The following is a 207500-nucleotide window of genomic DNA, read 5'->3' as shown; positions in this document are numbered from 1 at the left end:
ATTTATCGATACTTTGTAGAAATTTGGCCAAAATTGATTAGGATTACTGGTTGTTCTCCATTCTCGGCATAAAAGATTCAATGTTTTTTCTTCTTATAGATGAGAATTCCCACTTTTTTTAGAGAAAGATGCTCGGATTTCTACATTAGCTTTATTTTTTTATTTTTATTTTTTCGATATTGATTCTTGAGTGATTTTGTATTTTATACGAAGTATTGGAAAGTAGGAGGTATACAAAGACATTGTAACACAGTTGTGACGAATAAAATATTGGCGTTCTTTATTTTAATTTTTTTCAGAAAAAATTTTTGTATATGATCAACAGACATATTTTTATTCATAAATAATCAAAGGAATGCAACATATGAGTTTACAAGGAGAGCTTTTACTTAGTTACGAAGATTAATATTGCTTAGTTTATGAAAATGAAAATATTTTTTCAAGAAATGGCTGACTGTAGTAGTTCAATATGTAGGATATAATAGTTAGGAAAAAACTTTACTGGGAGAACTATAGATCTTGGTTATATAAGCCTAAATTATGAAACATTTCTATTACTACAATGTATCAGAAATGAAATCTTTTAAAGATATGTTTTATTTATGTTTTTGCATTTCGGACTTTCAAGCGATATTTGCTATTGGTTTTGGCTATTTGCAAGATACAACGCAAACTTTCTTGTTAATTTAGTAATGTAGTCTTTCTGACATAGCTGTACTGATTGCTAAGAAATTCACAATCTCGCGAAAAAACAGTTTGTGTAATAAAAATCCACAATTATTTAGTAAACTATATTACTAAGTAAAATTCAGAAGCCAAGACTTTCGAACGCCTGAACGGTTTCAGTGAAAACACTCATAAGAAAAACCGTTCTGGTGTCCGAAAGTCTTTGCCTTTGTATTTTGCTTAGAAATATAGTTTACTATATAATTGTGGATTTTCATTTCCTGTGGCACCCACGGGGATTCATAGGACCTCCGTGAACTCACGCCACCACATTCTGTCCTGGGCTAACTCCTCAAGATCCCCCCAACGCTCGTCTCCTGCTTCCCGCCTCATTGTCCTCGGCCACGTCTCCTTTGATATATATGAAGAAGAAGATATCGCAACAAGTGAGGGCTGGGTTCAAGAATATTCTTCGTCAGTGTGTAATAGGTTCTGAACGAGTGGTCTCTTGTCATAATATCATTCCAACGGCATTCTTGTGCATGATTTCCGTAAAGGTGGCTTTCTTTTCTGTACGTGGCTATCTCAGTCTTCTTGCTATTTTGTTTCTCGCGGGGAGCCAGCGTCGTCGAGGGCTCGCGGGATAAACGTATCCTTAGATCTGCAATAAGTGGGGTAGTTAGTATTCCTATTCAGACAGATATAAGGAGGGATGGATGTTTGGTATTTAGACCAAAACCCAGGCTTTTAGGTTACAAACGCCGGGATTTATGGCTTCCGTAATGGCTCTCTCTCTCTCTCTCTCTCTCTCTCTCTCTCTCTCTCTCTCTCTCTCTCTCTCTCTCAGTGAGAACATCCAAAAGTGGAATATCGTCGTCATTGCTTCTCTTCACCATGATCTTAGTTAAGAGACCAGGAATTGTGACTGATCTGAGAAATTGTGATGAAGGTTTATACAAGATGAATTTAAAGAAAATGATAATGCCTTTGTCGAAAGTACTTAGAAAGAGATAAAAATTAATAATTATGGTCAAGACTTAGCCGGTGCTGCTTTGAGAGTCTTGTTCCTTGTCCCCGTTTTGTTTCTAAGGTACCGAGGTATTTAACTAGTTTTGTGCCCTTTCCTCCAGTTCCGGCATAATTTTGCTATTGCACTTTTGTAAAGGTTTCAGTTAGTAAATCCAGTTTCGAATCAGTGGATGGCAATTATTTTTCCTTTTAATTGAAAATGCCTTGAAGTATTTTCAAGCTAATTGAATTGATTTTAATTGAATATAGAATTTAGGCCAAAGGCCAAGCACTGGGACCAATGAGGTCATTCAGCGCTGAAACGGCAGCTGAAGTATATCTTAGTTTAACCAGACCACTGAGCTGGTTAACAGCTCTCCTAGGGCTGGCCCGAAGGATTAGACTTATTTTTACGTCCAAATGGTTACAGCAACGGGACCTACAGCTTATTGTGGAATCCGAAACGACGAGAAATTAATTTCTACCAGAAATAAATTACCTAATAATCTAGGCGGCTAAAGAGTCGAACGCTGGGCCAACAGCGTGCCAGTCGAAAGCCAACAACTGACAGTAAAAGTTTGACAGGTGTAACAGGAGGAAAACCTCGCCGTTGCACTATGAATCAATTGTTAGGAGTGGATGGAAAGTAGTTGGAAGAAAGAGAATATGAAAGGAGGTACAGTGAAAGGAACGATAGCTGTTACAGCTAGGGCCCGAATGCACGCTGCAGAGAACCTTAAGTAATACTTACAGTGCACCGCATGAAATGCACTGTCGGCACTACTTCCCCAAGGGGTATTTTCAAGCTAAGCTCTCTTTAATTTTTTTAATATTACAATTTCTCCGGTAAATTCTGGACTAGGCCTATTTTGAGATCCGTAAGTCACAGCCTACCCGTTCATCTAAACCATCGCCTATTGAAAGTTTAATACCGGATCATGGTAAATGAACCAAAAGTACTCTATTTCTTTGTAACAAACATCCTCTGAAACCTAAAACAAACGTTTGTGAAACCATCGGGAAAACCAACATAACAGCTGTAGCTTCCCTTTCATAGATATTTAAATCGAACTTTTATCCCAGATGTCAAGATTACTTTAGAAAATTCGTCGTTACTTTGATAAGCAATTTATTCTTCATTATCTTGGCACAACTCGCGTCTTTTTGTTTTCGTCCATTCTATTATCAGACTTGTACTATCTAGCATTCCTCATTTCCTGTCTGCCTGCTTGTGTGTGTAGCCGGATTCCACTTTTCTCTGACAAGAAGAGCAAGAGATTTCCATTTTTGGTATAAAGTGGGCGATGTCAACCCCTTTTTCCTCTTAAATTTCATTTGCGCAGGAAAATGGCGTGGGTTTAAGCATGGCCATCAGCATAATTACCTTACCTTGCCTTATTTACCACTCATTGTTTATATGCTTCCGGGATTATTTCCTTGAAAGCCTTTTTCTTTTTAAGTTGAAATTTGTAAGGGGATTATTTTCTTCAGAAACGGGTGCGTAAACTGCATTTTGTTGTAATGGGAAAGAAACGTGATTCCACATACTGCCTGTTAATTCCTTGACATTTTTTTGTTTAAAACTTTACATTCCAACTCATACTTTACCATAATGTGAAGCAAATGGCTAATATTAGGCCAGAAGCATTCATAAAAATAGATATATTTGAAGATGATTTATAAAAATTGTGATGAAACTAAGCTTCACTGATGAGTGCAAATTGGCCTATCTCGAAAATGAAAGTTAAGCTTCTCATGGAAGAAATGCAGATACATGAGTAGGTTAAAAAAAAAAAAAGATAGTGTAGAATTAAATGGACTATAGAGTTTAGACCAAAGACCAAGAACTGGGACCCATAAGGTCATTCAGCGCTGGAAACGAAAATGAGGGTACAGTAGGTAGGTCTGAAAGGTGTAACAGGAGGAAAACCTCACAGTTGCACTATGAAATAGTTGTTGGGAGAGGGTGGATAGCAAGATGGAAGAAAAGATTATATAAATGGACGTGCAGTAAAATGAATGAAAAGGGTTGCAGCTAGGGGTCGAAGGGAAGCTGCAAAGAACCTTTAGTAATGCCTGCAGTGCACCCCGTGAGTTGCACTAACGACACTAAACCGCCCCCTACATGACAGTGTAGAGATAACAGATAAAACAGCCTCTCCCACTTGGGCAGTGTAAAGGAACGCAATGATGTTACGCGTCGATCAAACAGTTTGTAAGTGGCAACTGCTGAGAACTTGGTCGTTTTTTAGGTTCTACGCGTGATTGTGCTAGGTAAGGTTCAGTGAGGATACGATGAAAGCCTGCGAATGCAAATGATTACTTAGTTTCGTGGAGCCGATTACTTAGTTTCGTGGAGCCCCATGTTCCTAGTGAGTTGAAAAATCTAGTCTCTTAAGATGGCACAACGCTGAATGTATCTCCTCTAGCATCAGAATTAGAAGAAAATATAAAAGTAGAGGCTTCACGTTTGTTAAACTGCATGGCACACGTTCCGCAAAGGTGAGAGAGAGAGAGAGATGCTTATCAGTCTATGGATATTGCATCTTGCCTCCCCCACAGAGGAAGTGAATAATTCACTGTTCATGTTCTAGGCTGTGTCTTTTGCCTGCTAGTTTCCAGGCTCATGATGAGCATTATATTCAAAAGGGCATTGCTAAATATCATTAGGAATGAAATATGTGCAGTCACTCCAGATCATGAGCATTAGTGTTCATAAAAGAACAGGAAACTGTGAAATATGTCGTTGTCTTGTTGGAATGCTTTCTAATACATCCCACAGCAAAGGCCAGCAGAGTATGGTTGTTAGTGATGCTGGAAATAAAAGATTTGCCATGCCAGTAACACCGAATTGGTCAAGACCATATTTTTCTCTTCATAAGAAAGTATCACAAAAAGAATACAATAAGTGTGCATTCCGTAACGTGATTTATAAGATGTTACACTGTGAATAAAAAAACAGCATCGGTGAGGGCGTTCTTGCTATATTTTAAGATGAAATGTTTCAAAAGTATGGCTATGCTGAGTGGTATTTTCTTGTTAGAACAGAATCATCAACTTTAGGTTGTAGCCAGGCACATAAAAGTAAAATTTAATCACGGTGATGATCTGTGGAGAATCAGTCACTTTTTTTTTTTTTGTCTTTTCCCCAAAAACTTTCGCATCTGCAATTCAATTTTTCACTTTCTCCATTCTCCTATTTACAAATTTCCAATTAACCAGAATTTTGACGAACACTTCTTAACTGAGTATTGATATACTTTATTTCTCTTTTTCTGTATCACTTCTGCCTTTGATATACTCTATTCTGCAGAAACAGCAACCTTCCTCAGCAGTACACCGCACATAGTTATTTCAATCAACACACAAAGAAGAATGAGGTAGTCGGGCGGGCCGAGTCGCACCGTCAAGCCGAGTTGCTAGAAATCGCCACATTTCTTACCATTCATTTTCGTTTTAGTTTGATTACGCACACTCCGCCGTGATCAGTAAATGTTGGTTAGTGTGAATTAGTTTTTTTTTTTTAATATACAGGAATGCCATTCGATTTTCTATTTAACGCACAAGTAATCAAACAAACTTATCACGCTGCGGTTGACAAAAAGCACCGGAATCATGGCCTCCCCCTTTGCTGAAACGCATACTGTGTCTCCCCGTCCGTGACTTCTGCTACTAATTATGTTATCTCATTCATAACCCCTTTATTTGCGTTTATACTGAATTCATGGCTATATGATAAATTCTTACTCCATGGATATTAAAGACGTGTTGTTATTTAATCTTGGAGCTATTCGTTAGTTTTACGTCTCATTTTCCTTAATTATATCGCAGTTATGAGCTTGACTGCGTGGTATCAGATCCATATCATCCAGATAACAGATATATATATATATATATATATATATATATATATATATATATATATATATATATATATATATAATATATATATATATATATATATATATATATATATATATATATACTCTCTAAATACTTTCGCCAGTCTCTCGTTAGCTCTTGATTTAGAAATACTCATTTACGACTACGTCATTGTTCACGAACTTTCTTTCAGATTCTTGCAGAGTACGATCTTTTTTCTTCCTTACTCTTTGGCGACATCGCGGAATGACCTTTACGTTCTCGTGCGAGATTATGCAGGCGGATAAATCATTATACAATTAATTATTCTTTCTTTGTTTGTATATATATACATACATATATTGTATATATAATGTTTGTATTATGTACGTTTGTATGTATGTATTTATAGGCTATATGTGCTTCATTGCTGAAGGTATTATAGATATGAGGCTATCAGTCGAGAAACATGCCAAGCGCCATCCTGAGTCAAAGTATTTTTTAATTTAATTTATTATATTTAAAAAAAAAGGCGCTTGGCATGTTTCTCGACTGAAAAGCTCATATATATAAATATATGTGTGTGTGTGTGTGTATAAAGCAGCTCATATTGTGGAAGGCTTTTGCACACGGGTATCATCCTTAATTCGGCAGCTTAAAGCTGAACACGGCAGTGAAAGTTATTTTGGTTCACTCAGGAGCCACCCTCTTTCGGACGATCAGTTAAAAAAATTTGAATATTCGTAACTGAATTTTCATGTGGGCATTATCAATATAAAGAGTATCGTTTACAGTAGTTTTCTATTTGTAAAATCCAGTGCAGTGAACAAAAGTTCCTCATTTATGATGAACATCGCCGTAAAAATAAATTCTCGGGTGAAGAACAATCAGTTCAACGGGGACGAACTCTGTGTATTGCTAATTTGCTAGGTTGCCAGTGGAAGATAAATCTCGTCACATCGCAACAGTCAACATAGTTTATTTACGGATTTGGTTGTCAGCCAGACAGATGTAGTCCTACAGAAATGCAAAGGAATTAACAGACTCGAATGTTATTGCACCAACAGGGACAAGTTCAAACCAGTGGTCGCAGTTGCAAGCTCAGCCGCGGCGTACTCGCAATATAAGGTAATTTCATATTTCGCATAATGTGCTTGAAATTGTACTTCCAGCAAATAAGCAAATAGAAAATTATTGTATCAATTTGATCATCGACAATTGCAATTAAAATCAAAGAAATCCTGCGTTGAAAATGTTGACTTTGTGACTTTGTTTTGGCGGGGAAAAAGAAAAAAGCAAAGTGCGAGCCAGCTGCTCCTCTTCCGATTACATAACACAGCAGATCGACCAATGTAGGGATCGCTCCCAGCCCACTTGCAGACAAGGTGTGACAAACTAGGCGGTATTAGAGGCCTTTCGTTTTTCCGTCACATAAACTAGGTCATGAGACAGACTGCTTCTATTCGTAAATCATCCTTGCAAATTCTGCGAAACCAACATCCAATCTACTAAAAAGCAGGTTTGTTTACACCAGTCAACAGCTTAGGATCTCGGCGTTCGTCCGATACTGCTTCAAAATATCGGTGCCGGTCTTTCCGCACAAATCGTACATACAAAAAGTTGGATTCTAAAGTCAGGAAGGTTAGCTTACTTAAATCTATTAGATATCAAATAGATATCCTAGCCTCAAATTCAGATAAACTATGCGAATAAAGAATTATGGCAAGTTTTTTTCCTTTGCCGTGAAGATACTTTATTCGATACTCAAAGGAAAGAACGGGGCCGTCCTTTCGTGATTGTCAATTTAGATATTTTTGCTTCTCAGAAAGTATAATAAACCAGTTTTAATGGCAGCAGTAACGTCGAAAACATTTTGCTGCTGATATATTTTAGATATTTATCCACGATTTAGTAGCGCATTTCGCAAACGAACAAGGAAATGAAAATAAGAATCCATCACGCAGTTGCCACAACGCCTTTCATAATATACCCGCCAGTCAAACTAACCTATAAGTATCCAGGGTTAAATAATACCGGGTAAAGGACTGTGTGAGGCAATATTATAAGAGTCCTTTGTGATCACCATAAATCATAATTATAATTTGAAGATGAGCATATCAAATTACATTAATAGTCAAGAATAATAATCAGTCGGGCTTGTGAATACCATGAACACTTCTTGCCTTGGTCATTTAAATAATATACACACGCATATATATATATATATATATATATATATATATATATATATATATATATATATATTATATATATATATATGTGTGTGTGTGTGTGTGTGTGTGTTCTATTATAGATAGAATGTTATGATAATTTGATCAATTAAAAATTGTGATGACATAATTATGTGCATCAACTTTTTGACGATTACTGAAACTTTTTACAGACCGTAGGAGCTCAGTGAAAGGGTCAAAGTGAAGCCCCAAAATTCAAAGCGAAATCTAAGACCTTTAGGAACAAGCCATAATCACAACAAAGTGGTGGAAGGATATGAATTATGTATTTCAGGTGCTAAAAGGTAACATTTCACTTTAGACAAGACAGAACACGTGTATATATATATATATATATATATATATATATATATATATATATATATATATATAATATATATACAATGTATGTGTGTAGTAAGAGTTTTCATGAATGCAATTCTTGATGTATTGCATGATACAATGTAAATAAAACAAAATTCCTACAGGGGCCGAATATTTAGTGCATCAAGAACTGCGCTCATGAAAAGAACCACACACATGTATATATGTGTGTATAATATATATATATATATATATAATTATTTATTTATTTATCTGCATATATATTGGTCATGAATCTGCAAGAAGCTGGCAACTCATAAGTTTGGTGAGTTTTGTCCTCTTGGTATTACGTCACAGGGGTCTTACCATACAGGCTTGTTATTAGATTAAGCTTGCCTTGTGCCAGGACAGGCCCTCGCTCCATGAGCAATTAGATTGTGAAGGGATCTCGGTGGCTACTGTCCTACGTACTTTTAATCTCCACATTCCAAGCAGCAACACAATACGACGGATCCTTGTGGTTTGTTTGTCAGCATTAAGCCCTCACTAGGGAGAGAGAGAGTGTGTGTGTGTGTGTGTGTGTGTGTGTGCGCGCGCGCGCTCAGGAACCTATCTGCTTTGGGGGTAATATGACACTAGGAGTGATATAGGCTTATCGCGACTAAGGACTCTGTGACGGTCATTGAAAATAAATAAATAAGGGCTGAGTTTTGGCCTTAACCAGATGCGAGCACGAGCTTATGAAAGTTGAAGGTTATGCCTTCTGTTTGGTGACAGCCATAATATGGTGAACCCGATAAAACGCCAAAAAAGAGAGAGAGAGAGAGATTTGCAGGTGTTTGTGAAAAGCGCGGGGTCACATGTGATTACAAAATACAAGAGGGGATGCAGCCACAGTGAGTTAAAATGATCATTCTAACATTAAATCGAACTGTACAGTTTTTCAGTGTTCAGCTAATAAATACAAACCAAATTTGTCTGCTAAACCACACACACATATGTGTGTGCTCATTATTATAGTCACAAATCAGATGTATGAAAAACTTTTTCTACTTTTTTTTTTTGTATATTACCTGTATCCAATTTTAAATAGATGATACATGTTTTAAATTCCTCGATTTAATTCTCAAGCAAGACATTGGTATTCCAGTGGGCACTGACCCTGACCCAGACTTTGCCGGCCTATTTTTGCAGGAGTATGAATTCAATTTTATGTAGATCAACACTAACAAAATATGGTGTGTGCAAAAACATTAGGTAGTTTCAGATACAATGCGATAATAAAAAAAAGTAATATATGTAACCAAAAGTTTGTAATCAGTAGAGTAGATAATGAGATTTTAAGTAACAGATAGCAAGTTTTTCCTTCATTATACGATAAAATGTAATGTGTTAAATTTCTAGGTGCTGACTACCCATTTTTGTGGGCAGTGTCCCCAGGAAACAAAACCGTAGCGTTTCTATTTCACTGATTGTCCGAGTTTGTCACATTACCCCAATAAACAATCCGAGATTTATCAGAGAGTGGACAATAAAGACATCATTGCAGCCAAGGCAGATGTAGTTAATAATGAAGTCCGTCTTGGTACTATGCGTATTTGTCACAGTTGCAACAAATACTAATTGGCGACAAGCGTGATGTGCTTCTAAAGATGTTTTGACGCTTCATTGCAATCGTGCATTTACCCTATATTTCAGTATTGTTTCATCTCCCCCCAAGGAGCAACCCTAGACTTTCTGTCTTTACGCGTGTGTGCGCGCTTTTATGCCATCAAGAATACCCAATGGTCAAGGAGAAACATGAGACGGAAGCAAAATTCTCAGGATATGAAAAGTATTGTCCGTGCGAGTTAAACTCAGGACGCGTTCCTCCAATAGCATCATCTTTTATTCTAGGAGTCTTTAGTTCATTAATCTTTCAGTCCATTTACTTTCCCTCTACCTAACATCATCTTACCTTAAAACTGTTGGTCAAAATATCCTTCTTTATCACATATCTCCATCATCAAGTTATTGTCTCATTTCTCCGTCATTATTCTCAAAAACTCTCGTGTGAACTTCTCTGTTGTGCTTTACATGAGTCTGCTCCGTATCCTGGAACGTATTTTTTCACCCTTCTTTGTTTTCCTCTTCTAAACCTTCTACTATATCTACTTCATTTACCTTACTATGCCACCACAAACTTCCAGACTCCCCCCCCCCAACACCTTACTCCTGAGTCATTTGAATTTGTTTTGTAACGTTAGAATGTTAAGACCAGATTTGCCTGACCTCTTTGACGATTATCTGCTGCATTTCCTATGCACATTCTGAATGGCATTTGGGTTTTGTGGTGTTGGTAGACCCAGATACATTTTTGGATTTTGATTGTCTTGCGAATATGGTGTGCATTTGTTTGAACATCAGTATTTGTGCATTTATATATGCCTGCACACATTGTCACACACACATTGCATTAATTTTCGTGATAGTTGAAGTATAAACGTCATACGTCCAGAATAATGACTACCTTCGAAATCACTGGGTATTCAAAAAGATGTCATTATTATCTTTTTTTATTACAATTAATATTTATTTTTTAATTCATTGAACTTCTCTTGCCTTCCTTTTTACCAAGTAGGACCTTCTTTGTCACCGTACCAAAAAAGGTCACCAACTGAAAAAAACCTATGGGGCCAAGACCTAATCATCTAAGAGTACAAAATGCAGTTGATGACATATACCACTCTACACAGCTGAGAGTGATGTGCTGGGGGCCCGTTGTCGTGGGAGGAGGGTGTAATGGTTGGTGCAGTAGTGAGATGGATGGATCGAGTCAAGACCACTGAAAGCCCGTAAAATGAGAGAGGGGATAGGGTGAGGGTGATAGTAACCATCGTATGAATTAAAATAGCAAATAATTCAGTAATACTGTGCACGAGTTCGTAGATTACAGGTTATAAGGTCCAGTCAGTAAAAATGAACTACGGAAATAGAATATACCTTTGCCTTACAGATAGAACCCCAATTCGAATAACAGGTAATGATTATCCTGATCAGTTTTCAACGAATGCATGAAAATCGATGATTTACAAATAAAGGGAAAAAAGTGGCAAATTGGCGAGATGAACCAGCCCATACATTAAAGGGAAAATGTAGATAGAAGAGAAGGTCACAGCTTTCCAGATTCTGGCATACAAAAGGTTACCTTAATTAAAATATTTTATTGTGAATTAAGTCAATACATTCCACGCACCAAAACACCACGACACGATTACCACTCACATCGTGCAGCATAAATATAAAGAAACGTGCATAAAGTGTACGGGTCAAAATCAAATCCACACTTATTTTGTAAAGGTCGCAAAACTATATATGAAACGAGCGTCGCAGTATGAGGGGGTTCTTTCAGGGAACCTTTCAGAGGAATGCACCCAGCTTATTTTGATGTCCGAATCCACACGTGGTGTACAATCAGTTATTAATACTGGCAAATTTAATATAGATCATCCTTTTTGTTTACACTGTAAACATATAAAACGTATTTTATGCTGTGTAAATTTATGAATTAAATAAGCGAGATGGTCCCAATTAAATATGCATAAAATATGGATACGAAGCGTAGGCCGAAAACACGTGACTAGGGGAGAATCGGCGCGGCAGAGTATAGCTCTGTGTAGCAAAGGAGCGGCCCGGCCCAGCACTGACACAAGTCCCCTGATCTCTTATACCGCCCTGCCACCAATGAGGTATCCATGACGGTCTTGTTACGTCACATTTTTCAAGCCAATGGGGAAGCGCAGGCTTGCAAGTAACGATGACATCACGGTGCTCGTGCGAGCTCGGCGACTCCCCGGCTTGCTCAGTTACCCACAATCCCCCGTCCCGCCAGTCCATGTCGCCGCCCCAACCAGTCACTACCGCTGCGCCGACGTGACCACACGCGCGGCCCCATGCAGCGCCCCATAGAAGAGATAAAAAGAAGATTGTTGGCGTGCATAGACTCAGAATATAATGTAAGCATCTATGAAGATGTATTGAATCACTAGAACGGTTCTAACTTGTATACTTTGAGCACAACACGGTAGATAAAGATACTAGATACTGTCCGCCATGGCTGACAAGGGCCGTCAGGTGGGCCATAATATAACGGTTTATATTTTCCAAAATAAATCACAGTACGCTTCTTAAATTCACTAATCAGTGTTTCTAGCACGGAGAGCGACGTAGTGTGGTATTTCGAGCGGCGTAGTGAGTGGTGATGTGGCGTGGTGTATGGTAGCGCTAAACATTTTCACAGCTCCGGTGTGGCGGCTGCTCTACAACAACTCTCCTTCTAGTGGTTGAGCACGCATGCGCTCTGCGTCGCCTCCACCGTCCCCGCAACACACCTACACTTTTCTGGCCGCAATTTTGTTTTGGTGAATCACGATTCCTTGGCCAAGTACACTGTTTCTTGGTTGTCGTGGCTACGGGTGTTGAAACTCAAGACGGATATGTATGCACAAATGAGAGGAATGTGGCGTCTTTGAGGGCGAATAAAGGCAATCGGAAGGTTGTGTTGTGTTGCAAGAACTGCCCGAGGTGGTGGGTGGCAGTGTGGTGGTGGCGGGACTTGTTCCCCCGTTACCCGTCATGGCGATGTGTGTTGCTGCGCCACTCCATAGAATGCTTATATGAAATGCCTCTCACTTGCTCCGTTGCCCTAACATTCACTGCCCTTGTTTGTAGCTCATTTTTCATGTCTCCTCTCGGCAAATGTTTTGATTCTAGTTGCATGACTGCTTGGGTTGGGCCATGGGAAGAAATGTTACGCAATTTTTAATTGCGGTCACTTTATCGTTTCATTTAATAAAATTCAGTGGTTAGTTTTGCCGTACACGCTCGAGTTTTGGTTTTTTGAAAGGCGTATTGGAAATCCTGGCGTAGGTGAATGTTGCAAGAAGTAGTGGCCCATATCACCTGGGTAGGAATACTTTCGGCCCCCAAACCAAACCCCCAGAGTAAACCTGTGGAATTTATCTTACGCGTTATGTTCTATTCCTTGTCGAATAATCACCAGTGGTCATTGGTGACTGGATCAGAGAAAGGAATGAAGCAACGGCCAATCGGTATTGACTAATGTAGCGAGGGGGGGAAAAGTGTGCAATGTCGAACTATTTCTGCAATGGACTGCTTTTGGAGAAAACTTCCTCCTGTAAACAACAACGGAAGCAAAACATTCATCCATGGCGTAGTGTTTCGCTATGCCGTGGTGTTATCGGACGTGGCTGACCTAAATCCTGAATAAGTCCTTTTCATTATTCAAGGTTGATGCCCCTGTGATGTTCCATAGCTTGTTCAGAAGAGGTCCGGGATGTGTTGTGCTTCGTGTGTTTGTTTGTACGTTGCTTTGTATTGTCTGGCGGCGATGAGGTGTTACTTTGACGAGTCTGTTCTTTTATTTTTGTAAGTAGAGCCGTGGCTTAATATAAGGAAGTCATTCGTTTTGGTGACCCCGTAGTGTGGTGATAACTTTTGACAGAATGCGAGGTTATGGAAAGCTGATTGACCTTGGAAACTCAGGGCCTTAGAGTACTAGCCAGTTTCTCGCTTTTCTTTATGATGTTTTTTGGGGGAGGGGGTGGGAGTTAAGTTGGGAGATAGTATAGTAACTGTGTTTATGGGTGTTCGATTTTGAGTAAGATGGTAGGATGTAACATGATTTGTAATCAGAGAACTGGCCTAGTTCAAGTTGATTACTTATGTAAAGTTAGGCCTAGTAGTCCATTGTCTTTGAAAGTCATTCTCTAGGCCTATTTGAGTGGTTGTGTAGCTTGGAACTTGTACCATTTAACAAGTTTTTATGTTACTGTGCTCTACCCTGGCCAGTTTTGTTGTGTCGAAGAGTTTAGCACCAGAGAGGATTTATCTTGATGAAGTTTTGGGAAGAAGTAAAAGCTTGGAGCCAAGGTCATTGTGCTAATTTTAACATGAAGTTGGCACAGTTTATTTTTAAATCTTAGAAAATTAAGTGACATTTTGGTAGAATAATAAGTTGGTGAACATGACTGATGGATCGCAAAATGCTGAGTACTTGTGCCCATTTTTTGACATTCTGCATAATTATAGAAGGCAATTCCAGACAAATTATTTCATACCAGGCATAGCATTAGTATTTTTGGTTAGCTTCTAGGTCAGACTTTTATTAGAATTATATTTTTTTATTGGATTAAATAATTAGGCATGTGTGTCCTCTTACTAAATACACTTTAAAATGGCTTCATATCATGCATACAGCCTTTTATTTGAATGATTTGTATAAAGAAGCATCGAATTAGCAACCAGTATCCACTTACTAAATACACTTAAGAAGTAGTCTGCCAAGTACTTTATGATAAATATTTTCCTAAAATGAAGTTATTATGATTATGGATATTGCTGTTATAACCACTTGATGATGACAACTATCGCAACCTTTCAGTACTGATTTAAAATGGAAAAAATTGTAGTAAACTCATAACTTTGGAGAACTGATCAGTAAGCCAAATGATATTTTAAAAGGGTTTTGTTGACAAAATATTTTGCCTCTCAGAATCTCATTTCACGTCACTTATCCTGTGGATCCCCATTACCTGTACTGCACACACAAACTGACTTGACTGCAGTGTTAGTTTTCTTAATCGGCCCAGAATGAGGCCTAAGCTGCTGACACTTTCACGTTATAAATAACGCATATCCTGATGCAAAATACTTGATAAATATAATAATTGTCCTTCGTTTCAGACAGGTTAGCATGGTCAGGTGCCCATTATGAACCTGTTTGAAAAATTCAACATACACAAGAATGATAAGATAAAAATTAACAGGGCAAGTCATCCCATCAAAAAAAGGATAAACTGGAAATACAGTATAACATGGCAAGATTGACTGTTAATGTAATTCTCTGTTGTAGTGTAGTGGTAGTTTCAGGGGTAAAGTTTGTCAAGAAATTAATTTACAGTACTCTATATTTGTGCCAGGGTACGGTTAAGAGGGATGAAATGGGCTTCAATAATTTATAACATTGAAATCATATTCAAATACTGTACATAATTACCTCTAGCTTGTTAGATTGTTTTTGAGGTGTACATTTCCAATAACCTAATCATGTTCTGGGCACAAAATGTTTCTTGATACCTTTGATACTGTGATAGGATTTTAAATGTAACTCAAAAAAATGTGGCTGAAGTATTGCTGGAACCCGTCGTGGTAGGTAACATTATTGTTTATTGTCTGGTGCTGCTGATGCTTCACTTTTAGAAAGTTTTAATTTTAGTTGGCAGCAATGAAAGTGGGTCAAAGTGTAGTTTGTGATTCTTTTGTATATCAGGGTATGATAAAGTTACAGTTTGTTATTGCAAAGATGTTACTCTCATTTTGATATTTGCAGTAGGCTACTATTGCCATAAAATCTTGTCCCATCTGATTCCATTTTACCACACATTTTATGACAACATATCAGATGCCTTTTAGGTACATTTATATAGGTCTTTCGTAATTTTCATCATTTTCCTTGTTAGTAATGGTGTACAGTATTGTCATTTTTTAAACCAATTTTTTTCTCAGAGCATGGATTGACCATGGATTCAGTACAAGTAGTCCTCTAGTTGCGATGGGGATACATTACAATGACCCCATTGTTACTTAAAAATATCGTAACTCAGGACAGCCTAGCCTTTATTGTATAATCTATACATACAGTGTACTGTATACTATACTGTACTGTTAATTCTTTTTTACTTTCTTCTGTAAAGTGATGGAATGCATCTTCATCACACCACCAGCAGGAGACTCACTTGGGCGTTTGGAAGACATGCTGATCGTACACAAATTTGCATTTTAAACAGTTTAAACGGGACAAAAATCACACTATTGGTATCGCCATTGTAACTTCGAAATACTGTAACTGTTATCGCCGTTGTAACTTCAGAATATCGCAACTCGAAACATCATAACTCAAGGACTACCTGTATAGTTTCCCAATGAATCTTACGTGAGCTATCATAGCTTTTGGTGTAAATGCCACTGACGTCTTTCTTCCCGATGCTTCATCCACATATTTGCAGCACATGGAGAGGCTGCAGCTGCTGTATTGTTAGGTATAGTTTTGCTATATACATGTATATTTACTCCTGTGAATTAATAAATTTCCATTAAACTTGTCAACAGATCAAGAAAGGTTAAAACTAACATAAGCGTTGTCAGAATTTTCCACCAGCTTATCAGCGTACAGTACATCCAAATCTGATCTTTATTGCACATTGAAATTATTGTTTGTTCATGAAACTTACCTGTCAGATATATATATAGCTGTATTCTCTGTTAGTCCGACAAATTTCAAAACTTACGACACGCGGTGGGAGATCAGGTGGTTAGTACCCATTCCGCCCGCTGGGAGCGGGTATCAAAACCATTCCCATTTTCTATTCAGATTTTTCTCTGTCGCGGTACTGTCAACACTTGTTTTCAGTACCTCCGTCTTGAATTCGGATAAACTTGATTGTCACTTGAGTATTGGTTTGATTTTTGGTTTTTGACTTGGACTTGTGGCTAGGCATACGCTATTGTGGATTGTTTTGGATTTGGCTTTGTTTTTCCTGGGAGTAAGATGTCTGAATCTAGTTCTTCTAGTTATCGAGTTTGCCGTGTGTGCAAGACTGTAAGTGAGGCTACCGAAAATTTCGGTAGATCCTCACACTGTATGCTCGGGTTGTAGAGGACATGTTTGTTTGTTGAATGACCGATGCAAGGAGTGTGAATCTTTGTCTGATGCTAGTTGGAGGACTTATGATTCTTATGTGAGAAAGCTAGAGCGAGATAGGCTCAGGAGGTCTTCCTCCAGAAGTGGTAGAGTCAGGGTAGTGTGCTTTCACCTGTTAACCCCTCTGTAGATTAGCTCTTCCCTAACCCTGTGGTGTTGCCCCTAACCCTGGGGTTGTGTCTGCGGATGGTGATGCCTGGCCATTATTATGTCTTCCATTCGTGCCTTGAAGCTAATATGCTCAGCTCTTCAAAGTGCTGTGAAGTGCAGTGATAGTGTCCGTCCCCTAGTGTTGTGGAGGGGGCGTCAGATCGGGCCGATATAACGCCTCTAGGTCTGACCTCTGTCGGACTCCCAGGACTCAGGGAGTGGGCAAGTCGAAAAGCGCAAGAGGGTTCGCGGACCCCACCGATCTGGCGTCCTTCGGCATGTCTGATGACGCTTCCCAGGCTGCAAGGATGGTCTGCACGGGCACGATCCTTAGTTGCTTCTCTTCCCCGATTCCTCCTCCCGTGGGAATGGAAATCTCGGGATTCTCGCCCTTTGAAGAGAAGTTCAAAAGAAGGGGACGCTTCACGCCCTTTTCTGCGTGGCGCTTCACGTCCCTTTTCTCGTGGCGCCGCTCTTCTCCGGAGGATTTTGGCGCCATCCCACATGAAGAGGACCAGGACGTCATCGGACGATGGCGCTTTTGAGCTCCGCTCGCTCCAGAAAGAAGGCTGTTGCTTCCTGTGAGAAGCAAGCAGAGGCGTCCCCCTCGCCTCTTCTTCTCATAGGATCAGTCCTTCTCCTGAAGTAGAATCTTCTCCTACTCGTAGCTGCTCCTTGGCATGCAGGAGCAATTGGCTTTAATGGCCCAGAAGGAGACGGATGCGTGTGTCGTCGTGAAAGGATTCGCTGCCGATCAAGAGGTCTAAACCTTCCCTTCTCCTTCTCCTCGTTAAATCGTCGTCTCATGCCGCGCCCGCTAGAAGTCCTGTTGCTCAGCGTTTTACTGGTCTTGGCAGGGATCGCCAATTTCCGCTTTCTGATACGCTTCCACGCTGCCAGGCTTGGCGCCGCTCTGACGACCCTCTTGTTTCGTCATGACGCTTCTCACGCTGCCAAGCGTGGCGCTTCTCATGCTGCTAAGCGTGGCGCTTCTCATGCTGCTAAGCGTGGCGCTTCTCATGCTGCTCGGCAGGGCGCTCCTTGCTGCTCGACATGACGCCTCCTTGCTGCTCGCCATGGCGCCTCCCTGGCTGCTCGTCAGGGCGCCTCCTTGCAGTTCGTCAAGACGCCTCCCTTGCTGCGGCACGACGCTTTCTTGCTGCGAGGCATGACGCCTCCCTCGCTGCTCGCACTCACCAGGACTCGTCGGATCGATCGTCAAGAAGCTCGCCGGGATTCACGTCAGGAAAGGAGAACTCCACGCTGGTCGTGACTCTCATTTTGATTCTTCTGCTCGTGACTTTCGTGACTCCTCTCGGACTTCTTCCAGGCAGAAGTCTCTTTTTGCATGTTGGTCTGCAAGGACTTCGCCCTTCGGTTCTTCTCCTGCCCCTTCCGTTGCTCCTGTGGAAGAAGGAGAGCTTTTCTTGCGCTTGGCGGATCCTGCAGTTGAGGATCAGACATCTTCTTCTTCAGCTTCTGCAGACTACCAAGTCTTAACTAGGCTGCTGAAAGACTTGTTTGGGGACAAGTTTCAACCCCTCTGCTCCTCGCCTCCCCTGCGCAGCTTACCTCGTCTAAGTCACAAAAGCTTCTGGTTTTGTGAAGATGGCTCGTCTCTCTCGAAGAGGGCCTTTAGCAAGGTTCAAGAGTGGATGGACTCAGGAAGTCTCAGTGCAAGACTTCTTTAAGCCCTACCTCCATCAAGATTGAGTGGAAAAGCAGGAATTTGGTACAGAGACAGGAGAGGAGGTTGGTTGGAGAGTTCCTTCCTCTTCCCAAGGGGGATTTTGCCAGCCTTGTGGACGCTCCCAGAAGGTCTCTCCTTTCTTCAGCTATGTGTCCTGGTCTTTATCTGAGATTGATCACCATCTGAAAGGCCTTTTCAGGTCCTTAGAAGCTTTAACTTTTGGACTGGTGCCTGGGAGTCTTGGATTTGCAGGCTCGTAGCCCTGACTCCATTAGCCTGGGAGACTTGTTTAGTGTCCTATCCTGTATGGACAAGGCGGTTAGGGATGGCTCCGAAGAACTGGCGGCCCATTTCTGTCGGGCCTTTTAAAGAAGAGAGCCATTTACTGCAACTTCACGGGCGAAGTCGGTCTCTCCTACTCAGAAGGCAGAATTGTTGTTCGCTCCGCTTTCTAGCCATCTTTTCCCCAACCCTTAGTCAAGGATATGGCCTCCACATTGCAAGAAGGCTACTCAGGACCTCCTGGCCCAGTCTTCTAGGCGTCCTGCAGCCCCTTCGACTTCTTCCCTTGGACAGACTTCCAAGATTCAGAAGCCCTTTCGTGGAAGATCTTCCTCTAGATCGTCCTTTGAGGCAGAGGTCCCTCAAGAGGTAGAGCCCTTCTAAGACCAGGGGGCAAGAAATGACTCCTTAAACCTTCAGACACCGGTAGGAGCCAGGCTCCTTTCTTTTGCAAAAGCCTGGAGAGAGAGAGGGACGGACAGCTGGTCCCTCAAGTCATCGAAAAGGGATACAAGATCCCATTCCTCGTATTGCCTCCATTGACTACGATTCCCATAGATCTGTCGCCATCCTATCATCAGGAGAAACAGCCAAATTCTCTTCAACCTGCTCGATCAAATGCTCGAAAGAGAGCTGTGGAGCAAGTCTCGGATTTTTACAATCCCGGGCTTTTACAACAGGCTGTTTCTAGTTCCGAAGCAGTCAGGGGTTGGAGACCAGTTCTGGACGTCAGCAAGTTGAACCATTTCGTTCTGAAGGAAAAGTTCGTAATGGAGCGTCCCAGTCGGTCATGGGAGCCCTAAGACCAGGCGACTGGATGGTTTCTCTCGATCTCCAGGGCGCCTATTTTCACGTTCTATACATCCTCTATCGAGAAATACCTGAGATTTGTCCTGCGGGGACAGGTATTCCAGTTCAGGGCCCTTTTGCTTGGGCTCAGCACAGCTCCTATGGTTTCACGATCTTGATGAGGGAATGTTGCAAGATAAGCCATTGGAGGAATAAGAATCTCCCTTTATTTGGACGGTTGGCTCATTCGAGGCCTCGTCAATGACAAGGTGTCTGGAGGATCTTCACACGACTTTGACCTTGGCCAAGTCCTGGGACTTCTGGTGAATTTGAAAAGTCCCATCTGACCCGACTCAGTCCATCGTTTATCTGGGGATTCAGATGGATTCAGTGGCTTTTCGACATTTCCGTCTCAAGAAAAGACAACTTCAGTGTTTAGAAAAATTTTCAGCCTTCCTGAGAAAGAAACATGCTCAGTGAGGAATGGATGAGTCTGCTGAGGACCATTTCATCACTGGAGAAGTTTGTTTCCCTGGGGAGACTGCACCTCAGACCGCTTCAATTCTTCCTTGCAGAGAACTGGCACGACAAGGAGAATCTGGAAGCTTCTCTGAGTATCTCGCCAAGGTAAAGAATCACCTTCGGTGGTGGCTCGATCCTTCGAAGTTGGCAGAAGGCCTTTCTCTTCAACTTCAGAACCCCCGACCTGGTGTTGTTTTCGGCCAGCGTCCTTTTTGGGGTGGGAGCAACACTGGGGAGGAAGAAGTGTCGGGCACCTGGAGAGGGAACAGGTGTCCTGGCACATAAACCTCAAAAGAATTGGGGCGATTCAGTTGGCCCTTCTTTTCTTCGGGAGCGAAGTCTCGAACTGAGTTGTCCAGATCAACTCGGACAACACCACGGCCCTTTCATACCTCAAGAAACAGGGGAACTCACTCTCGGTCCCTGTTAGCCTTAGCAAAGGACATTCTTCTGTGGGCACAGGCCCGACAGATTCACGATCCTCACGAGGTTTGTTGCAGGCGTGAGAACGTCCGTGCGGATCTTCTAAATCGGCAGCGACAACTGCTCCCGACCGAATGGATCCTACACCAAGAGGTGTGTCAAGGACTGTGGAAGCTTTGGGACGTCCTTGGTAGATCTCTTCGCAACCTCAAGACAGAAGAGACTTCCTCTTTACTGCTCCCCTGTTCTCGACCCAGGAGCTCTCTCAGTGGACGCTCTTCTTTGGGATTGGTCGGGATGGGCGTGTATGCCTTTCCTCCGTACAAAATCATCGGAGAAGTCATCAGAAAGTTTGCGTCGTCGGAAGGGACGAGGATGGCGTTGATCGCCCCATTTTGGCCTTGAGGAATGGTTCACAGAGGTCATGTCCTTCCTAGTAGACTTTCCGAGATCTCTGCCCATGAGAGTCGATCTACTCAGACAACCCCACTTCAGAGTGTACCACAAAACCTCCCGCTCTGTGTCTGACTGCATTCAGACTATCGAGAAGCTGGCCAGAGCGAGAGGTTTTTCTAGACCAGTGGCGAAAGCTATTGCCAGGGCGAGAAGAATCTCTTCCAGCAATTTGTACCAATCGAAGTGGACCGTATTTAGAGATGGTGTAGAAAGAAGGGCATTTCCTCCACCACGACCTCTGTGAGCCCAGATAGCAGACTTCCTCTTATTTCTGAGGAGTGATGTGAAACTTGCAGTCTCGACTATAAAGGGGTATGAAGCATGCTTTCATCTGTTTTTAGGCATAGAGACTTGGATCTGTCTAACAACAGACCTTCCACGATCTCTTCAGATCCTTTGAAACCTCAAGGTGCCTCGGCTAAGGACTCCTTCTTGGAATTTGGATGTTGTGCTTGGTTCCTCATGTCCAGCTCGTTTGAGCCTCTTCGTTCTCGTCATTGAGGAACATTACTAGGAAGACTATTTTCTAACCGCTCTAGCAACGGCAAAGAGGGTTAGTGAACTGCAAGCCTTTTAGTAGGCATATAGGCTTTAAAGGGCATAATTGGTTTGTTCCTTAAGCCCTTCCTTTTAGCGAAAAATGAGCCCGTCTAACCCTTGGCCCAAGAGTTTGAAATCAAGGGTATGGCTGAAATCCTTATTCAAGAGCCAGAGAGTCCTTTGCCCTGTTAGGGCTCTCAAAGTCTACTTAGACAAGACGAAAGGAAAGTCGAGGTCCCTCAGATAGTTTATGGTGTTCCAGTAAAGAGGCCGGACTTACCTATGTCAAAGAATGCTCTGGCTTTCTTTCTGAGAGATACTGATTAAAGAAGCCCATTCATCCTGTCAAGACTCTGATTTGAAACTTCTGAAAGTCAATGCTCACGAGGTGAGGCGGTTGCGACTTCAGTGGCTTTTCAGAAAAATATGTCACTCAGCAACATTCTGGGTGCCACATTTTGGCGGACAACTCTGTGTTAAACTTCACACTACCTGAGAGAGATGTGAAGACGACATATGAGAACTGCTTCTCGCTAGGACCATACGTTTCCATGAGATACTTTCCTGGGGGCAGGGGATGACACTCATCCTATCCTATAGAAAATGGTTGGATAGTGTTTTTATGGTTGTTGGGTTAGACTGCCTGTGGCGGACTTCCCAATCGTTAGCTTTAGTTGCGTTATCCTAACTTAGTTAGGCTTGGTCAGGTGGTTGGTTTTGCTTCGTTTGCCCTCATTGTATGGTCAATATGGTCTTGTCACACTGTGGTCACGTCCCGTTGACAGATCATCTAGAACTCACCAGCTATACAGGTCACACCCTTGCTGGAGACTCTAGTTAAGCAGAAGCGGACTTGGGTGACAGTAATCACTAAGTCAGCTATGCTAACAGGTAAGGAACAAAATATCTTTCACCTACTTGTAGTGTGTTTTTCCAAATCCTATTCTGTCTGTACCCACCTCCAATGGTGGTATTCAGCTATATATATATCTGACAGGTAAGTTTCATGAACAAAATGATATTTTAATGATAAAATAAAGTTTTGTTCATACTTACCTGGCAGATATATATATTCATAGTGCCCGCCCCACCTCCCCTCAGGAGACAGTGGCACTAGAAAATCTGAATGAAAATGGGAATGGTTCCTGATACCCGCCTCCCAGCGGCGGGAATGGGTACTAACCACCTGATCTCCCACTGCGTGTCGTAAGTTTTGAAATTCTGTCGGACTAACAGAGAATACAGCTATATATATATCTGCCAGGTAAGTATGAACAAACTTTATTTTATCATTAAAATATCATTTTGGATTATGTGCACCCTTTCATAGGCTGCATATGTAGGTTTCATAAGGCTCTGTATGTAGGAACTGACAACCTATGGAGAAAAATTACTCTCGTGTTTGGATTCACGGCATTTTGTTTTGTAGGATACCTAAAGTTTGTTGATGCAAATCAGATTTAAAGACCTTTTAGACTTTTATGCCTTTGTTTTTATAAAAGAAATGGCATTAAAATTATTGTTACCTTGCATCTGTTTATTGATAATGGTACCTAACAACAAGGAATTGATTAATAGTGATCTTGCTCTATCTGGAAGGGGATGTATGTCTTGAATGTTGTTAGAATCTCATTCCTGCATCATCATTCAGTGCAAGTCTCTAGTTGACATAACCAGTTATGAAGTGCTGTTCTAGCAATTTTGTTTTACATGTATTTGCCTCTTAAGTTTACATGACATGGGCAGTCATGTTTTCCCTTCATGTCTGGTCATCATTAAATTTGTTTTTAGTGGATAATTAGATTTTGTTTTTGAGAATGTACATATGTACCGGTACTTTGAGTAGATCTTGGCCCATAATTTTCTCATCATTGTGAAGGAAGACTTTGAATTACATATAGTCTCTCAGAAGCCATTTTTGTTCTGCCCAGCTTAAGATGAGGTTTGAGGTTTTCAGAGCCATGGCCTCTCATACCTCTCCATCTCTGCACAGCGTCCTGTTACTTGAAATTTCTCCACTCTTGATTCTCATTATGCACCTGCCCATCAAGCTTCTGTTGTTTCCTTTCCTCCCACTTGCTTGCATTAGGGCATTTGGCTTTGGCATTTTTCATCTTTGACTCCTTTGTCAAGGAGTCTAATCTCTTGTCAAGACAGATAAATCCTTGTGCACTAGAAGACTAGATCCCCTTGCACAATTTATGGTGCTATTTTCCAGTCCTTGATAAAATGTTTCCTCTCCCCTTTGATGAATTGAATATTGTATGCAGATAGGTTTGACTCTCTTCGTGACTGAAATGCACTACTGTACTGCATTTCTGCCAGAGAGGAAAGTTTAGATTATCATGACAAGTATGTTTCCTTCATGAAGTCACAAGCCTTTACATGTCAGACACCTTGTTAACCCTGGGCAGTACACTACAAAGGGATAAATTTTTGAAGAACAGGACTATGTTGGTGTATTAAGTTTCTCTTCTCCCTCTGACAAGATTTTTTCTTTAATGATATGGTTTCAAAAGCAAAGTTTATGTTTCTGTGTACAAACTCTAAATAACAGTTCATCAAGGAGAGATGTTCCACTGGTTTTCTCAAGTTTTGTTAAGGATCAGGGAACTTTTTTCTTCCTTGCCTTTCTAGTATTGGTATTTTAGTCTCTTCAACTTGCCATGACTCATACAAGTTATTTTGGTCTAAAGCTGCTAAGGTGATTGCTTGGACATCGGCTCCTAGATGGGTCCATCTAATGAAGACAGTTATCAGTTCCACACTAGTTTTGTTGCAAACTTCAGTATATTTTTGGAGTTAAGTGATATTTATATTTAAATTTTTCTAAATGAGTAAAGGATGGGAATCCACCTGCAGTACTTCACAGCTGTGCAGTTATTTACCCAAGGATGGCATGAATTTTTACTTTCATAATACCATCTAGTAGAAATTAATTTTGTGAATTACAATACTTGATCCTTGTCCTAGTTTGCTCAGTGGCTATAAAAAAGTTAAGTATATCTTAGTTTAACCAGACCACTGAGCTTATTAACAGCTCTCCCAGGGCTGGCCTGAAGGATTAGGTTTATTTTATGTGACTAAGAACCAACTGGTTACCTAGCAACAGGACCTACAGCTTATTGTGGAATCTGAACCGCATTATGACAAGAATTGAATTTCAATCATCAGAAATAAATTCCTCTAATTCTTCATTGGCTGGTCGGAGAGTCGGACGCTGGGCCAACAGCGTGCTGGCTGAGAGTTCTACCCACCCTTCCAAACCTTTGTGAAATTTTGACCAAAATTTTCTGGTGGTTATTTTGGGGGTTTACAGCTACCAAGAAGTAGATACGTATTTTAGAAGTGGTTTTGACATGGCATAGAGGAAAGTTTAGGCTGTGTTAGTAGCTTGCTGCCTCTTCTAAGTAGCAATCAAACACTTATGTCGTATTTTTGTGCATAAGTTTTGTTTGTCTGCCTTCTGTGTGTCTCACTAGAGATACAATTGAGTATGGTTCTGTTGCATCTTTTTCTCTTTTCATTTGCCCCTCCAGCACAAGATTGTCCTCCTCCACATCATGGCTGGTAACTCGTAAATTAAATACTCTGGGAATTGAAAATCCATTACTTATTTTACATTTTGCAATCTTGAGCATCTCCTGTGACACTGTCTGCTACATTCACAGGATTAAATTTATCCCTTTCTGGTTACCTTAACTTTTTTGTCATGTGTTCTACCCTGTTCCACTCATCCATCTTTCAAACACTTCTTTAACCTCTTCATCCATTTGCTGTGGTAACATCAAGTTGTCCACTTCAGGTAGCTCCCAGGAACCTTGCTTCTATTCTCTTTGGTAGCTTCTTCCCTTACTATTATAACCAATGAAGTGCACTGCTGCTCTTTGGTGCACATCAGTATTTATCCCAAACTAATCGTCTGTCTCGGTTGTTCTGAATCTAGACCCTGTCATGCTATAGTACCATCATTTGATCAATGAATCCCATGAGGTATCATTGTTTTCATAATGTCCAATTACTGTATGTGATAGAACCTAAATCTTGTTTGCACAGTACTTCTTCAGTTTCCCTATTACAGTAATAATAAACAAACATATTACTGTGTACTGTAAAGTTAAGGCAGTAGCTTGTATTGTATATCAAAAGAATCTTGGTGAATAGTGAGGATCAGTAGCCAGTTTTTAGTTTTCTGTAAAAGAAAACTAGTGTGTTGGCTGTGCCTGTCCGTCTGCACTTTTTCTGTCTGCCCCCAGATCTTAAAAACTACTGAGGCTAGAGGGCTGCAAATTGCAATGTTGTTGATCATCCACCCTCCAATCTTCAAGCATACCAAATTGCAGCCCTCTAGCCTCAGTAGTTTTTATTTTATTTAAAGTTAAAGTTTGCCATAATTGTGCATCTGGCAACAATATAGGACAGTCTACCGGCGGGCCGTGGTTAAAGTTTCATGGGCCACGGCTCATACAGCATTATACCAAGACCACCGAAAGATAGATCTATTTTTGGTGGCTTTGATTATACACTGTACAGAAAACTTGATTTCACCGAAGAAACTCTGCTGAATTTTTTACTTATATTGTTTATCACTGTATTGGAAGATGTACCCAAGTTCAGTAAATGAGGCCCATAGTAGCTGCAATATGCAAATGACTTGTTTTTGACACAAGAGCAAGATGTTGCATAGAGAATAGAGGAATGAAGTCAAAAAGAAGCAAAGATAGAAGTACAGTCTGGGAAGGGGCCATATTTTATTACACTAGCTCCTCAAATTACCAGATTTAGTCAGTTGCATTGTCAGTTTTTTTTTCGCAAGCCTACCATTCCAGAAATATATTTGGGTGATAAATCTCTTAAGTGGATGATGAATCTTGAAGAATTTATTGTTGGCTGTGGAATATCTTGAATGTTGGATTGTTGCTTGTGCTATAGGGCATCTGTTACTTACCTGAAGACTTAAACCCCTAAGTATCGGATAAGTTGAGGGGCTACTCTTGTTATAAAGTAGCTTAGCAAGATCACCAAGTCATGTTTCAGAATTCATATGGGGGCTCTTAGGAAGGAAAAGTTGTAGCCATGTATGAGATGTAGCTTATATCACCAGAGGTGCTTAGGATTGCAAATGTTCTGTACACTAATGGATTTTCAGTGTCTTGCATGTGTAAGCAGCAAAATGGGGTTAAGAGGGAGAAGCAGCACAATGTGGTGGAAACACAAGCCTTTTTTAATACTGATACAGTGAGAAAAGGAGTAACAAAAGTGTGGATGAAAGGAAAATAGATTGTTAGTCTGGTGGTGTGTATGAGTATTAGTAAAGAGCAGAAATTGTGAAATATTGCTGGGGGTATGCTCAGAAGATTGGGATGGATATGGAAATGGGTGAGGAGTATTAGTCACAAAAGTAAATATGGAAGTGGAAAGACAGAGACTCAGAGGAAATCTTGGAAGATCTTGGAGAAAGGTCATAGATAAGAACTTGAAACTGCACAGACATTTATACAGTAGTGCCCAATCTATGAAACGATTGAGAGAACTTGTCTTATCGGCTCCGTAAAAGGAAAATCTGATGTAAAGTATATGCATGTGATATAGTGGACCCCTGCCTGTGTGCAGTTCCAGATTCACGGCTGCATCTATTCACGGATTTTGTGGAACGTATATGCGCAATATTCATGGAAAATTCGCCTACAGTAAACCCCCCCATATTCGCGGGGTGCGGTACAGCTAAAATCCACGAATACTTAAAACTCCTCAAAAAACACTTAGAACTGCCTATTTTGATAGTTTCAACACAAGAAAAACCCTCTAAAATTGCTTATACCTGAGTATTTTAAAAGTAACTTACCAAGTAATTACTTAGCTAACGATTTTGCTCGCACGGCATCCTAAATTCAAAATTTATTGGAGCGCGTTGGTTGCAAAGCGGGGGTGACAGCCCCCACCCGCTGCAATGGGAGTGAGGGAGCAACAGAAGCCAGCGGCAGCATTCTGATTTATGCTGCGCTCTTGACAACACATTGTTCTCTGCGCTCCTGCTTTTGTGATTCACTGGTTGTTCTTTGCTTGCTAGAAGTCGGTGAAGTATTCACTTTAGTTTGTTAAGCTGTGGCTTTTGTTGGTTCGTGCTATGCAATTAGCTCACTTTCCTGTGAGTTTAACTATGTTGGATTCTAGCTCTTCCGGTTGTCGTTTCTGTAGCGAGGGCTGTAAGTCTATACTTAAGATTTGTTACAATGCACGTACCTTTTGCACTAAGTACTGTTTTTCATATTTTTGTGACTAAAACTATTAAAATGCTCAGATATAAGCATTTTTAGAGGTTTTTTGCTGTTTGAACTATCAAAATAGGCAGTTATAAGCGTTTTTAGAGGGGTGTCAAGTATTCGTGGATTTTAGCTATTGGCTGGGGTTGTGGTACACATCCCACATGAATACCAGGGTCGACCGTAATAATTTTTTTTATTTTTAATGCAACACTGCAAATAGTTTGACCAGACTACTCTCATGATGACCTAGGTTTACTGCTAAGTATGGAATTTTGAAATGATAACAAGAGTGCACTTCTTTAGCTACTTTATGTAAGTGTTTGAACATGTGGAATTATTGGTTTTGAAAATTCATTGAAAAAATTGGGTTGCTCCTTTCATGTTATCATAAGTGTCATTAGTTGACCAGTGTGTAAGAATCATTAATGAAACTAGACTTTTCTGAGTGCAATGAAGTCCATGCATAATGGCCCTCACAATATCTTTATACTTCCAAATCTTTGAGGCCATTAACATGCACATCACATCAGATGGCTACTCTGAACCAGTTATAGACATGTTGAGGTTCACACACAGTTCTTAAATCATCCTCTTATGGTGCAATGATAAATTCCAGGATGGTCATGAAATGATGCAGCTGTTATCCTGATGCAGGATCTTACGAGCTATATTAAAAGTTTCATTTGGATAGTCTTCGTGAAACTAGTTTAACATTAGGACAGCAAGAACCAATCAGAACTATCCTCCATAGTGTCTCCACCTGGAAGTGTAAAGGGAGTATTCCTAGTAGCCTGTATGCCACTGCCAGAAATTGCAGTAGGAGTTGAGTCATGTGCTATACAGCAAATTTTATTTTTACTCAAGTTTTGTATAGCGCCCTAAGCATCAAGTTCTATTATAGTTTCCTACCATAAGTGCACAGTTACATAATATGAATAATGGTCTTACTCCCTGTTATTGGGGATTTTTAGTAGACCTTATCAACATGATTATTGCATCTCCTCTCTTCAGTACCCTGTGCACCTGCCTGATACCACATCAGGTATAGGTCTTCTTTTGTGCTCTTTTTGCCATGATTTCCTTGGCCTGCAGGTCAACCTGCTACTTGCATATCTTCCGCATTTTCATCGTCCTTGCAGCAGCGTATTCTATACTGACATATGCATATTTCAGAATAGTAAGTGGCCATACTGTCTGGTTGCTGATGTTAATAAAATGGAGAAATTGTCTCTTATCTGTCAACTTGACAAGGGAAAAATATGGTGTCTAGGTTTGTGAATCTATTTGTGATGTCAAAGCAGGATGTTATATTAAGCTAACTTTTCATCCCCCACTCCTCTTTTCCAGTGGGAAACTAAACATCAGCTTGCCATTTGATTTGTCTTGATCAGAGTTTTGCAATAGGTAAGTCTTGTTGTTTGAGGATTGCAAAACAGCCAGACTATTGCTAAAAGTAGTCTTAGTCATGACTGTAGATTAAGGTCAGAATAAAATACCAGTTTCATGATGGTCTGAGGGCATCATTGGTCTAATAATCTAATCTACAGCAGCTTTGCTCACTTTTCATACTTGTAAGAAAATGGTGTTGAGTGAACCTGTGCACCAAAATGCCTGCCAACAATTTAGGAAGCCGAGATTAGGGACACAGACCAACCACATTAAAAAAAAGTAAAACTTTGATTGTAATCTTCATATATGATTTAGTTTCTTTCTATGCACTTGTTTATATGTATCAGTGTTTTTGAGTTTTTGACATTGCTTTTGACAAATGGTATTGGTATGCTTATTTTAGATGCAATACAAAATGCAAAGAAAAGGACACTTATAAAATGGGTTTAGACAGTGGGTATATGTATTTCTGGATCGGGGTCCCGTGTCACCCGGTGAAATAGTCCATTCAGCACTTATTTCTAGGTAATTCCGTTGCTAGATACCAGAGAAAGCTAAATGAAATGCTGGAGTTACTAACTGTCATTGGGTCTGCTATTAGGCAGGAAGTATTTTCTTAATACAAGCCTATTCAGGTGCTATTCTAAGCTCATGATCTTAGACGGTGACCACTTACATTATTTTCATTACATGAACTTAGAGGACCTTACTTATGTTCAGGGTAGAATTCTCCTAGTTTTCAACGTTTCTGTTTAAGTCTTTAATAGCATAAGAATGATGTTTATTTCTCTGTTACTATTTCACCGGTGACACGGGACTCATCCAGAAAAGGATTTTGACAAAGGAAAAATCTATTTCTGGAGAGAGGGCCCGTGTCATCATTCTCTCCTCCCTTGATAAACTTCATTCTAGTGAGGTGGGTGCTAACATGGAATGCGGCTAGTGTTGCCTTGTATACAGTCCATTAGTGCATGGGCTTGTATCGGCACCTCTCTCGTTGGGACTTTTGACATTGGGAATCTCTATAGGATAAGGTTCCGTGTTTTTGTAGTTCACCCTTTTCCATACACGACTCCATCTAGTGGAGCTCGCTCTGGGGGTAGTAACTCCAGCATTTCATTTAGCTTTCTCTGGTATCTAGCAACGGAATTACCTAGAAATAAGTGCTGAATGGACTATTTCACCCGTGACACGGGCCCCTCTCCAGAAATAGATTTTCCTTTGTCAAAATCCTTTTCTTTCCCAAAAGTATGACTCATTTAGTTGCTTGAGAGGGATCTTTGGGACACAGTGGTATCCCAGTAACAGGTCCTGATAAGGATACATTTTGACTCCATGTATACCTATGTAAGAAATGCCAAGCCATCTGAAAGAATTAATTGGAAATGAAATACATATAATGTGCTGTATAGATAAACAGCGTGAAGGAAGAGGACTATTGGGAGACGTTTTTGTGGTTTTCTGCTACAAGTTGTGCCATTTATAAATGTGAAAAAAAAATAAAGTCCCTAGAACTGAAGTTTGGTGACATACTTTGAGTATTAATGCTCAGTAAACCCATTCAGACACATTAGGTGATGTTCAGTAGATGGCTGTTTCTTTGGGAGACCTTATAAATCAGGTGTTTCACTCGTAAATTTCTTTTTGGTATCATCAAAGAACAATGAAGTCCTTCACTATGTATAGTGGACTGGTATCCTGTTGTCAAGCAGCAACTATTGTGCATATGCATTCACTGCCAGCTGTCTTATTAAAGTGGAATTTAAAGTGTGTCATACCAAACCACAGTTTACTTGATATTGGATATTCCATTGTCTAGGAAGATTCTTCTGTGACAGTGTATTCTTGGTATCTCCTACTCTGGAGATTGATTGCCTTGCATAACTACTGTATTTGGTTTCAGTGGATTCCAAAATTACTTGTGTAAGTTGTATGGATGTGGTAGACTAACCTGTCAAGTGTATTCTTTAGAAATTCTAGTTTCAGTTCTTTTTGTACGTTTCACACCCACCTGGTATCGTATTGTTATTGTTGTGTCTTGTATTTTTTTTTTTTTTAAGATTCTTGCTGTTTCTGTAGGAGTCTGTCGTGTCACTGAATGGAGTGTCCGTTTTTTGTCGGTGCGGAATCTTTCATGTTTTAGATTATCATGTTCTTCATGCAGTTCTAGAAGTAGTTAAAACTATTAAAATTCTACTAAGTGATTTCGAACTTGTACTCAAGGAGTTTATTTTTTTGTAGGTCACAGATATGGCAGCCTGCTTGGATCTTATCAGTAAGTTGGAGAAGATACCAATCACAAGGGAGGTGTTGGAGGTAAGAGAATTCTAAATGTTCTTAGTGATGATAATACTGTAAGACATGCTTAATAAGTATTCTATAGCCTAAAAGATTTAAGTCGTGAAATAAGGGGTTTGGCTGTTAGATTAGCTTATCCCCATGCAAAAAGAGTGTTTTAAGAAAAGGTTTTAAAGACTGAACTTTGTTAAACTGCTATAAGCTTTATTTGTGTAGTTTTATGACCAGAATTATTTTTACTTTATTTAAAATAGAGCAACTCTTAAGAATATTATGGGGTGTGTGAGAAAATCATACAGAATTTATCCATAGTAGTTTTAAACACAATAGAGCAACTCTTAAGAATATTGTGGTGTGTGTGAGAAAATTATCCAGAATATATTCGTAGTAGTTTTAAGTACTATAATTTCCAAATCTTATTTACCTCTTGTTTGCTGTTAAGTTTTCGGTGATCTACTTTGCTGTTACAAAATTATTTCTACTATCACAAGTCAGGCTGCAGTTCAGTTAGAAAAGCAGAATGCTAAAATCCCACAGATCGCAGTAGCAAAAGCAGCCCTGTACAGAAATAAAACTTTATGAAAATGAATTATGAAAGCGACATAAGTTGAATAACACAGTACTGTCAGTGAGATAGATAATAAAGTATGAAGTGAAACTCAACCAGCCTGTTTGAATAAATATGCAGTATATGCCTCAAACTTGAACTCCTGAACATTCCAGAACAAGTGATTCAGTCACTTCACAAAAACTACAAGTTATTGAACCTAACAAAAGAAGCTGTGAAACTGTCAGAACTAAATGCATATTTAGTGCTACTTGGAAGATCTTAATGCAGAGGATGATCAGAATTATAAAACTAATATAGCATGGACTTGAGTTTAAAGCGAATATAGCATGGACTTGAGTTAGTTGAATTACAGTTGAAAATTTTTATTCAGTATTCACTTTGAGGTAATTGAATAAGTGTTGAGATTAATACATAAATTGGGATAAGGTATTTTAAAGACCTCAAGTGCATGTCCAACAATTTTAGACTCACATCAGCTGCTGAAAACCTAATGGAAATACTATGCTAAAAACACAAGAACCTGTGCTGAATGACCTCATAGGTCCCGGTGCTTGGCCTTTGTCATAAACTCTATATTCCATTCCATTCCTAAACACAGAAGAAGGAAAGAATAAAAATATTATATTGGGATAATAAAAATATTATATCGGGATGGGCAGGTCTCTGAAAATCTTAAGAATAGGTAGACTGGGTATGTTTCTCTGAAGTGAATTTATAATTGAGAACATTGTCCTAGACTTACTAATAACCACACTTGGTTTTTTGTGGCATAACTTCTTCCCTCAAAATTTTACCACAAGTTTTTTGTGGCATAACTTCTTCCCTCAAAATTTTACCATATGTACTAATTTCAGCTAAGTATCTTAAATATTCAGCAAAAAAAGTTCTATACTCAGGAGATGGGAGTGATGCAGAGATTATGGGAGTGCAGAGATTAGCCTTAGCTGCAGAAGCAACACTTTTGTTTACAAGAACAAAGCATATAGGCTATGCTCATAGTAATAGGTCAAGAATACTACCCTTAGGACACAAGATGTTTATATTCTTCTAGCTACTATGGTGGCCTTCAACAATGTAACGATAATAAAGGCAATGTCTGCTTAGGATAATATCAGTCATAATAATGTATTTCAACATTTTATTTCTTGAGTAAAAAAATAAAATATTTTAAGAAAATAGAATGTTTTAGTGTTTGTGTTTTTCCTTAGTTTCCTTGCATATTTCAGTTAGCGAGTACATTAATGCTGTAGTACCTCAAGAGTTTAATTGCACTCATGTATGTACCACAAGGTAACTGATAAGTACATGTCATATTTATAAAATCAGTAATTGCTGAAGTATCATTATATTTTGGATGTTAATTCATCATGCCTTCGTCTTGTGAGCAGAATTGTGGAGGATTTGCGATTAATGCGAGTATAATTGAACTTGACATGTTTTACAGAAATGGTTAATATGTTAATACTTTCCGAGCAATAATGATGGTAATAATAGTAAGTTAGTTTCATTAAGATTATTTTTCAGGTGTTAGCCATGCTTTGTTCATCTTGAATGCACAATCTCTGGAAGTCTAAGATAAGCTATGTTTCTACTTTAGAATAGGTTATAGATGTTAATTATACTAGAACACTGTAATTTTGACTTAGACTAAAATGTCCTGAGTCACACAACTGGGCCCTCTTATGCACTACATTATCTGCAAGGGAAGATATTACAAAATTACTATACACTATTTAATACAGTACTGTATATTATTTTTATTGATTGATGTATTGAATGCAGTGTTACCATGTACATTTTTAGTCTGTGTATGAGTATATAAATATACATTAATTTTGGAAAAATTCTCTCTCTCTCTCTCTCTCTCTCTCTCTCTCTCTCTCTCTCTCTCTCTCTCTCTCTCTCTCTCTCTCTCTCTCTCTCTCTCTCTCTCTCTCTCTCTCTCAAAAATGGATGGGAAGTTGGGTACTGATAAGCTATATATCTTGTGTAATTATACTTTACATGCATTATAAAGCTTAAGTAGGTAGGACTCCTGCGTTATACTTTGAAGATTTTTTCTTCAGGCTACCTTTTTAGAAGCAGTTCACTTTGCAGGTAAATCTCAGCAATCAAATGATAAATATAAACTGCAGTTTAGAATAGGCTACTAATTATGTGGATTTACTGCATACTAATCTGTGTGGTGGTTGTGGGGTATTAAGTAGGATGAACTGTCAGGTCTTCATTACTTTATGGAAAAAAGAGACTAGGATGTTACTACTGTATAATATTTTCTCAGGCAATTATAACGGACATGCAAGAGTGATAGTAGGACAATTTTGTGGTACACGTTTATTCTTACACTTTACTGTTAGATGTTGGGGAATTTTTTGGGTTCTTTCGGTGGAAAATAATATTAATACTAATATAAAAATGAGTATCCAAAGAGAGAATTATGACATTCTTTAGCTGTTATTATTTTTCTATTTATAATATTATAGTCTTACTTAATGTATTTATTCCTTCGTCTTTAATGTGGATTACCTTATGTGAAAGCCACAGCTGAAGGATGGGGGAACCCTTCATTTGCTCAACTAAGAGCAACAGTTATTCTTCAACTGCATTTATTCATGTTGCAAACAGAAAAAGTGACATTGTTGGTGAGCTGAGGGATTTGCCTACTGCTAGTTACTACCTACCTTGTTACCAAGCTTCATAGCTGGACCAGGTTTGCCAAAGAAAATCTTTCAAGTTTGTGTATCTAGAAAGAATGCAGATTACAGTATCTTGATTGTATGATTTTCAGATAAGAAAAACATGGGAAAAGTGGCTAATGTACATAGAGTAAATTGAGAAATGAATTCATTAAAATAATGAAAATACAGGGAGAGTGAACGCTTACCAGCAGTGGGAAAAAGTGACACCGTAACTTGTACACTATTACATAAAACATAAATAGTGCGGTTGATTCAGTGATAATTGGTCTTTTGTGCTCAAAACAATTTCAAATTGTGTAATTACTGGTGTTTTAGGTTTTTTCTTTTCAGATCGCAAATGCTATGATGCTACACCATTGTTCAGTTAACCCTCTCTGTTAGTAGGCCTTTGCAATTCCTGTCAGTCTCAGAGCTGTGATAAGTTATATTTTGTACATTGTGAATTTACTATTCATTCTATGGTACTCATTCTGATGTCATTAAAACTAAAATACACTTCATTGTGGTATGTACATGAAAAGCAAAACAATCAAACAGGTAAAATTTGGGATATGAAAGCCATGGGTAATAACATTTTGGTACATAATAACTGAATAAAAAGCTAAAAATTTTGCATCACAATGCTAAATCATCATCATAAAAGTTTTTTATGTCTAGAGTCAGGTGGGAAGTGAATTTTCTCTTCTGTTGTGAACTGTGTCTGCCATAACTCATTATTAGGTGTAGGTCTTTATCAAAGTCCTTCTACAGGTCTTAATTGTGCCACTTCCATAGCTACCACTTTCTGACAAATTGTTCCTCATCTCTTCTCATCACTGAGATCCAGTCCTTTTTCCAGCCTCTGGATACCTCATCTCTTTTAATTCCTCATTCATTTTTCCACTGCTCCAGTAATGAAACAAACATTCCATGGCCATACCCTTACAGAACTCCATTTTGAGTTATAGAATTCACCCCCATACTTTTATCACAATTAATACATGGCCACTTTCAATTTTTACTTTTTCCTTTGCTTCCTTTTCGTCACTTTAATCTTTGGTTTCTTTGTTTTTCGTTCCTCTTCACCCCACTCTTCCACCCTGTAAGCATTTAATTTAATCAGAATCTGTTGTTACCAGTAGGTCACCTGCATAAAGGAAATTCTTTGGGTCCTCGTAGTTTCTCCACTATAAAGAGGTCTTTCATTGTTGACCTCTGCATGAAGCCAAACTGACTAATTGTTAATTACGAGCTTGGCGCACGCTTCACATGCTGGAATGCCGCTGCTATCTCCTTTACCCTCTCAATCCCCTAGCGGGGTCCTCCAGCATCTTTACTAATATTTTCATAGCGTGCTAAAGAAGTCTTATTCCTTTAATTTCCATGTTGCAGTGCATCCCTTTACTTTGTACACTAGTGCTGGAAGACTCTTTCCCCTGTCCTTTGGTTCCATGTAACTCTTGAACAGGTATTCATTTTTTTTTAATGAGCTCAAGGATGATATGCTCTCCAGCTGCTTCCATTTATTAAGTTACTTCTTGTTCTAGATGACCCTGGAGCTTTTCCGTTATGCACCATCTTGAGGGCCATCTTAACCTCCCCAGCTGCTGATCTCTATTATTTCCTCTATCATGCTAACATCCTCCAATTCATGTTCATTTTCTTCGTTCATAAGATTTTTAAAATATGCCTCATTGACCTAGTATCTATTTTATATTTTTAATTTTTCAATTTCCAGCTTTTTTTTGTACATATCTTTACAGCTTTTTTTATCTTTCCTCAGTCACTTTGCTGCTTGGAATATTTTCTCTTTACCCATAGGACAGTCCAGAATTATATCCCATTCCTCTCAGCTCTGTTGGTTTTTGCCTTTGCCACCAGCTTGTTGATCTCCCTCCCGCTTTTCCATGCACGTATACATATCCTTTTAACCTTTCCTGCTTGCCTCTGCCAGAACTTGAAGATCTTCCTTCATGATTCCAGTGTCATGTTTCTTTCTCTCTAACCCTCCCCTGATGTCACATCATGCATCATTGTCTTTCCTAAGATCATCTTAATAATCATGCATTTATCACAATTTCAGCCATTTCATGCTCTACCAGTCTGCCTATTCCATTCTTTCTTGTCTTACCTCCATTATACCAAAATTTGTTTCTCTGTCACTGCCAGTAGGTTTTGGTAGCTCCTTTACACCTAACCTGAATGCAATAAGTGTCCATGTTTGTTTTTGTCAGCATTTCCACCACTTCCTTATTGTATCCCACCACTGTTCCAACAACATTTGTGTTCAATTTAAGTGAGTTTGCCATATTTTTATATTCTTGGAGATTCTATGCACTCCTTGCCTACATCTAGAATTCTGTTCTTGGTGACAGTTGGTTTTGATTTTTTAGAATCAAATTTACACGCTGTTATCGTTTTACAAGTTCTATTGCACTTTGACAAGCTCAGACCACCCAATGTCCACTAGACTTGGGACTGGCAGGCTGGAAATTTAGATGGGGATTGGAGGTCGGGTTGAATTTTTAGTATATTCAGTGTTATTTGAAGTGTATAGAGTGCATGCCAAACTGCTTGGTGTATTTTTGGCCCTAGGGAGAACTGAGAACGTAGGGTAAGGGGCCATACATTGTACTGTCTGGTCAGACTTACAATGGCCCAATTTTTTCAAATGGTAGTATTCAAATGGATGGTTGGTACTTTGACCATCCTATTACCATACTGTATTGAATAAAGTTCTGTAAATTTATGAAATCTTACCTTGCAAATGATGATTTACTGCATGGTAGGGTTCCCTGCCATTTTTGGTGACTGACTTGTTTCAGTTTAATTATTGTTTTTACAGTATGCAATTAATGCCTATTACCTATTTTGTGGTACACATATGAGTCCAGGCATGCTTCTTTTGACCAAAAATCTTAGAATTTCAGAATGTGCTTGTGAGTTGAACAAAGAGAGAAAAAAATTTAAAAAACACTGTGTGTGCTGTATTAGATTTTGCAACTGTAATGTGTTTTAAAACATGTGACACAAAAAAATCACCACTGCATGGAAAGGCAGACTCAGAAACTGTTATGACTAAGTTGGAGTAAGTTCAGTGCTGGGAGTGTGGGGTCACTTTCAATTACCTTAGGAGCAAAGAATCCATGTTTACTGGTTTATATAGGTAGGTATTTTTCACATTAGTTTCAGCATCTACCATGCCCTGCATTACCACTGGATTTTTATTTTCCAGTACTGCTGAGATCATTAGACATATTCAGTAAGAAAGTCAGGTAGATGGAGGATTTTGCTGTGCATTGAGGCCCAGAGCTGACCATACTATATGAAAATTTAGTAAAAGAAGGGAAAAGAGCAGAAGAATGAAAAATGGTATGGCAGTAGAAGTAAAGTATATAATGGAAAAAGGGGTGCACTAAAATGTGGAAATTGTATAGGAATGTTTGACTATTTGGAAATATTGGAAAATTTACAGTAGTTTTTGTGAGGAGGCATCATCATACCTTTACTGTTGTTTGATGCCAAAGGCAACAACAAGAAAAGTATGGTGTAAAGAGGAAGACATTATCCCCAGTTGTAGATCTTGAGAAGGTACTTGAGAAACACCAGAATGGCTCATTGAGGTAGTGATATTACAGTACCATAACACATCATCTAGAGTGAAGGCAATGGCTGGTGTGTGTTCCTCAAGGATCAGCCCTGTGGACTCATGTAGAAAGCTACCAAGAACTGCAGAATTGGAGAAGTTGATGAAAATTTTTAAAAGGTGAGGAGTGAAATGTACAGCAAAAGACTGAAGATTAATGTAAGCAAGGCAAAGCTCTTGGGTACTGAAAAAAAAAACAAGAACAAAACACAGTATGGATAAACTCATTACTACTATGTATCAAATGTAACTTCAAGTGTTACGAGATATGTTCTGGGTAGCAGGGTAGAGTAAGTGCTGAATTTTGTAAGGAGAGCAAGTGGGAAAGAGGGAGACAATAAAATGTGGTGGAAGGCCAGGTCATAAGAGGTGGAACATTGATATAGTGAGGCAGGGCTGTGAAGCAGATAAATCGACTAGCAGCCACAACCTGTATGAAATATAGAGATTGCTGGACTGCCAGTAAATAGAAGCATCCCAGTACTGTACTGTAGTAAATTATTATTGTATGGTTTTATAGAGATAGGTAGTGACAAAGAAAATTATTTTAAAAAGATGTGACTATAGAACGCCAAGATTCATGCCATTATGCCTAGGGAAGTTAATTATAAAAATGAAATTGTAGAGAGATGTGGTGTCCATTGATGTGAAAATGGCAGTTCTCAAGAGTTTTAAAAAGTTGCCATGGACATGCATAAGAAAGGATCAGGAACATTTGGGCGTGAAAGTACTGTAGTAGGACAGAGACAGTATGGTAGCCCTGGTTATTCATGGATATACCTAAACCTGATAGAAATTCAGGCTGAAAGAATTTAAGACTGAAGAGATTGGATAAAACACCTTTTACTAACAATCCACAAATAGGAAACCTGATGTAATGATGAACTACAGTGTTGAGGTGGTTATAGCCTAGGCTATGATCATTTTATATTACATGATTGTATTTCTAGTCAGTATGTTGGGAGAATTTTAAATAAATGTCAGTGTCCTTATAGGATTACCATTGACTTGTTTGTTATTTATCTTAATATAGAGGATGCTACAAAGATTATTGAAGGGAGGATGCTAATATCTCAAGTTAAATGATCTAGTGGTAACAGCAGAATCCAAGAAAGCTTATAGAAATGTTTTAAAGATAGAAGAATGAAATAGGGAGGAAAAGCTGCGACTGAGCACTCTTCTTCAAACCCATTAATCACAAATTAGCCATATTCCATGCAAGCAGATCCCAAACTACAAAAGATTTTGCAAGGAGAAAAGTCCTGTTGTACTGTCTCACCACCCATTTCGAAAAGTGTGGAGAATGGAGGTGGAAAATATACATAAAAAAAAGTGTTGCTGTAAAACCGTACTATTATAGCCTGAATTGCAGTTTAGGAGAGAGTATGATGCAGAAGAGCCATGGAAGGGGAGAATAGACAGAAGTGCAAGAAATTTTGATCTCTTACAGTAACAGGAAGTGGAGCATTAATGGCCAAACATTAATTATGGAGTTTCACTAAGTCATGGATTTGCAGTGGAAGCCATCATCTTAAAGCAGTACACTTGCCAATCATATGAGGTGTACTCCAGGATAACATTTGTGTCATAATAATGAGGATGAGTTTTTTTAAGATTAGTGACCTGGTTTCCTCCCAAACATTAAGATGCAACCTGCTGCAAAAATCAGTTCCCGTGCATAAACACCAAGATTTGTAACATCACTTACGTAGAAAGATGATAGGGGTCCTGTCCCCTCAACCACTACCTCTTCTCCAGAGACCTTCTTTATGCTATGAATAGTTTGACACACACTGCTTGTCTTCAGTCACTTTTTAAACTAAAGGTTTGACTTTGGTTCGGTGCCACCCCATCAGTTAACCTTACAAGTCATTTTGACGTTTCATTGTTCTTGGATCATTTAGGCCATGTTTTAGATCACCACAGGCTGCTCTGAACAAGTCAGTGGCTTCTGTGCCTTTTATGAGATTTTCACTCCAGTCGTCCTTGGTTGGCCTTTGTTGCTTCTGGGTTGATGGTCTGACTGAAATTTAGGACGGTTACCCATTTCGCTCTTTGTGCACTGCGGTCCACGGGTCAGGAGATGCATCCTTTGCAGTGAAAGAATTTTCAAAGCCTTTCTTTAGTGGATGGTTCCTCACGTGGTGTATCTAGGCATTACCGAAGGTTCTTTGCAGCATTCCCTCAGCCCCTAGCTGCAACTTCTTTCATTCCTCCTACAGTATTTCTGTTCACATTTTCTTTCTTTCGTATGACTTCCCACCCTCTCTAAGACTTGTTTCATAATGCAACTGCAAGGTTTTCCTCCTGTTACACCTTTCAAACCGTCTTACATTCAATTTCCCTTTCAGCGCTAAGTGACCTCATAGGTCCCAGCGCTTGGCCTCTGGCCTAAATTCTATATTCCTATTCCTATTCAGTGAATGGTGTCCTTTTGTCCTACCCCTTGATTGTTCCAGCATACAAGTCGTCGGGATCTGCCCTGGGGTTCAGTGGTTATATCTCAGACTTTTGTTACGTGAATCTAGAAATATGGTTATGTTCTTGGTATAATCATTCATTTTACCACAAACCCACTACTTATACAGAGGCTGTTCGTATATCCGTGCAGGTAGCCTTATATACTGGGGTTGTATTGAAAAAATAAGTACAGGTATTTGTTTTTAAAAATTTTCACAATCCAGTGGTCAACAACCTGCTGCATCCACGTATACAGCATACCTGTTTTCTATTAGATTGCCATTTTCCCTCTCTTATGGTGCACCTATACCATCTCATTCTGAATATCCAATTTAGGTTCTTAGTACCACATCCCTGGGCTACTTTCTCATTTGGAATAGTCTTACCAGTGTACTGCTGCCTTGAAACTTTTCATTGTTTAATTTTGCCATTTCAAAGTCATGTCTATTTTGATTACAAGCAGGAAGTTGTTTCCTCTGATATTTGGTCTGTTACATGAGAAACCTTGCTTACCAGTAGCCCAAAGCTATTAGTTTTCACTGGAAAATTTTAATACCATTAAGGATTTTGTCCAAAAGTTAAGAAAGCCCAATTTTAGGTCTTTTCTTGGAAAACATCCACATTGTTCTAGGTATCCATTCCATTTTATCTGCAGTGATGCGGAAATAGGCAGTCCTACCAAATGGATTATTAGTTATCTGCTGTTGTACGGCAGCAGGTAACCATGAAAAGTATTTTTATTGTTTATCTGTTTAGTATTAAAATTACATTGAAAGATTCAGGCTTTTAAACGTGCTTTCATCAGTCATGCACAGACACACCACTTTTTCATGTACTTGACTATATTTTAATATTTTTGTTAAAAAATTTTTGCTCCTGTATTTTGTTATCTCTTTACTATATTTTTACATTTTTTGTTTAAAATTTTTGCTTCTGTATTTTGTTATCTGGGAACATTAAGTTTTAATGTTTGGTGAGATTTTATTTATTTTTTGTCTCTTTCCAGTCCACCCGATTAGGGAAATACATCAACGACATCAGGCGCAAAACTAGCCATCAGGAACTTTATCGAAGAGCAAAGGATCTTGTTCGGAAGTGGAGAAAAGATGTGCTGGCAGATGGTGTTAATGGGGCAGCTGGGTCAGGACCTGGACCGGGTGGGACAGGTGGACGGGGGGCTGGCAATGGACATCCCCCAACTTCGCCATCATCCCTACCGTCCAGTGGCAACACTAGTCCAGGAATGTCTGCCCCTACCACTCCCTCCACCCTGGCGCAACGTACTCGCACTGCCTCACCTACCCTGACCACCGCCCACCCGTCCCGCCCGCTTAAGCCTGTCTCTCCTGCCTTAAGGGGTCGTGTTCTTAGTCCTGGTCTATCTCCTGCTGCATCATCAGGTACTACTCCTCCTATATCAACTCCTACACGTTCGCGGTCCCAACCACGCTCTCCAGCTATTAATCCCAGTGCAAGGCAAGCATCCCGAGCTGATGCTTCATCTTATGCTCCAAGCATTGAAAATGTATCCAAAAATAATGCTGCCAATAAGAGGCTGAGAAAAGATGAAGATGAAACTAGTAGTGATATTCCACATTCAAAGCGGCCTAAAAACAATGTAACTAATGGTTTTGATGACGATAGTAGAGACAGTTTTTCCAGTGTTTTAAGTAATGACTGTGCTTCTAAAGTAACTAGTGGGGGCAGTGAAGGTAATAGAAATAGAAGAATAACTAATGCACATAGTGTTTCAAAGAAAAAAGCTGCTGATTCACCCGTTACAAACACATCAGATCCACTCAGACAGAAAATGGCTGCGTTGCATGCTGTACCTTCTAAGGCCTCAAAAGTAAAGACTACTTCACAAATTGTTGCTGAACTAGCTGTGAGAAAAGGTGATAGTAAGTTAGCAGAAAGAGCCTCGAAGTTAGGAGAGCAACAGATAAGAGAAATCCCTAGTCCAGGAACAACTTTAGGTAGAACATCTGACCATGCTGTTGTCACAAGGAATAAGATGGATCACATGCAGCGTTTTCTTAGTTCACAACCAGACCCAAATATCGATCCTTCAGATGAATTCCCTGCATCAGAAGAGGATGGAAGCTCAATCTCTACTGAAACTGAAGGTCAAGACACAGCCAGTAGGCCAATAACTCCAGCACAAGGTTCTGGCAACCTCCCTCCACCAGTAGTCACATTATCTAGTAACCTGGATCTCCTCGGCATCACGGAGGATGAAAGTGCCGAGGAGATTCTTGCTCGCCTTCCTCCACTTGACATTAACAGTATTGTATGGGATGACTCTGATGAGCAAGAGGATCAGGAGGGAGAAGTGCAGGCTTATGTGCCGGAGGAAACAACCTTTGAAGAGGAAGTAGAAAAATTAGTGAGACAATCGAAAAAAGTGCCAGAAGAGGAAATTAAAACCTTACACTCAACGAATTTGGAATGTCAAAATGGTAACTTTGACATGGATGGTAAATTCCGAGAGTGGCATGAAGTAATTAACAAAAAAGGCTACCAAGATGACCCTTTAATAGTGCTGCCTTATGTGATAACGGATTTTTGAAACACACAATACAGTGAAATATGGTGGTCTAAAGTGTTACAAAGAGGCCATCTGTTTAAAAACTTGGTTGTCGCACTTAAAGTTTATCTTACTACAGTCACCTTAAAGTCCAATGTTGGTCTGGTAATTTATGCGTGCTCTATCCTTTTGTTATAATTGGATGATGTACCACAGACAAGTTGTGTACCATTCTGCATTACTGTCAGGATTTATAGTTGTTGACACTGATAACCTTTGCTTCTGTTGCTTATGTTAGCTATTTTGTTTTTGGAGACAACCTCAAAAATATACAAGACTTAGATTTAAGTATATACAGTGCCTAAAACTATTTGGCTAAGTTTTTAGCTGCAGCAGAAGTGTAATTCGAATAACGCAACAAATCAGTACACATAACAAAAAGAAATATAGGGAAGAAGAATGTACATATAAATGCGCTCTTGTAACTAAAAGCTTAGTCCAATGAAACTATCAATATATTATGAAGTCATTGTGGTTGCCTTGAGTAACGTTTCCATATCCTAACTGAGAATAGTATACATAAAAACATTTTATGACAGTGAAGTTTAATAGCCGGGATGTATGAACCTGAATAAGACATTGGGCAGAATGGCCAAATTTGGTATGATATTATCCAAGATAGACAAGTGCGGGGAAGGATCAAGTCATGTGAATCCTCATGTGAGCTTTGACATGGGAGGTTGGAATACAAAAGCAATGGCAGTTGGACATACGAGTGATTTTAGTTGCCTTAGAGGCTTACAACAACTGGGAGGATGAAGGATGTCAGGCCCTGCTTCCAAGTACCCATTGCTAATTAGCTAAGTGATGTGTTGCAAGAGATCTCTCCTCCATTTGTATTGTCCCCATTTTATACACTGTGATATATCCTACATTAATTTTATGTTAATTTTAAGTCTTTGTATAGCAAACTGGTCATTTATATGGACTTAAATGTATACAGAAGGTTAATTCAGTTTTCCTATTAACCAAATTTTTTTGAGGAATGGGGCTAATGGATTCTGGTCAGATATTTTTCATGTCTCTTGCTCTCTCATTTAGCTAATTACTTAAGCTGGAATTGAGGTTTCACACCCGCCCCACAATTGAGCATTATGATTATATGCTTTAATTCTTTTGACAACTGGGCCAGCCTTTTGCCCCCTTTATTTGCTTGTATCGTCAAGTAAGGGTTTGATTTATAATTATGCAGATTCAATCTCTTTTGCAAAATGATTCTACATGAAATGCTTGTTGTTGGTCAGAAAAAAATTTAATATGCAAGCACTGTAGACTTTTTGATACTTGTGTGAATGATTGTCTAGAAAGGCCTAACACTGTAATAGTTTCACATCATCTGGCTGGTTGTCGTTTGTCTGTGATGGAAGTACTTGTCTTAAATGGAGAGTTTGTTATACAGGAGTCAAGAGGTCAATGATGCTCACATATATCTTCACATGCCAAAGATTCAATTTACATGATCTGTACATGAACCTTTGTTTACAAGGATCTTCCCGTGACTCAGAAAGTTGCATTCCTCTACTGTGAAGTAAGAGAGCATTTCTTTGTTTGAATGATATTTTTTTTTTTATTGTTTGCTGGATAAACTGCTGCCTTAGCACATTTTTTTTAAAGATAATTAAATGACCACAGGGATGCTACCAAGAAGATTGAGATTCAAAAGTATAAATTTATCTTATGTCTTGGCAAATTTGCACTAGACCAGATATTGATGTAATCCAGCTTTTATCTAATAGATAAATTATGCAAAAAGTCTTATGAAATTTTTACAGGGTCAGTTATGTGTTCTTTGTTACATTAAGAAGGTGGAGTCAAGTCAGAGATTTTGTTAGTGAGTCTCTCATGCTGTGCTGCTGAGTATTAGCAATGTTGACATTCTTTAGAAAGCGCCTTCCCTTTGCAGCTTCCGGGAGTCGTTCAGCCATTAATGAAGAAGTGAGGAGATTCGCAATCCTGTATGTGGCATATTCAGAGTATTCCTAGTTTTCTGCTGTGTGATCTGACACATTAACTTTGTAGGTAGTAATGTGTGTATATATTTATATATACTGTATATTGTATATATATATATCTGGCAACCATTTCACTAGATACAAAATATGGCCTGGACTATGCAACTTCATAATGTAAATCTGACCTCCCTTTCTCCCATCTCTAATAGGAGGAGTTGTGCTTTTCATATCTTGTGTTCAGTTTGAGCAAGGAACAGTTGAAAATTATTTGAAAGTGCTGTATTAGTAGCGCTAAGCATAAATGCTTTGGAATTAAATATTTTGTGAAGAAACTGTTTCAACAATTTAAAGTTTATACATATATCTTTGGTCATTTGTGATACAGTTAAACTTAGGCATGTTATGGCATTCAAGATGAAATTTTCCTTGCATAGCTACAGCTTTATTTTACAAGTTTTCTCCTTTGATCGAGGAATGTGTTGAAAGTGCCAACAGTTTAGCTGTGCTAAATGGAAGAGTGTATTTTATCAAAAAAAAAAAGAATGAGGAAGTCATTTTCTTGTTTATTCTGGAAATGCTGTGTTTTGAATAATGAATCTTGGTTAATTTAAATGGGAGTGATTTATGAAGTGCCATTTTTTAGTGGAAAACTGCAAAATCCAGCTGTGGTTGGAGATTGATCAGTTTGTATGATAGGAAACTAATGATAAGCAAATCTCTCCATCTACAATATTCCCTGTGGAAACTACACAGTTTTCTTTGGTTCATTCACAGTAGTAAAATCTTGAGGGAAATGTAAAAGAAAAATCAGACTTTGTCGTCATGGGTATTAGCTTTTGTATTTAAGAATAAGTGAAAGTTAAGACAGGGAATTAGGTGTCTTTCCCCATTTGTTGAATTTAGTATTTATTGACAAAAAAGTTCATCATCTTGGCTGAAATATATTTACATTTCAGCCATTTGACCAGTCTTCGTTTCAGAAACATCATCCCTTGCGTTATATTTTGTGATTTTTTATGAATATTCTTTATAAAGAAATAGAATAAGCATTTAAAAAGCTTTCCTGAATATTAGTTTATTGTTGCATAGAATTGCCTATTTTGTTTTGGGTATCCACTGGCATGCCAGTGAAGTGAATAGAAAAATGCAATTGTCCATTGCCTCACAGTTGAAATACTAAGATGTTATCAATGTTTTGTAATTTATAGTTTTGTTGAAAGGATAATATGGATTCATTCCTATAAGAATAAAAAAAGAAGTCCAATAAATTGATAACAAATTCCTTGTTTTATTTGACGGCATTAAATTATATTTTCATTTTATTGAACAATTGTACTGGATTTGAAAAGTGTTGTGTAATATTTTTTAATCTTGAACTTCAATCTTTAAGAAAAAAATTTTTTGTCAAAAAAAATCATTTATTAAAGTTTGTTGCAAGAAAATCTTTTGTTATACTTGAAGGATTTTTTAGTGTAAAAGTGTTTTCTAATAATTTTGACAATTCTTTACCAGAGGAGCAGATATTGCTGTGCATGCTGCAGAAGGTTGTAGGACTAACATTTTTTCAGTGCTTTTCAAGGTTACTGAAAAGTTGATGTGCAATTTTGTAATATATGCTATGCACAGAAGTTTACTTTTTTGATGCTTTTTTAAATTTGTATGTGACAGTTTTAGAAATGGATTCAAATGTAAATGTATTTGGGAGAAATTAATTTGTCTGTACTCTTGTCCATTAGACAAGGAGGCTGACCTCCCTTGCATTAAAAATTTTCTCTGGCAAAACTAATGTTTCATTGATGGTATGGACTTTGTAGCATTTTTTAAAGCTAACAAATGGCTATTGCTTACAGGAAAATGACTAGGCTAACCTTTCTTGCTCCATTTTATTTTTCAGATTGACCCATGGTAGACATATATGCCACATAACACAGTAACAGTGCGGGAAATGCAGTTCAGTAATACATGTTGGGCATATTTTTTGTGACACCTTATCTCAACTTTTGTCTTTTGATTGATTGTCATTGATAAGTCTCATAACAAAAAACTTGGGAGTTTGTAAGATTTAACCAACATTTTACGTGCTAAATTTTTAGTACAGCATTGTATTTCTTATTGAGAATTATTTAATTGCATGACTGAAGAGTTCAAGATAGTGTAACTATTAGATTGTTCACCTAGTCATACTTGGTACATTGGGAATTAAACATACAAATTTTGTTTGTGGTGGTTTTGCCATTAAAAAAGAGAAAGACCCTCAGCTTTTCATGACTTTGTGTGAGTCTTGGATTGATTAAGAATCAGGAAATTGCATTGTCTTTGTATGACCTTAGCTCGTCTTCCTATGGGCTTGGAGAGTTTTCCTTCTCAACAGAATTCTATCTTTGGCATTTGCTTGTTCTACAACCAGGGATTTCACATTTCTTTGTACAACATTGCCTAATTCCCTGTCTATATGTGCTTGTACCATCCACAGTCATGTGAGCTTTTTTTTTTTTTTTTTTAATCAGAACATCCTCATCCAAGCAAACTACATGTCTATACCACTTGCCCAAGCTTTATCTGTTATTGTGCAAATGCCCACTCTTTTTCTTATTGGTTCACTTTCAATTCTTTCCATCAGTGACACTCCAAGGATCCATTTCAACATTCTCATCTCTGTCCTTTCCAGGGCTTCCTCATCATTTATGCATATTGGCCATGTTTTGTCACCATACAGCAGCACTGGTGTAGTAACTATTTTGTAGACTTTAATCTTAAGTCTCAAAGGAATAATTTTGTCAAGGTTACCCCTAAAACCTGGCTCCATTTAGCCCAAACTGCTTTATTTCTCTGCTGCACCACTATCTTACATCCACCTTCTTCACTTATGACAGAACCCAGATACTTTAAACAACTTGTTTGCTTTAATTCCTCGCCAGCTCTTGGCCTTACATGTAGTTCTTGTCTTCCCTTTCTACTGCTTAGCATTACATGTTTTGGGAGCCCTGACTATAGTCTTCCTCTTTACAGACAGTCCCACCAAGTCCTGTACCTCTTGCAATTCTCTTGTTTCTTGCAATTCTCTTGTTTCTGCTGTTAAAACCAGATCGTCTGTAAACAGCAGATCCCATAGCAAATATCCTCCCACATGCTGACTCAGCACATCAATTACAACTACAAAGAGGAATGGGCTTAAAGCTGATCCTTATAATCCAACTTTAACTTCAAAAGCAACTGTCTCCCGATATTTTAGCCCCTACTCTTCTTGCTCCCGTATATGTTACTTTTATCATACTTATAAGCCTCTTAGGAACTTCTTTCTCAAACTAATAAACCCCTCTCTGGGTACTCGGTCAAAAGCCTTTACTAGGTCTACAAAACATCAGTACAACCTCTTGTTACCCTCCAAAAACTTTTCCTGCAACTGTCATGCAATAAAAAGGCATTACATAATGTGCTTTTCCTAGGCATATGTCCAAACTGCATTTCGTGCATGTCAGCAATTTAACCCTCTATAATTTCTGTGTTAAATAACATCACCTTTTGTTTATAGATGTACATCGTTTCACTCTCCTCCGACTCCAAAGGCATTCCTTCCTCCCAGCACATTAACAGTTCCCATAACCATTCTGTACCTTGCTCATCTAAAGCACTTACCATTTCTATAACTACCACTACTGGTCCACCTGCTTTGTTGTTCTTCATATTCTGGATTACACCTTTCACTTTTTTTCTGCCATGTTCCTCTAATGCCCCTAAGATGGGAGAGCTTCCTCCAACACTCCCTGTTCATTCTGTACGTTCAGAAGTTCTTCAAAGTACAGTATTCTTGCCATCTTTTCATTAAATTTTCATTCTCTGTCAGTTTGCCATTTTTGTCCTTTATATAACTGCATCCCTCCATACCTCCTTTTTTTCCCTTTCAATGGCCATGGATATTCTATAAATCATTTTTTTATCCTTCAGGGGTCACTAGTTTCTGAGAGAGTTTGCTAGTTTCATTGCTTGACTGTGTCACAAACTTCTTTACCTTTTTATTAGCATTTCTAAACCTTGCGCTTGCATCATCCGGATTTTCTTTCGCCTGCTTTACATACTATATTTTATCACTTCTTGTACCTCAGTTCCACCAACATGTTTCTCTAAGGGTACCACCTCCACCTGTCATCCCACAAATTTCAACTGCTACAGCAATAGTTTTAATCTCATTCCATTTCCTCTAGTTCCTCTAAATGATATTCTTGGATCTGGTGCTTAGACTTAGGTCCAAAAAATAATTTTTAGAAGGAGTTTTTCTATGGCGGCTGGGCTCAGTAATTGTTCATTAACCCTTTAAGACATTAATAGTAACAAATATTTTGAGTTACATTCAAAAGGAATATTCCTTCCTAAGAGAACTGATAACCTCTGACTCGGTAGTATTTTATAAAAATGCTGTAATCAAAAGGTGCTACAGCCAATAATGTTGATACAGTGCTTTCCCTCCTTTATGGCAACAAGAGAAAGTTATCAGAGCTGCTCAACTCTTCTGATCAGCCCAACCCTACTTGCTCCTTTTTCAGTCAAAGGTTCTGTCGTAGGTAGGCATGCTGAGTATGACTGATTCCGTTAAAATAATTTACTGTATAATCTACTGTTGTGGGTACTGTCATGCTTAAGAAAGACAATTGCCACCTAAACACATTGAACAATACGTAATCTTTTTCTAGACTGTTTACGGCACTTTTTCACTGTCTGCCTCTCTTCCTTGTATAAATCTTCATTTTTCTTATTGAAACATACAGCATAAAAGCTGTCTGTCTTGTTCGGCACTTTTTCACTGTCTGCCTCTCTTCCTTGTATAAATCTTCATTTTTCTTATTGAAACACAGCATAAAAGCTGTCTGTCTTGTTCATAAAGGTTGTAACATTTATCTCATAAATGCTTTTAATGTTGATGAAGTAAATGTAACATAATTTGAACTTTGTTCCCTTAGCAGTGAATGCTTTTTTTTTTTTTTTTTTTTAGCTTACAGTAAGAGCCTATGAACCACTCATCTCCCCTACACCAGACTATTTGTACAATTCCACGTACAGTACATAGAGCTGAGCTAAGGACTTTGAAGACCACTCTGCCCAGGTGTTGTTCCAGGTAATTTTTGTGCTCTGATCCATAAGCAGTCTGGACCCACTTGACATTTTGTTATTTAATCTCACTGAAGGAAATAGTGTGAGGGCCTTGAAGGAAAACGATCTTCCCCTTGTTCAATAGATCTAGTTATTGCTTAGTTTCATATGCTTGAGGATTACATCTTAAAAATATTGTATTGTCATGTTGGGTGGCTTTTATGAATATAACCAAACCTCGTAGTAGCAAATGCCTAGGCATGTGAAATGAAAGCCCTGTCATTTCGAATTTGGTAGTTCTTATTCTTACACGGTTCGGTAATCATATCTTTTCCTCTATTGATTTAGAGTTCTGCTTTCATTTTCCCTCTCTCACAACCTTACATCCTAAAATAAATTTTCCTATTTTCTTCCATTCATTTATTAAATTTTTGTTCAACTCTATCCTCTTCCCCCATTCTCTTTCTTGTTTCGATCAGGTCTAGGCTAGACAAGAATTGGAGGTTGCTGTATCAGATTCTGCTTTTTAAAAAGTAACAGTTCACCCAATAGTAGGCCTCGGTTTTTCCCTAAGTAGCCTACTACCAAATAAACCATGACTTTTGTGAACTGCACAGTAACGAGATGTGTCTCATCAATCTTTCTTAGAAAACCAAGAATTTAACTTTTTTTTTTTTTTTTTTTTTTTTTTTTTAAGAATTGTGGTTGTTTCAAGTCTGATTTCCTATTCATGACATGCTTCATTGTCTTTATTAGTATATAATTTCAAACAAGAAAACCGACCACCTATTATAAAAAACATTAGAACGTCAAATAGCCTTGTAAACAAATCTTGAGATGAACTAGACTTAAATGATGCTTGCAGAAATTTGGCGGATCAGTTGCACCAATATCACATCTAAATTATACCAAAGCGATCATTCCCCTTGGGGAATCTCATGCGGTACACTGTAGGCATTACTTAAGGTTCTTTGCAGCTCGCCTTCGGCCCGTAGCTGCAACCCCTTTCGTTCCTTTTACTGTACCTCCTCTCATATTCTCTTTCTTCCATCTTACTTTCCATCCCCTCCTACGAACTGAATCATGTGCAACTGCGAGGTTTTTCTCCTGTTACACCTCCCAAACTTTTTACTGTCAAATTTCCATTTCAGCGCTGAATGACTTCATCGGTCCCAGTGCTTGGCCTTTGGCCTAAATTCTATATTCAGTCAATCAAAGCGATCAATGCCGGTTTTTTTCCCATTAGATTAGGCTTGCAATAGGGTATCTTACTATGGTAATCTTTTGACAGATAAGTGCCCGTGTATACCATGCATTACGCATAGCCATGTTTTCTTTTTGTTTGTTAGCTAGCCTTTTGCTCCTCGAGCAACCCGTCACCACAGATTGGAAAAACCAGTGATTTTCAGAATTGGCTGTCGTTCCCGTGTTATTCTATAGAGCTAATCATTTTGTTAACTTCTAGCCATTTTTCTTTAAATATAACGATAGCACCATCATAACTATATGTATTTTTCTGAATCTTGTTCATCAATACATTGGATACCGACGAGTCCTCAATCCAAGTTAGAATTTGGATCGCTTCAATGTGAAAATTTATCTTTTAGGATTTTATAGAAAACCAAGTTGAAATTTTGAAGGATGTCCGAAACAAAGTGCATTTTTATTAGTTTTGAATATTTCAGTGTTATACAAACAATATAAATTATTCAAATTTAGTTTGAGCTAACCTCTCGGCTAGTATTTTTTTCAATTAGGTGTGTGCTTTCAATTGTTTACGCTGCACATATTTAGAGGTGCAGTTGACAAACATTTTTCCACAACAGTATCGCGAGAATGAAGAAGAAAGCCAGCTGTCTGGCTCATCTCAGTTTCTTTGCCAAAATGTTTAGATCAGGACATTTTACTGCACAATCATTTTGCAATTCTGGAGTAGGCCTACCTAGTATGTTCCCTTACTGACTGATGAAGGTAAGGGGCCTTGGAGCTAAAAGAGCATTATTCATTTACGAATTCATAGGCCATAACTCCAACAACAAAGTCATTTACAATTTAAGTAATTTCACTATGCACAAGAACAATATAATTTTTCTTCGAAAATTACAATAGCATACAAAGAATTTTAACACAAGTTTCTCGACTTCTGCAACATGAAAGAAATGACAACAAAAATTATTTCTTTGATGAACCCCATTGTCGTAAATCAATTTCCCATTTCTTTGCAACACAAACTTGCTGTGACAGAAAAACAACTTCAAATTACAAACTCGCCAGAAGACCACAGGGGTTTACTTGGCAAATATAAGCTTATATTTTACTTGTAGACTTAGAAATGTAGGGCTTTTTTGTATTTTGATTGCTTGGACATTAAAGTACCCAATGATACGCTGCATCGTTTTCAAATCCGTAGCATCTGAGAATTTTAAAGCTATTCATCCGCCCGATCTATTTTCTATTGGTTACCTACGTAACCACAAAAAAGATGTCGCTATTCTCTCGTATTTGCGACGAGTACGAGAAGTTGCTTTGCTTTCTCGAAGATCCGTTGTTTGGCTCTAAACCAATCAGGAGCTGTTTGCTCAGGAAAACTGACATGGACGCTTGTGATTGGAAGAGCTCTGCCGAAGACGTGAGAAACTCAAGTACCAAGGAACTAATTTCCTTGTTTGACATGTTTACGTCATCAGTTGCGTTCTTGGTGTGTGTTTGCAGTTGGCTAAGGCTTTAGGTGATGGTCCGAAGGTAGGTTCATGTAAGGTTAGCAGAGACTTAAAAATTTCGTTAGTATTACAAGAGTAAAAACGATGATATGAGTAGCATGTGCTGATGGGTGCCGGTCAATAGGCTTTCTGTTATAATAGATTCATATAGAAAATGGCTGATCTGATTTCTTAGATAACGAGGAGTACTTTTGCTTGGTGAACGTAACTCCTCTGTGAAGGAATTCAGGCGTGTGTTCGGGACTTTTTCTTTGACAAATTTGTAACTGGGGTTTGTGGGAAATTATGTGCATGATTATTTTAGTTGAAGGGCTTGTGGGGGGGATTCTTTTGCTTATGCTTACTAATACCTCTTAATTAATAAAATCATGGTACCTTGTCGTGCAGGTGCTAATAGTAGGCATTGGGGCTGAGCCCAGTCGACCAGTTATGTAGACGTTAGGATGGATAGTTTGATCAAACAAAATATTTTATCCAACAGCTATGAGTAGATATAAATATTGGTTTGGTGTTACTGGTTATTTCATGGGAAGCATGAGGGCTTTTATAGGTGAAATAAAAGTGGAGGGGTCAGTCGTAATAAAAAGCATTATCTGGGGCTTGCAAGTTAGATAATTTGGATCTTTAATAGATAGTGATCCCTAGCAAAGTTCGTGGGGTCGTTATCTAGAACTAATATTTCTTTGGGGTCATTATCTTCATGATATTTATAGTCTTTTGTGTATATTTTTAGGGTCATCCCCAACGGCCTACATGCCGTAAAGGTGGCGGTCACTATGTAGGAAGGATAATACACTTTGTCTTAAATTGGAAACTTTAATTTTAAAAGCAGTACTGTGAAATAATTTCGAAACTTTAAACGCTTGCGTGATCATGTCAGTATGTTGACAGGCCCGTACCCAGAGTTTTGTATGGAGGGGGTCGTTTTAGTAATTCTAAGCCGGCTGTCCACGGTGAACTAGCCTATGGCAGTTAACGTTTTCCTATATTATTTTACCTGCTGAACAAGAATTTAAAATAATATTTTGGCAACGGTCGGTTGCAACTAAAATGTAATTGGCCTTTGAAGGCTACACAACGGTACCACCAACGGGTTCCCTGCACCGATCTATACAGTTCAAAGGTAAATTACAGTTTAGCTACAGCCGGCTGGCAAAATATTACCTTAAACTCTTGTAAAACAAGTAAAATAACACAGCTTTTGGTCGGGGCGAAGAAACATCAGCAGCAAAATATTACCATTTCTGCTTTCAGTTTTAGCGTAGCGGAACGGCGATACGCACCTTATCTGCATTTTGAATGATTCTTGGCAAGCTCGTATGTTCTGGAAAGCAGTAATGTACTTTAAATTCTTGTAAATCAAGTAAAATGACACAGGAAAATGTCAATTGCCACAGATTAGCTCACTGCGGAACACCGGCTTAGAATTCTACTCTCTCAGTTGGACTGTTGGAGGCATCTGGTGATTGGCTCGCCTCTAAGATCGCGCATGAATGCTAGGGCCTGGAATCAGCAGTACTAGTAATGCATAAAAAGTGCCTTGAAAGGGCTCCCACTATCCATTTATTCGCCCTTGTTTATAAGCTTGTTTTTTGTGTTCCAGATGACATATGTAACAGGAAACACAACAATAAGGTACCCAAACCTTTTCCCAAGTTATTTACCCCACCAAAAACCCTGAATCCCCAACGAGTCCCCCTTACTGTCAACTGTTCTCGAAAGTGTCTTCTCCCAGATTCCCAACGGGTCCCCCTTACCATCGGCTACATTTCTAAGGTGAATTAGAGCTCAATTACAATTGGCCACCAAAATATAACCTTGAATTCTTGTTCAGTAGATAAAGTTCTACAGAAAAACGTCAACTGCCATAGCCTAGCTCACCATGGACAGCCGGCTTAGGTTTACCGTGGTTTTTCCCAAAACTGGACCTTTTCTTCTATATAATATATGTCATTGCATATATACAAGATGAAATACTTGAAAATGCTATTTTAGTTTTAATAAAACTCATACAAATTATTTATTACTTTTTTTATATTTTAATCAACATACAACATCTCTTTACAAAGTGTGGAATTTATTAACACTCGGATTCCACATTCCACACTGATCAAGATGTGGAGCAGATTAGCCGTCTCGATGACGTAAATTCCCGGCAACCTGCTGCAGTGTCGTCAACTTTCTCTGACCAGATTATCGTACCACAGCTTTAGAATTATCGTTTCTCTTCGAAAATCTAGAAATATTTCCTACTATTAAAGAATGATGTTAATGTTTAATAACAAAATTTATAAAAGAAGACTTGACAAAAAAAAGATTGTTAATCTTATTACTTTATAAGTACAGTTCAATGAAAAGGATAGTGACAGAAAATATGGACTTCCAGAAATTTTGGGGTGGTAGTTCGACGCCCAGACTCGTCACCCCCCCCCCCCTTCGGTACAGGCCTGGTTGAGCTACGTTAATGCTGTCAGTTACCGCAAATAATCTAGTAGGATTTTAAATTTCTTGACGATATGTAGAGAACGACACTTATTCACTTTGTTTAGTTTGTTTGGTTTTATGGACAGGCCCCCACGGGGATAATTCCCCCTCTGGAGGGCCCTTGTACGTTTTCAAAATAAGGTGCTTCTTATATTTTATAATTGTCTTTGGGTGTTTTCTCTTCAGTATCGTAGCTCCTGGAGAATAGGAGAGTCCTTAGTTCCGTGCATAATCTTTGGTAGTAAATTATAATAAGTAGAAAGGAATAAGTTTACCTAACAAATACTTGTTGTTTGGGAAGGTTTTGGAACGTGGAAACTTGAGTTTTTGTTGTGTTTCGGTTGCTTCTGTAGGATCACTTTTCTCATTATACAGGTTCACCCACGAAGGTTCTACTATTGACTTTAATATTTGTGTTGCATCAAACAAGCCCCTTTGTTTCTGGGAAGTGTCTTTTTAATATATTTTAAGTGTTTGAATATTTTTACTTCTTGGGTTAACTTCTTAAATAGTTAACCTGTCTTGTACTCTAGAAAGGTGTACTTTTAATATCTTGCCCTTGTTACTGTTAATTAGTAATTCAAGACGCATTATGCATTCTGCTACACATTACTAAGTAGGGTCTGTTTCTGTTTCATATTCGTCCTTCCAATGTCTTAAAAAAAACTTTCGAAAGTCATGATGTGATAAGTAACCAATGAAGCTCGGTTAGAGTAAGTGTCATCCAATCTGGCAGAGTTTTTTTTTATTCATTTTTGGGGTACTTTGTAAATATAGCCTCATAAGTAAATTAAATAACTGGGTAGACCAACAATGGGGCAATTGCTTTATAACATTGTTGTAATTACGTGCTGTGTGAAAGCATAGTTAGATCCATATTCGAATATTTCTGTCCAAAATCTGCAATTCCTGGGTAGTAATGCCCTTATTTTCAGTAATTTTGTATTTGATATGTGCTGTTTAGGTGTTCACCAATTAGTATTCCGAGGTCTAAAAGTACCTGACATCCGTTCATATAGTTAAGACAGAAACAAATAAACTTTATTCTCAATTATGGAAGTGTTCTATTTGCATTTTTCTTTGGGCAGGCGGGTGGGCGATGCCAATGACAAAACAAAATTTATATAAAAAAAAGATATAGGAACAAGTACCAATGTAGCCCAAAACACAGTTATACGTAACGACAATGCAACTTTAGATTGAAAGATTGAAATTTGTCGACAGTCTTAGGTAGAAAAGTAGGATGTCTAGACCACTCTTAGATCATTTCTAGATCAGTTCAAGCAGTTTTGATTAATTTGGTCTTATTGGTTATTCAAGTTCCTTAACGTGATGGTAAAATTGTTAAGAAATAAACTCCACAGGTCATGGTTTCGGAGTAAGTATACATTTGCAGTTTGCCCTCCAACGATTGAGTTTAGTAAATCCTGCAAACGCAGACGAGAGAGGTTTTTGTTTTCGTAATTTCCAGTGAACAGAAATCAAGGCAACCTGTATTTTTTATAAATTCAAAACTGAAAATAAAGCGTAGTTGTGCAGATGGGTGTAGGTTTCAGTGACCCACAAGTTACATAGTGTCGTTTAATGATCGGGCACTTCTCACAAGACTAAACGACTTCGTAACTTCTGCAGTCACCATCTATGTGCATTTCCCATGTAAGTGGCAACAGCCTCATATAATACGGAAAAAGAAAAAAATCTGCATTACTTTAACAGTATTATTCTTGTGCTGTGGACTGATAAGTATCTTTGTTTTAGCAATGATTTGTGTCTGCATTTCACTTTGATCGAGGCTAATTCAACCTTTAAGAATTTTAAGGGATTTCCAATTTTATTTCAACAGATATTTTAAATTGATGGAACGAACAATTGTTCCCAGTGCTAACATAAACGATCAGTTTTACTGTCGTAAATATAGTAGCGATTTTCTTAAACAGCATGAAATTGCAAGCGTCCAAAAGCCTTGGAATTATGGGTATCACTAAAGTCGAGCATTTTGTTCAGCGGTACAGTACTGTTTTAATTATAAATAATTAATTTGCTCTGATTTCTTTCATAACATTGCATTTCTTGGACTTGGCTAGCCTACTGGTGGTTATGGTATAATTTAACGTAGAAGAGACGCTATGTGCGAAGAGGATAATATAATATTTAAATTGAGCAACCAAATTTAAAATAGTGCGGGCCCCACAAGACTTAACTTTAGAGTAGGGGGGAGTTTGGTTTGAAGGACAAATTCTAATCGCTGCTCTGCTGGTCTCAAGGTTGTTGACAGTCAGTATGCTTGAACTGCAATGCCCTTTGTGAATTAAATTGCTTGTTGAATACCACAGCCGTAAGGAGGCTTTATAACTTGGATGACCCGTGCCTGGAGGAATTTGAAACCAGCCTTATCCTCAGACCTAAAATTCAGTTATTACCAATGTGATGTGAATCGGTGACAATGAATAAAGTAAACTTCATCAGAAAATGTGTTTATTTGAAACAAAGTAACTGCCATCATTGAGGGTGATTATGAAAGTTTTTATGAATATTCATGCATTTCACAGGAGAAAAAACATGGATCATTTCGTTTACGTACAGTTAGTGAGAATTTTGAAAAATACAGGACATATAAAATAATTCCGTTTTTGTTTTGTAATCATTACATAATACCCTAAGGTATGTAAAGCAAATTATAATTTTTGATTTGGTTGAATAATACAAAATACTCAAAATGCGCGCGCACATTTAAAAATGCAATATGAACCAAAAGAGAAGGAACCTCACAATAATAAGTAAACCAATCTTGTTTAAAAATGAGGTTGACATTAGCGTTTTTGTACGACATAAAACCACCGAAAGGTAGGCTGTGGTATTCGTATTTTTTTCAGAGTTGTCTCATGAACTCCTTAAGCCGCTGTTATATTTAACAACTTGTTAATTATTATATTTGAAACTCGTGAATAAGTTACAAGTTTTGCTTTAGGTATTTAAGAGTTGCGGAACTTGCGGGTCGTAGTAACAAACTGTTCTCCCCGTTGCCTGGGTGTTCAAAGAACGGTGTTTATTTTTCCAAGGCTGTGTTTGATGTCTTCATGGTTTGTTACTGACCCTACTCAAGTATAAAGTGACCAGAGAGATGGTCGTACATACTTGCAAGGGAAGAAATTATAAAACTACCATATTAACAGACATAGCACTTAATTGATAAAAAAATTTAAATTACATTGTCTTGATGCATGAAAAAATAATAAAATAATTTTGTGTTTTCTGTATATCTTAACAAGACTAAGTCCTTCTTGAGAAGTGGTTCAAGTGGAAAGTTCGTGTTCGTTAGTGAGGGTCTCGGATTTGCAATAAATAGCCAGCCGCCACTTCAGCTGCCGGTAAAAGATTAAGGAAGTGCGGTATACAGACAAGGTCGTCTCGCATCGCATTCGGGTCGTTTCGGCCGTAAGTCGTTTAGGCCGTAAGCACGTTTACGTGCAAAATGGGCGCCGTGTTTAGTACCAGCCCCTTGGGGATGTACGTAAAACATGAAATAATAATGGTAAATACCATAAACATAACATCTTACATTGTTTTGGATGTTACCTAGCCTAAGTGACTTACGACCGAAACGACCAGGACCGCTCGCATCTACCATATCGGATTTGGCGACCATGTCTGACATACTGTCATATACGGCAAAGTACCGAAAAAAAACTAACCCAATCTATTCAACGCCCAGTAATCAAACTAGTTATCCAGTCGACAAAGACATGCCTAAGACTACTGTATTACGAATGAGAAATGCCCAGTATCAAGTAAAATTTTACTTAAAGGGAATTAGGTTTTCATTTCCCATACCGGAAACTTAACTTTTAGGTTGACTGACTTATGTTAATTGACGCCACGAACCTTCGGACGATTGATTGTACACTTCTTTCTTTCTACCTTGACAGGAATTTAAACCCAAAATCCCTTAAAACGGAATACCTGTTAAATATGGGTAACTTTTCTATCATTTTTTTCTTAGGCATACGTAATTTTCAGAATTATTAGTCTGGAACTTCGAGTAAACTGATTAGAATGTGGCAGGATCGTATCTAATAACAGCATAACCTCTTTGTCATTAACCTTCTCAACGAACACTTTGATAGTCCCCCTTAAAATGAATGATATGATGATCAGACACAACCAAGCCTTTAGCAAAGTTTCTGTACCCTGATTCTATAAATGAGTGCCTGCCTTGCAAACCGACTTTACCGTAACCCCCCTCCCCACCCCTCTCTCTCTCTCTCTCTCTCTCTCTCTCTCTCTCTCTCTCTCTCTCTCTCTCTCTCTCACGAAATAATTCGACTGAAGGTTGGTTTTCATTTAATTTTATTTGAGTATTTGCCCACAAGTTGTAGTTACAGTTCACTAACCTTTGGCATCTTATCTTACTTATATCGTTAATATATAATCTTGCGGTAAGGAAGAAAACATTGGCAGCTTTTCCTGTAAAGGCACTGAAAACTTGTAAACTGGATTTCAGATTAATAAATTCCCTGCAGCTCTTTTAGTTAAATCACAGATCAACCTAATATTTTCAGAGAGTAAGTCAGACCCTGCTCTCAAATGATCTTCTAAATTCTGAAACTCGATTAGTTTTTATGAATTTCATCTAATTGTTTCCCGTTTTGAGCCATGAATTTCGAGCCTTAAACCGATTTTCACTCGACCAAATCCTTTGCGATATATCGGTATGCGTGGTGATATTTGTGGACAAAGGCGGTTTAACTTAATGGTTTGAAGGTTGTGGCTTTGTAGACAAGATTTTCATACTATTACATACTGAGGTGTTGCTGCACGATAATACCGATGGTCTCCAAGGATATGTTACGTAGTGAGTAATTTGTCGACAGGGTTTTTAATTAGGAAAACATCAGGGGACAAAGGATTTATTTTATTAAGTTTCAACATTACGATATGATGAATGTAACAACTGCCTCCTTCGTCAGTGTTAATATATAGTGTGCTTATAGTTAAAGGGGCTGAGACAAGTCCTAAAGAATAATTTTGGGTTTATAGGAAGGCATGATAGACAACTTTTTCTTATTTGCAGTCGAGTCTTTAAGCAGGTGTTATTTCTTCATGTTTGAACACCTGTATCACCATCCCATTGTACATTAAATTGCTTCATTTATTATTCGATAAGGTCAATACATCGACGACACAGCGTAGAATTACTGTATTCAGAACCATTCAGACTTACAAAATTAAAAAGGGACTTTCTGTAGCTCGAAAATAGAAAATGTCTAACACATTAGGACCGGATATAATAAGCTCGTTACATAAACCCAGGCTTGAGTGTTTCGACTTTGGTCCAGTATTATGAAGTATGCAAATGCGAATTTTAACGAAAAGCAAAGAAATGTTTGTAGGTGGTACTATTATTTACTTTCTTCGTCCTACAATAGCTTTAAAATGTTTGTTCAGACAGAAAGTGTGCATTCCTGTGTAGGCCAACGCTTAATTTCCTGGTTATTCCTGTTTAGTGAAGCTCTGCTTATAATGGTGCTAATGTTCTCTTGATTGGTGTATTTTTCTATTACCTGCAATAGTTCCTTAACGACAACTGTTCCATTCAAGAAAAAAAATACTTGGCAGTATTAGTAAGATGACTACGAAAGGTACATGGTCAAGATTTGTAAAGTAATAATGGAATTGCTGATATGATTGCTGCTGTTGTTTTTCATGCGTCTGCAAATGTCTTAATTAGGAAACGCAGAGCTGTACATGAAAAAGTTTTGGGTGTCAGTTGGCAATTAAATGTTGCTATTAATCTAACCAATAGGATTTTCCCTGGATTGTTTTAGATATATGGTAAGCAATTTAGATTAATTTAAGAAATTTGAAATAAGGCCGGCCATAATCTAAGAAAATTAGGACCTATCTAGTAGCGCATGGAATGCTTCTTTAACCTTCATGTTTGTGATGCATTAATGTGTCAATATCAATATTTTAGTTTGCCAGTATCAGTACTGACAAACTAAAATACTGATATTGACACATTCATGCATCACAAACATCAAGGTTAATGAAGCATTCCTATGCACTACTAGGTAGGTCCTAATTTTCCTAGATTAATTTAGGAAATTTGAAATAGACTTCGGACTTAATCTAAATTGTTTACCTTATATCTAAAACCAGTTCAGGAAAAATCTTATTGTTTAGATTAATAGTAACACGTAATTAACAACTGACACCCCCAACTTTTTTTCATGTACATCTCAAACGTTTGAGTTTTCAATCTTTTAACTAAAGTTCATAGGAAGTAGGCCTAGCATTTTACTACCCGAGAAGGAATGCTGCAGTTATGTGAAACATCAGGCACAAATTTTATAAAATGGGTAGGTCGTTGCTTCACTCCCCAACTCTAATTGCATGGAACTTGGTCATAAATAAGGAATTCATACAGTATATGTTAAGACAACTGTTGCGCGTACGATATTTGTTAGGACGACGGCCTACACTGTAGTGGACAAATGCCATCAATGTTCTAGAAAGGAAAACAAATATATACTATAATAAGTACCCGTAACTTTCTTCATTTATCATTAATAAGAAAAGTGAGACACTCAACAGATTTGTTTTCATTATCAGAAATATCCGGTAGGAAAATTATCAAGATCCAGAAGTAATCATTTGCGTACAGGGAAGTGCGTTGAATTTTATCTACGAAAGATTGTTCCAACTTTATTTGGAGATTTATAAAGGGGTTAAAGGGGTTAAAAAGGGGGTTATCTATCTGGTATGACACAGTAGTTTGTCGAATGAAAAAGCACGAAATTGTTTGTGAAAATATTTAAGACTGTTTCCTTTTTCAGAACTGGAAGTTGCCACAAGAATTTCTATTCAGCAGTGAATCCGAGTATCTGCACTGCAATTAGTAATGACTGCAAGCCATTTAACTAGGTTAAGTATGATACGATAACTTGTATTGTATAATGTTCTCTACTTATCATTTACTAAAAGTGTTTCATGTGGTACAGTGATAGGTTAAGTTTTTAACGAGGCCATTAATGAAACCTAGTAAGTTTTGATGAATATTGATTTAAATTTTAATTTTCAGTTACTGGGCAGTCGAAGGTTGAGCTTTTGCGTATTGCTAACAGCGCAAGTTGCTTCAAAAAGAGAAAACAACCTTTTTGAAACAAGAAATCTGGAAGTGGGAAACTAAAAGTGTTATCCTGCAAGCTACAAAGGATTTGACTATTGCATAAGTAAGTGGGGCAGCTTGTTTTTATAGTCGTAGAAAATTCACATGTTGGCAGGTGCACCCCCGCCCGCCAGCCCCTCCGGCCGAGATATTTTATTTGCTTACTTGGTTGGTTTGGCTCTTTCATATGTCAGTCGAGACATAATTATTCTTGGAAGATTGACAATTCCTCCGGTTGAATATTCCGCTATCCAGTATCCTGAGACTCTTTGTCTATATAAGCATAGGTTGGGTGGTGTATACCACTTGTGTTGTATACGTGGAGGGCACAACTAGCTAATTGAGAATTTGTATCTACGAAACATTACATATTTGAATTTAATGTTCATTATGAAAACAAACTAATTTTAGTGGCTATTAGAGAGGGAAGGCTCTTACAATGGCTTTTCTGATTCCACTGTTAAATTGTAGAGTGACGACTTGAATTCTTTTGGGCTGCAAAAATGAAGCTATTGAATCAATGATTCCTTGCACACCTGGCGATATGGCTTTACTTGAAGGTTCTAATTGCACAGACTTCATAGTTGTTTCAAGGATTTATTTGCTCAGTTTCCCAGTCAGTTCTCTCCGGCTTGGTTGGAAAATGGTTGTGTGCCATTCTCATTTTCCTGCGGACCGATTCATTTAGGAAGTATTCTTGAAGACTTCCTTGAAAAGCTAGAGCAACTTTAGAATAAGGTCGTTGTTACAAATGAAGTCCAAGGGTCTTAGCAAGGTCCAGTGTGTTTATGTAAAATATTGTTCATATATTAGCCTCATTCAGGAGTTTTAACTGCTAGTGTACTAATCAGATCGGTACATCCTGTAGTTGTTCGAACTCTGAAAGGACTGGTCTATTTTGCTAACCAGGAAAAATAATTGTCAATTTCAGGAAAACTACATAAATTAATGGAAGGCAAGGAATGGATGAATTTTGAAACTAAAACCTCTGTATTATTAAAGTTCATTTGGTGGTAGTGTTGTGGCATACAGCATTGGAATGCTATGCTCAAGACTTGTTAGTCAGCATTTATGACTATAGAAACTTAGGAAATTCAGCAGTCCAAGAAAGTGTTATTTGGTCGTGTTTCCATTAAACCCAAGGTAGATATGCAATAAAGAGGATTGTGGCTAAGGTGAAATTTATTGTGGATTTTTAACAGTATTTTTCTGCTTGAGCTGATTACCTTTTTTTTTTTATTTTTGTTAGGGTGGTGAAGGTCTCAAGCTTTTTAATGTTATTTGTGATTGGCATATTGATGTGCACAAAGTACTTAACGTCACATACTTTCGAAAAACGATTAACGTCACATACTTTCGAAAAACGATTATGTATAGTGTTTTGCACTCGATACTTTTAACAATTAGCGTTTTAAAAGTCAACTGATAATTTTACCCATTTTAGAAAAATATATCCTTGTTCTCTATGTACTGTAGTTTCTATAATAAACTTCCAGTAAAATTTGGTCTCAGGGATAGAGATATATCTACTTTACCATGTAGTATTTTTGAGATGTTACTTTTTAATGTAGTATTTTTGAGATGTTACTTTTTAATAAATGTTTTTAAGATGTTACTTTTTAATAAATGTTTTTAAGATGTTACTTTTTAATAAATGTTTTTAATTTTTTTTTTCTTTTTCAGGTGATGCGATTTAAGATTTTTGTGACATGTTAACGATGAGCTGTAGTTGCCCAAAGATATATCCCTTGGCATCTTGGTTAAGTTGAAAGTGTTTTTAATTTGTTTGAATATTTAAAGTACTCAGTACAAGAATTTTCAGTAAGCTTTAGCACTCCCTTATAAAGTAAATACATGCAATTTCATTTTAATGTTCAGCTATCAGAACTCTACCATAAAGGACTAGAAAGTTCTAAACACAAACACTTTTTGAACAGAATTGTCTTTGTCACAATTTCTGATTGTCACAATTTCTGAAAGTATGGCAGTCCAACTTTTTCTTTTACTTTGTGTAGTCACGTGTGCTAGTTAAACAATCTGTTGCTATTTAATGTTATACAGTACATCCCATATGTCAAATATGAATTTGTTCATGTCAAAACTAATTTTGACAAAAGTCTGCTGTAGTGTGTATTTGAACAAAATTGCATTTCATATCAAAACTACACGAGACTTGTCACATTTAATATACTTTATTTGAACAATAAAAATGCATTTTTTCTTACACAAGACATTGAAGGCACTTTGTACTTTTCACATTTTTTCCATCTTCCACAGGAAGTGTTGCAGTTGCAGATGAGAACATGTGGGTCCTCAGTAGATAAAGTTTAGACTGATTTGCATTTACATGGGATGTTGGGACTGCTCTTCTGAAATAATTGTACCCTTATTGAGAGACTACATCACCCTTTGTACAACTGTTTTATATTGTAATTAGATAATCTAATAAAATGACTACTGATTAGGCCATGAAGTCTAACTTTTCACTCAAATTATGGAACTAAAAGCACCTTACATTATATTTTTTTTACTGAATTTTGGAGGTCAACTAATAGCAGTTGCCTTAAACACAAATTTATTCTCAATTACTTTTCAGAACCAATAAGAATATATATATCTCCATCTCCTAGATCATACATTTCACCATTAGGTAACATCATCAGCAGTTTTCCTTGTAATAACTTTTCCTCTACTGCATTCTACGTCTGGCAATACTTTTCCTCGTTGACTGCTTTCTTCAAAATCCTGCATACACCGTCTAGTACTACTTGTCCTTGGAGTGCTTTCTTCTGTTCATTAATGTGGAAATTGTTCTTAAGGCTCTTCTTCAGTGGACTAAGGAACAATCAGTTGCAACTGTCCTCACTATTAAAACATAAAACACCATCCAGCAGGAATTGCACTTGTCAACTACTATAGTAATACCTCCCTTATCTTTCAATTTGTGGAGGCCAACTAGCATTTGGCACAGGATAATTTGGTTCAGCAAGACACTACGCCTTCCACACCATCTGCAGAGAAAAAGGGGCAAATAAGATGCACTGAAATACACCCAATTCTTGATAGGAGTTTATTAATACTGTTTTCCAGCATAACGTATCAAGTGGATCAGGTATCTTCCTTTTTGTAAATCTGATCACTTTACTATATAATTAGGGTTGATTTAAAATTTTGGCATGTTCAACACACAAGATTACCCTTACTGAAAGTAGCTGTAATACTATACAATCCACAGCACAACTAGGGCACAAACTAACTAATCCACAACTTCTAACCCCAACTGCAAGTCAGCATTGTTTTAGAAAAATTGGCATTTTACAAAAACTGCACATCAGTAATCTTGGAAAAAACAATATTTTAAACTTAAGTATTTCCACAACAAACTTAGTCCTGCTTGCAAAATAAGTATTTCCACAACAAACTTAGTCCTGCTTGCTAAATAATGTAGTTAACCATGAATTGAAGTACTGTTTCCTCAAATATGCATTAATGAAAATTAAAATTTGAGAGAAATAAAATTTTATCACCAAACAATTCCTTCTTTCCTCTTCAATTGAATTTTGATATTTTCAATGCTTATAACATTTATGGAGAAAAAAAAAATTAAGTAATGCAAAACTAACAATCTTCCTGAATAAACATTTTAGTGACTATCCACAGGTAAAAATTATAAAACCCACATAACATGTTTTTAAACATGTTAACTTTGATACGCTGTAGTTTTATACATCCTTCCAGAATTGAGCTTTTTAACATTTACATCCCTTATAGAAATTAAGAGAAAAACTTTGAACTCCTGAACAGTTCAAACAAACCTTCCAACCCTTTTGCACCCATTAAATACAGATCTCCCGAACCCAACTATATTCCATTTTCATCAGTTTACAAAAACTATCAAATGAACAACAATGAATCTGCTAGAAAACCAAATTATCTGTTGAAAATTTTAAGTTCTAAACATTGATTCGACAATTATGAGAACTAAGCCATATTTAAAAGAAATTCACCTTCAAAGTAAAATTCCTCCAAACTAGCAGCACAGAGGTATTGAAAATAACCTAATTTTCTGTTTATCACCACCAAACTCAAACCAAAGCTATGCGAAATGCTTTACTTTGGAGAAAAATTTACCCTAAACATGCACATATTGCCGATTTGAAGTAGTTTAATTTCACATCCAAAGTAAACAATTAATATCAACTACTGACTATAACCCGTGTTATGTACAGCATACAAATAAATAATTACCTTCAATGAAATAAAATGCTGCCAACCTGTCCTGGGGTAGTCTCTTAGGCCCCGTCCACATGGTCGAGCTTTGCTCTGAACTTGGCTCGGTGTGACGTCAGAAACAGAGAAACGGCGAGCAAAGCTTCGTATAGGGCTTTCCTAATGTTTATCGAAGTATCGAGGCTTTGCCTGCAGCAGCAGGGCTGTTCACCGAAGGAAATATTTCTGGTAAATGGATAAAGACGTCAATTACTGAAAAGTTTCCGTAAAGCGCAATTTCATGTCAAACCTTCACAAATAAATAAATAAACATAAACAAGAGTTTCCCGTTATTTTACCCTTCATAATGAATACGTCAGGTAAGTATGACTTATGGGAACTTCGAAAAACAAATATATGAACACCCTTTATTGCAATGCTACGGAAATCTGTCAGTCTAGTCCATTATGCTTGGAAATCCTAGTGCTGTACTGTAGTGGTCGGTAGCTGCATCCTGTTGACAGAAATAGTAATGCTGCATGTACAGTAGTCGAGCTTCAGCTGAAATACTCTGCCTCATGGTAGTATCTTGTTTCCTTATATATGGCTCCATTTTAGATAAGAGTTTATAAAAGTTGTTAGGGTCCATTCTCATATAGTTGATGAAATCTGATTCATAGCCATGCATGTCTCAGTTCCCGCAATATCATCAAATGGCTTACTATGTCTGCTCTTCTTTGTAGGCACTCTACACCACGTCCTTTTCTACCTTGTCGCTTTTATCTTTGCACACATTGCTACAATACACAGCGCGATTTTCTTCTTGGGTGTTTTACAATCCATATTGTAGTACATATTCGGTCCTGTGTCAGTCACTGCCAGCAGGCCCTCACTAACCAACAGCGTCGTTCGGACAGCAGCATAAATGCGTATGACAGGCTTAGCCTGCAAAGCGGCAAAGTTTACCGAGCAGAGCTCGACCGTGTGGACGGGGCCTTAAATAAGATGCCCTGAACTACATTTGTACTACATGAAGTTCCAAAAGACACACCTGAAAGAACATTCCAGTGAAAGAAACCATTCATGACACTGCACTCAATATGTTAACAGGGGATTAATGGAACATTTACATTTTCTGTAACCATCATTAATGGTTATTAGCAGTACTTGGCTGGCCGTGGCCAAGGCAAACTGTATATGTCAAACAATGTGAAGAACACTAGTCCTGCTATTATCAATTACCAACAATTTCTTCTGCTATTATCAATTACCAACAATTTCTTCTGCTATTATCAATTACCAACAATTTCTTCTGCTATTATCAATTACCAACAATTTCATTCAAATCAACAGTTGAAGATTGGGAGACTGAATAACTGATGCTAAGTTTTCATGACAAAACAAAGGAAAATTTATTTTAACTAATTCTGGTTCATATTCTTCCAATCATTTCATCTGAAACTGAACATATGAAACAATCAACCTATTCCATTTCATCTTGAATTTGAAATGTTAAAAAATAGTTTGAAATGTTTTCTCACTCGGCCTACATCAATGGTCTTTGAATACCCCCCCCCAACACTCCAAATTTTCATTAAATACAGACAAATACAGTAACAATCTACCATGTGTCTATTCCAAACATCTCCAGCAGCCAATGTCTTCACCGTGAAGTCTGGACTGTTTGGTGCAAAATATACCAGGGTACAATAAAAACTTCACCTATCTGTATGAATGAAGGGTTTGTAGGAAATATATTCTGTAAACACTTCAGCAGAACCTCAAAATTTAGGTGGGAAGGTTAGAGCTCAAAACCAAAAATAGTTAAATCTGTCTTTGTGATCAAAAGGGCACTCCTGGAGGTGGGGATTAGCTAGGAACCCAAGGCTCAGACAAAATGGAGTCTTATGCTAAAGAAATAAAACATGAAATGTCCCTAATACCTTTATGATCCAGGAGGTATAAAACAATGTAAATATGAGAGCAAAAAATCTCAAGATCTTTCAACTCATATGGATAAAAAAAAATTGGCCACCTACATAACCCATCAGGGCATCAACTTATGCATGAACTACCATTCCCACTGCTACTACTGGTCCTAACAAAAGGATTGCATACCTAACGCAGGCCGTCAACCAATGCATGTACTACCAGTCCCACTGGTACTACTGGTCCTAACACAGGATTGCATACCTAAAGCAGAAAGTAACAGGTTGTATGGAAACTCTTACTGTTAACCATTGAAACAAAGCCACACTGACATTTACTTTTCAAAATTGAATACTGCATGGAAAGAACTCCTGATTTTGTGGGCACCCATAATCACAATACTCACCACCTGTTAAAATGCTATGAACTCTAGGATAACCTGTCTGAGCCAATAAGGTATATTTCTCAATGCTGATACTTTCCCTGGAGTTGCTAAATCTTTAGGGATAATGACAGGCTGCTCTAACTTGACCAACTAGAAAATCCTCTTCGTCTTCAGCACAAGTAGACTGTTACCTTTATTTTCAGTGTTAAAAGAAAATTGCTGACTGCAATGGACCCATCCTGGCAACTGAAAATGTATCTTTGCAACAGTCAGTTGCAAAACAGAAGCCTATTAGTTCCAGACTTTAGTATGAGTGACCTTACTGGACAGCATAAGAAGCTCACTGACCTCTCATGAAAGATGCTGTAAAACAGTACTCAGTAAGTGATCTATCAGAAATGCAACGTCAAAATTTCATGAGGATGCTTAGCAAGACAGTATCAGCAAAAAGTTAAGTTCCATTGACGACCTCATGTCTAAGTAAAAAGTTGAAAGACTTGAGGAAGAACTTACCTGTATCTCCCTAATTGCCAAGAATATTTTCTGAAGCCTCTAGAATAGGAAGAAACTGGCCAAAGAGAAATATTGTAGAGAGATTAACAGGATCAACATCCCTTTCACAACACCCACATGACCGGTTTCCCTTTGTTTGGTATAGGTCGAGTGTTGAAACTCAAATGAGACATCCTCAGCTTTATATCCTTGCACAGTATACACCTATATGATGAAAAACAACATGTGCTATATGAAATGAAGTCATTTTGCTTGTTACTGAGTAGTGATAATCTCAAAAAGGGCTTCAGCTTCTTGAAATTAGTGTTTACACTAATAAACATACAGTACAACATTCTATCCTACTTGATGACTACACCGATAAACTTTCTAAATTCACCAGCAATTTTCTGACATTCATGGGATGAACTTCTTAAAACCTGACAAAAAAAACATACTTGGCAGATCACTGTGCACTACTTCTGTGAATGATGTTATGGCGAAAAAAAAGTGTTAAAATGAATGAAAAAAATATAACCTTACCTCAAAATTCACATAAATGCTTGAAAAAAACTAATTTTATATTTTACAATAGGCTGTATCCATGACATCAGTACACTGGAATCCTATGTATTGGTTTCATCCTTGAGTTACATCTATTAGGCAACCTGAATTCACAGATGCTACCTGTTTCTGCAAACCTGAAATACAAAGATTCAATTTACTATAAATCTTGTGCATTTGAAATCATTTATATTCTCAGTTATAATGAAATCATTTATATTCTCAGTTATAATGAAATCATTTATATTCTCAGTTATAATGAAATCATTTATATTCTCAGTTATAATGAAATAAGTGTAAATTAATTTTATTCGACACTGAAGTATCGAGTTTCACTTATTAACAAAGGTATTTTCTCTACTGGATTGTACAATTCATTTACAGTTTCCAAAACAAATTACATTTTCAAGACTAACGTTCAGACTTCCAATTTCTATTTAAGATTTTACTAATAAATCACTATAACGTCACTAAATCGGTTATTCTTGACAGATTGTAAACATTTACAAATAAAATTTCCTTTTAATGATTTCCATGAAATAAACTCTCCATCATATAGTGCAAATCCCAGTCCAAAAATGCAAAACGCTTATTATTAAAACATTATATATGTGACTGTTCACTTTGCAACCAACAATGAATACTGAAACTATCAGAAACTCCTCCTCAAAAGATACTGTCTGAACTTTCAACATGTTATCAAGTTAAAATGTAAGTTCTACACAAGACCTAATTCTGTATTGTAATATGACTAAACCCTTTGGGCTAGCATAAAGTTAATTTTATATCACTGATCTCGAACTAGTTACAGTATTTATACCTGTAATACTGTCTGCCAGAATTTGTATCTAGCTCTAGATATTCTCTTATGCCCTTTTTCCACGGTTTTAGATACTGTACATGCAACTTTATGCTGTACATTTATTTAGCTGCTCTACAGAAAAAGCAACTCGCACACAACACCAATAACCTTGTACAATGTCTAGGTAAATTTGCATATTAGTCGTACACTTATACTTCAGCCGATTTAAAATTGGGATTGGAATATAAAATTTAAGAGGGGCCAAGCACTGGAACCTAAACGGTCAATCAGTGCTAGAAGGAAGACTGAGTAAAGGAGATTTTACAAGTGTAACAGGAAGAAAACCTTGCAGAGGCACTATGAAACTTATTAGGAGAAGATGAAAAGTAAGATGGAGGAAGGATAACATGAACAGAAGTACAGTAAAAGGAGTGAAAGGGGTTGCAGCTAGGGGCCAAGGTGCACTGATGGCACTAGACCCCTCTGGGGGATTACAATCTATAAACCTTGAATTTCCAGTCTTGGGTTTGTGTACCCTTGCTTGCCAGTACTATTCTTTTCTTACAGGCTGCCCAAGAGCAAGAGCCTTTGCTGGCAGAGAGCCAACTTTAAACTAAATGAATTTTTTGTTACTGACCAGACATTCTGTTTTAAGGTTATTCAGACTGAGTACAGTATTCTAATATTTTTGTATATTTAAATTTCCCTTTCTTTTTTGCCCATGGATGTTCTATTCTGTGGAAGCCTGTCATATGAACTAATGGCTTTGAGTTTGTTTTATAAAAATTTAAGCTCAAAATAAAAATTATTTGCATATTATTCAATGTTGTGTTTAAAACTGAAAACTTCGGCATCATTCTGATTCTCAGTACATTCAAAGGAACTTTTTCTTACACCACAGTAAAAAAAAAAAAAAAAACTAACTTTCCCAGAGGATTTATCCAGAATTTTATGATAAAAGTGGAGACACCTTTCAATAAAGCTAATAAGACCTCTAGGAATAGTTAGGCTCCAATTACCAGGCTTCTAATTTCTCTAAATCCATAGCCTCACTGTTTTGCTTGGATCTTTTGACATAGGACAGGCTTCAGAAGGCTTTTTATCTTTTTTTTTTTTTTTTTTTTTGCAATGGGTCCACATAATCTTCCTCCAACCCCTTAAAACGAAGGGAAAAATCAGAACCTTTTCTTACCTAGCATTTGTCTATTTAAAATTAATTCACTTATATAGCTAATGAATGCTAAAATAACCAGTAAAGACTTAAGAATTAGATGCCAACTAATTTCACTGCCTTTCACAAGTATACAATTTAAAAACCCCTTCATAACTATGCAACTTAAAAATCCCAAACTTCTACAGCTTCTCTAACCTACTATGGGTGTTTCCTAAAAAATCATAAAAAAAAAAAAAACAGTGCTGATGAAGTACCCACAAGAAATTTGTTCAGGAATGTTAAAATGTTATTTTTGGATGAGGTAATACTAAAACAGATTTTTGGCTATAATGTTGAAAATCACAATGCATACAATAGATGCACTACTTTTATATTTCATGCTAATAAGCAAATACTGTATCTTATGGTTTGTGTTGAGGAATCTGTTTTATGGTTTTCCCTATCCAGTACATTTAAAAAATATGAATCATGAAAAATTTTAAAAAATATGAATCATGAAATTTATGATATAAAGCAAAGCACTGGAGCACTTTGTCATTCAGCTCTTAAGACTGTAAAATGAGATGAAGTTGGATAACAAATAAAGGAATCTAGACAAGGAGATGAAGTACAAAGATATTAAGGTGAAACCAAAGTAAACCCTTAATTACTCTGAGAAAGCCCCACAATTACATCTAATCTAAAATACCAGCTAAGAGATTTAACAGAAAGAGGGAAGAAAGCACATGGGAATGGATGTAAAGTAAAAGGCCAAAAACAAAGTGCAGCCTTGGGCTAAAGTGATGATGCACACACCCTTTACAAATGCCTATGGTGGTCACCGAAAACTTGAATAATGAGTGTTAGGATGGGGAAACAAAATTAATTAGTGCATCAACATCTTGGGCAGCATATGCAGCACGTTCGGAACACGAGAAGCTTTGTGGGGGAAAACATGAGTAATATCCATAAGAGTACAGTCAAGGTAATTCTACAGAAGAGCTCCATACGGAGTTATCTTTTGTATGAAATTTATAGACTAAACAACATGGAAAAGGGTGAATATAATGCATATAAGCAAGATAATTTGACAAGTTTACTGATATAATGAGAAATTTACCATATTTTATTGGTTTTTGTGTTACTGAAAGCTTCGCTAGGTGCCATGTTTAGTACCAACCCCTCAAAGATGCATACAAAAGTCAGTAAATTTCCCATATCTCTGTATATTTCTCACCTGTTCTGCATTATATAAACCCTTTTCTATATTGTTCTGACACAATTTTGTCAAACTATATCTCCATCCCTATAATTTAGGGAAGAATTATGCTTGGCACATTGAAAAGAATTAGGTTATACACCCAAAATCATCCAGGAGCAAGGACACGGCTAAACCTGTGTTGCCAAGACTGCACAGTGGATTTTTCAAGGTATGCTTAATTTCCAAAATCCTACAAAATTTCTGAAACTTTACAACAAAACAGTAGGCAATTTGTAAGCATTTTATCACAGACCCACAATCCCAAGAGTAGACATTCTTGATATGTAATCCATCATTACCTAAATTCAGCCAGCCTTGTACTGGCATGGGCTCTTGCTCTTCAGCAGCCCCTAAACGTAATCCATGCTCATCCACAACAGACTCTCTTCAACACAATCCAATTAGAAGCTCCAATTCTGAGACTTAGTATAAAAAAGAACTTAAATTTCAAAGGCATCCATTAGAGATGCCAACTTTTTAAGTCAATTTGGTAATTCTATATATTAGCTCTGCCTGTTTTTACCTTTTCAACTGGTTTTTTCTACACTTTTAGGGGTTCTGATACTGGCAGTGCATCTGTTTGCTGTCGGCCAAATGGAATGTCCCTTCGCCGTGTTTAGTACTGGCCCGGGGGGGGGTTGGGTATCCATATGTTAACACGTTATTGCATTTGCCAGACGGGATATGAACCGTTCGAAACAGACGTGCCATGCTCTGTCTTGTGAAGATTGCGTATGGAAGCCCGTTGTTGGATGGACTTCAGGGGTTACCGTAATTACACTCCATTGCCAAAAATTAAAGGTAAATTCATAATTAGCAACCAAAAAACTGTAGAAAAAGTTAAGTTACAAGGCAGTCACCGCCGCTACATATAGTTATACCATCAATTTTCTTGTTAATTAAAATTTCTCAAATTACCTCACTTGTACTGAAATTTATATACCAGCAGTCCCAAAGGTTATGGCAGGGGTTCTGTCCCCGGCGGTGCGCTGTAAGTCGAAAATCGCCGTCACCCGAAGGATCATGATGGGAATAGCACTTACAGTGCTGTTAATGGAGCTGTAAGCACCGCACCCTAAGTCTGGGCAACAGCGTCATAAAGCAGGTATCGGTGCTGTGAATCCACTTATGGCACCGAAAAATCCGGGTTAGCAGCGCCGTAACTCAGGAACGACGTAACCCAAGCCTGACATAACCCGGGGACTGCCTGTACACCCATTTGTATATTTTTCATTAAAAAAATTTTATTAGCCTAATAAACATTTAGTGCAGAGCTATTCTGCAAAATTAGCTGAATAAAAATGAGAAAATTATATGGTTTTTTTAACAATAACCTATGCAGAATTAAGATAAAGCAAACCTACCATAAGGCAATCTAACTTTGGATGCACTACCCTTCCTGGCCAAGGGAAATAAAGCACCCAAGGCCTCCACAGCCTTGAAGTATGCCATATTACCCAATTATCTACACCATGGGCCAAACTAAACTCAAGGCACCTTTCACATAGAATCTAACTAAGACTAGGCTACTAATTATTTCCCAAAATAAGCCTTTTAACCATTCTTTAGAACTGACCAGAAGGAGTAAGCTCAGTGTATAACTTTACTTTTTCTACAGTTTTTGGTTGCTAATTATGAATTTGCAATATTTGGCACTTGTAATTAACCCAGGACAACAAACAGATAAAAAAAAAATCAGTTGAAAAGGTAAAAACAAGCACAGAGCTAATATATAGAACTGCCAGAGTAAGGCATGTGTCTTTCAAAATTCCAGGATAAAAAAAAAAAAATACAAAATACAGAAATTCCACACATCAATCACTCAACTCTTTCTAGCCTTAATTACATTTTGGTGAGATTATATCATTCATCAACCAATATCTGGATATGGTATTCTTGGGCAAACCCATCTTAGGGGGAGAGGATTATGGTGTGAGTAGGCCTAGCAACTAAGGTATTATTGCAGTAAGAGGCAACATGCCATAATGACAAAGAAATATGTTTTTCTGACTGATTTTGATGTGTTTTGTACAAATTTCACCTTCAATTTTGTCGGAAATTAACGGTTCTGTAGCAAACTCCATGTACATAAGTGGACCAAAAACCATCAATTTCTGACGAAATTCAAGGTGAAATTCGTGCTTAATACATCAAAAATCAATCAGAATAACATATTTCCTTATCAGTGAAACCCACACAACCTAACAACCTCTCACAGAAGTACCCAGGTCACAGCCCCTGACCCTAACTTGTCACTCGACTACCCAGGTCACAGCCCCTAACTTATGCATGACCAGAGGACAAAAAAATAAGGTTCATATCCTGTCCGGCAAGTGCAATAACTTGTTAATGTATGGGTACCCAACCGCCCCCACCCAAGCCAGTACTAAACACAGCAAAGGGACATTCCATTTGGCCGACAACAAACATGCACCGCCTGTATCAGCACCCCTAAAAGTGTTAAATGGGAGAAAATAATCCAGGTATTTTTAAGAAACTATCAATTTCCGACGAATTTTAATGTGAAATTTGTGCAAAACACATCAAAATGACCTAGAAAAATGTATTTCCTTGCCATTTGGCCGTGTTGCCTTTTACTGCAATTTTACCGCAACTTCATTCCACCCTGACAATGTTGGGCTTTCAATGTTGTAAATTTTGCCATCCTTTTTACTGCAACCCTAAGCTCGGCAAGAGGCCTGTTCGGGTATTTCTAAGTATTAGCTCTGCGTCTTAGTTCTACCCTAGTTCAAATTAGGCCTGTTCCAAGTAGTCTACGAAAATTCAAACAAATTAACCTAGCTGCCAAATGAAATCCAAATCTCGTGAACTGGATAGACATCAACGAACCACATATGGTAGCTAAACACTACCCGAGGGGATAGGGGTTGCAGTTCCGCCATTAAAGCCCAATTATACCATCTGTAAAACCCTTCCATTTCACAGGAAAGGATATCACCCAGTACGTTAACCTATAGCACCATCAGGCTCGGCTCGGTGCTCTGCAATGCTAGAAATCTTAATGGAAAGATCCTCTATACACTAGTGAACACAACATTTAATCAGTTTCCCAAATAGCAAACAAATCGCTTACCAAACATGACATCAGCATATCCAACTAACGTTCTAGACAAACGAAGAGCAAAATGGGTAAATACTTCGTTGCTCATTATCCTCGCTTCACTCCCGAGCCAAAATGTGTCGCGTTGTCAACTTGGCAGACGGTGGAAGAAAACCATGGACCTTAAACTGCACCTACGTCGGAAGTTACGTGGCGTTGCCGCTAGAGCTGAGACTCTAGAATCCTGTGTTTAAATACTCTTGATTTCATGTAAAGTCTGCTCACCAAGGGTAAATTTAATGAATGATTACTAAATCATAAATAAAAAGGCAAAAGACCGATGACAGCGGGGAGGAAGGAAGACGATAAGAGTGAATATTATTACACAGATTATAGGCTAATTATTTAACGTAACAGTTTCCTAGAGAAGTAGAGTTTTCAGAAGGTGGACCTAATTATTTAGGCTACAATATAAATTGTTAATAAATTGAAAATATTACATTTTTTATTTACAAACAACTGATATTCAATCGTACGTAACATTATGCGGACTTATAACGTTAACGAAATTTAAGGGGAGATAAACAATACGTTTTCTTCGTATTTTAGGTTATTCCAAAGAAAATGGTCAAATCGAAAAATAAGCTAAACTGATTTTTTTTGTTATCTTTTGGCTTTAAACAGTTAAAACTTTACGTACTTATAATACACAGCTAATACAGATAGATTCATTTTTAAAATGCTTATATTGAATAAATAAAACTCATTAAACACTTCTGCATTGTTCTACTGAGGCAAAATTTTCTTCTGTTTTTTCACCAAATTGCCTGACGTAACGAAAACGCAATAAATATTACGAATATTAGCTCATATGTCAATAAATCTGTCAGTAACGGTAGCAAAAAAGTTACTTTACCTTCAAATATGCATAAAAATAAAGTGCATGCATTGCCTGAGTTTTTTAACCATTGTCCTAAACTTCCATATTCAGCGTGTTTCATGTTATATTACCAAACTTGTTCTGCCCATCATATTCAGGCTATACTCCACATAAAATTGTACAAAATGCTGAATTAAAATGCAGAGAATAACAACGCGTCATTGTAATTAGTTTGTAATGTTAATACATATTCTTTTCATTTACTTTGTTCTGAAAATTTGTTCATATGTGCAACATGGAGCTAAAGTCATGACAAATCTTTCAAAATTGCTTTATATGAGGAATGAAACGATAAATAAAATAATAAATTCTCTGGAGTGTATAAAACAATGGTTAATAATTAAAAACTATAAGTTATAGTCTGTGTATGAACACTTTCAGACTCTGATTCCAATAGGGCAGCAAAAATTTTTTAAGTGTTGAATTGAACTTGAGATTAGCCATTATAAAACGCACACCAATTTAACAGGCACCAGACATACTTAATTTAGCCTATAAAAAAACAAATTTATTTCTGACTACTTCCGAAAGAAAATAGCGAATTTGTCCAATAAATACCATACTTCAGGTAATAATATGCCAAAATAGCTGTAATTTGCAACACTGCATATGGTCGGTTAGGTAACAAAAATAAACCCTGTAATGGAAGTGTAAAATAGGAAATTTCAGTACATCTCAACCTCCATTTTCCCCTTCAGGATAAAATTCTAATCCATGTTCACAGTGACTATTTTCATCTTGGTAGTTATGATAAGTTGAGGCAATAATAGTCATTGTATTGTATGTTACATATCGAGTTTTTTTTTATAGAGCAAAGGATTGAAAAACCAGCATATCGGCGTCCTTATCAGTATTATTTTTTATAAATCCCTCTTGAAAAAATTAAATAGTTCGATTAGCCAAAATTAAAAAAGTAAAAACAAACAATAAACCCCATTCGAAAATAAAAGACCTTCCTTGACTAAAGGTATAAACTACTGTATATGGAGTCTAATTTAAGAACCAACAATTACAATATGTGCGCGTGTGTGTGCGTAAGAGAGAGAGAGAGAGAGAGAGAGAGAGAGAGAGAGAGAGAGAGAGAGAGAGAGAGAGAGAGAGAGAGAGAGAGAGAGAGAGAGTTTTCCCTTGAAAATACTTTTACAAACTTTTCATTTTACACCTTAGTAATTCGGTATTATTACAATTACCATAATTTCCGAGTATTCTTGCTGACATTGTTTTTTTTTTTTTTTTTTTTTGCTGTCCTCTGCATTTTATTGTGGAATAACTTTTTATTAATTGAGTTTTTTTTCCTCACAAGCTACTGATTTCTGATTTCGAAAGCTAGAAAAATCACGTAAGGAGAAAATTTTGGATCTTGGCAGAATTAAAAGAATATACAAAATAATAGATACGATGATTACTGATCAATAAAGAGTCAACCTGGATAATGTTCACCTGGTCGGTATTATATGCCGGGATGAGAGAGATAAAATCTGTGTCCAATTCACTGGTATAGCAGTTAAAAAAGTACCCATGAAATCGGAAAGAAAGATGCCACTTTCTTTCATAGAGAAAAAGGCTGGTAAACGGGATAAGGAAAAGCTTCCTTCATTATATAAATGTATTAGATTCAGTCCTGTTCAGAAGGGGAACAAATGAAAAACTTATTCAAATATGGAAACAGTATTTTAAACAAGAATAAATGAAATTCATCCTATGAAAAAGTCCGTTTTCAAATATATTTGTTAGATCTTAGCTCGATTAATCTGTATTAACTTATACTACTACTACACTTAGTTGCTTTCTGTGGTATATTGCTTTTTAGTTATTTTGGCTTCCTGCTCCTTCTTACGATGTACATTAAAATATGTATTCAATACCAATTCTTGACTTCAATGGTAATCAATGATGCTCAGTTACGATGGATGTAGCTATCACTTGGAGACATTATCATTAGTTTGGCTGCCATATTGTTAAAAAAATCTGTAATTTCTTCAGTGTCTTGTTAAGTAAACCATCATCCATAAAGACCTATTTTCGCTATGTTTGGTACTTGGCATTTAACTTTTTCATATTAAAATGTTTACCAATTAGTACAAACAGGTTACCCATTGATTTAGCAATCTTTACCTCTGTATCATTCATAGTTACTTCTGTGTCGATTTTAAGTTTTATTTTTTAACTATTAATACGCTTGTCATTCTATCCTCATCCAACCGGACTCTTTCCATCCTTCACCATATTCTTCCTTTTGGACACAACATCTGCAGTGTTGTTTATAACCAGGTACAACTGTATTTTCTAAAAAAAAAAAAAAAAATAATGTTTTCATTTCATAATCTAAAATACTTTGATGTCATTACTATATAATGTAGGTAATTGAAGGCAAATACAGCACTCTCAATGCAGATTTACAAATGTCGATTTACTTTTCAACGTTTCTAATAGTCAGTCAACTTTTAAACTATTCCAGCCCATATTCTTTAAAAGCATTTCCATATTATGTTTAGCACCATAGCTTATGTACTTTTGTACCAAATCCCACACTATGGTTCGTAGTATTAATAGCTGTTTATTTCAAAGCATTGATCACTGAACACATTGCTGTTTCCTTGGAGCAATTTTAAAAGGCTCTCTGATTTTCTAGTAAGATATTTCTTCATTCCATGATTTAAGATAAGATAACTTTGATTTTACAGTAAAAGTCTGCCCGGTCCTAAAAACTAATTATTTTCTATATTCTTGAAAACTGGATTTACGTACTCTGCTTTTAATCACGCCATCAGATACAAAGCAATCGGAAAAATAAATGAAATTAAAAACTAAATAATTTGACAAAGAGAATTATACGAGTAAAGACATATGAATGAAATTTGGCAAACTGTATCAGTTTCACTAGGTTCCAACAAATGTCTCAGGGGTATCAAGAACGTTGACACATCATTTTCCAAGACCTCATAGAAGGGGAGATCTTAGTATAACTACAGTGAACACCAGTACACTGTCTTCAGGATTGTCCTGACATAATCAATAATGTGCAGCCTATATCAGGCCGTGTTATTTTGCTCTACTAGTTGTCATTTGTTATTAAACTGACAAAAAACCGACAAATTTTTTTTCCCAGAATTGGGACCACTATTTTCTTAAATAAAATATAATATAAGCATTTTTGTAGTCAGAATTTGGTCAAGGTATTAATTTAAGTAATCTAGACTCATTCCACTCGGTAATAATAATAATAATAATAATAATAATAATAATAATAATAATAATAATAATAATAATAATAATAATAATAATTTTTGTAGGTGCCAGGTCATTGTTAAGATAATCATCAAAACTCAGGTGTAACTTACTAATGGAATCACACCCATTCAGAATAAATTTAGTGGAATTTACCTAATGTATTTTTCTCAGATAGCGTAGTTAGGTACTGAACACAAACACAATAAACGAGGACAAGCGCTCAAAGGAATCTAAGTTAAATTTCATATAAATACATTATGGCATCAAGACTAAAATTGACAAAATGAATTCTCATATAGGTTGCCTTCGTACAACAGCATTTCTGGGGTAAAATGGAAGTTATTTGAAATCACAAAACTTCGAAAAATAGGGGACTGTATTTAAGGTCTCTGGATGACAGAAAGGCCACAGCAGTTCAAAAAACAAGCTTTTCTGTCCAGGTAATTTAGCTTCAGCCATTATAATGGTTAAGTGGGTGCTTAAAACTATACACAATGCATAAAAACATTAGTCTCGTCTATTTTAAAAAGAATTCCCACTTGAGTAATGGTAAATAATGCAGTGTCGTACTTGAAACAGTCTTAAAATTACTGCTTACCTTTTATTTACGTGTGGCGTTCATTTTCAGCATTAGCAAATACTTTACCAATAAGTCGCTGAATGCTACTGTTTAAGCTAGTCACGAGATATCTTTTCTAATCACATAAATCGATTCGACTCATGCTGAGAACAAATCACTGGAAATAGCGCGTGCAGCATTTGTTAAGTCGGGCCTTATCTGTTGTGTTTACAATTCAGAGCCAACTTTCTTCACTGGAAACTCTAGCAACACTGATTCTAAACTTGGCTGCACCCCCAAACTCAGAATCACCAAAACATCAAATACCTTAACAAATATTGTTCTTGGCATCACTTAGGAGAAACGTAAACAAACGTTTATCTCAATAGTAACTTGACCTGAAAGCATAATTTATGTAAACATACCCACTGGCAAGACCTGAGAAGGTAAATTATCATTGTGCCTTTAACTTCTGTGACATATTTTGATCGACTTCCACACGGCAGGACTATGCAGGTAAAGAGATATTTTATAATTTTTTTTTTTCCAGATTTTCATGTGACAATTGTGGCATTCAGTTAGGGGAGACATTTGCACTTGGTTAGGTTGGACATCCACTGTTGCCTGTGTGTAGTCCCTGGACTGATTCCAAGAGAGAAATTGGGCGTGTATGTATTGCAGTAGGGCGAAGGAAAGCAAGGAACTCCCTTTGCTGAAGCATACCGTGTAAGCACCTGTCAAGATAACAAAACTTCCAAAGTTAGTTAGTCTTATCTAAACCTAACCTTTAAGCTTAGTCAGGGACTTAGCCCCTGACCCTTTTGCTCACAGTGATTACCCAAGCATTGCTTTGTATTCAGACCCTTCAGCAAATTATGTTATCCCAGGAGTTGTATTCTACCTGTGCTTATAAGACCTTGCATTTTGTATTGTTTTCTGCTCATAAAGCTTATGTACAGGAGAAAGTCTCCTACATAAAAGGTGATGGCTTTCATTCAAGTACAGTAGGAGCAAAAAACAAATTTTTAGTAATTTTTTATTTCCTTAGATATGCAAACCAGATCTTTTTATTGTAATCCCTCAACCACCCCATGCAATCCGTGGTGCAGAAGGAAAAGCACTTGATAACTGCTGGTGAGTTGGGGCTTCACCCACTAGTTAACTGCCTTCTTACCAAGTTTCAGTGATAAATTCCAGCTTACGGTGAGGAATAATCCTACATGAAAGGCTCTGGTTTGCATGCGTAGGACAAATACAAATTGCGGTAAAGTTTGTGATATTTTCATGCATGATTTGCTGCCTTCTCGAACAGGTCAGGAGGCTTTACTACCCAACCAGGTTAGAATTTTATCCTCACATAGGTTTGGCTAGTATGTATTCCTGTTGAAATGTCAGTTTTGTTTGTATTGTCATGTGTTTTAAACAAATTTTATATTGACTTTCATATGGAAAGCAATATCAAATGTGTTCACAGCACATGAAAATACACTTGAGAAAGCATATACTGTATTAATATTTTTGTTTTGAAACAACAGCTGGAAATTTTTGACAGCATTATAAAAAGGGCCTAAAACCCAGGTATTCTCCAAAGGAGTAAAAAGCAAGCAAACAGAGAACCCTGAGCCATGTAAATGAATAATGAAGTTTATCAGTTTCCAGTTGATTCATTATCTTGTATATTTTCTGTTGATTAAATTTGCCAACTTCCTTGGTCAATTTCTTGCTGTATATAATTTTTTGGTTTCACATTGCCTTTGTTAGCAATGATTACACTTCATTTTTACCAAGCCCAAGTAATAGGGAGGGTTAGAGGGTTTGTCAAAACCAATTATGAAATGACCCATTCAAATGAAGGTAGAACGCAAGATAGAATTGGAGGAAGCTTATTAAAAAACAATTAACCCAAAATGGGCTTAAGATGAGAAGAATTTAGGATGGTTTTATTTTGTGCAGTATATTTGATTTTCTTTATGCATTCCAATATATAATTTAATGGTTAACAATGATGCCCCAAATTTTGGGATACATTGTTTGTCTACATATTCTTAGAGTGCTAGAAATAGTTATTTAGGATGGTTTTCTGATTTCTCAAGTTTTTTCATTCTAAAAAGCATGCACAAAATATACACTGTATCCTAATAGTTGATAAGTTACATGACTTGTATATTGTATGAAATTCAATGTGGTTTCTGTTTTGGCCGTCACTGTCCAGATGACAGGTAGGCTTACCATTGTTTTCAAGTAACCATTGTTCCTATAGTTGCCGACAGACTTCATTGTTCATTTACATGGTCAGGGTTCCCTGTTGGCTTGTCCTTTATTCTTATAGACTTTATACATGGGACACACAACATTATTATTATTACAATAATTGTTGATAAATTTGTGTATTCGCTGTTAGATGCCTGCAGTTGCCCGTAACTAGTATTGTCTTATACAGTATGTGATAGTGAGCACCTAACTTAACATCCATCTTGTAAATGATAGACCTTGGATCATATTTTTGAAGAGAGAGAGAGAGAGAGAGAGAGAGAGAGAGAGAGAGAGAGAGAGAGAGAGAGAGAGAGTTAAATTTTTGGTTCACTTTAAAATTCCATACAGTAACTTCTCTGCTATCTTTACACCCACTGTTACATCTACTGTATAACACTATTGATACTGTTTCAAGTTGGGAAGGTTTAGGATTACCAATAAATAGGTCTGTCATTCTCAAACACTTTAACTTGAACTGGTAGTGAGTGAAGACTGAAAGTATGGCAGGGTAAGCTTGCATGTTGCATGGTCTAATTCATATAGTATGAGAGAAGGTGAATGCTGTGTACTGATTGATTGAGAGATTTCCTTGGGCAGTGGAGTGAAGCATGGATACAATGAATTGACATCAAGTCTCTCCATAACTGTTGTAGCATCAGTCTCTCCCTGTCAGTTACCATACCTACTGTACTTATGACCTTGGTTTCTCTCTCTGACAACATACTTAAGAGTCTTGCTGTGTTGGAAGCACTAGCTTTTGTGTCCATGCCCTATGGTTTATTTGGTCTATGAGGTTAGAGAAGGTTCTGTTTCCTTAGAATTCACTGGGGTCACTCCTTACCCGTGACATTGTGACACCTGGTCCATGTGTCAGTGTTGATGAGGTGCTTCCTGGCCAAGAGGAAGTGTAGAATTTTATAACCATTTGGCCACATAGAGAATCAGATGTTAAAATTATTTCATAGTATACTATCCTAGACTAAAGATGTATGAAGTTGAGAGCTAGGGGGGAGAGAAATATACTGAATATTTATCCATAGTTTAATGTACCTCCATAGTTTAATGTACCATGTATTACTGTTAGTTTACTGAAATTGTCTTTTTTTATATTTGCCATGGTTAGGCTCCCAGACTCCTCGCAATAGCTGTTTTTCATGAATGCAGGCTATAGTTAGTTCACCACAGTAGGTACTACAAACTTGTTATAAGTCCTGTGTTTACCCCTGTGGAGACTAACAGTGTTTAAGAACAGCAGAACATCATACAGTTGTGGAAATAACTTATAAAAAAAACTCCAAAGTACAATAATTTTTTCAGAGTAACCCTTCAAGACCAAAGGCAATGGCCACAGCTAACCTTATCTGCCTTAATGCACTACAGTATGGTAAAATCTACCAGAGGTTACATTGAGTACATTCTATACCTTTACAAATAAAACCAGGAAACACAATCTTTTAGCATGAAACTAATGCCCAAAACACTAAAATTACCTTATGTAAAATGTGATGCAGTTGCCAAGTACTGTAGTTAAACTTTTTTTTATTCCAATGACACACATGTCAGTAAATTTGTAAACTCACAGCTAACATTATTTTCCCTATGAATATACAGATATGATCCTTTTTTAAGCATCGGTATCAATCATAATTTATGTGAAATGCATGAAATATACATTTAATTTTGCAATGCTGAGCTCAAAGCACGATGTGACAAGGTTCACAGTGCTATCAGTGACAGTGCAGACAACTTGCCACTCGAAGGGGTCATCATAACTACCTGTACAGCATACATAGTAGTTCTAATAGGCTCAGCAGTTATAAAAAAATTTTCAAATTAGAAATATAAGTTACAGTACAAAGAGTTTCCTTGGAATTTTGAAGTTTTATGCTGTTCAAACTGTCTGTATGCTGTGGTAATGATCCATAGGTCTAACATAAAAATCTAAGGATCCTGAAATATAGTCTAGTTTACTAAAGGATTTATTTTTAGAGATTACCGGGTCTTTGAAGAATAAGATATGATCATTCTTTAGATGTATCAAAAAATTATTAATTTGAATAATTATTAGTATAAATGTCAGGGCCTGTGCAACAAAGAATGTTAATAAAAGTCCTTCTGCATGATTTTCTGTATAATTGATAAGGTAATCTGAAGTGTGAGAATGTGTAGATGACTTCATATGCTTTCCTGCCACAATTTATTAGTATAGAATTGTGAATGTTAAGGGTAATGTTTTTTCAGTAAGTAGAGAAAACTAACACAATTAGGCTAAGGAACAAAACCTTGGGTGCATCACACCCAAGCCATGCCCACCCATTGACAATGGTGGATGCGTTTTAGTTACAGTATAATACTTTTTGTATTTACGTTTTTTTTTTCAGTGCTGAAGCGTCAAAGTAGTCAAATAGGACTTTTTAAAATTTTATGGTTGCAATTATAGCAATAACTTAATGTTATGAAAACTATTTTTTATTTTCTCTTATCATTTTAATATTTGAACCTAGGCTTTATAAAGACTCTTTTTATCAGATGCTTCAGTGCTGCATGAACAAAAGTTTTGAAAATTTTTCATAAATGGTTTTCTAAATATGGCTACACTTAATATTTTATTACAATTTTGATATATGTGATGGATTTTATTCTTGTGAAACATACTTTAGTCCTATTTTGTAAGCTAAATGTGTTTTTGCATTGAAATAAGAGATAGATATGTTGTGTGTTAGTTGCCAGCTAGTGAATTTTGAACAAACTCCTATGCAGTCATGTAGCATTACTTTTGAGTATAGTGTACAATGCAGGCAGTTTTTAAATTCCAGTGTTTATTATAGGTATTATACTGAATTTTGAATTATATATACAGTATGTTTATACATAATGCTCTACTGTATTGTGTACATTTGCTGGTATGTTTTCAGTGTGTTTTTTTTTTGTCATTTTCACTTGTGTAATTGTAAAGTACTTACCCTTGGAAATTCATAAAAAGAAAAAGGTATACTGTACTTATAACATCTATACACTTGTACAACCCAGTAGTGTGTGAATACCAGAGAGAGAAAGAAAATGTAGAAGCCATACTGTGCAATAACAATCATTAGTACTTGCTGCAGAGTACTGTAAATTATTCATTTTTTTTTACAGTGAATGCACAAAGTGGTTGACTGTATAGTATAGTGTACAGAAAATTAGTTGTGCATTATTCTGTGTCCACTGTAGAGGTACTGTACAGGGAGTTCCACATGATTCTAACTAATATTAATTTTTATTGTTATTTTTGACTGGTAGCATAATAATGAGCATTTGCAAAATATACTGTGCAAACTAGTCTTGGGTTTGAGCGTACAGTATGTTAGCCTTTTAGTTTACCTTTTAGATTTTTCTCATAATATTTACAGTACTGTGTATGTTTAATAAACATGACCCTAGTGACTATCTTTGCATCATAATGAAGAGTTATGCACTTTTCAGGGGCCTTGAATTTAGTGGATCCCTTATCATGGATTTTGCCAATAAGTGGACAACAAGCAAAACAAGGTAACTTTAAAAATATGCAGTACACTGTATCTGCTTTGGTGATTAACATACAAGTCTGACGAATTGTTGGTGTATGTTGACACACACTGTTCTTCAACCCAGGATAGTTGCACTGTACAATTACAGCAGCCTCATTCTTTTTTTTGTGACTAAAATTGTCAAAAGAATTAGCTGTGTTCTCAGTTCTCTGACTGATCCTTTATATTGTGAATGCATGTTTGTGTTCATTTCACTGTATTGCAGCCACATTGTGTGCTCGTAGCAGGTAACTGGAGATTAAACTGATTATTTGCGCTGTTATCATTGCTGTATTTACAAAAAATATGCCTTTGTGAGCACTGAACCAAACATAAGTTTCTGACAGTTGCGCACAACTTAGATCTTCTCAACAAGATAGATATAATGTAGATTGTGATCAAGCTTTGTGATTCTTTGGGGTAAGAGACAGACAATGATAATGCAAAACAAGGTAAAGAAAAATTCCATGAATCTGCTAAAAAAAAAATAGTTGACATGCTCCCAAGGAAGGTATGGTCATTGGAAAGCCAATGCTTTGTATCATAGTAAGCATTAGATGGATGATGATGCTGTGTATTGATGGTTTGTGCAACGATATGACTTAAGGATATTAGTGAGGAGCTAGAATTGGACATGGTGGCTGTAAATTTTGCCAAGGTAATAAAATTACTGTACGTTTTAAAAATTTAAAATTTTAATTTTCAGATGGGTGGTTCTGGAGATTTAGTAAAAGTATCGTAAACAAGAAGGTACTAGTGAAGCAGTGAGTGCTCTGACCATGGAGATTGTGCCATCCTGCAAAAAACCTGGGATGTCATACAAAACAACCACCGGGGTTTAAGGCAAGTGTATAATTTTTATGATACTGGCCTTTTTTTTGGAAGTCTGTCCTCCAAAATATGTAAGTGTTGCAAAGGACATATGATGTTTGTGGAATGGCACAACATAAACAGTTCAACTCTGTGCTATGCTCTGCCATATAGATGTCTCCCATTGTCAGAAAACATATATTGTTGGCTGATCTAGTTACCCAAGGGCTATAAGACATTGTGCTCATGCCAGTGCATTGATACTTGTCACATAGGCAAGGTTCATGATGTTTAAATATTTTTATCAAAATCTTAGTTGTACGTTTTCGACCATGACTTCCAGGAGATATGCCACCAAGAGGAGGTGATGAATAAATTTTCATGATTGAGTCAGGATACCAAATGGGAGAGAATGGTTGAGAGTCTGAACCATTACAACATCCAGTCAGCTTTGTCAAGCTCGCATGGTGTTTGGAACTTACTCAAGGAGCAAACATTGGCCAATGCCTAGATAGATGAACTACTACATGACATGGCATTTTGTTGCCCAACCCCTCTCTCATTAAGGTAAGAGTCAACTGAATTTTTATCATGAAGTTCATTATGTAAATATGAATGATATACTTCAGGGCTAGGATTCTCTCTATGCTGAGGTAAAAAAAGATTCTTAAATTGTATTGTTAATGAGGGATAGTAGCATGATTTAGTCTCCGAAAGGGTTAAAATCCATTGGTTTGAAGTGTTAACAGATACTCATTGCCTTATTTTTAGTCACAAAATGTAATTACAGTACTACTTTACTGTGCCATACAGTATGTATTGATTGGTTGTATATGGTAATGGTGACTGCAATCAGCTAATAATGAGACTCTTTGTTGGATGAGTCGGTAGAGCTGCAGACTGTCACTTGATGGGCTGGAGTTCAATTCCCCGGCCAGCTGATGAAGAGTTAGAGGAATTTATTTCTGGTGATAGAAATTCATTTCTTGCTATAATGTCGTTCGGATTCCACAATAAGCTGTAGGTCCCATTGCTAAGTAACCAACTGGTTCTTAGCCACGTAAAATAAGTCTAATCCTTCGGGCCAGCCCTAGGAGAGCTGTTAATCAGCTCAGTGGTCTGGTAAAACTAAAGTATACTTTTTTTTTCAGCCAATAATGATGTAATTATGATGACTGTCCTAACAAATAGTTGCTCTCTAAAGTACTTAATGGGTGTAGTTGAAGGAGCAAATATTTGTAGTTGACAGTACTGTATTGTTTTTTAATTTTGTGTTGTGTAAACTATATGCTGTACTTGTGAGGGCAGGCCAGTGTTTGAAGTAGACTAATATGGACAAGGGTATGATGGTCAGGTACAGTGTTTGACTTTTTAGAGTACTGTATACTGTATTCATCACTCCATAGTTGAATCAGGTAAATGAGGTGTTACTATCATCGTGTCACAACTGAAAGTGGGGCCTTGGTAAGATTATCTCCACCCAGACAAAGTGAAATCATTCATTGGAAACCAGAATGAAATGCAATACTGTACTACCTGTTCAACTTTATTGTAATGTATACACACAGATATATATATATATATATATATATATATATATATATATATATATATATATATATATATATATATATATATATGTACATAATACACCAATAAATTACAGTTGTATGAGGTTCACTGGGCTGATGATGAACCATCTGTGTAGGTTTAAGAAGTAGCTAATGTTGTGGAAGTTATCTGCTAATGTGTTTCATCCACTATTCATCTATGAAAGTGAATGTGGCTTTGACCGATGTATTAACTTTTCTTGGGAACCACTCCCTGGTAGGGGAAAAGGCTTAAATGTTGAGAAACTGTTTGCATAGACGTTTGATTTTGTTTAACTATAAAAACCAGCAGCATTCTGCGTGGAAGGCCAGAGTCCATATAATTAATGGGCTTATGAATTAATTACCTTATTAAAATCTGTATCGTTAAAGCTGTCAAAGAACTCTGCAGCAAATGGTAACGATGTTAAATGGAAGGAAAATCAAAACATTACATTGGAAAGAAAGTGCTTTCTTGATAAACCCTCAGATTAAATTGTTTTGTCGTAAAACATGTTTTTGTCATGTATTAACGTTTAAGAAATGATGTAAGTATTGATGCGAGACGGAATTTAATCGTTTATGGCGACAGCTCATCATATTTCGTTTCATCTTTTAGCATATATCTGAAATTAGGCTATGTACAGAAACTGTAAACTCTGTATTTGCAAAGAAACTCATATAACAAATTATACTCTCCTCCAACAAGTACGAAAATGTAAACAAAGTAACTCATAGCCACATGCAAAGTTGAATCTGGTGGGAAGTTCAATTTACGCGCCTTACGGAAGTATGTTTTCTCTGACGAAGATCTCTCTCGTTTTCTATAGTCAAGGTTCATGGAGGTCGATGACCGTCTCTGTCCCGCTAGACGATGCCAGAGTTCCGGAGATTTACCCTAATTCTTTGACCCAGTTGTCAGATTCAGTGGGGCAACAATCCCAAGTATATAGAGGGGTATTAGAATGTAAATTATATAACGATTCTTTTACACAGATAGAGCGCGAGATTTTGTTGCCGTCTTTGTTTACGTAATCAAATATTTCACTCAAGCTAGACACTTCCATAGATTTTAGATGAGTATCTTTAAAGAAGATGGTCCATTTCCGACTTACGGGACTGGGTAGGTAGAGCCTAGAGAGAGAGAGAGAGAGAGAGAGAGAGAGAGAGAGAGAGAGAGAGAGGTGATATAATTTTTTTTTTTTTTTTCGATAGTTCCGTACATCGCTCTTAGCCTGATGGAGGAACAGTCGTTCAGCAGCGCTATAAAATCATAAACAATTTCTAAATTATAGCAAAAATTAGTTTTGAGATTGTCAAGCTATCGTTATTCACGATTCTTCGCCAAAGGCATTTGTAAATATGCGGGTGCGCATGCGCGCGCGCATATGGGTATGATGCTTTGCTCCACCACGGATATCCATATCGTTTCTGTCAATGGAAGTCGGTGATTTTTGTAGATATATGGCCAATAGCTTTTCCGTAATTTTTGTCTTGTTATTACGAGTAATAATAATGACCGATACTTATGAATTTCTTGGTGAGTTACGTTAGTTTTCAAGTATTATAACAAGACCACAGTCAGTGCTTTTGTTGTTCCTTCTGAGTGCAAGTTCAGTGCACGATGAATGTCATGTAAGTCTGTACGCTTAAGACCTACTTTGTTATGCGGGCGTCACACACACACAACACACGCTTATACATATACATACAACATACATACATATATACAGTATATATATATATATATATCTACTGTATATTATATATATATATATATATATATATATATATATATATATATATATATATATATACATATATATATATACATATATATATATATATATATATATATATATACACATACATACACATATATATATATATATATATATATATATATATATATATCAGGCAAATAAAGGAGTCGATGGCGTCCCTAAATTTTGTTGATAATTTGATATGCGACAAGTTACCTATCAGTAAAACCTTGTAGGGTACAGTGTACTGTTATTTGTGTGTTATTTCCGTTCAGAACACCCTGATTAAAATAAAAATCATCTTAAGAATTATTTCATATTAAAGTAATGGCGGGTATGTTTCTGCTTCGTCTCTTATAAAGTAATTTTGTAGCAATGTAGGCTGGGGGAATACCGTTCATAATGATAACGGTCATTATTATTATTATTATTATTATTATTATTATTATTATTATTATTATTATTATTGTTGTTGTTGTTGTTGTCAGGAGTTTTTGCAGTAGCAATTGTGTGCTTATAATATTTGTGCGAATCGTGACAGCGCATTAATTAATTGTTCTTTTAAAATCATTCCCTTGTAAAAGAAAATTATTTTACCGACTTAATAACACAAGAATGAGGTAACCTCTCTTCTCTTATTGTCTGCTGTTTTGCAAGAGATCTCAATGCGACTCAGCAACTTAGGCGTGTGTCTAACAGGTTTTGCAATAAAAAATTAGTACATTTTGTATAATGCATTACTTAAACAATAAACAGGAGAATATATTTCAACTAAATTGTGACGATGTTGTCACTGGGATTAAAAACGTTTTGATACTAAGTGGAATGAATTCCACCACGTGTACCTACGGGGACAGAATAGAAGAGTAAAATTCGGCAGATGGCATCGTCGCTGGAGGAAACGAAAGACCAGTACCTTCAGTTCCGAGTTGAAGACTTCAGTTGCATATGAGCATTGTTCCAGTGTTGAGCCTTCCCGCGTCGACGAAACGGACCATTTGCCATGCGACTCTTGGAAAATGCAGTTTATATAATTTATATTATGAGGATGACATATAAGGTAGGTTTTAGTGTACGGAAACTTCTCAAAAATTTCCTCTATTAGAAACAGTTATCTTTGGTGAGGTCAAGGCATTTTGACCTCTTCGTCGCTACTTTAGGCATCAGTGCTTGATCACATTTATATAGTTACCTGCTGGATACTTGTCATTCGTTTTTAATATCTATTTATATAGTAGGGTATAACAGAGAAGGAACAGTTATATAGATGCTGAATAGTCGTACTATATTTACTGCCTTATTTTCTTTTGTTGGGCTGTAACCTGCAACGAAGTGTGCGAACTTTTTATATCCTTTTGTTAGCTTATCTTATCATTTGATTTGAGATATCGCTTCAGCTGAACAAAAGTGAAATGAAATAAAAAAAGATAAATCTACATAAAGATACTGAACGTCAGCAGAAAAAATAAAATTGAAAAAATGCAATGAAAAATAGTCGGTCATTAGTGGGCAACACGTATGTGAGCACAAGACTAGACCAATGTGGGAGAGAGTCCCAAGTCCCGTTATCCGTAAACCGGGACGGGGTTGTTCCAAGGAAGGTGTTAGTCAATATTTTGCCAATTCACGCCACGTTCGATTTTAATCCTATTTGTCTCATTCGTTAACATGATCATATGTTTGTGATGAGCTTTAAGTGCTACACGCAGTCACGCACACAGAGATTTGTGGTTAGTACTGGAGCAGTGTAAGATAGCTTTCTAATATGCACTCAGTTTATAAAGTATGAAATGTTCTAAACTGAAAATAGTTGTTTAAATAGTGTTAGTAACAGTATTTGGTTAATTCTGCGTGAACTTACTTCGCACAAAAGAAATCCAGTCCATCTTAGTCGTAAATTAGAGATTAGGTTAATTAATATACTGTGCATTAAGGTAGATAAGTAAGGGAATCCAGGTAGGTACCTAAGTCCTTTGATCAATGTGCTGCCTTCAGATAAGCTTATGCAGTTTTGTCTGTATTAGTCAAAGGAAGCGAATACTTGACCCCGACCTCCCCAGTTTCACCTTTTGTAATTTTGTTTTCTATAGTGTGAATATTTTAAGTATGTAATCGTTTTGATGTTAATATTTTTTCATATTTAACAGTTCTTAAGATGCCGAGTTAATTTAAGTTACATGTGTCATCAAAGATCGTGCCGATGATTAGCTTCCTTCCTATTTATGTCGTTATTTGTACTGATGTCAACTTTATTTCAATAAAAAGCACGTTGCCGGTTAGTATATTTTCCATATATTTTCCCCTAAAACTAAAAAATCGCCGCACAGTCAGCACTTGGGTAATATAGTTAATGTTATTTATACTTCGCATATTGTTATTGAGATTACACTACAATAATTTTGTTATATTTATCGTTATTTAATGCTTTTAGTTTTTGCTCCACGGGCCCCATTTCGACCCACTGCCCTGAAAGCAGACCCTTGATGGCTGCTGCAGGTTTCTGAGCATTGGTTAATAGGATGAGGCTGCTAGCCCATCCTCATACAGCGTTTTATCACATAATTAAAATCTTTTATATTTCCAGGTGAAGGATGTATGTGAGCGAGAGCAGCCGTTCACTCCACACGACTGAACTGACTGATGTTCCAGATCTTACCGAATTAGGGTGGAAGACGACTTCCTGGAAAGTAAAGACTATATGATGATGAAATGAACAACCACGATAACTGTAGAGGGAGACATTTAATCCCATGTCGCAAGGTCAAGATGGAATAGCACTCGTGTTCTGATGCTCAACTGTTGCTTGATGTGTTCGGGAAAATAAGTGTTTGGTGTTATGTTATCTTTTAAATATTCTATTCTATCCTGAGTGCCTAATTGTAGCTCTTGCGCTTTTAGCCTGATATGAATTGCAACTCGGTACATAAAAATTGACACGTAATGAAACCAGATCAGGACGAATGCAGCAAATATCCGTCCATAAAATAAAGCAAAATGTTTTCCATGAGACGAAATTTCAGAAAACCCATTGGACTGGCTTTCCTTTTCGTGTTTTTTTGGACCTTTGTTGTTCATGACGATGAATATCACGAAGAGGATGGCGAAAACCAAGAGATTCTCCAAAGAAGTGTCCAGAAGATTAATACCTCTCCTCGGGACATTCAGAGGCGCAGAAATGTGGAAGACGTCATATTTGCTCAGGGTATCCTGATAGCGCGTTCGATTAGCACAGTGCCGCAGGGTCATAGTGAATTAGTTCCACGGTCTGAAAGTGACGTAAGCGGAAGTACGAAAACAATTGATGCTAGTTTACTCAAGAATGGTTACAGTGCTAAAGATGACGCTGAGTTTCGTGGAAAAGGGCTGAAGGGAACAGCAAGCAGGATAGAAGTCGACGAAAACAGTGATCAAGATATGTTGGAAGCTGAAAACTATCCTGTCAGATATAAAAACTCGATAGATGAGCCGCAAAGACTGGAACGTGGTAACCCACCTGCCATGAAAGATGTCAGTTCTTCCAAAGGCTCATTCAAGGAAGGTCATGGTCGTAGATTTCCTCCGGCATGGATGCGTATCACAGATGATATCTACACCTACAGTGCCTTCTGGGATGACCGGGAACAGTTGGATGAAGGTCCCGTGGCTCGCATCTTGGGCATCCTGAGACTGAAGAACGAAATCATGCACGAAGAGAACAAGTTCTTGTGGAAAGGAACTGTCAAAGAGGAACTTCTGAACTGCACGTGCTTATTATGGTACAGGGGTGAAAGGGAGGCCCATGTGGGAGTTCTGAAAGCTCATGTTTTCGATGAAGGACGAAAGGTATTTGGTGGTACGTTCTTCTTCTGTTATCCTCAAGGAACCAACAATACGGAGAAACGTCAAGTAGAATCGAGGGGGACAAATGTCAAAGAGATAGAATCAAGACCGTATGCTGTTTCACTACATCCTCACAGTACAGTTGATGCCCCCCATAAGCTCATTTATTTGAATCACAATCCGGTGAGGAATGCCCATCATCCTGTGAAAGATAACAGCTCAGCTGTGTGTGTCCGAGCGTTATTTGGACCTTATGATGATGTTAGTGGAATTGCGCAGTTTGTGTCCTATTACAATTCTGTCTTGAACGTGTCTCATTTTTACTTTTACGATTTGGCTATTGCCCCTCAAGTACATGAGCTCATAGAATCGTATAGAGATTTGGGTCTTGCATTCGAGGTCTTTCCGTGGAACCTGCCCACAAGTGAATGGGAAGAGTTGTGGGACATGGGATCTCTCATATCCCTGAACGACTGCGTGTACAGAAGCTCTGGTAAACATTCTTTCGTTGCAGTTGTGGACCTCGATGAGTTCATTGTACCAAAGAAGACCTTCCGTAGTCTAGAGGAGCTCTACAGAAATGTCCTGAATTTCAGAAAGGGTAACCATGGTGATGCCGTTTTGTTTTCAAATGTATTCTTCTGTTTAGACTTTAAGGAACCCAGTTCGCCCACTAACAAAAACGAAAGCTTTCCCATTTTCAAATACACGAGAAGAGAATCTCGACTGTGGCCTCCGAAAACCCGCTCGAAAATGCTTGTCGTCCCAGAGGCTGTAGTGACTGTTGGACATCACATGGTGCACGGTTTCGTGTCGAAGACCCTCACGAACAGGAGCTCATCAAAGCTCTTTGCCGTACTGCATCACTACAGGGTGTGTGAAGATATCCACCTGGGGATGTTTGGTACCGGCAAGGAGGTACTCGGTGAATCCACTGTGAGGGACCTTTCAATGCTGCAGTACAAAAAGGTGACAATGAACTCAAAAACTATGAAATTGTTCAAAAAAAAAAATTTATTTAACGACTCGTAAAAGGTAATTCCTAGTCACAATTAGTCAGTATTCCTGATTATTGCAACGCAAGTGTGTACTGATTTCTGTGCAATTTGCAAATTCTGGACGACCTGTTATTACAGGGAATCGAGAGAGAATTTTGTAACGACTTCACAGAAAGACCAGTTTTGTTAAAATGTCCAAAATAATCAGTGTTATTAATGAATTACCAGTGTATACTTTTTCGTGACCCAAAATAAAACTCAACAAAGAAAATGTTTGTATAAAGGGAATCTGTTCGTGAATATCGTAACTCCATCCCATATTAACCAGTTCATCTTTTGTCACACTGAGTCATAGTTTTTCCAGATCTCAGCGGGATGTAGGGGTATAGTGGGTAGTGTCGTGGCATGCCACTCAGATATCGCAGGTTCGCGTCTCCCCCAGAGCGATGAAAAATCACTGGCTCTGTATCATGATCAGTTGCAGCTGTAGTGCGTGGTCTGCAGTGGGAGGTCGAAACCAACATTCTTTAGAAGCTTGAATTTCAAGTCAATGACCCCTGTGTGCTTGTCCCATGTGAATAGTTTTTATTTACTGAACCAGTAATTTGCATTGGAATTTCTTCCACTGAAGCAGATGTGTTTTCCTACACGCCGAAAGTTTTTTTTTAAAGTCTCGGCTTATATTTGCTCAACGACGTGAGTGAATTTCTTGAAAAGGTTGACAAATTATAGCTGTGAGTCATGAAGTTTTTGGGAAGCAAATGTCTAATAATCAACTTAATACTCGTATATATTTTCCTCTCTCTCTCTCTCTCTCTCTCTCCCCACAATTTTCACTAAACCTTGGAGTCATTTCTCTCTCTCTCTCTCTCTGCCACAATTTCCACTAAACCTTGGAGTCATTTCTCTCTCTCTCTCTCTCTCTCTCTGCCACAATTTTCACTAAACCTTGGAGTCATTTTCTCTCTCTCTCTCTCTCTCTCTCTCTCTCCTCACAATTTTCACCAATCCTTGAAATAACTCGACTAGAGTTTTTTTTTTTATTACAGAAAACGAGATTTACCAGTTGAAGAGGATTATTTATGCTTTTCATGTCCGAGGGCCAATCTCGTTGACTGGGTTGACCTAGATAGACCCTAGATTCCTACGCATTCATTATCATTTGAACTTGGATATAACGTTTAGTAGAAAATTATCGAGATTTCAGGTCTGAAAAGATAAATTTCAAAACAAGACAGTACAAGTCCCCCACTTGCCTTTTCTTCTTTTAACTTTTCGCTTTATCATTTTTTGGAAGCTTGAATTTCAAGTTAATGGCCCTGAGGGCTTGTTCCATACGAATAGGTACATCTGAATAATAATAATAATAATAATAATAATAATAATAATAATAATAATAATAATAATAATAATAATAATAATAATTTTGAGCAATTCTGTATAGTTTCAAGATGCCACTGAATGCGTAGTTCTTGGACACCCTTCATCTCCCTCCTTGCATGGGGAACTGATCGACTGACTGATCTTTCTGTAAATATCAGCGTTTTAACCATAATGTTGTTTCAGTCAGTCATCAGACTAGGATTTTTACTTTGACTTTTATTTTGACCTGTTGACTGTGATAAAATGCGATCTATTTTGTATTTTTTATTTAATCATACTGGTGCCAATTACTTGTAATGAATTTAGGACGCTCAAGCTTTCTGTATTTATGACATTTGCGACTGATATTCTCACCAGAAAATACACCACGTTAACTAAATGTAAACCTTCAGGTCTGTTTTCGCAGGAGAGAGATCCAAAAGAGAATTTCTTTTTCCTCTCGTCTATGTACAAAGAAAATTAAGGCAAAGATTATATTTTTCATTGAAATAAAAGAAAATTCTAACACTCTCGGGTTTTATTTATTCTCATCATCATCATCGTTTATGCTTACTTTAGGAGGTAATGTATTATGAAAGCAACTTATTGAGTTAACACAATAAATGACGTAAGACATGTCATTCGCTTCAGTGGAGAGGAAAACAGGGTGGCAATGCATGTCAGCGTTGCCACTTACACTGGTGTTTGTATGTATAATATACATATATATGATATACTGTATATATGATGAATGAATTTTATCACATCACCGTGATTCAGGCCTTGTGGTTTAAGGTGTCACTGCAGTCCTGTGTTCTTGTTCTTCCGTGGTTCGAGCCCACGAGACGACGAACTGATTATCAACTAAAAAAATTCCCCTTCGGGTAACATATATGAAAATATATTATTTCCGAAGTAGAGAGAATTGGATATTGAAGGACATTTGTATTTTTTTTCTCTACGTTCTTAGGCTTCTGTGTAACTTTTAATGTGATCTTAATTATCCAAAAACTGTCATTGGTTTTAATTATTGTGATTTATAGAATATTTATTTAACTTCTTGTCAAGTTTAAAAAGTTGATTAAAGAATTTTCAGAGCACTTGGACGTTCTGTAGCATCCAAGGTTATTGCATAAACTGCGGTTTTTGGTTAACCATAAGTTATTTGTAGCATGCAAGCTCCGGTTTATAGCAACTACAGTAATACCAATTCAGAGAGGTCAGTCATTAATGATTAACCTCTACGGTGCAGTTTATCCAAGCGGGCTCCAGTGACAGCCTTTCAGCGCGGGCTCTTGCTCCCGGAGCAGCCCTAAGTTCACTATCTTCTTACATCTTGCCCTTAACTATACGAAACGAACTTGGAACTGGAACACGAGTGCAATCCTTGATGTTATCTATAAAGTGAAGATGGCAAAGCTTGTAAGGGACCGCTTGGTGGTCTTACGGGCACACGTGTGTGTGAATCATCCGTCGGACAAAACAAGACGACAAAGCAGGCCGCTCTCTCTCTCTCCCTCCCGTGCGTCAGCTGCCATCGCTCCAAGGAAGGTAACTTCTACCATACAATATTCCCGTCTATCTCTCTCTAACCATTGTTGTCTCGATTCGTGTACAATCACCACTACTTGCATTGCCATGCAAGCACTCCGATCATGTTCCACGGAATCTTCTGTGTCAAACTGTGTATGCTTCTGTTTGTGAAGACGCCAAACGTCTCGCCATTTCACATATATTATGCTACTGCATTGTATCCATTAATCTGTCTCGAATCTCATGCAAATGTCCATATGTGGAATTTCCTGGCCTTTCCATTGATATGTGTTTTATCATTGTACGTTTATTATGTCTCTCACAATCGCCATCTGTGTGTCTGTCGACAAGCACAGATGTCCGAAACATAATCTCTGTTTTGCCTTGTGTGTGTGTGGAAACTACTTTGCGGCTCGCACCAGCCAATAACAACTTCGAAGATTCTGTACTTTCATTCAGTAAGGAACCACCAATAAACGTAGCAACACCCAGCCAGTATGTCACTCAAATACCTTCCTTACAAGCTTTTGTTTCAACTGCTTGGTACGTGTTGTAAACCTGTTGAATTTTAAGAAGGGTTTTGATACCAGCAACGCGCTGGAATGATCCATTCAGAATCTAAAGAATGGTTGACTTTTGAAAATGCATGCAATTTGCCACTATACCTGATAAACACGGTCGTAATTTTGAAATGTTTCTATTTGCAAGTAAAATGTTTCTAATGTCTCAAAATGAGACCTTGGTAATTACAAGCTGAAAAAATAAATCAATCAGGAAAGCAGTTTAATGCTATTTTTGTTTTAGTGGGATTTGACTGCTGATATTTGTGGCGTGACGTATAAAAATGACACTTATTTGTTTTTAGTTTTCGTACACTGAGAATGCATCAGTTTGTTCGGCATTTTAAGGCCAACTTCCTTTAGCGTTTCATTAAAGTTTTTATTTACCGTAAAAGTATTGGCTGTCAGTATTCAGCTTTTCTTTGATTTTACGTTAATATTTGTTTACTTCAATTTAAACCCGTAGGTTCAGAAGCACCCATGAACTTCGACAACTTTATCACTACGTAAACGAGATTAACCAGTAAATAAACAGCAAGGACAGTGTCCGATTATCGATCTTTAATCAAACGAAAACTGTTCATGCATGTTTATTTTTTCCAGTAGTGATAAAGTGTCGTGCCATCATTGTTAACTTCGGTAGCTAGATATTACAGCCTTAAAACAAACATTCCCTGTACTTGTCCACGTGAGCATCCGTCTTATTAGGAATCCCTGGCATACTGACATTTCCGTTACCGCATCTAACATAACTGTTGGATGAGTCTCTGGTAAGCACCAGATATGTATGTGTATATATAAACTTAGAAATCACAAAAGTGAACACGTGATTTTGTTTATTAGCTGAAGCCAAAGATGTGTTAAAAATACACGAAAGTACTTGGCACTGTCGTTTCACTTTGAACTCTCCCAGTGGTTTCAGCTAATAATTATATATTATATATATATATATATATATATATATATATATATATATATATATATATATATATATATATATATATGTGTGTGTGTGTGTGTGTGTGGAGAGAGAGAGAGAGAGCAAAAATGGTCCCTGTTTCGTCAGACTTTTTTGGCTACGTTTAGTCCGAAAAATGCAAGCTCAAAATGCTATGCTACACTGGTGAGGATGGTTGTATTCTAAGCCTAGCGAAATGTATCGAATTCGACAGGTGTATGTATGCGCAGGAGGGAATGGACTTAGACTCTTTATCGTGACCATGTAGTTTAGTTTAAACTCACGGTCTAGAGTCCAGTGGTTCCCAACCTTTTTCCTGTCATTTCCCCCTGCACCCAGTGCAGCCCTCCAGATTTCCCCCTTCATGTGTATGAGGGAAAGAGTAGTTAAAACACACTGTGACGACTTACTAATTTATTTTTCCATTATAGACAAATATACTGATAAACAAATAGTTAGACAGAGAGCGGTTAGTTACCCGCCCATCTGCAACAGACATTCTCTCTCTCTCTCTCTCTCTCTCTCTCATGATAAAATACATCTGATATTTTTTTTAGTTAGTAGGTAGTGTAATTATTTCCCCCCTGGTAGCTTCAAATTTCCCCCCAGGGGGAAATTTCCCCCAGGTTGGGAACCACCTTGTCCTAGACCGAGACTTGACTTCACCCCAACCCAGTGTGAGAGTTCGATTCTCCTCACTGTGAGTTGGAGTGTCTTTTGGGATGCAAGGCTTTGTAGTGACGAGCGTATCGGTGAGAAGAAATCAAGTAGTTACCATCATGGTCTAAATATACTTCAACCATAGTTATCATAACCCACCGGCAAGTTCAACTATCACTCGAGAGGCATTTTGCATTCTGTCCTACATTAGTTAACCATGAAGTGATTCATCTTACCATTTTATCTGAATGATTTTCCCATTGCTTGTTCATTTCTCTGTTTTACAGGTATTAATACTATACTTGGTACACGTGAGAGAGAGAGAGAGAGAGAGAGAGAGAGAGAGAGAGAGAGAGAGAGAGAGAGAGAGAGAGAGAGAGAGAGAAAGGGGGCATGGTTGGGGGGGGGGGGCTGTGAATGAAAAGTGCGATAAAGACGTGGAAAACAAAGAACCATTGAATTGGGGTGTGGCTGATGAAGGTCACACAAACACACACACACACACACACACACAGCATTGAAATAAGTGCTACTCATGTTATGAAAGTGAAGACTATGGATGCCGAAAAACTTCACGAGGTAATGCATGTGTGTACAGTATATGTGATGTGATAACGATGCATGTGTCTGGTTTAGCGTGATTCGACCTTAGAGTGCATGGCTCAGTGGAAATCACGATATGAAGATTTGCTAAAAATGACTCATTCGCCCGCCTTAGAACTGAAATGGACTTGCCAAGGGTATGGAGAATTCGGTACAGTAAAATTACAATCGGCCATAAAAGAAATCCAGACTAGTCAGTCAACTCACTGATACTGAAACATTGGTTTCCCGGTCTCCATGGTGTGTCTAATTTTGTGCAAGAACCCTTAAACCAAGGTAGGAACCACTTACTCCACTGTACATATAATTAATTCATTGTGACACCTCTCATTGCAATATTTCCCAGTCCATTCCTTTTATTCTGGTTTTCTGTACACACACTTAGGCTATAGTTTATATTTGTACGAAACGCAGCAATATTGCTACGCATCCCATTCAGCACCTCCACCTTTCAGTTTTCTGTAAAAGAAAACTATTGTGCTGGCTTTGTCTTTATGTCCGCACTTTTTCTGTCCGCCCTCAGATCTTAAAAACTACTGAGGCTAGAGGGCTGCAAATTGGAATTTTGATCACCCACCCTCCAATCATCAAACATACCAAATTGCAGCCCTCTAGCCTTAGTAGATTTATTTTGTTTAAGGTTAAAGTTAGCCATAATCGTGCGCTGCTCATACAGCATTATACTGAGACCACCGAAAGATAGATCTATTTTCGGTGGCCTTGATTATAAGCTGTACAGAAAACTCGACTGCACCGAAGAAACCGCGGCGCACTTTTTACTTTTTTTTTTTTTTGTAAAGACCTAAGTAGAAGAAATGGAGACACAATAAAGGATGGGTCTCAGTCCAGCAGTACATGATACACCCGCCTCTTGAAGGAGAGAATCTTATAAGATTCGAGGTATATACAGCCAAGAGAAAATTTTAGGGAATAACCACTCATGAACACTAGTTTTCTGCTATTCTCTGATTCTACACAAAAAATTCCAGAGCTAACAGACTCGAACACTATCCCATGTCTCCCGTGTCTCTCAAATATCTATCTGAAGCCTTCCTCCACTTCTTTCCTCCGTCCACCTACCCCCGTTCCCATTTAGCGGACTTTAGTACGAAAACATTTCATTAATTTGTGTTCTCATCCATATCAAACTTCACACCTTAACATTGTATGCAAGTTTATGTGTACATTAACATACGTCTTCGAAGCAGAAAACAGTGGGATTCATTAGGTAGTTGCAAGATTTATACTTTGCTGAAACAAAGCATTTTAGATTAAGCTGGCCTTATGCCTACACGGGATTTTGTCCAAAGGCAGGCCGGCAAGTGAGAATAGGCGTTAATGGGAAAGAGAACCTTGGGGGATCGGCCCTACCAACCGAGGCCCGAAGCAAAGTCAGTACAATAACAATTTTAGCAAAGATTTTCACAGTTAGAATTTTTCTAGAATGATCGGAGCTGATACGTAAACAAGTTTATGTTCTGCCAGTGCGTTCTTGCCTAAGGTAATATTGGTAGTTGGTCGGGGGAGGGTGTGACGCCGACAGGCCTATTATTTCGGGGGAGTGGGGTGACTGATGGGAGGGCTGGGGTGCAGGGAGACAGAAATTAATTAATATTAGTTACCGTATATGGCAGTGGGATATATTCATGTTAAAAATAGACATGCTGGGAAACCCGCGTTTGAGAAATAGGCATTACAAACTACCCTTCGACGATAATAAAATTCAAACGTTATGCCGATTTTTATTGAATAAGTATTTTTCAGTGCATATTTATTGAAAATTTTTTAGTCGTGGTATTTGTATCCGGCTGGTAAACTTTATGAACAAACACTAAAAGCATTGATATATATATATATATATATATATATATATATATATATATATATATATATATATATATATATATATATATATATATATATATATATATATATATACATATGTGCATATACGTATTTGCATTCGTAGTATATTGGCATTGTATGCTAGATTTATCCAAGGTCATTTTATTCATTTAGAAAAATTTGAACAAAAACCCTCTTGGAAGACAAGCTTTTAGCCCCAAAAAATCGCACACTTTCATGTTCACGTACCCATTACCCTGAAGGTGTTTATGATCCAACTCTTGAACCCGGTGTCCCAAGCACGTAAATATTGTAATTTCGTCGGATGGCACATGTACTCAATGGCGCTAGTGTATGTTTTTATGGCGGGATTTTAAAGGCCCCGGAAGATTCCCTCCACCGAATAATAGTTTCATGGGATAATACAAGCTAGATATCGAAGTTCAAAATATCAAATAATATTATATGTAAAAGCTTTTAGAATATAATAAAAACTAAAAACCACGTACGCCATTCAAAATAAGATATTAATGCGGGGTTAAGTGACCTCTACCGGTGGTATTAGGGAACTAGTCTCTCTCCCTCGGTAATCGTAAGTTTTCTGCTGAATTTTGTACCCTCGTTATTTCTGCCGATAATTTGTTGAGAAAATTGTCACGGTTTCTAAGGAAACATTTTCTACACACTTGTTCATAAGAAAAAACATGTCTGTAATTTTAACAGTGCCCTAATAGACTGGAATCACCTTTAAAAAAATATTGGAAGAACTGTTGAAGCTTTTCTCAAGAGTTAGTTTGTCCCAGTCATTGATAGAGGCAAGCGCCGTTGTCCATGATGGCAGCAGCTGCAGGACCTGATAGTACCAATTTTGCTCAAAGTTCTGCTTTTGCCGACGCTGTTCAACGCGCCAGACAGGTGAGTAATATGTCTGTAGCTTTATTGGCTTTAGAGGAATGCTATTTAAAAATATTTTCAAGGCTAACACGTGGTTGAAAGTGAGGAGGATGCGAATCCCATCCTCGGCACTTCGAGAAATTCCCGTAGTTGTACTAAAGGGACCTTCATCGATTTTTCGAAGGAATTATTATTTTGAGCGTCTTTCGGCTCGGGATGACGCAAGTGTGGCCGTAGATGACGTCCGTAAGTGTCTGCTTGTGGGTTGAAGTCTCTAAGTGTCGTGGAATGACTTTGGTTTTGAAGATTGGTTAAACCTGACGTCACCAGCGGGTCGACGAGTTTAATGGCGACGCCGCATGGTGTATTTCACTTACACGGTTGTAAATACGTGTTCCTCGATTCGTTGCTGTATTGCAGCCCTTCCGCCGCATTTGGAGTGTTGCGATGTTGGCGTTAGTTGGGTGAGATTTAAGCCTAACAGCTTCCCTTAGTGCATCCTGGCCGAGATCTGAACCGCTAAGCTGCCGAGTCGGAGCACGGGAGCGAGGGTAGGCTTACCGGGGACCGAACAATCCTAAGTTCGTGGCCACGCCACGATTGTGCATGGAGGATTCTGACGAGGGAAGCTTTGGTAGCCCCCAGTCCAATTTCTGCCACGTGAGTAGCCTAGTGTTGGCCGTTTTATGCACTGGTTTAGGCTAAAGCTTAAACTAGTACCGGCAAGCTACCCTTGATCTACTGGTAAGGTGTAGCTTGGGTAGGTAGGCTATTTTTTTTTTTTTAGTTCGGACCTGGAAATACTAGCCTAACGCTTCCATTCAGTCTAAGTGATGACATAGTCTACCCTCCAGTGTTCTGATAGCCTTAATAGGAGGCAAACGATGCCTTTGTTTGCCTGTTTTCTTCTGAAGCTCTTGATTATGGCATAACTGAATATTACTGCTGTGGTTCTCTGGTTCAGTAATTAGGTATCAATTTACGTGCAGAAAGGGACGCCATATATAGTACCGGCCCCTGGCGATGAACATTGAGATATAAGAAGAGAATGTAAATATGAACCCATCCCAAAGGAGTAGCCTAAACATGAGTAAAAGGTGGAAAATATTATGGCATCTGACTGCCAGCAACCAGGTTGTGTTATTAGTCTTCAGTTTTACCTTGGTTAGAAAGGAAAGATTGAAAATTAGTAAAAATCCAGGATATAGGCTAGGCCTACAGTAGGCCAACCTTCCTAACCAACCTTACCTTACCTTATCCTGACAATAAAGGTTTGATGGGGAAAAGTCCAGAAGTTGCGCATGACATTCCTTTAGATTAAAAGGCAAATTGGACACACAAAACAGGGATCCTAACCTACCCTGTTCTGGGGTGACCTGGCCTGCCTGTGGCATCTCCCCTGAATCCCCAAATGTGAGACCATGTAAAACTTTTGCACAGCTATTTTGCAGTAGCCTGTTGGTAGTAATGGTTTACCTGTTCCTCTTTAAACATTCAGACATGGTGGGTTGGAATGTGTTAACCAAGTCTGTGTTTTTGTAATCACGGAAGTATTTGCTTAATCAGCATTAGGACCAAGAAATAGTAACTATCATGACCTTGACTAAAGGTTATTGGAATAAATTGAAGAGTCATGGTACCACTAACTTATACTCAACAATGGGCCACGATGTAGTGAGATCCTGAGGTGTAGCAAATAGGATAATCAATTGGTATGGACAAAGAGTGCAGCAGTCTCAGAAAATGGCTTTTCCCCTGATATGAAATCATGTATCACAGTGACATAATTACAATAGCTAATCAGTATTTCCAGAATTTAAAAAATGGAAAAAGGACAAGCCAAGAAAGAAAATTAACAGGTACCATTGCATAGTCTATACCTCCACCCTCAATTTGACTGAGTTTTAATTGAGTTTTTTTTATCAAAAGCGTCAGTTTTTGACAGGCACAGGGATGTTTACTTGAAGCTTTTTGTGTGTTATAGAATGTATTGCTAACTGACCAGACATCCCTTCAAAGTTCTAGAGGGGTTTTAAATTATTTTCATGGGTATGGTATAGAAGAAAATACCAAGAATGCATGCCATTCTTTATTTGGGCCATTACAGTTCAAAAATATTTTGGTTATTTTATAAAATGTAAGCTGTATATTAGATTTTCATAAAATAGGGGGAATTATATATACAAAACAAAGTAAGTCCTTTATACTTTAAAGATGCTCAAATCCAATTTTTGGATCTGAAAACTAAAATGTCAGAAATTGCATTTTACTGTTATGTAATTTATCGTATAGCTAAAATGGTTTTTTGTTTTATATAAACCTTTGGAATTTGAATGGCAGAGACAAGACCAGAGTTGTGGCTAAATTGTCCAATTCAGCTTCTTGGGCTCAAATACTTCTAACTACAGTAGTATTCACTGCAGATAGGTTAAGGTAATAACTGTAATACTTATTAGGCTACACATAATGTGAGTTAAGTATAAGCATACTATCAAAGGTGGCAGATGTGGACTGCCTGTCAAAAACTAAACCAACTTGTTGAAAACCTACAAATTTTTTCAAAAACTATAGCAGAAAAGTTCGTTTAGCAGAATCCAATACTGTATGCCATTTGTGTGATGAATTGCACTTAGACTTTTAATTATGAATGGTTTTGCTCAAAGTATATTCATATGTACTCTTGGTTATTTTACAAATTCAAAAACTTCTAACTCCATTCAATTCAAAAGGAATCCTGAAGTTAATTGATTTATTTTAATTTTAAGTTGTACACTGCTTAGCCATTTGATGAAATTAAGTGAAGAATTAAATTTAATGAAGCTAGATTAATTCTGTGGCTATTAGTTTGATTTAATTAAAATAATTAAATGAAGGATGAAATGAATAAAGTTTGGTAATTTTGTGGCTACTAGTTTGCTATGATTGCAAGCATTCCTAGATATGCAGTGTAAGGATTTATTGCTGTGTATTTTGAAACTTGTAAATGGTGTCAAGTGTTTTTCATCATACAATGACATCACAAATTTTATGAAAAAGCTGTGTGCAGGCATCAGTAGAAAAGTTTTATTGTGCTTATTCCCTAACCATTTGTAAATTTAGGGATGTTTGCATTAAGGTCCTGATGTCCAAGCATATCCGTTTAGAAAAGCCCTTGCAAAGCCAACGCATTAGTTTGCTGCAGCTGAACTGACATACCAAACAGTGGACATGGATGTCTGGGTCCACGAGCTGCTGTATAATAATAGCTAAGGCAACTCATATGTTGGTTATGGATTGGCAAATATGTAATATATACATTACATTGGCCAAACTCTGCAGCTAGAATAAAAGTTTTTAAACTTTTAATAATTCCTGTTTGAATGCAAACCAGAGCTGTTTGTGTAGGGGTATTCTTCATTGCAAGCTGGAATTGGTACTTTACTGTGGTAAGTATGTTAATTTTGGGGGGGAACCTCCCACCAGGAGCACTTTTTCTGAAGCTACTGTCAAGCAAGGACAGCTTGCTGTGCTCTTGCTGCCTGCCAAGTTGGAACTTAACTTTCTATATGCATGGTGTTTTCTTGTGAATTATGGATGTCCTTAGAAGAAAGAACAACAAAGGTATGATGGATGTGATAGTGTGTGGTCTATAGATGCCTACCAGTATTGTTCTTTCTGTTGGGTTGTGACAAGTGCTCTCATGTTCCCAGTGAGGAATACTCGAGTTGACCTGTATCTTAGTGGAAATGGTTAGGGAACGAAGAGGAAGGATAAAAAGCATTAATTAGTGTCATTGAGAGGAAATACTTCCCCTTTGACACCACTGAATCTTCATGGTTCTTTTACTCCTCTTCTAACCACAACCTTCTCTCAAATACTGCTTTCTTGGGACCTCTGTTGGCTGCTCACCGTTATGTAGGATAGAAGGGCATCTTGCTTAAGATGTTGGAAGGCATAAGTCTAGGGCTGAATGGGATGAGTGACAGCCCCTCTCTTTTTCCCTTCATTTTCTCCCTCTGCAAGGCAACAGCTTGGACCAAGTGTGCGCTGGAATTTGTGTAGATGCACAATCGAGCATCCAGTCTCACAACTCGGGCTTGAAAGATATTACTCTCTTTGCTCTCCTATTTAATGGGGCAAGATGGCTGTTGGTTATGATACGACTTAAAAATGAACCTATCAGATGTTATTGACCTGCTTTTAGCAGCACTCCAACTTTCCATCCCTTGAAGGGGTTACAGTTGGTTCTCCAAGATTTTCTTGGCAAGCAAGAATTTAGACACTTCTTACTTAGAGTTAGCCCTGTTTTTACCAGGTTTTAACAATTGATTCCAGCCCACACCGAGGAATACTCTTTCATATAAGGCTCTGGTTTGTATACTGAGAAAAAACCACATTACTTTATATATAATTATATATACATATATATATAATTTATTGATGTCAAAGTTTCAAGAACCAAAGTAGCCACACACAAATATCATCACTGGTTGTAGCTAATACTGTATCAGTCTTTCAAGTAACGGGCCTGGTTTGCTCATACAAGTTGATTACACCTGTCTATAACTCAAAATTTTTATGCAAACTACTATTTGGTGACAGTTGACAAATGGCATATGAATGTAAACTGCTAATACTTGTAAAACTACTAGCTCTGCTAGTCATTGAAATCTTGTATATTCCTTAAAATGCTGCATGTAGTAATGTAATTAAAAAAAGGTTTAAAAAGATGTTTTATTTACATAGAAAATGCCTTTACAGGTTGATGATAGACAGAATGAAGATATGAAGAGACCAGAGGTAAACCATAGAATAATTATTGTTACAAAAGAGACAAAAGCCATTACATCAGAAGTAACAAGTTAGTTATGCTTTAATAACAATTAGTTCATCACACGTCATCCAGCGTAGCTACCAAGAATTATAGATGTGAAATATTCTGCTATTCTTATTACTAAACAGTGATGAAAAAAAAGTAAAGTTGTGAAGGTTGTAAGGTTTTCAGTTATGATGTGATTGTTGAGTTAAATTCAGGATTTCATACTGTATAAAGTGGCTGACACCACTCAAGTGTTCCTCAATGTGGAGGGCTATGTTATTGTAATAGCAAAGCTCAAGTTTTTATTTTCATAGTGCAGTAATTTTTTGAGAACCAACTAGAGAAGAAGGCTACAAAACAGTTTTGTGTACAAGGTTTCCATTTTTATCCTTGTGGAAATATAATAATTGTCTTTTAAATAGGTCACTTTGGCGCGGACTGGTCCTGTCATTGAAGCTTGGTAATAAATTTATAAACTAAGTGTTAAGGAAGCGGAAGGGGGAAACACAGTAACTTGGTGGACTAACAGGGTCACTTTTTCTTTGGCTACTTTGCTGAACAGGGTCTAGTAATTCTCTTAACCTTTGTTATTGAAATTTAGGTCAAGTATTACTCTTGTTGAATGGTCGTTGACTTTGACATGTTTGTCTTTTTAATGCAAATTTCACTTGTAAGAATGCCTGATGATTCTTGTTCGTGAAAAAATGATCAGTGTAGATGTCCAAGTTGTGATTGAGCATGGGCGGGTTTCATGCGTGCTTGTGACGTTGATCCTCATTCTTACTGGTCTTTAAGTTGAAGTCAGGAGTTTGCACACACTAGGAACAGATTTGGTTATCACCTGGGGTTGCTGACACAGTTGAAGTTGAAGGTGCTGTTGATGTCCTTTTAGGGGGTTACACTACTCTTCTCCCCTGCTATTTGATCTTCCCTTCCTTTGATCCTTGCTTCCATTGTTGCAGTGTCTACCCTTGCTCCCCTTGGCAGTTCTGACAAGGGTATGTGCAGACCAGGTGGTGATTAGCATCGACTTAATGGTCCACAAGTCCTTGGATACTTTGTTCTCTCTTTAGGACCTATGGAGATAGGTCAGCATGTAGTTGCCAGAGTCCCTCTAGGATAGCAGTATCTTACGTAAGCTCTACTGTGGTGAAAGATGATTGATACTCTTCTCCTTTTTCTATCCTTCTTCCAGCAGCCAATGACTATGTATGTGCCGGAAGTCTTGGCACAGGTGAGTGTCACAACATAACGTCCTCTGACTTGTAGTCTGTAGATGTGACTCCCATTCTCCCTTATAAGTTGGAGTAGGGTGGGGTGGTAGAGCATTGTCTGGGAGCTGCAGTATGCTATGGGAAACTGTAGTTGTTCCAGATTTTCTTAGGAAGTTACAAGCAAGCCAAAATCTGGATTAGAGCCTTATTTATATATCTAGGAAAAGTGCTAATTACCTTTGATTTGCAGTTTCCTCTAAGAATATAGCCCTGTTGTAAATGGAGAATATATATGATTTCTAAAGTTGGAGGTCCTATAAGAATATAGCCCTGTTGTAAATGGAGAATGTATATAATTTCAAAAGTTGGAGGCTTTGTCCAAAGAACATGACTTTTTGTTCTTAATTAGGTGGGGGAACAAAAAGAACACCACTGGTCATGGATATTCTTAGTACAGTACTTCACCTGAGGAGGTGTTCTCCATGAAAAAGATGAAAGTTTCTACTCATTGCAACAAATTGCAAATTAGAGATAATTTGAATTTTTTCAAAATATACAAAATGAAGTGTTTCGTAGTAATCCTTTGCATTTTTCTTTGTTGCCGAAGAAAAGTGACCCACTGGGTGGGTGCCTTACCCCCACATTAGCATGATAACTATTTACTTAGTACAAAGCTTGAACAACAGGGTCAGCTTTCGCCAAAGGTAAACCATCTCTAAATACAGTACTTGATGTATGTATAATGAGGGTAATGCAGATTTTGTTGATAATAATTTTTGTTCATGTTTTGCATATTGGTTTTGAAGTCTAGTTAGAAATTGTTCATAATCACTGTACTTATACAGTTTTCCTTTGTTTCAGATTGCTGCGAAGATCCAGCCATCTGGTCAGAAGCGTCCATTGGAAGAAGCAGAAGGTGGCATGGATCGCCCGCAAGGTAAGTTTTGTGTGAGAATATAATAAAAATCTGGGAAGAATGGGACCCCATGGTTTAAGATGATATAGGCATTTTCATACCAACTCTGTTGCTACAAGTTTGTGTCTAGGGAAAAAATAGGCTTTAGGTACTCACTGTGTAAGGGTGGGTTAATTAGCATCCCATTATGATGGTAGGTGAGAAAAAGGCTTTTAATTGAAATACATTCGTTTGAATATTGGATAATATTCAACAGTGCAATGAAGGAAAGGCAGTCCTGTAACTTCAGTAATAAAACTATTTTAAAATAGTCCTTGAACATCCTGAAACTGAGTTGGTAGATATTGTTTCATCTCAATACAATTACAGTAATTATATACATCAGTACAGGAAATTCCAGTTATATGGTCTTACAAATTTTTAAGATCGAGATGCTTGGACTGAATTAAGCATACCTACTTCAGTATATGACACCCGCTTCTCTCTCCCTTGCAGTATGCCTGATATATAATCAACTTTTTTTCCTTCTTAAGAATGCTTTGTTCAGTATTTTGAACATTGCCTTCATAGTTTCATATATTGTTTTAATTTTTTTTCAATTAGTATAACTATTATTGTGTGTGTTTTGCTTCAGTGTAAGGTTGTTTTGTAAGTGTGCTATTGGGAGTAGGTTTGTGCAGTATCTGGGTTTTTGTGTGTGTGTGTGTGTGGGGTGGGGGGAACCATATTTCTGATTCCTTGTTGCATATTTCATTTTGCCAAGTGTGCAAAATCAGTCTCAGTTTATTCAGTTTTCATTTTCCCTACCAGGCTAAGTGTCTTTTAGAGATTGTTGTATTGTCTTTTGTACGGATTTAAAATTTTGAGATTTAATTTTTTACTTTTTTTCACAGTTTTTCAATTTGGATATTCAGTTTTGCACTTTTCCACATTGGAACCTTGCAGAGATTGTGTTGGAATGTATCTTTTATAGGTTTTCATTTTGGATATTCAGTGTGTAATGACCTTGCTACTTCGAGACCAGCAGGTTCGAGACAAAAACAAGCAATTGGGCTGAAATGACTGACGAGAGGCGACAAACAAAGTAGGAAGGAGCAGAACAAAACCAAAAAGTGAACTTAGTATTAGTTTATTATTTACAAAATACAAAATTTACAAGTGAGGCAGGTCCAGGAGAGAAAAAAACTCAAAATGACCAAAAATAAACATAGCATTAACAGGCAGTAACATATAGAACTCATATAATTAAATCATCAATAATAAATTAATAAACAAAATGCCAACAGCAACATCCAAAAAACAAACAGGCAGCATAAAAAATAAAACAGAGCAGTAAAACAAACACTGCAGGACAACAAAGACGAAGCTGACACAGCAAATGTCTAGCCCTCAGGAACAGTCCTTCAACTCTGGGAGCCCATGACAGAGTCGAGACAACAACCGTCATGGCAAAAAAATGCCCTCTGCTGCTCTGGTACCGAGACTTGCTGCTGCCCTGGACCTGACTGATGAAGCCGAACACCTCATGACAGACGTCAATTCGCCAAACAAAGAAAAAAAACAGAGGAGGCAACAAGGGAACAATCGGCCAACGATTTTTCTCACTGTTATACTTTTTTTTTTTAACAGGAACATACTTTTTTTTTTAACAGGAACGTGCTGTTATATTTACATTCACGTAGGAATCTGTTCCTTCTAGCACTCTGTAACCAACCAAGTTCTTATGAAATTTGCATTATTATTTAATTTAATTTATACAGAAAAGATGTACCTGTGGAGTTGAGAGCCATTGAATGTTTTAGTGTTTTTAAGAGTTGTCTGATTACTTCGATTTATTTTGATCTCATGTTGGTTGCCTTTACTTATATGAGAGACCTTCATTTACTGTTTGAGGAATCTGAGCCTGCTTCCTGCAAAGGAAACCCTGTAAATATTTGTTGAATTATTTTGTGTATGATTCTTTTCAACTCGCCTCTTTGGATATGGATCTGTCTCCCTTTCCAGTTCCTTCTTACAATATCAGGAGAGTGTGTATATGAGCATATTAATCATTTATACAGTAATTTTTTTTTTAATATTGCTAAGCAAGAAGCTTCAAAACTACCAGTAGTAGGGAGGCAATGAAAATTATGGGAAAGGAAGGTTTTTTATTCCTCAAAATAACTATCCTTATCCCCACAAAAGTTTTGGTTATAGTTTTATGTTGTCTTTAATGCACTTAAATTTCACATTAAGCCTTTACAATTTCTTTTGTACCAAACTATTAGAATACTTAGTAGGCCTAGGGTAGCTTAACCTATGGTTTAGACTTCTTTTCACACAGTAAATTTAGTTAAACATGTTCTACTTCAGTTTCACTTTGATGGTTTATATTTTTTTATGGAATTGCCTTGTACATATCTTTGCAATTAATTGCCCACTTGCAGCAGACAAAATGCTATATAGAGGATTCCATTTTGTTTGGTTTCAGAACTAATTGTGGTATTTACTTTGCTTAGAGTATCTCCAAATTCTGAAAAGTGATAGTTTTTTGAATCTGCAAACTATCCTTTTTGAAATATTAGTGGCACAAGTTGGTGGATTTAATTGTTTAATAACAAAAAGTAACATTTTGAGGAACAAGGGTTCTTACACAGAGAGAGCCATGGCAAATGACACTTGATATAAAGATTACCTCCCTCATATCTTCATGTAGGTTCCACCCACTCCTAGCATTTGTGTTTTGACCCCCAGTATCAAAGCTGTTGACCTTATGTATTCTTAGTGTTTCATTACTTTTTCTGCTGTTGGTAATAGAATAATGATCTTGGTGAAATAGCCACTAGATAGCATTCACAAAGCCAAATAAGTAAAAAATGAGAAAATAGTCATAATCTGCTGTGATTGCAAATCATTCACAGCTGGTTGTGCCATCCCATGAGAACAAATGTAATTTGTGCTTTTTGTACTCCACTCCAGTGGAAGAGCAAAAAGCAGATGTGGTTTACCGTGCTAATCAGGCAGAATTGCAAAAATGATTGTTCGATCACCATGCCTTCTGCATCCAGCCATTACAGACATACACATATATATTCACACACACCTAGCTCTTTTTAAAGCCATTGCTTTTTGTAAAGCTTATCTAAAAAATTTCTTTTTGCTATGTGACTGACCTTTGTATGTTTTCACTTTTAAGGTTATAATTTTCTAGTTTCATGCTATACACTAGCTGACAAGAATTCCACTTTACAAGGCACGAATGAAGATAAGTAGTTGTGTTTTTTTTAGTTGAGAAATATTCCATCTTACTTTGGTAGAATTCCACCATACTAAGATAAACAGGCATCCATGGATCAATAGGTTTTGCATCCTTGTAAGATAAAGCAAGCTCAGTTTCAATGTATGGTTCAGAGACAGGGGACTTAGAGTAATGCATTCTTGAAGAGCAGTGCATTGGCTCCATAAAATTAAAGTTTGACCCAAAGAGTGCAGTTGCAGTTTTCATTCATGAAAATTTTGTAGTTCTAGAAAAAGGGAAATTTTAGCTAAGATCAGTCATGCAGGTTCATAAAAAAGAATCAGGCATCATATAAATGCCATTTTAGGTTGAGTGAGTCATGAACCAGTAAAAAACTTTTGCCAAATAAGCATGAAGTTCTTTATTGAATACAATAGTAATTATTTTATCTTGACCTCACTATCATGCCCCCAAAATCCCTGGCTCATCAGACCAGTGTAGTTCGCTGCTCCCATGATTATTTTCCTCAGTAATTTTAATCCTCATACTTTTCATTAATTCTAAATTATGTCCCTTACATAGTGTTGTAAGTTGAAATACATAGTTTTGAGTTCAACAAAGGTTTTCGTTATTTTTATGGCTTGGTTCAATGGCATTGCCTTACAGTTACAGTATAGGTCAATTAAGTAAGAAAAAAAAATTAAATTTTCCCCTACCTTCCACAGGAAGTTGAAAGTGACTACTTACAACCCTCTGTTGGGCCTCTTTTACAAGACACTTGTAAAAATATGCTGATTTTACCAAGTTACGTAGTTTGTTGTAATTATTTTATTTTGTTTTGTAAAATTATAATGAAAGCTTACACGATATCATAAAAGACAAGAACTAAAATCAGTAACATTCTGAGTATATTTGAGCAAATAAATAAAAAGACATCCTGGAGTTGTAGAGAGGCATTACACTCCCCTCTGAAATCTCAAGGCATACTGATCAGTGTCTGTTCTGTGCTTGGCTATTATAATTGCCGTAAGTTGTTTATAGACCATTGAAATGTTGTGAGCATCTTTCCTGCCAAATTCATCCAAACCAAATGGTGCATAATATTAATATTTAAATGAGTCATCCTGTCCAGCACCCAAAACCTGTTATAGATAATCATATGAGGATTCCCTTCCATTAAGGGTGAAATCATAATTTTTGCTTTTGATGTACACCTCACACTGATTTCAACTGTTTTTGTTAGCTGGCTAGTTCTTGCTCACAAGAGTTACCATGAGAATTTTATCTCAGTGTTTCGTAGTCATTTTAGGTTTGGTTAACTTATTTGCATTTTACCAGTTTCAGTAATTTAGACTTCTGTTATGTATAGGAATTGTGGCCGCTTAATGTTTATCGGTGCTAGTTACCATGTATATAATGGTTTTGGAGAATTTTCTGTATTTGCTGTTTGTCGCAGTGCCCCAGTGAACTTGCTAGGGCCTTCTAGGATGAATATTGTCATGAGACAGCATGGTTGCACAACCATTGGTACCCTTTTCTCTCGGAAGGTACCTACAATTATATTGTCTTGAAGATATCTGTTTGTGTGCATACTGCATCTTCAGGATTCTCTCATGACCAGGTCTGCTTCAGTAATGCTTTCCTTAGGTGACTGGTCTTCCTGCGTGGTGCTCCCCTTTCCTAAGAAACGGAATTGTCAGACTGCGCAGTCAAGGACGATTGCCATATTTATGCCTTGCAACATGCCCACTCTACTTCAAGGGTAGGCCTGGTCTCATCCTGGTTCCAAGTTCTGAATAATGACGTGATGAAGAATCTGAAGAAAGGGTGAAGGTGCAAGACACTTTTTAAATTTTTTGCAGTTGTCTCTTTTTGATATCTAAGGTCTTGACTGGTTGGAGGTCAATTTCCAAGCATCCATGAACCTCCTGGGTGCCTACTTTTACTTGAAATATCTCCTGTTTTTATCTTAAATATCTGCCGTTTTTATCTTACGGGGATGATTCTTCCAATTTCAGTGTCTTGGGTATGGTGTGGCCACTGCTTAGATTTGTTTCAAACATTTATGGAAAACAAACTGCCTGGTTATTTCTTGCCCCAGTTGAATCTGGAGGTCTGGATCATTTAATCATGGAACAGTCTGCAGTGTGTCATTACCCCTTTGGTCTGATGAGGTAGGTCTTAGTGGATTAAAGAACATTGATGAGCACCAGGACGACCTGGATTTGGTCATATGTAAGCCTTGGGTTTCCGCTAGATGCAGAATCTGAAGGAGTCCCCAGTTTTATAAGTTTCATGATTGGCCAGCATCCTCCATCTTTGCACTTTAAGGTGATCCACAAAATCTCAAGTGCGCAAACACAGAGCGCATTTCAGACAGCTAGCAAATGCAATCACTATGCTTGAAGGACCTCTGTGAGAAACTTGAGTCACAGGAGTTGGTTCTGCAGGCTCCCACAATTGCAAACTTAAGACAATGTCAAATCTAAGAACTATGACATATCTTGGCAATAATCAGGTACTAGTTTTGAAGAGTCTGGTAGTTTCCCTCAACTTGTATCTCTTCTGCTTGGTGTGACTCAACAGTTTTCATGTAAACTTAAGTCTTTGAAGAAGTCTGTTACATCCTAGGACTGTTACCCACTTGAATAGGTCATCCCTTGTGTTTCCTTCATAGTGAATTATAATTCTGAAACAACGAACTTATAGTGGACTGGACATTCCTCCTATTGCTATTGCCTAGTGTTTGACATCATAGGAGTGATGACCTCTTTTGGTCTGTCAGGGTGGTTGGGCTTTTATTTGCAGTGTACTCGGGGAATTTGATCTCTGTTCAAGTTAAGTATACCTTAGTTTAACCAGACCACTGAGCTGATTAACAGCTCTCCTAGGGCTGGCCCGAAGGATTAGACTTATTTTACGCGGCTAAGAACCAATTGGTTACCTAGCAACGGGACCTACAGCTTATTGTGGAATCCGAACCACATATATACCGAGAAATGAATTTCTATTGTCTGAAATAAATTCCTCTAATTCTTCATTGGCTGGCTGGAGAATCGAATGTGGGCCCAGCAGAGTGCTAGGTGAGGACAATATCGACCTGTCCAATGAGGAACTGACTTCTATTCATGGTCCCCGTGGGGGGGGGGGGCGCGTGTGGTTAGTGCCATTAGTGCACCTCGAGCTGTGCTGTAGGCATGATCAGATGGTGCTTAAAGCATTCCTTTGGCGTGCAGCTGCACCCAAGTCTTAGCCTTTTATTTTAATGTCATTTCTGCTTCCTTTTTATTTCACTCTTGCTGTCTAACCTGTAACTAATACTTCTTAGCGCAACTGCAGGGTTTTCTCCCAGTTCCATGTTTAGATCCATGTACTTTGTTGCCTTTATTTCTGATCTCATTTTCTTGCTGTTCAACCACTCCAACCATGTTGTTATAGTCTGAAGCACTGAATGGCCAAAAGCGCCCCATTGCTTGTCTTGCCAGCTTAAATTCCATCAATCAGATCTAACACAACATAGGTCACTGGAAGAAATATCTCATAGGATTGACTTTAGTTCAATTTTCTTTTTCAGTTCTAAAATAATCCTGTGGTTGCAGGGGCTGATTCTTGAAGATTATAGCTTAGTCTTCTTCCCAAATAGCTATTCAGTCAATTTATTAATTGGGTTTAGATGAGATAGGTCTCATTAAGCCAAACAGTGTTTTCAATTCCAATATGTTTATCATAGGAAATTATTCCTTCTCTTCATTCATGGCATGATTTTTTTTATGCTAAGCAAAGTAAAGGGCTCTCAAATGCATATGATGCAAGTTGTTGTGATAGAGATTTCTTTGTCTTAGAAATATAAGGCCATGTATGATCAGTTGGATGGTGTAAGGCCATGTATGATCAGTTCGATGGTGTAATAAACATATCATTCATGAACAGTTGGGAGTATTTCCCCTCCTACCCTTAGACCCTTAGAATCATTCTTTAGCTTTATGAAGGAGTGAGCTGAGCACGTTTACATATAGGTAGGGGTGGTGCATGTGCAGTGGAGGGTTCTTTCTCTGTGGGTTCAAGTCTGGTGTGTCTGGGGTTTTTGGGGGTATGAAACTACGACTTTATATAATTAATGGGTTTGTACAAGTGAAATCTTTAAACGTAAGTGGTTAATTCTGGGGTTGGGGGTTGGGGGGACCGCTAGTGCTGTCAATGCACCTCAAATGGTGCACTCTAGGTATTACTAAAGGTTCATTGCTGTATCCCTTCAGCCCCTAGTTGCAACCCCTTTTATTCCTTTAACTGTAGGTCCGTTCTTATTCTTTTTCTTCCATCTTATTTTCCACCCTCTCTTAATTGATTCATAGTGCAACTGCAAGGTTTTCCCTCTAGTTACACCTTTTTACTGTCAATATTCATTTCAGTGCTTAATGACATAAGTTCCAGTGCTCAGTCTTTGGCCTAAATTCTATATTCAGTTCTATTCTAAGTGATTAATTTATAGTTATTTATTTATAAAAAAAGCATGAAGAATGTGTACAGAGCTCAGGTACTGTAGTGGAAAGATACCTATCTTGACATATTCAAGATTCTCTTGGTTGTATGATGGAAAATATATTTTTTGGGTTGCACTTGCATATAGTGGTTTTTTTTGTGATTTGTGTATAAAAGACTTGGTGGACAGGAGTAAAATCAAGAATTTATAGGTCCCAATAATTGCTGTTAATTTTAAGTTCCCAGCTTTTATTCTCTTTTTGAATGGTCACTAGTAAGAGTGATATAATAATCACCAATAAAGCTAGTCAGTCAGTGGGTATGCTTAAAAGTGGTAATTTTTATTCTCTCGCCATACCAAAAAGTTATGTAATTGTAGGGTAATTACTGTATGATTCTATTGTTATGAAGCCAACCATAGTGTTGTGCGTTACAAACAAATCTACAAATTCAGGTACAGTGGATGCAAATGAATGTTTTTCCTTCATGAGGCTGGAAATGCAAAGCTGTTTGAGGATTTTGTAAGAGCAAAACGTAAATTGATGGTAGTAAAATTTGAACTAGGATTTTTCAGTGGGGTTTCTTCTTTTGTTGAAGAAGTACTGTAGTGGAATACACACGCTTATCTAAATTTGGAAGGTCGTGGTTCTTTGTTCTGGGGAATGTGGATAATTGATGGGAAATTAAGGTTTACTAGGGGTAAAGTTTCACAAGTGAATGTACTTCACATTAACTTTTGTCATAGTTAGATAGCAACAGAGACAGAAGATATTAAGAGATCAGATATGATGGTGATAGGAACCCTGGAACGATCGTGTTCACTCATTTATTTTGCCTGTAGGTCCTGATGCCAAGCGACCCCCAGGTGGCGGTGATGGTGGTGGAGGCGGCGGAGGAGGTGGTGGAGGTGTCTTCATGAGCGGTCCATTAATGGGTGGTCCAGGCAGTGCTCCCGGTGGCGGTGCTCCAGGCGGTGGTCCTCCTCATCGTGGTTTGGGGTCGGTCGAATCTGACGAGATCCAGGTCCCGGACAAGATGGTCGGCTTGAGTGAGTATTTGTTGTGATTTGGTTTTGTGGGAATTTGTTATTGCTATTATATTGTTAGTATGATGTGGTCTATGCCCAAGGGTAAGAGGACTTATAGTCAGAGTCACTTCGGATTAAAGTGCTCGTCCATGCCAGCAAGTGGTAAGGTAAAGTATGAATACTGGTTTTTTATTTTTGTTTGTAACCAAAAGAATTTGTAGGATGACAATATTAGTGAAAATATGCCTATGTTTAACAAGTGAAATTGACCTCCCATCTTGCATGACTGAGTAAAATTTCCGGAGTGACTCCGACTTCAAGGCTGGTATTGGTCATTTTGGGAGGCTCTCAGGGGTAATTGTAAAGGTAGATTTTCAGTGCTCATGTTTCACAGCTATGTTGCTGCCCTGTGCTAGTGAGGTAGTTCTTTTCCTATTACAAAGAGGAATTAAAGTGTTGGGCATGTTTATAATGTCTCTGGAAAAAATGGATAGGTTAGATCAAGACCTTTAATCACGTGGAGGGCTTTATAGATAAAATAATTTTATTTTTATCTGGAAGAGGAGGAGATACTCGAGGAATTAATGTTTGTGAAATTGATAAATCAGTGTTTAATAAGGCTTCGTTGTTTATGGTACAATGGTCTAAATTAATAGCAGCATTTTGAGGGATCATTGGCCTTGGTAAGGGGAGATTGGCTTGGTTCGTGAATGTGCATATAATGGTTGATAAATTTATTTCATGCATGAATCAAAATTTTGAGCTCTTGAAAATTAGATATTTTCATATAGCTTTGTAATGTTAGGGTTAAAGTTAATTTACTGATTTTAATGTCCACGTGATGCAATTTTCTCTTTTAAGATATTTTTATCGGATATTTAAGATTTTTTTTTATCGGATATTAGTATTTTTAAATTGGAATGTGCAAGCCCAGCTAATGAGGGTATATTATGAGAATGCTGTGAATTTCTATGTTAAGTCATGCTATGAATGTTGAGAATCATTTTAATTAGGAGGAATAAGGGGCGTACTCTAAGAAATGCTGTCGTGTTCGATGAAGTTTTGGCATAAAGGCATCTGGTGATAAAGCAGGCTGTTTTATTGTCAGATGGTATCCAAATGCTGTACTAATTCAAACTGGACAGTTTTTTTTTATTGTATGTTTCTTATTTCTATCATGGAAACTTTACCTCTGGGGGCCCCCAGGAGGACCAGGTGGTGGCGGTGCGATGGAATCTGAAGATATCAAGGTGCCAGACAAGCTGGTCGGCGTCAGTGAGTACCCACCCTTTTGGTTTTTATCAGCGTCATCCTGTTTTGGCATTTATGACCCTCATTTCAAAGCAGGATGGGTCAAAAATGTTTGAGGGATACAGTAGAATCAGTAGGAATTTGTTTTGAAGTTTACTTCATTGTTCTTTTAATTGTTAAAATTCTTTTCCAAAATGTATAAGCAGGTTCCTCATTTAGTATTTTTGTATTTATGGTGTTTTATGTATACTGTATATTTATAGCATATTTGTGCATGGGCACTATATATTTATATGCAGTAATGGCATTTGTATACAGTATACCCTTATTTATAATATATTGATACAGGGTTAGTGATATACATGTTTGTTTTTGTGCATCATGTATAGTGCGTGTGCGTGTGCTAAATAAACCAAGGCTTAAGTTTGTTGTGAATGCTATTTGGTAAGTGTTATGTTTCAAAAGATTTATAAAAGAAAGAATGACAAGAAACCTCACTTTTGAGTTTGATGAAACCAGTGTCTTTTTTTTTTTTTTTTTCTTCTTTTTTTAAGGGCGATGCCTGAAGCATTCCTGTGTGTGTGTGTGTGTGTGTTTGTGTTTGTGAGAGTATGCGTGCGTGTGGGAGACTGTACTTATATAGCTGTGGTTAGTTTCTTTTTTCCATTTGCATTAGGGAAAAGTGACAGATGTTAAACAGTCACAAAAGTGACAGATGTTAAACAGTCAACTGATAGGTATTTTGATCATCACTTTTAAATGTTTCATGAACTTTACATGGATGTTTACCTAAATGGTCCGATTTCGGAATGCAATGTAGTATGAAAGTATTGAAGGTCTTGCTTGTAGAAAGGGTGTATTTGCAGGTGTGTTTATGTAGGGTTGTCTGGTATTGTGAGTTGAAACTGGTTTTCATTGGAAATTTATAGTTTGCTTTTTGGTTTTAACCTTCATGCAATGCTTTTAGGATTTAATCATCATGCAAGGTTCAGTTTTTGTATTTGGATAAAACCTTTAAAATGCATGGAAGACTTGGCTATTTTATCTCGGACTTTCTAATAGTTTTTCAGCATTCTTGTAAAACAATACATGTGATTTAATTTTCTCTGATATTGGTCAAAGTTATTTATTCAAGAATGCATTAGGAGTGAACCTTGAATGTTGAAACCAAAATGTCAAGAATGCATTAGGAGTGAACCTTGAATGTTGAAAGCAAAATGTCAGAACTTGAAATTTTCATATACTTGACTATTTCTACTGTTTTATGGTGAATTTGCAGTGCAGTAAGTTTTGAGGTGTGACTGTGAAGTAGATTCCATGGATCAGCTTGTATTGAGGAGTTTGCTGGTCTAACAGATTGTGACAGTGTGTGAGCTGTTAGGATTAAAAAGGTATTGGGAAACCAAAGTGATGTACTTTGTCGCATAATGTTTCGTGAACCTTGTACAAATGTTTTAATGGTGGGTTCATAAGGTCTTTGAATCTTCCTCATGAGTGATGATAATATACTGTACTGTATATTTAGATGTGAAATCTGTGTTGTAGTCTAGTGAGACATGAAATTGAAGTCATACATTTTAAATTGTTTAAAAAGCATAGCCTTGATCATTGTATGTTGACTATAGTAATGACAATTTTTGTTTCAATAGTTTTGGGGAAAGGTGGTGATTTACAGCCTTATCGGAAATCTCTATCATTTTTCTTTAAGGTTGTTCAGCCTTGAGGGTGTAGCAGATTTTTGCAGTCGTGGGAGTAGGATAATAATAGTCTGATGAATTAGGGATCAAATTGAAGCTGAGCATTTTTGTATGCATGGATTGTTTATAGAACCAGTATTTTTGTTTTAAATAAGTTATGATAACTTCAAAGTTCAGCGTAATGTGGAGTCAGTTTCCAGCACACACAGGCAGGTCATTCCACTGAACAGTCCAACAAAATCTAAAATAGTTCATGAGCTAGGTTATCATCTCATGTGTTATTTTCATGATCAGAGCTTTCTTATAAAGATACTTCAAGAATCCATAAAATCTGTACAGTACGTATCACGGCTATATTCGTCTCTCATGACTATGCCAGATAGTCGAAAATATATTGTAGGAATCCATTTATTAGATAATTTAAAATACATAATACACAGTGATAGTATTGCTATATGGCATGAGAAGTTGAGGGCAAACTTTCTTGAAAAGATTGCGTATGGACAGTTTAAGTACCCCATAATCTTTATTCTTCCTGTTAGAGGGCCTCCAAATTAGAAAGCATTATAAAATTGACATCATAGAAAGTTTCATTCACTGAATGAGATTTTGAGGTAGTTAAGTGTTTTGTTAGTTTTGATGATTTGTAGCTATAGGATGTACTGTAGAGAGAGGATTTGGTTTATGGTGTTAATGTATACAGAGCGAGAAAAACTTGAAAATTTGGTCTTTTTCTATAAAGTCCCAGCCATCTGGAACTCTAAAGCAGTGGGAATGATTATGAATAAGAATTAAATAGTCTGTGATTTTGCTTCTTAACAGCTAATTTAAGTGTTTAGCCTATATGTTTCAGTTTTTGGCACAGTACCACTTGTTTACCAGTAGTGTTAAGTCTTTTTCCCTATTTGAGAAAAGCTGGTGAATTTGTCTCTACTCCTAAATTTTCAAATTGGCTGAATGTGTTGAAAAACAAATAGACAAGGAATAGGTTTCTGGATATGATAAAGAAATGTTTGCTTTATTTTTGTAAGACAATTGTATTTTACACCTGTAATTCCAGATGTAAATTTTATACAGTACACACACACACAGGATGAAAAAAATTAAGCAGTTGCTAATAACAGTGTTATGTACAATTAAAGGAACCTCAAAACAAATTTTTTTTTTTTTTACAGTAAAAAAAAAGTTTGCTAATTATAAATTGGTTACAGTAGATATGTAGCTAAGGGATGCTGAGTAAGTTTAAAATGAATGTTTGAATATATTACTGTATATGTTAGGAAAGAAAGGTTAAAAAGTATTGTTTATAGTAGGCTAGGGAAATTTTCAATGATTGTGTAGAAATGGCTTCATGATGCCATTGTAAATTAGTTTAAAATTACTTCTTAACTTGCCATATGTTGTTGAGGCGTGTATTTTTTCCCGTCAGTGAGTCTGGAGAAAACCAAATTTTATTCAATACACAGTGGAATTATAATCATTATATCATATATTTCCACGTACAAGGTGACCTTTAAATCATAAATTCCATGCCTAAAACAGGGGGGGCCAACTTATACTAATATTCTAAAAGTCAAACCTTGAAATCTAAGTGATGTTTTTTATCAGTAGGCTAGCCTTTCCCTTGGTGCGACAACTACTGACATGCATGAAAAGTTACACATTATGAAATAGTGATAATAAAGGCAATAAAACCATTTTTACCTTATATATTATTGACATATCTTAGTAATAAATAGCCTATTCAAGGAATAATTCCAAATCAGTGAAATCAACTTTTATCTATGGGAGGCCAGCCAGCTGACAAAATGTAAATATCAAGTTATGGTTGCTCTCATAGCAACCTTTATCCTTTGGTAATGTAGTGTAAATATGGTAGTAATAACAATTAGGATAACAATATTCAATTTTCATTAAAAATTCGGGCTGTAAATATGGTAGTAATAACGTTTAGGATAACAATATTCAATTTTCATTAAAAATTTGGGCTGTTTGTAACTGTTTAGAACAATTCAGTCGTATGAACGGTAATTATATATTATCATATTTTATCGTATTGTTGTTAGGGGTTGCTTATGATTGGCAAGGAAATGTAAACAAAACAATTGTTTCCCATTTAGGCGAGGTGTGTGGGAAAAACATGATACAGTATAGAATCGATTTTGTCGTTTCATTTACCGTACATACTCCAACGCTGATTTTGTGCATTGTGCGACCCCCAAAGTTTCACCCATAAAAAATGATTTTATGTATCTTGTATCATGTGAGTTTCTTTTTTGAGAGACCAGTTAATAAGTTAAAAAAGTTTCTTTTTTGAGAGACCAGTTAATAAGTTAAAAAAATTTCTTTTTTGAGAGACCAGTTAATAAGTTAAAAAAGTTTCTTTTTTGAGAGACCAGTTAATAAGTTAAAAAAGTAAAAAGAATGATAAAAGTATCAATAATTGTTATACTCATTGAGTAAACGAGTACAGCCATAAACAATTGAATGATAGACAACTGTTTTGCTATGAACACGGTCTAGGCTGTGGCTATGAACAACTGAATCTGATAGCAGCTGTTTTTCTTGCATTTCAGCTATTGTATGATAGTAAACAATTATAGTTATGTCACAAATGACGTTAAATAAATAGGACTGATGTTTATTTTACATTATACCCTTATTCACTATGGAGAAAAGATTGCAAGGAAATATACTGCTAAATTTAAGCTTCAAGTTGCAGCTGAAGCTGAGAAAACAAACAATGTTCAAGCGCTAATGACTATAAATTATCGTGCATTGGCAACATGGTTGAAACTCCTAAACTTAGATATGCCATCAAACTCGACCGTAAATAATATTGGAGAGAAAAGTACTTTATTCAAAACTACTGTGCAAGAAAGAACACATTTTACTGTTGGTGTAATGTGGATGGCAAATGGGATGAAACCTTCACCCGTGGTTATCTTTAAATGGAAATTGAATTGATGCCAAAACAAAATTTCCTGGAAGGTATCATTGGCCACGTTCACAAAAACCTAAACAATGCAGATGGCGCATGATCACTAAATTTGTACAAGCAAAGCATAACTTGTTAAAAGATCCATGGAAAAGATGTATATTCGCTATGATTATATTCTATAATACTATACTAATATCTATGATGCGACCCCCTTAAAATTAGCTTCAAAATTATGTCTTCAAAAGTCGCATGATACGTGAATATATATGGTATTTTGAATTTCTAAGATACAGTAAGTAAAGCAGCATTGGTAATAACATCAAACCAATATTTCATTAGATACGTTGTTGTTGCAAGTGCTAGCCTATACACAGATGGTTTTGTAATTTAGCAGTCGTCTTATACTACAGATATGAGATAATTCATGAAAATTTGTCATAATTTTTTACCTCTTCTTATCTAAAGGTCTTGTACACGAAAATATACAGTAATGATAATCATTAAGCAATGCAGGGTATTATGATATCCTCCTCTGTGTATGAACAGTCGACAACATTTGTTCTTGTGGGATAAAAATATTAGACATGCACTAAAGATTGAAACACTCTCACATAATGATTGTCAATCATCACTAACTAGTGCATGCTTATCAGTGAGTTGGTATTTAATTTTCCTTCTTGGATGACTCCTAGATTAGCCTACCTTGGTAAGCGAAGGAACTCCAATTTGATATCCCTAATTAGTACAAGTGCTGAATGGCTGAAAGTGCCCAGTGCTTGGTTTTATAGCCTTAATTTCATGATGCCTTCATTCATAATTTGTACAATACATATTTGTTGTAAGCTATATTTTCAAAATGTGTATATAATAGCCATGCTACGAAGGTCATTAGCTGTTGAATTGTAAACAGTGGGACTATGTCTAGGATATGTCTGAGGATATCCTAAGATATTTCAAAATATTCTTTACGTGTACAGTACTCAGTTTTTTCGTTTGTATCTTATTTTCCATCCTAAAGAATATCAAAGGTCAGCTTAGCCTACCAAAATGCAAACTAGGCTGGAATAGAAAAACTCATGTTATTCACGTTACATATTCCAATTCCTGTTTGTTATAAAGTTTGAAACTTGTGTGGCATGCAGTGAGGCTTAATTGGGTAACTTCAGTTATTAGAAATTTCCAGTTATCCAAATTCCTCATGTAACAAAGCTTGTTCCAGATAGCAGGAACTTTACAGTAATGTTACTTCCTGAAACTCTAAAGGCAGATGGCATTTTTAGTGGTGCAATGAATGGTTTTTGGATCTTGCCAAGTATGTTTTTGGGTTATTGTATTAATGGTTATTCCTTTTTGTGGATATGTAAAAAAAGGGGGCTTAAGAAGTTATTCCTTTGTGAGGATAGGATTTGAAGGTTCACGTAGGGAATCGTATAAGAAAGTTTTTTTGAGGGTTGGGTTTAGATGCAATTTCTTTCATTCCACAGTAGTTGATAGTAGCTATAAGGGTACAAATTTTTACCTTTGCTTTTGCCAGCTTTTGGTTGATAATATTGGATTTCATATTTTTAAGATACAGTCTGCTCTGATTTTTATTTGCTACCTTACATTTTTCCTTGAAACCAAATGTTTTAATGATGGATCAAGTGTATGAGCGAGCATTTCGTCCTTCAATTCTGTTATAAAGACTACCTAATTTTATGTGCCCCGCAAACTTCTTATCATGCTGATTTGCAATGAAGTACTGGCTCTCTCTCTCTCTCTCTCTCTCTCTCTCTCTCTCTCTCTCTCTCTCTCTCTCTCTCTCTCTCTCTCTCTCTCTGGTGCTGTTTTTGTGAAACTCTCTCTCTCTCTCTCTCTCTCTGGTGCTGTTTTTGTGAAAAACTCTCTCTCTCTCTCTACTGGTGCTGTTTTTGTGAAACTCTCTCTCTCTCTCTCTCTGTACTGGTGCTGTTTTTGTGAAACTCTCTCTCTCTCTCTCTCTCTCTCTCTCTCTCTCTCTCTCTCTCTCTCTCTCTACTTGCTGATGAAGAGTTAGAGGAATTTATTTCTGGTGATAGAAATTCATTTCTCGCTATAATGTGGTTCGGATTCCACAATAAGCTGTAGGTCCCGTTGCTGTAACCAATTGGTTCTTAGCCACGTAAAAATAAGTCTAATCCTGCCCTAGAGAGCTGTTAATCAGCTCAGTGGTCTGCAAAACTAAGCTATACTTACTTTTCTCTCTCTCTCTCTCTCTCTCTCTCTCTCTCTCTCTCTCTCTCTCTCTCTCTCTCTCTCTCTCTCTCTCTCTCTCTCTCTCTCTTACTTGAGCTTAGAATTGTTAACTTGCTTTTCAATAACTATATTGTATAAAAAAAAAATGGTAGGGCCTCAGCAATGCATTTTTACACATTCACTTGGGTGGAATAGCTTGATTGCAGTGTTTCAGTAGGAATAATTTTCTTGGTAAATGTAGGGATTGCAGATTATAATGAATGAACTAAAAATTTTACCATCCTTTTTGGGGTTTTGACTAAAATATTTGTAGAGTGATGGTTAAGAATTTGTTATAGTAGTAGAAGGCAGAATCATAGTTAAGGAAATTGGACTGGAAGTAAAAATTACTGTACTACCTCTCGTGTATGGCAGTAAAGGGGGAGATACTGTATTGTAAATAGTTGAACTTATAAACATCTGAAAGGTGTGTAATGTGCGCCATTTGAGAGTTAAAAATTTAGAACCTTAAAACAACTTGATTGGTGTCAAGTTCTACATATAATAAGTGTTATTGGCAGCAATTTAGTATGGTTGCTGTAGCATCACAAAATCTGTTGAAACTTGGATGTGCTCTGAAGGGAATTCTTGATTATTTTGATTTTCCCTGTTGGTTTTAGAGTTTCCATTTTTAACCCTGTGTTTCTGGACGATTTATTTTTATATATATATATATATATATATATATATATATATATATATATATATATATATATATATATATATATATATATATATATATATATATATATATATATATATATATATATATATATATATATATATATATATATATATATATATATATATATATATATATATATATATATATATATATATAATATATATATTTATATTTATATTAGTATTTTTTTCTTTTTTGTCCATTGCTTCATGCTTCAGTCAGAATGCTACATGAAGTATCTAGTTATATTACCTGTGCATTACTGTCTAGTTAGCATAAGTGAAATGTCAGGTTTGTAGTTATGGAACAAAACTTTAGATGCACTATTTATGGTATCTCAAATTTCTATTTCAACATTACTTGCTGGATGATGATGTGAAAATGGGGAGGTTTCTGTTTTTTTATATTTAAAGTATGAACTGCTGTTGTGTGAAATTAGTGAGTACATAAAGCCAACGGATTGATGATTTTTTGTTATAGAAAAATGAGCGAGGTTCTAGCCATGAAGTGCTCTCTCCTTTTATCAGGTTGCCATTTTTTAGTAGTGTTTGCCAATTTTTGACCAACTGAAAGGAGCAGATGAGAAAGCCGCAGTGGTGGCTTATTTCTTTTACTGTGATTGGTCTATTGGAAATACTTTTTGGCAGATATTGCATGTTGACAAGACTTGTTTAAACCTGAGATATCTAATCTTTAAAAGTTTTCTGACTCATAGGTGTGATGAAAAATGGGTATCTGTTATATGGATGTTCCATGCTCATTGCTTTAGTAGCGTGCTTCTGAACTAATGCAGATTCCTAATTATATCAAATAAAGGTTATTTCTTTTTGTGGGGTGAGGCTGGTATTTTGTTTAATTCCTTGTATAGCTGGTATTTTGTTTAATTCCTTGTATACCACAGTTACTCAAGAGATACATGTTTTTTTATTTTTATTCAAAATTGGTAAAGGTTTTTTCCACATGAAAATCTTTTCTTTACTGTATTACTCAAATTGTTGATGATTTCGACAACTTTCCTTTAAAGTTTTCTACTGGCGGTCACAGGTGTTGCTGTGTTGTGTAGGATATTTTTGTGTTCAATACATATTTGATCCTCTTCTCGTATGATATGTTAAATAGTTATTGATGCCAGCTTTTGTAGGTTTTTGATTGGATTTATTTTGAACAATTTTTTGGTGCGAAAATGTGTGAATTTCTTTTGGGGGAGCTGTAATCAGATGCTTGCGATTACTGATGGCAAAGCCAAGGCAAATTGCATTTCAGTATATGTAAATATTCATGATCTGCCAGTAGGTCATCTGTGGTAGTAACATTCCTCACTGTATTTTTCATTGTATGTAAACTTGACACTAGTAGTGACGTGCGAAGTAACTTTAGTACAGTAGTGAAATTGAAATTGTTTGGTGTTTTTAGACAGAACATGATTAAAGCATGATCATTTTCAAGCTTGTGTTATAATAATGTCTCAGATTTATTAAGTTATTACTGTACAAGTAAAAATAGTTTAATGAAATTGAAGTATTTGTAATATACTCCTTTAGGATTTAAAGGTACTCTTATTTATGATGTTTCAAGTATTTGTTATTACCTGTTGTTTACTTGTACCATTAAATGTCTCTTGAATGAAGGTGATCATTTAAGACCTTTTGGTCTTGTCTGGTCATATAGTTTTCTTGTTAGTTTCCATGTTTTCTTCTGATTTTCAAAAATAATATTGTAGTCTTTTGAGTTACTAGTTAAATTTTTTCTTTAAAAAATTTTTTTTTTTTTAATACCTCTAATTTGTGTAGTCATTGAAATAGGGGTCATTATAATTACAGAACATATGATTAGTAAAGATGCAAGCAACTAACCTACTAGAAAGAAAAATAATGGATCCAAAAGGGTGTATCTGCAATCACCAGTTTTCTATTTGTTATTCAACATATTGAAGTTACATTTTTAAATGTAATCATCAAAGTTTCACTTTTCCCTTCATAGAGCTTGACATTTAGTCTGAACATTAATGATGGGTAGGTAGGGCAGGATGTATTGATGGTTCTAAACTTATGGTAGGGAATCTGTTGTCTCATCAGATATGGCAGAACCTTTGGTATAATGTAATTTTACATGTTTCCATAGTAGATATTTGTGACTAGTGAAACCAGAATTGCTTCAGAAGCAGCTGAAGAGTTAGTTGTAAAAAAAGTCTTCATGCAGGAGATCAAGTACTGTACTCGTTCTGTTTTCTATACTCTCCCTCCCCCCCCTGTTTTCCATACTCTCCCTCCCCCCCAGATGGGGTTAATGCCATCAGTGCATCTCGCGCAGTGCATGGTAGGCTTTACTTAGGTTACTTGCAGCTTCCCTTCATTCCCTAGCTGCAACCCCTTTTATGTCTTTTACTGTACCTTCATTCATATCTTTCTTCCATCCTACTTTCCACTGCCCTAACAATAATATTGTTTCATTGTGCAACTGTAAGGCTTTTCTCCTGTTAAACCTTTAAAGCCTTTTCTCAGTTGCCCTTTATCCTTTAGCCTAAACTTCATATTTCAGTTCCTGTATCCCTACACATACACTGAAGTCTGTACAGTATGTTAAACATATAAACATGCAGGTAGAAAGGCCAAGTAGCAGCAATTTCCCATGTTGACAATGTGGCATTTCTATAGTTGTCATATGATTAAAGGGAAAACCTTGATGAAATGTATCTAATAGGACAGCCTTAGTACCTTAGTAATAATATAACTTATGAAAAATGTATATACAACATTGTCAGACTATGTAAATCCTCTGTCCCAGAGTTTGGGTCATAAGCAATATTTTACACTGTTACCATTCATACTAGGACACATAATCTGTTGACATTTGAAAGCACATTGCTTGTATTTTATTGTGTCATGTTAAACAGAAAAAAAAATCAGAAAGGTCAAGATCTTGACTTGAAAATGACCAAAAATGACTTGTAACCAGGCTGTTGGGTTAATTTTTATTACATACCAGCCACCCTTGGTGATTCAATTCCTTTATGTAGACAAGGCAGTAAAATATTGTATTTTTCTTTTCATTCTAAACATCACATGACAAATTTTGTCCATCTTCAACCTTTCAATATATCTAAATACAGTATTATGATATGCATTGTACCCTGTGAACAAAGCCTTGATGTTAGCTTATTTTCGTTACCCACCCAAAGGTTTTAACAGTTGTGTTATTCACATTATAACAAAGAGCTCAGATTGAAGTTGCTCTGGAGCTTACGGTCTTATTAATTTTAGTGAATTCTATGTTGATTTCTGGATATATATGTGTGTATCATATCTTTCTGGTTTATATTTTCATTAATTAGTAAAAAGCAACAACGAAAATATTGCCAAGCTACTTTCCATACAATCTTATATAGTTTAGTACAATTTTGATAAGTTAGTCACCACACTGGATATGTATTTATCTGTACAAGACTATAAAATTAAAGAGCATACTTATCCGTACTGAGCTCATATTATGGCCGTGTCCTTTTGGCCTCAAGAAGCTGCATTCCCCATATTCATTTACTTTTCATCCCATTCCTTGTTCCAGTTCTCACTTCATTAAAGTGGATTAGATAATAAGAAATATTGTTGGGTAGCCAAATCACATCACTTACATTAAATTGTGATTATTCTGATTTTAAGTTATAGTCCCTTTTAGTTTTTGAATACCCTGGCTCTTGCAATATTCATGCGTGCTAGTTTGCAATTTGGGGTTACTATGAGGATTATATTAGCTTACCTTTTTCCCTTTGGTTTGGCTGTTGACTGGAGATCATTTAGTTGCATAGTGAAGGAAAACTTAGAGCCTGGTGCTTAGGAGTTGCTTTTTCAGCACTGGAGGAATGATTGTTACAGGCACTGTTTGGGTGTGAATAGGTAATGAGAAGGAAAGCTCAGTTATGTCATAGGATAGAGCAAAAGCAGTGTTATTTTTTGATGGCTTTCAATATTTAATGTAAACGTTTTCTGATTGTCATCGAGATTGATTTTGTAGACAACCAGTGCTTAAGGTGGTTAATTTTAGTAATATTTTTACCCTATTTTTACTTGGCTTTGGATATGGTACCATAGAATCTCTTCTTCTCTGCTTCTTTTCCCACCTCTGTGGGGTCGATGGGTATCATAGAATCAATCATTGCAATATTTATTTTACATGGTACATGCGTTACTGTAGATTATTAGGTATTGTGTGAAATTAATTGAACAATGGAACTAACTATACATGCTAATGTATTGTTTTTTTTTTGTGCTACTTCAATTATATGGTCATTGTCATTGAGAATTCTTTGATCCACATCTCAGTACTGACTATATTGCTTGTGTGTGTGTGTGTGCGTGCGTGTGTGTGCATAGAAGTTGAGCTTATGATTTATTTTCTGACTGCTGTACCAGTTATGTTATCTGTATTTTTTTATTTGGAATAGTGATGATATCTTTTTATGGGAAATTATTGCTGTCCTTTTAGAAATTTGTATGTGTTACGTATGATACTGAATTTAGTAAGACAGTTCTGAAAGATAGCAAGTATTATGGTAGGTTATTTTAATTAGTAAATACCTAATTTATTATTTGCATGTTAATTGTGTATGTTTAATTGTACTTGGGTTGACTACCCTGTGACATACATACGTAAGATTTCAGACAGACTTGTAAATTGAATTTTTTTATGTCTATTAACCTTAGGTTTATTTTTAAACGTTGTCAGAGGAAAAAATTACATTTATAAGTGGTCATTAACAAAATCCCAAGTGGTGGTTGACTGAGTAACTTTTATAGCTTAGATGTATTTGTTGGGCATTCTACCTAGACTTTAAATGACAGCTTTGTGCAATACTTAATACCATAGTGGAGAGGACTATGTAAGATTTTGATCCTTTGATAGTCTTTAATTTCTCCAGCTTGCTGTTTATTACATTTGGTGGTTTTGTTTGGTAGCTAACATACATTGTCTGTGAAATATTTAGTATCTGCATGGCATTTTATCCCTTAAGACTAATTAGGAAATGATGAATTCTACTAATTAAGAATTGATGAATTTCTAGAATTGCAAGTTTGAAAATTTATTATTTTGAAGTTGAAGTCCTTATTGAAAAAAAGTCATGTGACCCCCATGAGGATCTCTGTTCAAAAGATAAGGTTTTGTTACACTTATGTGTTGGATGTCATTCACTGATACCAAGGTTCTCTTTACTCAGTTTTGTTTTTTCAGATTTTGTACTACATTTTTATTATTAGAATCCATTTGAATATTTTTATTTTTACCTTTTTTTTTCCAAGCTTAGTTGCTCTGTGAAATGAAACTTTTTGCCAGCATATTTGGTGGTGGTGGTGATTGTGTTGTGCGAGAACACTCGGTTATTTATGTATGACTGTAGGAATTGTGTGAATTTAAAATCTTGATTTGGTAAAAGAAAATATGCCATTTTGCACTTTCATTAACTTACTGGAGTTTAGGGCGGCAATTTAGTGAAATATTTTTAACTAGATTTGAATGTCATTTCTGATGAACGAGGTAAATTGTTTTACATTAATCATTTACATTTTTGCAATTAGGTTGTTTGTAATAAAATATTTTAGGTGTTGGAAGTAGTGCTACTTATGCAATTAGATATGTGTTTTTAGTAATGGTGGTTGCTAGACCTTTCTTTTAAACTGTACACACATTTTGATACATATCTTGCTGAATACACCCACTTCAAATTTCCTAAAACTATCATGAAAGCATATTTATAAATTGTCTTGGGAATACCTCAGGAACATAAACGTAGCAGTAATCTAAACTTATTGTCTGGAGTTATTTTAATATTACCCATCATGTAGGTTTCCTATTAAAACATGTGGAGTTACTAATGCCATGTTTTGTTTTTGCATATTTTCAGCTCAAAGAAATATTTTGTAGATTCACTGCTCTAGTGCATATGGTGCATGGTTAGGCTGTTGGTGCTTTTTAAAATCTAAATTTATATTATAGATGACAATTTAATATTCTTGAAGTAATCATTGCAGTATATGATATTGCAAGCTGCTTAAGTTGATAAACTGAATTTTGATCTTACTTTTTATTATCAGTATGTTGATAAGTCATATTATGGTGATTATCCTTTAAACAGACCTTATATATTGATATTTGATTTTCCCAATGATTATACAGTTTCTTATATACTGACTGTGTTGTGCTTTGCTGATTTACAGTGTTTCATATTTTCATGTATTGTGATACAAACTATTCTGTTTAGCTCCTTGCTACCTTAATCTACACTATTTCCTTTGAACAGTGTATTGCTGACCATCACATTTACTATTGTCTGTTTATATACTCTTGATTTTCCCCCAAAGCACTAAGCATTATTCATGTTCCTTTTGTATATATAAGGAAACATAAGTTGTATTCATTGGTACCTCTTCCTGTAGTTGAATTGATGAACTAGTTTAGTGGTTTAGAAATTGTGTTGATTTGTGACATAACAAGATGGATGCATAAAGCTTTTATTTCTATTTTATTCTCTTCCATTTCTTGTTATATTTGCACAATTTGGTGATGACTTTTCCTTTTATTTATTTATTTATTTTTTTTTTTACTTTGCTTTGCCATCAATTTTGGTGATATCTTTGGTGGTGAAGTTTCCATTTTGAGACTGGTATTGTCTATGCAACCATTATTTAGGTGCTTGTAGTATTAGTCAAGTTATGGTATTGATGGTTATATTGTCAAAAATTAACAAAATTAGGTGTATTAGTTAATGAAAATGTTACTACTCCAAGTAGTAGCTAAGTTTGAGATGTCTTGTTTATTGTGGATATTGATGTGTATAGGCTAGGAACGGTCTAAAGATTCACAGTTTAGGAATAACTTACCATAGAAATTGAAAGCATTTCATTTAGTCTAGTATTTGAGCATATTCATTTTGGGTGTTGAACCAGTAGAGGTGCTTTTTGGGATGGAATTTTTTTTTTTTTTTTTTTATCATATACCAAATTTGGATGGTCTTGACTTGCTTAATAGTGACCAAGAGAATAGATGAACATTTGCTACATAGTTACAGGGGTAACGTCCATTAATAAAAAAAAAAAGGCTAAATTCCTTGTTTTAAGGTAATTTATTATGTTGGCATGAATAGCAGTAAAATTCCTACAGTATTGCCTCCAGGAAAATTATTTTTCCCTGATAATTTAATCTTCAAAGATCATGACACTGTTTGATCTGAGCAGTGATATTGTACCATACCGGAAAGATAATTCGGTAAATGGAAGGAGATAAAGTTCACCAAGTATACTGTACAATACTGAATGTGCGCATGCTAACTCTTAGGATAACAATGTTCTCAAAATGGAAACTTACACACACTGTGTGATTGCAACGTTATATTGCTGCTCTATTTTGCACTGTTATCTTGGGTTTCAGGGCTAAGAGGGTCTATAGGGGTCATCCCACAGGTATAGTGCTATGCACCTACAGCTTAGTATGACAGAGGGCCGCTGCCTGCAATGGAACAACGTGTGAGAGCGGCTATGAAGTCGAAACTTAATACCTCTTTGATTATGAGGTGGGTGTACTGTTCTAGCGAATCCACAAGAAATGATATCTATTAGAGGAGTTTTTAGGTTTTGCAACGATTGAAGAATACATTTTTAATGAGATACGTGGTGGACTTTAGTGTTAGTGTTGCGTTATATGGTATCTAGCAATGAATTAGAATGTTCTAGTCAAGGTGAAAGTTAGGTTTTATTGGGCGGCCTATAAACTTTTATGCATAGGACAAAAGCATAATTGGTATAAGAATTGGTACATTGAAATACCTTGTTTTAATATTTCAAGTAGGAAATACATTGGCATGGGGTGTATTGTTCAGTGGCCTTGAGTGATTCAAAGGGGTTTAAGTTTGTTTTATTTACTGTTGTATGCTGCAGGGTAATCCAAAGAAGTCTGTTCATCCTTCGTTTCATTATTGAGATGTCCTGATAAGCCAGAATGGCTATGATCAAAGTCATACTTTGTCACAAGAATGTTGGCTTTATTGAAAGTGCCTCTTGATTTCAGCATCTGAAAGTGGTTTGTGTTCTTTAGTGTTTTTTCCCATATGTTAAAGGCAAACATGTTAAAAGTACTTAATGTAATGCACTTCATTTCCCCCCCCCTTTTTTTTTTCTTGCTTGCTTTTTATTTTGCCCTTAGTTTTTGTGAATTTGTTCTTTGTGGGTTTGAAATTAGAAAGAAACTTCTTGTGTAACAGGAGTATTCATTTTACTCATTGATTAAAGCTTGCATGTTTTATATTCTTTGTGTAGGAGATTCAAGTGGATGGTAGTGATTATACTTGTGAAGAGGGTAGTATTTTAAGATTTAATTTAGATTTGGAGTAATCTGATGTGTTTAAAAGTTTAAATTGTCTTTCTTGTAAAAAGTTGTGGTGCTGAACTGGTTAGCCCTTTTTTGCCTGACTTCAAAGTTGTTGTAGGTTTTCATGTATGCCCTTTATTCCATGACCTCTGGGTCATGCTAATGGTCTCCATCCTGCTTCTTCCTTATCTACTGTTTTTTTTTATTATGTGGTCCTCATCCCTTCTCATCACTTGTCCAAATTATGTCATCATTTTTTATCTGGATTTTTCAAACTTGCTAAATTTTGGCAACTTCTTTATTTGTAATACAGTCTTCTCCCTGCACTCCAGCCATGAATTTTTGGCTTTAATCACACCTTCTGAAAGTCAACCCAGTTCTTTGTTGGTGCCACATGCCCATGTTCATATACTAGTGGTATATTTTTATTTACCAGTACCACTTTCTGCAGACTATCCTCTCAATTTCTTACTGCCCTGTTAGTATGTGCTTGAAATTTCTTACCGCCCTACCAGTTCCTGCTTCGTAGTCTTGTATGTTTCATTGGTAACAAAAATGTTTCAGCACTTCCTAGGCCTGTTCTGCCATCACAACATGGTGCTCTACTTCCTTGTTTCCATTATGTTGCATTTGAAATTTCTTGGTTTTTAGGTAATATGTACATTTTATGCATAGTACCAAGTTCATCAACACCTATTTTTCCCAGTCATAAGCTCTGTTTAGCTTACATTATTTTTAATTATCTCTTCCATTCTTTTTATATATATATATATATATATATATATATATATATATATATTATATATATATATATATATATTTATATATATATATATATCTTCCTCTGACAATGCTGTCAGTGCTAGGTTATTTGCATATGGCAGTTTCTAGAGGTCCCTCCATGCACTCTGATGTAGCTTTTTGCATCTTTATTACAAACATCAAGGACCCAGGGCTGTTAAAATACTGAAAGTTTTTGTTAAAATACTGAAAGTTTTTATTCTTGGCAAGGAATTTTCTGGAGAGGCCAATGTATATAGGTATGTAAAAGGAGTCTCATCAGAATAGGATAGGTTGATAGATAAAGGTGTATAAAAGGAATTTTTTTTTTTATAGCATGATAGACCAGTGTATGCAGTTGTATAAAAAGCATCTGATCAGAAAATGAAGGGAATAAATGATTCATTGAAGTTAATTTACAAGTGTGGAGGGAAGAATTTTCTTTAAATATTCGACCACCACCGAAAGGCTTTAAGTAGTGATCTTTTGATGTGGGTTTGAACGGTATTCATTGAAAAAGCTAGCTGTATTGATTTTACAAGGAACGATTCAATAACAGCCGAAGGTAGATAAGCGCAGATTACTCCATATATGAGAGCTTAGTTTCGTATGTTAGGAAAAATACAAATTTCTTTAAATCTGGTATATTTCATATGAGAAATAAAATTAAAGCTTCAAAGTATGTAGCAGGATCATAAGTAATGCTTAGCAGTATTGTTAATTTTACTATTAGTGATTTTGTAATTTCACTAATGCTACACGATAAGTCAGTGGTGTTGGTAAAAGATTTTCTTTCTATATAGCTTATGAGAACAGCGGCCTTGTCATAGTGTGAGGGATAGTGTGTAGTTGAGCATTCTTCTGCTAAAACTGTGGTATTTATGAAATCCACTATACTTAGCATATTGACTGATTTTTTGCTAAAAAACTTGATTTGCAGGTAGAATAGAATTTTTGAGGTTTGAGGGATATTGTCATGCTATAAAGGTTGGAATGGATTAAAATACTTTATATTTGCCTGTGTCTCTTTAATGTGAAGAATGGATGTAGTGAGGAAAAGTATTTGTATATTGTTTTTCAGTGATTGTACAGGTGTACAATACAGACATTGGGAAATTTTGGGTGAGTAGTCTCAGTTAACTACTATAAAAGAACTGATATACAATAGGTTGTTGTTCCAGTGCCTAATAGGGAAATAGTTTTGAGGCCACGTATTGAAAGGTTATGCTCCACATTTTCAAAGTTTGTAGGCAATGTGCATAAATTGAGTAATATGTTGCTTAATGGTTTGAAGGATTTTATTGCTTACTAAAGGGAAGCAGGAACACTTTAATTATGAATGCTTGTATAGGCAGTTCCTATTTATTGTTACCTTAAGTGTTAGGAAATTGTTCAAGTGGTGTATGTATTTGTAGGGAAGTTGAGATCATTAATACTACTTATTACTAGGAAACCTAAAACTTTTGACATTTTGTCCTCTGAAGGTTAGAAAGTACTCTTGGTGAGTGGACCATCCTCAGTCCAGAATCCTTAAGTAAAGGCAAATTGAGAAGGCATCTCCTTTCCACTGGCAGTATATTTCAAGAGCAAACCCTCATTATTGACTAAACATCACTTCAAACATTACCAAAGCTTCCCTGTTGTTGGTTTTGAGAAATAGCAAATAAAAGTGGAAGTGACATTGTTCCAGTGGTATATGTGTATGGATATTAAGTTTTGTAATTAACTCAGGAGTGGAATATTTTCGATTGTCTAGAAGTGTAAGGCACTGCAATACACCCCAAGTTCAGTTTCTAATTAAAGAAGAATATTAATAGCTTGAATTTAGGGCACTGAGCTTTGGATTTAGTAGTTAAATCTTCATAGTGTCAACTGTTTTGTCATTTTATTTTGTGTGGGTAATATTTGGATCTTGAGAGTTTGTCTCAGCACCATTTGTGACAGTTAAAATATAATGGGCTGCACAGGATAGTGTGTGGCAATTTAAGAGTTTAGGGTGTTTTTCTTGGAGGAGTTTATAAATTAGTCATGAGGATTTTAGACTTGTAAATTTACATAGCTGTTTTCTCTAGTAAATCTTTTTAAGTTTTTAGCAAATCATCTGTAAATTGCACTCTAAATTTTAGTGTTACCTTGGCACTGTAGTTCAGTAAAATAGTGTTGGGACACTGCAAAAAAGAAAAGTTTTTATGATTTTAAAATTAGAATATGAAGGAGTAAAATGTTCAGGGTGGACAGCGCATTACAGATTTCTGTGAGGACAGGAATCATTGTTGGTTCCTATGGGAATACAAACTGAAGCTTTTTGTGTACAAGTGTTTCTCAGCATGAGCTGGAATCAGTTTTTGGAGCTTGGTAAAAAGCAATTAACTGGTGGTAGGTTGGGGAGGGAAAACCCTCTACCCACCTGATGTCATTAAGGTTTAGTTTTATATTTAAAACATACTTTTTTCTGTCTGTGGTCAAGTTAAGGGCCATGGCGACCACCGAATTTTTAGGAATTATCAAGTTTTATTTTTTTACAGTTTTCAACTGTTTTAAGTCCCAATAAACACATCCTGAAGCATTAATGCTGGAAAACAATTTTTTAGATTGGGTTGTTGACAATTTGGTAAAACTTTAGTTGTGCAGCCTAATTCCCGCCAGTCGTTGACCATGTACTGGTTCCTCATACACAGACATAACCTCTCCTACAATGCCAGGTCCTGACCTAACCAGATCTTACCTACCTAACCTAACTTAGGCGACGTCCCCTGACCCAGCCTGGGGAAGGACCCCTTAACCCCCCCAAAAAAAGGTAGTAACCTGTCCAAGTTGGCGACTGGCAGGAATCGGGCCACTCAACTAAGTAAAGTTTTACCGACAATTTCCAGTGCTCAGCGCTTGTATGGCACTGTGAAAGACAAATTGTAAAAAAAAAAAAATGTCTGTATGACTGATTCTGGATAGATGCAAGTGAGTTATAGACTTGGATGAAAATTGTAAGACACATAAAGTGCTAAAGAAAAATACAAAAATACTTTTTACCCACTAAAATATCTCATTCTCTCTAGTGTTAGCGTTAGAGAAAATGGGCCGTAATTATAAAGGGATAACTTGCTCAAGATGTCTTGTTTGTCTCTAGATTCTTGAAAGTCCGAAAAGTTTTTTGGTCTGCTGTTTTCTGAAAAGTTAATTTTTTCAAAACAAAATGCTTATTTCTCCAAGAAGACTGAACCAAATTGAGTTAAACTTTTACATGGTGTAGAGTAACTACAGTATATATCTTTAATTTGGCACTGGGAAAATAATTTTTTTTAGAGTAACTTACCAGACTGTCTGTTGGAATGTGGACCATGATTTTGAGCAGTTACAGGTCAGCTTTGAATTGTCATTCAGCAACCAGTACCACTAAGTCGGTGTTTAAGGCCGTGGTCTGAAGCACTCACCAAGGCAGACTGGTGTGTCATCCTCTTTTGGGAGAGGATCCAACACTTATTATGGGGGGAAACTGTTAGGATATGAGGCTGGTTTTCCTTCAGAATGCCTTCAGATAGAGTTGCAACGTTGACTTTTATAGCTTCAGTGTTAAAGCAGTTATGCTGATTGATCATGGTATCATGTCACAGATTAACAGATTTATATGGAGATGAGAAAGTTCTCTGTTGTCCAGCAGATTGAGCCAGCTACTTGCCTGCTGTTGACATGCCAGTAAGATACAGAGAATACTTACGTCTTGTGCTCTTTTCCTGACAAGTTCCTTGGAGCATAGTCTCTCTCAGAAGAATGGATCAGTCTTGGGATCCTCCTAATGACCTTTAAAGAATAAATTTGAGGTTTTGGAGAAGGGCATTAAGATATCCATTGTGCAATCACTTTTAGTCCTCCAGGATAACAAAGGGAACTGCAGCCACCTTTTGTGTTCATCAGCGGAAGGGGCTTTTCCACAAAAACAAGACGGAACATAAGAGAAGACATCCTCCTGTAGGCAGGGCTAGGAGCTACCTTCCAACCCTCTCAGCTTCCCTTTCCAGCTATGGCTAGGAAGAGAGGTAACAGGAAGAAGGGAGAATAGGGGATGCCTGTCTTGCCATTGGTCAGCCTCAAGTGACCCTCCCTCTTACCTCATGCCCTTGTGCAGGGAAGTAAAGAAGGACCTCGCCTGGTGACTGGACGACAGGAAACCCTTTGTGGGAGTTCCTTCAATCTCCCTCCCCCCCCCCTTCCTTGTGGATTTGCTTCTTATCTTGGACTCAAAGGGGTGGGTGCACATCTTGGTGGTCTGGCTGCACCAGGCATGTTGACAGGGTAAGCCTCATCTGCACATCAGTATCTTGGAAATGAAGGCAGTGCTGCTAGCTCAGCAAGAATTCTGGGATTGTGGGACAGGCTACTCATAGTGTTGAGCAACAACATGAGTGTAGTGGCTTGCATTGACAAATTGGGGGAGGGGGTTATGGTTTTCTTTCACCTTTGTCATTTGGCAAAGCAGATGCACAAGTGGGTAGTTTGCTGTGCTGTTGAGCTGTCAGCTAGGTAAATTCTGGCAAAAAGGAATGTTTTGGTAGGCCAGCTCAACAATTAGGGGAACATAGGATAAATTGGTCATTACTAGTGTGGATAGCAGATTTTCAAGCTTTGGTGAGCTCTAGTAATTGACCAATTCACCACACGGCTATAGGAAGTTCCTGGTGAGGAGCTCTTCAGTTGCAGACTGAGGGCTGCCTGGGAAAACTCCTGCATGTCACTCCGGGTGACAACTGGATATCTTCCCTGGCTCTGGAAGCCAGGTATTTTGGCCCATCCCCAGCTGTTTAGAGAACTCTTGCTCATGAGTAGTGAAGGTAATTGCTGGGTAGCAACAGACTATCTTCATCTCATTTTTCCCAGGGATGTTGCCCACAGTGTCCTCGCACTCTTGCCCATAGAACCTCTGGTGGCTGTCCATCAGGTTGTGTAGTCTTTTATTGCTTCTTGGACAGAAAAAAAGCATTTAATTGGAGGTAATCAGATGTTTAAGGCTTGAAGTTGAATGGCTGAGGTACTGGCTCTTCTCTTTCTCCCTTCTTTTTGAAGGAAGCAGCTTTGACTAATATGTTCTGGACAGACAACGATGCAAGTAGACTTAACCAGATATCTGATCACAGAGCTTCATCTCATGAGAGACGACTCCCACTGCTCTCCCCTTTAACATGAGGACTTGACAAAGCCAGCATCCCCATGCCAAGTTGTGTAGGATTTTACAGGAATCATTCACCCCTGGTTATGATTGTGACCGGGAGCACAGTCGGTGGGGATTCAACTTGCCCGTGAGTTGAGGCTATCCTTCCGCCTAATGAGTAAGCCTTGTTTGTGAAAAGTGATGGTTTGCATTCCCATGGGTACAAATCACCCATTTTAAAGTAATTTGTATTTTTCCTAGTTATGCAAACCAAAGCTTATCGTAAACCCACCTCATCCTCCTCCTTCCCACGCAACCCCTGGTGCTGAAGAAATAAGGTCAGCATCAGGGATTACACAGGTGAATGGAGGGTTCCTCCCCACTCACCTACCACCAGTCAAGTACCTTGTTACCAAGTTTCAGCGACCAATTCCACCTCATGCTGAGGAATCCTACGTAAAGGGCCCTGGTGTGTATACCAAGGAAAAATACAAATTACTGCATTTTGTGGTTTATCCAGTACACATACAGCTTATAAGTGCTCTTGTAACATTTATGCATTTTGTTAATTTTGTTGCTTTGTAAGGACCATTTTCAACTACTGTGTATGAACTTTTTATTTTATCTGTTTAACACATAGTTCTTGGAATTTCATATTTATCAATAGGTAAATTGTCTCCAATTTATGTTAAAGACAGATTAGTTTAACCTTAATTTTTTATTACCATGAGAAATTTTGGTATTTGTCATTATCATTTCCTACTGAGGATTTTAGGTAGCCATCAAACTCATCAAATTAGCTAGTTTTGAAGTCACTTTATTATAAAATATTGTTACATTTAATAGTTTGATCTTTGCAATTGAAGTGCATCAAAGAGACATTGATCAGAAGAGAATTAGTTTACATCAAAGAGACATTGATCAGAAGAGAATTAGTTTACAATGGGAAAATTGTTCAAATTATAAAAATTAAACTTCTGTTCCTGCTGCAAAATACCCATGATAGTGTATTTAATGGAAATTATAGAACTATCTTAAAAATACAGTATTTGATCTTTGATGTGCAAGAGAGTGATTGTTATAAACCTGCCATTCATACATGAATATGGTGCTTTTTAAGTATAGTCGAAGAATGAGTGGATTGTAATCACTAATGAAATTGTAGAATGAATAGAGCTTTTGAAGTCAGAGTAATGCAGTTGTGAATGCTGAATCAGAGGAAGGAGCGTTTGTGATGTGAGGTGATAGTAAAATTGAAGTGAGGAACCTTGTTTACCTATGTAAGTTATTTTTGAAGTCTCATGGCAATAGCAGTGACTGCCTTAGGATTGAGCCACACTTTTGAGGACTGGTTTCTGGTCCTTAATGATATGCTTCACCTTAAGTCAACATAAACAGTGTGAGCACCTTTGGATTTTAACTGATCCAGCTCTTGATATATTTTTTTCTCCCTTCCTCCTCTCCTGTCTTGGAGGTGGTATGGTAGGTATGTTGGTCCTTCAGTTTACTTCTTGAGTTTATAATTTTGGAGTATTTTATTTCTTTTGAGTAAGTATTTTCTCAATCTTTGCCCAGTGCGTGACTAAGGCTCATTTACTTATGCCTGTGAATGGTGCAATTTCTGATTACAGTCATTGGACGTGGTGGTGAGCAGATTTCTAGACTGCAACGTGAATCAGGAGCTAAGATCCAGATGGCTCAAGACAGTGGCGGTTTACCTGAACGTGTTTGTACAATTTCTGGCCCTAGGTAACTTGACAGTTTCCACATTGAAATTTTACTGAAAATGATGAAATCTTGGAAAACAAGTCTTTATAAACTCGTATGAAATATAAATTTGATACGTAATTTTGTCCCTTTTTGCAGGGATGCTATTAATCGTGCAAAAGATATGATATTTGACATAGTTCAGCGTGGTGATACACCAGCTGAACGGCGTGGACGTGGAGGAATGGGAGGGCCTGGTGGTGGTCCAGGTGGTCCACCAGGGGGTGGTGGTCCCATGGGTCCTCCTGGCATGGAAATGGGAGGAAATGCTGCTACTGTGGAAATAAGCATTCCAGGCCCAAAAGTTGGACTTATAATAGGTAAGGTTCATTTAATAAGAGGTAAGTAGGTAAGGCTGAAAGTTTAAAGTAGCCAAGCATGTAAAGTTTCATTGTGCTGTATTTTTTTTTCCAGTGGCCTTGCCATGCCATGCCATTCACTGGTAATCTAAATTTTTTTTTTAGCTGCATTACAAGATTTGTAGTTATGATGGGTATTTTGGTGTCCTATAATTAAGAGGAAAGAAAATGATAGCTCGTGTAGGATGTTTGTAAATTCAAAATTACAAAGATATTGTGAAATAGTTATAATTTTTTAGTTGTATGAGAGTGTATCGCAGTTTTCATCTGTTACAGGCAAAGGTGGTGAGACTATTAAACAGCTCCAAGAAAAGAGTGGGGCAAAGATGGTTATCATACAGGATGGCCCACAGCAGGAAAATGAAAAGCCCCTTAGAATTAGTGGTGATCATCAGAAGGTACAGCACTTCTGAATACCATTTTCCGTGTAGTTTGTGTGTTTGACATTATTTTTCTCTTGGTATTAGAATGGCAATAGTTTTAATTTATTGAAGTAGGGATTGATGAAGTATTTTTTACCATCTTTTAAAGGTTGAAATGGCCAAGCAACTTGTATACGATTTAATTGCTGAAAAAGAGACTCAAGCTGCGCAGTTCGGTGGCAGAGGTCGGGGTAGAGGTGGTTTTGGTGACAGAAGAGGCGAAGGCAGAGGTGATAGAGATCGACGAGATAGAGATCGTGATAGGGATGAATATGGTGGTGGCGATGAGAGGGTAAGTAACTTTTGTGGCAAGAATGTATTAAATTTGGTTTTCCATTTTCCTACAGAAAGTTACCTGGGAAATTTGACTTTAATTTTATAGTTTCACTTTTTTGAATGAGTGCATGTCATTTGACAAAGCTAGATTTTTTCAGCTGGAAAACGAATGAACTTGGAGGTCGAGTTTCTAACTGTCCCTGTGAAAGAATTATTAGTTCTGGAATAAGTGGTAAAAATTTGAAATAAATCCCCTCAGTCATAAGATGAAAACTTTCATTTACTTTATAATGGGGCCATATGGAGTCGGTGCTCTCCTTAACCCTTAAGGGACGCCATAATTTATCAATGTGCAGCACCCCAGACCGGGGAAACTTTGAGGTCGGCAAAATAAAAAAAAGTCAATGGAAAGAGAATGACATGTACACTCGGCAAGGAAAGTGAGGATACAGCTTTCATTAGATTTCGTTCATCGAATTTTAATTTTTTTCTTACAGAAAACACACAGTCTCGGTAAATTTACTCTAGAATATGAAAATACAATGCAAATTATATCATATATGTTAAATCTGCAAAACAAAAACGTTCTGATACTTGAAAACACCATGCATGTCCGAAGTAATCAGAATTTCTCGGATGACTTTGTTCATAGAGATCTAAAAGATAGTGTGTGGATATCTCGGTGTAGTACTGTTTATCAGACGGCAATATTTACTTGCTTTCCGTTATGAACAGGCTTGTTATTGCATCATTATACGAGGTAATGATAATTTCTTTCATTTTTACGTATTCATATTTGTATTTCACGGTGTTGAAAGTCACCTGGAATTAATGGCAGTAAGGGTAGGTTGACGAAATCTATTTAAATTCGCAAGAGCGTTCTCTATGATGTGAGGAGCAGCATGAGAACTTTGGCGGGAAAACATAAGTAACGGGATGTTTCTTGACATTGCCATAGTTTCTCTCTCTCTCTCTCTCTCTCTCTCTCTCTCTCTCTCTCTCTCCATTGCTAAAACATACTATATAAATATAGTATTGCTCAATCTCTAAAAGGAAAAAATAATGAAATGAGCATCTCTCTCTCTCTCTGTCTGTCTCTCTCTCTCTCTCTCTCTCTCTCTCTCTCTCTCTCTCTCTCTCTCTCTCTCTCTCTCTCTCTCTCTCTCTCTCTCTCTCTCTCTCTCTCTCTCTCTCTCTCTCTCTCTCTCTCTCTCTCTCTCTCTCTCTCTCTTCTTATTGTTTCCAATGTTTTTGGCTGGACATTAAATCATTATGGAAGATCGCGTTTCCGATTATGCAAGCATATTCTGTTCATTGTGGTGTCATAAATTCATTTGTGTAACATTACTAGGTAGGTTATGTTGAAAAATGTTTATTTTGCTCAGAACTGTTGCTGCAAATTACAACTTGAACAAATAATGTAAAGCTTACTACTGCATTTACTGGTAAGTATCAATGATTTCAGAACCGTAGAATATGACTGAAAGTTATAGGGGGTCAAGCAAAAAAACAATAAGCCTGAAGCTCCTCCCCTGTCTAAAGTTGCCAGACGTCGCATTATTGAGCAATATATGTCCGAAGATTTAAAAAACCTGTATCCTCACTTTCCTTGCCAAGAATGCATGCACACTGTATAAAAAAAAATTGTTAAATTTTCCCTACCTTCAATGAGAAGTTGAAAATGACTATTTACAACCCCTTGTGGGGCCTCATTTACAATACAATCGTAAATTTTACCAACTTACATATGTTTTTTCTAATAAATTTGTATTGTAAAATTATTACTGCTCACAATATCAAAACAGATAAGAAATAAAAGCAGTAATAAATTTTTTGCATATTTGTTGAAAAATATTCATGTAAATTTATGAGAAGGAAGATTCAGTAACTTTTTTACTTTTACATGAGTTTTCTAATATTTCTTTGCAATTTTCTTTGTAAAATTACATTTACAACTGACATACTATCGTAAGACAAAAATAAAAAGCAACAGCAACTCCTTCGTATATTTACAAGCAAATTTACAAAAAGACTCGTGAGAGAGAGATGCAATACTTTTCCCCTTCAAGTCAGAAGCATTGCTGACGGCTGGTAAGGCGTCTGCGGCAACTGGCCCGACTCTCAAGTCAGTATAAAAGTGCCATTAGTGAATTTATAGCATATAGAAATATTGGCACCTCTCTCTCTCCTCATTCTTATCATATCAGTGGTGCATAATATTGTTTAACAGGCTCAATTTGTCCACCTCCCCAATCCGTTTTACTTCACACTGAGGCTCAATCCTTCCCTTAATGGTTAAGAGAAAGTAGTGTTTGAAAAATTATGAGAAGGTTAGATCGATATTCTCTCTCTCTCTCTCTCTCTCTCTCTCTCTCTCTCTCTCTCTCTCTCTCTCTCGTTTGTTTGTTTGTTTGTTTTGCCAAGTCTTTTCCCTGGGAGAAGGTATAGAAGGTTTTGCTGCTGGTATATATATCAATTTTTTGCCATTTTGCAGTCTTCCATGTAAAGCAAGATCATCAAGGAAATTGTTTTAGATTGTATAATATTTTGTCAAGTACAATATTTTACCTATCTCAGAATGAACATTTGTTATGAATGCTGTAGTGCAAGGTTTAGACACCAAGAGACTAATTTCTAATCTTTTTTTATTAAATTTAAGTCTTGAGTGTGGTTCTCCAATATACGTGCTCTAAAGTTTTTTTTTTTTATAATTTTAGGAACGATTTGGTGGCGGCCGGGGTGGTCGGGGTGGCTTCAATAATGACTGGGGTGGTCGAGGTGGTCACGGTGGGCCAGGAGGCCCTATGGGTCGTGGAGGTTTTGGTGGTCCAGGTGGCCCAGGAGGACCCGGTGGCCCTGGTGGACCAGGGATGGGTGGACCTGGTGGACCAGGTGGACCTAGTAAGTGACTTTCAACGTGAAAAAGTGCAATTGTTTTTTTATTTCATATATAAAGTGACTTGTTTCTCTGAATAACATTTTATGTTACAGATATGAGATGATTTTGTAGCACAGTACACTATTGAATTTTATTACATACTTAACCAAGCATTGTTTCTAACTACAGTGGGTCGTGGTGGGCCAATGGGAGGCCCCATGGGAGGTCAAGGCGGTGGTGGTGGACGTGGTGGACCAAATGACAAATTAGAAGCTATATTTAATGTTCCTGCAAACAAATGTGGTTTAGTAATAGGGAAAGGTAGGTACTGCTTCATTTCAAATATGAAGACAATTGAATTTGTCCTACCTGAAATTTTATATTTGTAGATACTAAAGGAACTGCTGTAACTTGAAAAATCAATACTTTATGAACTTGTGAACGCAAGAAATGCCTTCATAATTTTTATGTTTGGTTTTAGGTGGTGAAACTATCCGAACAATTAACCAGCAGACTGGTGCACACTGTGAGTTGGATAGACGACCGCCCCAGAACATTAATGAGAAGACATTCATAATTCGTGGATCTCACGAGCAAATAGAAAATGCGAAGAAAATGATAGCAGAAAAAGCAGGCATGGTAAGTATATTCAGAGATTAGTTGCCTGTCTTTGAGATTTTGACCCTTCTTGACAAAATAAATTTTTTCATTTGATAGTTTTGAGAATTGCGATCCACCTTTTGTATTATGCACCTATTTTTAACATTATTGAAAGAGTGAGTTAATTTATTAAGTGCTAAAGTACAGGAGAGTATTGAATACTGATAATGCAAGTACCTTCTTGTTACATATTAAAGTAAGTACAACAAGTCTCCTTGATGCAGTAGAGAGTTAAACAGTTATTTTGAGCAAGTTCAGCTTTTGTCATAATAAAGTAAATACTTGCCTAACTGTTTTGTTCAGGGTCCTGGTGGTCCTGGTCAAAATGGTAATACAAATCTGGCACCACAGGGTTGGGGTAATGCGTATCAACAGTGGAATCAAGGCCATCCCAATGATCCCAGTGAGTATCGTTTATTTTTTATTTTATTCAGTTTAGGTTTTTATAAATGTGGTTTTAAGAGTCCCAAAATAGATTAGCCTTATATCATCTTGTTTGCTGTGGAAAGTTTAGAGAAGGCATTGTATTGTATGGTCCAGATATTATTAGTGTTGTAGGGAGCTTCCATAAATAATTTAAGATTCAATATCCCTAGCTTATATTTATGTAATTGGTATTGGTATTTGTTCTCTGGGAATACAAGCCAGAGCTTTTTATGTTTGAGCCTCCTTCAGTGTAATCTGGAATTATTGAAACTTGGTAATGAAGTAGTGCAACTGGTGTTAATAATAGCCCTACTTGCCTTTTGTCACAGACTTTCTTTTTATATATATGGTTCAACTAGGATTGAGTGAGGATGTCTCACTGCTCCTGCACACTGCCAAGTTGAAATTTAATTCCTTATTCTTTTGGGTGTTTTCTGAATTTTAAAAAGATATATGGATTTGCATATGAAGAGTAAACAGCATAGTGGTTAAAGATGAGAATGATTGTGTGGGAGTTTAATGTACTCTGAATTTTTAGATCCATTGATGAACTCTATTTTTTTTTATAGATTTGCACTGATACTCTTCCTTTTAAGGGATGAGACCTCCAGTCATGATATTCCCTGTGAGGAGTATGCAAGTTGGTGACGTGTGCAATGGAAGGTTTTGGGAACATGACAAGGAAAGCTAAAAACCTTTAGCTGGTGTTGTCAAGGGAAAATATGCCCCTTGAACTTGAGGGAAAAAAAAAAAAAAAATCTTGTCCCCCCTTCCCCTTACATATTAGTTTTTCCATGCTTACATGTATATATATCAGATATTTCTTATATGAAATGCCTTTTAAACTATTTTTTTTCCTTGTCAGTTTTTAAATTTAGTTTCTTTACGGTGTCAGTAACCTAGATGTCGCAATGCCAGTTTAGTAATGGTAAATCAATTAATCAGTCCTAAGTATGCAAATGGAAACTTAAAATAATCCCACCTCAACCAACCTGCTTGGCTAGTGCCAGAGGAAAAAGTGCCTGGTGATGGTGTGGGGTGGGGGGAGGTTTCCTTCCTTGCGTTCATTTCACCAGTTGACTTAGACCTTGTTACCAAGTCACAGCATTCAACTCTGGCTCACACTGAAGGATACTGCTGCGTAAAATGCTCTGATATGTATACCTAAGAATATTTTTACATGTGTTGTGGAACATAATCATATTAACATCAAAGATGGTTTTAACTTACAATTGTAGGTGCTATAATCAAACTTTTAATTATTCAAAATAGGTTCTGAGCTTGTGTGCATGTGTATTTTTGGTTTTTCTTTAATATTTCATCATAAATTCAACTTTCATATATAATTAGTAATCTGAATACAGCTTCCTTTTTTCTCATTTGATTTTAGGGAATGTTTTCATTTGTGTAAATAGGGTATAATCATAAATTATGGTGGTTTGCTTGGATAAATTTTAGTGGTTATGATGTTTATTTCCACCTGCGTGTGAAATAAATGGAACTTAGCCTTACTGTGTTTTGGAAGACTGGAGTGAGTTCAAATGTGAAAATGGATGAAATATGAATATTCCAACCACGGGAAGGTTGATATTGACAGTAATTAGGGAAGCAGTGCCCATGTGGGAGTCAGTCTGTAGGTTTTGTTAACTACTTAGAATGACTGTACTTGCAGAATTATTGTATTCTTGTTGGTGGTTTCAGATTTGCATTTTTTTCAGTTAGGATATATATATATATATGATTAGCCCTTAAAGGCTAGGCTAAAATAAATATTAAGAGCATCCTAGACCTGGTACACTTTAAGGTTGGCCAACTTAAAAAAAGAAAAAAATCTGTGGAAAGAGGAAGATATGAAAATGTACATGGTTTAAAAAAATTATGAAAATACTCTGTACATTCCATGGGAAGTTGAAAGTGAATGTTTCCAACCTTGTGTGGGACCTCTTTTTCCAAGACTTAGAAATATGCTAATTTACCTAAGTACTTGTTTTATATCTTTTGATTGGTAAAATATTTATGAGATGTACTAAGATGGAGAGCTGCAGTACCTTCCAGTGAGTTATACTTGATTTTCTAATATTTCTCTATACTTTACTTTTCAAAATAAGAATTACAGCTGACATACTATTGTAAAAAATAAGAACTAAAACCAACAGTAGTCCCTGGGTATATTTGTGTGCAAATACTTACCAGATGTCCTGGGACCAGGAGATGCAGTAAATTCCCCCCACGAAATCTCAAGTCACACTGATTTCCCTCTATCCTGTGCTGAGCTATTAGTGTAGCCAGAAGAGTTTCTGTAAGTCATTTATGGCCCATCAAAGTGATTTGAACATTATTCCCACAAATTTTGTTCACACTGTATGGCGTGAAATACTGATTCTCAGCCAAGGCAAACTTGATAGAACATCTAAAGATGTTATGCCTCACATGATCATGCCTGGCCTGTAAGGGTTAAAGGGTTACCTGTTGAAGTAGATACCAAAGTATAAAAAAATGGTCATTGTCCTTTACAAGCATTATAGGGAAACATTTGCTGAGAAATCCTAAATTACTGGATTTTATTAAAAGTTAGCAGATTGTTTTATGGAATACGTAACTACTGCCATTTCAGTTTTAGGAATACATAACTACTGCAATTTCAGAGGACAGCAGTTAGAGCGTGTGTGTGCACATGAGTGCGTGCGTGCAACTTGAAAAGATGTTTATGGTGAAACAGGTTAGGGGACAATTGCTGTGTATGGACATCTGATCTATGGACTTCACTTTAGAAAGTGGATCATGATTATTGTAAAATAATCTAACAAGAACACTTGACAGAAGTGTTTTTCTTGAATGAGAGGTGGAATTGACTAGCCTTTTGAGAGTTAGGGATGTTAACTCAGTGGGTTGGCTAAATTTTTATATATGATATGGAGGAAGGTAAAGTTAAGAAATTGGACAACTGCAGTTAGGAGCAGAAGGAATGCTGCAAAGAACTTTTAGTTGTCCAAAGTGTCACAGAAGACACACTAAGCAATACACCCCCACATACATAAAGTAAAACAACAGGTCACCAAGCAAAGAAAAAAAAATTTTAAAGCTCTTAATTGTAACTGCTTGTTACCTTTACCTTGAATTTTATTTAAATCTCTTGGCTTTGGGAAATGGTAATTCTGTAATGCCTTAGAATAAAGTATCAGCAAGTGTTGACTTTAATCAGTAAACTTCACGTTTTATTGGTGAATTTGGTTTAGAATTTTTTTTAGGTAACCTTTTTGGCACCAAGTTATTTTTTCTGCAGTTGCTCATTGGAGGGATTGTGTATTGTTTAAGGATTTTTAATTGAGTTCAAGACCACCGAGTCATATTTCTAGACTAAGGGACTGCCCGAAGGGTTTATTGTTAAGTGAGGGGAAAACTGAAATAAAGTAAAGTGACAAGTTAAAAGCTAGGTAGGAATATTGGTATTAGCTAAAAGACTTTAGGGATGGGAAGGAATGCTGCAAAAATCTTTTTAAATACCTTGTACAGTATGCCACTAAGGCACTTAAGTATTAACACCCTTGAAGAGAATTTTTGGGGTAATTTTATCAGCATTGAGGAAAGTTAGTGAGGAATATTGCAAAATGTTTCAATTTGTTAGAGATCATTCTTTGAACCTATACTGGGAAATTAACATGAACAAATTTTGAGAGAGGGATTGACTGGCAATATATCTAGTTACCTCTAGTTTTTTGGTATCTTTTGTGTATAGTGGGAATGGAAAACAGTAATAAATTTTCTTTGTTTTTGTGGTTATTAAAATAGTAATTATATTTTTGTTAGCCAAACAAGCAGCAGATGCTAATGCAGCAGCGTGGGCAGCATATTTTTCACAATACTACCCTGGGCAAAATCAACAAAATAGCAATGCACCTCCTAATAGTCAACCACAACCCAATGCCAATCAACCTCCATCTGGTCCTGGAGCTGGTGAGTAATATTTTATGTAATATGTGGTCAGTATTGCCAGTGTGGCATGATGAATTTTTGTTCTAGATAAGGCAGATTTGTCCATTTTCTCAGCCTTACAGGATCAATTCACAATGGATAACACTACCCTGAAAAAGTGAAGACCTTGTACTTCACAATTCTTTAGATCTTGAACAATAATAGTAAATTGTAGTACATAATGTCTAGCTATGGTTTCTCGCAATCATAGAATATGGATGGTTAGTTTTTTAGCTTATGTTGGGATACATCATGTATCAATAAAATCAACCATATCTTAATCTTTAAAGGAAATTAAGGGAAAGTGTTGATGAAACTGGATTCATGTAAAGTTAACCCATAACAATATGTAAAACAAACACTTTGGGCTAGGGCTATGTAATTAGGCACTTGGTTTGGTTACATTCACTCTCTCCCTCTTTCTCTTTCTCTTTCTCTCTCTCTCTCTCTCTCTGTCAGCTGAAGTGAGTATATTCACTAATCGCCTTACCTTTGGACGAGTTGAATATCAGTTTGGATATGACTTTTACCTTGCAGGTGGCCAGGCAGACTACTCAGCACAGTGGGCAGACTACTACAGAAGCATGGGTATGCACAGGGAAGCAGAAGCAATAGAGCATCAGGCCAAGAGTATGAAAGTTGGTGGCCCAGGTGGTCCTACCCCTAATGCTGCACCTCAACAGGTATTTGTCCCCCCCCTTTTTTTTTTTTTTTTTTAATTCCCCCTCATACCAGGACAGCCATTTGCCATTCTAGAGCATCAATAACTCACAGTAGTTAATAAAGTGTTAGTGCCTTTGGGGTGTTCTGAACAGGATTGCTTATTCTTCAGTTTGTGCAGTCAGTGCTTGAGGATTTTTATTTGGGAATCGCACACTTTTAACGTTAATTCCACTATTATAGCTTTTCTTTGTCTTGAACAAGTCACATAGATATATTAGCAGTGTGTTGCAGATTTTCTTAACTTCCTGCATTATTGATGCTCTAGGGTGGAGGTGCGCAGCCAGCGGCTCCTGGAGGTGGCGTAGGTGGTGGTGCGCCGGGTGCACAGGACTACTCGCAACAGTGGATAGAGTACTACAGGGCACAGGGCATGCACGCAGAAGCCGATAAAATTGAGGCACAAGTCAAAGCTTCCAAGGTCAGTGGATCTGTTCTGGTTGGTAAAAAAGGAGGCCAGAGTACCTCGTACGATACATCAAGTGGTAACGGGTGCTGTCGCTAGGAATGTTCCTTAAAACTCGACCATCAATTTTGATGGTTTTTTTTTTTTTTTTTTTATTGTAGGTGAACATTTTGAGTTCTATTCTCTAATTTTAATTTAGGGTGGTATTTTTTATTTTTATTTTTGCCAGACAGTTGCATAATGCAGATTGTCAAAATTTCCTTGTTCCAGAGTGTTAGGTTTAATATGCAGTTTCAAGTGTTTTATACATATACATGTATTAACATTCTTTGTAATCCTGAAAGTTTTGTGAAATGGTCTAAAATTGAGGTGATAACTGAAAGACATTTTTAAGCACATCCCAACTGCACAGTTCAATATTTTTTCCAAATATGAAGTGAGGTTTTGGTTGAAGCATGAAGGACTGTATTCTTAAAGCAGTCTTTATGGGATAGTCGCATTTTGTTCAGTTACTTCCATGAATTGGACTATAGTATTAAATTGAATCCTTGTTAGTACCTGGATGCCCCTTTCCCTGTGTTCAGCCAAGATTACAATACTGGTTTTATTGAAGTGGCTCCAAGTTTGGTCATTTTAGAGCTAGAGTGTCAAGTAATTCAGTTTTATAGGGATAGCTTGGTATTTTTAGACAGAGATCATACTAGTATAGTAGTACCACAGTAAGGCATGGCTTCAGTAACCTGTCATTAATCTTATAGGTAAAACATTTACTTGAAAACTTGACTAGGTGTTGTTCTTACACCATGCTCGTGTGACAAAATCCTTGTTTAGTAAGTTAGTAAGTGATGAGGTGATACTCTTGCGACAAAATCCTTTAATATTAGTGATGAGGTGATACCCTAGAATATTCTCTTGTTTTGAAAAGACCTAAAATCAAAAATGTTAAGGCTGTGAAGAGCAACTTTGAATATGTATTTTACACTTAGAATACAACATCTAGCATTATTTCTTCTTTGTCTTGTGTTTTGTGATGAGTACCCCTTTCTTGAAGTATTGAAGGGCTGTATTACTACTTATGGTTTATTTTGTTTAATATTTTTATCAGGCTTGAACATAATATGCACCGTAGGTAGCATGAAAAGCTGGTAATGGAGACATTTCACTTTATGTAGCCTGAACTGTGTTCATTACGAGTTTAATTGGAGATTAGTAGCTATGTTACGGAAATGTTGGGACTATGGTATTGTTATATGTTGAACTAATCCCATCGTGCCTCCCTTTTGCTACTCTACAGAAATTTGGTAACCTAGCCAGTGATAATTGTTGGGGGGTGCTTTTCAGTCTGTTTAATTCTAGATAATGGCTATTTAGAAATTTTTGGACTGCCCTTATTGTGGCAATGGTCTATCCCTTTTCATTTATTTTTCTAACCAAATTTTCATACAGCATGGGATGAGAGAAAATGTCGTGACAGTGCTCTTTTAGTTTTCTGAGAAGAAAACTATTGTGCCGGCTTTGTCTGTCTGCACTTTTTTCTCTCTGCCCTCTGATTTTAAAAACTACTGTGGCTAGAGGACTGTAAATTGGTATATTGATCATCCACCTTCCAATCATCAAACCTACCAAATTGTGGCCCTCTAGCCTCAGTAGTTTTTATTTTATGTAAGGTTGAAGATAGATAATTTTGCTTCTGGCAACGACATAAACCAGGCCATGGTTAAAGTTTTGTGGGCTGCGTCTCGTACAGCATATACCGAGACCACCGAACAATAGATCTATTTTCGGTGGCCTTGATTATGTGCTGTACAGAAAACTCAATTGCCGAAGAAACTTTGGCTCATTTTTTACTTTTTTCATATAGTAACCATTCTTATCTACAATCTGCAAAAATTAAACAGCCACAAAAAAGCCTTAGTAGCTGATATGTTTTTGAAGGCATTCTAAACTTTGTCTTGAAAATTGATTCTCAATAAGTGGTCATAGCAAAGGATACATATCAAAATATGAGTGTTATACAATTTGAATTTTCTTTCAAGGTTGCAATGCGCAGGGTTCCTGGTTTTGTTGGCTTTAAAGGATTTAAAATGGTGATAAAACATCCAAAGATGCAACTACTGTAACTAGATTGAATTTAACCATTCCTGTCCTGGATCTTTATATCTCAAAAATCCCTAAATTTTAGTAAATGTTGGTCATCATGGAGTAATGAATTCTTCTTCTTCTTCTTCTTCTTCTTTTAACGTGCTTTTTCCCATTTTTGTATGGGGTAAGCACGATGCCTTCTTTGAAGTACTTTTGATTTGGCTTTGGGTTAGACCTGTAGTCTCGATCGGCTGTATGGTAGTAAAAAAATAGTGATCAAGAATGGCCTAAAGAGTGATGATTTATGTTGTTAGGAAAATGTGCAGGATTAACTTGTATAACAAAATTTTTGTACCTAGACAGCATTGGCTAAGGGCACTGAAGAAAAGCCAAAGATCAAGGAATCCGAGGAGACATATGTTCTCTCCTGAGCAAAGTGGTACCACTGTTCATGTAACAAAGTATTGGCATATCTTGAAGGCCTGGTAAAGTCAACATGCCTGATCCGAACAAGAAGACAATGAGCTACATGCATTGCCAGATAGATCTTTGCAAGTATGGTGAGGCACAGTGTAGATTGCTTAGAGGGAAATACACTAGGGCGAACACAAAAATTGCTTGGAAATAAGCAGGTCATAAGTGTATTAACTGGAAAGAACAAGTGGAAGAAGGCATTGAACAGTCAGATATGAAGAAAGTTGGGTAACCAGTTCAGGCAGACATTGGAGAATTTAAGGTGTTCGTAACAGAAGTGAGAGAGATTAACTTTATAGGTTGAGCTAAAATATACATTAACAACACCCCTAGACCAGGTAAAGTTTAAGGTTGGCCAATTTAAAAATAAAAAGCATATCAGTGCACAGAGGAAGATATGTAAATGCACATGGTGTAAGGAAATATTTCTAACAAAATTTCTATACCTTACATGGGAAGTTGAAAGTGAATATCTCCAACCCTGTGAGGGGGCCTCTTTTCCAAGAAAAAAAGGTACATTTTAGCAAGTTACTTTTTTTTCAATTGCAATTACAGCTCTCAACAAATATCAATAGAATATTTGTGAGATGTACTGGAAAGGGGAGATCCAGTACCTTTTAGGTATACAGGAATTTTTCTAATATTTCTTTATGCTTTAGTTTGCAGAATTACAATTATAGCTGATGTACTTTGTAAAAAAATAAGAACTAAAACCAACTCCAATCCCTGGGTATATTATGGCCTCGGACATGGAGATGTGGTACACTTCCCCCATGAAATCTCATGTCACACTGATCCTCCCCGTCCCTTGGACCAAGGTGTTAGTGTTGCCACGAGTTGGCAAAAGTCATTTATGGTCTATTCAAGATGTTGGAACTTTTTCATGAAAAATTCGCTCAAACTGCATGGCGTGAAATATAAAATCTCACCTGAGGCAGGCAAGAAGACATTGTACACCAGCACCCAGTTTTGCAGTTAAAAATAGGTAAACGTTTCATAAGCAGTAAAAATTCAATGTTGAAGACACGACAATAACTACAAATGAAAGGAGTGTGATAGTATTGGAGACACTGCAAAACCTTGAAAATGGCATCCCTAGAAATCATATAGAAATAGAGTGAAGCAGGGTTTTGTGCCATGAACAGGAGTAAATATGTGAGGGAGAGGATATGCAGTCATGACCACTAGAAGCTGGTGTGAGTGGGAGTTCCATGTTGTTATTCCAAAACAAGCTGCTATGCAAGTCGGGAAAACAGAATGCTACAAGCGTAAAGGACCCAACAGGGAAATTGCTAAATGTAAACTATGAAGGGGAAAGAAAAAAAAAAACAAGTGACAGAGTAGAATGAAACAAATAACAAATTGCAAGTTGAGACTAATGCAAGTTTGTTCAGCAAAAGCTTTTCCACAGAAATAGGCATGTGATGGAACAGATTTAATTTGAGAGGACAGAGGAAGTCGTTGATTAATTCAAGTATCCTCCTTTTTCTGGAGTAACCTCCCTATTCCTTTTCATTTGTTTCTGGTCACTCTAAGGTTCAATTTTGCACGCTGGGTGAGTGATGAATTCCTCCCAGGAGGGAATCATAGTAAACAGTTGTGACAGTGCTGTGAAAGGGAGAGCCTGCTTGGTTCTTCCTCCTCTTAGCATGGTGATGACCCTGTAACTGTACCAGAGGGGGAGGCATGGCATGAGAGGTATCGTTCAAAAAATTAATTCCTTAACAGGCAGCACTCATGAAGGAGACATGGATATGTATTGGAAAGCTGTAAAACCTGAAGGATGAAGGAGACATGGATATGTATCAGAAAGCTGTAAAACCTGAAGGAACATCTGTAGAAAGATTTGGAGTGTTATGACCACCTCTGATTGAAGCAAAACCACTTGATCCATTGACTAAGCCGTTGCACTTCTTACACAAAAATTACATAGAACACTGCTGCCTGCAGCATGATGGGCACTGAGTTTAGGTCCCTCATTTTTTTTACGTGCATTTATTTAACTTTGTCTGTTTCGGTCAAAACTTTTTTTGCACAGTTACTCAATCCCAGTGACAATACAACCATACGTGATCAGGAGGTAGGAGTGACATTTCACAATATCTCAGGATTTGTATGAAGATCTTCGGATTTTTCACACCTCTGACTCTCTTGAATAAGTTAATAACTGTATGGATTTTTCAAACCTTCCTTGGTCTGACAGGACATCACTTTCAATTTCGTTGGCTAAAATCATAAATTGGTTACAATTTGTGTCAAAACTAGAAGGTATAAAGTAAAAAAAAATTTTTTTTTTACATTTTTATTAAAATGCACTAAAAAGTACAAAGTAATTTTTTCAGACACACCAAGATTTTCTTACAGTTAATCATGTCTGCAAAAATAAAAGCTTGGGCACCAAACGCGGAAGGAAATACTACAAGTGAAGAAATATTTTTTTTAATTTCCTGTAGCATTTGCTTCCATGTTTTGCACCCATGCTTTTATTTTTGTAGACATGATTAATTCGAAGAAAATCCTGATGTCTCAAAAAAATATTGTACTTTTTAGTGCATTTTAACAAAGGTCTGTTTAAAAAGGGATTTTGACAAAGGAAAAATCTATTTCTGGAGAGGGGACCGTGTCACCCGGTGAAAAGGTCCATTCAGCACTTATTTCTAGGTAATTCCGTTGCTAGATACCAGAGAAAGCTAAATGAAACCCCAGAGCGAGCTCCATTAGATGGAGTCGTGTATGGAAAAGGGTGAACTATATAAACACGGAACCTTATCCTATAGAGATCCCAAAGTCAAAAGTCCCACCGAGAGGTGCTGCATAAACCCATGCACCACTCATGACTGTACACAAATCACCGCTTAGCCGCATTCCATGAAAGCACCACCCCACTAGAATGATGTTTACTATGGGGGGAGACAACACACGATAGGTGGGTCATCAGATATTTGGGTCCCCTCTCCAGAAATAGATTTTTCCTTTGTCAAAATCCCTTTCTGGATCGGGTCCCATGTCAGCCGGTGAAAAATTAACAGAGAAATAAATATCATTTTTATACTTTAAGAGATAACAAAAAGTAAGGGGAACAGAAGACCAAAGGTCCACCGAACAATTTAATTGCTAGCAATAATAACAAGTAATGTACAATTGGAACTGGTGGGAGCTTAAAATTAACATGACAATGTAAAAATATACTTAAACAAATTAATTATACAAAACTGTAAACATTATAACATAAACATAAATGTCACTTGGACAAAAATACAGATAACACGGTCAGGGGACAAGATCAAGGCATGCCTGACTGAAATAACTGTAAGGGGATAACTGAGGCAGTGGAGGAAGAATTGACTAGGAATTAGAAAGGGTTCTAGAGGGAGGGACAACATTCCCTGCCGCAACTGTTGAGAATTTAAGGGCTTTAAAGATTTCAAATAGTGCCGTTTGAAAACTAAGGGTGACTTCCAACCAGTGTACTTGGTAAGATCTGTGAAATTCATGTAATGGAAGGAGTTAATGGAGGTGGCCACAGCCCTAATATCATGGACTCTTGGGACTGAGTCAGGATTAGCCTGTTTGATGAAGTATAGGATCTGTGAGAGAATCAAATTCTGAGACTAGCGATAACGGTGGTATGTGACCGGTAAACACTAGAACCGCCGGAGCGGGAAGCAAGGAATGCGCCCCGGATAACAGTATAGCGGACAGTAGTTAGCTAAAAGAAGGGAAACGTCAAAGGCCCGGACACGAAGACAGTCAGGTAGAAAACACTAACTGGCCTCGAGAATACATCCAAACCGGAGTGCCGTCTAATAAGACACGCCGGAGGAAAAGAGCCCTGACGCAAGGAAAGGAGGGATGAACAGACCAGGAGGAAGAACCGTAAAGAAGCGACCAGAGAGTGGGATCGCACACTCCGGGCGCTCCGGGCCCTCATGTCCACTCGCTGGCTGAGATAGCTACCCAGCGAGCGCGAGAGAAACAGGAGAGGGGAAGGAACAACCTCCATGGTCAGGAGGGGGGGGGGGCAAAGAAGGCCAAAAGATGGTGGACGGGAGAGGGGAAAGCACCCCCGGCCACCACAGCCCCTAGAGGGGTAAAGCCTGGTAAGGTCAGAGACCGTACCATGGGCAGGCCAAACAATGCAGAGGAAGGGGACACAGGCTATAGGCTAAAAGGATAGAAATGCTCCCAAGCCTTGAAAAGTTAACTAGATTGAAAACGAATCAAGGGGAGAGGGAGCACTTGGGTGGGGAGGGGTAAGGGTGTGTCGACATAACCAGAAGCTGGAAACTAACCTTAAGAAATGACAGAACTAGGTAGGCTACGCGACATCCTCGCTATTCCAGCTTAACCAAGAGGCTTATTAGCCTCACGCCAAAAGTCAAAACAGGGAGAGGGAAAACGTAAGATGAAAAGACCCCAGCCAAAACTTAAGGAGAGCGCCATACTGGAAAAACGCACACAAACACAATGACGGGTCATGCGCATTTAACACGCATGACCGACACACCCCCTTTTTCCTAGAAAAGGGGGCTATAGCCTCAACGCCCATGATAAACTAGGGATGGGGAAAACTAAAGCTAACAACCAACCCATGATAAATGGATAAAAACTAATAGTAGATTTATATAAGAGGAAGACCAGACCCAACCCGATATGGACGTGAAGGGAAATGGCCGCTTCTCTGACAAAAGAAATATCCATAATAATCAACATATATCAAATGCATCCGAACACAAGGGTAAAATGAAACAAATAATCTTAACAGTACCAATGAAAATAAAATTCCCTAGAAGCTAAGAGAAGTGAAGGGCAAAAATAAGGCATGTTATGGAATTGATAAGAGGCGAAAATTCCCAGGCTAAGAGGGGGGCAAAATAGCCATGTTATGGAATTGAAAGAGGCTAATAGGCCCTCCTTCCCGAAGCAAAGGGACACAGAATAAAATAAATCAATCAAAATCACTTAAATTGGGCATCACAAATAGGAAATACATCCTAAGCATGAAGAAGAACAGTGAAAAAGATTGAAAAACAAGGCGACCCAAGACCGTTAACCTTCCCAGGGAGGGCACGTGAGGCCGCGAGAGGAGATCGAGATGGGCGCTATAAATACCCTTAATTACTAAACTAAAGGGAAATACGGAGCCTCAATTGCCTCAAACAACAACCAAACACTGGTACTCAACTTTGATGGAGAAAGACCTTGTGAGGATGCCATAACGATGCAAAAAGGCACAAAATAAAGAGCACAACAAAATCACATGTGACCAAAGGTGCTTGTTGAAATGGAATGCGGCTAGCGGTGTTTTGTGTACAGTCCGCGAGTGGTGCATGGGTTTGTAACGGCACCTCTCGGTGGGACTTTTGACTTTGGGATCTCTATAGGATAAGGTTCCGTGTTTATATAGTTCACCCTTTTCCATACACGACTCCATCTAATGGAGCTCGCTCCGGGGGTAGTAACTCCAGCGTTTCATTTAGCTTTCTCTGGTATCTAGCAACTGAATTACCTAGAAATAAGTGCTGAATGGACCTTTTCACCGGCTGACACGGGACCCGATCCAGAAAAAAAAATTTTTATATATATATATTTTTATAGTGCAGATAGGATTGAATAAAAGTTTGCCCAGGCTGGTCAAGTGGGCCAAGGCATGTTAAAGAACCTAACGCATCCAAAAACAAACCTATGGAAGTACACAATGCTAGGGCTAACTTGCCAGACTCACACTGACTTGCACTAATTTTGCAGCTCACTGCCATAAGGAAAATCACTAGTAATAGTATGTAAATCACAATAATTCACAAGTTAAAAACCAATAACTTACTACAAAAATTGCATTGCAAGTCTGAGACACTCGGAACAGCTGGAAAAATTATGAACTGACTCGAGGGGAGTCGAGTATTGCAACTAGGAAAATTAATCTAAAGCAAAAATAAGAGAGAATTGGTCAATTTTAGATTGTCAAGTTGAATGGCCCTTTATAAATAGGTCAAGTAAAAAAAATCCTATAAATGAAGTATATATAATATTCACATATGGACTAAATTGATGACTTATGACGAATTGTATTAGTTGAAATCCATGATGTGTTTATGGTATTCATTAATAAAAAGAAGAAAAAATTGTCTTGAACTGGACTTGCTTGTATTGAATGGAAGTAAGGCATGGAAGTTCTTGTAGACACGTATTACCTTAAAATTTTAGTTTGTGATACATCGGTATATTTTTTCAACACTGCTATTTAAGCGCTTGCATCCCCTTTTAGGGGGCTTACCACCTATACTGAGCTTGTGGGTTGCTTGATGCTTTGTAGATGGTTCTAGAGTTTCTTTGTGGCATATGTTTAGTCTTCAGCTTCATTCCTGTCTGTTTTTACAATTCATCTGGTCTCCTCCCACTTAATTGTTCAACCATTTGGACTTTGTAACTGAATGAACAAATCCTTTGGGGCAAGCTCTAATAATTATAATGCAGTATATAAAACCCTTTAATCATCAAGTGTTTTAAGATGTGTTTCTGCAAAGTTTTGTCATTTTGTACTGAAGGAAAAGTTAACCAAAAAGTGTTTAGTTTTTAATTTTTAATTTTAATTGTAGTTTTTCAAGGGTTCTGTCCTGTATATTTTGAACCTGAATTGTTCACCATACAATGAACAATGATTACAGAATTAATATTTTACTCGTGGGCAGCTTTAGGAAGGTGTTTTTTTGGCCATGCAAAATTGATTAATGAAGAATTGTCAGACAGTTGAACACTATAGTTTGTGAGATTAGATGGTGTATTGGTGATGCAATGCCAAGTGTCTTCTGGTTATTATAGCTCGTTTCCCATTAGTCAATAAATATAGACTTAGTAGTCTTAGTTTTCTTTAAAGTAGGTGTAAAGGTCCTCGTTGTTTGGTTTGACTGTAATGATTAGAAGGTTACACAGAAATTCCAGCTTTCTTTGACCTTCCCTTGCATACTATTCAGCGGGTGTATCGTAAGTGGATTTTGTCTTATAATACCAATGGGATAGAACTAGCATATTGGAAAATGAAGAGAAAATGGAGCATTTATTTTTTCCAAAAAATAAGTTTGGTATGTGTCCTAGACATTTGCATTGGTATTTTTTATATAAATTGATATATTATGTATTGAGCTAAGAATGTTACTTAGGTGGTATGGTATTAATAATAACTATTAAATAGTTTCATTCTTTTTTTATTCAGGCATAACATTTTTCAAAGACAGGATCATTTGTATATTGTGTCGCTCATATCAATATAACAATGCTTTTGTTACTCACCATTTTTTAAAATTGCAGATTGTGTCATGGGAATGTTCCAGATATACAGATAAACAGTATATCAGCCATTGTCAGCAGTTAAGCATAAATCTCCTTAATTTAAATTTTCCCCTAAGATTGTTTATTTTGCTGTGCACTAATGTCTTTTGATTGAATTTAATATAAAATGGAAGCCTGTCAAGTGGAACATGTTAATATTTTGTGTAGTCATTGTATATGCCTTGATTTTTTTTTTATTACTATGCTGCCCTCCAGGATTTGATGCAGTTTAATTTAAGGTTTCTTTGCTTCATGTAACTACATTATCACGTGGCCAGCCCGAGAGATGAGAATTTTAGTGTTATGATTAAACTACCTGATAATTATGTCCTTTCATCCTAAATGTTTTTTCACCCTTTCCCAAATGCAGTTGGGGAATTTCTACATTGAGAGCTACAGTAGTTTTGTCAGTGCACATGTAAGTTAGATAAGGAACAAGTGATGAGGTATTAGACTTGAGCAAGTGATATGGTTGTTTTTTGTATTTCCCATAGTGGTATAATGAAACTGTTGTGAAGGCAGTTTATCATTGTTTACCTTTTAATAGTTTAAAATTTTCTTAACATAGAAAAGTATTTTGTATCCCGACCCCACTTATTGTTTGCTGTTCCCATTTATTTAAGGTAACTTGCCTTGTTGGTTGGTTATATTTTAGCAATTTACAGGTCTAACCTTTTGATCCAGCAGAACTCTCTATGCCAGTGGGTTTATAACTTGAAATATATTTAGCTGTAGGTGTCATGGTCAAAGCATGTATGAACAGCTATTGTATACCAAGACTTTTGTAAGGGTTTTGGGGCATTCCTGTGTGACAGCATACCAGAGAAATTTGAGACTATTATTCTGATGTGGCATCATAGCCAGTCAGAATTTTCCACTGCTTTTTGTTTTGAGTAGGCCAGGCATACCAAACAGTATTGTTGGGCTGCGCAAAGGTATAGTAGATATAATGTAAGAACTGTAAGAGAAGGTCAGTATTAGACTTGGTTGTCTTCCGGGAAAACCGTTATGGTAAAGAATTTGAGGATCCGGCGCAAGTTGAGGTGAAGTATGATGTAAATGTATGTTTATTTGCAAAGAGAACACTACTTGGTTATTGCATTGGAAATTAAAGTAACGTTTAAAGATTCTTATAAAAAGGTTTGACTGGTTTGATTAGTTGACAAAATTGAGCATTCACTTAGCTTAATTCAGACAAAATTTAATTTGTTCATGCACTTAATTGCAAAGTAATTGTAGTTTTGAGCCAGTTATGAATTATATCTTTCCCATGGATGGTGTGGTGTTTTGTTGTAACATGTTATATACTTGATGGATGTTGCTATCTCTATACAGTGAGGAGTTCTTATAGTTTTGGAACAAAGGATAAAGGAAGTCTCTCTCTCTCTCTCTCTCTCTCTCTCTCTCTCTCTCTCTCTCTTCTCTCTCTGGTGTTTAGGGAACCAAACATTTTTATAAGGCCACTAAAACTGTTACTGCCAGCTAGATCATTACAACACCTGGTCCTGTTACTGATCCTTTTCTATCTGAACTTAGTGTAGTAATGAATCTGATAAATTAGGTCTCAAGTTGGATAATAAAGGTGTTCCTCATGCATTTGGCCCAATCCCAGATTGCAGAAGCAGCTTTATATTTGACTTGTTTTCAGCAAATATATTTTGTTTATCCTAACACTCATTTTGCTTATGTGTTAGATCTTTAAAGATTTATTAATGAGAGTTCAAGAGGAAGCTTTATACTTGACTCAAGTTTTCAGACAATATAACAATATGGGAGTATAAGAACAAATTTTGTCCATCCTAAAACTCATTTTGCCTGTTTGTTAATGTTTAGAGATTTATTAATGAGAGTTGTATTAATTCAGTGGTCTAGCTTACTTATTCTTGAAATTATATCTAGTTACCTAGGAGGCTAGACAGTGCAGTTAGTGGTGGTGCTCCTGTTTCTTCTCATCTTGAGCTATAGGAAAGTTATAATCCTAGATGATCCAGGGACTTTATCAGAAATTCCATAATGAGGTTTCTAAAGCATATTACAGGCAGTCCCTAGTTATCGGCGACCCGGTTTTGCGGCGCTTGTCTAGCGACGACGATAACTGGATTTTCTACACCAGTTCCTGGTTATCGGTGCCGATAACCGGGGATTGGCGCTATTAACACCGATTTTCGGTTATCGTCACGCTGTCGGGAACGGAACCCCTGCCGATAACCAGGCACTGCCTGCACTGTATAGCAATAATTATTGGCAAATCTTAGGTATTTATTGTTCACAGAAGGTTCTTATAATTTCATACCTTGCAGTCAGGCACACTTCTCTCCAGAATTCTATTTTACATATAGTAATCAAATCAATGTCACTAATGCTATTTAGTTAATTACCAATACCCATAAGGAAACCTCGACTATTACCCATGAAGACTGTTTTTAGCTATTGGTTTAGCTGTGTAAGAGGCTGTGTTGTGTTGTGTTTTGTAGGGAGATTAGGACATAAAACACTGACATTTAAAGTGCTTGCTTATTTTCCATCAAGAACTCCTAAGAAAGACTGTGTAGAAATGGGCTAATATGTCATTAGCATAATCTTTGAAATGTTTTAATATATATACCACATCATGCAGTGGAAATGTGCCTTTCAACACTAGGCAACTCAAAAGAGTGGAAGGGAGATTGAGTGAATGTGAGGGAGGGGAAAAAAAAAAAAGGGTGAAGGTAGGTTCTTAGTCATGGTAATTGAACTGGAGTGATCTGAGTGTGGTTTGTTGGGCCAGGGAGGAGTGGGTGGGGCCCCAGCTGTCCCCAATGCCCCCCACCAACTGGGAGGAGCCCCAGGAGGTCCTGCGTCTGCAGCGGCGGCGGCGGCAGCAGCAGCGGTGAACGGCCAAGGCCCAGGGCAGCAGTCAAGTGGTGGGATGACTGACTACTCTCAACAATGGATTGAGTACTACCGGTCACAGGGTATGCACGCTGAAGCTGATAAAATTGAGCAGCAATTAAAAGCTGCTAAGGTTAGTAATTGGGGAGTAATATACACTTAAGTCATGTCTTCGTGAACTACTTACTCCTTTACAGGATGCATTGTTTGAGGTCATTAATATTGTATGTGTTCTAATGAGCTTCTGATTACAGAAGTGGTCTAGCATCGACTAAAGCTACCGCAGAGACTTCAGATACAGCCTTTCTGAAAGTTGTCAACTGCCTTTTATTTATTTTTTTAAATGCCAGGATAATAGCAGCACCCTATTGGCTGTTTTTCAATGCGGTTATATCAGACTGCTGTACTGTATTATCTAATATTGCTTTCAATATCCTGTGATGATTATAGCTCAACTTTGGCTCTTCTAGGTCATGAGTTGGGGTGTCTGCATGAGGTGTGTGTTGGACGCTAGTGAGCAGAAATGTAGAAAAATCATTGTATTGCATTGTAGTAGCCTGGAATTAAGCAACAGCTCTCTTGCATTGATTGGTTAATTGTAAATATTCAAAGTGCAGTATTTGAGTGTGGAATTTTTAACATTTCAAGTGGGAAGATGTAGAATTAAATTCAAAGTGGTCTTTCTCTTTCATCAAGTTCTCATTTATAAAAAAAAAAAAACTCTAGTTCTTGTAATGGACATCTTTATGAGGTGAGATAAAATAGAGGCCAGGTAATAAAAGTTTTTAGAGAAATAACACATTGAGACTGTAGTGTATGGTTTTGTAGAACATGTTCATTTTAGTTCCAGTTCTGTTTTTTTTTTTTTTTTTTTTTTTTTTTTTTTCTTTCACGCTGTGTCTGTCTACATATTTGTGAGTTGACCTTGGAATGTTTATGTAGTGTGAATAGTGAGCCTTTGGTTCAGAGAGAATTCAGAAATTGTTTCACAGTTGGCTGTTTTAATGCTAGACATTTGTATAATGTAAAATGTTTAATCTGAATCCCAGTTTAGAAACGTGTATTTCAATACTAGGTTGTTGCCAAATCATCCTTTTGTATCAAAATTTGTTTTTACAGTAACAAGTAAAGTTTAGTTTTGAAATTTTTCTTTAACCTTACGTGGTATTACATTGGGAAGAAGGATTAGGATACCAATGAAGTATTTTAATCCCCATATTAAGAGGAATTTCTTGCCGTAATGAAGTAAGAGTTAAAATGTTAATTTAAAGGTTAAGATAGTGCAGGATGTTTCAAGTGTGGCAGATTGTTGTGACATGAATTGCATGAAAATTAATTTCATGGGTATTTTTCATTTGTGGTTCAGCTTAATAAAATGGAAGACTGTTTTTAGCTTGAAGAATAAATTTGATTTATGTTGTGTAAATGAAACAAGAAAGCTGTTGCTATATTATAGGCAGCCTCGCATAATGTATAACACTAATTGAAGGAACAGTACTTGGTTTAGCTCTGAAGTTGTCTGTCTCTACAGGGTGGTGCAGGCGGTCCTCCAGGTGGTGGCCCAACGGTGACCCCAATGTATAATCCAACATACAACCAGGGATACTAGGGATCGTTAGTTATAGTTCAATCCGGAGGAACTTTATGAGCAGGTGAGTCTTTGTAAACTAATGGTCTTGATTTTTTCAGGTGGTGTTAGTTCTGAGTCTCTTTATGGGTTTTATATTTTTTCCCCCTTTTTTTTTTTAATTTCCAATTGCCTCAAGTTAATTTTATCACATTTTACTAGAACTGTGGTACAGTACAATCTTTTATAGAGGTCATAGTTTAAATATTTTATTGACTTCAATAGCATATTTTTAATTGAACCATCAATGTTAATATTAGTAGGCCGTCATTAAGTCTCTCTCTCTCTCTCTCTCTGGTGATAAATATAATTACATAAGCCCGCATTTTTTTTTTTTTTTTTTATGCCTAGGGGCGGGTGGGATGTGCATTCTTAATGAATAAGCTTATTTTTGTGCTTTTGACTGCAATTCATGTAATGTTTGCAGCCATGGTCATTTTTTCTTACTCGTAGCCAGTGTATAGAACTGTTTGTAGCAGATATTTTTGTCCAGACCCCTTATTAATTTTCAGACCAATTTGAGCACAGTTATTCAAACTATGTAGGTGAAGATGGGTCCCAGTCAGTCCAATGCCTTTTGCTTTTATGTTGTAAGCTTTAGACTGCCGGTGTGTTAAACTTTCATTAGTAATTGGTAGCTGTTTTTCAGAAAGCTTTTCAGTGTACAAAGCAGTTTGGTGAAGTGGTAACTAGAACTGGTTGAAGTTTTGGTCAGTCTAGGAAATGATTTTCTGCTTCAACCTAGCTGGCACCTCGCAACAGAATCATGCAAGCAGTGTTAAGACTTGAATGCATACTTTCATCTCGTGGAGTTAGTGGTAGGGTAAAACTATCGGAAAATAAGAAAACAATATCAAGGCAGGCTGTGAAATAGTGAATTGCTAGAGGAAGGAAAATGGGGACAGTTTTTTGAGTGAATAGTTTTCTAAAAGGAAGGATAACTTGTCAAAGCTCATGTTCCTAATGGGATATGTGCATACACACAAGTTCCTTTGTGTTCATGTAGAGGCCTTGTTTTTAGTTAGTAAATGTTTGGATTACACAGAAAAATCTGATGAAAGCGTATCCTCAACCACAGGTAGAGAAAATAAATTAAACTCTTGTTTGAGGGATATTAAAAGGTGACAGCAATTTTTGCAGAATTATGATTCTACAGAATTTTATGTAGAATCATTGTTGTCAGCATTTCTTTCATAAAGCATTGAAGAAATATGTACAAGCGGATATGGAATTTAATTATTGGTCCAAGGTGAAATGTCGAAAGAGGTAGAAGTTGGAAGAATATTTGAAAGCAAGATTATTAAGAAGATGCAAAAAAGATGACAGTCCACATAACCTCAGGGAAACCACAAGAGTAAAATATTAGAAGGTAGTGAGGAAGTGTTCTGACCTTAGAGTATACTGATGTGAGGTGACTAACTTGGAATTGTTGAAATGGACAAAATTGGTTTTGAGTATAGAATACAACTCAAAAGAAAATGAGAAGCAACACTGGAATTCCTTAATAAACAAAGATAAAGACGCTGCTCTTAAAGGAGTAACAGCAGTAAGTTAACCAGCAAATATTTTGAGAATAAAGCCTATCCTTATCTATAGGAGCAGATATGTGATAAAGTCCTGCAAAGAATCAGTGTCTTAGTACAGTGGGATGAATATATTACAGTGCAGTTACTGGTAAGTGTGTTCAGAGGCTGGAGAAAAATAAAAATGTAAAAAATCAAGATGATTTGTGTGTCTGATGAGAGGAAACCTGCAGTTTTAAGATTGTAAACAGAAGCAACAAGATGACAGGCTGTAGTAAGGTTCAGAAAATAAAAGACCATTATTTGAGAATTCAAATAGAAAATTATCAATGAGAATTCAGATAGAAAATGTCCCCTATGGTAACTCCACCTAGCTGTCCATCTAGTAAGTGACCAGCTTCTTCTTTTTTTTTTTTACATCTCTTATAAAACCATACACAGTACTTTGGCTAACTCCGTGGTCGTTTAGTAATGTCCTACAAAACTAATTCGTATTACTGTACTCAGTGTTGCTGTCGCAAGGAGAAGTATTAGATGCACTTGTATGATTGTGCGCTGACAAACGAAAGCGAGTATGTGTAGAATTTAAAAAAAAAATGAATTTTCAGGTCTTTTCCTTATTTCTCCAGTGTGATCTCATCAAGCAAAGGATTTGATGTGTATCTCAGTTTTAGGATTAAGAATTAATTTGAGGTGAATTGGATCCACTTTAAATTTGCATTTGCCATATACATTATTTTTTATGACAAGTTGGCTCAGACCTAATTCCTTTTTATTTTATTTGAAAGTTAACTGCTTATTGCTTTTCATCATTAAATTTTTGCTACAGTTCAAAAGTAAGGTCAATGAAACATGTAAATATTAGTAGTACAGTAGCATGGCTGCACTGAAGTACCTTGCTGGCTGGTTGGGCTGGCATCTTGCTGCAAACAAGATAACATCCTCTGACCTTCTTACCTGACCCACAACGAGTCTTGGATAAGATTGGCAATCCTGCTGATGACGGAATGGTGGTATTATGAGTGGTTGACCAGATGTGATCTTTTTGCCGACACCGTTAACGATTGGCAAGAGGAGGTGATATGATGGTGGGAGTGATGGTAGGTTTCTGGAAGTTGGTAAGTGTCAAAAGTTTTTTTAAGGAAAATCACTAACCATTTCATTTCAGGGAACCCTCAATAAATTTGAGAGAACAAAGTGTGATTTATCTTTTTCAGACCAATTGTTGTTGCCTTGAAGACTTCAGTTGTGGGTTGTTACGGACTCAATGTATCTCACATGTTACGATACTTAATTCGTGATGTCATGATGTACCCCCCGATATGAGATGATATTCATAAGGATCGGTGTGTGTGAAGCTGCAACATTTAAAAACATCAAGATGTAAAATGATTTTCTTGTCAATTTAGGGGTATCGGGCAGTGATAAACCTTCACTGGATTGGACTAGAAAGAAAACTTTTAGATTAGGGTGACTGGACTGAAGAGGTGCAATCGTCCTACATTAGAAGAGTGGGTTTCCATTGTGTCCGATTGAGGGAAGGGTTTATTGCGGCACGAAACGCTTTCAAGTTGCTAATACCTGCTATTGTATTGAAGGGCTCTTCTTGCTAACTCAATATTTTTTGTTGATCAAATTCTGTATATAATATGCCACTTGGTTTAATCTTTCTATAATAGTTATGCCTATTGTAAAGAAAAAAAGAAGTATATCTTGTACAAGGTAATCGTAGGTTTTATTGCTGTGGTTAGGGAGAAAATCTCAAAACAGTTTTGACCGGGGTAGCTAGGGTGGGCTTCGCTGACCTCTCAGAATGTGCATTCTTACTCTTTCCGTATCTTATTTTTAAGCCATGGAAAAGATTCTATATTCCATTGAGGAAAATTACCCCTTGTGTTTCTTTTGGTTTTTCGTTTTTATTTTTTGTATTGTCGGCGATATTCGGAATTTTCGTGTGATTTCCTAACATCCTTTTACAGGTGGTTATTACCATTGATATGCCTATTGTTGTCATTATTATGATTATTATTAGTATTATATTATTTTCCTTTGCCAAAGAAATTTATATACCGTATTTGCCCATTGCTTTATTTGGGGGCTATATTTATGAATGTCTTGTTATATTTGTGGCCTATATTAGTGTCATTACAGGCTATTCAGTGATAAGGAGGAAGAAGATACACAATCACCACGCGACAAACAGGTAAATGTAGTCGATAATTTAGATTATACCCATACATATATCTTTACATGTATAACCATATATAGTTAATGGTATATGTACATATGTCCATATATGTATCCTCGTGGATTATTGCGTATCGTAGTTATATCATTTATTATGATTATGATTATTATTATTATGCTACCATTGTCCTTGCTTAGTGCAAGGACATTTATTAATTACGGTTTTCTCCTTGCATTATAATTTCTGTTTGATGGAGATGCCTTTTTTTTTTTTTTTTTTTTTTTTTTCCTAGCAATTCTTATGATTGACGCTATTCTCCATACATAGTTTTATTAATATAACTGAATGAATGGTGCTTCCTGGTGTGTTATTTATAATCATATTATGGTTATTTCTATTATGTGATGTTCCGAGATGAGTTTAGTTAACACGTGGTTTTGCAATACATGATTGTGGGTGATTTTTTTTATTAGGATGTATTCTGAGTAATATTACTTTATTTACACTGTGGACTCTTAAGGCAGAGACCTACATTCTTGATTGTCAGTGGTGTTGAGAGGTTCAGCTCATTCCAAGCCAAATGGGGGAGGGATATATGGGTTGGGTGGGTGGGTAGGACAGAATATTAATTATTGCACGTAATTATCATTATCTTAATACTGTTTGTTTAGGTAAGGCCAGGCTACTTCTACTAGTATATTAGTTCCTGTCACTCTCTCTCTCTCTCTCGCTCCTCTCTCTTGGTCTCACACTTGTTCTCCATATATTTTTGTCAGGAAGGTGTATCATAAATCTTAAGGTATTACATTTTCAGTGATGGAAAGCATAAATTAGAAATGAATTTTTGTTTTTCATCAGGTACAATTTTCTCGATTTTATTTTAAAAAGGAAATATACATGAAGGTTTTCCCCCCCTTTTTATTCTATTTGGAGGTCCACAACTTTGCTCAATTTTGCTGCACTGGCCGAGTGTAATTTATTGAGAAATTGACCAATAAAAACCTTCTACACTCCAAAACTGTGTCCTTTTAATGCCCTAGCACCCCACTGTATTCTTTTGACCAATAAAAGTGTGTTACAGTTACCTACCGAGTTTTATTTTACATAACATTCTTTTGTAAAAATTTTATATTTTTCCTCCTAGGAAAGGTTGGTGGGCAAATTAAAACATTACTCTAGATTTGCAGTGGTGCTTTTAAGCCATGATGGGTGAAAGTTCTTAGTGTGTGTTGTGTGTGCATCATTGTCACCGTCTTTTGGCTAGAAGTTTAATCAAAGATTTGAAAAACCAAAAAAAAGAGGTTCTTATATTAAACCAGACGTTCTGGGGTCTAGCTTGTCTACTGGGCATCAAAGCTTTCTACTATGAAGGACTAGCCAGGTTAGCCTAGTCGGCATCAAATCTGTATTAAAATACCAGTACCCCTTTCCAAGTATCAGATAGTGTTCCTATATGGTAATTACAGCCCTATTAATAATAGAAACCTAGCCAACAAGTTATCACTAATATTTATGTACAAACATTCAGTGCCATCTGTGATAGTGTGCTCTAAAATGTGCTGCTGTAGATTGGGTGCGCCCTGATATTTTTCGGAATGCAAACTGCCTAATTCCATCAATGCTCACTGAAATATTGTCAGGTTAAACCACCAAATTCCGTGGCTGGCAGTAAATTTAGATGAAGTGGTTCAATGCATGAAAGCCAAACTTTGGCCCAGGTGAACAAAGCTGATCCAAGTTTGTGGTCCAGCCTAACGCTCATTCTCCTCCACCCCTTTCATCCTTCAGGACTGGCTTCACATATTGGCTCCACATCACCCCTTGATCTAACAGGCTGCATCAAGGATGTGATGTTCTATAGTGGAAACTTAAGGGTTTTTACAATCCTGTTATGAGTTGCACTAATGATGAACTATTAACAGGATGACACCCTTTGCTGAGGATTTTAATCATCATTTGCAGTAGTGCTTGCTTCCAAAAAGCCTTAGTTAACCACATGCAACTTTTTGATGGATGTTATGAACAGTCTTTTATCATAAAGTTCAATCGTGCTCTGGCAATTGATGCATTACCTCTTGACAACCCTTGGCTGATCTGCACACAAGGCATGAGGTAATCCGAGCAAAGCAGATGTGCATTTCATACCCTGAACATGTTTTGTCCCTCAGCAACAAGTGTAGTTTTGGGGACAGACTTCTAGAGGAGCCCAGTTACGTAATAGATTTAAACAGACCAGAGGGCATCAGTCTCCTCAGGTAAAGCATGCTGCATCTTTGCAATAACTGTACCTTCCAAAAAGTGTTCTTAATTTTTGGCAAGTGATTATTCTTTTATCTTGTTTTACATTACTGAATCTGAAACCATTAACCATGTTGAGATCTAATTAATGAACAGTCTGTATGCTCATGAAGCAATTTGCTTCTAAATAACTGTATTTATCAGTCACTTATACACTATGTAGTAGTTTGATATAAAAATTCTGATCATTACAAACTAAAGGATGTTGAGCCAACCTGTACAACAAATTTAAGTATGGGAGTAGGTCACTTGCCCAGTGTTGCCCAGTGCTCTAGCACTTTTATCACATTTCCCTGTGAATTATGAAAATGTTTTAATTGCATCACATTTCAGCATTGCCCTAATCACTTAGACACGTGGTTTCCCCATACAGTATACAGGTACATTTTGCAATATCTTGGTTACAGTTAACTCCCCTCCTTCCCAGTTACGTTAAAGCTTTTTAAAATTGCACTTCCCCATTCCACGCAACTTATATTCTTCAAAGAAGAGACTATGGTAGTGTATAGTTTACTTTAATATGGCAGTTTCTGGAAGGATTCTTGGAACAACTGGCAAGTAATGAATTTAGAAGTTGCCAGTCTTAACTGCCCTATGGGGAAGATAATTTGAGACAAATGAGTCTGGTTTTAAAATGTACAAAGACCATATTCATTTTGGCAGGGGAAAAGACCCTGTTGGGCCTTTGATTAAAACCCTGTAACTGCTTTTGACCATAATAGCATCAAACTAGAAGTCCATAATAGCATCAAACTAGAAGTCATCCGTAGAAACATGGCTATCCGATTATTGCTTTTATCAATCCTGTATAAATTGTCATAATTGTAGTAGCCTACAAATATGGCACAGAATTTTTATCACTATTTTCTTTAAAAGCTGTATTTTATCAAATGAAATTTTCTCCACAAAAGAATTGGGGAAAATATCTGGCTGCCATACACTGAGATTGGTTAAAATATATTCCACAATTTGAGGGGCAATAAAATAAGGTCATCATTGCTTCAAACAGAAAATGCAGCTAAAAGTAAATTATAAATCATACCAGAGAGGACTCCACATTTCTTTGCACCGATGTTCAAAGAGTTAACCTTCTACAGGGAACTTTTATCGAAGTGGTTGTAATACACATGGCTGCTACTTCTGAACTGCCAAGTGCTGAAGGTTACTAGAGTAAACATCGTCAGCCCCAAGTATGATTTTCTATTTAGATAGCTTTATACATTGAAACGAGATGTTTCCACTCGTCTATCCTGTGCACTGTGACTTCCTGTGTAGTCCATGCATTCATTTTTTTAATGCTTTCACAACGGATTTTTGGACCCTTTTAATGATCCTGGAAAAACCTTCATGACCAATCCCAGAATGCTGAACATAAATTAAACATCTTGAATGACTGTCCAATTTTCAACCAGGAACTTGTATCAATTTTCATTTTTAGTTTAATTTTTAATGAGCTAAGAAAAAATGAATGTCATTTAAAGAATACCACTGGGCCTGCCCTACAGGTTATGAATGTTTACTTAATGGATGATTAAACAACAATTTGCTTTCATCCTTCCATTCATATCAACCACTCCTTGCATCCACACTTCGTCCGTCTCAATTTTAGCCTCAGAACATAATTATAATTTTTTTCTCAATGCACTTTTGCTGTGAACTTGAGCATTTTGTAATGCTGTCACCTGTTTAGAACCTTGCCCAAAGAAGGTAAAGTGCCGGTTTCTGCACTAAGTCTTAACGTCTTATATTGCAACAAATCTGCATTTCACTTGTGTGAGATTATGACTCCTTGCCATTCTTCAAGTCTGTCCCCTTCATCCAACCTGTTACCGCTAATTTTCTGACTGCTGCCTTGCAACAACTCTGTCTAGTGTTCCCAGTAAGATAACATTCTACCTCTTCAGAGGCCCGTTCTTTCTCCAAAATATGGTCCTCATTTGCTCTTACAAATTTGGGTGAGTGAAAAATAGCTTCAGTTATCTTTCGCAATCCTCAACCCCTCCTATGACATCTAAGGTAGTAAATAAATTAATTTACTCCTAAGAGTCTGCACCATTCATAAGACCATTTTCTGTTATGGGCCTTCTGTGCTTCACCGAAAGTTTGTATTGCTTGTAATGATTTTCAGTTCCATTCGTCTTAGATATTTCTATAACCTCCCTTGAATCTGCAGTTAACATTAGGTCATGTGCATCATGTGTCTCCAAGAAACCTCGTAACTTAATCTTGATCCCCATTTAGTTCAATTTCTTGCAATATACCTGCCAGTGTCTTCACTTACAATGCAGTAACAATAATAGTGGCAACTTTCTGGCACCCATTGCTTCTGATGTGCTCAACTAATTGTTTGTCATGGTACCCTCAGAATGATTGCTTTTGATCATAAAGTTAATTTATCATGGTGCTTCTGTTGCCTTATTGCAAAAGACTCAAATCATTAAGCTTTAACAAATTTGTCACGTCTTGCCTCCAGCACGTATGTGCTGACGATCCAATTTTTCTTTTCTAATTTCCCTTACCCTGCCAGTTTTCACTTATGTAGTTTTCACCTGAACAGTTGCTGTTTAACCTAGTTTACTAAGGTAGCCCCTAAGCATTTAGGCCTTGAACGCCACACACTGTTTTCATATACTTAAGGTTTTTCTGTGTTCCTTCAGCCCTTAACTGCATTACATTCTCCCTTGCAATTTTCAGCCATTTCCTTTAGTTTCATCTCAGCAACTTCGTTCCATTTTCATCCAAGAATGAAGGAATTCAGGAAAACTGAACGAGTGTGTACTAGTGTGACTCCGTGGTCTTTTAAATAGTCACCTAGCTTCTTGTGAGGTCACAAATTACCTCAGTGGTCTGGTTAAATCCCTTGATAAACTACTAATCTCCCTGACATGTCAGCATTTTGTGTTCCCAGACGTCTTCAGCATTCTGTAGATAACCTGCTGCCTCTGCTGTTCTATTATTTCTTTCTTTTCGACTTCTAATTTCTCCACTTCCACTAATTTTATGTTCCATGTACCAATCAACCTATTATCTGTTTATCATCAACCACCCTGCAATCGCAAATATTTTCTTCCTTCCCTCTGCTGTTCTGACTTTTATTCCATCCCCTTACATCTTGGTCCTCGCTACTTGCTTCTGAGCCACAGCCCACTTTTCCATAATAGTATGCCTTTCACTCTGCCTGCCTGTCGTGTTATGTGGTAGGGTTTTTTCTTTTTTTTCCAACTGTTATACGTAGTCACATTTGGAGCTGAACACGGCTGCTTATGCCACTGATATTCCAGTCAAGAGGGCAAGGTCACTTGCCTCTCTCGGGTAGTAATTGCTATAACGTGAAATGAAGCGCAAACAGTGGCAGCTAAAGAGGGAGATTAAGTGGCATTCAAGTCATATGTATTTGAAGGCCTTTGAGCTTTGGCTCCTTCCTTGTGATGAAGCATGGCATCTATTACTAATAAAGTACAGAGTTACCCTGAGAAGCTACTGATCGTGCGTGCTGTTTGGTATGAGGTTAGGTGGCAGCTTCCCCTCCATCTTTGACGTAATTCATAACGTAACATCTGGAAATGTGTTAGGTCGAAACATCGTTTACCAGTATCTCACCTCTTGGGAGCACGGGACCGTCTTTCACTTATCCATAGGAAATGCATACTCCGGTCAATTCGCCATCAAATTTCATAAGGCCGATATCCTCTTTGATGACCTTGTCGGTATAAGGCTGCTCTTGTTTTTCCTGGACCCCTCAGTTTTGTGACTCCTGATATCAATAAATCACTTGTCCCGGTTATCACCTTATGACAACGGTATTCTTAAGGAAGCTATGTTTAGTGAGAAAGGACATAAATGGCTACGATCACGGCTTTTACCTTAAGACGACTGTAGGGACGCCTGGTAAAATTTGTGGCTTTGTTACAATCTGTTACCTTTCCCCATCATTGGGAACTTTGGTGGCCTGACTACGCTAAGGTCGCTGCCTTACTACTGGTTGATTAGCACAACAAAAAAGAATAATAAACCAATCGAAGCTTTTACTCTCATTATGAAAGCCGTGATAAGTGTAGCTGTTGCCTGCTGTGTCAGTACGAAACAGGTCCGATATACATTACCTCATTTTTCAGGAAGCCGAAGATTATAAGGACATGCGTTTATCTTGTATTTCAGACGTACTTTTTTATACAGGAAGATTAGGAAGCTCTAACTGTGAGCTATATTGCTGTCGAAAGCGTAAGTTCACGATGCATAACTTTTTCGCTTGTTGGTACGAATGACAATTTTCCTTATCTAGCTGTAATTCTTTTCATCTGTGTTTGAAGCAAAAATAAACCGACGCAATCGTTTCTTGTGATTTAGCAATGGTTTATGCTAGTAAAATTGCACAATAAAATACCGACAAAATACAGCAATAGTGAATTTCAGTCGAAAATGTCAGCCTAGTTTATTGCGACTATCAAAATGGCGGAACGTTTTGAAACTGTGAAGTGCTGAGTGAGTAGCTAGAGCATGATATTTTACATGATATAATTTTTGGTATATGTAACTTAAATACTTGGATAATTTGTTTCTCATAACTAAGGAATGTTTTAGTTTATATACAAAATGCTGGTAAAACACTACTGTACTAGTTGTGGGCTAATTAATTCCACTGGCGCGCGAGTTTGACCTTTGAAATTTCAAAACTTCAAGAGGCACGTGTAACCATATTATCTTTTGTGTTTTGCAAGTAAAGGGCAGGTCATTTTGCTGCCATGGCCTGCGAAGACGTATATAAACTAGTACCAGACAAAGTGAACAAGATAATTCTTTGCTTCAGATCCAGCAGTACCTGGGACTGTCCTAGCCTAGGGACGAATGCTCTTTCGCTTGGAAAAGGACAAGGGACAAATTGTTGAATCCTCTCTTTGATATGAGGACAAAGAGGTAATAACTGTACGGTTTATTCTCAAAGCAAGGGCAAATACACCCTGTAATCAACGCACACAGTATATACAATCAAACAAAAAATGAATGAATGAGCCAATGAAATCTGGGACGACCAGATAGGCTGCGCTATTACACAGAGGCCGTGGTAGTATCATTCCATTAATTAATACCATCTAGGGGAATCTAAAGTCTATGGCAGAAACAGTTCCTCTCCCTTTTCGTAGCTGGTAAGTAAACTTTACCTCCTATCACCTGCTACCCTAATAACTAGATTAATCTATATGGACTTAATGAGAGAGAGAGAGAGGCAAGTCATACGTCTAACTATAAAACAGCAATACCATGACAATTCGAAAAAGTATCTTGACCACCATGGAATAATGCTACCAAGAGTTAATTCACAACTGTGCCAGAATCTTTTGCACAAGGTTATACTGACAAGCAACAAAAAACTATATGTAAACTGGTACAGCACTACACCTGAAAAGTTTCAGACTAAATGGTAATGAGCTCAAAAGAACGAAATACAGTAGAGGCACCTGGTGCAAATGCTCTGTAAATACTAAAAGTTGTGGTCAAGCAAAATTTAGGGTGTTTTCACTTAGCCCAAAAGCAAAGCAACATGTTCAAGTAAATCGATCAATTAGGTAAGTGACTTTTGATGCTTGATTGAAAACATTACTGTCACTTTAGAAAAGTGCAGCCGACTTGAACATTTAAAGGCGTTCATTTGTGAGGCCTGGACAATAGTGCGCGCTAACAACAAGCTAACAGACATCCCATGAGGAATTGCAGCCTTTCTAGGAACTACAAAATCATAGACATGCACTGTATGTTGGCATTTTATCTGTGGCCCGGACATGTAAAGTGTTTATCATGGATTGGTCAGGAGGATGGGTACGTTATTCATGAAGAAAGTATGAGAGAAAGAAGGCAAGCATAAAAAAAAAAACAGTGAACGTGGAAAAGTATTAGTGAAAACAAGGTGTTGTTCTATATGGAAGTGAATAGAAAGAGAATGGCTAATAAACAAAAGGATCTCAAAATAAAGGATGCCATTCGAAAAGAATGCAGTCGACAGAGATTCTGAGAGTGGAAGAATGGAATAACACAAGAAATGACGGGGTTACACTTGAGATGCTGTCGTAGCGTGTGGTAGTGACACAGTGAATGGCTAATTAGTTTTTTAGATATTGTCTGGATGAGCGAAAGAATTGACGGGGTTACACTTGAGATGCTGTCGTAGCGTGTGGTAGTGACACAATGAGTGGCTAATTAGTTTTTTAGATATTGTCTGGATGAGCAAAAGGTGCCAAAGGAATAGATGAGAGGAATAATGAGTTTTTTTTTTTTTTGTACAAAGATGGTGTTGGAGGAGGGAAAAATCACAGGAGCACAACATCATTTAGTTAACCAAGGAACGTGTACGTTAGGATTTTCATTTGAGAAGGTAAGATGACTCAAGGACTGAAAAGAGGAAGACCAGTATGACATGATATGAGGAATGAGGTGTGTGGATCAAGCATTATTTATGAAACTGTTATGCCAGAAGTTTGAGAGCGAAAACGGAAAAACTGTATGGAGCGTATGTGGACCTAGAAAGCGCTTGTGCCAGAAATACTGTGGAGTGTATATTAAGGATATATGATATAGTAAGGATTAAAAGCATTTTTAAGATGGAAGCAAAATACGTTAGATTTCACGCGAGAGTAACTGGTCTGATGTCAAGTGACTCGGAAAAAGGTGTTTTGTCCCAAAGGCTGTTTATGATGTCTTTATAGATAAGTGATGTAAGAAGTACAAGACTGGACATTAGATGAAGGTGCAAAGTTGAAGTATAAGGTGCTGGGTCGTGAATGGAGTTCGACTGTTGATGTTTGCAGATGACATCGAGCTGACTGGGGACAATGGAAAGAAACCGCAGAACCTAGTGAAAAACTTGTTTGCAATAGGAGGAAATTAAAGATAAATGTAAGGTAAGAGGACATATGGAAACCAACTGCGAGTTGACATAACGGATCTTCCCTAGATAGTGACCCCCAAGGGTTTTAACCCGGTATGTATCCCACCTTTGCGGCGTGTTTAGTACAAGCCCACTGGGGATTACCGTAAAAACAAACAAAAGACTGTAAATATCGTAAAGATAACACCCCCAAGAAATATCAGTCCTAGATAACGAAAGATCCGATATACCGGCTGATAGTGGATGAAAGGAGTCAGTGTACAGATGAAACAAGAAGGGCAATAGGGTGAGTGCCAAGAATTTGGAAGAGATTTGAAGTGCCTATGGAAGCCAGGGTGGGAATATGCGAAATGATTTGTGAGCCAATTCTCCTTCATGAATTAGGTGTTGCTGCAATACACGAACTGATAAAAGGATGGACCAGTGCTCCGAGATATTTCTGTCAAGCAGAGAAACTGTAGGAGGAAAGATCGTGAAAAAAGTGTATAATTCAAATGCCTCTGGAAGGAGATGGAAAGAAAAACCAACAAAATGTTGGGAGGGCCTTCATACCCAGAATGTGCAAGTGTGTGTGTGTGTGTGTGTGTGTGTGTGTGTGTGTGTGTGTGTGTGTATAAAGGTGAATGATGCAATGTGTGTAAGGGGTCTGGCATGTTGCCTATGAGGCTTCACTGTATGTGTACAAAGTGAGTCATGTTGTGAAGTTGTCTGCCTAGGCAGTTCATCCATAATTTGGCAGTTTAGAGTATGAATGAGACTAAATACAACGCCTTTTTTTCATGGGAACACAAACTGTTGGGGAAATGACTTAATACACATATACAGTATATACTGTATATACGCTCACTTCCCTAAGCCTCCTTAGCTCAGGGGCAGAGCACTGGTCTTGTAAACCAGGGGTCGAGAGTTCGATTCTCTCAGGGGGCAAGGAGTGATTTTGATAGACATGAAATTATCAACATCACTCAGGAATAAGGGAGCTATAAAGATAAATAAAGCAAAAAAGAGCGTCAATAACATTACAAAGCGAAGTTAATAGACACCAATATTTCTAAGGGTGGAGCATTTTTCCCACTATGAGCTTAATGTTTTAGCCTGTTTCTTTGTGGTTCTAACAAATTACAACGGATAATAAAACAGATTTCTAACAAATTGCTACAGATTATAAAATAGATATCTTTACAACCGATAGTAAAACAGGGTATCGACGAAAACTATGCATCAAAGCCTTCTTACGATATGTTAGCGACAGGATACTCCGATCTCGGTAAACACTCATTTTCCATTTTACAATTCCCAGACTCATTGGAACTTTGATGGAATAATGGCAACTGTAGGCTACACGGTCGGAAACGAGGGCAGCTGTCATCATATAACATCTACTGTAGCTGATTAGATGACACTCAGTTTCCATAAAGACAATTTTAATGATAGGAAGCGTAGTGATAAATACAAATATTACTAAATATGAGACTGCCATCATTTACTAGTCTGCAACTCATGACTGAATCGAACGACGTGTGAATAAAAAAAAACAAAAGGACTGGAAGGAAAGCTACGATGAATGAAAAAAAAAAGAAACTCGGGTGAATGATACCCATGAAAATAATGCAGATAATGGTTTTATTAAGATTTTATTAAGTCCAGGAATTAACGGTCAACAATAAAGACAGAAATGTAAAAACTAATAAAAGAGAACTTTCCCAGGGACAAGAATTACGGAATCCAAGAAACCTAAGCTAATTGTATCAGGAAAAAACAAAACGTAAAACACAATTTATATGAACAACTATAAACTACAAAAAAAAAAAAAAATACAAGCGTAAAAATTAGATTAAGCTAAAAGAAATTGTACAAGATTAAAAAAATTATGGTGGTCAATTAGTGGGAAACTTTTTAATGGTAAGTGATAATAGTTAAGGACCGAAAAGAATTACCTTTATGGGGAAGTACGATTTGCCGTAACAACTTGATGAAGGAACACTTTATACAACTGAAATCATCCCAGTTGATTATATATATATATATATATATATATATATATATATATATATATATATATATATATATATATATATATATATATATATATATATATATATATATATATATATATATATATATATATATATATGAAAGCTTGTACTGAAAATATATATATATATATATTGATATATATATATATATATATATATATATATATATATTTATATTATATATATATATATATTATATATATATATATATATATATATATATATATATATATATATAATATTTTATTAAAAACGGCACAAGCTTTCCAAGACTAACAGTCCTCATTGTCAATTATCCGAATGAGGCCTGTTTGTCCTGGAAGGCTTCAATGAGATCCTGTTAGTAATTGTATTGATGCACAGATAATTTTGTAAGTGATAAAGCTGACACACACACGCATACACACACACACACACACACACACACACACACACACACACACACATATATATATATATATATATATATATATATATATATATATATATATATATATATATATATAACGGATACTGGTATCAAGATATACAGCATGCAAACTTAACTAAGATTTGAGGTAAGAATGAAGAACGTGTTCTCTCTCGCAATCTTCTGCTATGATTCACTTTGGTCTTAGCATTCATATTTTACATTTTTTCTTTCAAGGCTAAGGCGCGTTTGCATCATTACGTTTTCTCTTGTATTTTGATGATGTCGTCTGGCATACATATTTATCAAAAAATAGTTTAAGTGATGATGCATCTTTAATGTTATCTGGGCGTTGGATACGAAGACTTGCAGAAAATGTTTTTAAAACGTATTATACAAACAAATGCAAATACATATGTTTTTCAGGACTGATTAAATTTCTTCTAGTTAAAACTATTCCTTGTAAGAACGGATGAAGAACCCTGTCCTTTTTCACTTACTGTAACATACTGAATTTCAAAACCCGTTTACCTTACATTTTAGCTTAACTAGAAAATTACTTTTGCTGCGAAGTGGATATATTTAAAAAAAATTAAGCCGGTTTTCTGAACACGGAAGCGTTTTTCAAATTGAGACAATAAATCCTGGCGGAATGTACGGGAAAATGAAGAGGCCTCGTATGTCTGAGACCGTTCAAATTGCATTTGAGCTTCGCGAATGCAGTCGTACTCCATTTCCACTAACACGGGAAACACGAAGACGATTTCTGCGTAATAACCATTAGAGTTGGGACGCTTATCTTCCCCGGAACCTAATAAGTGTTCTCGAAAAATTTCTGGGATTCGGAATCATGACGCTGTAATCAAGCTAATGTCGTTAGCCCAACAATGCCAATAAAATTCTTCAAGTAACAAAATAATTTTCTAAAAAGGGCGAAGCTTCTCGAGAGAAGACGTCAAGTTCATTGTGACGAGATTCGAACGAGCTTTTCGTGCGTAGCGAAACCTAAACAAACTATTAAGGGCCCCATAGACGACTGGACCTGCGGATCAGGTTCCGTTGTAACTCCGGTATCCGCGTTGCCCACACACATTCGAAATACTGTACTGTAATCGGATTTACTTCAGTGTGCTGAAATCTGGTAGAGTCAGGACATGGCCGCTACGCTCAGTGATGGCGCTACAGACTGAGCTCTTGGAGCAGTGGCTGTGGCATATGTTGCAGCTGAAACTGGAAAACTCCAGCGAAAAAGGAAAACATGGCTCAAACTCTGGTTTACTTAATGAATTAAAAGTTAACCTGATGGCTTGTTCAGTTTCCTCAGAATTGACACACAGACCTACATGGAATTATTATTTCACACACATTTGTGTGACACAACCAACATCACAGCATGAGGGGCTGTTCGCCGCACTTCGCTTCCTCGCCACAGGTCGTTCCTTGGGACATATAATCCAAGAGATAAGTTAAGCAATTATTCAAGTTTTGCAACAAGAGTTTATGAAGGTAAAAAGTACCTATGTTGCATACACAACATATCTATATAGATCTAGTGGTATATAGTCTATTATGCAGTAGGTATGGTCCGCTAAAGAGACTAGGCCTTTGAACCTACTTTTCTTTAACCAGTAAGAGTGCAATTATCAACTCTTTTGGATACAAGATCTTTAATGTATGCAAGAAAAACGAAAATATTATTGAAAACATTATCATGAACTTTATGTACGGAAAATAATGTAATTCAAACATTAGTATTAATACACACACATACATGTATTGCATCCTTCTGTAATTTTTTGACTAATTTATCATAAGCCTCATTTTTCTTTCCTTTATTGGAATAACCCTTGCACTTAATTAATTATCCACAGAAAGAATGTTGCCAGTGAAGTTCAATAAACTCCTCCCTGAACTCCTTATGCACCAACGTAGATGTCGAGTTTCCCTTTCAGCGTCTAGTTGAAACTGAGGTAAATCCTGAGATTATGCCATAGACATAGAGGCTTTGGGCTACCTGAACTAAAACGGGGGCCACGAACCCAGTAACGGCAGGTTGCGAGTTGGTCGGAGAGGACGACGGACTCCGCCCACTTTTGGTCGGAGGAGAACACCCAGGCGATTGCATCATCTGACTCTACGGGGCCCTTTATTGCATTGGAGGCCGGCGATACTACCCAGTCACCACGAAACTGGTGATGGAATGTTGGCCTTTAGGAAACCGCAGTAAAATTCAAGAGCGCTTTATAAGTGTTTGGGAACAAATGTAGTAACTGCCTCTTCCTTAATTACATTAATGTGAAAACAATGGCTGTGGTGCATAATGACTTAGAGCTAGTGTAAAAGATTTGATAATTATTATGCATACAGTTTTGGTCCTTCACACTCCAAATGGATTATCCTCAGAGATTCATATCCAACTTCCATGAGACACTTTTGAGTTTTGTACATAAATCACGAGTAAAGAAAGGCCCTCACTGGTTTGACTGGCAGACTAGAATAGAATATAGAATTTAGAATATGAAAGGAGGTACAGTAATAGATATGAAAGAGGTTGCAACTAGGGGCCGAAGGGACGCTGCGAAGAACCTTAAGTAATGCCTATAAAGCACCATATGAGATGCACTGACAGCACTACCCTCTTACAAGGGAGTTTGACTAATGTTGAATAGTTTGCAAACATATTTTTTATGCCGGTAAAGTTATTTGGAATTATTTTTTTCATCATTTTACTGTCAGTATCCTACGTTCTCAGTTCCTCTTACCTCTCCATTATATAGCTGATTTCCACATTTGAAAAAGGAGGTGGGCACAGTGGAAATCAGCCAGCCCTTTAAAGGCTACTTAGCAACAAAATATTGTGTACAAAACAATCGTTTGTTTTAACCAGCGAATTTAATCCATAGGTTATTAATGCCGCCTTAGGAGGATTGTCACTCAGGTACGAGATCCTCATCATGAAGCTAGCTGAGGTCTCTTTGGAGGGTGGCCCTTCAGCAGAAGAAAGGGTATGGTTACTGTGCCAAAACCTGCAGAGCCAATGATGAATAACTAACAAGTACACATGTATAAAAAGGTATACTTCTAATACTCAACTCTGAGTGCCTTCAAGCTTCCCAAAAGCCACAACCAGGTTTAAAAAGCAGTAGACCAAAAAAAGACTAACTATCTATTCAGGACATAATATCCCCTGCACAAACCAGAGTAGTTAATGCTCTGCAATAATTGTATTTAATCTCAGCACCATGGAGATATACCAAAGCAAGTACAAGATTACCATGCCACTGGGTGACCCCAATATCTTATCAAAGGATAAGTTTTCAAACTTAAAAGTTGTAGCCATTGCTCACATGTCCAGTGGCTTACCTTCTGCTAAGGATAGAAATTAGCATGAAAGTCCTTAACCAAAGACCTAATGAAAGGAACATTACACTCCTTACAGGCAGTACTGGACTCCTAAGGGTCAAGTTCCTCAAGCCCTAGTGACTCTAGGCTAGGTAAAGATATTGTTGTAGGTAAGGGCCTAGCCCAAAACTGTACTCAGCCCAAGTCCAAAATAAGGCAAAGATAATCACCTTGTCCTTAGCAAAGCCTATCTTATCTACCTAAGATTGTGGCTCTCTCACTCTTTAGCTGTGTCTAAGGCTACTGTGAAGTTTCCACAGAAACTTCTTTACAAGGAATTTGTTCTAAATAGTTCAAAGGTCAACAAAACAATGAACTGAAGAACTGCATACAGATTCCAAGGTAAAGTACATAGCAGAGACCTGGGAAACTCCACTTTAACACCTTGAAAAACATCTAGATGTCTTTGTCCTCAGACAAGCCTACAGCCAAAGCCAATACGGCCCTTTAGCCTTAAAGGCTGCTACCAAGAAGTTTCCTTATGCTGGAGAAACAACAGATACTTAACCATTGTTGTTTATACAGGTACTGGTGCTGGAAAAAAAACCCTCAATGTGGGACCATGACTTACACCCTGACCACTGGTGTTGGCAGAATCAATTAGTAGACTCTCCCAGCACTGATAATGGCATTACTGCAAGATCCAGCCTTGAGCTCACCAGAACCGTGGACCATACCACGCAGTCATCTGTTGCTTGCGTTCCAAAACAGAAAGAAACTGGAAACCCAGCCTTCCCTCATAGCCTGGGGTAATCAATGCCAAGATACAACTTACAAAAGTTGCTCTAATACACTGATGGCTTCCTGAAACCCAGCAAGAGTACAAAAGGCACAGTCTAGACCTACCCAGGGAACAGCTTCTTGTCGATGCCCAAGCTGGAGGACCTTGCACTGAACAAAAAATTGGCAAAAAGATAACTCCCCTCAGTCTCAAACAGGTCCATAACAGAGGATGTGCACAGCCTACTGTCTACAGCCAACCTCTGGATGTTTAGTCCCTTCCATTACTATTATTGTACTTATCTCAGTGACTGAGTACATCCACCAAAATTTTCATAATGAATAATTACCTCCAGTAACATAATACAGTACAGGTAACTCAGGATGAGGTTGTGTGTTAAATATGACCAACTAACAGAAAAAGGGGTAGTGCATTTAGACATAGTACTGTTTACTCCTCCTTAAACATAAAATGATTAATATTGTCTCTAACAGGCTTACTCTATTTGAGTACACTAATTGCCCTCTAAGGAATAAAAATTGTCAAATTCATTACCGTTAAATAAAGTCCAGTCTGCATTTAACAACCCTGAAAAGGGAGAAGCCTCAAAATAGATAATTTGCTCTCAACCTAGGTCAGGACCAAAAGACTGGTATCTTCAATGCAAAAGCCAGCATTTCTCAACATTTGTAATTCTCTTACCATATCACAGGTCCTAGGGCTACCAAGAGAGGGTTTAATTGCTTCAAGAGGCTTTTACTAAAGACTCAAACAGCTTTGGAGGACAAAACTAAATCCATCAAGGTTCCCAAAAAAGAGTTTCAGTGTACCCGGCACCTTAATTACATCCGGCCTAAAGACCTCCTTTGGTCCAGGTTGTAAGCAACATCTAGTATAGTGTAACCTATAACATAGGAAGACAAAGACCTAAAAACTCTAATAGCTGTAACTGAAAGCATTTAGAGTAACTAAGAAACTAAGAACTTAATGAAGTTTCCTATACAGGTGCATGCTCAGGAAATACCTCCAGCCCAACTCCAGAAGAAACTAACCACTGCCTCTGAAAACATCAGTAGTTGAACTTCTTGGCAACTTGAGGATAGATCCTCAGTCCACACCAGACAAACTTCACTCTAGCACAAGATGGTCATGGTGTTAACATGAACATCAGAATCATGTGGAAGCAAAGAAAACTTTAGCAAATGGAAGTTTTCGAAGAACTTTCTTAAGAATGAGTTCTAGGGAAATATACTGAAGAGGCAATAGAATCCAAAATCAATCCTCCTAAGACACCAAGGCGCTAATAGGAACATCCTATATTCCTTGGATCCTCTAAACTTGATAAGTATCTCTCCTCCAGTCATAAAATCAGAGATGTAAGGTTTCATAACCAACTATTATTGCTGAAAACTCCCACCAAATCAGTCAGAAGACCTGTAAGTTGAAGTTAATATTGGCAACTTTCCGTTCCAAGTCAAGAATGTGCCTACATTCAGATTTATCAGTTCTTATAGAAACTGACATAGTTGAAAATTCACAGCCATTATGTAGGCAAAATATTATTCCTCTTGTTTAGTTGGTCCCCTAGCACACTGTTCCTATCCAAAACAACCAAGGAAAAGCCAAAATCTCCACTGCCTCTGTCCAAAGAAGGGTCTTTCCTATTCGAATAAACAATAATGACATCAACATCTAGTTGGATGAAAAAATATTTAATGATGTCATAAGTATATATATAATGTACAAATATAAACCTACACATATGCATATATATTGACATGTGTATCAATATACTGTATATACCAAAAGAAGGGAAGATGGTTTGTCTGATAACATTGCCACTTGTGCTCTACTTGACATACACACTACTTGAAGTTCCTCTGATCGCTAAAAATTTGGGATTATAGGTGTACAACAGACCTCCTCCAATACTGGTTAAACTCCCAAAATTCTAGATCTCCCATGATTGCGCCCCAGACCTACACTGAAGCATCTAAAGGACTGGATCCTTCTTCCCATGAGAGCTTAAACTAACATCACATCTGATAAGAGACCACCTGTTGACCCATGTTCAGGTAACAGGAAAGAACCCAAGCTTGATTCTTGCCAGGTCAAAAAACTTTCCCAAAATCACATGACTCTGATGAAAAGACCTCTGCTTCACTAAAAAAACACTCCTATAAGGACTGAAAATGCTGCAAATAAAGGTGAAACTTCTCCACAAGAAAACTCTGAACAGTAAGAATCTCTTTAACTCCAAAATCAAAAACCAGCACAGGGACTAGTCCTTCCTCAATGCTACCCCCATATTTGGAGAGAGACCCTTAGATTACGAAGTAGTTCTTTCTCCAATATACGGCGGCAAGAAGGAAGAATCTTAGGAGAGGCTCCCTTTACCTGAACTACATTAAAGCCTTGAACATACTCAAGCCACCTAATGAAAAACAGCTCAAATGAAGGTTCTATTTCCACAAAATCATACGTTAACCTCCCCTTAACGAATGCAATTAACCTCTTCAAAAAAGAAATTGTGACCACTTATACACTGGTTGTATATCAGACACCTGATTCATCAATGAAGAGAAGCACAAGCAATTGCCCTCCCACCACAGAAAAGGCAGGACAAGTCTTAGCTACCAAAAATATGCCAGAGAGACTGGGGCAAAGACTACTGCATTCAATGGTGGAGGAGCAGCAGTTGATTCACTGAACTACCTCCTGATAAGCTTCCAACAAGGTTAAAAACTCCTCTTTAATCACCGTCGACAAAACCACTTGCTCCGGCTCAAAAGGAAGGCTGATTCGGTTGGAAACCTGCTGGCTCAACCAAATGTCTTAATTTCTGATCAGGAAAATCTTGTTATAATGAGAACGTTCCTAAACCATGGGGGAATCAGAAAAAAACAGAATGTTGAGACTACCAACAGCAACCACCTGCCTACTTAAATGGAAACCAAAACAATAGCACATGCCAAGATTCTCAATAAGCAGGCAATAATCGAGCAGGAGACACGTGCACAGGCAATAGCAGCACACGTGATAAGAGCGCAATCGGTAGACACGCAGGCGAAAACCACACAAGTGATAGGTGTACAGGCAATAGGATCACAGATGTATGAGTGCAAACTGAAGGTGCACAAGAAACAAGCACACAAGCCATAGGCATGCATGCAATAGGAGCACAAGCCAAAGATATGCTTGCGAGAGGCATACAAGTCATAGACACATATGTGATAGGCACACAAGCCATAGGCACACATGCAATAGGCGTATAGGTAAGCGATAGACACACATGCACAAGAATGCGGCAAACTGCACAAATTCGTGGTAGCTGCATGCTACTGGTGCATCAAAACTGCGAGGCGCATTATCGCCCTGGCTGAAAAAATCCACAATACATGGGAAAGCCGAAGACAGTCTAGGCTTCTCAGTAGAACCTAACAGATACTTATACTAGCCTTAAACTGTGAATGATCCTCAGCTGCAGTGGACCAAAGCGAAACTGACAAGGCAGCTTAAACTCGCTTAAATACTACCAGAAAGAGATGAAGCATCACTGCTACCAAGCCAATCCGATTCTGATATGGTAAAATTATGGAAAAATGTCAAGAGACTTCTCTTATTCTTATCCAAGTGATCCTATCGCAGAACGAATTCTGGTGCTAGAACTGGCACCTCTAATACCAGACCTGGTGCCCTTCTGGTTCTAGAACTGGCACCACTAATGCCAGACCTGGTGCCCTAACAGACTGACCAGAGAAAGGGGACAACGGGCACAGATCCACATGTCCCAGTGCCCTGTAACTCCATGCCGCAAGGGAGTAAGACAGGATGTGCCAAGGACAAGGCAAGAAAAAGTGGGGGTGCTGACCCTTCCTCCAACACAGGAAACAACCAGAACTTACCGAGACTCTTGGGAGGGTAGTGCAGAAAAGAAAATACTAATGATAATAACAATAATAAAATCCTGCAAAACTTATGCAAGTGAACATAAAAAATTACTCCATCCTATCAAATCTAATGCCTTGAATCGATGGGAAGCTCATTTGGGGTAACAGATCGAAGAGAAGCAGCAGAGGACATTCACAGAAAACCAAGTGTTCTCTCTTTTTTTTTTTTTTATTCTGTTGAACTACCGCTGGCGCGAAGTAAACATTATATAATAGGTAGGGTTCATTTCAAAAATATATTTTATAGGTGTAGCTGGGTACAGCTGTCCATACAGAACTGTTTCCACTTAAGTAAAGGAAAAAACATGTAAATGGACTTCTTTTGTTTCAACAAATAACAAAACACATGGGGAATAGAAAGTAATGGCCAAAATAATATCTATAAAATCAGCACACAAGCGCACACAGACAAAGCCAGTCTTTCAATGGTGAGTCTACTCTAGAAGTGATAGCCTTTTCCTTAGTTAAGAAGATCATCCTTTGCTTCAACACCCTTAAAAAAAATGAGGCTGCAGGGGAACTCACTCTGGGCATTAGGACCAAGAGAATCAGCCATTGAGGACCACTTGGCATAGGGCCATGAAGTGCTACCAAGGTCATTCTGAACTAAGGCCTGGTCAACACTCAGTGGATCAGACTGAATGGAGGAAAGCTGTAAATTTCTAGATGTCCCTGGGGTGTTGGAAATGTCTTTCAGGGCTGCCCAGGATCTGGCATAAGAAAGAAGAACACTGTTAATTCCTGTTTGGCTGCTTGGCAAATATACAGGTCAATCACATGTGTTCCCCAAAGCTTGAACAACCTCTAGGCTATGCCACATGAGAAACACTTGGTCCCTACTATCTGGCCCTGTGGCTGAGCTGGTCTGCCAAAACATTCCCCAGGGCATAATGTACCTTGCTGACAGTTCAACAGCATGATGAACAGTCCATTCACGCATCTACCTTGCCAACTGACAGAGGTGAAGGGAGACCAACCCTCCTGCTTGTTCACATATGCCACAATGATTGTGCTGTATGCTCTTGGAATGCTTCCAGGGCTAGCAATACTATTCGATTTCCAAATGTTATTGGTCTGATGAGGTTTGTCCTTTGTCCATGCACTTGGAACATACATGATGCTCAAGTGTGTAGCCTTCCATCCTCTCACCCTATGATGCATCTGTGAACAGAATATTCACGTTGTCCAGCCACTAAACAAAACCCTCGCAGCCTCCTTGCTCAAGGGCATGAGCTGGGAGGGAGGAGCACTTAAGGCTGATCAATGTTGCTGCAGTTGCCAATGAAGTGAATTCAGCTGGAGTCATCCTCAGGAGACAAGATTCTCCGAAGGCAATAGGTGTCATAGTTTTATCTATCAGTGCAGAGCTGGTTGTTCCTATTGTGACTGAGCTGAAGCTTTCTGAGCCTGCTGATACAAAGTCCATGGGAAAACTATCTATGCTCCCATATCTACTAGCATGCCCAAGGTACTTGCCAGCTGCCTGGGAATGAGATCCAACTTCATCCAAGTTATCAGAATGCCCAGGTCATAGCAAATTGCAAGTAGGTGGTCTCTGTTGTGGAGTAACTGCTCCTCTGGGAATGCCAGACTACCCAATCGTCCAGGTAATGCAACAAAAGTATGCTCCACAAATTTTCCCAAGACAGCACCAAGGTGAACACTCATGTGAACTTCTGGGGAGCTGTTGCCAATCCAAATTACAGAGCTTTGAACAGGTAAATTGTCCTGTTGCAGACAATCACATACCCTGCAAATGGGCCCAAGACAATCTGCAGCATAGGACTTTGAACTGGTAAAATGCTCATTGCAGAAAAAAAGGATTAGTGATGGACAGACACTTGAAAATATGTCCTTCATATTCACCAAAAGCCCTAATATGATCTCTCTGAAGGAATCTGACACAGGCCTTGCTGTTTCCAATTTGAATTGAATCTGAAAGCAAATTCAACTGAGAGAGAGTTGATGACCAGTCTCCTCCTCCAGGAGACTGTTATGGACTGCCCTAGAGCAAGAGCCTGTGGCAGCACAAGGCTGGCTTGCTTAATCTAAAACAACAACTAGGAGACTGGTCATATATGACTCTGTATGTGTTCTTCTCCAACATACCCTTTACCTCTGCTGACATTGCCAGAGTTTTCAGAGATTCCGGAAGGTAAGATGGAAACAGTACTGGAACATGAGATAGGGAGGGGGTGTTGGTCCTTGAAGGGTATTCTATAGCTGTCCTGAAGAATAAAGACTACCCATGGCTCCACCCCTTGTCTCTGCCACACTGGCATGTCAACCCTAAATACAGTAGATATCTCACCCACCAGTGACCAAATGCTACTGGCAATTCCCAATGAAGGAAGGAGCTCAATCAAAGCCCGAAAGCACTTTTGTTAGAGGGCTTCCAAAACTTCTCCCTTCTTACTTTTCCCATGGATGAAGAAGGGAAAGCAAAAAATGAGGAGGAAGAAGATATGAACATGAATTTCTTCACCTTACTCCTTCCATGACTCTTACTTTCCCCAGCTATAACAGAAGACATGTTGAAGTTAAAAGTAAGGTCAAAGGAATATGGCCTGTGCTTGATAGTGCAGTGGTATTTCCACAGGCAAGATAACCACTTCAGGAGGTTCAATAGCACTGAGTTCCTTAGCAGGAACATCAGTGTAAGACAGGTAGCTTTGAATACTGAAGGACAGAAACATCTACCTGTACTTCAGCAGAGCCATCCATGAAGCAGGGGCAGGCAATGATGAATAATGAACATGTACTACTGTCTCACCAAATGACAACTCAGCCCATGCACCTGGATCAGTATTGTCAGAGAGCATGGGATGGTTGCCTACCCTCACATGTGTATCCCCTTTGGCAAGGCAGAGGAGAATAAGCAGAGGGTAGGAAGAGAAAAAGAGAGAGCAGTTCGGGACGAGGGAGCTGAAAATGTTCCACGTCATCAAAGTCAGAGTAATCACCTTCAAAGAAACAGTGAATATATTTGGCACTTCCTTCACTACTGATAAACCTCTCAATTGTGAAGGAGACCAACCAGCACACCCCCTTGCATGGCTTCATGGCAGAGCAACCAAAGTGATAGTTCTTCACACCTTTTGTTGTTCACTTTTCCTGTTCAAATCCAGGCTGAATAAAAATACACAATATACATAAAATAAAAATGAAAGAAGCTTCAATTTGATGGTCAGTCATTGCAGTAACAAATCTTAACCTGACCACATCCACAGAAAAATGAGCTGGCATAAACCAGGTGAGTGGGGGTTTCCCCTCACTCACCCACCTACCTCCAATTAACTACCTTGTAGCTATGTTTCTATGGCCAGTTCTAGCCCGCGCTAAGGAATGCTCCTGCAAACAAGGCAGAGGTTTGTATTTCATAAAATCAAACTGTATTTGGTAAATTTATCTGAAATTACCGGCGAACCCACTTGTCTCCAGTTCACTCTTAGGAATTTAAAACCCTCACCTTCCACAAGAAAGACAATCACGTTACTTATGTGATCACCAAGGAGATTTGATGTCACTTCAAAATCCTATAATTCAACAAGTTTGTGACTGCCTCCCTCAACATTTCCAATTTAGATCCAGTTTACTGTTCAACACAATTGTGGTTGATATCATGTTCTCGCAAATAACGTGCCTTCACATTACTCACTCACACAAAAATGATAAGGTGACTTCAGCAATTTAACGTAAACTTTAAGGTTGCCTAATGCAGTCTTGCCTAGTGCAGTGAAGCAATATTTTATATAAGAGATTGTGCATGCAGAGAGAACAACAAACTTGGTGTTATGCACTTTGAGAGAGAGAAGCATATTTGGCATTACCCATAAGGGCATCCACTATTGCTAAGAATAAAAAAAGTATAAATCGGACCTGCAATCAGGTTAGGACCCATTCCCATAGGTTAGGTTAGGTTAGGTTTCATTATTTCCCTCCTGAACTATGGTTTTTCTGGAGATTTTTCATGTGATTTCAAAAATTTTTATTGATTTTTTATCTGGAAGTCCACTGTTTCTGAATTATGGGAAATAAAACCTATTTCAACAATTTTCTTGTTCTTAATGAAATTGTAAAAGTTTCCTAGAATGAATGCTGCCTGGTACTAAAGCTAACATGAATGCACTACCATAGCCAACTATTAGGTGAGTAGTAATAGTGTGTGCGCTGAGTTCTTATGAAGTTGGCTCTATTCTATTTAGCTACGGAAATGCATAGACTCTATCCCTGGAGTCTTCAGATCTGCCACCAAATATTTATTGATCCATGTTAAAAGGGTCACAATTCAAATATCATTGTTGAAGACTGACATGAGGTGTTTCTGTAGTTTTGTAAGTAGGGCTAATTCAAAAGAAGTTATCAAAACATTAAAATTACTGCAGTGGAATAACCCCTGTCATTCAATTAGCCTTGTTGAACATTTTCTTTACTATATGAACATGCAGAGAATCTTTGATTAATTTAGTTGTGGCCAAATAGGGGCCCAGATAGCCAACCATACTAGTCTTACATTCAAAGGATAAGTCAATGCTGTATGCCTAATTAACCTTTAAAAACCCACACAAACAAGCAATGTACAAAATGCGAACAAAGATTCAATAACAGTACGTAGTTTGTTTACATTGAGAGATACAAGCTAAACTGTCTATTAAGTTTAAATGGAGATGTATGTAAATGCCTATAATTTCCTCATGAAGGAAATGCATCACTAGATAAGTACATATAGGCCTACTGAAAAAGTTGTTTAAATTCTTCACCTAATTTCATTACAATTATTTAAAAGTTGGTGTTGAAAACTATCTTCCATCCCATCATAAATCGTGAAGACAAACCAATGGGCAATCCTCTTGATATATGAGGCCACAAACAGGAGAAACTCGGTGTAATGCCAAGGTGGCTACGTTATAAAACACTACTATCCATATCAGGGGCCGCGAGTCATCGTTTTTCTCAAATATCTTTCAAACTAATTATTTGATCAAAACAGTACTTTAACAGAGTGTACATGACACCCCCCCCCCAACTAATTTTTGGATAACATAGTGCATTGTCAAGTTTTAGTTAAGGCGTTTACTCTTCGATTACATGGTGTTGCCAAGCATCGCCAAACTATGCATTCGAACGTTCTTTATCACCATCCAGTCCCTCCCTCTCTCTTCCAGTCCTCATCCCTCCCTCAGCTCACTTTCTCTGGCCCCCTTTCCTGTCAATGGGGGGATAGCGGACGTTCGATTTAATAGATTTGTCTTGCTGACGCATGCCACTTTGCCTGTACAAGTCAAGAGTAAACGCCTTGACTAACACCATTTGACAATGCACTATATTACCAAAAATTAGCGGAAGGTGTCTTGAACACTATGTCAAAGCACCATTTCGATCAAATAATTAGTTTGAAAGATATTTGAGAAAAACGATGACTCGCAGTAATGGATAGTAGGCTATACTTACAGTAGCTGCAACACAGGCCTATTTTGTACTCTTTTAGGTTTCCCACAATGACCATAAATGTCGAAAGAACTGCCTTGTACAAAAAACACCGTAACTTACCGTTTTCATTACACACGAGTTTGGAGAGATCCAGGAACAGATCAGCGCAAAATTCACTACTGTTTGTTGAAGGGCGACCAAAGGTCAACTTGACAGTAAACTAAGAGATTCCCTTGGTTGCTGGTGCTTAGGCGTTCACTACTATTCGCGTGAGCCGTGAGGTGCTAAGCTTTTTTTTTTTTTTTTTTAACTTGATACGGTTTTACTTTATACCATTTCTCTTTCATACTGTTGGTTACATTATCTAACCTGCCAATGAATTGCCCCTTTTTTAACATCTTATAGCTAATAGCTTTACTTTATTTAATAGTACATCAAACCGTTTATTTTAATCCTTGGCCATTACCCTTTTCTGCAACAAGAACCCCAAAAAGTTAGAGATGTTTCTAAACTAAATTTTACCAAATATATTGTTAGTAAATTTCTACTTTACTTTTAACCCTCACCCTTTCATTTTTTCTGTTACTGAGGCAGTGCCATGTTATTGGCTTCGACAACCAGCGCTTCCAAGGTTAAAATTCTTAATTTTCAGGACTAGTCTTATGTATTCCCCCAGTTTTCTGTTTGGGGATTTCAGGGTCTCTGAAGTAACGTCCTGTTCTTTTGTTTTCTATAGGTTTTACAAACGAATAAATGTTCGGTGCTGTTTTCCTCTACTTTGCAGACATCAGAAACGTCTGAGAGAGAGGGATCAGTATCTCTTCTTGCTTCACCTTCAAAAGGTGTCGGCACCTAACAAGCAACTGTCGATTGATGTGATTAACCAGTGTTTACTCTCCACCTTTAATATTGCCAGTACCCAAGACAGAATACAGAAGAGAACAGGACAGATAACATGAACAAGCGTCTGTTTTTCGGTTACATTACTTTCTTATAAACAGGGCAAGGACAAGAAGTTTGCTACATACTCCATGATGAAAGATACAAACCTGTGAAATTTGTTAAGAAAAATGTTAAGCGGATGACAAAGCACACGAGCTATATCACGTTTGCTCGTTTTTGCAACACATATCTAATTATAGTAGTGCTTTTTCTCGATGAATCTTGAGATAAAGAACGTGTTCGCATCCATTTTCCCATCAAGGAAACTTGTGCTTCGTGAAGCAATTCAAGCTCTTCGAACCGATAAACGTTACGAAATATGAAGCTCTTTCTCCATAACTTTCAAGATCCTTTTTGCCTGCGAAGTGGTTGGCGTGTTTCCGTAAAAAAATAAGCAAACAGTTTAATTTATTATTAAGTATTATTGTTGCCACTGTTATTTTTTGTCTTTCTGAGCAGAAATTAACTTACAACGAGCATGTACTGACAAAGGTACTGGTCTAAAACAGCGTAAATGCTGCAGATTCGAGCTATTTGAGGTAAAGCAGCCTGTGCAGGCACAACACCAATTTACTCTATACATACAACAAAAGCCAGAGTCACGACGCAGAAAGCACTAGCGTGGAAGAATCAACAAAACAACAAACATTTCTCTCTCTAAAAAAAAAGGGAAACTTTAATATTTCCTTAATAATGAATCTGAGATCACCTCCCCTTTAACCTCGTGAACGTCGGATAGTTTACGTTTTCTGTTTCTTCTCATATTTATTTCTTCTCTATTTATTCGTTACCTTTACTTTGCAAATGGTAGCTCTTGCTGATGTGGCTATTTTCACGACTGTCCGTGATTTGTCTTTTCGACTTTTGATAGCTCTGAGGCCTTGTGCTTCACGGGATGCTCAAATTTTAATGGCATGGAAGTTAATTCCATTAAATTTACACAGACGGTCAATTCACTGACTTCTGTTTGTCTCTCGTGTAGGATAATGTAAGAATGTACTATTATTTACATGCATAAGTTCTTCCGGAAATTACTTCTGGGTGCGTGTATAGTAATTTACGTGCGCGTATGTAGGCTACAGTACTTCGGAGTATTACTGATGTGAGTTTTCACAGTTTTCAGGCTTGAAGAAATTAATCAGCACGTTTATGGTTCAGCAATTTATTTGCTTGTGTGTACTTTTATGTGCTTCAGTAAATTACTTGTGTATTTATGTGCTAGAATGGAATTAATGTATGCATGTGCTTCAGTGCTTTGCGAATATATACGTATTCACTCTCGGCTTTCTCCCCCTGTAAACTCTTTCAAACTCTTTCACTAGTTTCTGCAGTTCTTCTCAATTCTTAGATGATCGAAGATATTAACCAGCCAGGGAGGCATAGGACATTCTCGTCTTATGCCCACTTTCGTGATAAACAGTCATTCCTTCATCTACATAGTGTAACATACGCTTCACTTTCATCATAAAGTTTTATGTCATATGCTACACAAGCGATTCCCTACTAGGGTTCCACAAACCATCATTATCAGCGGTTCCACAAGAAATCGTGAAATAGATAAATAATAATGCGAACTATATTGTGATGTGGTGGTAGATTTTACATCATATAAAGAAATTTCTTAGCTACGCACACACACAAGGTGCACTGTAGGCATTACTTAAGATTCTTTGCAGCGTCTCTTTGGACCCTAACTGCAACCCCTTTCTTTCCTTTTACTTTACCTCCATTCATATTCTCTTTCTTCCATCTTGCTATCCACCCTCTCCTAACAATTGTTTCATACCGGAACTGAGGGGCTTTCCTCCCGTTACACCTTTCAAACCCTTCTGCTCTCAGTTTCCCCTTTCAGTGCTGAATGACTTCATATGTCCCAGCGCTTGGCCTTTGGTCTAAATTCTACATTCTAGTCTCAACGCCCTAACCATTGCTTCTCTGTCGGTCCTTTTACGAGTTTTTTCGAGACTCAGGCATGCCCAGTGCAGCTTTTCTTTCTATTTTCAGGCTTTCCTCATTACTCTTTCTTAACAAACAATCCATGCCTGCTTTTCCCTGACGGAACACCACAAAGTTCCTCTCGTAACAGCCTTTCTGTCACCTCTCTTACTTTCTTGATAAAATCTTACCATATACCTTCCCTTGAATATTATGTATATGCCCTAATCATTCTTTCAGCTTCCTTTATACAGAGGAATATTTTGATTATGCACATACGCACACACACACACACACACACACATATATATATATATATATATATATATATATATATATATATATATATATATATATATATATATATATATTATATACATTATATATATTCTATATATATATATATATATATATATATATATATATATATATATATATATATCTATATCAGCCGATCGAGACTACAGTCTACCCCAAAGCCAAATCAAAGTCCTTAAAAAGAAGGCATCGTGCTTACCCCATACAAAAAATGGGAAAAAATCACGTTAAAAGAAGAAGAAGAAGAATATAGAATATATATACACTATATATATTCTACATATATATATCTATATATATAGATATATAATTATATATATATATATATATATATATATATATATATATATATATATATATATATATATATATGTATATATAAGTACACTGAACTTATGCACAGAAGCGTGCACATTCAAACAGCATTACCGCAATGGCAATAATGGCATTAACTTGTAATGGCATTAACTTGGAAAATTTTCCGCGATATTAATTAGCCGCATAAAATCCCAGTAATACAATTAGGGGCTGATCAAGCTGTGGTTTCATTTTACATACGGAATATGTTTTAGATCAGGTGCAAAATGCTCACACACATTTAACGAATGAAAGTATAAACATTTGGGGATAAAAGATTTTGCCTCACTCATTTTTGTTGAGGCGTAGAGAGCAGGACCATTTTTTCTTTCTTTCTGTATTTTTGATACATTATATATATATATATATATATATATATATATATATATATATATTTTGTATGCATACATATAAATACACAAGTATATATATATATATATATATATATATATATATATATATATATATATATATATATATATATATACTGTATACACACACACACACACACACACATATATATATATATATATATATATATATATATATATATATATATATATATATATATATATTATATACAGAGGCGTCGTGAGGGTGGGGGCTGGGGGACATATGTCCCCAAGGCGCAGCATTGAGGGGCAAATTGAAGTTGGGAAGACATCTATTTTGGGGGAAATGGGGGTGATGAAACCAGTTACTTAGAATCTTTTAAGTTTTTACGAGTTTTCAGTACATATTCTATATTTAATGAAGATTGACTTCCTTTAATGTTCATTATATATAAATGTAATCATAATGTGTTAATTACTATACCATCAAATTTTATTACGTACTTATACTGTAAAATAAGTGGTTCATGACTGTGAGTCAGTGCAAAGATATTGGATAGGTACCTACCTTTTCTTTGTTTAGGTTTTCTGTTATCAATATCTGTCTAATTATCTTTACATTCTAATACCTTTATACCGTTTTATTTCCTTGCATATGGTTGATCCTAAGCAACTATCACTTTAATCTTTTTGTTTTCATTATTTTGACGCATGTTAAAATTGAAGAAAAGTAAGGTTTATAGTTAGTGAACTAATTCATCTTTTTTCTTATCAGTTTTCTTTTCAGGCATTATAACTATTCAGTCTTTACCACAAAATCTATTTTTTTCCTAGTATTAACTTCTATGCTGGCAACAAATTGTTCATTTTCATGATTTTCTTAGCCCCCTGTATTCCCTAATGTTTACCTCCTTTTTTAGTCAAATTTATTTAATTTGCCATTTGTCTTTAGTTATTAAGAGTTACTAGTTACTGTGATGCTTTACTATAATCTACATTTTAGTTATCTTATCAACATTTTGGAATTTATTTATGAGGGCTAATGATTAATTAATTACAGTATATCTATTATATGTAAAATAAACTATTTCAGTTTGCAAATTCGGTTTGTGCTCTGTCATTCCAGATTATTATTATGCAAATTAGAATGTTTGTTTTCAACACAATATATCTAAAATAATGAAGGCAAACATTTCCTGCCAAGATTAGCACACTCAAATAAAAATAGTCCTCCCCGACTCCTCCCTCCCCATCCCCTTTGGGGAGCCATAAAACACTTTGCCCCCGGGCGCCAGCAACCTTCACGACGCCACTGCAATGAAGGGTCCCAGTCTGTATGGATTCCCCAGTACTGTATTGGCCTTGGGATTCCCCAACGCGGAGCAGGCGCGTCATATTCCTTCGATAAGCTTAGCGCAGCCGAGGAAGATTGGCACAGAAAACTAAGACAATGTCTCAGCCATTTGGAAATATACTTGGTACTTTTATTACTACTCTTGGAGGTATGTTCACATGGAATCAAATTGGATGCCCAGAAGTTTGTTGCCGCATTGGAGCTCCATTTGCAATTGTTGTGGTTGCTCTTGCTGCGGTCCACTTCGTTTGGGCAGGACATAAGTTAATAAGGTGGGCGGCTGCACCCCGGAAAGCAGCAGCAGAACCGACTGGTGATGATGGACAGAATAAGACCAATCTAGATTTGAAGGACATTTTGGACAGGATCTTGAAGGACATGACCATTCTCAGGAAGGACCATGAAGATGAGAAGGTCGTAAGGAGGAAATTGACAATGGCCTTTGAGAAGTTGGCAATGAAGTTGGCGCAACGGGGAACATTGGACATCGAAAATGATTGCCTGAATGAGAGACAAGAAAAATTTAACTTTTCAAAGAAGAGGACCTCGTCCGGAGGAGGAAAGGAGAAACAGAACGAAATCTTTGCAGAAAGAGCGGAGAGAGAAGAAAAGAAAAGAACTGATGCAGAACCAAACTACGAGAACACCTTCAGTAGAATATGGCCAAAACAAAATTCTGGGGGCCATATTACCAAATTTGAAAAGTTAGTGTCAGGACTGAAAGATTACGTGGACCGGTCAGTATGTGATGCTGGGAAGACAAGAAACCTGGACTTGTGTGAAGATAGATGCCAACAGCAGGATTACAGGAAAGAAGATACCACGAAGGACAGGAAATTTAGGACACCACTACCAAGGTCGTGTGTGATTCCCGAGCGAGAGAGAGACGCCAGGAGATGGAACACCAAGGCAAGAAGGAACGAACCCAAGAGGCGGAGGAGAAGAGAAAAGACGCCTCACCTTCCCAGAATTTCCCTGAAGGTCGACCCACAAAGGATGGCCAATGAACAATTGCAGGATAAAATAGGCCTTCAAGAGGCCGAAGCTCACCTCAACAGAAAGGTGCTGGAAAAAGAACGACAGGAGAATTTACGGCTGCAAAAAATCATCGACGATTTGGAGAAAAAGAATCTCAGTATCTTGAGGAGGGAGGATAAAATGAGAGATGATAACGAGAACCTTCAATTGGCCATCAGAAGCCTAAAAGCGCGTCTAAAGGAAGCCGAGTGCAGGAACGAGAAGGCAGACTTGGCTGCAGAGAAACTGGCAGAGAGCCTGAAGGAAGCCGAAAGGGAGAACCGCGAGCTGAAAAGACAACAGCTCGATAAGGAACAAGCGACTCGGAAATGCCAGAGTGAAGGTATAGAGCTGCGGCGCCAAATTCGCCAAATGGGCGACCAACTGGAAAGGGCTCAAAAAGAAAACGAGACGATGAAGTGCGACCTTCAGGAGAAAATAGAACTCCTGCGACGTAGGGATCAAGAGAAGAGGAAGAATGAGGAATGCCTGCAGAAGTTGAAGGAGGAGGCCGTTAACCAAGATGGTCTGATCAATCAGCTGAATAGGAAGATCGACCAGCTGAACTTCGACAAAGAAGACATGGGCAAACATGCCGCGCATACCGAGGAGATGAACAAGAACCTCCGAGACGAGAACGATAAGCTGCGCAGGCAGCTCAAGGTAGTGCTTGCAACCACGAAAGAGGTGCAGGAGGAATTGGTGCAGACGGATAAAAACCTGATAGGATTACTATCTTTTTACAAAGAACACCGCAGCCAAATGAGAAAAGACGATTTTGAGGAAAAATTTAAATGTATCCGTGGAAAGTGGGCCCAAGAGGAACGTCATATACTGGAGGGAAGGAAGAGCAATCCCTTGCAGAAAAGCGGCACTCACAGGAAATAAGAGGACAAGAAAGCCATAGGATGAGAAGCCATTGGATCAACAACAACGGTAGGATGAAGGATGATTCTCTTGGGGAGGATCAACGGCTGTTGTGCTTTCCCCACCACCCAGCAGGCAGACGAACTCTCCCAGCAAGGGTCAACGGCTGGCGAGTTTCCCCCAACTCGTCAGGCGGAGGAACTCTCACTGGCTAGAGTCAATGGCTGCTCGGAGGCGGGAGGCATAGCCGAGGATCTTCCCAACCTACGCGTCAGGAAGAGGAACTCTTACCCAACTAGAGCCAACGGCTGTTCGGCGGACAGGCGGACGAACTCTGCCAGCAGGAGTCAACGGTTGGCGAGTTTCCCCCAACTCGTCAGGCGGAAGAACTCTCACTGGCTAGAGTCAACGGCTGTTCGACGAGCGGGCGGATGAGCTCTCAGGGTGAGAGTCAACAGCTGGCGAGGCCCCTAGCCGAGGATCTTCCCAACCTACGCGCCAGGAGGAGGGACTCTTACCCAACTAGAGCCAACGGCTGTTCAGCGGACAGGCGGACGAACTCTGCCAGCAGGAGTCAACGGCTGGCGAGTTTCCCCCAACTCGTCAGGCGGAAGAACTCTCACTGGCTAGAGTCAACGGCTGTTCGACGAGCGGGCGGATGAGCTCTCAGGGTGAGAGTCAACAGCTGTCGAGGTCCCTACCAGTCCAGCGGGCGGATGGGCCCGACCTGCACCTTTCAGTCTTTAGCTTCATTTCCTCTCTCTCTCTCTCTCTCTCTCTCCTTTTCTTCCTTCTTTCTTCTCTCTTTCCCACCTCCCTTTCAGTCTCTTTCTCTTTCTCCTTCTCTCTGAGAAGAGAGATAGGAAGAGGAGAAGCAGCACAGGGCAGGAAGGAGGTCCCACCCTCCCTTTCAGTCCTTAGCTACTTTCCTCTCTCTCTCTCTCTCTTCTTCTTTCTTCCTTTCTCTGTCTCTTTCTCTTTCTCCTTCTCTCTGAAAAGAGAGATAGGAAGAGGAGAAGCAGCACAGGGCAGGAAGGGAGGTCCCACCCTCCCTTTCAGTCCTTAGCTACTTTTCCTCTCTCTCTCTCTCTCTTCTTCTTCTTTCTTCCTTTCTCTGTCTCTTTCTCTTTCTCCTTCTCTCTGAAAAGAGAGATAGGAAGAGGAGAAGCAGCACAGGGCAGGAAGGGAGGTCCCACCCCTCCCTTTCAGTCCTTAGCTACTTTTCCTCTCTCTCTCTTCTTTCTTTCTCTTCTTTTCTCTTCTTCTTCTTCTTTCTTCCTCTCTCTCTCTTTCTTTTCTCTGTCTTTCTCTTTCTCCTTCTCTCTGAAAAGAGAGATAGGAAGAGGAGAAGCAGCACAGGGCAGGAAGGGAGGTCCCACCCCTCCCTTTCAGTCCTTAGCTTTCTTTTCCTTCTCTCTCTCTCTCTCTCTTTCTTCTTCTTTCTTCCTTTCTCTGTCTCTTTCTCTTTCTCCTTCTCTCTGAAAAGAGAGATAGGAAGAGGAGAAGCAGCACAGGGCAGGAAGGGAGGTCCCACCCCTCCCTTTCAGTCCTTAGCTACTTTTCCTCTCTCTCTCTCTTCTTCTTCTTTCTTCCTTTCTCTGTCTCTTTCTCTTTCTCCTTCTCTCTGAAAAGAGAGATAGGAAGAGGAGAAGCAGCACAGGGCAGGAAGGAGGTCCCTCCCTTTCAGTCCTTAGCTACTTTTCCTCTCTCTCTCTCTTCTTCTTCTTCTTTCTTCCT

At 37.4% G+C, this 207500-nt stretch overlaps 4 protein-coding genes, 2 long non-coding RNA genes and 1 other non-coding gene across 56 annotated transcripts in view; 6 read left to right on the top strand and 1 right to left on the bottom strand.

Moving 5' to 3' along the window:
- LOC136833194 (mediator of RNA polymerase II transcription subunit 26-like) overlaps positions 1-46829 on the top strand; it is a 95930-nt gene extending 49101 nt beyond the window's left edge. For 2 of the 12 annotated variants that reach the window (XM_067095007.1, XM_067094998.1), the window contains exons 2-3: positions 31600-31674; positions 42018-46829. In XM_067095007.1, the coding sequence (XP_066951108.1) occupies positions 31609-31674; positions 42018-43580 (1629 nt within the window). In that variant the 5' untranslated portion in view covers positions 31600-31608 and the 3' untranslated portion in view covers positions 43581-46829. Of the gene's footprint in view, positions 1-11922; positions 12086-12167; positions 12204-12295; positions 15564-15844; positions 16190-31599; positions 31675-42017 lie in introns of those variants that run through there. The other 10 variants (XM_067094999.1, XM_067095003.1, XM_067095001.1 and 7 more) reach the window with 10 other exon arrangements.
- A 6375-nt stretch (positions 46830-53204) lies between these two features.
- Positions 53205-65641, top strand: LOC136833193 (uncharacterized). The gene is made up of 4 exons (XR_010851378.1): positions 53205-53377; positions 62676-62763; positions 62921-63071; positions 64691-65641. It is a non-coding gene; the product is annotated as an uncharacterized lncRNA (long non-coding RNA).
- A 149-nt stretch (positions 65642-65790) lies between these two features.
- LOC136833192 (uncharacterized) lies at positions 65791-77155 on the bottom strand. The gene is made up of 5 exons (XR_010851377.1): positions 76897-77155; positions 70566-70723; positions 70044-70247; positions 67256-68267; positions 65791-66018 (listed from the first exon to the last, which is right to left on the bottom strand). It is a non-coding gene; the product is annotated as an uncharacterized lncRNA (long non-coding RNA).
- An 11400-nt stretch (positions 77156-88555) lies between these two features.
- On the top strand, positions 88556-96819 carry LOC136833191 (uncharacterized). 2 transcript variants are annotated; one of them, XM_067094994.1, is made up of 2 exons: positions 88556-88771; positions 94141-96819. In XM_067094994.1, the coding sequence occupies exon 2, from the start codon at positions 94551-94553 to the stop codon at positions 96405-96407; it is 1857 nt and encodes a 618-aa protein (XP_066951095.1). In that variant the 5' UTR covers positions 88556-88771; positions 94141-94550; the 3' UTR covers positions 96408-96819. The 2 variants fall into 2 exon arrangements, with proteins under 2 accessions (XP_066951095.1, XP_066951094.1); XM_067094993.1 differs by lacking the exon at positions 88556-88771 and adding an exon at positions 92436-92616.
- A 7421-nt stretch (positions 96820-104240) lies between these two features.
- On the top strand, positions 104241-174599 carry Psi (P-element somatic inhibitor). 38 transcript variants are annotated; one of them, XM_067094955.1, is made up of 19 exons: positions 104617-104809; positions 109529-109567; positions 111662-111737; positions 120254-120460; positions 121646-121714; positions 145170-145287; positions 145405-145625; positions 145941-146062; positions 146196-146378; positions 149080-149263; positions 149430-149561; positions 149722-149879; positions 150252-150303; positions 154134-154280; positions 154836-154981; positions 155287-155439; positions 168074-168310; positions 169709-169829; positions 172545-174599. In XM_067094955.1, the coding sequence occupies exons 1-18, from the start codon at positions 104726-104728 to the stop codon at positions 169784-169786; spliced, it is 2406 nt and encodes an 801-aa protein (XP_066951056.1). In that variant the 5' UTR covers positions 104617-104725; the 3' UTR covers positions 169787-169829; positions 172545-174599. The 38 variants fall into 38 exon arrangements, with proteins under 38 accessions (XP_066951057.1, XP_066951070.1, XP_066951078.1 ...); XM_067094953.1 differs by having other exon boundaries at positions 104618-104809; positions 120278-120460; positions 150204-150303; XM_067094952.1 differs by having other exon boundaries at positions 104618-104809; positions 150204-150303.
- An 8949-nt stretch (positions 174600-183548) lies between these two features.
- TRNAT-UGU (transfer RNA threonine (anticodon UGU)) lies at positions 183549-183620 on the top strand. Its single transcript has one exon. It is a non-coding gene; the product is annotated as a tRNA-Thr (tRNA).
- A 20355-nt stretch (positions 183621-203975) lies between these two features.
- On the top strand, positions 203976-205784 carry LOC136832964 (trichohyalin-like). Its single transcript, XM_067094617.1, has one exon. It carries the CDS (start codon positions 203976-203978, stop codon positions 205782-205784), a length of 1809 nt encoding a protein of 602 aa, XP_066950718.1.
- The last annotated feature ends 1716 nt before the right edge of the window (positions 205785-207500 follow it).

Source organism: Macrobrachium rosenbergii, chromosome 51 (assembly GCF_040412425.1).
Source record: "Macrobrachium rosenbergii isolate ZJJX-2024 chromosome 51, ASM4041242v1, whole genome shotgun sequence".
Classification (NCBI taxonomy): Eukaryota; Metazoa; Arthropoda; class Malacostraca; order Decapoda; family Palaemonidae; genus Macrobrachium; species Macrobrachium rosenbergii.
The sequence above is the reverse complement of the archived record's forward strand: the minus strand, read 5'-3'. Positions and strand labels throughout refer to the sequence as shown.

Excerpts from the sequence above, each read along its gene's own strand:
- LOC136833191 (XM_067094994.1), top strand. The coding sequence starts at position 94,551 with ATGTTTTCCATGAGACGAAATTTCAGAAAACCCATTGGACTGGCTTTC.
- Psi (XM_067094952.1), top strand. The coding sequence starts at position 104,726 with ATGATGGCAGCAGCTGCAGGACCTGATAGTACCAATTTTGCTCAAAGT. Across the intron at positions 111,738-120,253 it reads TGGCATGGATCGCCCGCAAG|GTCCTGATGCCAAGCGACCC; the intron begins GTAAGTTTTGTG and ends TTTTGCCTGTAG. Across the intron at positions 145,626-145,940 it reads AAAAGTTGGACTTATAATAG|GCAAAGGTGGTGAGACTATT; the intron begins GTAAGGTTCATT and ends CATCTGTTACAG.
- LOC136832964 (XM_067094617.1), top strand. The coding sequence starts at position 203,976 with ATGTCTCAGCCATTTGGAAATATACTTGGTACTTTTATTACTACTCTT.